This window comes from Camelus ferus, chromosome 22 (assembly GCF_009834535.1).
Source record: "Camelus ferus isolate YT-003-E chromosome 22, BCGSAC_Cfer_1.0, whole genome shotgun sequence".
Lineage (NCBI taxonomy): Eukaryota > Metazoa > Chordata > Mammalia > Artiodactyla > Camelidae > Camelus > Camelus ferus.
The window spans coordinates 23,942,072-24,194,655 of NC_045717.1; the positions used below are offsets into that span (position 1 = coordinate 23,942,072).

General features: G+C 54.5%; 5 protein-coding genes across 13 annotated transcripts; 3 read left to right on the forward strand and 2 right to left on the reverse strand.

The window, feature by feature from the left end:
- Positions 1-15,197: 15,197 nt before the first annotated feature.
- Positions 15,198-137,612, reverse strand: KDM4B (lysine demethylase 4B). Of its 6 annotated transcripts, XM_032465846.1 has the most exons (24): positions 137,472-137,599; positions 108,963-109,061; positions 101,756-101,922; positions 97,087-97,262; positions 96,099-96,213; positions 91,158-91,351; positions 69,497-69,546; positions 65,555-65,658; positions 61,100-61,237; positions 43,124-43,320; positions 35,898-35,999; positions 35,335-35,534; positions 30,592-31,046; positions 30,177-30,297; positions 28,045-28,223; positions 25,572-25,794; positions 23,947-24,023; positions 23,607-23,662; positions 23,375-23,483; positions 19,557-19,742; positions 19,312-19,476; positions 18,709-18,828; positions 18,108-18,200; positions 16,816-17,067 (listed from the first exon to the last, which is right to left on the reverse strand). In XM_032465846.1, exons 3-24 carry the CDS (start codon positions 101,894-101,896, stop codon positions 16,891-16,893), a joined length of 3,378 nt encoding a protein of 1,125 aa, XP_032321737.1. In that variant the 5' UTR covers positions 101,897-101,922; positions 108,963-109,061; positions 137,472-137,599; the 3' UTR covers positions 16,816-16,890. The 6 variants fall into 6 exon arrangements, 5 of the variants coding, with proteins under 5 accessions (XP_032321739.1, XP_032321740.1, XP_032321737.1 ...); XM_032465847.1 differs by lacking the exon at positions 108,963-109,061 and having other exon boundaries at positions 137,472-137,612; XM_032465848.1 differs by lacking the exons at positions 108,963-109,061; positions 137,472-137,599 and having other exon boundaries at positions 15,198-17,067; positions 101,756-101,916.
- Positions 137,613-143,080: 5,468 nt separating this feature from the next.
- Positions 143,081-173,343, reverse strand: UHRF1 (ubiquitin like with PHD and ring finger domains 1). 2 transcript variants are annotated; one of them, XM_032465851.1, is made up of 17 exons: positions 173,172-173,343; positions 171,701-171,867; positions 163,295-163,564; positions 162,597-162,757; positions 160,378-160,593; positions 155,889-155,989; positions 155,626-155,812; positions 154,873-154,996; positions 154,667-154,774; positions 154,275-154,379; positions 153,364-153,470; positions 151,220-151,382; positions 151,001-151,138; positions 149,528-149,681; positions 149,293-149,450; positions 147,464-147,562; positions 143,081-144,514 (listed from the first exon to the last, which is right to left on the reverse strand). In XM_032465851.1, exons 2-17 carry the CDS (start codon positions 171,851-171,853, stop codon positions 144,368-144,370), a joined length of 2,391 nt encoding a protein of 796 aa, XP_032321742.1. In that variant the 5' UTR covers positions 171,854-171,867; positions 173,172-173,343; the 3' UTR covers positions 143,081-144,367. The 2 variants fall into 2 exon arrangements, with proteins under 2 accessions (XP_032321742.1, XP_032321743.1); XM_032465852.1 differs by lacking the exon at positions 173,172-173,343 and adding an exon at positions 172,522-172,601.
- A 3,016-nt stretch (positions 173,344-176,359) lies between these two features.
- On the forward strand, positions 176,360-186,194 carry ARRDC5 (arrestin domain containing 5). The gene is made up of 3 exons (XM_006187940.2): positions 176,360-176,620; positions 177,849-178,054; positions 185,625-186,194. The coding sequence occupies exons 1-3, from the start codon at positions 176,368-176,370 to the stop codon at positions 186,150-186,152; spliced, it is 987 nt and encodes a 328-aa protein (XP_006188002.1). The 5' UTR covers positions 176,360-176,367; the 3' UTR covers positions 186,153-186,194.
- A 14,547-nt stretch (positions 186,195-200,741) lies between these two features.
- PLIN3 (perilipin 3) lies at positions 200,742-222,247 on the forward strand. Of its 3 annotated transcripts, none has more exons than XM_032465853.1 (8): positions 200,742-200,832; positions 203,228-203,309; positions 206,935-207,133; positions 207,330-207,412; positions 211,272-211,569; positions 216,767-216,966; positions 218,578-218,703; positions 221,424-222,247. In XM_032465853.1, the coding sequence occupies exons 2-8, from the start codon at positions 203,244-203,246 to the stop codon at positions 221,865-221,867; spliced, it is 1,416 nt and encodes a 471-aa protein (XP_032321744.1). In that variant the 5' UTR covers positions 200,742-200,832; positions 203,228-203,243; the 3' UTR covers positions 221,868-222,247. The 3 variants fall into 3 exon arrangements, with proteins under 3 accessions (XP_032321744.1, XP_032321747.1, XP_032321746.1); XM_032465856.1 differs by having other exon boundaries at positions 221,427-222,247; XM_032465855.1 differs by having other exon boundaries at positions 200,802-200,858.
- An 8,746-nt stretch (positions 222,248-230,993) lies between these two features.
- TICAM1 (toll like receptor adaptor molecule 1) lies at positions 230,994-242,412 on the forward strand. The gene is made up of 2 exons (XM_032465857.1): positions 230,994-231,149; positions 239,810-242,412. Exon 2 carries the CDS (start codon positions 239,949-239,951, stop codon positions 242,118-242,120), a length of 2,172 nt encoding a protein of 723 aa, XP_032321748.1. The 5' UTR covers positions 230,994-231,149; positions 239,810-239,948; the 3' UTR covers positions 242,121-242,412.
- Positions 242,413-252,584: the final 10,172 nt, after the last annotated feature.

Here is a 252,584-nt window from a genome sequence, read left to right on the forward strand (position 1 = left end):
GGGCATTTATCCCAGAGAAGTGGAAACTTATGTCCTTGCAAAAACCTGGACATGAGTGTTTGTAGCAGCCTTATTCATAACAGACAAAAACTGGAAACGACTCCAGCATCCTGCAGCGCGCACTGACCCATCATGCAAACCGTGGTCCATCCACGATAGAACACAACTCGGTAACAGACGGGCACAGACCACTGATCACACAACACTTAGATGAATCTCAAAGGCATTACTTGGAGTGAAAAAGGCCAACCGCAAAGCACAACCTACTGTACCATTCCCTGTACACAACATTCTTGAAATAACCACAGTTATGGAGGTGGAGGAGAGGCGGGTGGTTGAGAGGGTTTAGGAACGACGTCACTACACCGGAGGCGCTGTAAGGAGAGCTTTGTGGGGACGGAACAGATATGCATCTGCGGCATCCAGATGACGCTGGCAGTTGCGAGAGTCAGGAGTCGACATGCGTGTGATGAAATGGCACAGCGTGAGACACACTGTGCCCGCGTCAGTGTCCTGGTTTTGATACTACGCTAACGGGCGGGTGATGCAAGATACATAACAGCACATACATATAATCGTATAGTTTCTGTACTATCTTGGCAACTTCCTGTGGATCTAGAGTCATTTCAGAAGAAAAAGTTAAAAAAAAAAAAAAAAAGCGAGAGAGAGAGAAGGGGGAGGATCAGCTCAGTGGTAGAGCGCTTGCTTTGCACACACGGAGTTCTAGGTTCAATCCCCAGTACCTCCATCAAAACAAACAAACAAAACTTAATTACCTACCCCCCCCCCAAAAAAAGCTTAAAAAAAGAATTTAAGGTTCAATTTGCATAACTGAATTACTTTGCTGCACACCTGAAACTAATACTGCAAATCAACTCCACTTTAAAAAAGGGGGGGGCTGAGGTCTGGAGTCTTATATGCGACAAACCGTCCCTGTGGCAAAGACTCAGAGATTGTGTGACTCCCTGGGAGCCCCTGGCACTCCAAGTGAGCCAGTGTAGGGACCTCTGCAGAGGCCACTTCCCCACCTGCCTATGAGAGGCATACAGGACTTCGAGGAGCCAAGAGTGAGGAACTCACGCCTCCTGCATTGCCCACGACCCTGGCAGAAGCTTTATCGAAAATAATCAGCCCTAACCAACCACAGGGTGAGCGGGAGCATAATCTCTCACTTGCTTATGGTTCTTGCCGGGCTCAGGGCCCTGGTAGGCGGCCACAAGGCCCAGGTGCACGACACAGAGTCAGCATAATGGGCACCTCTAATGCTCCACCTGTGCTGGGCCAGATACCCGGACAGCAGGGACCACTGCCCTGCAAACCCACTCAGGCAAGTCCTGCCTCCAGAGCTTGGCTCGGGCTGGTCCTCCTGCCTAAGAGCCCTTCTCCTGTCCCGCCAAGCCCTTTCTGGCTTTCATCCCAGTTTACAAAAGCATCTTCCCCTCCCCGCAAGTTCTCTAAGGATTTCCGATGACCCTTGGATACTCAAACAACATACCCACAGGTCAAGATCCAAGCAGCGAACATAGCTGTCCTTGGCAACCAGGACTCAGAGAGAAGGGTACATGATCCAGCAAAATCCAGGGCAGGGAGGGCTTCCTGGAGGAGGTGACCTCCAACTGAGAGCCAAAGGATCAACAAGGGAGAGCTAGGGAAAGGTGAGGGGCCCAGCATCCCACAGCGAGTGTATAGGTCTGGAGGAGGTGAGTTTGGGGGCCTGGAAGTCTCGCCTGGAGAGCAGAGAACTGGGAGGTGATGCGACCCAGCTGGTGACGTAGGTTATTCCCGATTTCGCTCCCCCTCCCAAGAACAACAACTTTTCATGGACAAGACACCACTGAGAACAGCCTAGAACATGAGGGGTGGCTGAGCATCCCCTGTACCACAGAGCCCGAGACAAGCCTGCGTGGGAGGGGAAGAGAGGCCGCGACAAGCTGACCGCGTCGCCCTCCCCCAGCCAGCAGCGCACCGCACAAGCGGGGGGCTCCTCTAGGGGGCACGGGGCCCAGGGCGGGCGCCCCCTGGCGTTGTGGGCCACTTCTGGGGAACCCCGCTCAGGTCTCGCCCCACAGGGAGTGCGGGGGACTCTCCGGGGCTTGACCACCAGAAACAGGGTTGTGGCGGAGAAGAGGGGAGGGGCTGGCGACAACCAGCGCCGGGGCCTTGGCCGGAAGGGTTCCTACCTGCAACGTCCGAGCCGTCGCCCCGGGCCGGCAGCGCTGCCCTGCGGCAGGGCCCCGACGCGCCTCCGGCCGAGCGCGGGACGCGGCGGGATGCGGCCCCGCGGCCTTGAGCACGGCCCACCGGCTGCCCACCTGCTGCCCAGGCTGGAGCTGATTTACAGCCCCGCCCGCTGCTGCTCGTAGCCCGGGCCCCTCCCAACCAGAGAGCCTGCGCAGGAGCAGCCGGGGGAGCAGGGGTCCGGCAAGGCCGGGCGGGCGGTCAGGCAGGCAGAGCTGGCGGGCTGCGAGCAAAGCCAGCGGCCCTGTACGTGCGCACACGGGAAGCCCCACCACCCGTAAAACTCTAGGCAGGAAACTCAGCAAAACCTTTCCAGGCCAGGGGAGAATGCGATGATATATTCAAAATATTAAAACAAAAAAAATTGTCAACCAAGACTTCCGTAACCGGCAAAGCTGCCCTTCAGAACGAAGGGGAAACACTTTCCCAATGAACGAAACCTGAGGGAGTTCTCGCCACTAGACCTGCCTTACAAGAAACGTTAAAGGGAGTTGAGTGGCAGCGAAAGGGTGCTAATTAACATTGTTAAAACCTGAGACAGCCGCACACAACTCACTGGTGGCAGCAAATACATGGCCAAAGTCAGATTCCCTGGCTGGGTGATGCTGGTGCGTGATTCGCATGCAACTCGAGCTTAAAAGTTAAAAAGCAGACACGGTAGCAGGGAGGGAAGTAGCTCAGTGGCAGAGCACAGGCTTAGCAGGCGTGGGTCCTGCATTCAAGCCCCAGTACCTCCCCCAAACAATAAATAAATATTAAAAAATAAAATAAAAAGCAAAGGTGGTAAAAGGAACCACAACTATAATAGTCTATTATTGTATACACAATATAAAAAAGTACGTGGAAGAGAAGTAAAGGTGTAGCTTCAGGGCTGCTGAACCAGCGTTCAGTGGTTGTCAGTTTGAGGCGGACGTTACAACTTTAAGGCATCTCATGTCAGCCTCGTGGTTGTTAAAGGGGGGAAACCTGTGCTAATTACACCGAAGACCAGGGTAGAGAAAACAAAGCAGATTGAAACCAAGGCACCAAAACACACACAAAGAATATGAAAATGAATGTATGCACGTACATGCATGGCTGGACATTGTGCCGTGCACCAGAGACTCTCTCTCACACACACACACACACACACGCACACGCGCACACGCGCACACACACACACACACACACAGAGACAGCAGGCGAAGCAGCAAGATCTAGAAAGAGCTAGAAAACAATAAACAAAACGGCGGTCGTAAGTCTCTACCTGTCAATCATGATTTTAAACGTGAATGGATTAAAAGCAGAGTCAGGAGGGAAAGGTGAGCAGAGACCAGCTGCGGAAGGCTCTCATAGCCACACTCGTAATAGTCTGGACTTTATCCCGGGGGCACTGGGGAGCCATGGAAGGTGATGAGTGAGTGGAGGGGCGCTACCAGCTCTGTGAGCTAGGCAACAAAGACTCTGGGCTTTGTGGGTCTGTCACAACCGTGCAGCAATGTCACTGCAGTCCAGTACGCAAACGAATGAGCGTGGCTGTGTTCCAATAAAATCTTATTCATGGCACAGAAATGGGCATCTCATACAACTGTCATTGTGCTAAGAGATTAGTCGTCTTTGGGTTTTTAAAAATTTATTTAAAAATGTAAAAACATTCTTAGTCTGTAGGCCATACAACACAGGCAGGGGCGGGATCTGGCCCTTGGACCACGGCTTGCCCAGCCCCGTCCTACTTTGCTGGGTGGTGGTAACCCGGGTGTCTGTATATAAATACAAAACCATCGCGTTGTACTCAAGGTTGGAGCACTATTTTGTAAAGTTATAACTTGATTTGTTCGAGCGAAAGGAAAAAATAAAAGCAGGTAATTCTACGGGGATTTTGTAGAAAAACAAACAAGGAACACAGCCAAAATGTCATTAAGATGGAGATTTCATCTTCGTGAAAACAATCACAAGATAATGGACACTTTCCTCTGGGGCCGCGCAGACGTCTGCACACACGGAGAACGGCGGGTCGGAGGCCCCCAAGCAGCGGATCTTCCCCGAGAGGAGGGTCCGGGATGAGGGAAGAGGCAGGAGGTGGAGAAACATGTAGCTTATGCCTAGTGTTCAGTAGCATATTTGCATTTGATTTGTGCAATTAAACAAAAACCCTGCAATTAAAAATGAGTACAGACCCAAGAGAACTGAAAACATACATCCACTCAAAAGCTTGTGCACAGAAGGGAGAGAAGCACTGATACTCGCTACCACGTGGACGAACCTTGAAAACACGGCGCTCAGTGAGGGAGTCAGACACAAAAGGCCACGCCGTGCGCGATCCTGTCTATGCAAAACGTCCAGTGAACAGGCCAGTCCACAGAGATGGAGAGTGCAGGGGGCAGGGAGAAAGGGGGTAGTGCCAATGGGCACGGGGTTTCCTTCTGGGGTGATGAGAATGTTCTGGAATTAGAGGTGATGGTTGAACAACCTTGTCAATACAATAAAAGCCGCTGCACTGTACACCTGAAAAGGCTGAACTTGCTGATGTGTGACCGCTATCCCATGGCTCCCAGAACCCCCTCACCTCGCCAACCCCCCCACCAGCCTTCCCCCAGCCCCCCACAGGAACAGAGGGCCCGCGACACCTCAAAATGAAAACACCCGGACACACAGCCAACACCTTTTAATTCCATGGCCCAAATAGCACGAGGAGATGACTCGTTTTCTGTAAGATTTGATTCAATTAATTAGTTCCCAAATATCAGCCCATCCAGGCAAGCAAAGACAAACAGAGATAAATCCCAGCCCAGGCTTGCTTCATTTTTTAAAGGCAATTAACTCTTCGTTATTAGCTTTTAATTAGGGAGTAATAATGGTCTCATTAATACACTTTATTATACTTGTCACCAGGCAGCTGTTCCGAGCAGATTCTCCTATCAGATGGTCACGGCGTATGTCAACATATTTAATTCAGCTGAGGCAGGGGTTCGAGGCCTGCCCTCAGCCCCTGCTCTGGGGGATGGGGGGCTGGCGCCTCAGCCCTACCTGGGTCTATCGTCACAGTCCTTCAAGAGACTCACAGCGTCCCCTCACTCCCCAGCCAGCCCTGTGCTGGTCCCCGCTCAGAACCCTCCCAGAGCTCCCAGGGCTCTTTCAGAAAAATGCACGAAAGCCAGGTTCCTCCCTGGGGCAGCCTCCCTCCATCGCCTCCCACTCCCCCATCGCTGCCTCTGCTCCAGCCCCACTGGTGGCCGTGAATCCCCCCCCGACCCACCTGTACATTGTCCCCTGCCTCTGCTTTACAGTTAGATACAAGGATGATCTGATCATTGCAACTTTCTTTAGAAGAGCGCCATGCTGGAAATTCCAGCTGGAGAGGGTGTAGCGAGAGGGAGTGAAAGCTGAGAATAAAAATCTCATGAAATATCCACCAGCAGCCATGTGTAAGAATGAATTCACGTGGCTTCACTTGCGATCACAGATGTCTACTGACTGGTGAGTGGACAAAATGAATAGTGGTCCAGCCGTGTGGTGGAATACTATACAGCTCTGAAAAAGGAAATCCCTGCCGAAACCTGCAACGTGGGCGAAGCTCAAATGCATTGTGCGGAGGGAAAGAAGCCAGACATAAATGGCTATGTTCTGCCTGATTTCATTTACATAAAGTTCTAGAATAGGTAACAATCTATCAAAATAGTTTTTTTTGGGGGTGGAGCAGCACATGGCATTTATTGAGCTCCAATGTGGTGCAGAAGCGCCTCCCAGCTGGTCCACACTCTCAGTCCCTGAAAGACACCCAGGGGCCATGTCTCCATGAAGTTGGGTCCCAGCACCCCACTTCACCCTATATGTTGAGTCAAGACCCCTGACATCCCCTTCTCCTTCCCTCAGAACAAAGGGAGGGACGCACCCCACCCAGTGCAGACCTGCAGGGCCATGGGAGCCGAGAGGAGCACAGGCTGGGGAGCCCAGGGAGAGGGCAGCTCAAAGCAGCCATAGCTCGAGGCTGGCCCTGGCTCAAGGGTTCCTCACGCCTGGTACGATCACTCAAAATTGCTGAGAGACCAGGCTGCTGGCACAGACAGGCTCTTTGATCTGAATCACTGAGACTTGGGGTGACACGTTCCTCTGAAAGGCCTCTGTCAGGCTAGGCGGGGGTCACCTACAGTCTCCTGATGGGACCAGCTATGCAACGGGGTCAAGTATACGAGTTAGCTGGGCTGCCGTAAACACCCACCACATACTGGGGGTCTCAGACAACAGAATTTATTCTCTCCCAGTTCTGAGGCCAGGAGTCCAAAGCTGAGGTGTCGGCAGGGCTGGTTCTGTGTGAGGCCACGAGGGAGAATTTGTTTCAGCTTCTGGTGGGTGCTGGGAATCCTTGGCCACCTTGACTGGAGGAGCGTCACCCGGATCTCTGCCTTCACGCGCCCATGACGTGCTCCCTGTGTGTGGGTCTGTGTCAAAATTCCTTTTTCTGTAAGGACACCAGTCACACTGGACTAGGGCCCCACCCTGCTCCAGTGTGACCTCATCTTAACTCATTGCATCTGCAATGGCCCTGTCCCAAATGAGGTCACATTCTCAGGTACCAGGGTGGGGACAACATGTGGATCTTGAGGGCACACAATTCAACTGGTAACAACTGGGCATCGAGCACTTAGTCCTGGAGTCTGACTTTCCGAACACTCCCTGGTATGGACTGAATGTGTCCTCCACCACAGAAGTCCTATGTGGGGACCCTACCTCTCCACCAGGGCTGGGACTAGGAGGCGGGCCTTTGGGAAGTGCTTGGTCATGAGGGTGGGGCCCGATGACTGGGATCAGTGCCCTTACATGGGGAGCCCCCCACTCCTTCTGCTTCATGAAGGCACTGTGAGAAGACAATCTCGGGACGAGGAAGAGGGCTCTCACCAGACAGAGTCTGCCGGCGCCTTGATCTTGCTTGGACTCCCAGCCTCCAGAAGTGTGAGAAATAAATATCTGTTGTTTAGAAGTCAGTCTGTGTACTTTGTTACAGCAGCCCACATGGACTCAGAGAGACCCCTGTGCCGTCCTCCCACCTGTGCCGTCTCCATCAGACTCCATCTTACACCACGTCAAAGGGGCAAAAAATGGGGGCCCTGGGCCCCGGCGCCCTGGTCACTTCCCAGCTCTGCCACTTGCTTGCTGTGTGACCTCGGGCAAATGACTCCACTTCACTGTGCTTCCACTCCCCAGCTATAAGATGGGAGAACGCCTTGTAGGGTGGTTGTGGAGAGCAGGGACGCAAAGACACATAAAGAGCCCGTGGCTTTCACACAGTAAATCTTCAACAGGTGAGAGCTCTCTGCGTTGTCGAATGCTAACTTAATTAGCCTCTGGCACTGGCCGCAGGCAGGCCCTGAGCTGCCCTCTGGCACGTCTCACCAGGGAGCTGAAGGTGCGACAACCACTGTCTAAAGTTGGCATGGGAACACGGACAGGAAGGGCTTGATTCTGACCGAGGGTCAGCAGACCCTCCCTGGAGGAGGGACATTCGGGTCTGCCCGAGTTTCCATCAGAGCGGTAAGAGGTAGACTTTGGTGAGGAGGGCACTTCAAGCAAAGGGCACGGCTTGGGCAAAGGTCCAAAGGTGAGGTGGCGCTGGGGCATTAGGCCGAGGCAATCCATGCTGCACGGAAAACAGGAAGATGATTATGGTCCATCTGAACGGCCACGCCAGGCTGACAGCTCTGACTCAGGTCAGATCACTCAGACTGTGGGCTCCAGGTGGATGTGTTGCTTCAGAAGAAGAAGCAACAAAACAAATTTATTTGCATTTGGTTCACCAAATAGAAATGGAGGAAACAACATCAATTTCTCAGAAACCTCGTGAGGCGCTTCCTTAAAGGCTGCGCGTGCACCTCAGCGGCAGCGTGGGCCAGTGCACGTCCGTGAACGCCTTCCGCTGCTCTCTTGCTTCTGGTCGTTCACATTGGCTGGATTACTATTTCTCATGGTTAGTTTTGCTGCATAAAACAGATTAAGGGCATGGCCCAGCCATTCCCTTCCTAGGTATGTACCCAGCAGAAATGCTTGCAACTGTTGACCAAAGACCTGTTTGTGAAGGTTTGTAGCAGCAACATTCATAACACCCCAAACGGAAACAGCCCGGCCAGCCATCAGCTGTAGAATGGATAAATACGCTGTGATTTATTCATATATTAGAATATGCAATAAGTGCACATTTTTATGGAAAATTTAAAAGGAATGAATTACAGATATAAACACCATGGATGACTCTTACAGGTATAATTTTGAGTGAAAGAAGCAAGACACCAAGATATTATACCGTATGATTCCATTTCTAGAAAAATGCGAAACAAAACAGGTAAAACCCAGCTATGATGACAGACGAGGGCAGGATACGGGAGACCCTGGGAGGGCAGTGACCAGGAGAGGCCCGTCGGGGCAGCCTGGGAGCCCTGGGTGAGTTCGACGTCTTGATCGTAGGCTGATTGTGCAGGTGATCAAGTTGTGGAAATTCACCAAGTTAGTCACTTATGTGTACTTTTCTGTATGTGTGTTATACTTCCATAAAAAGTTTTTGAATCTTGGATCAGTGGCCTGGAAGTGGTTCATTGAGGCATAAAAGCTGTGCTAAAATCATAAGGTAAATACGTAGAAATGTGCTGTAAGCGTGAGTGGCAGCAAAAGGTCAGCCCAGATAGGAAACAGAATCTGTGTGTGCCAGAACCCGGCAAGCTGCAAGTGTGAGGAATTCTCACAAGCACTGGAAAGAGTGGGACTAAAAAGGTTAGCGATCAGCTGGAGTTTATCGGATCTGTTGCCGCTCAAGCCCTGGTCCTGACGAGTCAACAGAGAGGAAATGCTCCTGAAAGGTGCTGTGGGACCACTACTGATCTGAGCTGCAAAAAAACAGAACAGAACCCGACGAAACGCTTCTTGAACAAAACACAATGACCTCTGGGCTCGACCAAATGTTTTTACCCCACTCCCGAACTTGAGCAAAATAATGCAATTATTGTTGTGAACTGGTTGTTAAAACCTAGCCGTTATGAAAATAAAATTATAGAAACTTCCAGAGAAATAAATTGTATGAAAACCAAAGCAATAAGTATTCAAAACTCATCACTTGCTACTTATTTTGCTACATGCTGCTGTCATCTAAGCTCTTGAGGGTTTCTTATATCTACTGTATCTGTTTGGTGGAAACATGAATGGTGAGTTACTGCACTTCTTTTTCCAATTCTGCAGTGACATCATGTTGGTAGCTTGAAATCAGCCATGGTGAGAGTATTTAAACCCTATATATAGGCAACTGCTACCAGTCTAATGAGTAAATGAAGTTAAGGACATTGCTCAGCCTCTCTCGTGATTGTAAAATGGCTGCTGTGGCTCCAGCCATCATGCCTACATTCCATATGGGAGGAAGAGGTAAGAGGAATGGGAAAAAAAAGGGCAGCACCAACCGTGACTATCCCTTTCATGAGGAAATAAAAAGACTTCCCTAGAATTCCCCATTGCCCAGAACCATGTCATAGCTACATGGGAGACTGGGAAGGCAAGGACTTTGATTTCTCAGCCTTTAAGGTAAAACAGGGAGAAGCAGTTGGGGATGTCTTTTGGGTCTTTCCACCAATCGCCCCTGCCCCATTTAATCACTGAAAACTTTTTCTCCAAGGAAGAGGCTCTTTATAGTTAAGCATGTCTTCATGAGCCACAGGGTAGCTCGCGGAAAGTGAAGTGGGGTTGGTGCTGAAGGACCACCAGCCTGGCGGACAAGCAGGAGGAGCCATTGCTACAGAAATACAAGGTTGCTCGTAAACTACAAATTCCATGTGGCCAGTGTCAGGGATTTGCCTCCTCACAGGGACACAGCAATGAAGAAAGTGATGAATGTTATGACAACAGCCCCACCAGCCTCTTCCAGCTGTCCAGCAGTGACAAGACTGCCTGCTGCAGGATGCAGGCATTCCTGGGGAAAAGGAATGCATTTTTGAAACATGCGTGTTTGAGATAACAATTTCTTCGCGACACTGATCATGCCGCCCACGTCCTGTTATTTCAGACAGCTGCTCGTGGGGCGAGTCGCCAGGAGGTGTTCAGCCACTTGGGAGCCCTGGGGCCATCCCTTCGGGGCCGACATTCCTAACTCTGAGAACAAACTGGGGTTTCTTAAGAAAACCCACAAACGGCTCTGCCGCCAGAGGTCTGACCCTTCAGTGATTCATGATGATTTTTCTTTTCCCGTTGGAGAAAGGGATGGATGATTCATTGTGGGGTATATTTTAAAACTATATGCAAATGCTTCAATAGACACAGATGTGTCTTTGCAGCGTTAATGGAACAAACTTTGGGATGTAGAGTGTATGGTCCTTCTCCAAATGCAAGGACCAATTTTCCCGCCTGCAGTGGGACAGAGACGAAAGGGGACTTGAATAAGACACGACTGCATTTTTGCCGTCCTCATGTGAGCTGGTGCCCAGTTCCCAGCCGCTTACCACTGATCTCACTACTCAGTAATTATGCGCTTGGCTTTTCTAATTTCACAGAATCAAATAAGAGTCTGGATGTGGCCCCTGCCCCACAGCCCAGCCAGTGAGGCTGAGCTGGATAGATCCGTGTGGCAAATGATTGAACATCAAATCAACCCTCTTGCTGATGGGAAATGGTCATCAGGGAATTTTTAAATAATATGTTTCAAGGCAGTTCTGACACAAAGCTTTTAATCATCTGAAAGGATGCTCAGCCTGGCTCATTATAAGAGGAATGAATGTTTAGGCCACGAGCAGATACAGCTTTTCACCTCCCAGTAAATGGCGACCACAGCCTGGGTGAGAGCACTTGTCCTGCAGGGTCCTCCCCCATCACACGGGGGGCAGCGCATGAGGTATTTGGGGGTCACCTGGCTGCAGGAATTAAAAATGAAATGACGAGAAGCTTCCACCAGCAATGCTCTTCCTTTTAGGAATTTCTTCCAAAGAAGAGAAGCACGCACTGCTTCGCTGCAGTATCGCTCACAGTTGGGAAAAACTGGAAGCAAAGTCTGTTCCCATCAGCAGGGGACTGAGTAGACAAATTATGGTCCACTGGACAACGGAATATGACTTCTAAACCGAAGAGCAGGGCAGTTCTGTGTGGGAAAATGGGGACCCTTCTCCAACCAGGCATTCCCGCCCCTGCTCTGCTCTAACTGCCCTTTTCAGGGTCAGCAGGGACCTCCACGCTGCTACACTCAGAGAACCATCACTCCGCTGCTTCTGCCTGGTCTGGACCAGCTCAGTCGCTTCGCCCAGGTTCCCTGCTCCTGCCCTGGCCACCCACAGGCTGTCCTCACCACTGCAGCCACCAGAGGGCGCCTGTGGACACCTGAATAAGGTCCGGTCCCTCCTCTGCCCACATCCTTCCAGGGCTCACACCTCCCTTGGGGTAAAAACCCAAGTCCTCCCCAACGACCCACAATGCACAACCTGCACAACCTGCCTCCATCCCCTCCCTGCCCTCCCCTCCTCCCTCTCTCCCCCTCACCCACTGCTCCAGCCACACGGGCCTCCTCACTGTCCCACAGAAGCTGGAAGAAGCAGGAAGAATCTTCCCTGGAGCATCTGAAGAGATGGCCCTGTAACACCTTGGTCTCAGACTTCCGGCCTCCTGGACAGGGAAAGAATAGATGTCAGCTGTTTTAAGCCACCAGTTAATGGTCCTTTGAAACTAATACGGGGACAACGGAGCAGTAAATGTTCTGGGCCAGCAGGGCTGCTCGGAAGGGCCAGGGCCACACAAACTCTTTCCAAAGGTTTTGTTTTGCACCCACATCTTGGGTTTTGTGTTTCTAAAGTAAGGCGGCTGCTGGGGTCACTGGGTGAGGGGGAAGGGAGGTGGCCTTGGCCTGAGAGGCCCCTCCCCACCACTCCAGGAAGCTGCTGGGAGGGGAGCCATCTGTCCCTGCCACCTGGTGAGCGGCTGGATGGATGCTGTGTTAAGGAGATGCCAGGTATCCAGGCACTCACTCCTCCCAGCCTTGCCTCCGCCGCCGGCTGTGTGTCACCCCCTCAGGCTGCCCGTGGCAGCAAATAATTCTTATTCTCTCCATTAAGGGAGCAAAAGCACCAAGTAAATCCAATTCATAAATGACACTCCCCGGCGTGTCCCTCAGCCCGGCCGAGAGCCGCAGGGCTCCCTGCACTTGGCTTCTGGTCTTGGGATCTTTGGGAGCTCCTCTCCCTGGTAGTGATCCCAGGGCTGTGACTGTGTGCCCGAGGAGCCTCACCGGGGTGGGGGGCAGGCCAGATGGGGTGACCAGGAGAGGAGGGGGAGCGGGCACAGAACGATTTCAGCACCGTCATAAAAGCTGTGAATTGTGACAGAGGGGGTTCGAGCCAGGACTTGAAGACTGCAGAGGCAAACAGAGACCCAAACCTGCTGTCTTGCTCTGCGCTGGCCAAAGTGGGTGACCTGAGGGGTGGGAGCCAGCCTGAGGGGTTGGACATAGGGTGTGTTTGGTCCTCCCACCAGCATCAGCAGGATGAGCAGAGATGCTCCAGGTGTGGAGGGCAGAGCCCCCAGTGGCTGGATGACGGATGGAGGGGCCCCAGTTAAAGTCTCACTTTCCACCACGGTCTGCGAGAGGGGCAGCCGGATGCACAGTGGGTCTGATCGGGAGCCTTCGGGAGACCAGGCGGGTCTGGGCACGGAAGGAATGCCCTGTGGGAGGATGATTTGCTGGAGGCATGGAGCGGGTGTGGAGGCTGCCACCTCTCATTTTAGGTCTCAAGTGAGCAGTTTTTTCTATAAAGGGCCAGATACCAAGTATGTCTGGCTTTGGGGGCCAGGTGGTCCGGCTGCTACCGCTCAGCCCTCCCTCATAGGGCAAAAGCCACCACAGGTGGTGCTAAGTGAATGGGCGTGGCTGCGTGCCAATACAGCTTTATTTACAGAAACAAGCGGGCCAGATGTGGCCTGAGGGCTGCAGGCCGCAGGGCCTCGGGCTAGGAGGCCAGGGTAGCGACGCGGGTCAGATCCAAACATCACCTCTTTAGAAGCCTCTCTGACACCCTTTCAGGATCTCTGGGGCCACGGCCCCCCCTCTGTCTCTGCTTCAGGACACATGCCAAAGCTGTGCTTGTGGTCCTTTATGTTTCCACCGTTCACCTGCTTGGCCGAACTCTAAGCTCCGGACAAGCTGTGCCTCCTCCCTCTTCCTCAGCCACTTCCCTGGATCCTGGCACAGGGCAGTTCATATCTGCCACCTGAATGAACGAATCCAACTCCAGGGCTGCTGGGCACAGGGCCGGTGCCCAGGGTACCGCAGACCCCGTCGGCTCCACTTGGCTGCACAGCTGGGGATCCAGTCTGGTGTCTCAGCCCTGGCCTCAGACCACGACAGCCTGTCCCAAACTGCCTTCCCATTTTGCGACGTTTCCAGAGAGTGCTGGGAACAGCGGGCCGTCTGCAGCCGGGCTGAGACCACCTGGGTCAGTCGCTCACGCACTGCTGTCTGCAGCCCCCTCCTTGGGACCAAGGGCTGACCGTATCTACCAGGCCCCAGCCAGGCTCAGAGGATGCTGACCGGCCCAGTCAATGCCGCGGGGCCCCCTCCCCACCTCCCCTTGGCAGACGGGGGAACTGGGTCTGTGAGGGTGCTGCAGGCAGCATCTCCCTGAAAGGGGGTCTGAGAGGTGGGGCGAGGGTGGCAGCGGCTGGATGGAGATTTCGTCAAAGAAAATCTGCTCAGGACACAGCATCCTGCAAGGATGCCCATTCTTCAAGAAGAAAAACAGGCCCAGAAGGGGCACCCCAGGTCCACAGCCCACATCCCATGCTCTTGGCTTCCCCATATCACTGCACTGTGTGGACAGCCCAGGCCCACCTGTCCAGTAAGTACCTCTCGTCAAGGCCCTCCCCTGACCCGAGGCCCCGTGTCCAGCCGGGTACCTTCATGTGGGGGGGGCTGTGCTCACATCTGAGCTGCTGGCCTCTCCTCACCCCAGCCTGCCCCTCCCAGGTCATGGCAAAGTCATCTTTTGAAGTGCTCAGGGCAGGCCCCTCTGCCCTGGGCCCCTAGGTCACACCTTGCCCCACAGTCTGCTCTCCCCTCAGTAGCCAGAGGGCATCTATGAGCACCTGCATCAGGTCCTGCTAACCTCTGCCCACAGCCCTCCAGGGCTCCCACCTCCTTCAAGGTAGAAGCCAGAGTCCTCCCCACGGCCCACAAGGCCCCGCACAACCTGCTCCTGTCTCCTCCCTGCCCTCACCTCCTCTTCCTCTTCTAGTCACTCTGCTCCAGCCACACAGCCCTCCTTGCTGTTCCTCCAGCACACCAGGCACAGTCCTGCCCCAGGACCTTTCCACAAGCGGTGCCTCAAGATGTCCCAGGGCTCACCCCTCATCTTCTTCAGGGCTCCCTGTTCTTTGTATCACAGTTGACATTCCATGTGTTTTACCTACTGTTTACCTTTCCCACCGGTGTCAGCTCCTGGTGGGCGGGGGTCAGACCTACTTCGATGGTCCTGTATTCCCAGTCCTGGCTGGACGAGTGACACAGCCATGAATACAGGGCCTAGCTTCATTCCATGGCGACACCCCACTGTCTCGCATGCCCAGTGGCTGCCCACCACAAAATATGCTCCCCAGCTCAGATGTCACAAGGCTGGGTTGAGGAAGGGAGGGCAAGGGGAGAGGGTGGCCGGCTGGCCCTTGACAAGCAAGGGGTCAGACAGAGTCCCGCCCAGCTGTCTTGCAGAGGCGACCTGCTTGCCACAGCCACCTCTGCCAAGGCCCACCTGAGATGGGGACCCGACAGCCTCTGGGGAGGGTCTGTGTGGACACAAGCTTCAGATGTCCAGCTCCAAAGAACGCTTCCTCCTCCCTGGAGGCTGGGAGCAGAGGCTGCAGGGCCAGGCCCAGCTCCTCCTCTGGAGAGGCCCCACGCCTGTTCCGTCCTGGAGGGGCAATGCGAGCCCACCCCCACCCGGGGACCACCTGCCGCCAGAAATGAAGACACTGCAACAACCTGGAGCTGTAACTCGCAGTGCTCACGAGCCTTTAATTCATTATGAACCTAGAGGCAGGGGAATTAGGCAAAAATACAGCGCATCCTTAATCTCGGGTGGGAAAAAAAATCAGGATGGGTGGGGTTTTACTGTTTTTCATTTTTGAACATAGACACAGATATATCTTGGTGGGGAGAGTGTGCGCTTCCCTTCACCGGGCTGCCCCCCGTCTGCACAAGTTGTCCGGGAACCCATGACCAGCGGACGGGGTGCCGCCCAGAGGGACCGGCCATGGGGCTGGCCCTCCCGCCCCACCCGGGCTGCAGAGGCGGCTGCCCGCTTCTTTTTATTCTCTTTACAATATAAATAGCATTTTCAAACTACATATGAACATAGTGACAGCGCTGGGGGGGGGCTGCTGCATGCAGAGGGAACCCCCACATTTCACTGACTCCCCTCGCACCCCCCCCACCCCGCCCGCCCGTCCAGGGCACCTGCCTCTCCCCCTACCAAGGAAGGGTCTCGCCACTTTCCTTACACAGTTCTCTCTGGCCTGGCAACCGGTAGAGCCTCTTTTTCAAATTTTTCGGGTTTTTTTTTAATACAAATTATGCTCTCAATATCTCTGCAGGGAACAGGGGGGTGGGCTGAGCCAGCTCCCTCGTTCCCAGGCCCAGGGCCAAGTTGCACATTTTCACCCGGAAATTCAGCCCACACCTCATAAGAGGCAGCTTTCCTTTGAGCTGAAAGCAGCAACACTTTCTCATGCTCTCTTTCCTGGACACATGAATCCACGCATCGCAGAGGGGACCCAGAATGCCGCCAGCCCCTCAGGGTTGGGGAAGAGCCCCTCCACACAGGGCCACAGCTAGACCCCCAAGGGCCACCCACCCAAGGCCTCAGCTAGGAATGGTCCTCCGAGGGGAAGAAGCAGAAGATGGAGCCACCATTTATTTTGCAAAGGCCCCCCCGGCAGACGGGGAGGCCACCCAGGGAGCTGCCGGCCTCCTCCCGCTGGGCGCGGGCAGCCGAAGAGGCCATGCCAGCCGCCCAGACCTTCTCGATCTCTTGATCAACCGGGAGAGCTAGTGATCCCCGGCGCCACCGTCCTGGGTCCCCGGGCATCTGGCCCTCGCCTCCCCTGGCCCCAGGCCCGCAGCGCATCCCCGCCGCTCACAGACCAGGGAGGCCGGAGAGCGCCACAAACAAAAAGACGAGCTGCTTCCATCTCCCGCAGTTATGCCGGTTCTGAGAAAAAGGACATTTTGTTTTGTTTTGATTTGTTTTGTTTCGAAAGCCACAAATCTAGAAAACAACTTTGGGGATTTTTTTCCTTTTCTTTCCTTTTTTTCTTGCATTTTTTTTTAAACAATAGGTATTTATAGAAAGAACGTCACAAAGGTGATTTATGTACAGAAGTCACAATCTCAAAGGCTGCTCAGGAGGCAGGCAATGCAGTAGCACCTTTTCGAGAAGAAGAGCTTACGTGGTTTACGAATCTGGGTCGTCGGGGTGGCGCGTGTCCCCGCAGGCCCCCAGAGCCCGCGTGGCCCTGCTCCCTGAGTCCGGGGGCGCGTGCGGCGTCCTGCTTGCTCCTGTCGCCGAGGTAGCCTCTCAGGCCGGGGAGGCGAGGACAGGGATTCACAGCAAGCAAATGCCAGGGCCCACCGCGCCTGCCTTGCTGGGCCGAGGGGTGGCCAGGCGGCCGGCTGTCCTAGAAGGGGGCTCCGGGCCGGCACTGCGCCTGCAGGAGGCTCTCCATGAAGGCCAGGTAGTCCGGGTTCCGCCCCGAGTCCTCCGCGGCGCGAGGGGTACCCACCCGCGGGCGCTTGGCAGCCTTCACCTCCTCTCCCGAGAAGGCGCTTTCCTGCGGAGCCCCCGTGCTGACCGACTGCAGGAGACCAGACAGCACAGGGGTTAGTGCGGGGGGGGGGTGCTGTGGACTGAAGGTCCCCACCACAGCCCTACATTGAAGCCCCCCACCCCCGTGTGATGGCATCAGGAGCCGGGCCTCTGGAAGGTGATTAGGTCATGAGCGTGGGGCCCTCGTGAGTGAGGTCAGTGACCTTATAAAGGGACCCCTTTTTGCTCTCTCTCTCTCCCCACCGCGTGAGGACACAAGATGGCTGTCTGCAGATCAGCACCCAGCCAGCATCTGCCGGTGCCTTGATCTTGGACGTCCAGCCTCCAGGACTGTGGGAAATAGTGTTTGCTGTTTAAGCCGCCCAGTCTGCAGTATTTGGTTACAGCAGCCAGAACAGACTGAAACGGGGGCTCTGCTCGCTGAGGGCTTTGCTGGAGAATGTGCCGGCCCTGCTGGAGACAATGGCCCCGGGCCACCGTCCCTCAGCCGCCGACCTTCTGACCTTCTGAGAGATAGGTCTCACTGGGACAGCTCCTCCTGCCTTGGCATGAACCCCCATCTTATCCTGTGAGGGAGCCCCCCAGCAGGTGGAGAAGGGGCCCTAACCTCCCAGTCACTGGCCCCTAGCAGAACGGGTGCCCAGGCTGGCCTGTCCCACTGACAGCCGTGCCATCCACAGAGGGCGGGAGGCCAGGCGCGCACAAGGCTGTTCATCTGCTGGCTGCGCCCTGCCGTCTCCAAGTAAACCTCATGTCTGAGACCCCCCCACCCGCTTGACTCAGCTCTTCCACCCACGGCCACAGCCCCTGCCCCTCAAAACCTTGCCTTTGGATTAAACATGAAAGAAAGAACACAGTGAAAGGCCGAGAGACAAGCCCATTCCTCTTGGTACCGCCAACCTGCAGCTCAGATCCCTGTTCAGTCCCTGCCGTCTCCTCCCCGCTCACCGCCCCTCCCACCCCAGAACAGGCAAAAGCAGAGATGGGAGGTCGAGGCCACCTGCATGGGCCACTTCCTGGGCCCAGTAAGGGCTCCTGGGGGCACCCCCCCCCCACTCAGCCACTCACCAGCCGCGACCGGACCCTCTTGGGCAGCTCCTCGTCCAGGGTGAAGATGTCCCCACGCTTCACCGTCAGCTGAGACCCGTCTTCGAACTCCACCTGCCAAGGGGACGCCGCTCAGCCCGAGACTCTGCACCCGCCCTGCAGGTGTCCCTGCTCACCCGCCACCCACCGGCCCCACCCAGCAGGAGGCCTCAGGAAGCAGCACAGGGTCAGAGCCACCATCTTGTTGCTGGGATACGGGGAGTTTCTTCTAAGAGTCCACATTTTTCAATAATCTCTCTTCCACAGTCATGGGAAGAAACTCACAGTCGACTTGAGTTTTTAAAAGTCAGAGGCACTGGACTGTCCATTTAAAAACGGCTAAAACAGTAAAGTTTCTGTTACATATGTCCTACCACACACACACACACACACACACACACACACACACACACACACAAATTCCCCGGGGAGACACCTCTGAAGGGTAAAACAGCAGACCGTCGGAGGCCACACAGCTTGTGCTGACCATCTCAGCCAGCAGGCCAAGGCCACCATCCCCAGTGGGGCCTCTCCAGGGCCCCGCCCCAGCCCTGTCCCTGTCCCTGGGAAACAGGACCCTCACCTGGTAGATGTGACTGGTCACGGATGAAATGAACTTGGCCCTGTAGATGTTGCCGTCAGTCCACCGGAGCTCGACAAACTCCCCCTCGGGCGGGGGTCCCAGCCGGGCACAGTCTCTACTCTGTAGAGGGAAGGACAGGCTGGAGGTGAGGGGCACCCTAGGGCTCTGTTCCCATGCTTGCCGGCACTAAGAAAGGTCCACTTGGTAGATTTTGCAGCCAGGAGGACAGCAGCGTGCTCTGCTTGGACCGACAAGGCAAGCTGTGGGCCGGTGCCCGGGGACCGCAGCCACCCCAGCCCTTCTGCAGGCGTTATCTAGACGGGCCACGTTCTCTGCTGTTTCTGCACAAGCAGGTGGTATTTTCCAGGGACAGACCTACAGCCTGGGCCTGTCCAGCAGGGACACAGGTGACCCTGACAGCAGAGGACCCTGTGTGAAGGATCCGGCCACCTCTGGGCTTCCTAAGGGCAGCGCCTGCCCTGTGCCCACTCCACCCCTGCCTCGCCCCCGCCCCCGCCCACCACGCCCCGCCCCCACCCATCCCCCCGCCCCACCCTGCCCTCTGACCCTGGCCCTGCCCCCACCCCACCCCCAGAGGCTCACAGTGATGCTCTCTGGGTACAGGTTGTCACTGTAGGACCCGTCGTCAAAGTTCACTTCGTAGAAGGTCTGTGTGGTGGCGCCAATGACTCGGCACCGGTAGTAGAGCCCGTTTCGGTTCTTGGTGATGACAACCTGGCCTAAGGACACGGCCCTCAGGACCTGGACCTGGGGGTAAAGGGGGTGTCAGAGCATGGGTGGCGGGTAGGCGGGCCGGAGGGCAGGGCAGGGGGCGGGCAGGCACTCACATTGTGGCCCCCCGACTTGTGCTTGAAGCAGGTGATGGAGACAACGTAGGGCCAGTCGTCTGGCTCCATGAGGACCCCGGCGGCGTGGGCGCAGGTTACGTGGAAGGAGGTGGAGCAATGCTCGCAGGAGCACTGGATGCAGGCACCAGACACCTTCTTCATCCTTTTCCGGCAGTACACACATTTCTGGGGGGACATGGGCCATGGAAATGGGGCTCCAGCCAGCACCTCTGCCCTCTGGGGCCAGAAGCCTCCTTATGGGGTACCCAGGTCTGTCCTTTGGGAATGACTCCCAGACCCAGGGTGGGAATATGGAGGCTGGACAGCAAGCCCTGGATGGGGGCATCCTGGGAGAACCCCACAGAGGTCCCCTTGGCCGGGAGTCTTGACCACTGTTTAGACCCCCCCCAACCCCCCGCCAGGCCCCCCAACTCAGGAGCACTTCCTGTACTCTTTTCCACCCATTCCTCCACAGAGCTGCCTGGAACAGGCACCAAAAAATAAGTAAGTAAATAAATAAAAATCACACATGGGAACACGACTCAGCCGTGAACAGGAGAGCAGCACTGCCGCCCACTGCCATGTGGACGGACCCTGAGAGCATGATGCTCAGTGAGAGAAGCAGACACAGAAGGACACGCAGTGCGTGATTTCATGGATGTGAAACGTCCAGAACAGGCCAGTCCACAGACACAGGAAGTGGGTTAGTGGTTGTTAGGGGCTGGGAGAGGGGCTGGGGGTGGGGTAACTGCAATGGGACGGGGTTTCTTTCTGGGGTGATGCAAACATTCTGGAACTAGATAGAGGCAATGGTTGCCTTATTGTGAATATACTAAAAGCCACTGAAATGTTCCCTTTAAAATAGGAGACTTTATCTTAATTTTGAAAAAAAGGTGCTGCAGTGTAGCCCCTTCCTAGGAAGGGGCAGAGGGCCCACCAGGTGGGAACACCCTGCCCAGGCCCACCTGCTCTGCTAGGCATCAGTTCCCAGGCCCAGGCCCAGCCGCCGCTAGGCAGCCACCAGCCTGTCCCTCTGGGCATTTAATAAGCTGCCCTTATCACTATTAACCATGTTCAAAAGCCAGGCAAGCCCCACAGCAAAGGCGCTGCAGGAATGAGGACCCAGGATCGATGGCAGTGAGAGCTCATTATTAAACTGTCGATGCCTGATCTGCCCACCTACAGGGACAGGCGCAGACACACAACATGGCCCTCGAGGACTGGGCCTCTGCATGGCTCCACAGGGACCGGAAGGCAGAGAACAGGCGTCTAGAGACAGGGCCGCGACCCCACGGCTGAGGCCCAGGAGAAGACCGAAGGTTCACCCCAGCCTGTGTGGTGGCTCGTTATCCTCTTTCCCTGTTGTGAGGACGTGGGCACCACCCCGGCCACCATCTGTCAGCGGCCGAGCGCAGGGCTGCCTTAAGGGTGCGTCCTGTGTCTGGGTCTCCCTCACTGGAGGCTGTGAGTTTGAGGACGGGGTGCAGGGTGTCTGTAGAGAGCAGCGGCCAGGAGGAGGCTGAGGGCCACAGTGGGCGTGCCGTTGGCCATGGAGGCCACCCCTGCCTGCAGATGCTAATGAGGCATGGAGTCCGACGTCTCGGGCCTGTCCCCATCCCGTGCCCTCTGCCCGCCTGCCCACCCGCTGTGGCAAAAGCCCACCTTTCCCCCCATCAGGACCTGAAACGGGCCCCGGGGCCGATGAGACAGGCAGAACAGGTTCAAGGCGGCCTGGGTCAGTCCCCACTCACCAGGACCCCCAGGCACCCAGAGCCGGCAGCCAGGGAGTCACAGGGACAAATGGATGCGCGGATGCCCAGGAGTGACCGTCTGGAGCCTGCGGCCTGCGCGTGGCTGCAGGCAGGCAGGTGGGTGGCCGGGCAAGCAGGAGTTAACCACTGGCTTCCTTGCACGGCTCCATTAGTCAGTATAAGTGAACCTCGTGTAAAAGGATTTTTAATTCATCGTTACAAGTGCCGGTAATGAAGAGGCTGCAAGCTGGAAATGTCAGATGATCCATAAAGCGTCTGGGAGGGAGGATCTATCCCAGTGCCGCGTGCCATCACTCCACCTGAATAATGAGGCCTTTCACACCCACGCTCCTGGAGGAATCACCCTGCTCCCTGACTGAGGCCCCCTCCCCTCCCATGCTGCCCACTCAGCCCTGCCCAGGGGCCGCACAACTGTGGGCTCCGCGGTGGGTGTCTCTGCTCCTTCATGGGGACGCCCCACCAGGCTCGCTGCCCACAGCCCCGTTTCTCTACCTCCTGCTCACTGGAGGGGAACACCAGTACTGCCGTACTGCCCCCCCGGCAGCTGGGAAATCAGCCCGGCAGGAAAAGCAGCCAAGATGCTGTACTGTCCCCCTGGCCAAGTACCCAGCTCCCAGAGGCCACAAGACACATCCTGTCTCCCCCATGTCACCCCCATGTCCCCAGCAAGGTCATTTGCAAACTCACAGACGATGATGACCTGAGAGCAGGTGCTGGTGCTCAGACGGCACGATCAGCGCTTTCCTGGTTGGCCCAGTTCACTGCACAGGGGACCATCAGCAGCTCCATTTTATGGAAGGGAAGGCTGGGGTACAGAGAGGTCAAGTAACCTGTCCGAAATCACACAGCCAGCCAGTGGCCAAACCGGGTATAGAAGCCAGCGCTTGTTCACCATCTGCCAACTGTCCACTGCTCCAAAGGCCACAGCAAAATGAATGTTACCAGCAAAAGCAGGAGGCGTGAGCCTTGTAAGGCCACACCTGCTCAAGGATGGCTGTGCTCCTTAGATGGCAAGTGCAGCCTGCAGCAAGAGGCACCAGTTACGGAACTCTAACAACTCAAGAGCAAATACACCAACAGCCCAGTTAAAAGCTGGGCAAAGGACTTAAAACAGCCATTTCTCTGAGGAAAACATACAAATGGCCAACAGGTACACGAACAGATGCTCAATATCACTAATCATCTGGAAAGTGCAAATCAAAACCACCTGTTAGAACTGCTATCATCACGAAGACAAGAGACAACAAGCGTTGGTGAGGATGTGGAGAAAAGGGACCCCTCCTGCACTGTTGGTGGGAATGTCAACTGGTGCAGCCGCTGTGGAGAACAGTGTGTGGAGGTTCCTCAAAAAATTAAAAATGGAACTGCCCAATGATCTGGCAATCCTACTCCTAGATATTTATCTGAAGGAAACAAAACCACTGTCTTGAAAAGATATCTGTACCCCTATGTTCACTGCAGCATCGTTTACAAGATAGCTAAGACCTGGAAACAACCTAAAGATCTGTCAGCAGATGAAGGGATAAAGAAGATGTGTAGAAATACAGTGGAATATTATTCAGCCATGAAAAAGGAGATCCTGCCATTTGCAACAACATGAATGGACGCTGAGGATATTACGCCCAGAGAAATAAGCGAAACACAGAAGGCCATGTGGTGCGTGATTCCACTTCCACGAGGAATTTAAAACAAACTCACAGAAGCAGGGAGAAGAGGGGTGGTTGCAGGGGTTGGGGGGAGGGGAAACAGTTGCTATTTAACATGTATGAACTTTCAGGTATGCACATTGAAGATGTTCTAAGGCCCTGCTGTATGAGCACTGTGACTGTATTGTGTATTTAATATTTTGTTTGGCATTAGAGTTCAGGTTAAGCATGAAAGAACAGGACAGAGTGCGGGCGGCGGCTTCCACTGTGTGAAAAGGTGGAAACAGAGACCAGGAGAGTGCCTTGCTTTCCCCCAGGCACCTCCGTGCCTATTCAAAGTCATCAGCTAGCTCCCTGACAGCGACCCTGCACCCCTGGGGCGGGACTCCAGGGCCCCTACCAGCTTCCACCGCTGCTCAGGGATGGCGCTGATGTCCACGGGGTGGCGCTCCATCACGTTCAGGAACCGCACTTCAGGGACCGCAATGGCGCAGATCACGTGGATCCACCTGGGGTCAAGCGAGTGGGGTCAGGGAGTCATGTGTACACCCTGTCCCCACCCCAGGGTTAGGCCCACGGGACCTCATCTGAATCACCCGGCTGGACACCCCCAGGAGAGGCCCTCCACACACCTCCGGTCAGTCGTCATCTGCAGGGCTCCTCCCCGGAGGTTACACAGGCAGCACTCCTGCGGGAACCAGACAGCCGCGTGGTGAGGGGTGTGCAGGCCGAGGCCGCCCGCCTGCTGCTCCGGGACCTGGTCCGTCCCCTGCCCGCAGTCCTTACATTTCAAACTAGCGGCCATGGAAGTGAAGGGCTGGGAGTGCGTCGGGCTCCACCCGAGACCCAGGGAGGAGAGGCCACCAGCCCAAGGTCACCCTGCAGGATCGGGCGAGCCCAGGGCCCAGGCCCAGCTCCCCCACGGGCTGTGACGACTTTCAGAGCACCACCCCAGCTGCAGGGGCGAGTTACCGCAGTCCAGGCGTGGGCCGCGCACCGGGAACACGTCCAGCCCTCGTTGACCAGCTCAGGGCGGATGCCGTAGCAACCTGGAAGACAGGGACAGGCGACCTCAGTCACCGCGGCTGCATGCGGGCTGACGGGGCCCCAGGGTGCGGCTGCGGTACTGAGGGTAACTGCTCTCACCAGCCGCTCTACCTTAATCCAGGCCACTGCACACAGAGCCGCAGGGAATCTGGAAACAGACGTGGGGAAGGAGAGCAGGCCCCCCATGCAGGAGAACACACCCCAACCCTGGCCTGGGAGGCCTGCTGAGCTGAGAGTGGGGGAAAGTGGCCGGGAGGTTGTGTGATAGAGCAAAGCGGGCCTCAGGGAGCCTGGGTCAAGCGGAGGGCAGCGGAGCCGGGTGGTGGAAGCGCTACTTCTGCACACACAGTCGGAGGTTCTGGGTTACCAAGGTGGTTGGCTCTGGGACGTGGTCCCAGCTTACAAATGGGAAGAGGGCAGGGAGGAGGGCAGAGGGCCACACCCCTGAGCCAGCACAGAAGGCACCTCCCACTCCACAGCTCTGTCTCACCCGGGGTCAGAGCACTGTAGGGCCCCTCAGCCAGCCAGGGCTCATCCCCCAACAAACAAGCTCTGCGAGCTGGAGTGGGCATTGGCCAGTGCCCAGGGGTCCCCAGTGGAAGCACAGGGAGAAAGCAGGGCACCAGAAAGGGGCTCTGTGTCCCCACAGAGGCCCTGGGGGACAGCAAGGTGCCGTGACTGGCCCCCTGCTCTGTCCCCTGGGGCACTCAGCCAGGGTTGGGCCTGGGGGCCCCAGGCTCCTGAAGGCTCCCCCTTCCTTCCAGCACCAGGTCTCAGGGCAGACGCCTGTGCCCAGCCTTCTGCCTCCCAAGGGCAGTGAGGGCAGCTCCTCTCCCCCTGTGTGGCTGGACCTCAGGTGCCCTGAGAGCAGCGGGGTGGTAGGCTCAGCCGCTGCCACCCCCCCTCACCCTGGGAGCGTGTCTCATAGCCAGGCCCAGCCGGGCAGAGCACACAGGCTCCAGCCAGGAGACAAAGTGAGCTCTGGGCAGTCCTCCGCGGGGGTGGACATCAGACAGATCTACGGCAGCTTCTTCCACGGGCTGCACATGAAATTAAAGTGGCCCCAGAAAGCTTCCTTCTCATCCTGGGAACTCAGTCTCCCAAACGATGCCCAGCCCCACCCAGGCCCAAGAAAGGGACAGACATCCATCTCTGTCTCAGGCTACGGTCAGGCCTTCAGGATTTGGGGGAGGGTAGTCACCAATGGTAGAGATAAATCAGACCCCTTGACCATTCTAGAATCTCAGTTTTACCATAAATTCCAATCCTGGACCCAAAGCGGCGTTCAAAAGCATCTCAGCCCTTGCAGGGAGGGCAGGCCTCGGCAGAACCGTCCAGAAGGAGGCTGACCAGGCGGGCCCACCTTGGCCAGGGGGAAGGGCAAGATGTCTGCCCCCAAAGGTCAAGACCCCCACCCCATGATGCCAGGTCCTGCTGTAGGCACCAGGAAGCAGCCAAAGGAAGGGGCTTCCTGGACTCAGGCAGTGAAGCAGGGCTGCAGACCTCACAGCTCCCCTCCTGCCACAGCCCCCCGCAGGCCCGGCACTCACTGGCATGGACCTGCAGGCAGCACTTGGCACAGGCGATCAGCGGGCTGGTTCCATCGTCCCCGATGTAGGAGTTGGCGGGGAGCGGCTCTGTGTTCTCGCCACTGGAGGTGAAGCACATCTCCGGGATCAGCGGCCGCGTCTTCTGGCCGCTTTTGGAAGGCGATGTGGCCAAGGGACCCTCCCCGAGCGAGGCCTGGGGCATCTCCTTCTCTGTCTGTAGGGACTGCAGGAAGGGGCGCCACCTTCAGGGGAGAGCCCAGGGTTGGGTGGGGGGTGGGCATCCTTCTCTGTCCCCTGCCTGCCCCTCAGCAGCCGCCGTCCCCAAGCACACTCCTGGCCTGCTCCTCGCTGGACTAGCACTCCAACCAGGACACCTGCAGCTGCTTCATGACGGGTGTCCCGGATGCACAATCCCAGCCCCTAACCCTGCTTTGGAAGCCCCAGAGATCCTCCCCAAAGACAGATCCTGTTCCATCCGCCCCCCAATCCCTCCCACTTAGGGTTACGTCCAGACGCAGCACAGACATCACCCTGCTGCCCTTGTCCCTCTTGTACTGCCCCTGGCTCGCCCAGCTCCAGCCACACAAACCTCCTCGTGGTTCCTCCAACATCCCAGATGCCAGGCCTGGTCCTGCCCCAGGGCCTTTGCACACCTGTTCCTGCTGCCTGGGGTGCTCAGATCTCTGCTCAGGTGTGCTCTGAACACCGCCCAGCCCAAATGAACAGTGGCCTCCAGGCCTTCACCTCTCCTGTCTGTCCTTGTGGTCCTGACCATCACCTGACGCCATGTTATCTGTGTATCTTTGTGGGGCATCTCGCCACCTCTGACGGGCACCTCATGCTGGCTGCACCCTAGTCCTCCCCAAGCCCCTCAGATCTGATCACATGAAAAGACTGATGAAAACGCCCTGCCCACATCACCAGGATCCAGCAACCCTGGACCTGTCACAGGATGGTGGGGCTCCCAGACGTGCCTCCCCAGTACCCAGAGTTATGGGAGGGCTCTGCCCTGCTCCTGGCAGAAGGAAAGAGCTTACTGGGGACCATCAGCCTGGTGCACTGTGGGGGAGGGGCACCTTGGATTAGGGGACTGGCTGGTTTCCTAACAGGCAGAATGTTCAGCCACAGCCCTCCCCACGATGTGTGACAAGTGAGGCCTGGTTCCTGACTCTGGGGACTCCGGACGGCAGAAGCGGCAGCCCCGAGAGGCCCACTGGTACCATGGGCATGATTAAATTGCGTCACAATGCTTCACTTAGCAACTGGGATTAATGAGATTCGCCTCCTAAGCTGGCATTCCCAGCACTGAATCCCAGCAGCACTGAGGACGGTGGCGCCTGGAGAAGACGTCTGGACGTTATGTCTCATTTGCTTCTGTAACCACATGCTGAATCGCTGGACAGCAGGTCCAGGCAGCTCTGAGAGGCAAGGCCCTTGACATACGGGGCACAGACCTCGAACAGCTCAGCAAATGCATGGAAAACACCAGGTACTAGGCTAGGATCTGAGGACCCCAGAGCAAGTGAGATCTGGCCCTATCCTCCAGGGGCTGATAAGCAGAGGGCAGGAGTGAGAGCAGAGGTGGGCAGAGGAGCCCCAGGGGCATGCCAGAGTCAGCCTAGGACAGTGGTCCAAGAAGACTTCCTGGAAGAGGTGGCAGCTGAGTGGACACAAAGAATGAACAGAAATCCACCTGGCACAGCATGGAGCTGAGTGGATGTGTGGGAGATGCTGGGGGGCGGCAGCACGGAGCGTGCTATGTGGGGGGCAGATATCACCCAGGTATCACAGGAGACGATGGCCGTGGGGCACGTGTCGAGGCCGGGGCCTGTGATGAGCCTGGCAGGGTTTCCAGCCGGGCGATGCACAGCTGTGGTGGGTGCTAACAGGAAGGGCAGAAGGCAGGCAGGAAAAAAGGGCTGGAAAGCAGGCAGCGGTCAGGGCCGGGAGAGGGGGATGAGGAGGAAACAGGTTAAGAAGGAAACCGGGAAGATCTGGTGGTGGATGGCACAGGGCCGAGTGTGGGAAGAGGCCAGGCTCACAGCTTGGGACAGATTAGGGGGTTGCGTCCGGGCCAGGCCACACGGGGCTCTCCGCCCATCCCCAGCCCGCCGTTGCCAGCCCCACCCTGGTCAGGCTTCTAGACCCCTGTTTAAAGACACAGGCCCTTTCCCGCCCACACTGCCCCCCAGGCTGGGCTGAGGGACTTTCAGAGGACAGCCCTCTGTGATGCCTCCTTGAGATCCCCCATCCCCTTTCATGGCCCCATTTGTATGCATGTTAAGTTACCTTCCAGTGAAACTCATACCCGGGCTCTGTCCCTGCAGCCCTCACAGGGCCCTCAGCCCCGCAGCCCAGCTCTGCACTGAGCCCACTGCGGCCCCGATGGCCAGTGGGTTCAGGAGGGAAGGGTTCCCTTCAGGCAGAGCGAGCCTGGCACGGGCGGGGGCAGGGACCCTGGCGGCCGGCTCACCTGGCTGTACGGGTAGAAGAGGGTGCAGATGGCGCAGTAGGGCTCTGTCAGGGCAGCTGCCGCGTTGAACTTCCTCTCGGCCTGGAAGCTGGCCGACTTGTTCTTCCACTGCAGGGACAGCAAAGACCTCAAGGCCTCAGGGTCGCCCACGTCCTCGTCCCCAGAGAAAGGGAAGGCTTCTGCAGCAAAGCAGGAGTGGGGAGGAGCTTCAGCAACGTGGAAGCAACCCCACCCAGTGAGAGCTCACGGGGTGGGTCCCCACCTCACGGCCCCTGAGCCCCTCCGCAGGGAGGTGCCTTGGTCACCCCAGCTCAGGGCTGGTCCCTTCCAGGGACAGGAAATGGGGTGGCCAGGCCTCTGCAGGTCAGGCACAGACTCCCATGGGAGCTGGGCAGCGGCACCACCACCCCAACATCCTGTAAAATGGAAGCCACTGAGAGATGTCCCTCCTGCTCTGCCCACCTGTCACCAGCCTGGCCTATGCCGGCCTCAGTTCCCAGCCAGATCCCCTCGATCCCCCCACGTCCCATTCCTGCCTTTCCTGACACAGGGGCGCTGTCTGCCATGGTATGAGCATCAGCGGTCCCCCAGGAACCTGCAAGGCGCTCATTCCTGCGGCCCTGACCTTCACCGTGGCTGGGCCAGCATGGCTGGTACCACAGCCCTCCTAGCTGGAAGGCGAAGCCGCCTCATCGCAGAGGGACCACATCTCATCTTCCGCACGGTCCGTCCCGCACCAGGAGCTCCGGTCAGATCTCTGTGGCGCCTCTAGAACCTGCCTCATCCTTGCCCTCAAATTAGATTCAGAATGAAAGAAGCCACTCAGACGGTTTTCGAATTCCATGTGCATCATCAACTGAAGACTAAAGCAGAAGATGAAAAACTGGCTCAGCAGGACTTCTGCACGTGAGACAGCGACTCCGACTCTCGCTGAGTGTTAAACAGAAACTTCTCTGTCTCTGCCCCTTCAACTTCAGATGCCACAGCTTTTATTTCAGCTTCTTTCAGCCCACGGGCTCAGGCAGAAGAGTAACTCCTGCTGGGACCGGCCGCTCCCCAGCTGGGCAAGAACCTCCCGCAGAGGGGGAGCATCTACGGGGTGACGGCCGGGGACCGGGAGGTTTCCTCCAGCCACACAAGCAGCTTCCCACCACCCTGAGGCCACGCAGTGCTGTCTCCACGGACAGGCATGGGGGTGCAGGGCCAGGACGTCTGCCGGAAGTGGACTTGGAATTGGGCGAGTCCTCAGGCCAGGGAAGCCTCGTGCTGCTCTCGCCCTCAATCCGGTTCTCAAACCTCATCCCAGTGGGAGTGCCGGCACCTCCGGTGTCACACACAGCTGGGCACCCCAGGCGCCCCAGCTGTATGAGGAGCATCCTGCTCACCACCGCCTCTGCCCCTCTGCCTGCTCTGCGAACGTCCTGGAAGCCCAGGCATCTGAACAGATCCCGAGGCTGAGAGGATGAAGCACAGTCCTCACCCACCTGGAAGGCCAGGAGGGGACAGGAATGCACCGGGGCCATGGTGGCTATGCTGGGGGTTCTCAGGCAAGACTCTGCCGGCAGCATTTTCTCAGCTCTCACGGGAGGAGGCAGGGACAGAGGTTACAAGGAGAGCGCGAGAGCGTCACACCAGGAGGCTCGGGTGACCACTGGCCTCAGCATTTCTGGCATTCTTGGCCCTGCTATGTACCCAGCACCAGGCCACAGGCTTTCCAGGCCTCAGCTCCCTGCAGCTCCCTGGCAGGACCTCTCTGGGGGCCAGCAGACCCCATTTTACAGATGGGGAAACCGTGTCTCAGAAAGACAAATGGCACCACAGTCCCAAGCTCTGGGCAGTGGGTTAGGGTTTGAGCCCAGGCGGCTGCCCCGGCCCCTCAGGGGCCCTGTTGGACACTCCAGGCCCCGGGCGCCCAGCAGAGCAAACGAGGGCGGGGCAGAGGCTGGGGGCAGTCCTGGGGGCAGCTGAGTCCCGAGGCATTTGGGGAGAGGGTCTGAGGCTATGTGGGGGGGGGGGGCTGGGTCTGCTCCGGCCCTCAGCCAGTGGTGGCGGGAGTGAAGGGGGGCGGAGGGTGGGTGTGAGAGGAGGGGGCGCAGCCCGGGACCCAGCAGTCAAGGGACACCCCCACTCACCCTCGTCACTTGAGGCCTCCTGCTTGACCACGGACAGCGGGGACCGGGTGGGCGGCCGGCCCAGAGGGTGGCGCCGGCTCTTCTTGATCTCCATCTTCAACTTGGAAAAGGGCGACGGAGCCTAAAACAGCACAGGAAGCCTCTGTAGTGGGGGCTCTGGGGCTGGAGGCAGAGCCTGGTCCTTGGGGCGGAGGCAGGCTCAGAGGGACCTCAGTGCCCTCAGTGAGGGGGTGGGTGATGCAAGGCCCCAGGAAGGGGCAGCTGGGAGCCAGTGGTTTCTAAACCATGTATGTGCCGCTGGCCTCTGGGATGGGAGCCATAGGAGCCATTTAGGACAAGCAGGGCTTCGACCAGCACGTGGCAGCACGGGGACCCCTACCTCAGGGACCCTGGCCGGCACCTGCTGCGGCCCTACCTGCACCTCGCCAGCTCCGCTCTCCTCCTCGGGCCCTGTCAGCTCCATGGGGGCTGCCTGCTCCTTCCAGATGGGGCCCTTCTGGGCAAAGTGCTCAGAGGCCTGCTGGCAGGACACGCGGCCCTTGTCACCCGCCGCCGGGCCAGGCCGCGGCACCACGTACAGCATGGGGATGATGGGGCGCGGCTTCACCTCTGGCTCCTCACCAGGCACCTCAGGGGGCACCACATTGAGGGGCGGTGGCAGGGGGCTCTCCTCAGTGGCCTCAGGGCCGGGGGCTGGCACCAGGGGGTCCAGCAGGGGTGGCGGCCGCGGCGCCTCCTCGGTGGGGAACTGGGCAGGCAGGGGTGGTGGCAGCTGGGGCAGGAGCGGGTGGTGGGGGTGCGGGGGGCCGTAACTCTTCTTCCTCCGGTCGCTCTTGGCCTTGGTGGGCCGCAGCTTGTTCCTCCCATCCTCTGCAGGGAGAGAGCAGAGGCCAGTCAGAGGTGGGGGCCGGGGCACCCGAGGGGCCAGTGGCCCCCTTCAAGCCGTCTAGCCTGAGCGGAAGCCCGCTGGGGTGGTCGAGGGCCCCCTCTGGCCCAGATAGTCCTTCCCCCTAGGAACATGGGCTCCGGGCAGTTCTAACCACCACCAGGTCCCCCTGCCAGGCAGCCAAGCCGTGGAGCACAGTGCCTGGCCTCGGAGATCTGCCACGTGCTCAAAACACCTTCAGAAGCAGCTGGGAAGAAACCCGTTCTGAACAACCTTCCCAAGGGGTGGCAGGCAGAGGCAGGATTTGTTTTCTGTTCATGTATCTGAGTTTTCTCTATTTCTACAGTTTCAAAGACGAGCGGTTCCACTTAAGTGCAACAGAAGTGTCAGATGGGCCTGCAGGGCTGGGAACACCCTTGTGCCCCCGGGGCTGGAGAGGGGGAGGGGGGGGTTTCCTGACAGGTGACTGGGTTGGAGAGGAAGGTGGGCAGAGAGTGCCTTCTGCAGCACTTTAATTTGCATACGATGGATGTGCAGCTCAGCCAACAAACTGAGACCAGCGGTGTGGTCGGTGGAGTTCTGGTTGCCAAAGATGCCCGCACTGTAGCCCCTGGACTCGTGGACACGGAGCCTGGCATGGAAGCAGGGACCCGGCAGGTGGGATGGAGCAAGGGTCCTGGGGCCGGACCTCATGTACCAACAGGGATCCTTATAAGCAGAGGATCATTCTCAGCTGTGGCTGGGGGGAGCCAAGACAACAGAAGAAGGCAGAGATGCGCGTGGTGAGGATGGAGGGAGGGGCAGCGAGCAAGGGATGCGGTGCCTCTAGAAGCCGGAAAAGCCAAGAACTGACTCCCTGGAGCCTCCGGAGGGACCAGCCCTGCCCACATCTGGGTTTGCACCCAGTGGGACCCCTGCCAGACTCCTGACCCCCCAAAATTGTCAGAGAATAAGAGTGTCACTTACAGCCACTGGGGAGGAGCCTGGCCCACTCCCCAGGACCCCCTCCTGCCAGCACCTCATCAGCAGGTACTGGGCCAAGGAAAGTAGACAGACACTCCATAGACCAAGCTGCTTCTCCCTTACAGATGCTGGATTTGGATGGTCCCAGGACAAAAAGTCACCTCCCTGTCCCAGGAGATGTGGCGGGGAGAGACGTGGCGGGGAGAGACCTGGGAGGAGAGATGGGGGTGAGGAGATGTGGGGGGAACACTTCACACAATGCCTGGTAGCAGCAGCCCAGTCCCGGGAGGTGACCGAGGGCGCGGGAGATCAGGCCCTTCCCTGCCACTTCCACCTATTTATAGAAATTGCGCTGCCCAGAGCCCTGTCCTCCTTGTGTAAGAGACACTTTTGGATAAACAGCCTTATTCTCTAAGGAAGCTCAATACTCCCCCCTCCTTGCTGGCACGAACACACGAATGGAAGTCTAACCGGTGGGCTTCCCAGCCTCAGGACCGCAGATCCTGTGCGCTGCCCCTGGCCCCTTGCTCACGTCTCCCAGGCTCTGGGAAGGAGGGGGGCACAGCCAGAGGACCCTTTGAGGGGACTAGCCCAAGGCCAGGCAGGACAGCGGGGTGCCCGGGCTCTGTGCTCATGCCGTGGGAACCACCGCAGACCCAGGGCAGGATCACACCTGGAAAACCCCTCAGCTGGCCTGCCAGAAGAGGCCTCAAGATAGAACCCAGGGCGGTGACTCAGAAAGGGCTGAGGGTCTGAGCCGGGTCCTTCCCCAGCCCACAGGGCCTCTTGCCTCCTGAGGTGTGGGGCAGGCAGAATGACAGAGACCCCCCTGCCCTGCAGACGAGCCGAGGCCCTTTCTGGCACTTTTTTTGCAGGGAGTCATAGCCAAGAGTCTCTTCATGGACACATGTCACTGCCCTGTCAGCGCCCAGGGCCCCCACACTCCTCTCCCCTCGAAGTTCTCCCAGGGGAGAGCACTGGGCGCAGGACCGCTGCCTGGCTTAGAGACCCCGTCCCACCCAGCCTCAGCTAGACTGTCCTGGCCCCCGTGGTCTGGGCCGCTCCCACCAGCACCAAGTCCCTCCTGAGCAGAGCCCTGCCCAGCCCGGGGACATACTCGGTCTGAGAGTAAACACCAGCCCAGCCCGCCCCACCGCTCGCTGCTGGGCGCAGCAGCCTTGCTGTCCGGTCCTAAGGCCTCACGGGCTGCAGGGTCGCTCCCGGGTGAGGGAAGGGGAGTGACAGCAGCCTGCTGCAGGCGCCCTCCCCGGCCCTCAGGCAAGGTCCTGCCGGCTGTCTGCTCGGCCCGGCCCGGGAGGCAGGACAGCACTGTGGTGGGACCACATGCTCTGGAACCACCTTCATGGGGCCTGGCGCTGCCCCGCTGTCCCCCAGCTCCAGAGCTGCCTTCCCGCATTCTGCTTGGGGCCCGCCCAGGCTCAGGGCTGGGTGCGGGGGAGGCTGCCGGGCCATCCCAGGGCCAGGCCCCAGACAGCAGCTCTCACAGACCCTCGGTGTGGGAGCAGAGTGGGAACCCTGGCAGCCAGGTGGGACGGCAGCCCCCCCCCCCCCAGGCCAAGCGACACATCCACCAGCCCCGGCCCCTCTAGCCCCTCCCAGTCCCTGCAGAGCCCAGGCACCTCCCACCCTCTCTCCCTAGTCAGAGCGCCTCCTGGAGCAGCAGGACTCCCCCTCCGCCAACAGGAAACCAAGGCGCCTGACGCCATCGGTACACACACAGCTTCGCGGGACGTTAAGCTGGCATTAAAGGAAGTCTAGAAGCCGCTTTAAAATCTTCCACTCATTCCCTGGACGTGTTTGCTGTCTCCCCCAGCTGTGAGCACTTACTGTTTTGAGGCATTCAGAGTGACCTTCTCTTCCAGTGCTCGAGGGCTAGCTCCTGTCGGGCACACGGCTGCCTGGGCTGTGGCAGCCCCCCTCGATGCCCCAACGGGACCACTTTCTTTCTAGAGGGGCCAGCATTCCGGGTGGGCCCCCCAGTAACTAGGGCTTAGTCTCGGGGAATGTTTCTACAGGGGTAACTGTGCCTGCACCCAGACAGTGCCACGCGCTCTTCCCTCCTACCCGGCCACCCTGCCTCTCCATGTCTTGCCTCCCTGGGCTGTCCAGAACCGCCTGTGTGGCGCTGGGTCATTTCGAGATGCTCACCAGGCGAGTGGCATAGACACGCCAGCATGCGATTTACCCAGGAAACACCCCACTCTCCCCTGTCTCAGTCTCCTGGGGTCCCCTCAAGGACATTCACCCTTCCAGCCTGTGGGAACATCGGGAGCACACGCCTGGCCCACACGGACAGTCTCTTTGAATGCCCCATCATCTGTGACACCAGCCACGGGCATGGCACCCCAGGGAGGGCATGACTCCAAGCCAGACAGTCATGCTGGGCTCACACACTCCAAGACACAGGCCCGAAGAGGAGACTGAGGACCCAAGTGGAACCCTCCAGTGATCCATGGCCTGTGACAAGGACCTGAGGCATCACTGCTGAGCAACATGCCACCAGCCTCCCAGCCCTGCTGGCACGCCCTTTACACGTGGGCAGCAGCTGTCATGTGCAAACGTGAGCAGCTGAAGGTGCAAATTAGGGTAAAGAACCACCATCCGCCGTAGGAATGGAGGACCTCAGAACACACACAGAGTGCTAGTCCACGGCTAACAGGCCCCAGCAAGTGTGAAGCGTTTCTGAGATACACCGCCACAAACCCCAGGTTCACTCTTGTCTTTGACGTCAGCCGGCAGTCGGGACGTCCCCACGGCAGGCACGTCCAGGGTCTGGCCACAAACAGAGGGCCACCTTCTTTCACCTCTGAGCAGGTAACGCCCAAATGGACTCGATGTCCATATCCCCCCAAATACATGCTGGATCCTGCCCCTCCGTGTGACAGTTGGGAGGTGACTGCAGCACGAGGGCGGGGCCCTCGTGGAGGATCGGCGACCTTATAACAGAGGCTGGGGGCTCGCTGGCCCTCCCTGTCCTGTGAGGACACAGTGAGAAGGTCACGAGCAAACCAGGAGGCCAGCCCTCAAGGGAACTCGGCCACACTGCGAGGAGTGGAGCCCCTTGGCTCCAGCTGCCCGCCTGTGGATGTTGTTGGAGCAGCTGGCCAGACGGGGACAGCCTCTCCTCAGTTCCCTGGAGAAGAGGGACTCCTCGCAGCACCCTAGAAAGGCCATTTTTATACAACGCCCTCCTTGTCAACAAAGCACATGAACTGGATTCTGAAAGGACAGGGACTCTGGCCGGGCAAGCTGGGGGTCAGGAAGGTGCCAGCACAAAGCGGGACTGACCTTCGGAGCCCTCGGCCTCCCGGCCCTGCGGCAGCAGCTGGGGTTCCTCCTCGTCCTCCTCGGGGTCGGCCTCTGGTGCGGCCTCTTCCTTCCCGCCGCCACCGGCCTCCTCTGGGAGGGCCGCCCCAGCTGCCCCCTCGCCAGGAGACTTGGGGTCATCCGGCTTGGGCTTCTTGGGTTGGCTCCGTTTCCGGTGAGACCTGGGGAGGGAGGTTTATCAGACTGAGGACAAAACAACAGAGGGGAGAAGCCCCTGGGTGGTGTATCCCGTTCTTCCCGCAGACAGAGCACCCCAGACGGGCGCCCCACAGGAGGGCGAGGGGAGCAGGCCCGGGTGGGGCTGCTCCTGAGGGCAGGAGCGGTGAGGGGAGAGAGGCCTGGGGGAGGGGAGGGTGATGGCAATGATGGGCGGTGTCAAGCGGGTGCTGATGGCAGCTGAGATGGGATGGCGGGAGGGACCGGCTCCAGGAGCCTGGTGGGGGGGTGGGGGGAGATGGGAGCGCGGACTGGATGGAAACAGCAGCTCGTGGAAGACGCCTGGATGAGACAAAAGGTGCACTTACGCCAGCCCCGGCCTCCTGGTCTGCTCTTTCTTCCTCTCTAGATTTGGTTTCCTCTCCTCCTCAGCCTTTTTCCAGTGTCTGTTTTCTTTCAGACTAATTTGTCTAGAATGTAAACGTCAGGGGGTTTTTCTCTAGCCACCCGCCCGGCTCCCTCTCTAAGTGGCCCCTAGGGCCCCCTCCCCAACGAAGGCGTCCAGGGCAGGGCCTGGACTCGGAAGATGCAACAGTCTGGGGACAGAGGCAGCCCTTGGGCCCTAAGTGAGAATCCCAGCTGAGGCTGAGTGGCAGCTTCTTAGTGAAAACAAGGGGGAATCAGGGTTAAAAGGAAGAAAGGAAAGCAACAAAGGGTGCTGGGGCTTCAGGTTAGTGGCCAGGTCATGTCCCTGCCTGTTCTCCAGGGAGGGGAGAGCTTTCTGGACTTAGGATGTATATGATGGCCCCAGGATCGGGGCAGCGGCCAGGGGGAGCTCGGCGTTGACCAGGATGCCGGGACAGCCTCGTGCTCCAGGACTCACTGAGGCTCAGAGAGCTGTTGGCTCCAGGCTGTGGCTTCCCTCCCCTGGGGAGCTCCGCATGTGGTCCTAGGGGGTCAGACGCCAAGACCTTACAGGAGACCCTAAAGAGGTGCCTGGCAGCTGCACCTCACGTAACCAAGCTCTCACAAAGGAGGAGCAGGGCTGGCTGGCTGACTGAGGGTGGGTGGGCCAGGGAGGCCCCAAGGTCTCCAGGTACCGGGACCTTCATGTTCCCCCAGGGGCATCTGAAGCAGCCCTGCCCTCCCTGCAGGATCCTGGGACCTGACAGCTGCCTTGCTGCCTCCCTACTGGCCCCTGCTGGCCCCTGGGGGCTTCCTTCTAACCTTCCTCTAAGGCTAACTGCTAACCACCCTGGGTCCCTCGCTGCTTGCTGCTCGGCTGCCTAACTCCAGGGACCCTGGCTGGTGGCTGCTCTGTGCCCTGAGCCCAGGCCATGCCCAGCGCATGACAAGCCCTACTTGATGTTTGCAGCATGAACCACCCTGATGATCAGAGGCAGAAAGCGGGGAGCATTCCAGGGAGAGCGCATGGGCAGAGGCATGGCGTCACACACAGCATGGCGTGCAAGGGCTTGCTGCGGGAGGAGGGTGCGGGGGGACAGGCGGGTGGGGGACAGATGTGGGAGGAAGGGGGCACGAGAGACTAGAGACTCAGGCCTCCCCAGGGACATGGCTCTGGGGAACACCAGGGGCAGCCCCCACTCGGAGACAGGTGGGGGGCCCCAGGCTTTTCACCAGCTGTCCCACGGAGGCTTCTCTCCAGCTCTGGGAATGCTGCAGGGCCAGGCGCCCACGAGCAAACCCCCTACTATTGGCCCAGGACAGCACCCAGCAGAAGGGTGCCCTCCTGCAGCCAACTCACCTGGCTGCCCGGCTCCTCGCCTCCTCTTGCCCTCCCCGCCTCCGACCCCGGGGGCCACTTCTGACCCTGCCCCACCCACCCCCAGGGTCCCCAGAGAGTCCAGGCCTTCTTCGGCCCCCAACACACCACTGGGCTCAGAGCTGGGCCCCCAGCCCCAGCACCAAAGCCCCAGCAGCCCCTGGGCCTCGCTAATGCAGAGACCCCCAAAACAGGGGAAACCAGGCGCAAAGACGCAGGCGAAGTGCCAGGCCCTACGGCAGCAAGGAAAGCCAGCTGAACGTCAGCATGCAGAAGAGAACCTGCTTCAGGAGAACACGAGCTGGGAAACGGCGCTGGGAGAACCTACAGCTGACCTGCTGCCAGCTGGGCGGGGGGCATCCGCCTCGCACATCCTCATCACAGTCTGGCCGAAACAGCACCCCCTGGGCCACTCCCCAGACGCAATGCCTCCCCGACTCTTCGCCATTTCTTCTCGGATTGTCTTCCATATGTCTCCTCACGCTGCTGCTGTTTCACTTTTTGTTTCTGGCTTCTCTGCCAAGTTGCCAGCACACTTAGGGTGTGGCTGTCCTGCACCCCTCTACCCTTCCTGGCTTCTCTCCCCACATCTGCCGCTGTCTCTGGTTGTGGCAAAATTCCGTATTATATGTTTCTGACCCTGTAAGTATAGTTCATCCACAAGCAACAGGGCTACTTGCGCTGCATTCTTTGCCTGCTCGTCCTAGAGTTAACTGGCTCCCTCTCCTAGATGCTTAGCTTTCTTGGTCATCTCCAAGCTCTCGATGTGGCCTCTCAGGCAGGGGGCACATGTGCCTCAGTGACACCCCAGGGACCTTCCTCTTATCTTGAGACTGCCTTGGGCCCTCCTGGGTTGGATCCGTTTTTCTTGATTCCATGTCTTTCTTGGTTGCTGCCCTTGTTTAGCTGGAACACATCCTCCAGCAGCTTTCTCAGAAAGGAGAGGAAACCTGAGAATTTGCATGTCTAAAATGATCTTTACTGCCCTCCCACATGGAGTTGGTAATTAGCTGGGTACACACTTCTGGGCTGAAATGACTGCTCTTCTGACCTTTGAGGCCCTTGTCCTTTGTCTATTAGCTTGTAGCACCACAACTGCCAAGTCCAATGCCATTCAGGCCCCGTGTTCTTTACGTTGACCTGTTTGTTCATTCCAGAAGCTTAGGGATCTTCTGTTTAACCCAAGCTGTGAAATATCTTCACTCTCAATTTCCTCAAGCCATCTCCCAACCCACCTCTTATGTTTCTTTACTCTTTTAAATGTGCAAGACTTTCGTAAATGTCTTTTTTTCTATACAACAGGGTGTTCTTCCATAAATGCCAAGTCACCCTCTTTTTTGTAAGAGAAATAAGTTTTCTTCTGCTCGCTGCACAGCCTCTTCCATGGGGTCCTCCTTTTCTTTTTTGTGTGAGATGTTTTCACACTGAGTTTCCTCAGAGGTTTAGGGACCGTAATGTGTGAGGGACCAAGACACTCGTTGGCAGCTGTGTGCGAGCAGGGCTCATTGGAGGGGAGCAGGAGGACGGGAACCCTGTCACTTCCTGGGGGACACCCGATGTCAGATCTGGGGCTTTGTCCCGCTGGACCCCTCTGACCCAGCCCCAGGGTTGGGGATACATGATGCTGGCAGGTTTGACCTCACCAGGCAGCAGGGCCACCACCTTCTGCTGGGAAATGGGATGATGAGAGAGGGCCCTGAGTTCAGCAATTCCTCTCATGCCTGCCTCCAGCCCACCGTGGTCCCCGCCCCAGCAGGTGCCCTTGGTGGAGTCCTAGGCCTTTCTGGAATTCCGCGGCGTGACTGGCCCACTCACCAACTGCAGACCCACAAACCGTGTTTTCTCTGTGCTACAAAGTCAGGTATCACCTGCCCACCCTTTCCTCCCTTCAAAGTCTGTTGGGCTGCTCGTCCCCCCTCCACTTCTCTGTCCCTCCTTCACAGTCACTTCCATGGTGTTTCAGGGGAGGGTGAAGGGAGACATGCACTTTACCTGCCAGGCTCAACTACATATTACTTGGTTAAGATGGTAAGAACCACATATCAACGGTGAGTCCAAATACCTACACTCATATTTCCAAGATGGCAGCAGGCGGCCTTGGGCCACAGGTGGCAGGAAAGGCAGAGAGGGGCCCTCACTGAGGGAACAGGGCACACAGCCCCTCAGGCTCCCCAAGGCGAGACTGCCACCCAGGACTTCTGACTCCCCAGGGGGATTCAGGGTTTCCTGGCCTAGAGTCACATCCTCTTCCTCCCAGCATCCCAGCCCCAGGGGTGAGGAGGTGCAGCATTTAGTGGGTTTCACCTTGGAGAAACTGCAAAGTGTTTTCTGGGGAAGTCACAGCCCCAACAAGCTCCAGGGGTCCTGGCCCCTTCCCAGTGGCCAGGAGCTGTGTGTGGGGCAAAGGGCTCGTGCGCAGCAGGATCAGAGTCCCAGCAAGAGCCAGGTCAGAGACTCACTGGTGTCCAGCCTGGCCAGGACGTGAGGCGCAGGGAAGAGAGGGGAGACGAGGCCAGCCCCTCGTGTGTCTAGGGGTGGCAGAGGGGGCTGGGATCTGCCCCCAGCTCCTTGTTTCCATGGTGATGGAGGACGGTAGATGGAAAGGTGGCAAGTGGCAGCTTCAGGGGTGGGCGAGCAGGGCTGGTGGGCTCCCATGTGGGAGCTAGCAGAAGCCGGGGAGGATGGGGCCCCATGGGTCCAGAGAGGAGCACACATCCCCTCCCCTCCCGCTTCCCCTCTGAGCAAGGTGGCCGCAGTGGCCACTCAGATGCTCTGTGCAGAATGCACACCTGCTGGAACATGTGGGTGATGCAGAGTGTTCCTTGAAGCTCTTGATGGCAATAATCAGGAGCCGAGAGGAAAAGACAGTCTGCATATGGAGAAGGGCTGTTCGTGCAGGGGTGGTCAGAGAGGGAGCGTGGCCAAGATGCCAGCCTGGGCAGAGCGCCAGGCTCCACGCGGCCTGAGTGCCAGGCTGGGGTCCTGCCTGGTGGCAACGGTGAAGGTGCCACACAGCAAGGATAAGGAGGTCACAGGTCACAGGCCTGCGTGTCACATGAGGGGTCAGTTCACCCGACAAGATTTAGGTGTGGAAGGTAAATCCACGGGAGGCCATCATTTTCTCCCGGAAGGGCCAACACCTGTCTGCTCTGAGATGACATCTGGGGCATGGTGCGGGGGCTGTCAGGAAGGCACCTCGAGGGGTGGCGAGGCAAGGCCCAGAGAGCCACTGTAGTATCCCCAAGGAGAAGGCCAGGCTGCAGGGGCGTGGTGGAGGGAGATACACAGGGTGGGCAAGGAGCCCACCCCAATGCTGAGCCCTCGGGCAGGGACACCGGGCTGCGTCTGGGGAATCTGTGGTTGTCACACTGGGGGGGCTCCTGGTATCGAGTGGGTGGGGCCAGGGATGTTGATCCATACCCCCCAGTGCCCCGGACGGCCCTCCTAGAGAATGACCAGCAGTGCCAAGGGGAGATCTTGCTCTCGGGCCAGAGCCAGATTCGCCCTTTGCCCCAGGCCCCATCTGGCCCAAACCAAGGATGTTCAGGTGATACCATACCTCCTCCTAAACCAATCCTCCAACAAGGGAGGCTCAGGGGTGTTGGTGGCCCTGGAGACCAGACACAGCCGGGTGAGGACAGGGTGGCCACGTGGCCAGGAGAGAAATTCACAAGGGACTTCTAAGGGCCAACACTGCTCAGGCACTGGGGGTGGGGTGGAGGAGCCATGACATCCAACTTGGCCTTGGGCTTTCAAATGTGAGTCCCCAGTCAGCCTCTTCAAAGACCCCCACCCCTTGCCAGCGACTTTTAAAAAGAGAGGGGGAATCAACCTTACCTTATATACTAACGGCTTTAAAGAAAATTACACCTTTGGGAACATGATTTAATTTGTCATTCAGCCCCAGGCTGGCACACAGGGAGGCGGGGCGGGAGAAAGGCCGCTCCAGTAAGGAGTAGCACATGATGTGCTGAGGGGGGCAGCAGGGGGCCTGGGGCTCACCCTCTGTGCACACAAGGTGCCAGGTAAGGCCCGGCAGCTGGGTCCTCATCCTCCTGACAGGCTCCTCTGACAGCCTCTAATCCAATTCCACCCTGGAGCGAGGCCCCATTTCCCAGCAGCCTCTCTGCTGAAATTAGCCTGAGCCACAACCAATTAACCATCATGCAAATACCAGTCTGGCTGGGGAGCCGGGCGCTGCCGGTTGGTCAGCCTGCTCACTGCGCGCGGAGAGGTCAGGAACTGCCTGGATGGGCCTCGCCGAGAAGGCACTTTTCGTGGGGAACACACAGGAGTGCCAAAAACCAAAAGGAGCCACAACAAAAGAAATCAGAAGAGAGACTCACCTTCACACAGGCTGTCAGGAGCAGATGAAAGCAGAGAGGGGCCAGGGCTGGGGGAGACACGTGGATGAGGGTGCAATGAAAGGTGAACAGCGCCCCTAGGTAGAAGGTTCTGGGCCAGGCTGCAGTGTGGGAGCTCCACCAAGGAGGTGGCGCCCAAGGAAGGAATTGGCTGAGCCCCCGATCCCTCAGGGCCCAGGCCCTGGGGAGGTGCTGTCCATGGTCAGGGGACCAGACCGGCCCGCAGCGACCAGCTCAGATGGAAAACCCCACCCGAGGCCCAGATCCACCCGCTGCCTGTTTCAGTGCTTCCCACAAGCTAGGAACGACGTTTATTTTTTTAAATGGTTCAAGACTTAAAACAGTAATAACATTTTGTAGCATGTGAAAACACTATGAAATTCCCACTCCAGTCTCCATAAATAAAGTTTTACTGGGACACGCCACACTCATTGTTTATGGACCATCCCGCCTCGGGCGGCCTCCCTGGAGCTGAGTGGCCACGCGAGAGTCCGCCGGGCCTCGAAGCTGTAACACTGACCCTCAGGACGCTGGCCAGCCTGCTCTGGGCCACCCCGCTGCTCCAGCCACACCCCAGGCCTGGTGAGGACCTGTTGACCTTCCTCGGGCACCAAAAAGGCATCTGTTTGGACTCTGTCCATGAGCAGCTCAGGCCCTGAGAGCCTGGACGTTTCCCAGAACAAGAGCACGACGGAGACTGACCCTCCCGAGGGTGCACGGCGTGGCCTCTCGCTCCCCAGTTCAGGCCCACCACCCACATCCCTGCAGCCTCAGTGCTGAAGCCAAGAGGGTACAGCCACTTTTGCCCTCTCCTTCCCCGCCTGACACCAGGCAGTGGCCAGGCATCAACCACTCTCACTGGAAGGCAGGCTGGGAGGGGTCCGCAAGGTGGAATGGGGTAGCAGAGGGTGTCTGGGGGACAGGTCACTGTGGTCACCTCTGTGACTGCAGATCCAAGCAACGACGTTATCAGAGGCACCAGAACAAGAAACCACAGATGTGAAACGGCAGGTGTCCAGCCCATAAAGAGTGAGCTCTGGGCCTGAGCCCTGCACCTCCTGCCATCACTCGGAGCCAAGAAGGGGCCAGGGCCGAGCAGCCCTGACACAGAGGGGCTCTCCCACCAAAGATCGCAAGCTGGAAGCATAAGAGGGACAGTGTGTATCGTCCTGAGAGGGCCAGAGGGCCCACCTCCCAGGAGCTGGAGGATAGATGAGGAGTTGGAAGGATCCCGAGTCCCTGACAGCAGAGAGTGCTGGCCATGAGGTCCCAACTGCCCAAGGAGGAAGTTGGGCCTGAGAAATGCACTTTGACTCTGAAGCAGAGAGGAATGGAGGAGGAGGAGAAGAAAGAGGAGGAAGGAAAGGAAGTGGGGGATGGGGACAGCCTACAGCCCCTGCCAGCGGAGGAGCAGCCGGCAAGGGGCAGGAGTCGCCAGGTGACTCACCTGCGGAGGAGCTTGGCCTTGAGCGAGGCCCGGGAGGCGCTCCAGGTGCTCAGCTCGGGGCTGCTCAGGGCCGTGGGCCGGGTGTGGTCCAGCACCGTGAGGTCCTTGCCCTGCTTCCACAGCTCATAGCGCTCCGGCTGCAGGATGCGCACGAAGACGTCCATGGAGATCTTGACCATGTCCTTCCGGCACGTGCACTGCGCAGGGGCAGGAGAGAGATTGCTGAGCCAGTGGGCCAGTAAGCCCACCCTGCACTCCCTAGAACTTCTCTCCCAGGACAGGAAATGGTGTCTTCTCATCCAGTGCGGGTTGGGGGGAGGCTGCTGCATCCCCTCACTGTGAGCCTCTGGTCCACCCAACCTAGTCGCACCCTCACCTGCACATGGTCCAACACAGCACCCCGACCCATTCAGAAGCCCAAAGACCATGCACTGCCTTCCAACAGACATGCAAGCCCCCAACTAGGTAAAATGCACATGGAATGTTTTATAACAGCAGCAATTCCAAAGGTTAGGAAGAGAGGGAAAGCTGCCAGTCCCCAAAGAGCAAACAGGGAAACAAACGTGATCTGGAGAAGATGCTCACACACCCCTGTTTCCCTGCCACAGGCTTCGGGAATAGAGGCTCGGCACCTTGTCCCTGGGCAGAACTCGCCTCAAGCAGGCTCTGGTCTGGCCAGTACAGTCCCTTATGTCTGAGAGCTTTAAGCGAGGGGCAAACAGGATTAGGACTGAAATGGGGTCCTCCCTCCCCCTCCTCCACTGTCTAGATCCTGAACACCCCCCACACAGACCACATGTTCTGGGAGCCTCTCCCTCTATGTCACAGCATCACAGCGGTCCCCAGGACTGGGCACCGTGCAGGAGGCACTGCAGATGTCCTAGGGGAGCTGTGGACTAGAGAAGCCAGCCTAGGATCACAGAAGCTGGGCTCAGGGTGGCGACCCTGGTCTCCTAGTCACCTGTGGGTTGAGGCCAAGCCTGAGTGGGAAGACATCCATTCCACTGCAAGAAGATGGGAGGAAGGGAGGGGACCACCGGTCTAGGGCAGGACTGGCGAACTGCCCATAAAAGGCCAAAGAGTAGATGTTTTCAGCTTTGTGGGTCACCTATCTCTGTTACAACTTCTAGGCTCCGTTGTCACTTGGAAGCAGAAAGACCAATTTGTAAACAAATGGACGTGGGTGAGTGCTGATAAAACTTTATTTACAAAAAAGGCAGAGGACTCCATACAACACCAGCCAGGGTTTGCCAGCTCCTGGTCTAGACTCGAGAAGATAAAGCAGCAGCTGGAAGTGGGCACACCTTTGGGAGAGGAGCTTCCACAGGCGTGGCTGACACTGCTGGGGCTTGGGGAGGGGGTGCACACAGGACATGGGACCCCCAGAGGGCTGCACTCACTTCCCTAGGCAGGGATGCTCAGGGACACCTGCACTGCGGCCCCTGCCTCTAGCTCCAAATGCCTGCCCATCAGATAAATAGGCTTAGAAGACCGCTGTTCCCAAAACCATGGCTTAAAAAGCCTCTGCTTTTTTCCCCTAGGCTACGTGTGTGTATGTATATGTACGTACGTATATGTTTGTATATCTGTGTGTATTTAGAACTGCATGTGCATTTAATTTTGGGTGAATTTTTTCTTTTAATGGAGGTGCTGGGGATTGAACCCAGGACCCTGTGCGTGCTAAGCATGCGCTCTACCACTGACTATACCCACCAGCCTGTATTTATTTTTCATCCCACACAATTTCAAAGGACACTATGAAAGCGTTTCCATTTTAAATGCACGTCTCGTCTCTGTCACTGCCACTTTCTCAGCGGAAGTGAAGGAAAGGGACAGGAAAGACTTAACTGAATGCAGCGATTATGCACCTTGCCCTGACAAGCCCTTCCCAACTTCCCTCAGTTGGCTCGGGCAACAGTGAGATATTTATGACCCAGAATCTGAGGCTGCCGGGGGTGGGTGGCGGGTCCCACGACATTTCCTGCAGCCCCAGCGCCCCCAACCTGCCTGCGCCCAGGCCAGATCCAGGAGCCCAACTCGGGACAGCAATAACCTGACCACGCCAAGCAGGAGGGAATATTTATGGCCAAGCGATTCCCAGCAAACTCAATTCATTTAATGAAAAACTGCGCAGGAGAGAAAGGCTGGCGATGTAACTTGGCTGTGGAGCAGTGGGAGCACAGATGGCACCTGTGTTTCAGATTCCTGGCCAGCCGTGGCCTCCCGGGCGTCACTACCCCCAGCAGCTTAAGGGATTTGTATCGAGCAGCTTTGCAATTGCTTTTCCTTAAGTAATTACAAAAAGCATCTGTGTGCACCGTGGAGGGGAAATGGGGTGGCTCGCCTGGGGCCTGGAACCGGCCCACATCCCTCGCCCAGCCAGGGCGAAGTGCTGGGAACAGCCACCCTTAGGTCTCCTTGCCTGTTGTGGCTGTGGTGGGGTTTGTCACTGGTGGAGACGGAGGTGTGGGGAGCATGGGCACCAGGGAGGAAATAGGGAAGGAGGCAAGGTCCCGTAAATGCAGGTCCTGGGGGAGAGGAGGCATGGACCCCGGTTTAGGACACGGTAACAGTCACCCCCGAGGGCTGAGCAGCGGAGCTAGGGCGGCGCAGATGTTTCAGCTCATAGTCTGGCAGAGGAATCCGCTAAGACCAGCCAAAAGCTCCAGCTTCTTAAAAGCAACTTCCCGGGGCTGAGCGGACCAGACACCCCCACGGACCCTCACCCTCCCGTCCCCCTGATTTGGTGCCATGCACAGAGAAACTAGCCGCACAGCCATTTCACTTCAGGCCTGCAAGTAAGCATGGGGGCTCTGAGCTGCAGGGCCGTCCTGGAAAGGGGGCTCAGGGCAGGGGGGCGGGAGGCCAGAGGCCTGGGGCACAACCGTCAGGGCAGCCATCGCGCAGTGCTCAGGAAGGGAACTGAGCCCCTCCCCCCAATAGATGGCGTCGTGCCCCCCCCCCCGCCTCCCCCATCCCCGATCTGGCTCCCAGACCTTCCTAAGGATCTGCTGGCGTCACTAAAGTGGGCAGATTCTGCTCCTCAGCTTCGCAGCCCCATCAGCAGTATTGGCACCAAGCCAGGGATGGAGTGCGCTCTCCCGGGGAGCTGGTGGCCATTAGTTCTGATGGAGAAATCAGATTCAAAGCAGAGTAGGAGGGCTGAGGGACCCCTGCAGGCCTGAGCATGCCCCAGGGTCCTCTGTACCTTAAAGACTCAGCCACCAGGACTGCATAGGATGGGGCTGCCGCTCTGAGAGCAACTAGCTAATGAGGATGCCGGGCGTCCTGCTCAAATCAGCTGAGGCGGGGCAGCTGGTGACCCCACTGGTGCTGAGGGGCCATCTGAGGACAGAGAAGGAGTAAAGAAAGAGGCGGGGGGGGGCATGAAACACTGTGCGTGGTCAGGGTCCCACCGCCAGCCTCCATAGATGGTCTGTTTTGAGACAGGCTGCGTTATCTGTGGGTCCCCACCTGGGCCTACCTGACTGCCTGGGGGTCGGCCTCCCGTCCACTGGGTAGGCCTGTCCAGTGAGGGGTATCGGTCCCCATCTGCCTGCCCCCACCCCAAGATCCTGGGCCCAGACCTGTGGCCTCCCTGGTGATGCGAACAGAGGGTGGGACCCCTCTAGGCACCCCCGCCCCCAACACACTCAGAGCAGAACCGGCTCCCTGAGGAGCCTCCCATTCAGGAGAGGCCTGACAGCCCTGCAAAGTGCGCTTCAAAGAGCCCTTGATGGAGCTGCTGTGCCAAGTTAATTAAGCAGCAGAACGCGGGAGGAACAGTGCTGTTTAAAGTGACAGCGGGAGGGGAGGAGATGCGACAGCTCTGCCCCTGCAGCCCCCCAGAGGAGGAAGGACAGGTCGGCTCGGCCACCACCACCCAGTCCCACAGCCCCCGATGTTGCTAGCAAGGCCCCTTCCTTCCCCTCCCAGGGATCTCCCCTGTGGAGAACCCAGACAAAGTCTGCCTCTGCTTCATCACAGGGAGAGAAACGCACACGCCACACGCACACACAGGCATCATAAAAACTCTCACCGCGCTGTTCAACAGCCTGCAAGGACGGGAGGGGTGGCAGAGACGCCCGAGGGCAGCGCGCGCGGGGCCGGTGAGCCTCAGTCCTGAGCATCAGCTGCTGAAACCACAGCACTGCGCTTGGGATGGCTGCGTTGTCGGAAGGAACACAAAGCGCGCGGTCGAGCACACACAGAGCCCAGTTACAAGGAAAAATCTTCAGAAAAAGCCAAGGACATTCATCGAACACCAACTGGGGAACAGGATCAAACAACTTTTGCAGTGTCTGTTTTTCTACATCTCTTTACTGAGCAACTGCATCGTTTGCGCTGGTTGGGCGGGGGAGGGGAGCAGACCGCGGGACCTGGGCCCAATCGGGCTCACCATCTGTTTTCGTAAATAAAGTTTTACCGGCACACAGCCCTGCCCACGGCCGCACTGGTGCGGCTCCTGCGGAGCCGAGCAGTCACTGGGAGACTGGACAGCCCACATCTCTGCAAACATCCACTAACTCGTCCTTTACAGAAAATCTGCCAAACCTTGACTTAAGTCACAGAATCATTTCAACAAGATATCTTGAAGCCCTGACCCTCAACGTGTCCGTATCTACTGCAGAGAAGGAACTGGAAGGTAATGGAGGTTAAATGAGGTCATAAGGATGGCGCCCTAATCCTACAGGCCCTGCATCCTTGTGACAAGAGAAAGAAAGATAGGCCTGTCCCCACCCCCTCCCCACCCCCATATGGACACAGCAGGAAGCTGGCAGTCATCTACCAGGACTAGAGTCCTCACCAGGAACCCAGCCCCAGCTGCACCCTGATCTCAGGCTCCCGGCTTCCAAAAGTGTGAGAAATAAACGACTCTGGTGCTTTGATGCAGCAGCTGAGCTGACAAAGACAGCTGTCTGCGTGGAAACGTACTGCACTCCCGTTTTTTCCTGAGTGTAGCAAGCCGCACACTCCCCACCACCTGCTACCTGAATCCGACTCTCACCAGGTGCCAGGAAGCACCTAACCCTGGCCTGGCCTCGGGCTGCACCTCCTTTGGGCCACCTGCCCTCCACACCTGCAGCCCCTGCCGGCCACTCTCAGAGGAACGCATTCCCTGGAGCCCATCGGGACCTCGGGGGGCCTGGGCCAGCTGCACACACCCACAGCCAGGCCCGGACCCCAGCTCAGAGGGGACCAGAGGGCCCAACGGAATGGCCTCATGCTGTCTGGAAGGCACAGATTTCCTTCTTAGCAAGGGCGCCAGCTCCTAATCCCAAGCCCCGGATCTCAAGTGCTCTGCCTGGGGCTGCCCTAGGCGTTCGGTTTTAATGACCTCGGACGCTCATCACTGGAGGAGCACAGGACTCAAGGCTCCTGAAACAGCCCCTAAGGAATGAAAGGGGCAGACCCTCAGTCACCTCGCCAGGACCTTTGGCAGAAGATGAAAACCAGGCAGCCCTGGAGGTGGGTTTTACTTTCATTTTTGGTGGCGGTGAGTGTGCGAGGGGGGCCCCTTTTCTTACTGAGTCAGTCCCAACATGCTGTAGCCCCAGCAGTGACGTTCTGCACGCAGCTCAGAGACAAAAAAGGGGCAGAAATTAAAAACAAGGAAAGCACTGATAGAAAGTTTGAGTGAGGAAGTCAAGGAACTCCCTTAGGAAATAGATTGAAAAAAATAAAATGACGTAGAAAACAGTAGGGGAAAGAGAAACTAGATCACAAGACCTGAGAATCCACCTGGATGGCAGAAGTCTGAAACAGAGAGCAGACTGAGGGCAAAGTCATCAGTGAAGTAATTAAAGGAAACTTCCTGGAACCGCTAGTTTCCAGACTGAAAGGAGGGTCAGGCGGCTAAAGTCAGACTCACACCGAGTACATAATAAGGAAGGTTCAGGACACAAAGAGAATGCAAGAAGCTTCTAGGAGGAAGATAAGCCAGCACCCCCCATCCCCTCACCGCATCCCAGGAGGGGTCCCACTGGATCTGGGGACCCTCTGCAAGCACTGGCTGAATATCCTTGGGAGGCTGGCAACGTCCTGCCCACTTAGGCAGGGGTAGGGCAGGATGGGAGGGAGTCACTGCAACACACCTTTCTAGGGGAAGGGGACCAGCCTCATGCCATCAGGGTTTTAAATGTGATAAAGCAAGCAAAGCGCCCAGCGCTGGAGGGTCCCGATCCTAGGACAAGACCCCCCTCCTATTTCTCCGGCCCCCTCCCCACACTCATCTGGACAGTGAAAGGCATCGGACTGTTCTCTGATTCCCCAGCCTGTCACTCTGTTCTCAACATCTAAAAACCTATGCTTTACAAACCCTAAATATCCCATGTAAAATGGGGCGCTTTTAGAAAGTGTACTGAACAATAAAATGAAAGCCGTTGGAAGCTGGACCTTCCTTTACCAGCTTATCACAAAGGGAAAACGGTGCCCCCACCATGCCGAGCCCCCGCAGCCATGAAAGGAGCACTCCCTCACCCCACCACACCCCCACCCCCAGCCACCCGTTCCTGGTGACCCCGAGGAGGCCTCGCTCGGCAGGTCTTCCTGGGCTAGACTTCAGACAAGACCCCCCCGCCCCCTGGAAGCCACTGTGGGGGGTTCTGTGTTTCAGGCTGGGGGGCAGTCTATGGGGAGCAAACTGACAAACAGCCTCCAAACTGACACCTGGGCCCCCAAATGCCTGGGATCTAGAGAACCTGGGGACCCCCAGGGTCCAGGTGGAGCCTCACCAGAGGAGAGTGGGGGCTCCCATCTCCCAGCAGCTGTTCAGCCCCTTACCTGGAGAGCCCCGAGCTGCACAGAGGCAGAGCTCAGGACGGGCTGTGGGAACAGCCAGCACTTCACAGGGTGCAGGTGTCCAGAGGACAAGGGCGCAGCAGACAGCTTCTCAGTGCGCCCTCCCCGCCCCCACCCGCCTCCGCCAGGCACCCGCTGTTCCCACTTTTCCCAGCCTCCTTCCGGGCATACTCTGCATTCCAGCACACGAAACAGATGAAACAGACGTCCTCTCCTTTCTAGAGAAGACACTCTGCAGTCACCGATGACACCGGCCTTTTCCCCGGGGATGGAGAGCTAAGGAGCCCTGCGTCCTCCTGGCGGGTGCGCAGTGTTCCAGGGCCCGCCCGGACGGCCCATCGCGCGGGTGGCTGTTTAGCTTGTTCCCCATCTCCTGCTACACACATAAGAACCCATGCGAACTACATTAATATAATCCTAGCTTCGGTTACTATTAACTTCACTTCCCTCAGCTGACTCCGCTCACAGCAACCGTCTCCACGTTTCCTGATGGATGTGACCTGCTTTTTCTTTTTCATTCTGCTTTCTTTACACCACGGGTGTTGAGTCCACAGTCTTGAAGTTACTGATTCTAAGAGAAAACTCCTGAGTCTCCCTTCGGCCCTCCCTGCAGGGGAACACGGCTCTGGCTTCCCTCGGCCTCTCAGCGACACGAGCGACTGCGGAAGGCAAAGGCATTTCACCCGCAGTGATGGCATCACTCCGTCACCCATGGGGGTCAGAAATGCCCCATTTCACAGAGATGGAGAATTGAGGTCTGGGACTACAGCAGAAGCACGAAGCTGGCACCCCCCAGGTACCCCCAGATACCCCATGGATGGTGGGACCACTCTGTGCAGCTGGAAGTCGGGTGGGGAAGGGCCCTGGGGGCACTTTGTGAAGATTCACTGGGCTGCACCCTTAAGACAGGAGCGTTTCAGGAAGTATTCTCTGCTTCTATAAAATGTTTACTTCTTAAAAAAAGCTCGCTGGACCACTCCACCCAGCCTGACAGGGAGCCCGCTCTGCCCCCTTCCACCTGGGGCCAGCAGCTGTGCGTCAGGAGGCCCCGCTAGGATTGGACTTCCAGGGAAAAGCACACGCTATAGTACATCTGTTGGGGGCACTCAGCCCCCCAGGGGTCCTCGGGTCAAAAAGTCCTGGTCCAGGCTGAGCAGGGCCCGCAGCATCCTGTGAGTGCCCGAGTCACATCCCCGCAGGGCTCTGCCACGCCCAGCGGGCCCCTCGTCCTTTGACCCGAGCTGTGACGTGTGCAGCGCTGAGGCACAGGGCACTGATGGCTGGTCGCCCCAGCGAGGGTGGAAGAGTCACAGCAACACATGACCAAGGGCAATGCCAGGAGCAGGTGCGCTCCCTCCTGCGGGCTGCGCTCTAACCCGCAGGCAGAGGTCTGCCCCGGGCCGCGCAGCACACGCAGGAGGCTGGTATCGAGTGTCTCTGACTTAAATAGTACTGAGCTTTCATCAGAGGCCATCTCTCTCCCTAAAAGACCGAACAGACATTAGCGTTTGCTCGTGTCAAATAGCGAAGTGGGAGGCAGGAGGCACAGCAAACAGCCTAAGAGGAAATTATTAAACGTGGTTCACAGCAATCACGCCCATTAGCACCTGCCACAGGGCCCGTCCTGCTCTGTGGTCGGCAAGGCCGCAGTACCCTCAGTCAGGGGCCAGGGCCAAGCCCACAAGGCCCTGTGGGGACCCAGCCAGCAGCTGGTGCCTGCCCTGCAGGTACGGGGTGATGGGGGCCCAGGTGCCCTTGGGGCACAGACCCCATGTGAGGAGGTCAGGCCAGCAGTGGGCCTGCTTTCCAGCCCTCAGCTCACTGTGGCCGAGCCTCCCGAGCTGCAGAACCATGAATGTTCGCTGCCCGAGGCACCTCTGCAGGGGACCTCTCCAGGATGGCGGAAATGTCCTACGTCCCCGAGATCACCACTGGCCCACGTGGCTATTAACTAGCACTGGCTGGTGTGATGGAGGCACACAATACATAATTACTTCATTTTAATTAACTTACAGTTAAAGGGTGGTGCGGACCACTGGCTTCCTGCCGGACAGTGAGGCCAGGCACCATCCTCCCTCCTGTATCTGCGTGCTAACCAGCCTGCCATGTGTCCAGATGTCCGGCCCCTCTGCCCCAGCGCCCCCAAACCCCTTCTACTCCCAGCCCCGCAGGCACCTCCCCTAAAACCTACACTAAACTGTCCCTCTGCTCCACCCCCTAGCCCAGGGGACTTTGCACTTTCTGCTCCTCCACGTGGCCTAACACTCCTGCCCCAGTGCTTCCCCAGGGGACAGGGTGGAAGCGTCCCCCAGATTCATGTCTGCCAGGGACCTCAGAACGGGAACTTATTTGGAAATAGGGTCTTTGCAGATGTAGTTGATTAAGGAGAGGTCACACGGCAGAAGGCTGGGTTCTAAATCCAATGGCTGGTGTCCTTATTAGAAGAGGGAAAGTGGGACACAGACATGGCGGACAGAGCCACGTGAAGACAGACAGGGACTGCAGTAGCATGTCTACACACCAGGGACACCAAGGACTATTGGCCATGCCAGAAGCGGGAAGAGACAGGTGGGAACCTCCCCTGCAGCCTTGGAAGGAGCGCAGCCCTGCCACACCATCATCTCAGACTTGTGGCCTCCAGGACAGGGCAGGGACACTTTCCTATTGCCGTCAGCTGTCCTCCCCTGTTGATGGCATTTTGTGGCCCGAATACACCAGGGTCCTGAACCCCCACCTTCTCCAAGAAGCCCCGGCTGGCTAAAGCTGCCTGGCCCACCTTGTGTGCCTTCCAGGTCTTCCAGGCTTGGAGAGCTCCCCAGCCTCCTGTCCCTCATCTGTGTCCTCCACTATACCTCGCTGGCTCATTCTGCATCTCCCAGCAACCTGCAGGATGACTGCAGCTAAGCAAATGCCAATACGTGCTTCTTTGGGAAGAATCCTGGGTCTGGGGGCACTTCAGCCCTCAAAACGTTAAACACCCAGGGACTGGGGCAGAGACCCCGCCAGGGGGCCCGCATCTGCTGGTGACGGCTCACAGACGCTGGCCCCCTGTTTCTGATGTAATTACCAGTGCTGCAGCCGATGTGATAACAAACCAGTTCATTAGGAAATCCACTGGAAGCCCTCGGAAGCACTTCGTAAACAAAACAATTAGGTGCAGGGCTCCCAGGGCTCCCTCAGTCCTTGGCTGGTGGGGGGCTGCCTCCCACCCTCTTGCTGGTTGGCAAGGTCACAGGCCCTCGACCTGCACAGTGCTGCCCCTCCCTGTGCCCTGCCCCAGCCAGGGCTCCATTGTCACCTCTTTCTGTCTCTACATAAAGGAAGGCCCACCTCTGTGTCACTGAGTGTCTCTCCGGGATCTGAGTGTGCGTGGCCTGGGTCCACCAGGACCTGCTGGTCTTCCTCCTCTCTCGCTCTGGCCGGGGGACCTGGCTGTAGCCGGGCAGCCTAACCGGTCCTTCTGCCTGCTGTGACGGGGCCCTCCCACCCCGCTTTCTGCGGGTAAAAAGAAACCCAGGCGCTCTGTGCCAGGCGCTTCCCTAGGGCACCTCCCACGGCCCCTGAGCGCTCTGTCTGAAGTCCCCACACCAGCCCTTCCTGCCGACCAGGATTCGGTCTCACCCCACCCCCGCCATTCTCCAGGCTCCGTCACCATCACCTTGAGGGGCGCGAGCCCGCCTGACCTCTGTAAAAAGCTCACCACGCAATGCCGTACAGTGTTTACCATGACCAGGAAGCAAATTCCATCCAAAGCAGGACGGCAGAAAAGCCCAGATTCTACTCTGCCCGTGAAGTCCCTGACCCAGACCACTCTTTCATCCGGAGGGAACCTGCAGGCAGTGTCACCAGATGGCACGGGCTGGAGACACTGGCAGCATGAGCGTCCCGTCGAGGAACCCCGCCAGCCCAGGGCTCTCACTCCGGGGGATCCGCCGGGGACACTGGCGATGTGCGGACATCTGTGGTTGTCACACCAGGAGGCTCCTGGCATCAAGTGGGTAGGGCCAGGGAGACTGCTCCACACCCCACAGCACCCAGGATAGCCCCGCAGAGATGGTTCAGCCTGTGTCTACAGTGCCGAGGGGGAGAAACTCTAGTCTACCCAGTTCTACCAGGAAAAGCAGCAAAGCCCCAAGGACAAGGGACAGCAGACCCGTCAGTGTAAGCGAGCCCCCAGCGGCCAGCACCTTCTCCCAGAGCTGCGTGGCCGGCAGAAGCGGCGGACCGTGACGAGAGGGCAGCACCCCACGTGGGAGAGACTCTGGTGCGGGCACACGTGTGTATTTCTAGAGCCCACCATCTGGGCGGGAGGCCTAAACACAGCTGCCTGTTACCGAGGCTCAGGGACCAGAGCGGAAGGAAGCCAAGAGAGAAGGGCTTGGCTTTGACAGGAGGTTGGGAGGCCCACCACTGCCCACCTCAGAGAGCGGCAGGCGCCCTGGTGAGGGCGAGGAGCAGAGCAGAAGCTGCGGTGCTGAGCTGTCGGCTCTCAGCTCTTGGGAAACCGCAGCAGGCACAGCGCTCTTACGATGCACTCAGAACCCCGGGAAGGGAACTAACAGAAGCAAGGGGAGCACGAAAGACTCGATAGGCTGGCGTGTCACTGAGGGGGGGGGGCTGTGACTACACTCACGATGCTTTGCAACGGTTCCCCCAGAAGACAAACGGAAAGCTTAACTAACGCACAAAGCTGTGCTGGAGGGCCTTGGGCCACATGCACCCCGCCCCCCAGCCCTCCCAGCCTCAGCAGCAGGGAGCGGAGGGGCCACCAAGCACTCAAGTCCCATCCACCTACAAAACATGTGTCTGAGCTGGTGGAGGCGCCCCTCTCTGCCTCCAAGGTCGCTCCCTTAGACCCGTCTTCAGGGCCTTCTCACTGGGGCAACGCTGCCCCCAAGGGGGTGAAGACTCCCTCTTAAGGCAAAAAAGCCTCATTCTTGCCTATGAAGCGAGGGAATAGGAGAACAGGCGAGGAGACTCCTGGCATATCCACTGCGTCAGAATCCCACGGCCAGGCAGTTAGGGAAACAGTGTGAAAGGGTCCTTGGCGACAACGGAAAAGAAGGCTAGGAACTGCCTGCCACCCACCCTCCAGACCAGGCTCCCACGGGACCTGCCCTGGGGGCGCTGGGCCACGTCTGGGGAAGTCCGTGGTTGTCACAACTGGGGGGGAAAGGGGCTCTCAGCACTGGTGGGGGGAGGGGTACTGCTCCACCCCCACGCGCCCGGGCTGCTCAGCGTCCCAGTGCCACAGGGAGACCCTGCTGGGATCCGTCTTTCCAGATAGGATCGCACCTGTTCTAGACAGTCGCTCCAGAATACAGGCAGGCAGAGCGATGGCCCTAAGGCTGGCCCGGTCACCCGTGCTCTGGGCTCTGCCCCCCCCACACACACACACCACTGCGTGCATTATGACACTCTGAGCTCCCTTCCACGCAGGAACGGGCTTAAGGCCGCTGCCGGGTCCAGAATGACAGGAAGCTCTGGGGGAGGTGCAAGGGGAAAGCATATTTCATACAGCAATTGACTGCAAACCTCGCACACCAGCCGCCACCAGCGCCATAAATCAGAGAGCCAGGGAGGCACGGCAGTGCGCAGGCTCGGCCGGCACCTTGGATGCAAGAGGACCAGGGAAGCCACGTGGAGGGCAGGGGATGCTCTATGCTGGGTCCTCCTCCACTGCCTCTACCCTCACCCCACCTTCTGTCACCTTCCGCTCCGGCTCCAGATCAATGGCGCAGAGCAAACAGAACACACAGTTCCCGGAGGCAGTGGAAACAATTTGGTTCACATTTCACAGCAGCAAAGCTCGAGGTAGCCCAGGCTGGGGGGCTGTTCAGGAGAGGTCCCCACCCTGGATGCGGGAGTAGGGGCACATAGGGGCTGTCCCTGGAGGCGGTGCACCAGAAGACGGCCTCTCCCCGCTCCCGAGCTCAGCCCGAGCCTCCTTGCTTGGTGCCCCCGGAGAAGCCAACCTTCTCAGAGGCTGAGTGCCTGCGGGCAGCGGCCCAGACAGCTGGCGGAAAACCAGCCAAGTGCGCGGGCTCCCAGCAGTTTAAACTGGGTTCTAAATCTCTCTTGCTCTGTTTAATCTGCAGTTAACTCCTGCGCCTTGCAGGGCGGCGGGACGCCAACGCACCCTTCATGGAGGAAAGAGGCCCTTGTCAGCTCCTCCCGGTGCCACCCACTGCGGGAGCAGGGGGGCCACACGAGCTAATCCAACGTGGCGTGCAGCCTTGTAGGACTCATTCGAGCTCAGGCCCAAGAAGGCTGGTGCGTGCACACTTTATTTTCTCCAGCGAAGCTGGCGCATCCCTTTGATCTCCCTGGTTAGTAATTCCACTACAAAGCCGCCTGGCTGAGCGCATGTCTAGGGAATTCTGTTCTTGGAAACAGAGCACAAGCCTCTGGAGGCCCCCCCCCCTGCAGCCCCAGCCCCCACAGACACCCACCTGGAGGAAGCCACCAGCCTGGGAAACATTTGGGGCAGGGAGGGCGTCTCCTGGAACCCCTAGCAGAAGCACTTTACCTCTCTCTGGTCCCCACAAGGTCACGAGGCCCAGAGTTTGATGCAAGTAAGTACCATCAGTAAAGCTGGAGAGAGAGACAGAAACAGGGTGGGGGGGAAGCCTGACTTGGAGGGGTAGGGTAGAGGAAGAATGCTACTGCTGAGGAGAGGGACTGCTCAAAACAAAACAGCAGCACGTGCGTGACCAGACGCAGGCCTGATAATGTGTGGTTGGCAGGGGACACACCTGCTGCCCGCTCTGACCTCAGGCCTGTAGGCCTCCCAGGCCCACCAGCTCTGCACTCCCACCCTCTCCCAGACAGCCACGGCCCCTCCTAAGCAAACAGTAGGTGCTCAGCGGTGCTCAGTGGGCCAGGTCTCTGTGCGACCTCTGCTCCCCTCTCTCCAGAACTGGCCCTGCCTCCAGGCCCGCCTCTCGGCAGAAAAAGAAGCCAGCTGGGAGCCCAAAGGCTGGCCTTGCCAAGAGGTCCTCACAGTTTCAGCCTGTTTGGTTAATTCCTATTTTAAAAAGAAGCCCACAGAACTACCACTGACGACACAGACAGCAACAGGCAAAGCCTCCCCTCCGGGGCTGCGGGGCTCACAGAGGAAGCCCCGGGAGGGCCAAGGCTGCACACCCCCCAAAGCTACGCTGGGCTTAGAAACAAAGTTGTAAAAGTAGAAACGTATCAAGTTAGAGTATGTTTTTAAAGCATCCCAAATTGCACCCTACAGAGGTAACATTGGCCAACATTTGGGCAAATCTCCCAACACACACACACAGAGACACGCAGTGGGATTACATATTCATGATCCAAAATCTAGTTTTCTACTCAAAATGCCATGCCCATATTTCCATGCCAATAAACAGTGAACCCATTTTGGGGGCTGCATAATATTCCACAGCTCACCTAACCCCCCTCCCTCCGGTCTCAAGTATAAGTTTTCCACTGTAAAAACCAACAACGTGGTGACTACCTCTGTGAAGGCCGGACCACAGATGAACGGAGATGCACAGGGCCCACTGACAGCAGACGCCCTCTGGGAGCTGCCCCTGTGAGGTCCCCCCAGAGGCCCACAAAGGGGTCTCCCAGTTCCAAAAACCCCTTTCCCAACTGCATGGCTGAAAAGAAATGACCCCATTGGTGCGCTGGCTGCCTCCTGTGTCACAGGCTCCCCGGTGGCTGTGGACCAAGGCAGGGAGGTCTGCTTGGTGAGCACGGCGTCCTCCGTGGACCCACCCACACCCCTGCATGGTGATCTCCGTCGGCTGCTGTAGACCCTCTTCTGCCCGCTTTTTTCTACTGTGTTGTTTTTCTCGAGCTGGTGGTTCTAACTGGTGGAACTAATCTGGGTGGTAGGGTTTTTTTTAACAGCTTCATTGAGATGTAATTCACATGCCCCACAATCCACTTATGTTCACAGAGTCATGTAGCCATCACCACCGTCAATTTTAAAGTATTTCTATCACCCCCAAAACAAGCCCCGTACCGCTTAGCATCTCTCCCCCAGCCCCTGACAGCCAGGAACCCGTTCTCTGTGTCTGTGGACTGGCCTGTTCTGGACGTCTCACACCCATAGAGTCACACATAGTGAGTCCTTCTGTGTCTGGTTTTCTTACTGAGCATCGCGTATCTGAGGTCCGTCGGCGGTGCAGCCCTGTTCCTGGCCGCATCAGGGGTGGGAACGGAAAGTCTACTTCCCTTTCTTTCATCTGATTTCTGACAGTGCGTGTTCTTCCTTCCCCATCTCCTCAGCGGAGGACGAAGCCAGCAGTGAGTCGCCCGCCCCTCCCGGAGGCCGTGAAAGCCTTCCTCTGCCACTCTGTCCTCTAGTCACTGCCTCCTCCTCTGGGGCCCAGTCCAGCCCTGCAGCCTCAGGTGGGGACTTCGCCGGCCCCGACCCGGGGCTGGGGTTCTAACCATTCACAGAAACGCCCTTGCTATTTCCTGCTGGTGCTGCAGCGCAGGTAAGGCGATGGGGGCAAGTTCCTTCCACGGACCTCCCCTCCGGGTGGAGTCCCAGCCCTGGCTCCACCTCTGGCCCCACCACATGTCTGAAAGCCCAGGAAGCAAGGGTCTTCATCCACGGTGCCAGGGCTAGGTGGTCCAGCACTCTCGGTAGGAGTCCAGGATGAAGAAGCAGGCAGCCCTGTCATCAGGATGGGCTTTCCCAGGAGCTGCTGGATGCTGGTGTGGGTATGAGTGTGGATGCTTGCCCAGGCCCAAGGATGCTCAAGGCCCGCTAGGGACACGGTGCCCCTCCTACTGACATGGAAATTCTCCCCGTTGGCTGTGTTCTGATGAGTGTGCTGGTGGAACCAGCCCCTAAACGTGGATGGGGTGGGGCATAGGCTGCAGAGAGAAGCCCCTGCTTAGCAGGAAGGGAGCCCCAGGTTCCTACCTGCATCACTCCCACCCCTTAAATCCACAGGCCCCAGAACCACTGCACAGAACAGTCCCCTGCCTCCAATACCCTCAGCTTGTCATCTGTAAGGCCAGGTGCCTCGGCGGCCTCTCCAGCCCAAACTAGTTACGGGGCAGGGGAGCTTGGAGAGCCGGGACCTGCTGTTCCGTTTCACCACCAAAAACCCTGGAAGCTGACATCAGGATGGCCACGGACGGGCGCCCCGTGGCCAGTGGCCACTCCTGGCAGAACCCCATGCCTCCAGCTGCCATGCCCGGGCAGCTGGAGTGGCTCTGTGAGGAGGCCACATGGCGCCTGACATCCCCACCAGAGCCCAGGCTGGCTGGGAGCACCGCACGTCACTTGCTCAGTAATTCCACGCTACGCCGCCCAGCAATGTAAGCGTGGAGGCCCAATCTAGGGCTGCACTTCCCAAATGTCACTTGTCTGTGAACACACGGCTGAGCTCAGAACTGCTTTCAACATCCGGGTGGTCCCGCCAGCCCAGCCGCAGTGTCGGCTCCTCCAGCACCTCCAGGACAAGCCCCGGGCCGGGCTGACAACGCCATCGCAGCCGCAGCCCCCGCGGTGGCAGGGTGGTCACAACACGTGCGGCCTGGGGACTCTCAGCAGTAATGCAAACACGCCCTGGGCTGCGTAATAATTACTCCTTCAGATCAAATCCTGACGTCCCAGCGTCTCCTCTTTGAGCGAAGCCAGAGCCTCTGCCAAAGACAATCCCACCACAATTTTCTGAATTAAGTATAAAAAGCACAGCACTTTACGTCCCCAGTCGCCCTGGCTACAAAGCCAATTCCTTTTCCAAACTGCACTGACAAAGCAAAAATAGAGAAACAGATCATCAGAAAGACAGAGACCAGCCAACCCATCTAAACCCCACTGCCCAGCGGAGACCTGACATAAGGCCACTTGTGGGATCTGAGCTTTCTTAATCTTAATTTTTCACCCCATTCAAATGTGAGAAGAAACAGGCAACAGTCACTTGAAGGATCTAACCTGTTTAACCCAATCCTCAGAAGCGTCAGTCTGCCACCGCCCTGAACAGCCCTGGTGCGGGCTTTCCTGCTCTTCGCCACGAGCTGCGTCTTGGACTAGGGTGCTTCACCCTCCCAGCCCCTCCCCTGGGCCACATCTCCAGGCCACGACACCCGATCGTGGCCTAGACCCTCTTTTGCAAAGGTCTGCAGTCTGGACAATGCTGAACGAATCTGGATCTGGGCTCCAGGGCCTCCCATTTACATGGCTCCCACTCCTGGGTCTGGGAGAAACCCACCGTTTGCCCTAACCCTGGGCTCTGACTCAGAACAGGCTGAGCGATTCTGTGGAGGAACCCCAAGGCTCCGGCTCAGGAGGCTGCAGGAAGCACCCCATTTTCAGCTGTCTGGGCCCAGCAGGAGGGCCTGCTCCCACTCCACAAGCCCGGCACCAATGAGACGCTGCTGACGGCCAGGAACCTTACAGATGTGAAGCCAGACAGCTGAAGGGGCTGAAACCTGTGAGCTGGGACCACATGGCCTGGGCCCAGCCTGACGGGCAGAGAGGGCAGCTTCCTCCGGGGCAGCCGCAGTGCCAGTCTTGGGAGGAAGGCACCGGTCCTGGCAACCCGCCCGACAGCCCTCCTGTTCCTTCCCTCCAGGGCCCGCCCAGCTGCTCCCCAGACTCGCTATCACAGGGCTTCATGACCCCTGCTGTCCATCAAACCCACAGATGAGTGCGTGCGGGGGTAAAGTAATTAGAGAACAAGCACTTGCTTCAGATGTCAAATCTGCTGGCCAGTAACAGCCCTCTGGGACCAGAACAGCAAATTACTGAGGAAAATCGAAGGAGTCTCCTGGGCTTCCACTGACCTCTGGCGACAGGAACACAGCAGACAGCCCTCAGGCTTGAGCAGGTCTGAGCTGCGGGGTCCCCCGCCCCTCTGGGAAGCTGGAGGGGGCGAAGGTGGGCACTGGGGCCTGAGCAGACCCCAAACCTGACCAGGCAGCCCCTAAACAGAAGTGTCAACTAACAAGGAACGAGTCTTCCCCGATCCCACCAGAAGGGAGCAGCAGCCCCAGGCCCAACCTGCCCACGTCCCCACCCTGTGCCTCCAGGTCAGGAACATTCTGGGGACAAGTTTACTGAGGATCCAGAAACAGACCCCGAGGGAGAGTCCGGCTGCCACCCAGGCCCTGGGCGGGAGGAGCCGGCGGGGGGCCGCGCCCCATTTCCACCCCGTCACGGGGTCTGTGGGCACTTACCTGCGTGGCCACCTTGCCATAGTCGATCCACCGCAGGGTGGCGAAATTGGTAGATTCGGCACAGTTGAATCCATGATTGAAGCCGGCGTGGTAGCCATAGGGAAACGTGATCATAAACTCCCCCGCCTCCTGCGTGATCTGGTGAGGAGAGGCCGACAGGTGAGGGTGAGGCCCAGAGTGAGGACCAACGGGACTTGTGTGTGGAAGCAACGCCAGACACGGGGAGTCACTGGCTGGCGGCAAAGCCACAGGACGCCACCAAGGAGCACAGCAGGGGCCATGGGCTTGAGGATTCCCGGACAAGCACCAGGGAGCCTGACTCCAGCAGCCAACGGGATCCAGCAAGTGAAAGGGAGCTCCGGAACCCCCCAGGCTACAGCCTGCCTCGGCCGCAGCTCGAGGCAAGTGGCCCGAGGTGACAGACGGGCTGCGCTTTCCAGGGGGGTGAGCTGCAAGGGCAGAGGGGCTGCTCCAGGCTAGGGCTCGAGGCACTTCTTGTTCGGGTAGAGAGGGTCTCCTGCTTTGGGGGCAGCGGCGGGGCAGGCGGGGCAGGGCAGTCAGCACTGGCCGAGCTGCAGAGCCCTCGGAGCACAGGGCAGGGGCGAGCCTGCCCTCACGCGAGAGAGAACAACCAGTCCCACGCACAAAACGTACGTGCCCTCGCTGCTGCAAGCACAGAGCCTGTCCGCTACATCCTAAGAAGTGGGTCCTTCCGTGTGAGGGCAAAGAGGCCAACGAGACACAGTGCGCCGGAAGGACATGTGCAAAGTCAGAAGCCTGTAGAATGATCTGCTGCTTCTAGACCTACTCAAAATGGTCTGGACGGCCAGACTCTGGTCCAGCCCCTGCAGCAGAGACCCCAAACCAAGGAGCTGGGCGTGAGTGACCAAGGTGGAGACCACGACACCAGACTGAGGCTTCCAGAACTGCGGCCCCGAGGCCTGGAGGAGGAGGGGCTGCAGCCTCATACCCGGTCCCCGCCGACTCCGCACTGACAGCCCCAGCCACCCGACGGCAATGCCCAGCAACAAGGACTCCAACAGACGGCTGCTTCGAAGACGGATGATAAAGAACAGCGGCCACCATCCCCACTTGCTGTGTCCCAGGACGCAAGGTGGGCTATGGGCCACTCCACAGATGTAGGATGGAAGCTGTGGTGCGGGAGTGACTCTCTGGGGTCAGGTGGGCCAGTCCTTTCCTGGACTGAACGCTGGGTGGACACAGTTCTGAGGACCATGGCCCCAAACGCTCCCCCTCCAGCACTCTCCAACCACCGATTACGTGTCTTTCCAGGGCTTTCCAGACACAGACAGGACCGTCCGGGCTCCTGTCTCTGGCCTCTTTGGCTTGGCACATCCTCGGGGTTCATCCGTCCTGCTGTGCATGTCGGCCGTCTGCTCCTTTTCCTTCCTGAAAGGTCTCCTGCCATGTGGACATATGTTACGTGTGCATCCAACCTCCTGGCGACAGGCCTGCGGGCTGTTCGGGGTCTGGGGCCCTGTGAACAGAGCTGTGGGGTCCTGGAAGCCCGTGTTCTCCAGGAGGTGTTTCCATTTCTCTGGAGTAAACAGACACAGCACACAGTGGAGCCCCAGGAAATCGTCTAGCGATCTTCCACACTGGCTGCCCATTTTGCCGGCGCCTTCCCTGAGGTCTGCAGATGCCACCCACTGCATCCCGCTGGTGCCTGCACACACTGCCTTCTGCAAAGTGTGTCTGTCCAAGCCTCCTGCCCCTACTCAGAGGTGGTTCACTGCTTTGAGGTTGATTTGTAGTTCTCGGGCCTGCTAATAATCCCAGGGAAATGAGTAGAAATCGCTGGATTCGTCTAAGTAACCAACGAGGAGTCAGACCCTGGCAGGGGACGGTGGGTGGCTGGAGGTGGGGGAAGCTGGGGGAGACTTCCAGAAGCCAACCACAGAGTCAAAAATCAATCAAAACTGACATAGCCTGGAGAAAAGCCAGTCCGTAAGAACGTGGAGATATTTTTCTTTTCAAATAATGAATTGCACCAATCAAGGAAAGTCACTGTGCATTAAGTTATATTTTTAAATTCCTGTCCAAGTAACAGCTGTTTGCGAGGATGAAGCGACGGCAGGAGATGGAGGAGGAGGGGACATGCGGTGTCCCCAGGGCCTGGAAGCCACCAGTCTCAGTCCTCGGGGAGGGTTCCCTGGGCTGGCTTCTGCCGTAGGCCTCCCAGCCTAGTGAAATGGGCTAATAACCTTCAGGGCTGGGGCTGTTCTTCTGGGTGCAGTTACTGATCTTCTTATCCTATTTGAGCTGATCCTGGAAAGCGCTGTCTTGTTCCTCCTCCAGCACCACTGGGCACACGCTGCTTCTCTCCGCTGGAGCACGGGTTGGCCTGCTGGAGCCCAGGGAGCCTCAGAGATGCGGCAGGGTCCCAACGCTGAGCGGAGGCCCCACATGGAGAGGACGCTCCACGCTGGTCCCCTGCCCCACCCTTCCCATGAATCAAGGCCCTGAACAGAAGAAGTGCTCACTTAGAAAGACAAGAAGATTATGTTCCTGTCAGAAAATCTACATCCCGGTGGCTTCATTCCGAGCCCACAGTGGCTGTGCTCCATATCACCGCCGTCAACGTTATCCTGACAATAAATTAGGAGGCGCCTGGGATGACGGATGGACAGCGAGGCAGAGTAATAGAGTGGAGGCAGCGCCAGCCCAGACGCCAGTCACGGGGGAAGCGCAGAAGTCGGCTGCTTCTGCGAGCTCTCGAAGAACAAATGAGGAAGTCAATGTAGATCACAGAAACGCACACTTTTAATTATTAAAAAGCTCTGCTATTGATCTGCTTTTTCTCCTAGAAGTAAATACCATTACAAAGACTTGTAAGTGCAGCGCAAGGAGTCACTCTTCGAAGGCTGCCAGGAATTCAGACGAGGGGCTCCACGTGGAATCCAGAAAGAGGCACGCACCTGGGGCCTGACGCTGCAGGAGCCCAGGTCCCGAGGCCGGCGGCACACGGAGGGCCACGCCTCGGGGTAAAGCTCTGTCCAGCCCCCCCTGGGCAGCCAGGAGGCCACGCCTGGGCCAACCCTGGTGTGAGGGGTGTGGCTGCCCACTGCCGGGCCTGGCTTCTCAAACAGCCAGGAGCCTCTCCGGGCAGGAGGCCACGGCCGTCAGTCACGCTTAGGCAAGTCGCATCTAAACTGCAGGGCCGCACTGGCACTAACCTGGGAGAAGTCCTCCAGACAGAGGCCCTCTCCAGAAGCACTGCTCTGGAGAAAGGCCCCGACAAACCCATAGGAGAGCAAGTACTTCTCACTTCCGTGAGCAACGCTACAATCTGCCTGCGAGGTGCCTGCTAACGAATGATGTTCCAGCCAGAAGAGAGGAGAGACGAAGGAAAACGGGAAAGCTGTGTTTCTCACAGCAAGACACGCCACCAACCAATGAAGGCGAGGGACAGCGGGGCAGCGGCCTCCCGGCCGCAGCCCCAGCAGAAAGGCTGTATCCCCCAGTCCACGTGCTAACGCTGCGGGCGGTGTGATGGAAACGTCAGAAGCAATTTCTGACTTGCTGACATGCTCGGCAAGAGGGAGGCATGAAGGTCGGTGGGCAGGACTCGCTCCTGAGCCTGACGATTCGCTCTCGGGGGAAACCTGCAGAAGCGCAGTTCCTGGAGGGTCCCCTCAGCCCGCCTGCCCCCTGTGGCATGGTGCACACGCCTGTTCAGAAAGTTCCAGGCATGTGCCTCTCATGTGCACCCACCTGGGGACCCAGGCCTAGACTCTCTGTCCAGGAGGCTTGTCCGCATGGAAGGACTGGCCTGGAGTGAACGACAGCTGGGCCCTGGGGCTTGGTGCCCACCGCCCGCCTGCCCACCACCCACCGTCTACCTGCCCACCTGCCACCACCAGCCTGCCCACCGCCCACCTGCCTACCGCCCTCGCAGGTGGAGAGGCTCCTGGCTTGGCCTCACTCCTCACAGCCCCGTGAGGACCAGAGGAGCGGCCTCTGGAGCAGGAAACTGCATGAGTTTACTGCCTTCACACGGCAGGAGAGCCAGGTGGCTCCTTTCTAGGCAGGTATCCATCTATTCTCTCCAAGGCTGTGGGCCCCGGGAATGGGGGGCGGGAAGGGGCTCCCAGGAGGAGTACCCTGGCTCCTCAGTACTTCCTGCGAGGTCGGCAGGAGCTGCCCCCACCGTCCACTCTCCACCCCGATCCGCAGGACCCACAGACATCTGGGTTTGGGAGGGAGCGGGAAGGAAAGTCAAGGCCCCTCCTGAATGCCCCTCTCTTACCTCACCCTCCACCGTGGACAAACTGGAGGCTAACAGCCCATCAGTGGGGCCCTGCCCTAACTTGCCGGCATTCTAGAACCTTCTCCAGGGTTGAGATGCCAGGGTCCTGGGATGCTCATGGTCACCTGGGCCCAGGCCCCAGAAGCCCCTCCAGGAGCAGCTGGCCTGTGCCCAGCCCCACATACCCGGCTGAACGGGATCCCATACTTCTTGAGGATGATGGGCGAGATGAGGGTCATCTTGTGTCGCAGAAAGGCGTCACAGCCCTGGGAGCTCCCGGGGAAGAAGCCTAGAGCAGAGAAGATGAGCGTCAGCCCGGTGAGCAGGGCAGGACGGGGGCCAGGGCGCTCTGCTGGCAGCGGATGATGGCAACGCCCTCCGGCCTTTGTTTAGCGCACTGGAGCAGAGGACAGGCCGGGGCTGCCTGTGTAACGAGGTACACACCCACGGCACACACTCACGGTCACAGATAGGGCACGAGGTAGGGGCACGGCTGCCCAGAGACCAGGCCCACCCCCGAGCTCCCCCAAAACCAAACCCACTGCATCACATCTACACGGTCACTTGGCCACATGAGAGCACAGCCGGAGACAGGACACGGGAGCTGCCACTCTGGAGGCAGGCAAGTCATCACCAGTGAGGAGTGGGGCCCACTGGCCCTAAACTGACCGCACCAAAGAAGGAGGCCACCTGAGTAGGCACCGGCTCTGCCCTGCTCTCCACCCACGTGGTCCCACGGCCACCAGGCAAGGGCGGAAGTGGGGGATTGGGCCGACAACCCACCCGCCCCTGCCCCAGACCCTCGGGGCAACTGCAGGGTGGCCCGATCCAGGCCTGTGCTCACGGCCCCCACCCCGGACCTTGTGCCTGAGTTCCCAGCCTGTAGGCTCTCCGCCCTAGGAGCACGTCACTTAACTAATTTAAAACAGTGTCCGTGAGCCTACAGAAGTCCCCCCACCAGCTCTACCTGCTCGGAAACCATGCTTAACTAACACAGTGCAGGGATTTTCCCAAATCACTTGTGGCTGAAATTCAAATCAACAACCTGCATGTCTGGTGGTTAAGGAAAAGCCAGTCCTGGGTTCTGCCCTCGGTGGCCGGGCTCCTCACCCTGAGCCTGCACAGAGTCTGCACAGGAGGGAGGGCGGCAGCGCAGTCCCGCTGGGTGTGGGCTGTGTCCCCACTGCTGCAGCACGTGCTCCCGGCACCCACCTCCCTCCAGGACTCACCCCCGGCACGGCTGGTCTCAGGACCCTTCCAGAAGCCAACTCAGGGCAGTCCTGGCCTCCAGGAAGGTAACACCCTCAACGGGTCACGGGTTAAAGAGGGCACACTCAGCTGTGTGTGTGTGTGCATGCGTGAGCTGGAGAGTGCACGGCCCCCCCGACACGCCCACGCCGGAGGAGGCTCCTGACACAAGGATACAATGGCGAGGTTCTGAAAAGTGCAGGGATGACTGAATCTAGCAACTTTCCTCTGCGCTAAAAGCATTTCAATTAGAGTTATGGCTGCCTGCCGCCCAGCCCGCCAGCCTCTCTGCAGTTCCTCTTTTTAATGCACAGTTTAAGTGGCTCTCATTAAAGCTCTAATAAAGGCGCACATTTTAAGTGATTAGCACCAATAACGCGCCAACACATTAATGCTCTCCCCATGGGCTGCACAACTCTCCCAGAGAGCCCATTCGGAGCACAGCTATTCATTTTCCATATTAATCGCAAACTCATTCCACCCATCTCAATAATGGAGTCCGGGACATACACCCCCAAAAAGTTTGGAAGGGACACCTAGGAGGGGAGTGAATCAATTGCCCAGGAGCCTCCCTCGTCCTTCCTCCAAGGAGGGGGAAAGCAGGCCTGGGTGAGGGGCTGCAGAGGAAGGATGAGGCCCCCGACCCTCATCCAGAGCTGACACCCCGTTTCCGGAATCCCAGGAATGACTGGACTTAATGAGTCTGTAGTTTTCAAGAAGCAAGGGCGAAGCAGCCTCCCGCTTTCCCCCTTCCTCTCCCAGCCCAGCTACTGAGCCTCCCACAGATGCCCAGGAAGCAAGCCAGCGTCCAGGTCCACCCGGGTCCAGGCATCAGAAAGGACACAGCAGCAGGCCCGGCTGCGGGAACAGCGGGGAGCACAGGCCAGGCTCAAAGGAGAGCGGCCTTGACACCTGCCAGGGTCAGCGGGGACCCCCTCCACAGGACTCGGTGTCCGTAAAAAAAGCATACAGAGGGAGAACAGACTGGGTGTGGCTAATTGCACATCCCCATCTAAATAGGAAGAGGAGAGAAGCAACGGGCAAGGCCCCGGGATGTCAGCGACGTGGGCCCCAGGGAGCGCCCATGCCGACCCCCGTGGCTCTGCGGGTATGGGAGGCTGAATCGTGGCCCCCGAGACGTCCACGTCCTGATCCTCGCAATCAGTGTACATTGCCCTCCAGGGTGAGAGGGACTCTGCAGCTAGGACTGAGTTCAGGCTCCTGGGATGGGGGTGGGCCTGGATCATGGGGTTGGGGGTGTCATCTGAGGGTCCTTATAAGAGGGAGGCAGAGGGAGACTGGAGCATAGAGAGGGAGGGGAAGGCCATGGGCCAGGGAGACAGAGAGACGAGTAACAGTGCTCTGAGCCCAGAATGTGGCACCTCCAGAAGCTGGAAAGACAAGAATTAGGTCCCCCAGGGACACTCCAGGAAGAGCGAGCCCTGCTGACAGCTTGATTTTAGCCCCTAAAGGCTCACTGCAGACTTCTGACCTCCAGAAATAAATCTGTGGGATTTTTTTAATTAGGACGTTTTTTTAAAGAGCAGTTTAAGGTTCAGTGCAAAATTGAGGGACTCTGTGTTGTTTTAAGCCACTGGGCTTACGGTAATTTGTGACATCAACAGGAAACTAGTACAACAGGAAAAGGCATTTTTAATTTGTATTTTTAAAAACACAATAGGAAAAAATTTAATTTGGTTTTCATTTTTACACTTAATCAGTCAGTGAAACTGGCCTTTGCCAGGACCTCCTCCAACAAGAATTTCTACCGCGAGAAGCATGTTCCCGAGGGCGGGTCCAGCCCTGCTTTTCCAGCAGAAAAGGCGACATGACGAGCCTCCTCTTAGGAGCCGGGAAGGGGGACACCTGCCCCACTCACCTGACAGCCTCCCTCCCATCTGGGGCCTTGTCGCTCACACAGCAGGAGTCTGCGGGGCAGAAAGTCAAGTACAGACGGGGAGGAGCATGCGTCCAGCAGCCAAGGAGATGGGCCAACGCCGAGCCACAGTTTCAGGAGATGCCATGGCCACCCGGGGGGACTGACCACCTGCTGCTGCCTCAGGAGGTCAGGGTGGCCAGAGGCCCTGTGCTGTCTGAATGGCAGAACCTCACTGCCACCCCAGGTGCTGCCTGCAGTGCAGGGGCTGCTCTCGGCTGCACCGCCCCCCTGCGGGACCCAAGGGCTTCTGCTGGGACACAGGGCGGGCGTGGCAGGGAGCAATGTAGGACTGCGGCCTGGCCCTCAGTCGGGATGGCCAGAGGCCCGTCCACCCCAGGTGTCTGGCTTGTCTCTAAGGGTACCATGCCCTGAGAGCCTGCCTTTGCCAAGTGGTCAGTGCACCCTTCGGACACAGCCTGAGACCCTCTCTGTCAAATCCCTTCGGCCTAAGAGGCTCCAGTGAGGGTCTGAATCCAGGCAGTGGGATGTTTGCTGAGGGGGCCCAAGCAACCTGACCCTGCCCAGGACAGCAGACGGGCCTGCGGTCACCACAGGGATGCACGGCACAGGTGAGGACCTCCCAACGACTCCTCTTGTTCGAGTCTGAACAAAGATGTCATCAAGACAGAAAAGAGTGTGCCACAGCGGCAAACACCGAGGGGGACAAGGACATGGGCTGCTCCAGCCCGCACAGCCTGTGATCACATCCCGAACTCCAAGCGAGAGGCTGGAAACGAATGCTGGAGCAAAGGTATCTGTGCAGTTCTCGTGAAGCCGCAGACCCAGCAGGGGTACCACGACCTGAACGCGAGGGCAGTGGAACACAGCCCTGGACCTCTAGAGCACATCACCCTCCCAGAAACCGACCCCCAGGCAGCAGAGTGAAGCCAGGGAGGGTGAGGCTGCCAGCCCACCGCCCACCCCGACCCCGGACACCTACCGATTGCCAGCCGCTCCAGGCGCTTGCCATGCTCCGGCGGGATGGCGTACCTACGAGAGAAGGGAGGCACGTCAGAGGTAAGAGCGTGTGGCCGCAGCATAGTTGAGGGGCCCCTGGGGACGTGGCTGGGGACTTGGAGACACGCAGGCTCAGCCCAGGGCAGAGCTGCGCTGCATTCCACATGGGGGGAGGGGTTGGGGGGAGAGATGCCACACGGAAGGGAGGAGCGGGGAGGCGGAGGCCCTGGACCAGGGACTCAGTGGGTTGTGACACACTCATGGAATGCCAGGAGTGGAGACATCCCCAGTTAAGTGGCACTAAACCTTGATGAGACTTAAAAAGCAAAAAATAAAATAAAAAGCACTGGATTGGAACTGCGGAGGAGGACGGCAAGCATCCCAACTTGCGGCGGTGCCGGCCTGTCCTCCCGGCCCAGGGAGCCAACAGGAAAAGCAGCTCCAGAACGAGAGATTTCATTTGTCAACCACTTCATCAGTTTTATTTTTACACATTTTACATTTGAAAGATTACTGAGACTCTGTCATAAATAGAAAAGATGTAAGGTGAAAAGCTGCAAACAGATGAAGTGAGAGTGACAGCCACTAATGCTGCGGGCAGAGCTGGGAGGCGGGGTGCCTGGGACACCTTCCCGGCAGAGCAGCGCCGGGAGGGACAGGCTGGGAAGGGGTCTCGAAGCCCCAGCCCAACCGACGTGCCAGCCCCAGCACCTCCCCTGCCAGGGGACTCGAGCAAGATGAAAACCTCCATTTTCAAGCAAAGATGGGCAGAACAGGGGCACAGGAGGGCTGTCGTCCGAAGGAGGAGAGGAGGGATGGCGGGAAAGGAGCACGTCTGACTCCGCTGCAGGAGAGACTCTAGGTCAGCGGTCCGGGCCCGGCGGTCCCACCCCTAGGGGACGTGGGGCAGTTACCTGGCACATTGCTAGCTGTCACAATGGGGGGCTCCTGGCACTGAGGGCGTGGGGGCCGGGAGGCTGCTCCACACCCCACAGTGCCCAGAATGGCCCCACAGAGAGTGACCGTCCGACGTCAGCAGTGCTGGGGACAGACTGGGATCCAGAATCATGACAAAGTCGCAAATTCTGGAACAGTCCCTGTGAGGATGCATCGCGCGCCGCGCCCGTCTCCCAAAGGGCAGGCAGCGAGATGTGGAGCGACTGGAGAGGGGGAGATGCCTCGGGCTCAGCCGAGTCCACGCCAGTTGAGGGATTTATCTCTTGTTAACGAAATGAAAGGGGGCAAGGGTAGGGGATAAGGTGAACGTTGTGTTGTTTCTAATCTCACAGGATAAAAATAATTAATTTCTGGGCATGCTCCAGGGCCCCGGAGGAGGTGGCCACAGCGCCTTTAATTCTGCTGTCGTCAGAGAATTTCCCGTTATCTGGACAAAGATGAGGTGACTCTCTCTTAAATAGCCTTTTATCACTTACATAAATATGATAAAAGTTAATCCCAATCCAAAGCACCTCTGTGGGATTAACGTTCCCCCAAACAGGGAAATGAAACATTCTGTCCCTTCTGGGAAGATGCTGGAGGACGGGAAGGAACTAATTTACAGCTCCAAGGCTGTGATGATGAATGAATATCCCCGTCTACAATGCTGCTTTCACTTAATTACCGCCTGTAATTGGGAGTTGTAAAGATAAGATTAATTGAATCTGGTGGATGTTAAAAGTTTAATACGTTGGAACGTGGCTCCTCTGTTATCGGAAAGTACAGACTGCAGGACGCTGGGCTGAGTGTTCAGAAGAGCGGCCCCTGGAGAGATGAGAAAGGACTCGTGGACGGGAAGCGGCAGCCACGGGAGACATCTGGACTCTGATGGCCAAGAGCAAGCCGTGCCTCCCACTGCTTGGAAGGGCCCAGAGACAGCCTCGGGGGTGCTGAGACGCAGCCGCGCTACCCCAGCCCACCCCCAGTGACTGGGCAAGATGAAAACCTTGCCCAGTCTTCAGGGGAGACAGGCAAAACTGGGGTGCCAGTCCTTAGCAACATAAAGCGCCAGGCATGGGCTGTCCGTTCAGAGGAGGAAGGATGGGTGGTGAAGGCTCCATCTGCACAGCTATTAAGGCTCATCAGCCTTCCAACAGCCAGGAGGAACGGGGCTGCAGGCTCCCACAGAGCCCCTGTCCCTGCCACAACCCTCTGGTGCCCCGGGCAAGCCCAAAGTGACAGAGGCCCAGCTGAGCCGGCTACAGAGCTGGCTTCTCGGCAGGGCTGACATCCGGCACTAAAGAAAAGTCCCCAGACTGAGGGGCCCCCACGGCAGAGCCTTGTGGGGTCTCCATCCAGGGCCCAGGGCACGTCTCCTCGTCACAGCCCCACCTGGCATCACGCCACCAGGGCGGGGCATCCCTGAATCTCCGGCTTGTCTCTGGGAGGAAGAAAAGGAAAGAAAGATGGAGAAGCCGCTCTTCAGGTTGAGCAGGGCTGCTTGCTAACCCCCGACACAGGCAAGCATCTATCTGGCCGTCAGGGAGCGAGTCCTGGGGCCGTAAAACAGAGTCGGTTTTACTGGTCACCAACATGGGGGCAGTTTGCCTCCGTCCCCGTCACAAGGTCAAACCTCACAGCCAAAATCAATTCACCATGCCCGCCTGCGACCCTGGGCGGCCGCTCTCTGGACATGCAGCCCTGGGTGTCCAAGGATGCTTATCTGTTCCCTTAGACAGACGGCCTCCACGTGAATCTCATGACTGGGCTAGTGCAAAGTCTCCCGGCCGGCTGGGCCCTGCGGGAGCCTCCCCTGGCTCCCCTCCCCGCTCCCCGCCAGCACGAGTGTCCCCCTCGAGCAAGGCTGGTTTTCCTCACGTCCTGCTACACACTGGCACCCCCGCCATCTCCTTGGTCCACCAGCGTCCTTCCGGGCTGGGCACATCCCTCTCCCAGACAGCTCCAGTCAACATGCTCCTCCCCCAGGACTGGGCTGCAATTGGCCGGGCTGTCAACGCACTCAGGCCAGGATGCAAGTCATGGCAGAAGAACCTGGACATGCTGGGATAAAGGAATGGGTGAAGCAACTTCCAGAACCTGGGGACCCCTGGGAGGAAGAAAAGACCAAGGGCTTCAAGGGGCAGAGTTGCGAATGGGGAAACCCTATAGGGGAGGTGGCGAGAGGGACAGGCGTACACGCGGGGCCACTTGGGTCCCTCCAGCCGCAGCCCCAGGCCTTGCCTGTAGGAGTCTGGCTCTGACAGCGGCCAACGGCAAGGACAGCAGATGCCTCTAGGGGACACGGCGACTCGGTCCTGAGGTCAGCCAGGCAGGGGTTGCCGGGCCTTCTCCATGGCCATCCTACTTGGTATCTCCTGTTTTACCAGCCCTTCCTGCGCACCCCTCCCCCTGCCCTTTTTCTCCGCTTGTGAACGTTTTACACGGAGTACTTCTGGATGGCTCTAAACCAGAAAGTCGTGGAAAATTCAGCGCCATTGGCACAGTATCCCTGGCAACCACTCCAGGTGACCCAGCGGAGGCTGCAGCAGGACCGGACAGGCTCCATAACCCCAGGCTTAATGCTGTGGAATCGCCAAGGAGGCCGAGAGAGACAAATTCGGGCATCATGTGCCAGATGCCTTTTTCAGGAGGGCAGTCGTCTGCAAACGTCAGGGGCTTTGGCAAAGAAATAAAACATTTTTAGACCGGTATATGGCCAGGGAGGTGACGGGAGAGACCAGGGCCAGGAACCGGCCCCTGGGTGAGGACACAAAACGTGTGCAAAGCCACACAATGGTTAAGAAACAACCCCACGGTAGGAGGGTACAGCTCAGCGGCAGAGTGCATGTTTAGCATGCATGAGTTCCTGGCTTCAACCTCCAGTCCCTCCATTAGTAAATAAACAAACCTAACACCACCCCCCACATGTTTTTTTTTAAAAGAAAATAAACAGTCCCAGTCTAATGGTTTCACCTTGCAAATTACTGGCCAATAAGAAGGAAACACACCTCAGGGGACAACAGTGAGCTGCTGGACCAGAGTTCCAGTGCCACAGTCCAGAAGGAAGCAACCCCCTGGTCTGGGGAGAGACAAACGGGCTGGGCCCAGAAATTGGGTGTCCCCCAGCCTCTCTCCCTTTCCAGGTTTCTTCTTTTACACTCGAGGTGTTTGGAATAGTGAATGTACCCCCTCCAATCACGGCCACCCCAAAAAGGCAAAGCAGAAGTGTGGCAAGCTGGCACAGGGCAAGAGGGAGGCCTGGGGCCAGAGCAGCCAGCAACTGTGACCACAACCTGCGCCTGACACACGTGAAGGGGTTGCACGTGTCTACTGGCGGCCCGGGACACAATGAGGCTGGACACTGAGAGTTGCACCGCCAGACCGATGTCTTTGTTTTAATGCTAGGCTGGAGGTGGGCATCCCATTGGCCCCGCCTGAGTCCGATAAAGAAGCTGGCGAAGCCGGAGGGTCGTGGTGCTGGGTGGGCAGAAGCCTCAGCCCCGCAGGAGGGTGGCTCCTGGGCCCAGACAGAGAGGGTAAGTGACAGGGAATGCGCCCTCTATGGGCAGGCTCTTGCCTCCGGCTGGGGTTGGGCCGCCTCCATCCTCCCAGGACAGTGGCCCGGGAAAGTCTTCCTGTCCGCGGCGGAGATGCTATTAATAGTGTCATTTTCTTGGTGTTTTGTTTATTCCCCTGGAATGGCTTGATGGATGTGAATAATTATCAGACTATAAAAGCCAGCAAATGTGCTATTTTCTATCGCTCTAAATCATCAAACAAATAAAGTGTGAAACAGCATTTCTGAATATAATTTTCCCCTCTAATGGCTTAGAATTATTATCAAGAACAATGAAAATAAATAAGCAAATGCCTTGTGAGTTAAAAATTAAATGAGCGTGTCAGGAGGAGGAACACAGGCCGTCGTGGGGAGCGGGGGGCTGTTCAGAAGCCATCGGTTCCAACGATGCAGCAACGGGGCTTCCAGTCACGAGGGCACTGGGGCCTCTGTGGACTCCCACTGCCTGGTGCCCTCTGGCCCAGGGAGTGGGTGCCTGGGACTACCAAGGGGAAGGCTGAGCTGGGAAGCCCGGTGTGACCCCAAGAATCTGCAGGGACCCCGTGTGCCATCGCCCTGGGACAGCCACACAGGAGCTGGGAAGGCGGGGAGCGGGCCGGGGGGCTGGCCTCTGCTCCTTCTCTCCTGGGCCCTTGACAGGCGATGGCAGACGGGCTGCCGCCTCTCAGGCCAGCAAGAAAACCTGCGGTCCTGGGGCAAATTCTCAGGACAAAGAACACGAAACTCCAATGGAAGTTGTCGCAACCCCACACTGGGCCACAGTTCCCCAGCGAGAAGGGGGCACTGTCATGGTAACGAGGTAATCTGTGCACGCTCCTGCCAGCTGCAAGGGCACCGAGACTTGGCAGGGGCCTGCCTCTCAAGCCCTCAGCTCCCATCTCCGAGAGGCCCCCCGAGCCCCTGCCAGGGGCCTGCCCAGACCGTCTTGCTCGGAGTCAGGGGTGAAGTGCTGCTTCTCGGCACACGTGGGACTCTCCACTGGGCGACGATGTCCCTCAGGGCTTCTTCTGCCGCCCAGCCTGACAGCTCCCACTGCACGAGGCCCAGCTCTCCGCCCTTCCTCTCTGCCAAGGAACGCATGCCAGGGGCAGGGGTCCAGCTGGGAACCCTCTGGAAATGTCAGTTCAGCCCGACGCATGCTGGAGGGCGAGGAAGTCAATTTCACAGTGTCTGCACAAGGTCGGGCAGACAGGCCCCTCGCCGTTTAACGTGCTATAATTACAGAAACCAGGACAAGAAGGCGAGTCCCCAGGAAGTGCCGGGACCACTTGTCACACCGGAAGCCACCTGGCACAAGCAAGCCGCCCACACGGCCAGGAGGCCAGGAAGGCTCCAAGTGCCAGCAGCCCCCAGTGCCCTGTGTGCCGCGGAAATGACAGTATTACCATGGTCCTCAAATGCAAAGCCCATTGCTGCTCACAGCCCACAGCCTCTCCAGCCGCGCGCCTGCAGGGCAATTCCAGCATGCTGCCCCATGGTCCAGGCAGGCCGAGCAGAACAACCTGGTCACAGCATGGGCTTCCCCTCGACGCCCCCGGCTGCTCAGGTGCCGTCTCCGAGCTGGTTAGAGACGAGCTGGGCCAGAGCAGCCTCGCACCCCTGCACAGAGTGGAGTGAAAGGGCTCAGGGAGGGAGACACAAGCGGTCACCCCTAATTTAATTTCCACAGAGACGAGCCACGTCAACATGGTCCACTGACATGTCCAAGCACTTCAGGTGACTTCTTTGTATGGTATTTATAAAAAGTTCCAAACCAATCAATATAAAAATCCATGGTGAGGCCGGAGGAGCACTCGGGAAAACCAGGGTAGGCACGCCTCAGCACAGCACTGAGACCCCAGCCGATGCACTAAGTCAAGGGAAAGACATGAGGGGAGTAGCAAGAGAGAAAAGACAAACTTCTTCATGCAAAGAAACACAACCTTCTACCTGAGAAAACTAAGAGAGTGAGCTGGTGAACTAAGAATTAAACAGTCCAGCAAGGGGACAGAATGAAAAATCAGTGCGCATCCTGGCAATAGATCAGAGGAAGCTCTAAATCGAAAAGATACATGCACCCCAATGTTCACAGCAGCACTATTTACAACAGCCAAGACATGGAAGCAACCTAAATGTTCATCACCAGATGACTGGATAAAGAAGGTGTGCTATATATGTGAATGGAATAGTACTCAGCCATAAACAAGAATAAAATAATGCCTCGCAGCAACATGGATGGACCCGGAGATCGTCATACTAAGTGAAGTAGACCAGAAAAAGAACAGCGCCATGTGGTACCATTCATATGTGGAAGCTAAAAAAAAGACACAAATGAACTTATTTATACAACAGGAAAAGACTCACATAGAAAACAAACTTAAGGCCACCTAGGAGGAAAGGGGGTGGGAAGGGGTAAATTGGGAGTTCCAGATTTGCACATACTGACTGCTACATATAAGATAGACAGTAAGTTTCTACTGTACAGCACAGGGACTATATTCAGTATCTTGCAGTAACCTATAATGAAAAAGAACATGGAAAGGAATATATGTACATATACGTATGACTGAAACATTATGCTGTCCACCGAAAATTGCCACAACATTGTACACTGACTATACTTTGATATAAAAAAAGAGGAAAAAAAAACCAATCTCTTAAAAAAAAATTAGTGTATGAACAGTCAGGCTTCCTCTGCACCAGAAAGATGTTCACAGAAAACTATAAAACCCACCATGGTAAAGTCTCTCCCCCGTCTGGGGTCCAGAGGCAGGACTTCCTCACCACAAACATAAACCTGGGTGTGTGCTGGCCACTGACAGGGTCACAGAGTTGGGTCCAGGGGACCGACGCACCCTCTGAGAGGCTGACACTGCTGGGGGACACAACAGCACGCGCACAGGCAGACCTCGGCGATATCGCGGGCTCGGCTCCAGACCACCGCAATAAGCAAACACCGCAATAAAGCAAGTCACATGAACACTCCGGTTTCCCCATGCAGACAGAAGTTATGTTTACACTATACTGCAGTCTACTAAGTGCACACTAATAGCATCATGTCTAAAAATAATGTCCATACCTGAATTTGAAAATGCTTTGCGGGTTTGGGGAGAGTACAGCTCAGTGGTGGCGTGCATGAGGTCCTGGGTTCAATTCGAAGTGCCTCCATTGATAAACAAACAAACAGACAAATAAATAAACCTAACCTCCTCCCCAAAATAAAAACCAAAAAAAATTTTAATGCTTCACTGCTGAAAAAATAAAAAAATAAATTAAATAAATGCTTTACTGCTGAAAAATGCCAACCATCATCTGACATGCAGGGTTGCCACAGACCTTCAATTTATCAAAAACAATGCAGTATTTATGAAGCACAATAAAGCGAGGTGTGCCTGTACAGCAAAACGGCCCCGGGCCGCGACCACGTCACTCAGCAAAGGAAGCAACGGGTGTGATCGCGACCACAGTGCTGGGTGATCCGGACCCCATGCATGTCAGGGCTAGTTTGTCACACACGAGCAGGGTGGCCGCATCATGACAGTCCACGCGTGAAAGACGTGACACTAACAGCACACTGGCAGCAGGGTTAAAGGGGGACAAGTGGCCACCCGGCACCAGGCTGGAGAAACAAAAAACGTTAGAAAAAGCAGACAGGTTCGCTCCTGAAACATGAGGGAGCAGGTCCGAAGGCCAAGCAGCTGGCCAGCCCTGGGACCATCAAGACACCCCGGGGTCCCCGTGACCCGCTGGGAGGGGAGGAAGAAGTTGTCACCGACCCAGCCCACCCGCAAGGGGAGACTGCAGGGCACCTGGCCCTGGGGAGGAAAAGGGGGACTGAGCACCTTTCCTAAACCCTCAGGAGAGTGAGGGAAGTGCGTCTCCAAGTCCCTGAGCAGGTGGGCCACACCAAGGCTCCACTCCGGTTAGGTGGGGCCCTCTGCACCCCACTTGGCCACCACACTCAGCCTGGGTTGCACGGCTCCCACCCTGAGAGCAACTGAAATTGTCTGACAGTGAAAGGACTCCAGGCCTCCTTTTATCAGGAAATCCCACTCACAGGAGGCAGCCTCCCTCATTTGTCCCGGCACCAGGGCCCTTTAAGCGCAGATGTGAGCACTCGCTGGGGAGACAGGATCAGCCCGGGACCAGGGTGCCTAGTTCCCAGGATAGAACCTTATTGAGCTGTGGGGGCTTTATCGCTAATGGATCGTTTTACAGGACAATAGACGACGGAATTCGGTATCTCACACGAGCAGTGCCGACAATTTCAAATAATGACATTTTTATTGAAAAGCGCACAAGATAAACAGAGTCCTGTGAGTATCTGCTCAGAGAAAATGGGGAGTCTCAGATGGGGATGACGGCCGACGGGGGATGCCCAACCCCAGCCTGCTGGCAGGACCAGGTGCTCTCTCTGCGGGCTGTCCCCACCTCTCCAGGTTCCCAGGGGGACTTGGGGTGGGTCAGCATCCCGAAGGTCCCCAGCTCCAGGGCCGGGTTCACAGGAGCTTGGAGCAGACTGCACACCCAGCCAGCCCACTTTAATTAAGGAACGGACTTTACAAGACGAGCAGTGTGCGCTGCAATTAAACACTGACTTGGAGGCATCTGATCCCCAGCCCCGGTGTGTCTCAGACCCACGAATTATTTTTGTCATGTGACAGCACCGAAAGTGCCAAGTCATGTGCGGGCTGGTTTTTGACACTGCTTTTGCAGCTGGTGGGGGTGGGGCGCTTCTCGGGTGGGGTTTTAAAAGGCAGAGCTGGGAAAGGGCCTCGTGCTGCTGCAACAGGGGCTCAGTTTTCAGGAACGCAGTGCCGGTGAGCACTCAGTTCGTACAGCAACAGCAATCTCCCCCTCGCGGAACGGGCCTGAATTTCTGCTCCTAAAACAACGGGGGGCTGGGGGAGCCAGCCTCCCATGCTGCCCGGGGCCCACGGCCAGAGAACTCCCCCTGCGGCAGGGCTTGTGCCAAGTAGGGGACGCCGCCCCAGGTTTACTTCTGCTGAAACGCACAGGGAGGTTTAGACAGGAAAGAGCAGAGAGGGGTCTGCTGAGTGCACGAGCATCTGCGGGGGCAGGAGGCAGACAGCTCGGGCCAGGACATGGGGATGAGCTGGGTGCAGCCGGAGAGGGTGGCTGGGAGTCCAGGCCCGTCCTGGGGCTGAGAGAGCCAGGGCATCCTCAACGCAGGGAGGCTCCTAGCCTGTTAGCTCACTTCCTGTGTCCTCCATGTGTTTTCATTCATCACCCCGCACGCCCCAGACTCCCAAGGTCTACTGAACCTGGTGTGGACACACACGGACAGCAGAGGTCCCGGACGACCCAGAGGTGGCCCTGGTGTCCTGGACTTGCCCCTTAACTATAGGGCTGGCTCTGGAGAGCTTTCAGATGGCAGGGTCTTTACAAGCAGGTCCCGTGACCACCAGCAGTTCCAGCTCCCACATGTAAGAGCACTCGGGTCTCAGCTGATGCCCAGCAGGTGACGCGTACAGGGTGCTCGGGGCCACTCCTGGGGGTCGCTCTGGGCCCCGGTGCTTTGGGAAGGCTTAAGCTCCTGCAGGGTCAAGTCCCAGAGAGCACACAGGGGATGTGGTCCTGGGGATGCAGCTGCTGGCAGCTGTTGGCCCCTGCCGGCTCGCTCCCCACACCTCCTGCAGTGCCCACGTGAGGGGGAAGCTCATCATAGGTCAGATGTAGAAGCCAAGCTAACACAGACCCCTCTACCCACAGAGCTGCGGGGATCGCCCTTCCAGGGAACTGAAATCTGCCGACAGCAACCTCACTAACACAAGTTTGCCATGGAAGCCAGGCATGCAGAGCTGGAATCTCTGACAGCTCGCCCACAGGATGGGCGGAATGGTGAGCGACTGCTGTGGGAGCAACCCCAAGGGGAGCCGCACGACTACCCCACGACTACGCTCAACCCCTAACCCAATACCACCAGTGGGAGGAGTTCGGGATGGGGACAACGCCCAGCGATGACACTTCTCAGAAGAACCAATAGTTTCTCAGAGTGGTTGGCAGGGAGCAAGGACAGGATTCCCATAACTGGACTGGCGCTCCTGCCTGGAGCTAGGAACACAGGCCGCCGGGCAGGCTGGTTTGGCTCCTGCTGCCCAAAAGCAAAAGTCCTGAGGTCCTGCAAGCAGTGCAAGCCGGCGCAGCGCTTCACTGTTCCAACTCCAAAGCGCCCACTTTGAACAAAAGACTCCAAGATGAAGGGCCATCTGCTCCTGCCAGACCAAGCCAGCGGGCTGTGTGACAGGCCAGCGACACCTGTGGCCACGAGTGGCAGACAGACAGGAGGTGACTGCACCCCCAGAGGTGGGCCGGGCTGCCCAGCAGCCCCCCCAGACCCCAGCCCCTCCCTGCAGGCTAACATCCTCCTGGCCAGAGGGCTCTTCCTGGAACTGGGCCTCCAGGGGAATAAGTCCCTAGCTCGGGAGCCTCCAGTCTCCCTGCTCCGGGCCTGGCCGCCCGCCTCCAACAGGGCACCTCCACGGGCTGACCTGCCGCCTCTCCTCCCACAGCCTCAGCCCTGCAGCCTCCCTGCCTCCATTTTGGGAGTCTCAGCTGCCCTATGCCGCACACCTGGCCCTCCTAGCCCACTGGGGAAGGGAGTGGGGGGAAGGAGGGGGACACACAGTAAACTCCTGCCCTGACAGATGGTGCCTGTCCTGGTGTGGTTCATGCTGGGCCCGGAATGAGCACTCATTCAGGGCTTGAGATGACCCACCTCCTCCTACAACCTCAAAATCACCTCCATTCAGCACTCACCACACGGTGGCAAATCTATGGTTCATCCACCCCTTTCCCTTTGCCTTCTGCGCAGGCAGGCAGACTACATTTCCCAGGACCCCGTGCAGGAAGGCGCGGCCATGTGACAGGCACTGGCCAGTGAGATATGGGCAGAAGTCCTGGGCGCTGCCTCCCTGGCCTGCCCACCAAAGTTTCAGGAACACTCCCTCATGCCAGCTAGGACGCCTCTGCCCAGGGTGACCTTGGAAGGCATGCATTGAAGGTGGCAGCACCTCTGCTGGCCTGGGTCCCTGGATTCCTGCAGCATCTCCTCCCTCTCCCATAAGAAACTGCCAGCTTGATTCCAGCTCAGCAGGGCTTGATTCGGTGATGTTTTAGGGACTCTGCAAGTAAAAGGTCCACTCCCTCCCATGCCTTCAAGTTCAGGCTGCCTTTGCCAACTGGGATGCAGCCCGTCCCCAAGGCTGAGCTCCTGCCCAGCACATGCTCCAAGAACCCCCTACCCCTTCTGATTTGCTGGGTGATGCGCCGAGAGGCCGGGCAGGAACACAGGCTCAGCCCACAGCCTTGGCCAAGCCCCAGCCCCACCACTTCCAAGCTCTGCGGTCCCAAGCCACGGTCCAGCCAGCCTGCGCCCCAGCTGTGAAGGAGGACAGCGAGGGGCCACAGGCAAGACCAGGAGTCACTCCAAGCACAGCCTGGCACACAGGAAGCATCAGACGTGGCCAATGCTGTCGCTCCATCCTGTTGCATCGTCACGTATGGTAATGCACTTCTCACACAAGCGGCAGGTAAAGGATGATATGATGCTTGCAACAGCCCCAAACTGGGAGCAACCCTGTGTCCACCAACAGAAGAGCAGAGAAACAGATGGAGGTACAGTCAGACAACAGAAAACGCTACAGCTGCACAAGTGAGTACACCATCACAACATGCGACGAGGATGAACCCTCCTCACAGACTCTGAGCAGAAACGCAAGATAAAATTAATCCGCGTGGGGGTGGTTCCAACCCAGCCAGCACGCCGCTGCGTCTCCTGGGGACACAGACATATGTAGAAAACAGCCCAGAGAAGCAGTGACCCCCGTGACATGAAAGCCAGGAGGACGGTCTCGGCTGTGTGTGGCAGGAGGCACGAAGGAAGGGGTCCAGGATGGGGTGGGGCTCACCTCCCCATGCTGCACACGCTGGGCTGCACGGGGGCTGACTGGGGGTCACTCAGGACACTGTGTAAATATCTATCTTTCTGGCAAGTCCATATCTCGCATACTTTTCAGTATCATGTCAGGTGTCACAATGGAAACACACTGTGATGGGCACGGTTCTCAGGTGCCCCTGGGGCTCACATACCTGCTCTTGGTCCTTCCTACATCCCTCTCAGGGCTGCGTGAGAGATTTCTGCTATTAGAATTAAGGCCCCCAATTAGCAGACCCTCGAATAGGCAGGTTGCCCCGGGTGGGTCTGAGTTAATCAGATGAGTCCTGGAAAGGGGCCAGGCCCTCCCTAGGTCAGAGGGGCCATGTGGGTGGGCACCCCGGTGCTGGGGGTCTGCCCCAGAGCCCGCCAACACTCGGCTCTGCCTCTGAGCCCTGACGCGAGGCACCCGCTGGCCCCGCCGGGTGCTGTGAGCCGTCAGTCCGCGGAGTCAACTATGCAGCAACAGAAAACCAAGGCCAGCCAGCTCGGGAGGGAGGAAAGAAAGAGATCGGAGTTACCTGACGGAAGGACACCGGGGTGCCCACATCTGTCCAGTGGGCTGCTGGGCACCAAGAGGCTCTGCTCATTATTCTCTTCTTCTTCTTGGTATTTCAAATGTACATATATATATTTTTAAAAAGGTACATTTCAAAGGGAACAGTATGGGAAGGGGGGAGGCGGGACTTTATGGTAGAGACACCTGACCAACACGACCTCAGCCAGAGGAACAAGGTCAACATCAGCAGTGACGAGGCATGTTGACGGCAGGCACCCCGATATGATGGATGAGACGGCCCCTCACGTGTGGTCCTCCTCCCAGCACCCGGCACCCAGCGCCCAGTCCAGCCATGAGAAAGGCACCAGACAAATTCCCATCGAGGGAAATGCTACGGAAGCCCTGACCTCAGTCCTGCTCAAAGCTGTCAAGGGCATCAAAGAAGTCTTGATGGAAGGAAAATCTGAGAAACTGTCACAGCCCAGAGGGGCCTGAGAAGACGTGACGCCTGGATGTCACGCAGGTCCTGGACGGGGTCCTGGGACAGAAGAGGACACCGGGGAAAAACAAGGCAAACTGAATGAAGCAGGACTGCATTTAACAAGAACGTTTCCACATTGGCTCATTAACTGCAACAAATGTTCCAGCCTCGTGTGAACTAATCAGGAGGCAGGGAGTGGGGTGCACAGGAACTCTCTGTACTATCTTCTCAGTTTTTCCGCCGTTCTAAAAAATAAACTCTTCCAAGAAAGAGAGAGAGGGAGTATGCCACAAAACTGGATAAACAGACAAGTCTGTGACAAACAGAAGGACCCAGGAAGAGCTCACAGTGGACCATTTGCACTGGGCAGTCTCGTCGTGAGCCCTCCCACACCCCACCCCACCCGCAAGAAGCAAATTCATCGGCTGCGGTGACACTCGGCTGTCCAGACTCATCGAATTATCTGGAGTATCAGCAAATCCCCCACCCAGCCTCACTGGCTCTGGAGGAGAGCATATGGTGAGATTTTTCCTTAGCAGAAGGCTGACCTTCCTCTGCTGAGCGTGATGCTAAAATCACTTTGCATTCCCTGAACAAACACCAACTGTGTCTGTCCCCGCCAGTGCCAGATTCAAGGAGCCAGCCTGCGGGGACGGACCCCGCTGCTGAGTGGGAGCCCCCAGGTAAGCGCCCCTGAACGTCGGGTTTCCCAGGCCCCCATCCCCCCAAGGTGCACACGGCACGGGCTGTCACATACACAACTGTCCGGCTTTGCTGGGGCAGCTCCAGGCTACTAAGAGTGTAGGCTGGCAAGTGGCAGTCAGACGACTGGGCTGATCTGTGACTCCAACCAAGCCATGCCAGGCTGCACAAAATTCTCTGAAATCGCCGTCATTCCCACGGTGGGTGAAAGACATGGTCCTCTTCTCACAGCCCAACGGCACATGGTGCCCCACTCCGAGGCTCGAAGTTCTCTCCAGCATTAGGAGTTAATTTTCGAATGCCCAAACCAGCCGCTGGTTTTAGATTTATGAAACGATCCTGATAAGCAGAAAGGCTCGGCTGGTGGCAGCGAGGATGACATCGTGGTCCCGACAAAAGCGGGCCACGGGCTCTCTAGGGAGGATGGGGAGGGACCCAGGCCAGAGGTACCACGGTTGTCCTGCCTGTGAGCCCCCATGTGTTCAGGCCCTCCTGGCCCTGTGTTAAACCACTTAACCCAGTACTGCACCAGGGATGTGATGCCAAACTCCAGGGCTCGCAGCTGCAAAGCCCACCTGAAAGGCCTAGGTTCTCGGTGGCCCCGCGGCTGAGTCACCTCACCAGGTCTCCTGTCTTCTGGGCATAGTCCCCGGGGTGGGGCAGGGAAGGGGTACCTGGGGGCTAGACTCACAAACTGCCTGTGTGGGGACTCTCCTTTCCCTGAGATGCACGCACACATCCTGCACACCCGTGCACTGAGTGCACGTGTGTGCACACGACATGCATGCACGCTCCAGGATGCCCAAAAGCCATGGTTTGCCAGGGTCTGAAAGCGTCCAGGACGCAAGACTCCACATAGCCAAGGTAGTCACACTGGTCACCCTACACCAAGGTCACCCTGTGCCCTGGAAGGAGGCAGTGAGTACGTGGGTCAGGCACACAGGAAATAAAGGATGACCAGGCTGCCGCTGTGGCCATAGCCATCATCAAAAGAGATGACCGAGAAGGTGCTCCCTGCTGCCCGTGGCCCTGTACCTCAAACAGGGAAGCTGAGTGCACAGCGGGCCCAGAAACACACTGCAGAGCCTCAGACCCGGGACCCACGGGCCGGGGAGATGGGCCTTGGTGAGTCCTGCTCGCCACTCTCAGGGCCACATTGGCCATTTGGGACAACAGCTATACTCTTGTAGAAGGAGGGCCTGTCTGCAGAAAGGGGACCCCCCAACCCCCGTTCGTAAAAACCCCAACGACCAGCTTCGGGCACGGCTGCTGGGCAGAGGGCAGGGGAGCAGTGGCCGGGCCTTGGACAGGAGGACATTGCCACCGTCCTTGTTACCTTATAACAAACAGGGGTCCCAACACCTCTCTACTCACTGGCAGTCTGATCTCCTGGGGAGTTTCTGCTGAAAACACTCTTTTTGTTGCTGTATTTCTGTCACATTAGCTCAGGAGCTGGGGCTGAGGACGGGGAGCCTGGTTGGTTCCCATGCCTGTTTATAGGCCGCCCTCGTCCTGGCAGGTCTTTTCCACCCGAGCTCCGTCCCCAGAGCCCAGCAGGCCTGCGAGTGAGGGGAAGAGGAAGGGCATCTACCTCTCCTGCATCTTGTACTGGTGACAGGGTTCGGTGCTGGGAAGCTGAGTTATTGAGGCCAGTCTGTGAAGCTGTCAGACTCGCACCAATCTCCAGCCCAGATCGGCACCCAGCCAGCCCTCCCTGTCACCACGGGGCAAAGGCGGTGGGGAGGAGTCACCCACGTCGCTGGAGGAGGGGCTGTGCCTGAGTCAGGGAAGGGGCCTCCCCGGTCCCCACGGTGGCCGCTCTCAGAAGCCCTGAGATCACACAGGGACCTCCTCCAGGCCCCAGCACTCTCCAGCACTGGCCTTTGGGGCTGCTGCCTGGGGTGGCTTTGCTTGGCTCTATCACCCACCAGACTTCCCCATTCTGCGGCTGGGGACAAAGCAGAGTCCCTTGCAGGCGGCAGCGGCGGCACTGTGGTCCAGCAGCACCACCTGCAGCCAGACCCGGGGAGCCTGCTGTGTGTGGCTGGGGAGGTGGGAGGGAGGCGCCGTCACCCAGGGTTCACAGGGAGGGATTAATCAACACGGCAGAAGGAGCAGCTGGGAAGTGGGTGGGTCTGCAGGGAGGGGCTGAGGGGCCAGGAGGCGGGGGGGGGGGGGGGGGGGGGGGGGGGGGGGGCGGACACAAGAGAGCAGCCCAGCAGCCGCCTCCCCACAAAGAGCCCTGCTCTGCCTCCTTAGGCTGTGGGCCCCTGAACCCTGAGCCCAGCACGTCCAGCCTCCCTCTGAAGCGGGCCAGCACCTGCACACCCGCCGGCTTCCCTCCTGGTGCCTCACAGCAGGGAGCACACACCCTCACATGTGCACGGGTGCACACACTCATGCTCGCACACACACACACGTGTGTGTACACATGCTCCCACATGCGCACACACAGCCCACCTTCCGGTACGAAGTGCAGGCAGAGGTGGCTGGGCCTGCTGGGCGTCAAGCTTCCCAGCAGCAAAAGAAAGGCTGCCCAGTCCTCTCCTGTGAAACTCCCCTGAGTGAAAGCGCCAGAGAAAAACTGTAGGTGCAACTGAATCAAAAGGAGAACTTCGCAACAACGTGCCCTGGTGCCACGCACTCAGGCTTCTTACAGGTCAGGGAGGGAGCGAAGCATCCCCTCCACCTACTGCCAGGAGGGGTCCGCCCATCACACCCCAGGACCGTCCACGCGAGAGTGGGGCTTCCTTTGTGGGGGCACAATCCCAGAGACCCTCTCCTCTGGCCCTGACCTGGGGAGCTGGATGCCCAGGCAAACAGAAGCCAAAGAATGGGAGGAGCTGGGGAAGCCGAGAGAAAACCAACTGCAGAGTCAAGGGCCTGCCTGAAGGCCATGGTCACGCCCAGACCACTCCCACGGGGAACACTGTCTATCCCACCCTGGGGCCCTCCCACGGCATGCCCTCCACCCACACCCCCGTGGGCATGCTGGGCAGTGTCAGGTGCTGTGTGGATAGGACAGCGCTCATCCACAGTTCCTGATGGCACGAGGGATGCGGGCAGGCGGACGGGTCCTGGGACAGCTGAACCAGCATACACGGGCTCCAGGAGGACCTTGATGGGGGGCAGTGGGGTGCAGGCGTCTGGCCTGGCATGGCCCTGCAGGAGGAATCCCCTGAATCAGACAGAACCTCAGGCAGGACCCCTTTGCCTTCCTCCCGATGGCCACGACCTCCTGGCCTCGCTGCCCGACCGTCTGGGCGGCAGAGGGCCAGGTCTATTTTAAATCCCCATCCCTAAAGGGATTTTCAAGCTCTGAAATACTTCAGATATTCTTAGCCTCGCTGCGTGAGCACAAGCACCACGTAATGCTGGTCTTTCGGAGCAAATTCCAGGCTCTTATCGACACCAGGCTGTTCACGTCACTTTGACACACAAATCACACTACCGAAGTAGCAACAGACCCAGAAAGGCTCCATAAGACGCTGTAAACCTGGGTAAGTCGACACTTAAAAAAAAAAAAAGTGCCGCCGAAATACTCCGAGATGTTTGCAATTAAACTCTGCAGACGCCAGAAGAGCACAGCGGTGTAATTAGGGAGACAGACGTGTGAGCACAGCCTGTGCAGAGCAAGTCCCCAGGGCCCGGGGAAGGGCAGGACACGGGGCCACCACTCTCCCAGAGACCCTTAGTGGCTCCCTGAGCTCCCGGCCCTGGGACAAAAGGACACCTCACCCGCCCCAGACCCAGGCTGATGTCCTCGTGGGTCCAAGAGGCACTGCAGACGGGAGACCGGCTCCACGCAATGTAGACCTCAGTGCAGCAGGGCTCTGAGAAGCAACGAGGTCACTGTGGTCCCAGCACCCAGGTCTCCTGATAGTCACCGAGCCCCTGCTCTGTGCCAGGTCCCTGCTGGGGATGGCAACATGGAAAGAGGGGAACTGAGGGCCCTGCCTGGCAGGGGAAGACTAACACCAACATCAGACACGGCCAGTAGGTGGGTCACTCTGAAGGTTGAGCATGGGGTGCCGTGCCAACATCTGGGGTCCCCATCCTAGTCCCGGGGAGAGGGCAGGAGGGGCTCCCGCACGATGGCTGAGCTGGCTGGCTGGGTAGGGGGACAGGGCAGGCAGCACAGAGGCCCTGGCCACCAGCCACACTCAGCCAGGGAGAGGGACACCCTCATTCAATCCCATCCCACAAGACCAGAAACCAAGCTCCAGGTCAAATGCCTTCTGGAGTGTTCTCTCTTTGTGTTCAACGCTGTCCCCGGCTGCTTCCCCAGCACTCTCAGGAACTGGGCTGTGGGGAAGATAAAGGTGGGTGGTGGGTGGACACCAGGGGCCATCCCCAGCAAACCAGGGGTACAGCGTCAGGGGGCAGGTGTGCTGGGGGCTGTCCTGGGGGACACAGGCGACAGGAGGCAGATGAGCAGAGAGCATCAGCCCAGCTGCGTCACCTAGGGGCTGCCGTCCCTCACGTTTCCAGCATCTCCCCTCTCAGGGACCTTCACAAACCCAGTCCCACTGTCTTCCAATCGCACTCGACCCCAGCTGCTTCTCTGCCATCCCCACCCGCTCTCTCCTCCCACAGGGTGCCTTCCCTGCTACCTGGGGCCACATGTTCCCCAACTCTCCCAGAACACACTTGGCCACTAATCGCCTCAGCCAGCACGTGCCGGGACCCAGCAGTGGCTTCTTTCTTTCTTCTTTAAGGAAAAGGTGGGTTTTCTCCCCTTAGGACCCCTGTGTCTGGGAGACCCCAGCCAAGCCCAGGGCTAAGTGGAGCTGAGTGTTCCCACCACCCGCCCGGCGGAGGCTCCCTCTCCTCCAGCTGCTGTTCCCAGGGGGCCTCCAGAAAGATCACAGCCGGGTTGGGTGGAGGAGTCTATAAAAAGGATGAAAGAACCTGGGAAATTTCCACCACAGCGCCAGTGGGAAGGGCGGGAGCGCCATCTAGTGGCCCCCAGGGGAGCTGCGCCGGGGCAGGACTGGGAGGAGGATACTCAGACCCAGGCAGGCAACTGCCCTTCCTGCCACCGCCCCCACTTTAGGGCACCCCCCACGCCAGCAAGCTGGGTCCAGCAGTACGCACACTCACACACACACACATATAGGTACCTGATGCACATGTATACGCATACTCTCATACACATACACAAAGATACCTGATACATGCATACACACGCTCACACACACAATAGATGCGCGACAGATACACGCACACACACATATACTTGATACACATATACACGCATACGCACACACACTCAGATACCTGATACACACATATACATACACATACACATACTTCACACACCACGTGTACACCCACTCACAAACACACTCTTAAATATATACATACACTCACACAGAAACACAGAAACACATACACAAACATACACTCACACACACACAAGCACACATGTACGCGGCCCCAGTCTGTGGATCCATCTGGACGAGGAGCCTGCATTCAGCCCACCAGGCCCGTGAGGAGGACACTGCCTGCTGTGAGCCAGGGGAGGTGGGGGAGGCAGAGCCCCCCAGGAAGGGGCAGATCCTCCTCACCCCACAGGTGTGGGCCTGCAGCAGAACTCAGGGGCCTCCATGCAGTCCCAGCCCAGCCTCGCCGTGGAGGGAGGAGGGGAGGGGACAGGGTGGCTGCACAGTCCCTGGGGCCTCCTGGGCAGCTCTGGCATGGCATCACTGACCAGGAGACCCTTCCACTCAGGTGTGCCAGACCACACTTGGTGGGCATGAGATTCAGACCTTTGTTCAACCATTATCAGCCATCCCATCAATCTCTCCCCAGATTTTCCCCAAAAGGCAAATACCTCCCGGGCTGGAGGTTCTGATGATCAGGGGCTGATGCAAAGCCACAGGAGGCCACGAGAGGAGAGAGATGGACTAAAAACAGGAAGCCCGTGGAACTGGAACAGGATACCAGCCAACGCACAAAGCAGCACAACTCAAAGGCCAGAGGCCTGCGGGCAGCAGGGTAACGGTCCCAAAGACGCTATGGCCTGATCCTGACACCCGAGGACGCAGGATTAAGTTAAGACCCCTGGGATGGGGGTGACCCTGGATTCCCGGGGGAGGGGAAGTCTCACCACAAGGTCCTTATCAGAGGGAGGCGGGAGGTAAGAGTCAGAAATGGGAGATGCTGCGCTGCTGGTGGGGAGGATGGAGGAAGGGGCCACGAGCCAGGGATGTGGCGCCTCTAGAAGCTGGAAAAGGCAGGAAATGGATCCCCCTCCAACCCCCAGAGCCCGCATAGGAACCAGCCCTGCCCATGCCTGGGTTCAGCCCCGTGAGACTGGGTCCGACTCCTTACTCCAGGACCATCAGGGAACAAACGGACACTGAGTTAAGCCACCAGATCTGCGGTCCTTTCTTACAGCAGCCCTGGGAAACCCACACAGAGCCTACCACACTGCTGCCCAACTTCCCTGGCCGTCTGAGTGGGAACCACTGCCAGCCAGCAGAGTGGGGGCTCCGCTCTGTCCACATCAGAGGCGAGGAGAGGGTGGTCACACAGCCTGTGTCCCACCCAGGCCGCCTCCTCGCTTCCAAGCCCTCCACTCAGAGGGCCTGCTCCCACCCCTCCAGCCAAGGGCTCCAGGCTGTCCTGGTGACTTAAGGGGGCAGGGCCTCCCTTGCGCCAGAGGGCACAGGCTCAGCCACTCGGGGCTCAGCTCTCCATTGGGACAGCAAGGTAGGGGAGGCTTGGCCAGGGTCCACCTGGGTCCCTGTTGTGCCATGTCCCCCACACCTTGTATACAAAGAAGAGGGCTCACCGGCTGAGCTCCCAAGCCCCACAATCTGCTCCCAGGCTCCTGCTTCCTCCGCCCCCCTGGGAGCCACAATGATCATTGTGACAACAGAACCTTCTAACAGTGGGGAGAGGCTGGGAGCTGCCAAGGCCCCAGCTCAGAAGTCTCTGCCAGAGACGACAGTGAGCAGAGCGGCTCCAGCCATCCCGCCGGCAGAAGCTGCACACGTGTGAGGTGAGCACTCAGCTCAGAGACTCCAGAGTGTCCAATCCAGCCTGCAGGGCTCACTGCTGACAGAGTGGCCGTCAGGGCCCGGCACGCCCACCCCCACCCTCCAGCTTGCAAACAGCAGGGGGCCTGCTGCTAAGCCCACCCTGGAACGGGAAGCCAAGAGGGAGGCGAGGGGAGGCTCAGTGTGCACGGCCCCCCCCCGCCCCTGCCCGCGGCCCCAGAGCCTCCACGTGGCGCGGTGCCCAGGAGGAGCTACAGGAAGCCAGGCACCAGCCACCGTCCAGGGGGAGGCACTGCAGGGGCAAACCACAGGCTTGGGGGTCAGGTTGCTCGTTTCTGCATTCCCTCTAGAGCTACCAGAGCCCCCTAGCCGTTGCCTCCCCCACCCGACAGCCCCGGCTGCACCCCCAGGGCGCCGCATGAAAGCCATCCTCCAGCCCACCCGGCCACACACCCTGGCGCCCTCCCACCTCAGAAGCGGCCGGCGGGGCTGCGGCCCACCCTCACCAGGACTTGGGCTCCCCAAAGTGCAGGTAGTTGATGCTGTACAGGTCCATGTCCTCCGTGTGCCAGGCGAAGGTGGTCTTCCACATGCCGAAGTACAGGTAGGGGGTGTTGACGCCCTCGATGATGGTGCCGCACTCGCGCTCCACCATGTCCAGGATGGTCCGCAGGTTCCCAATGTTCCACTGCGCCACGTCCTGCAGGGGTGGCGAGCACACGGTCAGCCGGCCTCAGGCACCCAGACACAAGCCGGAGAACGTAAGACACCCAGACCGTTCCCTTCGAGTCCCGGGCCACAGGGTGAACCCCGCCCAGGGCCCGAGAGCCAGCAGTCAGCCCCAGACCTGCCCACTTCAGAGCCTTGCCCACCCAGCAACCAAAGCCCACCCTGAGCTGCTCACATCCCACAGAACTCAGCCCCCTGCCCTGTGCCTGGCAGCCAGGCGTGATTTTCTCTGGATCCCATGGTGAGCTGTACCTTAATTGCAGGCAATGAAGGCCATGGTTTGGCTGTGAATGATTAACGTGCCTTGAACTCAGTGACACCCAAGGAGGAAGGCGATGCCGAGGTGGGGGCTCCCCAGCAACGGGGCCAGACAGCACCCCCACCACCGCGCCTTCCCACAGCGGGAGGAGACGGCTCTCAGGGACCAGGCAAATGAGGCTGGGACCCCCACCCCCAGGCTCATCTGTTCCCAATGCCACAAGCAAAGAAACCCCGCCTGGTCATAAGAGCTCATAAAATCTGCTTTCATAGACTTCCAGTCCCCAGAGAACCCTCGGGGCAGTTGAGATGCGGAGTGTCCTTCATGTCCCATGGGCGGGGGAGAGGGCTGGCGATCAGACCCTCACTGCATGAGCATAAGAAACCCAGGGTCACCTCGAACAGAAGCTGCCCGAGGTCAGGGAGCACCAGCAACCGGTCGCCACACCAAAGCCCTGTCATTTGCCCTGCCGTCCAGCCCACATGTCCACAGCGTGGCTCCAGGCGGGGGACCTGTGGTCTAGACCAAGCTGGTGATAATGCTTCTGTGACTGGGGCAAGTAGCTCTCTGCTCTGGGCTTCAGGTTCCCCATCTGTAAAAGGAGACTGCTGCTCCAGGTCAGGCACGGCAAACGCATGCACCAAAGCCCTGAATCCTCTTCTAGAACCTACGGCAGGCTCACCCGCTGAGCTCAGCCTTGGCCCCGCGGAGCCTGCACTTCGCAGCCAACCCCTCTGTGAGGCCATCGCTGTGGCCAACTATAGGCGGCACATAAGAGCAAACCTGGGGAGGGAGGGTCTAGCTCAGGGGTAGAGCACGTGCTTAGCAAGCACAGGGCTCTGGGTTCAATCCCCGATACTTCCATTAAAAAATAAATAAGCCTAATTACCTCCCTACTACCCCAGAAAAAAGAAAAAAAAAAAAAAAAAAAGAGCAAACCCAGAGGTTCTCATGGGATGAGGCTCCAATTTCTGAATTTTTATTTAAAAACAGTAATTTTGGGTCCTTGAGAGAATGACAAGTTAAGGTACAGACTCAAAGAAACTATTTGGAAAACACACATCTGGTAAAGGACAGGCACCCAAAATATAGGAAGACCTCTTAAAACTCAACAGTGAGAAAACAACCTACTCAAACCCGAGCCAAAGACCTGAAGAGACAGCTCACCAGGGAAGACAGAGGGCAGCTCAGCACGTGAAAAGAGGCTCCACGTCCCACGTCATCAAGGAAACGCGTGTCAGACCCACAGTGAGGCGCCGCCACACACCGACGAGAACGGCCTGACTGCGGAGGCCTGACAGCACGCGACGCCGGCGAGGACGTGGAGCGCAGGAACGCCGGGCACCGCTGGTGGGGCTCCAGCCACGCTGGAGGACAGGCTACAAAACTAAACTCCTACCATGCAGCCCAGCAATTGCACTCTTTGGTATTTACATGAAGGAGCCAAGAACTTACGTCCACACAAAAACCTGCACCAGCTGTTCATAGCAGCTTTATTCATAACTGCCCAAACCTGGAAGCAACCAAGATGTCCCTGAGTAGGTGAGTACACCATGATACATGCAGACCATGGATTGGTTTTCAGCTCTAAGAAGAAACAAGCTATCAAGCCATGAGAGGACAAGGAGGAATCTTAAATGCTATATACTACATGATCCCAAATACAGGACATTCTGGAAAAGACAAAATTATGGAGACACTAAAAAGATCACGGGCTGGAGGAGGTGGAGCGACAGACAGGAGAGCACAGAGGAGTTTCAGGTCAGGGACTACCGTGTATGACCCCACAATGCTGAGTGCAAGTCCTTACACATTTGTCTAGACCCCCAGAAAGCACATGACCAAGACTGAACCATGGACTTGTGTGAACCCAGGCATCCAGGTAACACACGCATGGCTCTGGTGGGGGATGCTGACCACGGGGGAGGGTGTGGGTGTGGCGGGTAGCGAGCATACGGGAACCCTCCGTGCTTTGCTCTGCTGTGAACCTAAAACTGCTCCAAAACGTAAAGTCTATTAAAAAAAAAATAATAATAATAATAATAGAGAGAATAGCTTTCTCCACAAACACTGCTAAAACTACTGGACGTCCACATGAAAAAGAATGAATTTGGACTCCTTCCTCATACCATATATAAAAGTTAACTCAAAATGGATCACAGACCTAGAGGTAAGATCTAAAATTGTAAAATTCTTAGAAGAAAACATAAGGGCAAATCTTCATGACCTTGGAATTGGCAAAGGATTTTTAAATAAGAGACTCAAAGCACAAGCAATAGAAGAAAAAACAACAGATAAACTGGCCTTCATTGAGTTAAAAGCTCCTGTGCTCCAAAGGACACAACCACGAAAGTGAAAGGACAACCCACAGGATGGGAGAAAACATTAAAAAATCACCTGTCAGGTAAGGGACTTGTATCCTGAGTGCATGGAGAACTCTCACAACTCAATAATAGAAAGACAAATAACCCAATTAGAAATGGGTAACACATCCGAATAGGTGTTTCTCCATAGGAGAAATACAAATGGTCACACAAATGGTCAACAAGCACGTGAAAAGCTGCTCAACATCACTACCATCAGGAATGCAAACCAAAGCCACAAGGAGACCCTACTTCACACCCACCAGGATGGCTAAAGTTAAAAAGACACCGTAACAAGTGTGGGCCAAGTGCGGAGAAACCAGAACCCTCACGCACGACGGCTGCTTTGGGAAAAACAATCAGAGTTCCTCGGAAAGTTAAACACGGAGTTACTATGTGACCTGAAATTCCACACCCAGGTATGAGCCCAAGAGAAATGGAAACGTGTCTGCTCACAGACTTGAACATGAATATTCACAGCAACATTACTCATGAAAGCCAAACGGGGGGAACAACTCAAGTGTCCATCAGCTGGTGAATGCATATAAGAAAATATGGTCCATCCACACAACGAAGCATTACTCGGCCACGAAAAGGAGAGAAGGACTGACACTCGCCACCACATGGACAGACCCTGAGGACTCGATGCCCAGCGAGAGAAGGAGACACAGGACGACAGTGCGTGAGTCCACGGACTGAGGCGTCCAGAACAGGCCAGTCCGCAGACACAGGGAGGGGCTCCTGGCTGCCAGGGGCCGGGGAGGAGATGGGGCGTGCCTGCTCATGGGGATGGGGCTTCTTTTCTGGGGTGATAAGAAGGTTCTAAAACTGACTGTGGTGATGGCTGTCCAACTCTGTGACTACACCAAAAAGCACTGAACTGTGCACTTTAAATGGGTGAATTGTGTGAATTATATCTCAGTGATGCTTAAAAAAACAAACAGTAAGTCAGAGAATCAACAAATGAACAAACCAATCCAACTAGCTCAAACTTTCCAAAACTCTCCGTGGAAAATGATAATCAGGCATCTGACTTCAAACCCATCCCACACTCGAGCACGTGAACTTCAGTTCTCCCATCCCGTCAGGCTGTTGGGGTCAAATTCCCTTCTTAGAAGTCACAATTCATAAACCGGGCAGCAGAGCCACAAGATGGGATGAGCAGCTTTATTGCCCGCCCACTCGAGACCACATGGTGCCCAGAGCACGAGAGAGCAGGGTTGAGTCGATAAGTGTTCCGACCAGAGACCACCTTCACAGGGACTTGGTGTGGGGATGCCAGGAAGCAGAGGGGCCCCCCGGGGAGTGGAGAGGCCAGATCTCAGCCCAGATGCTTCCCATGCAGAACACACCCAGGACAGAGGTAGGCTTCGAAGGTTGGAAATTAACCCCAGTAGATCCACTGGAGGTTATCAGAGGTCCCCCAAATGTTAAACCATCCCTTAAAAACACGGCCCCGCTCAGACCTCCCTCTGCTTAACACCAGCACCTTCCGGGGCCTCGGCATCAAGCCTTGAGCAGGGCTGGACTCACCTTTGGACAGGCCACGGCCAGCACAGGCCCGAAGGCCGAGGGGTCAGGCACCCCATCTTGCTGTCCCAGGTGTCCCCAGGGCCCCCCCGGCACAGCACAGGGACTGGACGTGGTGGACCCAGGGGCAGTCCAGCCAGCTGAGAACTCGGGCTCCCAGGTCTCCAGGAAGATGGAGTGAAAGAAACTCGAGAAGAAAAGCACTGGGACAACCAAGAATTCAAAGGCCCCTGGGAGAAGGGAGGGAATGATTGATGCCATCTTCTGAAAACCGCTCTCTGGCCAGGCTGCTAGGCCCGCTACCGAGCGAGGGACGCCGGACCAGGGCAGGGGCTGCGCTGCGATCTGGCAGCAAAGACTCTGCAAACCACCGGGTTCCTTCTTTGCCTCCTAAGCTTGGCCCACGGCTGTAACCAGGTCCCAAACAGAGGCCCAGCTGAGCTTTCCCATCACCCTAGCCTCCAGCGTCCGGACACAGCGGGCTCTGGGCTCGCACTGCTCGCCTCCACCTTCCTCCAGGGCGCCAGCCCTGCCCCCCACCCAGCCCCTCGGCCTCGGGGACTTACGTCGTCGTACAAGGAGCCGCTGATGTCGGCCCCATAGATGGGGGACACGAAGGTGAGGTTCTTCCAGTACTTGCGCTCCAGGTCGTCGAAGTCCTGGTGCCGGGGGGTGCAGTACCTGGGGACAAACAGCTCACTGAGCATGGCCGGGCTCAGGGTGCCTGCTGGATCCCCCAGGGTGGGGCTCTGCTCAGACACCCGCTGCCCTGGCGAGGGCACAGCCCGGGAGAAGGCGGATGCGCTGTGATAACTGCCGGGAGGGGAGGGCACGGGTGGGGAGGGAGCCCACTCGTCCCAGCGCACCAGCTACCCGGCCTGGGGTGCCCAGGTCGGACCACACACCAGGGACTGGGAGCAGGAGGAGGGCAGCGGGTTCTGATGGTTCTTGTCCTCCCGCGGCTCCGCAGATGCCCACAGCACCGACCGTGGGCAGCACACCGTGGGGGCCGGGGACAGTGTGTGAGGGGCAGACGAGCTGCTGTCCCAGGATGCTTGTGTGAGAGCAGAGACTCCCAGACACGCACAGATGATCCCAGTGAGCGAGGGAGGCTGGGAGCGACAGACAGCAAGGAGTGAACGGTGGTGTGTCCCCGTGTGTGCCCGCGTGCACTGTGCTGAATCAGGAAGCAGCACTCGGGGTGACGCGCCAGAGAGCCCTTCTATGAGGAGATGCCGTCAAAGCAGACACTGGGGGGGTGGGGGGCACCCCAGGGACGGGGACGAGGACGAGTCCTGGAGCGTGGGCCTCGCAGTCAGCGCTGAGAGCAGCGCGAGGTGGACATTGTGGCCCCAGGTCAGGTGAGGGTCCAGATTTTGTCCCCTGAGAACCGAGGGACAGTGAGCACGGGGTGCTGAGACCCAGCCGGTGCACAGAGCAGGCTTTGTGGGGGCTGTGGGGGCTGTGGGGGCCCCGCCCCGCTCCCCAGGCCCCGGGGGACCGGGCTTCCCCCTGCAGGTGTGGCTTCGCTCCCGCGCGCCCGGGCCCACGTACTTCTCGCTGTTGGCCAGGCGGCGGTACTCCCCGACCGTCATGGCCTTCTTCTGGATGTTGTACTGCGTGAAGAGGCCCGACTGGCCAGTCACCACCTGCTGGATGGGGGCCGGGATGACTACGTCGTCAATGTCGTCGTAGGTCTGCCGTGGCTTCCACTCCTTCGGGGGGATGACCTGCGAGACCGAGAGGAGGTCAGCAGCGCTGCTACGGGGTCGGCTGCTCAGGACCAGGCGCCGGGCAGTGAGGCCACAGAGGCGTCCAGCAGCGTGTGTCCACTACACCACGCTCTCAGGAGGTCCGGGGCCAGGCTGACCTTGGCACCACCTGCTTGTGCAGGGCTGGGCCCGCCTCTGCGTAGGGCCAGGGCCTGGAAAGCTGGAAGCAGCCCCCAGAACCAGGGGCCGACCCGACTGGTCTCTGCGTGGTCACAAAGTGGGCAGACAGAAGTGGGATGGGCTGTGGGCAATGGTGCCTGGGGCTCGGGCTCTGCCACCACTCCGTCTGGTCACCACGTGCCTGGCTCAGGACCCCATGCAGAGGAGGCCCCAGAGCAGAGACAAGCACCGCGGTGCACACTCGCTCCAGGAGCCCCATTTGGTTGACACTGGCTGGGGCTGATCACAGCTCTCGGTGCTGGGAAGACATAGGTCCCTGAGGGCCCAAGTCCTGACTGGAGGGGGCAGTACATAAATCTTGGCAAGAGCTGAGGAAACTGCAGGAAGGTAACAGGTTCCAAGTCCTAAGGATAAAGGACAAAGCAGGGCTGAGTGAGCTGGCCAGAGGCCAGAGGGTGACAATTCCAAGTGGGAGGAGGCCTGAGAAGGTCCCTCTGCAGCTCCCCACACCACTGCCCCACAGCAGCCCTGCCCCAACCCGCCCACTCCAGGAAGGCTGGACCCTTGGGAATGAACTTCACCCTCCCAGTTTCCTCTCCACCAGTAGGAGGCGACCTCTGTGCAGGCCCCACAGGCCCTGGGTGGGTATTTGCAAGCCCCAAACCACTTTCTAGGGCACCCAGCGGGGCCACCCAGCAGCTCTGGGAAAAGGAACCATTTCTGGTGCATCAGCCAAGCACCCTGGAGTGGCTGAACCCTCACACAGCTCAGGGCCATGAGGGACGAACACGGTGCTGATATTGCCAACGGCTTCCAGGGCAGCTGAAGTTCATTTGCCCTCCCAAGGACCCCACTGTCACACTGGTACAAGGAAACGTTTCGCTTGGCAACCAAAACACTTACTCTCCAGGAGCCTGCAGACAGAGGGCACTGCCCGCTGCCAGCACGCCTGGGGCTCCACCCCATTTACATACAGAAGTAACAACAGTGGCAGCCATGGGGCTCCTCACCAGGGCAGTCCTGCCCCCCAGGGGACACCAGGTGGTACCTGGGGACATACGTGGTCATCATGAAGGGGGGATCTCCTGGCATCGAGTGGGTAGGGCCAAGGATGCTGCCCAGGATGCCCCCACAGAGAAAGATCAGCCCTCACTGTCAGCAGAGCCCAGGGGGACCCTCATTTAGAGTTAAATGAGGATGAGTCCCTCCCGGAAGACACAGCTATTCAGTCACACCATGGGTGCCCGGGGTGACAACAGAGTGCTGGGGTCAGCCTGACGGTCGATGGTTTTCTGATTCCCAGCGAAAAATCTGAAGAGTCAGGTGATGAATGAAAATACTCATGGCTGGAAATGCAAAAAATCAAAGAAAGAGAGCTTGGATCTCCAGGATACGGGATGTTCTTGCAGGGAAATGGGTTGTATGTGGAGGGATCCGCGGCCCTGAGCTGCTTTTCCACCACGTGGCTGATGCCACCTCTTCACCGAAAAGCCTGAGCCTCCTCCTGGGAGAAAGTGCATAGACCCCGGACCGGCTCTGGCACCCCAGGGGCTGGCCCACCCCAGGTCTGCTGGAGAAGGGCCCCCGCAATCCCAGACTGCAGGATGAACAGGACGCTGCCCAGGCCCCTGCTCTCGAGGTAGAGCGCTGGGCCCATTCACATTCCCACAGGCTCTGCTGTGTGACATCTGGAGACCAGGGAGGAGCCCTCAGACACACTGGATGCCTGGTTCACACGTGGGAACCGCACCTTCCGGAGGACATGCTAAGCAGATTCTGGAAAGGCCATGGGAACGGAGGGCCATGTCCAGCTGGTCAGGGACTCAAAGCCATTCTGCAGGTGGCAGACCCGGCAGCTGAGAGGCGCCAGGGCATCGCCTGGCTGCAGAGACCGTCCACAGGCACTGAGGGCACAAAGCCCCGTGACCACTCCCCCAGGACCCCCCATGGCCCATCGGCCCACCAACCCCCCACGCCATGCCCCTGCCTGGCTCCCTCCCACCTCAGCACCTCCCAAGCAGCCTGCAAGGCCCAGCCCTGGCCTGCAGGGGCCAGAGACCCAGCTGGGAACAGGCTCCCAGAGCACACGAAAAGCTGCCAAGAAACATGACCAGCTGCCCCAACGGCGCCAGTGGGGACCCCGCACACCCAGGGCCGTGTCTAGCTCCGGGCCCCGGCCCGCCCGCCCCTGCCAAGCGCCCACCCCTACCCAGCTGCCCCGGGCCTGACAGAGCTTTCATTGCGGGGGCATCAAATGCAGCTTTGATGGAAAAAGAAACCCTAACACCATCCCCCAACACACACAGCAGAAGGGCAGTCAAGGCCGAGAGACCAGGGCGAAGGGGACGCCCAGGCTATAGAACTTGCTCCAGGCCAGCAGGACCCTGTGTCCCTTATCCAAAGAGGGTGGCAGCCCTGAGGGCCTAGGGCCCTTGTCAAAACGAAGTGGGGGTGCTGAAGGCCGCGGTACTTGTCTCCCTGGACCTGTCTGTCCCCACAGTGGCAGGGAGGTGGCTGAGGGACTAGCGGCACCAGCACCCTGTCCTGCCAGACGGGAGCAGGGTGCATGCCCACGTGTGTGTCGACCGCGTGACTGTCACCGCAGCATCTCTTGGCAATGGCGGGGGAGCTGCTCCTGCCTGCCATCACCCAGAAGCCTGTGCCCACTCCAACCCAGCCCTTCCAGAGAGAATTTCCCACATCAAAGAGAAAACAGCAAATAAAACACCACTTGAGAAGACTGAAAAGGAACATGCAAACTAAGGACAGAAAGAAAATATGCCCTGAAAACATCTGCCTCACAGAAACATCCAGTCCCAATGGGTTCCTAACAATGCAAGTAAGTTAGCAGGAAAGTGCTCCTCGGGCACTCAGAGCTCACAGCGGAGATGCGGGGCTCATGGGAGGGGCAGGAGGCGGCACAGGAGAAGGAAAAGGGCAGCGGCAGAGTGGAGGTGTGGACAGCAGGGGTGCCGCGGTCACAACACACGCGAGGCTGCACCCAAAGAAGATGCCGGAGCCGGAGATGACGGAGGAGGAAGGAGGGGAGGGTGCCGGGAATTCACAGGTGCAGCTGATGGGACACTCCATCATGGTAACAAGATTCCAACACAGAACAGCAGCTGCACGCTGGCAAACACGGAAGTAGGTCAGAGACAGGAGACCTTCCAGTCACAGGAGCCGCCCCCACCAACGCATCCGGCCTGAGTTTCCCCCCACCAGCTGGGGCACCTGCGACGGGCAGGGATGGCAGGAAAGGGTCACCCGAAGACTGACACCAGCCAATCAATCAAGCCCCAAACAGAGGCTCTGAACCTGCAAGAACCCCAGACCTGGGAGTCCAGAGCCACAACTCCAGGCCCCGATGGAATGTTCTGCTGGGTCTGTGCTGTCACGGGGCACAAGGGACCAAAATCAAGGGGAGGGGAGGGAAGATGCCACGGGCCCAGGCTCTCCTCATCTGCGCGGCTGAGATTAGAGGCACGGACATCACACAAGCAGCCCCGCTGGGCAGGGCAGGTTAGGGAGGAAGGCCAGCAGCCTCGGCCTCCCACTCCCGGACACAGGCGGTCACTGTGGGGGACAGAGCAAGGCCACCCGCCTCCTGCTTTCGTCCAGCCCAAGAGCTAAAGCCAGTGTTCTTTTTCTTTTTTTTGTTTTCAAATGTTTGGAGGGAAATAACAAAGGCTATTTCAGGACAAGTAAAAATTCTATGAAGTGCACATTTTGGTGCCTATAAGTCAAGTTCACGGCACACAGCCACGCCTGTGGGGTGTCGGGCCGTCTACAGCCTCAGAGCTGAGTGGTGGCGACAGACCATCCAGCCCAAGAGGCTGAAAAGATTGATTATCTGGCTCTTGGCAGAAAAAGTTTACAGATGCCCAGCTTAAATAACAGAGAACTGGGTGTCTCAGATAAGTGACAGTCAGACAGGAAGCCACCAGAAGAACCCAAAACAGGTTCCGAATCTCCAGGTTATCTGCTGAGCAAAGCCTCACACACACGTTCCCGGGAATGCGAAGAAACTCGGCGCCTGTCTCCAGGACCTGCTCCGTGCACAGGAGCACCTCTGGTAAAAGCGACACAGGCGAGCTGTCTACATTCACACACGCACACATGCGTGCACTCGTCCACGTGATGTGCCATGGGAAGAGACCAAGGGCTTGGCGCCATGCTGCTCAGGCAGAGGGGCTGGGGTCTCCCTCTCTGCCCCGTCGCGCTGTTTGAATTTGCCCCACACAGCCTTTACAGTCTCAAAAAAGTTTTAACTAGGAACATAAACACAAAATGTAAGCCCTCCCTGGCATCCACTCCCCCAGGGCGTCACCCACCTTGGCCAGGCCCGCCCGGTGGGCTCCCTGGGATTCGATGTAGGCCACGTATTTGTTGAAGTCCTTAAACTCCTCCATGGTGGGGCGGAAAGTCATGATTTTACAACTCGGGTTCTGGGCCCCATGATCCTCGGACCCCATGGCTGCAGCTGAGGGACGGGCCACACCTGCGAGGGAGACAAGACAGAGTGAGTGTGTCTGCACCGCCGCCACGGGCCCGCTCCCTTCTCCCCTGGAGACACCCAGAGGCCGCGCAGCTGAGAGGGGAGAAGGGAGCCTGAAGCCCACTTCAGCGCTTGCACAGAGGACCAAATTACTTCAACCAATTACAAACAGAGGTGGCCCCGTTCTATGAGCCCACGGATGCTGGAAGCCAGACCCTCACTTCAAACAAGGGGCCTCAGAAATGAAAGTTTTCCTTTCAGGGCCTCATCCAGATTTGCCAGCATCAGCTTCAGGTCGACGTCGCTACCTTGGAGCAGGGACCCAGAGGCAGCAGCACAGGACGGCCTGGGAAGGGAAGTGAGGCTGTGTGCGAGCCCCTACTCGGGCAAGGCCTTGTAAGCAGCTGAGCAGCTCGTGGGTTGCTCCAGTCCCGGCCAGACCCCCGTGACCCACGGGCAGCCCGAGACCAGAATCTGAAACCAAGACAGCAGAAGCCCCGGCCAGAATGGCTTGTTTCCCACCAAGTCGCCCTGGGGCAAAACCATGTCCGGATGTTTCTGCACAGAAGGGAAGGCATGGTGGGTCTGCCCGGCCCACCAGTCACTGCCAGCACCTGAAGGGCGGGGGGATCGGGCTCCTCCCAGAGCTAAGGCTGCAGGCTGGAGCAGCTCCTCCTGTCCCGAGGGTTACGGGGACCCAGCAGGGTGGCTGGCAGCCTACCTCAATCAGGAAGGGGCTTGGGGGACAGACCCTGGGGATGGGTCCCTGTTGGCAGATTCGATTTTCCAAAAAGACGCAGGAAGACCAGACTCCCTCCAGGATTTGGGAAAGGTCAGAACCCAAGCGCACACGGACCTGAGAACGTGGAGGACAAGTTAACCAAGTCCACCTCCCTCTATCCCAAAGTGAGCTGGGGAGTGAGGAAGGCAGGAAGCCTCCAGTCCCGGAGTGGGGAGATGCCGGTCCACAACAGCTGGCTGAGAAGTGGCCAGCTCCCCAAAGGTGTTCCCCGCGGCGGGCACTAGAGGGCAGCATAAGCCCAGGAACGGCCACTGGGGTGAGCAGTTACCCGGGACAGACCCAGGCACCCTGTTCAGGCCCTGCCCCCGGCCACCCCAAGCCCAGGGCGCGCAGGGCAGCTCCCAGGGGTACGGCAGCCAAGGCGGGATCACTGGGAACCACCGAGAAAGCACAGGCTTATCAAGAGGCTGGGTCATCACCAACCCTCTCCAGAGTAGCAGGCACCAGAGGGCTCGGGCTACGGCCAGGATGACCTGCCCTTGAGACGGACCACCAGGCCATCCACAGCCAGCCCCCTCGCCCACAGTCAGGGCCCAGGACCTGAGTCTCCGACTGTCACCCCCACTCAACCCACCAGAATCCCCAGCCCAGCCACCCTGTCCCCTCCCACCCAGACAAGGCCTCCCCTGTCCTGTGGGAGCTGGAGGCCCAGGAGTAGGGGTAAGGCCTGACGCCGATACTCCGGGGAACATCAGGATGGAACTGAGCTGGGTGTGGAGGGGCCACAAGGTGGGGGGGAGGGGGCAGGGAGGGGCGGGAGGCCTCCTGCGGTGGGGGGACCTGGGACAAGACACAGCAGGAACAGGACAGAGGACCAGCCACAGTCACTGATCGCCAGCCTTCCTCGCGCTCCCACCGCCCCAGTCCAAGATTTTCCGCATCCACTGGCTCAGCCTTGCCCTGACCCTGCCTGCGACTCCCACTCGCTCCCACCCGCTGGGTGACAGGTACCAGGACCACCCACGCCAGCAGCTCTCATCTTGGCTCAGCCGGTCCCAGTCCTGGTCCCAGTCCAGTCCCAGCCGACTGCCTCTCCTCCAGGACTGGTAGACGTGAGCCTACAGGGGACAGGGACACGGGCTTCTCCCCAAGACCAGCTTGTCCCGGGCAGAGCTGGGGCGGCCCCGGGGTCCTGCCCGCATGGCTCTCTCATCAAATATCGCTGCGGAGACGCACTGTCCATGAGGGGGCGGAGGGGAGCAGGTGATGAGACAGCAGGGAGAGTTTTCTGCGCATCCAGCAGGCAAGAAACGCCGCCCTCCTCCATCCACCACCACCATCCAGCTCAGCTCGGCAGCGGACTGTGTGTGGGCTTTCTTCTCTCCTATGCATGCCCTTGCAATGAAGTTTTTAGAATGTAAATATAAAGAAGGTAATTAAAACGCTTTATAATCCTAATCTATAACCCTTGACACATTTCTTGAAGGAGGGCAAATAAAAATCATATGTGCACATACTTAAAAATAACAAAAGCAATCTGACTGAGATCCAGCCCAGGCGAATCTTCTGGTTCCCTGGCGACACGGGGGGGACAGAGGAACCCCCATGAGAGAACCGGCGGAACAGCCCAGAAAGAGAGATGCGCTCTTCACCAGACAGAGCCACACTGAAAGAGCAGAGCTCTGGCAACTCAGCCGTGAAAAACAAACAGCACAGCTAGAAAGAGGGCAAAGGACATGAAGACGTTTCTGCAAAGAAGATACACAAGTGGCCAACAAGCACATGGAGAGAGAGACGCTCAACGTGATTAGCATCCAGGAAACGCAAATCTAAGCCCCAGCGAGACACACCTCACCCCCACGGGGACGGCTAGAATGAAAAGGCAGATAATCACAGGTGTTGGTGAGGATGTGGGGAAATCAGAACCCTGACTCACAGACGGTGGGAACATAAAATGGGGCCACTGTGGAAGGCAGTCCACAGTCCCCCAAAAGTTAAATGTGGAATTTACCACCCAATCCAGCAATTCCACTCCCAGGTCTACACCCAAGAGAAGTGGAACCTTGTACACAAATGTTCACAGCGGCATGATCCACAACAGCCCAAAGGTGGAAACAACCCAAGTGTCCATCAACACTGAGCGGATACACAAACTGTGGTCCTTCCATGCACGGGAACGTCACTCAGCCGTGAAAGGGAAGAAGCCCTGACACTCGCTCCCACGGGGACGTCATCGGAGAGTCCAGGCTGTGGGAGCACAGGCCAGAGAGATGGCGAGCCAGGAGCAGCCCACAGACAACATGACCCCACAGAACTGGACAGAATGAAGCGGCCACACGGACAAGAGGGGCAGAGGCAAGAAGGCAGGAGGCCAAGGTCAGATGGGACCACGTAGAAATGCATGGACAAGAGCCAGGAGGGAGGCAGCATGGCCGGACGGGGCTTGTGCGGGCACCAGGGAGGTGGGGCAGCCTCGAGCACAGGGACCATCCTAACGTTTATCTGAGCGACGCCCCGAGTCCGAAGGCACAAAGATGGCCCATAGCCCTGTGCCCTTGTTTCCCATGGCTGAGACAAAGCTCCACAAATCTAGCGGCTGAATCAGCACAAGTTCACCCTGGAGCTCTGGAGGCCAGAAGTGTGACCCAGCTCTCCTGTGGGCTGTGCTCCTTCTGGAGGTTCCTCTGTGGGTCTCCTGCCTTTTCCAGCTTCTAGAGGCATCACATCCCAGACTCGCGTCCCTCCCTCCATCCTCACCACCAGCAGTGCAGCATCTCCTGTCTCCCTCTGACTCTCTTCTCTGACCTCTGCTTCCATCACTGTGTCTCCTTGCCTGATCCAGACCCTCCTGCCTCCCTTTTACAAGGACCCTTGTGATGACATCAGACCATCCAGATAATCCAGAGTGATTGCCCATCTCAAGATCTTTAATTTAATCCCACCTACAGAGGCCCTCTCACCAGGTAAGGGAGCATCTTCCCAGTTTCCAAGGTTAGGGTGTGGGCACGGGGGGGGGGGGGGGGCGGGCGCTGTTCAGGCACCATAAATGCCACGTAAAAAACCCACCGCGCAGCCACCACGCAAAGAAGTAAGTAACAGTCACAAAGTCCCTCCAACCTGGCACTGCTACTGTGAGTGCGTCTGCCTGCGTTCACGCAGACAAAAGCAGTTTCTACAAAATCAGAAACGGAACCAAGTGACAGGCAGTGGTCTGCAGCCCCCGTCCTCCCCGCAGCTTAGCGGTGGGCAGAGCCCTGGGGCACAGAGCATGGAGCCATCCTCTGGTCGCAGGGCTGACTCACGGGCTCAGCCGGTAGCCCCAGCAATGCCAATGGAGCCGTTTCTGGTCGCTCACCCCTCCCCGAACGACCTTGGCCTGAATCTTCTCGGTGGTGCAGCAATCCAACAGGCTGACTCTGAGTGTGACGCTGACACCTCATCGTACTTGCACTGAGCTGTGGGGGCAGCCGGGAGGTATGAACCACAAGCTGCCTGACGGCCCCGGGGCGGAGGTCCTGCCTCCGGAGCCTCGGCCCCAGGAGACCTGAGTGTGGGAAGGACAGGCCCTGGGGATCCCTGCGGCCCAGGCTCGGCAATGTCCTCCCACGTTCCCAGAGACCCTTCACTGGCCCCAGAGAAAGTGTGCGATGCCTGGGGACCACGATGATCAGGGCCACACTCTCAGAAGATGCCGGTGGCTCAGGGTGCCAGCCACGGAAGCCTCAATAACCCACGTGGGGCAAAACCCCCGTGAACATGGTGGCCTGAGCTACAATCTAGGGAGACTAAAAGGAGGGTGTCCTAGCTCAGCACCCAGTCCATCCACCTAAGTACCCCACAAGCCCCAGAGAACAAACAAGTCACCAGCCACAGGACTCCCGTGGTCCAGGCTTTGTCAAAACAGACAGAGGCAAACGAGACAGTGTATTAAGTCTCCCCACCTACAACCTGGGCCACTTTCTTCTCTGATCTTCAGTGCATGGTTTAATCTAATTAAACGAAAAGCTCTCCTGTTCCCAACCCTCCAGGAGGAAGTGCGCGCAGCCTGTGCCGTCACGGCGGCCCCCACAGCCCCACAGCAGGCACATCTTTCATTAACCTGCAGACGTCACCCGTCTGTGCCCACAGATACAGAAATGGGTGTGCTAGAGTGTGCCTCTAGAGTGGGAAGAAGCTCCCAGATCTGGAGAAACAGACCAAGCAACATGGTGAGGAGGAAGAAATCCTGACAATAAAGTAAATGAGCGAGTAAAAAAGAGCCAGGGCGCGGGAAGAAGGCAGGGGGGCCGTTCTGCTCAGAGAGGGGCCGCACGCCGCCAGCGCAGGCCCTGCCCCGAGGAGGAGGACAAGTGGAGACACTTCCTCCAACCCCAGGAGCCCTCCCAGGGCGGGAGGGGCCGGGAAAGGCGAGCATGGAGTTACCATCTGACCCAGCAATTCCATCCCTACTTTTCTGCCCAAGACAGACAAAACACACGTCCACAGAGATACTTGTACCCAAATGTTCACAGCAGCACCATTCATAAAACCCAGAAGTGGAAACCGGCCAAGGAGCCATCAACAGGTGGATGGATACAGCCGCCGTGTCCCTCCACACACAGGAGCATCACTCCGCCGGGGAAGGAGAGCAGCACTGACACCCGCTGCCACGTGGATGGACCCTGAGAGCATGGTGCTCAGTGAGAGAAGCAGACACCGAAGGACACACAGTGTGTGACTCCATGGATGTGAAATGTCCAGAACAGGCCAGTCCACAGAGACAGAGAGTGGGTTCCTGGTTGTCAGGGGCTGGGGAGGGGGGTGACTGCTTAATGTACAGTGTTCTTTTGGGGGTGATAACAACGTTCTGGAATTAATGGTGATGGCGCACAGCTCTGTGAACATACTAAAAACCACTGAATTATATTAAGTGTGACTATTATGGGATACGGATGATATCTCTCTAAAAATTAATTTTTATGAAGTCCAAGACAGCCTGTTTAGGACCTGCCAGGCCGCAGTAAACCCGCCTGGCTTGTCACGCGCACTCTGATCTCCATGAACGCCCGAGGACTTTGGAGAAGGAGCCTGTGACCTCATTCACTTCTGTCTCCCACACTCCCCCCAGAGAACATTCTCACACCTTCCAGAGCCGGTGCGCAGTCTCTCCAGCTATAAAATGGGTTGACCACAGGAGACAGCAGGCACTCTTGTGAGGTTTACTAAAAAGTGAAACACACGGGGCGGGCTCCGTACGCAGGGTAGGTCTTGCTGATTGGGTACAAAGGGAACAACCAAGTTTTCAGGAATTGATGGTCTTGTAAGAAAGCATGAGCTGCAAGGGTGAAGCCACGCTTTGGGATGCACAGTCACAAGTGACCATTTCCAAACCAGTCGACAAGGGCCAGGTCCACCAGCCCCAGGTCATGATGAGCTAGCGGGGCCTGGGGCCACCCCCCTCTTCTGTGCAGGACTACACAACACATGTTGTCAGCTTTGCAGGCCACGTGGCCTCTGTTGCAACCACTGGATTCCACCAGTGAGGTGGGAGGCTGAGATGAATGGCCTTGGCTGTGGACCGACTGGTCCGAGGGCCACTGTCTGCCGGCCCCAGATCCAGATGTCTGAAGTCTACCTTTTAAGGAGCTAAACCTTCACTCCACCCCTTCTCAAGGGTAACCTGAGCTCCACTGCTCATTTCCTGGGCGCCCAAGTCATGGCAGAACAAGGAAGGCTACATTCCAGACCCTACTCAGCCCGCATTAGCCACATGCCCTTGGGAGGAGGCTTCATACAAGGGCAGCCCTAAGCACAAGCCTCTCCCCTCGGCCAGCCCTCCACAGGCCACCGGGGGCAGCCAACACCCTGGAGCTAAAAACCTGGAGCAGCTGGGCAATGGGATTCTTAGAGCATTTGGAAAATAATCCTTCAACTTTAGAGACCCTCCCTCCCTCCCGGGACCCGTCATCACTTCCTGTGAGGCGTGGGGTGGGTGGATATGTCCTTTGGTGAAACCAGAATGGACGCCTGCCCAGGGCCCGAGCCATGAGCCACAGACATGGCAGCTCATCTTGGGCGATCCAGGTGTCCCCCAAGACGCACGACGCTTCTCAGGGCTTCTAGAAGGGATGGCCAGAGTGCAGACACAGAGCTATGGACCAAGAAGGCACGTCCAGCAGAACCACCTAGAGGGGTCCAAGCTCCTCTAGGGGCATCTGGCTACTGGATACCCCAAGAACTTAGAACCAACGGGGCCACCTTTCCCACCAGCAGCCCCAGAGGCCACATCCACCTGGGGCCAGGGGCTCGTGCACGCACTTACTTCAAGGTTCCTGGTGCGTAGTGGGTAGCGAGGCTGCGGAGACAGATGTTCTGATAACTGGCTGGGCTTTCTGTTGGGCTCCAGCAATGGCAATGGTTCCTAAGATGCGCAAAATAAAAGCACGATGAACTAAATGGACTGTGTGCTTCAGCTTAACTCCGAATTATGCTCCTGGCATCTTGCCTCTGTTCAGACCCTTCAGATCTTCACCACTTTCCAGGAACGTGAGCACCTTCCCCACCGAAGTTTTCCCATGATAGTCCACTTCCAGCTCAGCTCCTAAAAATCAGGGGCTGAGGAAGCAAGAGCCTCCGTGAACAATCACGCTAGACGAAAGGAGCTTTTGGAAACCTTCAGGGACAGGCACTACCAGGAGGTTTACAAGAAGTTCTGCCTCCTCCGAACCAGCAGGCAGGGAAGGTGTTCCTCCAAGGAGGACAGCCGTACAGTGACCGCCACCTAGGCCCCCAGAGGGCAGGGAGCACAGGGCAGGGCCCGGCAGGCACCGTGCAGCCGGGACCCCACCAGGGCAGGGCCCTGACCATGGCCTTCACAGCTGGGCTCGGGAACACTTGCTGAAAGGATGCAGGACAAAACTCAAAAGCTGATGTGGCCCCAGCGCCCCTGACCACCTGGGCACCTGCCTTCCTCCCGGATTCCTAAGCTCCCGATGGCTCAGGGTCTGCCGGACCCTCCCCGCCTCTGTGCCTTCGCGCGTGCCGTCTGAGGCTGGCCTGGTCATGGGGGGCCGACCTTCTGGGCAGGGCAGCTTGGCCCTGGGGGTGTGGAACCCGGTCCCACACACTTTCTCTCTCCAACTCACCAGGAGCTCAGAATAGCACAGTTTTCACAAATACCCTTTCAACAGGCATGATGTGCTGACACGTTCTATCTTATTTTAACCTTTTTTTTTTTTTCACTGCTGGGGACGACCCATTAGGTTGATTTCACTGTCTTCCAATGGGTCACAATCCATGGGCTGAAAGGCCACACCGAGCTGTGGGATTTCTGGACCGCAGGCACTGGCCTTGCCCTCTGGACTGGCTAAGCCGCCCAAGGCAATGTGGACCCCAAGGGCGCCTCAGCCCCACCCAGCCCCGCCAGCACTGGACAGCAACGAGAGCTGAAGCCCGGGACGTGACTACCAGCATGGCTCCCGGAGCTGCGGCGGGTGGCATGACGGCCCCTGTCCCAATCCCCGGACGCTGTGACTTTGCGCTCTTCTGTGCAAGAGAGACTGCAGGTGGGACTAAGCTGAGGCGCTTGAGACGGAAGATGATCCTGGGTTATCAGGGGCCCAGTGTCATCACAAGGGTTCTCTTAAGAGGGAGGCGGGACGGTCAGAGGAGAGCGGATGACAGAGGCCGAGGTCAGAGCGAAGCTCTCTGAAGAGGGAGGAAGGGCCACCAGCCAGGGATGCGGCGCCTCTAGAAGCGGGAAAAGGCAGGAACATTCTCCCTGGAGACTTCAGAGGGACCAGCCCTGCCCACACCCTGACTCCAGCCCAGTGAGACCCGGGGAGGACTCCTGGCCTCCAGAGCAGTGAGATGATAAATGCGCACTGTTTGAAGTCATTACATCTGGGGTCATTTGTCACAGCAGCAAAGGGAGACTGACACGGCAGCTTCAATGTGTGCCTCCCTGATGGGAGAAGACAGGTCTTCTAGCCCCACCACCCGCGGGCCTCTCTGCAGAGAATTGCCAGTCCGTCTTTCGCTCACGTGTCTCCCTTGTCACTGGTAATGGCCCCTCTGCACGCTGTCTCCCCAGATGGATGATGGACTACCTCGTGGCACATGGTCTGTAAGGCAGAGACCACCCAAGCCTCTGGTCCTCAGCCGGACAGACCCCAGTCTGCTGCTGCCCATGACTGCAGGGCCACCAAGACTGTGGGTCCTCCCGCCCTCCTGCTCTGTGGGTGACAGCACCGACCCCCAAGATAGGAGGTGGGAAGCTCAGGCTGAGGTCAAGGCCCAGTTCACAGGTTACAGCCCAAGGCAAGGCCTATGGCCACATGGGGCTAGGCTCGCCTGCCGCCCATGCTCCCACAAGGGCTGAGGACTCGCCATGGCCACCTGTCACCACCTTGGAGGCTCTCAGAGATTGGGGGCCTGGCCTCCTTCCCGGCCACAGCACACTCGGCCCACGGCAGCCAGGGCTGAGGGATCAGAGGGCCCTGAAGTGTGGGTTGGGCATGGTGACTTCCTCCCAAAGGGGACAGCGTGGGAAGGGGGGAGGCGGGACTTTATGGTAGAGACACCTGACCAACACGACCTCAGCCAGGGGACCAAGGTCAACGTCAGCAGTGACGTGGCATGTTAGCAGCAGGCACCCCAATACGATGGATGAGATGGCCCTTCACATGTGGTCCTCCTCCCAGCGCCCAGTCGAGCCATGAGAAAAGCACCAGACAAATTCCCACCGAGGGAAATGCTACGGAAGCCCTGACCTCAGTCCTGCTCAGAGCCGTCAAGAGCATCAGGAACAAGGAACGTCTGAGAACCTGTCACAGCCCAGAGGGGCCTGAGGAGATGTGACGCCTGGATGTCACACGGGTCCTGGACGGGGTCCTGGGACAGAAGAGGACACCGGGGAGAAACAAGGCAAACTGAATGAAGCAGGACTCCAGCTAACAAGAACGTTTCCACATTGTCTCATTAACTGCAACAAATGTTCCAGCCTCATGTGAACTGTAGCAACGAGAGACTGGGTGTCATGTGGAGGGTCCAGGGAACTCTCCCTCCTAGCCTCAATTTCTCTACAAACCTAAAACTGTTTAAAAAGGAAGTCTACACACTGCTATATATAAATAGATAAACAACAAAGACCGACTGCACAGCACAGGGACCTACAGTCAACATCTTGTAACAACCGGAAATGGGAAAATATGTGAAAAAGAACAGACGTATACATACATGTATAACTGAGACACTGTAAATCCACTACACTTCCATTTTAAAAATTACAAAGACAGATACAGTCTAAGTAATTTTAAAAAGGAAAACAAAACAGAAAGGCCCAGGCAGGCTGGGGCTGGTGCCTCCCGCTGCAGGGCTGGCAGGGCCCAGGGCTGGCCTGGCTGTGGGTCCTGGGAAAGCGGGGCACTGAGAACAGAACTTGAGAGGGGAAACCAGATGCAGCAGCAGGTGAAAGGCGACCCAGGGCCTCAGACACAGCCACCCCCACAGGCACAGTCCAAACGTGTCTCCTTTAAAAAGGCGCCATCTGACCATCCGATGGTGTCGTTACCCCAGCTCCTCCACCTCCTCCTCCTCCTCCTCCTCCCGTCTGCAAAGGGCAGGCAGGTGGGACCAGGAAGAAACAGTAGGAACAGGGGATGAGCCAGCTGTCCCTACACACTGAGGCACCAGGAACTGCCACCGGCTGCTGGCATCTCTGGGGACCCCGTGGGGTGGCTTCCCCACCCCAGGCTGGCCCTCAGGATGGGTCCACCCACACCGCCCACACCGCCCATGGTGGCCCTGGAGCTGGGCCTGGGGTCGGCCCAAAAAGAAGAGGAGCCCTCAAGGCACACGCCTGACCTGACCCAGGAGGGCTCAGCGCCCCACCTGGCCTGGCCCTCCCTCAGCCACAAGCCCCAGGAGGCTCTAAAAATTGGCCCGGTGCTTCCTGCCACCCAGCCCAGCCTGCAGGGGCTCTGTGTGCCCCCTCGTGGAGCAGGGAGGCCACCCAGAGCCTCCATCGTCCCATCAGCATGAATGCATGGGTTTTTGAAAAATACAGACAGAAAGGTACATGAATAAATACAGATGTTCCGTGTGCACAGACTGGCATTTCCGGTTCCAGGTTGGGTCGACCAACAGGCCAGGGAAGCTAGGCATCCCTGCCCTGAACACATCGGCTTGCAGATCTTGGCTTTTAAACATCTTTCTCCAACCCCAGGAACCAGGGCTCCCTGGAGAAGCAGTCAGCTGCAGGGCCAGGGCAGGGAGCACACAGGTGAGCAGGAGCCCCTCGCGGGAGCTGGGAAGAAGGAACCGCTCAGAGAAGACCGGGACACCCAGGAGGGACAGGAGCCCAGGGAAGGGGCGCCTGACAAACAAAGCGGGGACAATTCGGGCAACAAGACCAACAGTGACAGTCCCGGATTACTGAACACAGTAAACCCATAGAATACAGTAAACATGCACCCACTGGCCGACCGGTCTTTACTGGCATGAAATTCAAAAGGTACTATAAACGGGGGAGAAGGGATCACTCTCTTCTATGAAGGAATTCTAATTCCCAAACACAGGAGGAGTGAAGGCAACATTAATGCACCGTGGGGGCGGGTCTAGCTCCAAGACAGCGCATGCACGCATGAGATCCTGGGTTCAACCCCCAGTACCATTAATCAGTTAATTAATTAAATGAAAAACATGAATGCACCGTAAGAACGCCACAGTAATCAACCGCTGCTGCAGGAAAGCTGCAGGGCGGACGCTGAAACCCACGGGAGATGCTGGAGGAGGCACTGGGTGCACTGTCTCAAGGTCCCGGGCGGGGGGGAGCTGTAACCTTCCAGCGGAGACTCCCGGCCGGCACCACCTTAACCCCAGGGTGAAGGCTGACCCCACAGGTGAAGAGACCGCTTGGCAGCTGCCTGCACAGAGGACACATCTCCCAAGTACATCACCTTCGTGTAACCATGAGACACAAAGCCCAGGTGAAGGACGCTACAAAACTACAAAGTCCCTGACCAGCGACCAGCGTTCCCCAGAGTGTCAAGGTCATGACAGTCAAGAAAGACTGAGAAATGGCCTCATTACCGAACCCCCTCCCCGAGAAGTCTATGGAGCCTGATGCCTAACCTCACTGTGGGGTCTGGGATGGGGTCCTGAGGCAGGAAAAGGACGTGAGGGGGACAACTGGTGGAACCCTACTAAAAAACCTGCTATTATTATTACTCCACCTTCCTCACCGACTCTGGCTCCAGCTTCTGCAGCTATAGTAGGTGCTAACACCAGGGGATGGTGGCCGAAAGGTACACGGGGACTCTCTGTCCTGCCTTTATAAGATTTCAATGCCTCTAAAATTATTTCAAAATAAAATATTAAAAGTGAAAAACTAAAACTAAAACAAAACAAAAAAAAAACCCTCTAGCTCCGTCCTCTGAAGCTCACTGCACAGCGGGTTTTGGCTGGAAGAGGGGAGTCTGGCTGTCAAAAGAGCCAAACGAACAAGAAAAGAAAAAGCAAGTTGATGCCACCCTGCACTCCACTTTCGGGCCGATTAAAGACCCGATCAGCTGAATGCAAGTTTCAGAGGCTTCAATTCAAGTCTGAAAGAACTGAAAAGCTGACATTTTCATCAGGCTTTCCATACTGGAAAAAGAGTCTCTCATTTACAAATATCTCACCAAATCCTCCATATCCTCATGGACACCAAAATCTAACTACAAAAGTGGCGATGGCTCAGCTAAGAGGGTGGCGGGTGCCCCGGGGTTGTCTGGTCTTGTCAGCTAAGAAGGCTCTGATCTTGTTACACAGATACATAAGAACCGCATCATTTTTCCTTAACCTCCAGACCAGAGACTGGATATAAAATAACTCAGGGCGACAGAGCTATAGTAATCAAGACAGTGTGGTCCTGGCCGAAGGATGGACAGAGTTCAACGGAAGAGAGTGGACAGTCCAGAAGTTAATCTGCACGTTTAAAGTTGGCTGATTTTCGGCCCCAGGACCTCTCTAATCATTCACTTGACCGGATGAAACTGCGTCACGGCCCAGCTCCAAGCCAGCGAGCCAGGCTTCTTACCCACTGAGAGTTTGAGAATAGGCTGAGATCATTTCAGCCCTGAAAAGGCGGCTAATTTTCAACGAGGTTGCCAAGTCTTTTCAACAAACTGCAGGGACAACTGGATGTCCATGTGCAAAAAGAATGAAGCTGGACCCCTGCCTCACGCCACAGACTGAAATGAATTCAAAATGGATCACAGGTCTAAATGTTAGAGCTAATACTCTAAAACGCTGAGAAGAAAACACATGAATCCATCTTCGTGACCTGGGATTAGGCAACGGTTTCTAGATACACCACTGTAAGCACAAAGAACATGATCAAGAAAGTGAAGACTACCCACAGGATCGGGGGGGGGGGGGGGGCGGTTACAAACCTCAGACCCCCTAAGGGGTTTGTACCAGAATATACAAAGGCCTTTCACAATTTAACAACAGAAAGACGAATAACCTCATTCACACGCAGCTGAAGGGTCTGGGGGACATTTCCCGGAAGGAGATAGCCAAGCGGCCAGCAATCTCCCAAGAAGGTGCTCGACGTCCCAGCGGCGGGGCAAGGGGCAGAAGAGGACAAGCCCCAGAGCGGCCTCGGAGCCCACTCCAGAGGTGGCAGAGCCTCACCAACGGCCCCGGTGACTCCGCCGCGCCGGGTACGCCCTTCTCTGCCCTCTGGAGGCCCCGGGACGCCTGGTCCCAGCCCAGCCACGTGACCTGGGGCAAGTCCCTCATCTCTGGGTCTCAGGTCCCCTATCTGTCAAGTGGGGATCGCGTATTAACGCCCTGCTCATGGGGATGGGAGGTTAAACCAGGCAACAGACGGAAGCGAGCGAAGGGGGCCCTGGCACACGGTAAAAGCTCACAAACGGCAGCCGTCAGGGCTCCTCGTTTAAGAGCCTCACCAGGCAAGGAAGGCGGATCCGATGATGCAGAGGCCATGCAGGACCTCTCCCAAGGGCAACCTTAAAACAACACTCGCCCCCTTCCAGCCAGCCTCTCCTAGCCCTTTATGCCCGGACACAGCCCACCCATCCACCCCGACTTCTCTATAGGACCAGCCGTTGCAGGGTCGGGAGTAGGAAAGGCAGGCGGCAGGGGTGGAGGCTAAACAGACTTCTGAGGGAGAGCAGGGACGGGAAGGTTCCAGCTGGATCTCATGAACCTGAGCCACCCCAAAGCCACATGCCAAGTCCTGCAGGGCACATGGCACACACTTGCCACACTGGAAAGGAAGGTGCGCGCGCGTGTCTTTCCAGAGGGTGACCTCTTACAGGGGCTGGGGGACCACAGATTGGGGTGGGGAGACAAAGGCAGCATCTCAAGCACGGGGTAAGGGTGGAATTTCATCAGTGGGGCTGGGACAGGTGTGCTGCCATTTGGGCAAAGGTAAAGTCAGGTCCATACCTCCCACCACTCCCAAGAACGAGCTACAAATGAACAAGGGGTCTACACGTGAGGACGCAACCACTGGGGCACTGGCAGCAAACATGTGGGAAACCTCGTGTAGGAAACGGCTTTCCGACCATGGCTCAAAATCCAGAGGCAATAGAAGAAAAGATTCATAAATTTGACTTTATCAATTTTAAAAAATACCATTAAAAAAGTCAAAATGCAACCAGGAAACCAAGAGGAAATATTTGTAATACATGCTACAAAGGGCTCATTTCCCTAATACACATTAAAGTTTGAAAAACTAGAGGGAAAGGTCAAAAATTCAACTGAAAAGAGGGTAAAAAGCATGAACAATTCACAGAAAATCTACAAAGCTGGCCCTTCACCTATGAAATGATGCTCAGCCACGCTCAAAATTTCAGAAACATTCATTAAAACTACACTGAGGGGGAGGAGGGTGTAGCTCAATGGTAGAGTGGGTGCTTAGCATGCACGAGGTCCTGGGTTCAATCCCCAGTACTTCCACTAAAAATAATAACTAAATAAACCTAATTACCTCCCCCACAAAAAAATAAATAAATAAATAAAGCCGGGGAAAAAAAAATAAACACTACACTGAGATCCCAGTTCTCACGCTCCCTCCAGGAAATGGTTTACTAGAACAGCGCCCCCTGCTGGTGAGAATGGGAGCCCAGGCCCTCTTGCTTCTGCTGGAAGCAAACCGATTCCACCTCCTGGACCGACATGGCAAAAACTAACAGAACGCATTTTGCACTTATCTTCTGACCCAGCGATCCCACCTCTGGAAATCGACCTTGAAGATAGTCTTCCAAGAATATGAAGGCACCTCTCCACCAGGATACTCATGGCAGCACCGTACGTACCTGCAGGATGCTGGGAACAACCGCAATGCCCACTCGGAGAAGAGGGTGAGTTAAGTGTGCTGCGCCTCCCAGTGGACACCACCCAGCTGTGCAGGAGGGCGGATGAAGCAGTTTCCAGGACCCGCTGCGCAGGGACAAGAGCCAAGTGCAAGAGTGATCCCGGCTGCGCCACCTTTCGTGTGAGGTGCGGACATAAGAAAATTCTCATGTCTGCTCTTCTGAGACACAGAGCAACGAGATGGCTCCCTGCAGGACGCGGTGGGAATGGGAAGGGGGGCTGATCACACTCCTCTCCAGACACCTTTCTGCAGTTCTGACCCTGGAACGGGGCTCATGTCCCACGCACTGAATGAATGCGGGGATGAGTGAAACCCACAAGAGTTGGGAGGGGAATCTTACGATGAAATACAAACGGAAACAAAGCAAACCATATTTCAAGTCAATAATATAACCACAATAAAGAGGAAAAGGAAGAATTAATCCATGTCACTTTTTTTAACTTTAATTTTTTAAACTTTTTTTTTGAGGGGGGAAAGTTTGTTTGTTTGTTTAAACAGAGGTACTGGGGATTGAACCCAGGACCTTGTGCATGCTAAGCACACACTCTACCACTGACTATTCCCCACAACCCATGTCACTTTTAAACACAGCTTTGGAACTATACACCTTTGAGATAAAACACAACAATACTGACCTACTCCAGAGGCTTCCTTTACTGTGGGTGATGCAGGGTTCTCCCTGGCAGAGAGGAGGTACAGAAAAGAAAAGGTGAGGCCAGCAAGGAACCCAGTTGAGGGGCTGGAAGTGGAGGTGTCGGTGTGAGCTCATGGGCACTCGTGGGCAGCAGAAATGGACACAGATGTCTTTGTGTCTGTCTGACTTATGCAGACACAGACATACTAATGTATGCACATGTGTATTCGTTTACACACCTACTTCCCAGACAAGAGGGGCTGGGAGCAAAGGCGCCCCCGGGCAGTGAGCACACTGAACTCCCAGTTCTTGGTTTCTAAATGACACTGTCCACAAGCAGAACCAGGGCTCCTTGGAGAAGTGGTCAACCCCAGAGCTGGGGCGGGAGGTGCGGGACAGGCCTGGAACACCTCACTGTGCCCAAAAGTAGGGAAGTGCCAAAGGGACACAAGGAGCCGGCATGATGGAGCTGTACCTCTGGATAAGTCTGGGACCATCGAAGCAACCTGCTGAATCAGGTCAGGATCCATGCAGCCTCCCTGATGTAAACAAACAAACAGGGAAGGAAAGACAGCTATTCCTCATGGTAAAGAGCCAACCAATAAATGTAGCAGGAATGACGGAATTAGACAATCACCACTTGGCAAGAATCAGCAATGGCCATTCAAACAAACACTGAATGCTGGAGGAGCAACAGGGTGTTTACAGGGTCTCTGAGCCCCTCCCATAAGACGCTTACCAACTGCAATGGTAAAACTGTAACTCCGTGGTGGAGAAACCTGGCAGACACCCGCTTAACCAAGCAGGCGAGGCTGACGTCACCGGGAGTGGGCTCCAGGTAGGATGCACCCAGAAAGACATGAGATGGCTTCGGGGATGTTCCTGCCGGACGTGTGAGGACCATCGGACAAAGCCACACTGGGCAACGCCCCACAGAATAACGGGCCTGTCCTCTTCCAGCATCCAGGTCATGAGATCGAAGGGGTTCTGACTTGGGAACTGATCCAGATTAAAAGAAACTAAAGCAACATGATGACTGAACGCAACGGGTGAGCCTGGATTCCCCTCTGAGAATTTTAAGAAATAACTTCCTGATTTTGATAATTTGGTAAGAGAATCCCAAGTTCAGGAAGAATGAACACTGAAGCGTCCAGAGGTCAAGGGGCACCTGTCAGGACCCTGCCGGGAGAAAGCGCGCTGTGCAGGCAGAGGACGAGCACAGGGAAGGGGTCAAAGCAGGCGCGGCGAGAGGCTGATTCCTCGGGAACTGGCTGAAAGGTGGTTGGGAATCCTTCCTGCCATTCCTGCTACTCTTTCGTACATCTCAAAGTACGTCTCCAGGAAGTTTTATTGAAAAAGAAATAGAAAGGAAGCTTTCGGACTGGAAAGATAAAAATAAAAGGAAGCACTTGGGCCAAAGGCCAGGGAGCCCAGGAGGCTGCCAGCACCTGCTTTCGGAGCGTCGTGGACAAGACCAGGGCCTGCCAGCCCACCTACATCTTTACAAGGCTTGGCGGGGTCAGGTAAGCAGCCTGGGCGAAGGCCACCTGTCCCTCTGGCCCCCAGCCCAGATCAAGGGGCTGGAGCCACATGGAGAGGGGGGCGGGTGCCAGCGCCTTGGAGGGGCGCCCAGCAAGCTCACTGCCTACCCCCGCCCAGCCAGGAGGCCACCCCAGCAGACACGCAAGACACCAGTGCAGACTTCACTCAATCGCACAGCCCCTAGATGTGCCATAACAAACCGTTTAAAACCATAATCATTAACACAATCAGCTTCCTACTTCTCTGCAAATGTGCCTCGTAATTTTGTGGGATGCCTGCGCAGGCAGGGCCAGACGACACAGAGGTACACTCGTTCTGGGCCCGCAGGGGACCCTACCCCTCACCCACAGTCTTGGGGTCTCTGGACAGGTTCCCTGACCTCCCCAAAGAGCATCCTCCTCCCAGAGCTTACCTGGGGCTTCCCTGAGAACTAGAGTGAGGATCAGGGATGAGTAATGTGGATAAACAGGCCAATGATGGGGGCATAGGTAACCCACATGTGGGCCCAGCCCTAAGCACCTGGCATGTCTGATCAGCACCCCAAACCCTAGGAAGCAGGTTCTGCAATCACAGCCCATTTCACAGATGAGAAAACTGAGGCACAGGGCAGCGATCACACAGCTAGCAACGGTGGGGGGGGAGCCCAACTGGAGAGCTGGGTTCTAACCACTAGCCTTACCAGCCCATGCAGACCAGCCAGGAGCCAGATGGAAAACACACACCTCTGTCTCAGCCCAGTGGGTCCAGACTGCAGATCCTCCTAAAACCCATAAAAGCGCAATGAGGGGAAAAAAGTGGGCCAATGTTTTGGTAATCTTCAGGAAGGGAAGACCTCTCTGGGCAGGTCACAAGACCAGGTACTTCAAAGGAAATGACAAATTTGTCAATAAACTTTAAAATATTCTATGTAACAACACATCAAAAATAAAAATAAAGAGAAACAGAAAAAAATGTATAACACAAAAGATGCTAAGAGCCCTAATATAGAAAGGGTTATTATAAAACACTGGTTTTCAACCAGAGGCGAGTCTGTCCCCCAGGGGACACTTGGCAATGTCTGGGGACATCTGTGATTGTCACAACTGGGGGAGGGAGGGGACTCCAAGCATCGAGGGGGTGGGGGCCAGGGATACTGCTCCAACCTATACAGTGCGCAGGCCCCCTACCCCAGAAGGATCCAGTTCAGAGGTGTCAGTGGTGCTGGGGTGGAGAAATCCTGTTATAAGTCAAGAAAAAAATAAATGCCCCAATTTAACAAGTGAGTGATGGCTATGAACTGGCAGTTCAAAAAAGCAGTGACTAGGAGGTGACAGATCAGAAGGAGGGACAAAAGCTGGGGCTGTCACCAGTATAATGCAACCCTCCAGCCATCCTAGGAGCGTCCATTCAGACCACCTGTCTGGGGACAACTGAGCAACCACGCTCATGAAGTCCACCTCAAGGCGACAGCAGCCGGGATGTTTGCTGCAGCATTGTTTAAAGAGGAAAAATTCAAATCCCCTCAGTGCTGGTTAAGAGGAGCTCAGGCAAGAACATCACACCCACCCAAACCAAACGAAAGAGCGTGCAGTCGACAAACTAGAAAGATGTCTCCCTGACACATGACAATGACCTGACAGCAGCCGCCATGATGCAAGAAGGGCTTTCTCTGGGTGGCAGGATCTGGGGACGTCTGTCTTTACTGACAAGACTTATGTATCACTTTTAGAAAAACAGAGGACTCAGAGCCGCCCCTGGAGCTGCGCCTGGGACCCTGCGGTCCCATCTCTCCAGCCACTCCCTGGCTGGTCCACCCAGGTGGACAGGAGCTGATCTCTGGGGATAGAGGCAATATATCCTGGAATCAAACCATCACCAGAACTATATGGTCCCCACTCTCTACCTAAGTCAAATTTAAAATACCCAGCCCGGGGGTTGGGGGGATACATTGGGAGTTCGGGATTTGCAGATACACACTACTATATATCAAATAGATAAACACAAGGTGCTACTGTCTAGCACAGAGAACTATATTCAATACCTTGTAATGGCCTATAAGGAAAAAGAATATGAAAAGGAATATATGTATGTATAAATAAATCACTACACTGTATACCAGAAATTAACACACAACATTGTAAATCAACTATGCATCAATATATATGAATGAATGAATGAATGAATGAATAAACAAATAAATAAATAAGATTCCCAGCCAAATTGGAACCCTCATACACTGCTGGTGGGATTGTACCACAGTGCAGCCACTTTGGAAGGCAATTTGGCAGTTTCTTAAAGCGTCAAACACGGGGTTCCACCTGACCCAGCAATTCCACTCCCAGGTGTCTACTCAAACCAAGAGCCTTGAAACTTGTTTCCACACAAAAACCTGTATGTGAATGCTCATGTTATGCATTTTAGGCATCATTCATAATAGCCAAAAAAGTGGAAACAGCCCAAATTTCCACTGACAGATAATGGATAAACAGAAAACAAGGTCCACCCGTACAGTGGAACATTACTCAGCCCTAAAAAGCGAGGCGCTGACATACATATCCTCTGAGGACACGATGCCCAGTGAGAGAGGCCAGACACAGAAAGTCACAAAGTGTGTGACACCGTTTACATAGAACACCCGGTACAGGCAAGTCCACAGAGACAGAACAGATTAGGGCTGTCAGGGGCTGGGAAACAGGGAGTGACTGTTTAACTAGTACGGGGTTTCCATCTGGAGTGATGATAACGTTCTAGGATTCGATGGTGGTGATGACTGCACAGCCCTGTAAACATCCTAATAACCCCTGAACTGTACACTTGCAAAGGGTGAGTTGTATGCATGTGAACTATACTTAATAAAGCTGCTATTAAAAAAAAATACCAAGCAAGAAAACAAAGGCACAAGAATTCCCCCATGTTCTGATCAAAACTTCTATGCTGTTTTGAAGCTTCAACTAAATGTATCCAGAGTATTGTGGCTACCCACGTTGTCGGAGACCAGAGGCGCCCACTCTGTCACCCCTGGTTCTCTGCCCAGTGCCACCCTGACCACCACCGCTCAGGCTGCCTACCTAGGCTGTCACCGAAAGACTCACAGTTAACAACCAAGTCACAACCCAACCGTCTGGCTGGCCTTCCACAGACGTACCTCGAGGCTGACCTGAAGCTTCCTGGCAGCGGGCACTCCTTGAAGCCCAAAGTCCTGCCTCCAAGTGGGCGTGACACACTGACCCAGATCTGGAATCCTGAGGCAGGATCAGGGCCACAAATCAGTCAGCTCAGATGGGGCAAGGAGGAAGAAAAGAGGCCAATACCACAAGGAGAGTGATGACACAGGAGTCAGGGCCTCCCTAAGCCTGACCCTGAGAAGGCAGAGCCTAGCAAATATATCTGGTTCTGACAGGTCCAAAGAGAGCTTTGAGAGGTTCATTCTCCCGAATGTGAAGAGAAATGAACAAAAGTAGGGCACCATTCTGGTGGACAGACATGTCAGCACTGTTGAAAACCCCAACCCCCCCAAGCCATTTAATTGATCATGTGAGTTTAATCCTGATTAATCACAGTTCAGTTGGAACCATTATAGACTTGTTTTACATAATACTGGGAATTGGGGCGGGGGGTAGAGCTCAGTGGTTAGAGAACACACTTAGCACGCACCCGGTCTTGTGTTCCATCCCCAGTAAGTCCATTAAATAAATAACTAAATAAATGAACCTAATTACCTCCCCGCCAAAAATAATAATAATGATAATACTGGGAATCAGAAGTAGATTCTGATAAGTTAAGATGTATATGACAAGACTTAGAGCAGCCACTAAGAATACACTCCAAAAAACATAGTGAAAAAATCACTAAAGGAATTTAAAATGTTACACTAGAAAATAGTCACTTAATGCAAAAGAAAGCAGTGAAGGAGAAAGAGGGGCAAAAGACATCAGACCAAAAAGAAAAAGGAAAATGGCAGACATAAATCCAACTATGTCAATGATGATTTTAAAAACAAACAATAAAATAAAATTTTAAATGACTTAAATGTGAATGGATTAAACAATCTGATCAAAAGACAGAGATTATCAGACTGGAGGAAGAAACAGGATCGTGCTGTATGTTGTCTACACTCTTTAGATTCAGATATAAATAGACAGAAAATAAATGGATGAAAAAGGATATAACACGCAAATAGCAACCACAGAAAACTGGAGTAGTTATACTAACACCACACAAAATAGACTTTAAGTGTTAGTAGAGATAAAGATAGCCATTTTATAATAATAAAAGGGCCAATCTATCAGGAAGATATAACAATCATAAACATATAGGCACCTAATAACAGAACCTAAAAATACATGAAGAAAGAACTAACAGAAATAAAGGAGAAAACAGACAATTTAACAATAACAGTTGGAGACAGCAATACCCCACTTTCAATAATGAATAAAACAAGGCAAAAGATCAACAAAGAAACAAAATCCTTGAACAACACTACAAACGAACAGACATCTACAGAAACCCAACAGCAGAAAAATTTCCTTTCTTCTCAGCACACATGGAACATTCTCCAGGATAGAATATACATTAGGCTATAAAACAAGCCTCATTAAATTAACAAGAATTCATATCATACACAGCAGGTTCTCTGACCACAATGGAGATTATAAATCAATAACAGAAAGCTATTTGGGGATTCACAAATATGTAGCAATTAAACAACACATCCCTAAATAACCAATGAATAGGTCTAAGAAGAAATCACAAATGAAACTAGAAAATACTTTGAGGTAAATGAAAATGATGATACAACAAACCAAAATTTAAACAACGCAGCTAAAGCAGAACTCAGAGGAAAATTTATAGCTGCCTTTATATTTTATAAAAGATGAAAGATCTCAAATTCAATAATCTAAACCTCTACCTTAAGGCACTGGAGAGAGAAGAGCAAACTGAACCTAACGCAAGCAGAAGGAAGGAAATAATAAAGATTAGAGCACAAATCAACCAAATAAAAATAGAAAATGGAGAAAATCAACTAAACCAAAGCTGGCTTTTTGAAGAGACTGACAAACCTTTAGATAGAATGATCAAGAAAATAAGAGAAAAGACTCAAATTGCTAAAATCAGGAATGTCAGATGGGACAAAACTACTACTATCCACCTTCCAGAAATAAAAAGGATTAGAAAATAATATCAGATAATTAGAGTACTAAAAACAAAAGGCAACAAAAAGGAATGAACTGTTGATCCACACAACAGCTCAGATGGATATTTAAAAAAAAAATCCAATCCCAAAAAGTGAAAAAAATCAATCCCCAAGTGGTTATATGTGGTTCCCTAACACTCTCAAAATGATGAGTTTATAGAGATGAGAACAGATTAGCAGGCGCCTGGGGCTGAGGTGGGGTAGGTAAGGGGCACTCTAAAGGCAGAGCAAGAGGGAGTTCATTTGAGTTGGCAGGACAGCTCTGTATCCTGACTGTGATGGTGCTTATACAAGTCTATGCAGGGGATGTCACACAGACACACCAAAAAATGAGTGTGTGCTAAAAGCAGTGAAATGTGAGTTACGGCCTGTAATGTATTGTGCCAACGTCAATTTCCTAGTTTTGATAGTGGACTCTGGTTATGTAAAATGTCACCATTGAGGCAAGAGTACGTGGCATCTGTCTGTACTATTTTTGCCACTTCTTAGGAGTCTGCAATTGCTTAAAAACAAGATGTTTTTGCTAACTTTTTGTTTGTTTTTGTGGGGGTTTTGGGGGGGAGTTAATTAGGTTTATTTATTTATTTATTTTAATGGAGGTGCTGGGGATTGAACCTAGGACTTCATGCATGCCAAGTACACACTCCACCACTGAGCTCTACCCTCGCCCCCAAACAAAACGTTTTTGAAAACAACATGGGGGATATTTCATCATGGACTGGAGGGGAGACTGCCATTTAGGTTGATGATTTGGGACTGGGTGATGAGTACATGGGGTTCTTTATCCTATTCTGTCTACCTTTGCGTGTGTGTTCAAATTCCCATAATAAATAAAGGTTTCAAAACGAAACAAAGGGAACCAGCACAACGGAGGCCACTAACAAGTGCCTTCCCCACCCCGCTGTGCAGGTATCCTTCAGGACGGTCTACCGGCAGGACAACGCACACCTCATCTTACGTCCTTCCCGACACAACAGCCAGAGGGGCAGCCAGAGGGGCAGCCAGAGCTGCCCAAGTGTTTTCACAACACAGACCATCAAGAGGCATGGGGCTGTCCAAGCTCCGCCTTGAAGAGTGACAGTGTCAAAAACAGCATCTGAGCGGGAGGGTAGAGCTCAGTGGTAGAGCGCCTGCCCAGCACGCGTGAGGTCCTGGGTTCAATCCCCAGCACCCCCCGTCAAAAACAAATAAATAAATAAGTAAACCTAATTATCTCCACAAAAGAAAATAAATAAATACAAATATACATTTTAAAAAACTTGGATCCAAGATCATAGGCTGTGCCCCGAGCCCGGTGAGGCTCAGACAGAACCAAGGGTCTGGGGGACGAACATTCTCAGCAGATGGTACAAACAGACGAAGGGGAGGGTGGGGTTCAGGCTCTCCCCTGGGCAGGGCATGGGGGACAAGTCACTTAGCAGTGCACTCCCTCGCCCTTGACTGATCCTGACCACACTGAGGTCCCACCCTCCCGGGTGCCCAGCTGTGTGACAGGACTGCTGCCTGTCAGTCATGGGGCCACATCACCAGTCCCCATGGGGTCCTTGACTCCCTAACTGCCACATCAGCCCCTCATGGACAGGAGGACGTCCCACCACCCCCAAGTCGATCGCTGGACCCCGGGGGACACAGACCCCCACAGGCCCCACGCTGCCGCGGACACGTCAGCACCTCGCCACGGGCCACGGGCAGCCTCCACTGTTGTGGTTTTGCCTTGCAGTAACTGCTGAGTTTTACTCCAGGAAGATAAATTATTTTTACAGTGAATACCCCTCTAGGAGGCTTCTTAGGAAAACAGCCACTGCGGCTTGGTCAATCCAAAGTTTTCAGACCTTCTTTTGGCTAAAGGCCAAATTAATGAATAAGGGAGACCTGGGCCAAAAGCAGGTGCCGAAACCCAAGGCAGCAGCACCTGGTCCCCTGAGTCCTGGCGGCCACACCAAAGGTGCCAAACCCAATCCTTCTCCCCAACCTGGAGCCGATGTGTGAACTCCACTGACCCACCAGAGCCCTGGTGAGGGCCTGGGGCACCGCTCACCCCAGGACCACAGTCCTTGGGCAGGTGGCTCACAGAAAACCCCAAGTCCCTGGAGGATCCCAGATGAGGCATGTGGAACAGGCAGTGGGGCTGTGAGCTCTGGCCTGGCCACCTCCAGTCCAGTTGTCCCCAGGAACGCCCCACCGCCGACTTCCCGGTCCATAAAACCCTAGCCAAACCCTCTGACCCGCCCCTTTAAAATAAAGAGGCTCCAGGAGCAGGAGAACAAGGTGCCTTCTAACAACCTCGATTGTTCCTTAACCTCTTTCCCAGCACAAATGTGGAACAGCAGCATCAAAACCGTGGGCTATCCTGGAATGGAAAGTGATTTTAGAAACTCCTGTTGCAACACCTTCCTTCACAGTCAAGGAAAGACAGAAGCCTAGAGGAAGGCTGCCCCTGTCACCTCTGAAAGCTCTCCCCAGCCACAGGGGCACGGGAGAAGTCGCGGCACCCCCGCCCCACCCACTTGATGCCAGGAGCACCTCCAGTCGTGACCACCACAGGCGCCCGAGGTACTGCTCAGTGTCCCTTGGGGACAGAGCTGCCCCAGGGTGGGGACTGTTTCACTAAGGGACCTTCACGGATTGACTCAGTTAATCTTACCCATCCTTGAAGCAGAGACCACCGCTGTCATCCCCATTTTGGAGATAAGGACACACACCCAGCAGAGGCAGGACCTGAACCCAGACAGGCCAAGTGTGTGGGTACCAGTCTCCATTGGCCAAGCCCCCGGCCAGCCCACCTGGAGCCCTCAGGCCATTTAAGACCATGTCGCTGTGGGATGTTATTTCAAAACTATGCTTGTATGCGAGTCTCTCCTGGGCTTTCCTATGGCCAAAGAAGCACCCCAAGTTCCTGCCACTCCCTTCACAGAAACATCTCGAGTCCCATGTTCAGAGCACCACCGGACGGCCAGCATCCATGCCACAAATGCACCACCCTGGGTTCAGCCACAGGACCGATCATTAGCCCTCATGGCCAGGACAAGGTTCCGAGCTCCTACTAAAGATGAGAGACGTGCAGACATGGGTCCACAGGAAGGATAAGGGCCACGGTCACTGCCTCCCAACCCACTGGGGCTGGCCCTCCAGCCAACAGCCCTGAGCCAGCGGCAGCCCTGCAGGCCAGGCTGGCTCAGCCACAGAAGCTCACAAGTGGGGCCATCAATCTGTTCCCACTTCCCCACGGCACCTCAAACACAGGTCCCTTCAGGACCTGTCAGCTGTCCTGTCCTGTCTGAGCCAACTCACAGCCTCCTCCCCTGCCACCTACCAGCTCAACTCCCACCACCTCCACAAAAGCCTTGGGGCCTCCCCAGGGCCCCCAGTGGCTCTCCATCAGCTGCATCCCAACAAGATGGACCTCGTCCTCCTTACTTGCCCTCAGCGTGGCCCCAGATGGTTTATGCTGGTCTGTCTCATCTCCCCAGCTAGAGGCTAACAGATCTGACATTCTCCTGGGCTGGGCAGGCAGGTGGGAATTGGGGGGGGGGCAGCCTTCCTGAGCACCAAGCACCCCCATTTACAGCACCCCCGACCCCATCACAGTGCTCAGCTCACCCCACCCAGGGCCAGCGCCAGGAGTGAAATGTACACAGGATGTCACCATAGAAGGAATGGAAAATATCTCACTGACAGTTTTTATAATTGTTACATGTTGAAACGGTAACATTTAGGAAATACTGGGTTCAGTAAAATATATTATTCAAATTACCTTCACCTGCTTCTTTTTACCTTCTAGAAAACACTAATGGACACGTGGGGCTTGCTCTGCATCCTTAATGGGTAGCGCTGCCTCAGGAAAGCCGGCCGTTTACACTTTGACCTGTTTCCTTCTGCAGGTTTGACCTTTCGGTCTCACATTCAGGTCCTGGATCTGCTGCAGTTCATTTTGGTGCCCGGCATGGGGCGCTGAACAGAACCCAACGTCTCACCAGGTGACATTTCATTAGTGTCCACATGTGTCTCCCACAGACCTCTCCCTGGCACTTGGGACCCCCCGGGTCTCCCATATCCTCTGCCGGGAGGGACAGCAAGTCTCTTACACATGTCACTGTCCTCACAGGAAGACACCAGCAACACAGCTGAGCTGTGCGCTGCTACGAAGCCACCCCCCACCCACACCTTCACCGTCCCCAGACAGCACCGTGGTGACGGCACCTCCCCTGGTGGGCAAGGGAGCACCTCTTTATCCACTGAGGGGGTGGGGGTACTTGGGCAGGACCCACAGCGTACCTGCAGGACTCTGCTCGGTGGCTGGTGGGCTTCACGGGGTCTGGGGGACTACATGGCTGCCTTCTAAGACACAACCCACAACACTATCGGGGCTGGGGCCAGGCAGACCTGTGAAGGGAAGTGGCCCAAGAGGCAGCTCATGTTCAAACCTGCCAGCCGGACACGCGGGGTGGGGGGGTCTTGGAAAAGGGGTCACGTGTACTCTAATCCCAAGCCACGTGAAGCTCTCGGGAGCCTGCTTGGGATGGGCCAGGCCCAGCCCATTAGGGAGGCAGGCAGGAACCAGGACGCCCCTTTCTGGCCCAGGCCGTGGTGGACTCTGGGGCAAGGAGGCCCCAGTCTGCCCCCCAGAAGGAGAACACACGGAAACAGACGAGCCAGAGTGGCAGGGCCGGGGCCACGCTGCTCCATGGAGCGGACGCGCACAAGCCCCGAGCCTGCACAGGAAGGTCCTGCAAGGGACCCACTAGGCGAGGCTGGGCCTACACCGCCTACCCGGCGTGGACCCTGCCCAGCTCCAGCTGGGGGAAGAGAGAGGAGAGGAGAGGCTCACCACTGAACGCTGGCGTCCAGAACCTGCGCACCTAAAGGGCAGCCTGAGCACCTCCTGCAGCTGAGCCGGGGCAGTGCGCCCAACAGGCTGATCATCCCTGACCCTGACCCCTCCACCCCCAGCCCCCAAGATGTAGCCCCAAAAAGGGTTTTTGTGCTGCCTCTGCCGCGGGGGCCAGCTGGGTGAGCATTCTGCATGCTGCAGCCCTGGAGTTCTGGAACTCTGAGACAGCCTGGGAAGAGAAGGGGCAGGAAAAGGAGACTACTAGGAGCCCACAGCAGGAAGTGGGCACACAACACGTCCATCCACACACGGGGCTGTGAGTCAGCCACGAAGAGGAGCAGCGTGCTGACACTCGCTACTTCAGGGATGGACCCTGAGAGCACGGTGCTCAGTGAGGGAAGCCAGACACAAAAGGCCACACAGTGTGTGACTCCATTCTGCAAAACGTCCGAAACAGGCAAACCCACAGAGACAGAGAGTGGACTCGTGGTTGCCGAGGAGGCGGGGGGATGGGGAGTGACTGTTTAACACGTTATGGGGCCTCCTTTTGGGGTGATGGAAATGGTCTGGAATTTTCAGAGGTGCTAGTTGCATGACTCGGTAAATGTTCTAAAAACCACTGAATTGTCCCCTTGAAAAGGATAAATTTTATGGTGTAAATATTTCAATTAAAAATATACTCTTAAAAGGCAGGACAGAAGTGTTCTAAGAGGGGCTGCCCTAGGAAACCCGGGGTCTGACCACAGCCAATCGCTAGGCAGCTGCCCGTGGCTCCCCCGCAACTTCAACAAGTCCGGTCTTTCCTTGCTGACCAGACGCTACGCTCCTCGACGGCAGAGCTGCTGCCCACTCCCCTTAACCCCTCGGAGCCAGGTGTGGCGGGGGAAGGTGCCCAAAGATGCCCAAGACACAGGTGGGGGCTTCCCCTGGCTTCCCTTGCCTCCTCCGGGTGGGTCTCCCAGGCCAGGGCTCCGAGTGTCCCCTGTAAATATCCCCCTTCCTCTGCCTGCTGCTCACCTCACCCGTGACAACAGTTCTGTCGCCTTCTGGCCACCACCTGAGCCAGTAAGCACTGCCCGGCCCTGGGCACCCATAAGCTGGGTTTGCCTCTGTCTCGGTGGTTCTGCTCCCCCGGCCCCTGCCGTCCCTGCTGCTCTCAGGAGCCCTGCTCCGTGCTCCACCGTGGCCCGTGAGCCCCGCGGGCAGGAGACACGGCTCCCTAGACCCCTGGGCGCCTGGTCACACACACCCAGGCTGCACAGTGACTATCACTCCCAGCTGGGTAACAGCAGACATGCTTGACAAACCAGGGCTGTAAAGCCAGGCCCAGTGGCGACTACAAGCCACTGACTACCAGGCTAAGAGCCTCGTGAAAGCCTGCCTTGGTTTTCGATTTTGTATCTTTGCCTCAGGCTGGCGGACGGCACAGCTTGGGCATCCGCAGAGGCCACTCTGCCCACGCTCCCTACCCTGGTCAGCCTGGAGCTGACCGCGCCCACCTGCCAATGAGGACTCTGCCCCTTAGCCTCCAGGTCAGAACAGGCTCAGCTCGGCCAGGCCCAGGCAGCCAGGACCACCCTATGGCTTCCACACTCTGCGCCCCAGAGGCAGAGAAACAAGGCGCCTTCTTTCCCAAAAGGGTGTCAGAGAACGCACTTTCTCCACTGACTCCCTCCTCTTCCTTGCAGGAAGGAGCTGGAATGAAGCCGTGAATCAGGACTTTAAATCCCAGGGGCTTCACTCGCCTGTGAGATGGAGACGCTCTCTCCAGACTCGTGACCAAGAGAATCAGATCCACGCAATTCCCGACCCGAGACAGGGAGCCCGCCTGCGCAGGCCGACTTTTCCAATGGATGGGGTTTTCAAGGAGAGAGGAGGGAAGAGCAGCCAGTCCGGCAACCCAGCCGGGGTCCCGCACTCCAGCCGAGCACGCAGCCCCTCTCCACCTGACTTGTGGTGCAGGGGACCCCCGGCATGTCCCTGTTGCCGGCTGTCACTGCACCTGCTGGCGGCCTCAGGGCTGGCTCCAGCTCAAAGGAGGCCTCCAGGATCCGTGCACAAAGCGCAATTCTCAATCCACTGCCAGCTCATCTTCCACAAATCACCTCTCTCCGTGTTCTCTTCCCCAAGACCGGGGCAAGCAGCCACAAAACCACCAAAGCCAGCCCACCTCTGCCCAACCTGCCCAGAAGGTGCCATCGCTTGGGTCCCACCACAAACATGGGACAGAAGTGGGTCTGGGACATGTCCTGCGAGCCCGCCCCCAGGTCACCTCTTCATGGCTGGCCGGGCAGACTTGTGTGAGAAAAGGAACCGTGATCTCTAGTGCCGGCACCCGGGGCCAAACTGACATTAGCTACGGTTCTACTCTGCACCCAGGGACCCACTGGGGTGCGACAGCTCTTGGGGCTTCACCTTCTGCGTCTTATTATTTGTCCGCTGAACAAACACTCGAGGCCCAGAGCTCTTCACGGCTCCAACGACCACTGCCAGAGCCCTGGGCCGCCCATGGGGCAAAGGCGGCAATGCAAACTTTTCATCAGTGCCCTCAAGCCCACAGAAGCCATGGAGGTGGGATGAGAAAGGAAAAATGGGGAAGGAAGGAAGAAGGAAGGGAGAGATGAGAGGCAGAGAAAGACAGGAACATACCAAAAAGAAAGAAAGAAAGAAAAAGGACAGTCACTTTGGAAAGCCACGAAGCTCTGAGTAACACTCTCCAGATTGTTTACTTCAATCAGCCGGAGCAGGCAGGACCATAAATTAACAGGATGCTTCCCTGACAAGTCAGAACGTTCCTGGGACAGACCCAAACCTAAGACGCTAAAGATCTGCTGGACTCGGAAACCACTCATCAGTCTCCCCTCCCAAAAGTCACATCGGGGAAGCAAGGCCAAGGACAGGCTGCCGGCAGCATCCCCAACGCCACACAGGCCGTCCCACAGTCCACTCGCCCTGCAAGCTCGACTCTCACATCCACGGAAGCCACCCTGTCATGAGGTTCCCGTGCAGGCCAGCGGCTGGGTGGATGCAGAAAGCTCCTCCCAGGGTGACGCAGTCCCTCCTGAGGGGCTCTGGTATTGGTAAAGAGGATGGGGTGGACACTTACAAAACACAACGATTAGGAAATAGTGTCTTCCTTTGAAACCTCAGCTTCTGCTGGGTCAAAACAGACTCTTTGGCCCCAGAACACTCCCTCCCAATCTCCTGATGCCTGGCGGGGTGTGACACAAAGAGGGAGTCACGAAAGGTTGGGCATCGCCAACCGTGAAGCATCTGCCCCTGTTGACACTGACTTTTTTCTTCTCAGTTTTCAGATTGTTTTGGTGTTTGGGATCATAACATTTTCTTCTATTCCCTGCACTTGAAATTTCCTCAAAACAACCCAAGACCTGTTTTTTAAAATAAAAGAGTATGATTCTACATGCTTTCAGGTAGGAAAGATGAAAGTTTATTCATTCACCACGTGAATGCTTACTGAACAACCACTGGGTGCAGGAACTGCCCCAGGTGCTGGGATACACGCATCAACCAACACAGACGTCATTCCCACAGTGGGGACCTTGTACTCCAGGGTGGGTGTCCCCAAACTATGCCCCACAGGTCAAATCCAGCTGGCCACCTGTTTTTGTATGTCCCACAAGCTCAAAATCGTTTTGACGGTTTGTAATGGTTGCGTGGGGAAAAAAAAAATCAAAAGAAGGAAGATAGTTCATCAGTATGTGAAATTTACATTTCTGCGCCCATAAATAAAGTTTTATCGGAACACAGGCACACTCGTTTGTTTCTGTACTTCTGTATTACAACAGCAGAGCAGAGTGGTTGGGACAGAGACCCTCTGGCGTGCGAAGCCAAAAACAGTTACTCTCTAAAGCCTTTATAGGAAAAGCTTCTGCCCTAGTGGATGAGACAGACAATAAATACATAAACAGATTAATATACATTTCTGGTAGTGAAGAACGCAGAAGAAAAGGCAAGGTGGGTAGAGAGGGTGGATGGAAGGGTGAATTTAGCAACATGGTCAGGGATGGCCTCTCTGAGCCAAGACCTGAATGACAAGCAGACAACTGGGTAGGGAACCTGAAGGCATTCTGGCAGAGAGAACAGCATGTGCAAAGGCCCTGAGATGGGGATGAGTAGGCAGGTAAAATGGTTTCAACTGAAAGGAGCAGGAACAGAAGGAGGGAGAGGTAGGGCAGGGGGAGGGGAGAGTGCCTCAGAGGACAAAACAGGGAGGCCACGGCCACGGGAAGGATCTGCAACTTTTCCCAAGGATACTGGGAAGCCACTGGAAGGTCATGAGCAAAGGAAGACCGTTTTTTAAAAGCCCCCTGAGGGAGCAGGAGTGAAAAGTGACAGACTAGCCCGTACGCCTTATCAAACCAATGAGCTGCTCCGAGCACAGGCCAAGTCAAAGGAGGGAGTGAACTCAGAAACCATCCAGCCAGCCACAAAACCGAGTCATGGATCTGCTCAGGCCTTAGTCTTGAGATGGTACAAAACTTGTTTAAGCACTGTAAACTGACTTTATTGTGTAAACGCGCGGCAGCTAGCATATTAGCAGTCGCATGAAGGGGACATCATTGTTCTGGAGGAGGTGAAGATCCCAGGAATGAGTCACCTCGGAGTCGACTTGAAGAGGATTCTTAAAGCCAACTGACAGGCCAAGGTCACACGGCCCCACACCTGCCCACCACACTTTCAGATCCCAGGAAGGTGTCAAAGCCTGGATGGGGACCCTGCGGGGGCTGGGGAAGACCCCACGCCTGGCCGGCCTTTAGTGGGTGTGTCTGCAGGCAAGCCCCTCTCCTCCAGGGGACAGGCAGAGTCAGAAGGACCTGGACAGTCAGGCCGGACACAGTTTGCAAATACAAGCCCCTCCCTTTTCAATGGGGGGCGGGGAGGAAGGGGACAAAGGAACCCGGAACTTGAGGTAGATCAGGGTCATGGCCAAATATCAGGCTGCTGTGGGGATAAAGGTGAAGTAAGAGAGTGTCACCTGGGGGCAACCATCACACCTCAGGGGATAGTGGGCGATGACTGGGGACACTACAGTTGTCACAGCTGGGGGAGATGCTCCCGGCATCAAGGGGGTGGGGCCAGGGATGCTGCTCAACACCCTAACCTGCCTGGGACAGCCACCCCTAGAGAAAGACCCAGCCCTGAATGTGGAGGGGACAGAGCCAGGAGGGGCCCGGCCAGAGGCAGGTAGCTTCCCAGCAGGAACAAGTCAGCCCTGGGAACAGGGCACCCTGGAACCACCTGAAGCACTTCAGTGATTTCCATCCCCTTTGATCCCCTCAATGACGGAGGGTGGCTCTTATTATACCCATTTTACAGACAAGGAAAGGGAGGCCCAGAATCATGAAGGGACCTGCCCCAGACAAGGTATTTGAACCCAGGCCTTTCAGACTGTGGGGAACGGAGAGGACAGGAGTCCAGGGCCACCGCCAAGAACACTGGTCAGAATGGAATCTAGGGTCAGATGCAGCCCCCTCCTCTGCCGTCCAGTGTCCTCAGCCAGAAGCGGAGGCACCAGGGAGGGGCAAGGGTAAGAGCCGGGGCGGGGAGGCCCAACCGAGCAGCCTGGGGGCAGGTCTTTGGAGCACAGCCAGGAGTCCCGCTGCCACGCCACCGCTGATGGAGAGGCTGGCTCCTGACCTCACGGCTCTGCAGGGCCCTGGCGGTTGTGTAGTCTGCCAGCATTTCATTTTCTCTTCTCCGCCCACCCCTGCCCAGCAGGCTTGGGAAGGTTTAGTAACACCACCCCCCTTCCTTGGCTTTGTTCTTCAGCAAGTGACTGGCCCAAGGTCATACAGCCCTGAACCTGGCCACCAGACTTCCAGATGCCAGGAAGAGAGCTGAGTCTGCCCACGCCTCGGTCACCACTCTCAGCCAGTCCTGTCCACTCCCTGAGCCGGGCCCCCGAGGGCTGTGGGCTCCACACCACCGTGCCCACACCTCGGGACACCCATCTCTCCCCTTCCCCCACTAGACCCAAAGCCCCCTGAAGTTAGGGACTCCCCACAACATGCCCCAGGGCTCAAAACCCCGCGTTCCCAGGCCAGGTGAGTGTCAGATGGAACCAAGGAACAGATGGGCTCCCCAGGGCTGAGGCACCAGCCCGCAGGGGAAGAGGCGGGGCACAGGAGAGCAGGGACCAGAAACCCGCGGAGGAGGCGGAGAAATAAGGGGTCAAGTATAGCTGAGCGGCCAGGGTGGGAGGGGGCATGGAGGGCCCCAGTGCTCCAGAGGGACAGGGGAAGGGTCTTTTCTAGAAGATAGAAAAATACAACAAAGGCGGGGCGGGGTCGTGCATGACCAATCATACATTTAAGCTCTAGTATTTAACATCTCCTTAGTAGCCCACTCCCCAAAGTGCCAAGGATTAGAAAATGTAAGATCAATTGCTACTAAGACCTGCATACATTTCCTCTCAACAACCACACACACACACACACACACACACACACACAAGGGTACACGTGCACATGCACACATGCATATGCGGCGCGTGACCCGGTATCTGCTAGAATCACTGCAAAACCTGGGAGCATTTATGCAACTGCACCTCCGCTCTGCTCCCAGTGGTGACCTCCCCCAGGGCAGGGCAATCTGACCGTGGCGGTGCCCCCGGCACAAATGGGGAGCATCGAGATTTGCAAAGCATCCAATCAGAAACACGGAAAGAGGGCCAGCGAGTTTCAGAAACCCTCCACCCAGATAATCACAAGTTGACTTCAGACTTTCTACACTCAGTCCTTCAGGGTTTCAAAAAGCAAACGGCAAAGATGACAGGGGCTGCCCACTGCTTTTGCAAGAGTGGCGAGAAAAGGCTGACCAGTGAGTTGACAAACCCCAATGCCTCATAAGGCAGCTATTATTTGAGAATTAAGGGAATCATCAGCCCTTGCACGGCAGCAAGGAAAGCCCACAGGAATCATGTAATGAGCCCATTTTAGGGGCTTTCTCCAGCCATGGGACAGCCACACAAATGGCTGTGGAGGAAGAGGGGTGGGGCAGGTATCCTCAGACCCTAAGACAGTGCCAGCACCCACTGGGACTCAAAGGAGCTGGCGGAGTAACTACCACTGACAGAAACACATGGAAAAAGGCAGTCTTTGCATATTACGGGATCGTTGGGCTCCACTGAACAGAACCACCTTCTCACTAGTTTCATAACTCAGGAAACAGTTCCCCAGGTGCACCTGAATTATTAAAACAAAACCATCCTCCTCCAACCAAACAGATGGGACACACTAAGGTGCAGTCCAGGTCTCCCTCGCCCCCAGGGGGAAAAAATCCCCTGTAAAACCCTCCACCGTGGCCCAGTGGACCTGCACCCCCTTCCACCTGGTGTCATTGCGCCCACTGGGTGGAGACCCAGGCCCTTATAGATCTGGGGCAGGTCCCTTTCAGAATGAATCTGTCCCCTAGCTCCCACGAGGTCCGATGGGACAGTCCCAGGGGGCTCTGCGGGAGCAACTCCACGATTTATTTCTACAGAGAAGGGGGGTTTCGAGATGGCGATCAGATGGAGGGGAAGGTACGGGGGTACGCGTCTGGAGGCTGAGATGTGCATAGCAACTGGATACATTTTTTAAAATAAAAAATCCAGACTGCATGATTATTTTAGGGGGACTCAGGGAAATTGGGGGAGAGTTTGGAAGCCGAGACGGCCAGGCAGGTTGACTGGAGCAGGGGGGATGCAATGATGGACATTTCGGGGGACACCACTGGGAAGCGCCCCGTTAACCCCACCGGTGCCCAAAGGGCCGAAAATGCAGGCGGGTTTCATCCAGGGCCTGGCAGCTCTCTCTCTATTATTTTTTTTAATTATTAGGATTGTTATGAACAGTAGAAGAGGAGGGCCCCGCCAGGCAGGGCCAGCCGGGCCGGGCCACCCACGCTGTCATCTTTTGTGCGGGGCCGGCGGGGACGCCCCGACCCAGCCCCCGCGCGCCCCTGGCCCGGGCAGGCCGCCCCCGCCTCCCGCCCCCGGCCCCGCCATTGTCCGGCCGCGCCGCCCCCGCCCGAGGCCCGGCGGGAGCCCGGGGCCGGGCGGTTAACGCCCCCAACCGCCTCGCGGGCCGGGACAAAGCGCTGCGGCCGCGGCCCGAGCAGGCCGCGCCAGAGGCCTGGGCCTCGAGTCCCGGGCGCCCGCCGCCCGAAGCCCCGGGTGCGGCGCGGGGGCGGCGGCGGCGGCGGCGGCAGCGGCGGCGGGGCCCGCGCTCGGACGCGGCAGCCGTCTCCCCGCGGGCTCACCTGAGGCGGCGCGCGCGGCCCGGTCCGAAGCAGCGGCGCGCGCTCTCGCGCCCTCGGCGTCGCACCCCGAGGCCCCGCTCGGGCCGGGCCCCGCTCGGTCGCTGGCGGCCGAGCCCTCCTCGAGCGCCCCGGGCGGGGCTTATAAGGCTGCGCGCCAGCCCCACCCCGGCTGCCATTGGCCCCCGAGCCCACGCCCGTGCACCCATTGGCTGCCGCTGACAGCTCCGCCCCTCCCCTCCGCCAGCCCCATCAACACCGCACGGCCCGCCCCCCGCGCTCCTCGATTGGGCGGGCGCAGGGGACGGCCTCGCCTCGCCATTGGCCGGCCGGCCGGGACACGCCGGTACCCACCCACGTGCCCGGTGACCGGCTCAGTTCTCATTGCAGGCTGCGCACGCCAGCCAAGAGGCCTCACCAACCCGACGGCGCTGGGTCTCGGATTGACAAGGGCGCCTCGGGGACCGCCCAACGACCGCACGGGGGCAAGAGACTATTGGCTCACGGGGTCAGCCCCAGGAGTGGACTGGCTGGGGCGGGTGCCAATCACGGCCCGGGCCCCGCCCCGGTTATCAGGCGGCTTCTGAGTACGTGAGACCCAGCACAACTTCAGCATCGCGCCGGGGAGGAGCGAAGAAGGGGTTCGAGACCCAGAGCCGGAATTGGGGCGCAGCGTTCTCCAATTTGCGAAGTCCAGTGTTAGGAAATAGGTTTCCAACGCAACTTAATTTGCAAATGAGGAGGACTGAGAACTGAAGAAATTAAAATCAAGCACACTGGAATTTGACACAACATTGTAAAATGATTATAAATCAATAAAAAATGTTAAAAAAAAAAAAAAAAGAAATTAAAATCAAGCAGCAAGCATCCCTGCCTCCCCTCCGACCCCCAAAAAACAAGTTCATTTCCATCACAATCGACAAAACTTTGCAAAGGCATAAGTTCTTTCGGATAAAGTTAGGTGACCTCCGAGTTCCGTAAAACGTAAGGGAGGCGAGGAGTTGGTGCCTCCTGACATAGGTTCGAAGCTCAGCTGGGCCCACACGCCTCACTGTGGTTGGCCTCCAGGAAAGTAACCTCGCTGGGCCTCAGTTTCCCCGTGAAATGAATTTGACGATGATACAACCCCTCATTGTCTGCCCCTCTCCTGGAAAGTTTGCAGGAATCAAGTGGGAGGAGGTCCATAAAGCGTTTGCCCCTGTGACTTCTCCAAGTGAGCATTTAATTAAGGTTTACCATTATCAACAACAAGATTATTAATTGCCCGCCACACTGCACTTCAGGCAGTAGGGTGGGCACACACCCAATTCGAGGGCAAGTGTGTAAATCGGGCCATTGGACGTTTTCTAACGACGTGGTAAGTGTATCTACACTGTACATGTGCTGTTCCTGGAGGTTACCTGCAGGAGAAAGTCTCCGGAGCTGCTGTACACAATTGTGTCCAATATTTTGCTCTGAATATCCATGGATAGATTAGATTAGTAGCTTGTAGCAGCGGGATACTCTAGAATACTTTTAACTATGTAGCAATTACAAAGGAGGTGGATCTACATGTACTGTTATGGAATGATCCCCTACAAGTCACGTGGAGAACTCCAGAATGCTCCAGAATTCTGAACAATATGTATGGAACTGAACACACAGCACCAGATGTGGTGTGGTTTCTAAGAGCTCGCACCTGTGGCAATCCCCAAACGGAGAAAGCTAAATCTCTGAGGTGATGGGGGAGAGATCCACGTTGGTAAAAAGGGTAGTTGGTAAAGACTTGAATTTGTTCTAGGCTGTTTTACATCCTCATGGGCCATATTCAGATAGTCCTCGTGCAATTAAAATTTAACTTAAAAAATAGGAAACAGCATCTGCTCCCAAGGAACTCCCTGACCAGTGGGAAAGACAAAATGTAATCTGGGAGCAGGAATGCAGCGTTAGGAGTGCAATCATGAAGGATCTTCCCACCCCGAGCCTTTTTTTCCTACTCCCTAGTTTACCCTGTAAAACAGTGAATTCCAGGTATTTGGATTTCACAGACTATGGGGGGGGGGATTTTTTTAACTGGGGGACCTAAATAGGTTGTCAGCTTTCCAAGTTTGCTTAGTGGGGGACTTTTTTAAATGCTGGCTGTAAGAAACTTAACAATTGTAGAATCCAGACGGTAAGGATATATAAGGGTTCACCATACAGTTCTTTCAACGTTTCTGTTTGAAAATCTTCATAATAAAATGTCAGAAAACAAAACTAGGGGGAGGGCCTGGTACAGTGTGTGCCTAGCACGCACAGAAGAGGTCCAGGGTTCAGTCCCCAATACCTCCATTAAAAATCAATCAATCAACCTGATTACCTCCCCCCAGCAAAATAAGAAAATGAAAATTTTAAAGAGGGGAAAAAAAAGGAGAGAAAAATTATAATCACTGTCATTTAATTAAAAGGTGTCCTATGCAAAGCAGGAAGGACACACTCTCAGAACTTTCACATGGACAAATTCTCTTGGGAAAAACTCCCTTAATCGTCCTAGTTTTCAAGTCTCTGCAGACAGGTGCAGACTTCACAAAGGGCTGGGGCTGGGAATCACCGGCATCTCTCCCTAAATAAGGCCAGGAGGACCTCTGGCACTGGCCTTCAGATGACCCAAGGCCGGCTCATTTCTAACTGGCCTTCACCTTCCCGGGATGGGCAAGGTGTGGAGCTGAGAAACGTCCCCTGCTTGACAAAAACTTCCCTCCAGCTCCCGCTGATGGGCTAGTCTGATGCATAAGAGAGTAAGGGAGGGAAAAGTACCTAAAAATAAAATTTTTAGAAATATATTTGGGAGAAGGATTCTAATATTCCATCTCACGCCAAGCATACATGGCTAGATACACAAGTGCAATATATTCACTTTTATGAGCACAGACATGTAAATATACGTATACCGGCCCGCAGCTCAGGTGGTTGTTTACCAAGATGGTAGACAAAGCAACTACCCCATAAATGAACTGAAGAAAAACAGGCCCAGGACAGTAAAGACACCACTATCCTAATGTTCTTTAAATTTGCATATGAAGTAAACATATGGAAAAGTGTACATAAATGTAGATTTACCCTGGCTTTGGCATGTCCTCAAGTTAAGCCACTGGGTGTGTCTAATGCCTCAGTTTCTCAACTGCAAATGGCTGAGTCAAAACTCTATCACAGTAAAGAAGTTGTGAGATATGTATTACTCAGCCAGAAAAAAAGAATAAAATAATGGCATTTGCTGCAACATGGATGGGCCTGGAGATCGTCATTCTAAGTGAAGCCAGAACGAGAAAAAAAGATACCATATGATATCACTTAGATGTTTAATCTAAAAAGACACAAAGGAACTTACTTACAAGATAGAAAGACTCATATACAAAACAAACTTACAGTTACCAGGGTGGGAAGGGATAAATTGGGAGTTTGAAATTTGCAGATATACTAACTACTGTATATAAAATAAACAACAAAAATCTACTGTACAGCACAAAGAACTATATTAAGTATCTTGTAGTAACCTATAATGAAAAATGTGAAAAGGAATATATGAATGTGTATGACTGAAACATGATACTACATACCAGAAATTGACACACTATAAACTGATTATACACAATAAATAAAAATAAATAAAACCTCTATCACAGGGTTGTTCTGAGGTTGAATACTGCAGTATCAACACACATGTACAAATAAAGCCTGAAAATGTTGCTCCTCTGGGGGACAGGATTATATGTTTTGGCTTTTTCTTTCCAGCCTCCAGATGTTCTAAAGGGATTATGGGTCCATTTTATAACATGGGGTGGAGGGAGAGGAGGAAAAAAGTTTTATGTTAAAAAAAAATCAACCAGGTAGGTTTGAAAAGGTAGTCCATCCACCCTGTGGAATATTACTCAGCCAAGAAAAGGAGTGAAGAACTGACACTCCCTACAACATGGATGAACCTTGAAAGCTTCATGATCAGTTAGAGAACCAGACACAAAAGACCATGTGCTATATGAATTTATTTATATGAAACGGCTAGGAACAGGCAAATCCAGAGACAGAAAGTGGATGAATGGCTGCCAGGGGCTGAAGGAGAGGTGAGAAGTGACTACTAATGGGGACCAGGCTTATTTTGGAGATGATTAAATTCTGGAACTAGATAATTGATGATTGCACAACTGTGTTAATGTAGTAAAAACCACTGAACTGTACACCTTTTCATGTATCTTTTATATAATTTCCATCTCTTTTTGATGGAGGTATTGGAGATTGAACCCAGCACTTTGTGCATGCTAAACACTCACTCCACCCCTGAGCTATATACCCTCCCGTCCCGAACTGTATACTTTAAATGGGTGTCATAGCATGTGCAATGTATCTCAATAAGTGTTATTAAAAAAGCTACCAAGTCTACCAGGAAATTAATATAGTTACATTGTGATTATTTCTGCATAACAGGGTCACATACACATATTTTTCTGGGTTTGGCTAATGTTTAACAATGACATCACTCTTAACTTTTATGTGAAAAGTTAAACTCCACTATCTCAACAATGAAGACCCCTCATGTGTCCTGCCCCTGCGTAGGGCCCGCCTGGGGACATTTATGGAGATTGCTCCTCATAGCTGGGCATCTATGCAATTATCCCCATTTTTATTCCATGTTCAAACTCAGTATTTTTTTTTTGAGGTATAGTTTGTCTATTGTACAATTCCCCCGAAGTGTACAATCACCAACCACCACCAAATTTCAAACGTTTTCATCGCCCCCAAAAGGAACCCTGCACCCTTTAGCTCACTTCCCTCCCCCTCCCCAGTCCTAAGCATTACTGATCTTTGTCCCTAGAGATACCTGTGTGTGGCATTTCATGAGGTCACATAATATATGATCCTTTGTGACTGCCCTCTTCCCCTTAGCATAATGTTTTCAAGGATACACCTGACACATCTGAAGGTCCAAAACACACTGAACTTTGTTGTTTATTAAATCAGATCTGCCCACATCATTACCTAACCATCAATAAAAGGAACCAGTAACCAGGGGTAAAGAATTGCATTTGCAGAATTCAGCATGATTACCTTCCCTGGAGTTGATTTTCCAACTTGCCTCATCCTTGGCCTCTGACTGCTACTGGAAATAGCATTTCAGGTCATCAGTCCCCATACCCCCATGTACCCCCATCTCCACCCCCCTGCAGAGAGCCCCCCAGGGTCAAGCAGCTCCCTGGATGATGAGACAGGCTGCTGGTGCCCACTGGTGGCAGAGCCGGTCTCCCGGTGGGGGACCACCACAGCCTGACTTTTTTCAAATGTTAATGGGGACAGTGCCGCCCACCTTGGTGACAGTGACCTCTGGTTCCAAGCTGGAAGGTCCGGTTCGGCCCCTCTGCTGTAGGTCGCTGACCCTGGGAAAGGACAAAGGTTAGACCCCCCGCATGTCACTGTGACCTCTTGGGCCTCAGTTTTCTCATCTGCAAACCGGGGATGATGCTACCTGCCTAGCCTGTTTCCTACAGTTTTTGTGAAGAGAAAATGAATGAATAGCTGTAGAAACGGCCAGTAGCAGCAGCAGCCTACTAGTAGTAATACAGTAGGTTACAGAGCGATTTGCAAATAGAAGACACAACCAAATCCATCTGTAAAAGGCATTTATTCTGAGAATCTAAAATCTGGACAGAAAATATTGAACTTCTTAGAAAAAGCCTACACAGGATTTTGCGGTTTCTTCCTAATACATTAACAACCTAAGAACGAGGGGAAAGAGACACCTTTAAAACAGTATTGTTCCTGTCTGCCTGCAGTTGTGTGATTTAAAATATCCCTGTTCTGTTGAGGTATAAGCTGCAAACTTTGGTAAAGTTAAGAAAATTAACAAATTCCAAAAAATACAAAACTCCCCCCCTCAAAAATACAACCAAACCCTAAGTTATTAGATTTCTTGGTACATATACAGTAACTACAAAAAAAATTCATTTCAAAAAAGTGTTTATTAAAAAAAAAAAGTCCCTCTTGTAATTCCCAATTGGTGGGTTGAAAATTCAATTTCAAGGATCGACAAAACTCAGACGGTCCCCACTCACACCCCCGGGGCCCCCAGGGAGGCGCTGGCGGACCACAGTTTTAGAATCTGGTTGGCATTGTCGACGATTCAGTGCTAAGAAAAAGAGCCCCGCGTCTGAAAAGTAAGGAGGAACCAAAGGCACTTGAATGTGGCCCCATGCGTTTGCTTCCGTGGCGTCCAGATGGAGGAGCAGAGAGTCTAGTGGAGGTAGCTTCGGTGTGGCCCCGACTCTCAGCCCGGGCGGCCGGGGGCCTGTGCGCTCGGTAGGGACCGGGACGCAGGAGCAGAGCACCGGGGGATGGCTTGGAGGGGAGTTCCAACTGGGTCCCGACTGGCCTTCTCTGCTTTTCCAGTTTCCTGGCGGGGCCACACCACCCCCAGGGCCACCGCCAGATACCACCTTGCTGGGTTCTAGGCGACGAAATTTCACCTTCGGGGCCAAACCCACCAACCTTGGGAAGATTGTTCTAGGCAGCAGCGGGGCAGGAACGTCTAAGACCTTGACGCTGGCAACTTCAGCAGCCTTCACGCCAAGTCGTTTCTAATTCCATCCTCAGAAGAAAAAAATGTGAGTTCTTTGTTTTCCTTTTTGGCTGATAAAATTGCAGGCTTTGTACTTTTTATAAAACCAAGATAAAAACACTGAGAAGTCCAAGTTTCTTCCTTTGAGGCATAATACAAATTCCTGAAAATTTATAGATTAAAACAAAACAAAACAAAACAAAACCGGGAAGACGAGGCTTTTTAGGGAGTGGAAGAAAAACTACATGTTTAAGTTAAGCCCACTAAAAACAAAACGGGGGCCAAAGACCCCTCTGATACATTTTTTTAAAAACGCCCGGCGAGAAGTGCTTGAGCATCACCGTCCGTTGCCGTAGCCCGGGAAGAGCGCGTTGAGGGCCGCCTGCAGCGGCTGGTTCACCTGCATGGCATAGCTCCGGCCCAGGTCATAGCGGCAGGCCGGGCAGCTGAACACCTGGGCCTTGAAGGATCTGTCCAGGCAATCCTGCAGAAAGCGGGCCGGTGGTAAGCGCTCCTGCCCCACACTGCCCCCAGGACGGAGTCGGGCGTGATGCCTGACTGCTCACGGGGTCCAGAGGTCCCTTCTGACCCTCAGTCTTCCTTTTGACCACTCGCTGCCCATCCCCAGCCCAGCTGCCCCGTCTGATCCTGGCCGCTAGGCGTCCACACTTGCAGGTCACAACACCCGACAGGTCTGTCCCCTGGCTCTTGTCACTCATGCTTTGGCTCAAGTTCCCTGCTCAGAGGACCCTTCCCCGGCACCCCTGGAATATCAGATGGCCCCGCCGCAGCCACTCCTCTCACTGCACCCTGTCTGCCTTCTGGAATCACCCTGTGGACTAAGGTACTTGTGTGTGATAGGCCAGGTGTGCCCTGCGATCAGGGGCTGTCTAGCTGGCTCTCCCGGCACCAAGCTTAGATGCTCTGTACAGATGTGTCCATGACAAGATGGGGGAAAGGCAGGAGGGAGTTCTGATGCTGAGCTAGATTCTGGGTTCAAACCTGGTTCTCAACTGAGTAATGCCGGGGGAAGAGAGCCAGGTGGAGACAGAGCTTCAAAGCTTCAAGGTGGACGGCCCAGGAGAGCCGACTCCCCAGCCAGAGCAGCAGGGAAGACGCCAGCCACACGGCCGGAAACAACGCACACAGGTCGCGGGCACCTGCACACGTGAGCACATCTGAAAGACGGCGCCAGGAGACCTGCGAGAGACAACGCCAAGTCGGCGAACACCTGCTGATGCCACAGCACGTTGCCACCGCCGCCACTGGGCTGCAGCTTCTATTTCCTGTTTTTAAAAACTCCTGCATTCTTTTTCCAATATAAAGTCTATAGCTTGATTCCAGAGACAAAAGGTAGTTCTCTCTGCACAACACACCAAGATTCAGGTTCCAAATCAGGCTCTGGACAGCTGCCTGATTGACAATGGGCAAAAGGTGGGAGGAAACGCCCCAAGAGGCCACCCACAGATGACGGGTAAGCACAGTGGGGTCCACCCACAGGCTGCAAGGTGACTGAGCCTTCCAAAGGAAGGGGATTCCGATACACGCTACAACGCAGATGAACCCTGAACATGACACTCAGGGAGAGAAGTCAGACACAGAAGGACAAATACTGTCTGAGTCCACTCACAGGAGGTCCCTGCAGGAGTCAAATCCACAGACAGGAAGTAGACGGTGGGGCCGGGGCTGGGGGAGGGGATGGGGAGTCAGTGTTTCATGGGGACAGAGTTTCAGTTTGGGAACATGGAAGTTCTAAGTTCTGGAGATGGTGGTGGGGATGGTTGCACAGCAGTGTGAATGTGCTTAATGCCCCTGAGCTGCATTTTTACAAACAGAACAGTAAACCGTATGCTGTGGATCTTACCACAATAAAAATACTCTCACAGAGTAAAAACAAGATCGAGTGCTGGGACATCAGGGTGGAGGGCCAAAGCCGTTTCCCCACAGCCCGACACTGAGCCTGTCGGAGCGGGCACAGCAGGCGTGAGGACAGGCGGCACAGACGCGCTCGTGCCAGTGGCCTCTCCCTCCAGCACAGCATCAGCGCCCCAGCGACAGGTACGAGTGGCTCCCTGGGCCACCTGGCCCACATCCAGAGCCCGCGGGCCTGACTTCCTGTGCGCCCCGCAGCTCTGCTTCCACCAGCCTGGGGTGCCTCAGCAGTCGCCTGGAGCCAGACACCGGCCAGAAAGGTGCCGTGATGCCCCCTTCCACTGGGGCCACAGGGCTTAGCATGGCTATGTGGCTTCCCAAGGTCTCAAGGCCAGAAAGGGCAGAGGGGAAGTTAAACCCAGACCGCTGACATGCCCTCACCCCGCTCCGCCATGTCTGGGCCCCCCCTCGGACCCCACACAGCCTCAGGCATGCAGGGGCATCTCTCCCAGACACACAGGCCTCGGTCAGACCACATGGCACTAGAGTGAAGGGCCTGACCGTGGCCACCCAGGTCTTCATGTTCTCTGGTCTGACAACTGGCCTGACATCCTGGACTGAGACAGCCCCAAGGAGAGAACAGCTCAGAGACCCAGGGTGACTGGGAGGCAGGCACAGTCCCTTCTAAATGGCCTGCCTGCCTACCCGTAAGTTCCTACTGACCGACTCTGGCCAGAAGACCAGAAAGAAATCACGCACCCAGACGCGCTTCCCAACTGGAGGGACCCCCGGGACCAAGTATGTGGGGCCAAGGACGCTCGCTGCTCAGAACCTCAGCGTCCAGGGCACCCCCACAACAGAATGATCCGGCCCCCATCGGCACCACTCAGGGGCAGACCTCATCTGGCCCAGTCTGAGACCCTCCCAATCCCACTTTCAAAAGCATCAGATGTAATCATACTGTTCCAGCTCCATCACCCAAGGTGCCCACCCATCCAGGCTTCTGCACATGCCATTCTGCCTGCCTGGTAGGCTGCCCCAAGGCCCCCCTCAGGGAGCAGGTTAATTGCCACCTCCACCAGGAAGCCCACCTCCCTGCTCCTCTAGGGGATAAACGCCTCACACCTCTCCAGCCCAGCCCACAGTCTGCTTCATTTATTGTGATCAGATCCCAGGTCAGGATAACAGCCATTTTCTCTCACCTGGGCTCACGCATATATAAGAGGTTGGGGCAAGCATTCCAGAGGGAAGGGAGGGCCAGCAAGCGGCCCCCAAAGAAGGCAGGCACTAGCCTGTTGAGAGCACAGCAGAGGGCTGGTGTGGCTGGAAGTTCAGGGCAGGGGCTGGGCATGAAGTTTGTGGTCGATTCCAGAGAACAGGGAGGGAGGGGAGTGGGGTTATGGGAGCCTGTGATAAAGGCTGGGAGGCAACTGTAGACGAGGCCGCCCAAAAACAGACCCTGGGCCCCTCGGAGGGCCAGGGGCAGGAGGACCCACAGCAGCGGCAGAGGCAGAGCCCCTTCCCAGGACCGCCCGCCCCACCCCCGGGCTGCGCCCCTCACCTTGCACACGTTATGCTGACATATGGTCGTGATAGGGCGGAACACCAGCTCCTGGCAGCAAATACACAGGAACGTTTCTTCCACTTTACTCAGGAATTTCTGGAACCAGAGGAGAGGGTGCGTGAGATCAGCAAAGGCTCAGTTCCCTGGAATGAACAGCCAGGCTGGAATCCCCAGATCCCCTGCTCAGCCCCCACCCAGGGCCTGAGTTTCATCCTCCCACCCCCACCCCAGGAGGCAGGAGCGGCTGTGACCCCATCTTAGGCCCTGGCGCCGGTGGAGCGCAGCCAGGGTCCAGTTTAGGACCGCGCTCTATCAGCGAGTCTCTCGGGCGCGGAGCTCAGCCCCGCAACAGTGCCGCCTGCCTGCCACTCAGTCCCCAGGGTCCAGCGCTGGATGAGACAGAGAAAGACCGCCCTTGTGGAGCGCGGGGCTCAGTGCGGAAGGTCAAAGAGCAAGCAAGCGAAAGACCAACGTCGCCGCAGCGCTGGGGGCGAGACAGCAGCGAGCCAGGGAGCGGCTGCCCCAGAAGGCAGGCGGCCAGAGGGTTCCACGGGGGAGGTGGCCCATTAACAGAACAAAAGGACGTGGGGACGAGAACCAGCCTCCCAAGACACCCTCGTCCAAACCCTGGGACCTGTGAATGCCTCACCTCATGGGGAAGGGGGAACTCTGCAAGTGGGATTCAGTTAAGGCCCCTGGGATGGGGGTGACCCTGGGCCACCTGGGGGACCCAGTGTCCTCACAGAGTCCTTATCAGAGGGAGGCAGGAGGTCAGAGTCAGAGATGGGAGATGAGATGCTGCGCTGCTGGCGGTGAGGATGGAGGGAGGGGCCGCGAGCCAGGGATAGGGCGCCTCTAGAAGCTGGAAAAGGCAGGACCTGATTCTCCCCGAAGACTCAGGAGGGACCAGCCCTGCTCACACCTGGATTTTAGCCCCTAAAGGCTCACTTGTTAGGGCAGCCACGGTGATTTCATGCAGGAGGAAGACTGAGCCCGGAGGGCTGTGGGGGAAGGTACTCGAGGCAGAGATACACATAAGGGCAGAAGCCCTGCAATGGGGTGATCAGGAGGTAAAGTCCAGAAGGACTTTAGCAGTGACAGACACCTTGTCCACAGCTCATACAGTTTGGGTTTGACCTTGACAGTGAGCCCAGGAGAGCTGGTCCCCACCAGGCAGGGGCAGCGGCCAGAGAACACCAAGCCACTCACCTGCAGGGACCCATCAACGTCACTCACCCCACTAAGGCAGGAGTGTTGAAAAAGACACCCCTGGTTTGGCAGTTCCTCAAAGATTTGAACCCAGAATGACCCTGTGACCCAGCAATCCCAGTTCTGGGTTGATACCCAAGAGAACTGAAAGTGGGGTCACAAAGAGATAACTGCACCCCTGTGTTCAGAGCAGCACCATTCATAGCAGCCAAAGGGTGGAAGCAACCCAAGTGTCCACTGACAGATGACAAATGAACAAACGTCGTCCATCCACGTGGTGGAGTATCGCTAAGCTTTAAAAAAGAAGGAGATTCTGACACCTGCTACAACATGCACATACTCTGAGGACATGGCGTTCAGTGAAATAAGCCAGTCACAGAAGGGCAAATACTGTGTGATCCCACTCACAGGAGGTCCCTAGAGGAATCAGACTCGAAAAGAGAAAAGTAGATGGTGGAGGCGGGGACGGAGTTTCAGTTTGGGAAGATGGAATGCTCTGGGGACAGATGGCACAGAACAGTGCACACGTGCTTCGTGCCCTGAGCTGCGCACTCTGAGCGCAGAGGGTCAGGTCTGTCACCCCAGAAAGGAGGTGGCCCGGTGGGGCGGGGGCTCACCGGCCCGTCCTTGAGCGACTTCAGGATCTCGGTCCACAGCTTCGTGTTGCTCTTGTCCTCCTTGATGAGGCTGCTCTGCTGGCTGGTGAGGCTGTAGGGCTCCACCCTGGTCTTCTTGGGCGTCTCTCGCAAGGACCCGCTGCTGGCCCGGCTGCCTCCTGGGAAGAGCGGAGCGGGTAAGGGTGGGGGTGGGGGTCCCGGCGAGGACGGCCCCCCAGCTCGAGGAGACACCCACCGGCTGACTTGCTCTTCCGCTTGCCCTTCCTGGGGGACGTGAAGCCTTCCTCCTCCTCCTCCACCTCCTCCTCCTCCTCCTCCGGGGCCGCCTTCTTGTTGTTCTCCTTTTCCTTCTGCCTCCGGGCAAGGGCCTCCAGGTAGCCTTCTGGGTACTACGGGGGAGAAGACAGGACGTCACCCTCCCCGGCCCCCGCCTGGCCCCAGAGACCTAGGCTCCGGCCTCACTCAGCCTCGGCTCAGAGCCTCCAGACTCAAAGCTGGACCCCCGCGGGAAAGCAGATGGTCAGCCTGCCCGGCATGAGATGACACACATCGGATGCTCCGTGTCAGAGCCAGCAAGTAAGATGCTCTTATTGTCTTTTCTATTTCTGGGAGAAGTAGGCAAACTTCTCCAGCCAGAGGCCAGGCACTAAAAATTTCGGGCTCTGTGGGGACAAAAGCAGGCCCAGCCCCTGTGGGAATGAGTGGCCATGGCTGGGCCCCCAGAAAACTTCACTGACCAACAACTGGCCCCAGGCCTTGGCTCGCCAACCAGATTTTGATGGATCCTGGGCTCCTCAACATCCCAACAGGCATGACCTGATTAGAACCCCATTTCCAAGGCACCTACAATCCCATCTAACTCTCCAGTGTTTCTCCTCAGGAAACCTTCAAGCTTTTCTACCAACACTAACTTGCAATGAAGACTTAAGTCCTAAATAAAAACCCTTTTCCCACCAAACACTGACAGTCCCCACGACCCGTGGCTGGTTCTCTCCCCAGTTCCTCGGCTTCTGAAATTCCTTGTAGGACCAACAATGGGTTCGAAAGACAACTGGCTGTGGCCCTCCCCAGGGGGTAGGTGCGATGTGACTCTCAACAGCAATTAAGATTCCTTAAATAGTCCCACCACGACTTATCACTATAGAGCAGCTCACCAAAATGAACAGCAAACACCATAATTATGGTGCAAAAGAGCCGCACTCCGCATGCACTGGGGGAACTCTGGGAGATGGAGGATTCCGTAGCTCTCGGCAGTGAGTGACTGCCCCGGGAGATCCTGCCACCTTATGTTCACTTTTAGACCTCCCTGTAGTCTATATCTAGACCAGTTTTATTGGTTTGTTTCTGCTGTTTTTGGAGCGGGAGGGGTGAGGAGCAGAGAGGGGAGAGAGACGGGAGAGAAAGGGAGGGGGACTGGCCGAGAGAGGACAGTGGACTCCAGATTTCAGATAAGCTCCTCTAACGCGGCTCTGATAAGAAAGTGGCTCTCAGCTCTAAAACCACAGATGCAAAGATGAGCTGCCACTCCCTGGTATTCACTGACTAAAAATGTGGATGGTACGGCCAGCAAGGTGCCACCTGCCCGGAGCCTGGAAATTTTTCAAGACAGGAAAACCCCAAGCAGGTGTCGAGAAGGCAGGCCCAGGGCTGGCTCCAGCCACGATCTGCTGGCTGGGCCGGGGGAGCCGCGCGGCCGGCAAGGACGCACCTGCATGGTCAGCCCCAGCTTCTTGATCCGGTCCTTGCCCTCCTTGGTCCAGGGTCCAGGCTCGACATCATCCCTGCGCAGGAGGAAGCGCCACACCAGGAAGCCGGACTTCCCCTTCTCGGGCCAGTACCGCACCACCTGCAGGAGTGTGGCCAACAGTGACCTGGGGATCTGGGGGCCTGGGGGGTGGGCGGGCGAGGGGGGATGGGGGCTGCTAACCTTGTAGATGCCGTCGTACCGGTTGCCCTCGGCTGGGGCGTACTTGCTGTGCTTGCGGCCCTTGACGTTGCGCACCACCCGGACCGGCTTCCCCGCCCTCCAGTCCTTGGCCTCGGCCCCTTTGCGGTCGTTGATGGGAGCACTGCAGTTCAGAGCCAGCGCCCTGCAGGGAGAGCCAGGCCCAGCACTGTGGGTGGGACTGCATCCCCGCGACACAGGGCTGAGTCTCCGCCTCTAGACCCCATGACTGGGACCTTCTTTGGGAAGAGGGTGCTTGCGGATGGAGTCAGATTCAGAGGCAGTCACGGTGGATTAGGGGGGCTCTAAATCCAATGACTGCTGTCCTTCTAAGAAAAGGGAAACTGAGACGGACACGGGGGCAGGGCCCGAGAAGGTGCCAGCACAGAGGCTGGAGTGTTGCATCTACAAGCCAAGGGACATCCAGGAAGGGCCCACCCCTAGAGGTTTCAGACAGAGCATGGCCCTGCGACACCCTGATTTCAGACTCTGGGCCTCCAGACTTAGGCAAGAATAAATTCCTGTTGCTTTAAACCACCCCAGTTTGTGGTATTTTGTTACTGGAGCCACAGGACACTAACAAGACGTGGGGAAAATGCCATCAGGGAAAATGAGGAGCAGGGAGGGTGTAGCTCAGTGGTAGAACACGTGCTTAGCATGCATGAGGTCCTGGGTTCAACCCCAGTGCCTCCTTTAAAAATAAATAAACCTATTACACTCCCCTTATATAAAAAAAAAAAACCCAAACAACAAAAAAACCCTGAGGAGGCGCACAAACATGGGCTGGGCCGGCAGGTCTGTCTCGACAAAGGGCACAGAGGCCTGGGTCAAGTGGACCAGAGGTCAGCTCAGTGTCTGATGCAATGAGGCCGTCTCACCGGGCGAGCAGGAGGAGCGGCAGCTACGCAGCTGTCCTCCTGCGCGGACAGCGCTTGTTAAAAACCAGATTTCTTAAGAGTCTCATGTCCAGATTTTAGAACATGATGTTAGCTTCCAAGCAGTTCCTCACACCATTAGATCTCCAAAAATGGGATTTTTTTTTTAATAGCCACTGAAATTTAAATATTCCACTAGACAAAAGTACAAAAACAAACCCTTCCATCATTTTTAAAACAGATAGTTAGTTATTGATATTTGGCTGTTTTGGATAACGGCATGATGACTATCCCCACACATAACATCTCCCCGAGTCTCATAAACACACTTGCAAAGGAGAGTTACAGGGTCGTGAGTAAGAACACTCCCAAGGCTCTTCATACACACAGGCAAAGAGCTTTCTAGAAAGATGGTATTAATTTGTGTTTCTACCAATAGTGGAACGCTAGTCTACGCCTTGGCATTTCTCAACATTTTAGCATCTGGGGCCAACATCACATGGTAAATAAATAGTATCTCATCGTTGCTTCCATGTGTATTTCTTTGATCACTAAAATAGAACAGTTTCATGGTCTTTGGAGCTTTGCTTTTCTTTGCTGTATGATATGCACATACTTTGCTGTTGTCCTATTAGTTTTTCTTATTGATTTGCACCAGCTTTTTACATATAAGGACATAACCATCAGGTGTCATGTTAGTGGCAGACTTTTCCCCAAGATAGTTATTTGCCCTTTTTTTCCCACTTTACTTAGGGGTTTTAATGCTGTAATTTATAATATTTAGCTCATCAGATCTGTCTTTTCCTTTGGGCTTTATACTTTTTCTGCTTTATCCCATTCTGTAATCAGTGCTCAGCAAATGCCTGCCCACCTCTTGGTTTTGCAAATAAAGTTTTATTGCCAACAGTGTCGTGCACACTCTCTCACATGTGCTCTGCAGGTGCTTTGTGCTAGAACGGCAGAGCTGAGGGGCTGCAACAGAGACCATGCCACCTGCAAAGCCAAAAATATTTATTATCTGGCCTTTTAGGGGGAAGTTTGCTTTAATGCACCTGACTCATGAGTGTTTAGTGGACAGAGCAGGAAAGAGCTGATGTCCATCACCCCTACGTCCCACCACACTCTTCATGGGACTCTAACTTCCTGCAGATGACACCCCTGCAATGGGACCGATCCCTTCCCCTGAGTAGGTGCTGGAGGATAAGGCAGACGTGTGACACTGAGGAAATTAGAACACCAGATTCTGCAAACCTGTTGGTGTTGGTGAGTTTTTGATCACAAGACTGTTCTGCAGTCCTCTTGTTGCCGGAAAGATCTCGTCCACCGCTGCCTGTGTACGTGAACGAATTCCCGTGGTCCTGAAACAGACACAAAGGGCAGGCTGAACCCTCCATAAGGGAGAGGACACACGCCAGTGAAAACACACATACACACACCCCCATCAGGACATCAACTGTCAAAGAAACAGAAAATAACAAGCGATGCGGAGAATATGGAGAACCTGGAACCCTGTGCACGGCCAGTGGGAATGTGAAATGGTGCAGCCACGGTGGAAAACGGTGTGGAGGTTCCTCAAAAAGTTAAAAACAGAATCACATCATAATCCAACAATCCCACTCCTGGGTTTATACCAAAAAAGAACTGAAAACAGGGGTTCAAAGAGGTTTTGTTTGTTTGTTAGTTTGTTTTTTATAACCATGTTCACAGCAGCATTATGCACAGTAGCTAGAATGCCAAAACAATGGAAGTATCCGCTAAGGGATGAATGGGAAAACAAAATGTGGTCCCGTCCATACACTGGCTATGATTCAGTTTTCAAAGGGAAGGAGTTCTGACACTCCCTACAACATGAGAACATGACACTGAGCGAAATAAATCAGACAGACAGAAAAAGACAAATATATGATTTCACTTATACATCAAATCCAGAGACACAAAGTAGGATGGGGGGTGGGGGATGAGGCGTCAGTATTTAACGGGGACACGGTTTCAGTTTGAAAGATGGAAGAGCCCTGAGAATGGACGGTGGGGATGGTTGCACGACCACGTGAACGTCCTTGATGCCACTGAGCTGTGCACTTGGAATAGTTAAGATGGTAAGCTTTATGTTAAGTGTTGTCTGCCACAATTAAACAAAAACGAAACCACCTCCCCACACTCACCACGTCATCCTCATAGCCCCCAGCCAGGACCAGAGAGTACGCCCCGTCGTTGCTCCGGCCGTGGATGCCTGCCACGTGAGGTCGATGGACCCCCGACTCACTGACCTGCGAAAGCCACCGAGAAACACATGGTACCTCCTGGACCGGCCGCAACGGAAGAGCCCGAGCCCTCCTTATTCCTGCCTTCGGAGCCAGTGCTGACTTCCCACCAGATGCATCCGGCCTGTCACGAGAACCTGTACCCCGACAGCCCAAGTCCGAGCCGCACCATGGCAGGGCCTGGCTTGAGTTCCACCCCTGCCTCCTGCCCTCAGGGTGGCCCTTCCAGTGGAGGGGCTTCTGGAAAGGCAACTCCCATCAGCCGAGCCCCAGGGTCCAGATGTCTCAGGTACCTGGACTCTGAACCTCCACATGGTGCCCACAGGGATGCCTGGGATGGGTCCGTAGTGGTTGGACGGCACAATGGTGCACTCCTTAGTGCGGCCCACGCACGCCATGCCCTGCCGTTCCAAAACAGAGGGGAGGGCCGCGTGAGCGCCTGGAGGAGAGCAGGGAGGGCGGGGAGGGCGGCAGGGGCTCAGGGCCCGGGACCCTTCACCTTGCCCCAGTCCCGCTGCGAGGACGATGTGGCCGACGCCATCTTTGCCTTCTTCTTACTCTCCTTCAGCTTCTCCCCTGCCTGCACAACCTCACTGGAGTCGATCCGGCACTCGGGGCAGTACCTGTGACAACAGGGACATCACCTCCGGCCTTGGCCATGCGCTCCTGCCGGCCTCATGCTGCAGACACAGCCAGCTCCTTCCGGCTCCCTGGGGTCCTGCACAACCCAGCTGGGGTTGACATCAGATAAGAAACCCAGTTCCTCGGTCACATGTGCCACATCTGATGTGCTCAGTAGCCGGGTCTGGCGAGCAGTGGCCGAGGTGGACGGCAGACCCTGACCCCTCTCTGGGGAACTGAAGAGCTTCCCAATGGGGAGTGGAGGCCCAGCCCAGATGGGACAGACACATGGGAAGGTCGACGGCACCTCCTCGCTGCCAGTGACTCAGTTTCCCCATGTCCACAAGGCCGGGGGCAGTGCAAACAGCAGCCACCTCCGTTAGCAGGTGAGGGTCCTTAGACCAGAGCTGAGTGCATCACAATCCTTCCTGCCCCCTGGTGGCAGTCACCAGGACGAGCACAGATGGCATGGTGGCCCAGAGGCCAGCTCCTGCCCATGGAGCCTCCTTCCCTGGGGTCACCCTGGGGCCCAGGCCACGGGAGCCACTTGGGACAGTTCCCTCCCCACTCCCCATGGTCGCAGGGCCACCAGGTGGCAGACCCGTGAGCCCCGTCCCCAGGCCCCGCTCACCACTCCTCCTCGCTGGGGACGCTGGACAGGGGCGGGCACAGGCAGTACGTGTGGAAGGCCATGTCGCACTCATCGCACAGGAGCTGCTTGTCGGGGTCCTGCTTGCCCCCACACAGGTGGCAGGCGCACATGCGGCACGGCTTCTTCTCGTCGTCCTTGCAGTGCTTGCAGGAGGGCCCGCTCTTCCCTGTGCGGGTGGGGAGGCTGGGGTCAGCTCAGGCAGGGCCCCCTGCGCCGCCTGACACCGAGGGGCAGGAACTCACTTCTCATCGGGTTTTCCACCACGGGGCTCCCCTCGCCTGGGCGCTCAATCTTGAAAATTTCGTCCACAAAGGCGATCCGACAGTCATCGATAGAGTGATCCCTGTGGAGGATGAGCCATTAAGACCTCCAAGCAGGCCACCCACCGAGGCGCCGAGAAGGTGCTGCCACCTGCCTCAACACACACTCGGAGCATAGAACACTCCCGCTCCAATTATGCCCGAGGGGAGCCCTGCAGGGCCTATGCGCTCGCTGGGCTACTCCCTGGGCAAGTTCAAGTCCTACTAAACCAGGAACTAAAACCAGGGTTTCATCACCAGATGCATTTCAGAGAATAATTTCTAACCTGCTAGCAGGCAAAAACCATAAAGGTAAAGTCTGATCAAAATAGAAAAACTCCTTCAAGTTAAAATGACCCCAGGGACCAACCCACCACCTCCATCAGATCATCCTACTATCTCATCAGATCAACCTGCCACCTACAGCAGCAACACCCTAGAGAAATCACATTCGAGTCGTGTATAATTTTACATTTTCTAAGAACCACGTTCAAAAAGTAAAAGCAGATGTAATCAATTCGAATGTTTTATGTAACCCAACGTATACAAAATACCATTTCGACATGCAATGTACACTAAAGAATTATTAACAAGCTATTTTACATTCTTTTTCGGCACTAAATCTTTGAAATCCAGTGTGTATTTGACACTCACGGGACATCTGAATGTGTCCTGGCCACATTTCAAGCTCTCCACAGCACGTGTGGCTCATGGCTACGGGACTAAACGGCACAGGTCCAGCCCCGCCCGCCAGTTCACGGGAAACATGCGGACAGGGGAAGAGAGGAAATGACACCACGAGGATGCAGGTGGCAAAGCTCAGACTGGAGATTCTATGGGACAAGTGACCAGGCTTCTCCAACAAGGAAAGGGGGGGAAGAAAGGAAAGGACAGGAAACCTAAAGATAAAAGGGGTTTGTTAGAGACCTATCAACCTGAGATCTGCAGGCACTGCTTAGATCTTAAACAAATGGTTAAAAAAAGAGAGATAATTGGAACACTGAACAATAACTAGATACAAATTAAGGCATTACAGTTAATTTTTAAACTGTATAAGGGCAAACTATGTTTCTTTTAAAAGAGTCATTTTAAAAATAAGAAATACAGTCTAAAATATTAACAGATACAACAATTCCACGCTTGGGAGTTATTTCAACAGACGGGGTGGGGAGGCGGGAGAGATGGTCGCAGTCTCAGTTAAAGGAAAATTAAAAGAATTCTTTGCTAGCAGACACACCTTTAAAGAATAAGGAAGGGAGTTCTTCAAAGAGATAGGAAATTATAAAGGTAGGAATCTTGGGAGCAAAAGGAAGAAAAACAAAGCGAGCAGAAATATGGGTACATACAATAGATTATGCTCCTTAAGCGTTTTCTAAATCATATACAATGACTGAAATAAAAATCATGACATCATCTGATACTGAAGACAGTAAGAGAGTGTAAAGGGATGTAAATGGCAGGGAGAGGCCCACACGTCAGTCTAAGTGGTGAAAGAGACAGCAGTCTGTAGTAGGTCTCCATGATAAAATCCAGAGAAACCGCTAAGAAAACTAGACAGCAGCACACCCCAAAAGACTGAATAAATCAAGATAGAATCCTAAAAAATGTCTACACAACCCACAAGGAGGACAGAAAGAGGAAAAGGAAGAAGGAAGAGAGGAAACGAACAGAAAGCAGGTCACAAGGAGGCAGGCTCACGTCCTAACACACCAGTCACCGCCTTCAATAGGAGGGCTCTGAATACGCTTGTCCCTGGAACAACATGAAGTTGAGCTGCATGAGTCCACCTATAGGCTGATGTTTTTCATTAGGAAATACTCAAGGACCACACAATCCCCAGTTGGCTGCATCCTCGGACGGGGACACACAGATACAGAGACCCTCAGACATGGAGGGCTAACTCTAAGTTACACTCAGATTCTTGACTGTGTAGGGCGTCGGTGCCTCTGATTCCCAAGTTGTTCAAGTAGCAATAATGTATGCCCGTTAAAAGGCAGACTGGCAGAGTGGATTTTTTAAAAATGACTCATTGATATCCTGTTTACAAGAATTCCAAATTCAACCATAGAGATTTAAAGTAAAAGGATAAAAAAAGATATACACTGTGTAAACATTTACTTTTTTCAAAAAAAAAAAAAAGCAATGGGGAGGGTACAGCTCAGTGGTAGGGCACATGCCTAGCATGCACCAGGTCCTGGGTTCAATTCCCAGACCCTCCATCAAAATAAATAAATAAATAAATAAACCTAATTACCTCCCCTCAAAAAACAAACGATTCCCAGGAAATAAAAATAGAATCTAGGTGATAAAATAGGTCTTAAAAAAATTTTAAAAAGCAGGTAAAAGCAGGTATGTCAATACACACACGTGTCTCAGACAAAGTAGACTTCACAGCAAAGAAATTTACTGGAGACAAAAAAAAAAAAAAAAGAAATTTACTGGAGACGAAGAGGGACATTATGTCAGGACCAGGAGACAACCATCCTAAGTGTGTATGCACCAAACAACAGACCCTCACAATTAGGAGGCTGAAAGGAGAAACAGATAAACCCACAGTTACAGCTGGGTACTGCAACACCCCCTCAGCAACTGACAGAAGTACTAGACAGAACATCAGCACGAATTAGATGTGAACAACACAATCAACCAACACGGTCTAAATGATATAAACAGAACAATCCACTCAACAATAGAATACTTTTCTTTTTTTCCAACCAACTGTGAAATATTCACCAAGACAGACCCCATTCAGGGCCAATAAAACAAACCTTGACAAGGACTGTAATCATACAGAGTATGTTCTTTGACCACAACGAAGTCAAACTGGAAATCAACAGCAGAAAGACAATGCAAACCTCAGGAAACACTTGGGAGTTAAACGCCTTTCTCAGGAAGCCAAGAGCCAAAGACGAACCCTCAAAAAAAATTTTAAAAATTGAGAGAACTGAATAAAGAGAAAAATATAACACAGCAAAATACGTGGAAAGCAGTGAAGGTAGTGCTGAGAGGGAAATTTACAGCACTAAATGCTCCTGTTAAAAAAGAGGAAAGGTCTCAGATCAAGAGTCTAAGTTGCTACCTTAAAAAAACTAGGAAAAGAGCAAAATCAACCCAAGGAAATGAAAAGGGAGGAAACTGTAAAGATGAGAGCAGAAGCCAATGACACAGAAAACAAGAAAGCAATATAGAAAAGCAAGGGAAAAAAAGCAGATTATTTTTCAACAATTACATCACAGCACCTTGGCCCGAGGCCCCAGATCTCACCCTTCAATGCCCACATCACCCTCCTCCTGTCTCCCTGCTGCCACACTGCCCCCTGCAGTCGATTCCCTGCTCAGCTGCCAGGGTGATGATTCCAAATCATAGGTGAAGGGCTCCCGTGCCCACAGGCTCTGGTGGCTGCCAGCCACGGAGAATACGCACCACTTCCGCCCTGAACGCCCAGCCAGGGGGAGGCTTCCAGTCTTGAGCCTCCTCCCCCACTGGCCTCCTCCCTAGGCCACAAATGCGCCAAGAATGGTCCTGCCCCAGGGCCTCTGCACCTGCCCGATATCCGTTTCCATACACAATACAATGAGTATCACTCAGCCACAAAAACAGGTTCGTCCTGCAACATGGATGGACCTTGAAGACATGACGCTGAGTGAAAGAAGCCAGATACAAAAGGACAAATCTCCCGTGACCCCACTCAGGAGGTCCCTAGGGTTTTCAAATCCATAGACACAGGAAGAAGACGGTGGGGGAGGGGCTGGGGAGTGAGTGTTTCATGGGGAAAGAGTTGCAGTTTGGGAAGATGAGAAAGTTCTGGAGATGATGGTGGGGAGGGTGGCACAACAATGTGAATGTGCTTAATGCCCCTGAGCTGTGCACTTAGAAATGATTAAGATGGTAAGTTTTCTACCTACAAGCACATACGCAGACACAAGGTAGAACAGGGCTTGGCAAACATCTTCTCCAAGGGGCCAGACAGTAAGTATTTCCAGTTTCCTGGGCCACACGGTCCCTCTCCCAGCCCCCCAGCTCGCCTCTGGTGCCCTCCTAACACGACGCTACCACTGAGAATCAGTAAAGAGATGGGCGTGGCTCTGCGCCAATAAAACTTTACCCATCAAACAGGCGGGGCCACCGCCGCCCGCCTTCACCGAAGCCGAGCGCACCGCCACGTGGGGCGCGTGCAGGCCGGGGAGCAGCGACTTCCCCGGGAAGGAGGGCCGGGGGACAGAGGAGAAGGGAGAATATTAACTGTGTGGCCTCTGGTACTTCCTAGATTTTGCCGCGTCTGGACTTCTCACCTGCTGGCCAAATTCAAAACAACAAAGAAAAGAGAAGGAGGCGGCCTGGGATCTCCGCCCGGGGGCAGAGCCGGCTCCGGGGGCGGGGGAGCGCGGAGCGGCGCCCAGCAGGGCGCGGGGAGCGCGCGAGGCCGGCTCACCCCATCCTGACGTTGGCGTGCAGCTCCCGCACCGTCCGCGTCTCGCGCTTGCGCAGGATCTCCGCGTCGTACCAGAAGCCGCGGTCCTTGGGGTTGTCGGGGTTGTAGTTGAGCATCACCACCTGGCCCACCTCCAGCTCCTGCCACTTGAGGATGTGTCGGGCGCGAGCCCGGACGTCCCGCGAGCTCATCTGGACCACGCCGTCCTCCGGGTAGCTGGAGGGAAAGCCCTGCACTCAGATCCGGGTGCCGGCTGGCCTCCCGCCCTCAACTGGAGATAAAAGCTGGGCAGGGAGGGCCCCATCACAGCAGCCCTCCCCAGTGATCTCATGTGCTGGTGTCGAAAACACAGGTATAGAGACATGTTCCAATTACAGACGGTGCTATGGGTTGAAGTGTATCCTCTAAAAAAGATATGGCGGAGTCCTAAGCCCTGGTACCTGGAGGTGGGAGCTTATTTGGAAACAGGGTTCTTTCAGATGCAGTGAGTTACCATGAGGTCAAACTAGAGTGGGGAGGCCCTAAATCCAGTGACTGGTGTCCTTATAAGAGGAAGGGATGAGATGCAGATGGAGGAGAATGACAGGGCGGAGGCAGAGGCTGGAGTGCTGTGGCCACAAGCCAAGGACTGCCGGCCCCAGTCCAGCCCCAGCGCAAGCTGGAGGAGACAGGAGGACTCTCCCCTCCAGGTTTCAGAAAGGTCACAGCCCTGCCGCCACCTTGGTTTTGGACATCTGGCCTCCGGAACCGTGAGAATAAACTGCTCAAGGAACCCAGTCTGTGGGGTTTTGTTACAGCGGCCCTAGGTGACTGAGACAGAAGGAAACTTGGGGAGGGAAAAACTTCACTCTTTCCACACACACGTGTTACAAGTGACTTGGGTAGAGGGATATACAGCATCCCATTCATGTAAATACACCCACCGGCTGCTAGGATACAATAGAAACTCAACATTCTGGATAAGCAGCCTCAAAAAAAGCATAAAATAACTGGGCTAAAGGAAACACTCTATCAGGAACAAAGCTAAGGCTCCACTGTGAGGGGGCCAACCCCAAGTCTAACGTGACCAGCTATATCCCCCAGGGCTCATTATTTTTGCTAATAAACCACCAAGAACAAGGGTTGCCAAACTTTTTCTGTAAAGGATCAGATAGTCGATATTTTTCTTGTCAGCTTTGTGAGCTGGAAGGTCTGTTTTGAGTCCTTAAACTCTGCTACTACCACGGACAGCAGTCAGACAGATGTAGGAGAATGGGTGTTGATGTGTTGTGTGTAAATAAAGCTTTATTTACAAAAACAGGCTGGGGCTAGATATGGCCAGAGGGCCAGAGTCTGCAACCCTTGACCCAGGAGAATGGGAATCTGGCACCTACTGTGATTCACTCATCCAAAGACTCCAGTGACTTTTACAGAGCTAAGTTCAGGATGTGCCAGAAGCCGGTGGAGGCAGTAGGGACCCAGCAGAGAACCAGATGAAGCCCCAGTGCTCCAGGGAACTGAGCTCCCTGTGGGCAGGTGTGCTAGCCCTGTTATGGACTGAACTGTATCCCCCTAAATTCAAAGACTGAAGCCTCAACACCCAATGTGACTACTTGGAGATGGGGCCTTTAGGGGGTAATTAAGATTAAATGAGGTCATAAAGGCAGGCCCTACTCTGATGGAGTCGGTGTCCTTATCAGAGGAGGAAGAGACACCAGAGCGCTCTCTCTCCCTCTCTCTGTGCACAGAGGAAAGGCTACGTAAGGACAGGGTGAGAAGACAGCCGTTGACAAGCCAGGAAGAGAGACCTCACCAGAAGCTAACCCTGCTGGCACCTTGATCTTGGACTTCCAGCCTCCAGAATTGTGAGAAAATAAATGTCTAATGCTGAAGCCACCCAGCCCGTGGTATGTTGTTGTGGGTCCTGCTAAGACACCCTCCGTGTTCAGACAGGAACTCCTGGCAGTGAGTGTATCCAGGGAGGGAGAGAGGGCACACATGAGATGCTTTCACACGGTGCTGTGATTAAGATAGGACAGGAAATGGGGGGCCTGCAATCCCGACTGGACGACCAGGGCAGAGTTCTCCCAGGAGGCCCCCAGGGGACTGGCCTCCGTGTGGGTTGGGACCAGGAGGGTGGGACCTCGAATCCTGGTCGTCACCCCCAAGGCAGTTCCAAACTCCAGTCCCTGCGTCTACAGAGACCAGTCCCCAGGCCCGCCCACCCCAGTGAGACTCACTCGTCGTATTTCACGTGATAGACAACGTCGTCCTTGGGCAGCAAGCTGGAGGTGGAGCTGCAGGGTTCGTCCTCGGACGGCACCTTCCTCGTCACCCTGACCACCTGGGCCTCGAACCACGCGCCTGAGTTTGTGTCCCGCGCATCCACATACTCGCCGACCTGCAGGGAAAGCAAGCTCTCACTCGGCCCAGGGAAGGAGCAGGACCGCCGAGAGCCCGCCTTGGCTCCTGGGCCCGGATGCTTCGGGGCTGGGATGCTTCTGCCGCGGCACTGAGAACACCAGGGCCATCCAGGGCACTGTGGGGTTTGAGCAGCATCCCTGGTCCCCATCCCCTCGATGTCAGGCCCCCCCCCCCGCCAAGTCATGAGAACTAGATGTTCCCTGGGGGCAGAACCTTCCCTGCCACGTGGCCCAGGGAGGCCAGAACTGCCCATTTTTCCAGAGGAGAGGGGAATCCAGATCTTTCTGGGACATTTCATGATCTTAGAGGGAGGCTGGCAGCAGATCAGAACTCTGATCGCCCCTGTGAAGATGCCTGCAGGCCCAGACAGAGGATCCTGCTTCAGAGGGGTCAGGACGGAATCGCTGAGTGCTTATGCTGCAGCCAAGGAACCCCTCGGAGACAGTCACAGCGGGGGGGGGGGGTGCCCAGCCACAGGGCCAGCGGGCGCAGACAGCGGCCGGCAGAGCCCCACCTTGTACAGGCCCAGCTCCGTCTCGTCCCACACGTCTTCATCCGCCTTCCCTTCTGCCTCGTTGGCGGCCTCACCGCTGTTGGAGGACTTGTCGGACTCGCCCTGGCCCAGGCAGCAGCCGGAGTCCGTGTCCGAGAGCTCCGAATCCCGCTCCTTGCTGCTGCTGCTGCTGCAGCTGCCAGGGGGCAGCACCAGGCTCTGCCGGACCAGGAGCTGGATGGTGTCATTGATGCGAACGTCATAGTCAAACAGAGTGTGGCCGTCCTCCATCTGTAGGGACACGGGACAAGGTCACCAGACACAGGGCACACACCTGCCAAATGCAGGGCACAGGCCAGGGGCAAAGGAGCGAATCTGCCCTCGTGGAGGCTGGCCTGGAACAGACCCGCCCACTCCTGGGGGTGCCCAGTCACCCTTTCCTCAGGGTCCCGAGGCCTTCTCAGTGAGGACTCCTGCTGTCACACACCACATCCGGGGACATTTTAATATTTTATGTATTTTGACACTTTTGTCACAGTAAACGTGCCTCAGTGGTTCTCCTTTTTCTTTTTTTTTTTGTCAAGACAGGGTAGGGGTGCTAGGGATGGCCCCCACAGAGAGTGACCCAGCCTGATGTCCTAAGTGCCAGGAGGAGAAGCCCTGGCCCGCATGAACGGAAGGACGCGTGCACCCTCACCTGCCTCGGGTTCCTTGTAAGGCTCCAGCTCGCACCTCATCCTCAGGCGGCTCCTCCGATCCAGAACTCCACCCCTCTCCATTAACTTCTTTATCCTAATTCCACCCAGGCAAGGACCTGGGAGCTGGCAGGGCTCTACAATCTGTGCCCAGGCTGACTCATCTGACTTGTGAAGGAGTCTGTCTTCTGAGCCACATTCCCTTTGGCACAAAAGGCACTGGGGAGTTACCTTTTATTAGAAACTGCCCCAGGGCACTCTGCCAACATCCAACTAGGACCCTCCTGAAATTCTGCACCATCCAAATGCCCCTAAGGCAGGCTCTGCCCTGCACTGGGATGTCTGGGGATCACTCGTCACTGGGGGGGGGGGGGGGGGCGCGCCATCGTGAACACTGCGGGGATGGGGTGAGCAGCATCCCTGCCCCCACCCTCCACATGCTGGGAGCACCCCTAGTGGTAACAACAAACCCTATCCTCAGACCTCGCCCAGTGTCCCCTGGGGCAGAACGATCTGATTCAGAAGCAGCCCCTAAACAAAAGGATACACAAAAGATCAACTTTCCCTCCAGTCCCAACTTTTAACCAAAAGCTGTCGGTTCAAAGGTCTGATTACCATTAACATGCAAACAGCACCAGGGGTCTCAGTGAGGGAAGTTCCAGACGAGGTCCTTTCGGTGCAGTGGGTTTTGTTCATCTTTATTCATCACAAACCTGGGCATCTGATGGCTGGGGACCCCACTCCCCTGAAACGCACATCTGAACACATCAACACTTGCTTGCAACTGCAGGGCCCCTCCGAAACCCACCCTGGACAGTGAGCCTCCGATGTGCCCAGCACTGCCCAGGTGCCACAGGGGCCCAGGGAGTGAGGCAGCACCAGCCCTCCAACACGGGGCAGACCCAGGACAGGCATGACAGCAGGGGGAGGTGACACCCGTGGTCACAGCTGCATGAGGCCCAGCAGCCCAAGGGCGGACAACCCAGGGACCACTGATGGATGAGTGGATCGGCCCCACGTGGTCCTCCTCACACTGGGATGTTACTCATCCCCAAAAAGGAGAGAAGCACTGACACTCGCTCCCACATGGGTAGACCTTGAGGACATGATGCTCAGTGAGAGAACCAGATACAAAAGGACAAATATTGTCTGATTCCACTCACAGATGGTCCCTAGAAGAGTCACATCACAGAGACAGGAAGTGGACCTGTGATGGGGGAGGGGAGGAGGGGAGTGATAGACAAAAGGTGTGGGGTTTCCTTGGGAGGTGATGAAAATGTCCCCAAATTGACGGTGGTGACAGTTGCACATCTCCAAGAAAATACCGAAAACCAGTGAACTGCACACTTTAAATGGGTAAATTGTGTGGTATGTGCTTTCTATCTCAATACTGATTTTTTTTAAAAAAAGAAGCTGATACAAAAAGGCTACACACTGTATGATTCTGACTATAGGATGTTCTGGAAAAGACAAAACTACGGAGACAGTAAACAGACCAGTGGCTGCCAGGAAGTGGAGGGAGGGAGGGCGGGAGGGCGGGATGAGCAGGCAGAGCACCGAGGACTTTAGGGCAGTGACACAATTCTGTGTGACGCTGTAATGGTGGAGACGCGTCGTCAGACGTCCATCCAGTCCCACAGGACGTACACCACCAAAAGCGAGCCCAAGTGTACCCCATGGGTTCTGGGTGACGACAACATGTCAAGGTAAGTTTCTCAGTTGTACCAACTGCACTATCTGGCGGGGACAGGTGTGAACAGCGGGGGTGGGGGCTGGGGCTGGGGGCGGGGGCGTACGGGAAATCTCTACACCTTCCTCCTCATTTTGCTGTGAACCTAATAAACTTTATCTTTTAGAGCATTTAACAAAAAAAAAAAAAAAAGGAGAAAGGCAAGTGTCCCCAGCATCCCTATGACGAGGAAACCAGCAGAGAGCAGGCCGAGTGTTATTAAAAAGGATGACCAAGACCCTGGCACCTGGTGCCCAGCACCTCTATGGCCAGCAGGGTGTGGAGCATCCTCCCTGGCCCTACTCACTCGATGCCAGGAGCACCCCCAACCCCGGGTCGTGACAACTGCAGGTATCCTCGGTGTCCCCAGGGGGGCTGAACCTCCCCCAGTGAGAACCACTAAGCCGGGGACCCTCCGTGTACCTGAGGGACAGCTACACGGGCGCTCACAGTGGGCTCCCAGCTGCGTTATCTGCAAGCAGAACCTGTGGCCTGTTCCTACAAAGGCACGCTGCACAGCTGCACGTGACAGCTAAACGCAGGCAAGTAGATGTGTCTCCCACACACGTCAAGGGAAGTGAGGGTGACTTCAGATGGGAATAAACCAAGCCACTGGAGCGAGGACAGGCAGTGGGAGAGAGCCGCAGTCAGGAGGGAGCAAGCAGTCGGACTTCTGCTTTACAAAGAGCACCGGGACAGAGGGAAATGGGAGACAGGGCAGCAGAGCTAAGGGAGGAGGCACCAGAATGGCAGCTGGGGGTGTGCAGGTGCGAGAAAGAAAGGGTCAGGACAGGCCAGCACTGAAGGCAGCAGCTGCACATCCACCCCGCTCCTCCCTTCTGGTATTTTCCACCCACGACGCAGTCTGTGCTGGGTCAGGAAGCTGGGCTGACAGGCTCCCCTCCAGGTGCAAAGACACAGATGGAATGCAAGCGGGGTGCACCAGGCAGGGAAGGGGGCTTGGGCTGGGCCAGGCTGGCCCTGGGCTCCATCTCCAGGACAGAATGCACAAGTTGGTCTGGCTGCTTCCTAAGGCCACTTCAGGAACATTTCAGAAGGGCCTCACGGTTGGCAGGAAGAAGCTTGCACAACGGCGCGCTATCCCCAACCCTGCTCGCCCAGAGCTGTGCTTACATGGTCAGGAAGCAGGGGGGGCGGGAGGTAGAGGACAGGGCCCAGGTGAACGGACGGAACATGCTGATTCTGGGTCCTTTCCTCCTAAAATTCCAACTGAGGCTTAGTGGCATTAATAAAAGCTATACAAACTGAACAACAGGCGAGCTATGCCTCAGGTTGGCAGTTCGCATGTTAAAATTAAACTTGCAGCAAAAATCCCATGTAACCAAAATTCCCGGTTAAAACTCCTCCCATTGCCTGTAGTAAAACAGACACATGGCTGGGGCCCAGTGACTCCAGTATAAAGGCAAAACTGCCCACGGCACTCAGACCACATCTGCCTTTTGATCCGGGTGTGCTTCCTGGACATTCGGGTCTCTGGGCCCCGCGCACGCATGAAGTGAAACACAGACCACAGAACAACAAAGCTGCTCGTTGCTCCGGGAAGCCTGGAATTGGAGCTCCTCCGCCCACAGTTCCTGCCCACCTCTGCCCGCTCAGGACACCGTCAGGGACAGGGATGCTCTCAGAGTGCTGCCCAGAGGCAGGAGCACAGGAAATAAGCACCGCTGGGGCCAGCAAGGGGTGGTTCTCCGGCTTGGAGGGGCCGTAAATCAGATAGCAGGACCTCCACCCCCACTGGGGACGGGCAGGCGGTGTCGAGGAGGGCCCGAGAGCCGGGCTTGGAGAGAAAGGAAGTGAGACGCTGAGCTACCTCCTTTCCTGAGGGTGCAGCCCCAGCCCCCACCTTCCCGTCGAGGCCCCAGGCCTCCACAGAAACCTGGGGTGCAGGCCAGATCGATGGACAGACAGGAGAATAGAAAAGGCGTGACGCAGGATCTTGGCCATGGGGGAGGGACACACTTCCTGCTGGGGGTGGGGCAGGCGGAGCGCGCAGCACCTCAAGGACAAGCTCGGCCCCTCTTTACCCCCCAGCTGGTCAAGGACAGAGGACTGATCGGTCCTGACAAGTGAACTCTGCCCTTTGACCCCGCTGGGCCACAGCAGAGAATAAGCCCTGGAGCAGCACTGTGGGGGCCTGGGAGCCCCAGGCTGTGGTGTGGGGACATCATGATGTATGTCACTGGCTGCTTTCAGCTTCGGGGGCCCGCAGGAGCGCAGCGCTCACAAGCTGCAAGGGAACCAGCGTGCTTCCACAGACTGCTAACTCTCCCTAGCTTCCAGTTTCTGATATGACAAGAAGTGACAGGTGTGATCCCCATGCCCAGAGGCTTTGGGATCCCCTATCACTTTGGAGGGTAGAAAGGGGTCCTGAGACCCAACAAAGTGAGCGCCTGCGCCCTGGGGACGCAGTCCAACATATCCCAGGGCAGCCCACTCTGACAGTACAACCTGGACACACCACCCTGGGAGGAAGCTCGGATGTAAGTGCCACACTCCAGCCTGCAGGACAGTTCTCACCGCCCGTCTTATAAATACAGTTTTACTGGGGCTTGAATCGGACCACGCCTACTCATCTGCGCTCTGTTCTGTCCGGAGCTTTCGGGGGCAGACTTTCAAAGACTCTGGTATGGATTAGACATTACCTTACCGCGCAGGACAGACTGCAAGGCTGGCAAACGGTGACCCCGGGTCCTTAACAGAAAGGGTTTGCTAATCCCTGACCTAGAGGGTGTGCCTCCAGCTGGGAGCTCGGTGGGGGGGGGGGGAAGGGACCTCCCCCCTCACACAGCCTGAAAGACCGGTCTCAATGAGGGGGCTGTTTGCTGCCTGACCCTGTCCTTTGGGAAAACAGGGGCAAGCACTCAGGAAAGGCCAACCAAGCAGGGACATCTGGTGGGGCGCTATGACATGACCCTCGAAAGGCCATTCCAACTCGTCTTTCAGGCCTTAACACAGCCTCTTGCTGTTTTCCTAAAATAAATTATCTACTAAGTAATTAGTTCTCTCAACTGGGAGCACTTGGCCATGTCTTTGTGGTCGTTACAGCTAGGGGAAGGGGAGGCTCCTGGCATTAAGTGGGAGGGGCCGGGGACACTGCTCCCCATCCCACAGCGCCATCCTCCCGCACCCAGGACAGCCCCAGAGGATGATCTGGCCCGGATGTCAGCTGTGCTGGGGGACGCCCTGCGCTGAATGATACACCGTGAGCCAGACCCCCCACTGCATCCATGACCTCACTGAATTCTCATCATGGGCACGTGTTGGGTCCACAATTAGCCCCATCTGATGGGAAAGCAGAGAGACCAAGACCGTCCCTGGCCAGACACCTGGCAAGATTTTGTAAAATCCAAGCTGTCTACCTGAGTGCATTGAAGGCACCACAAATGACAGCTACTGTTATTTTTATGGACAGCCAAAAAAAAAAAAAAAAGACACCAGATGCCTCCCACCCTCGCCCAGGCTGGGCCTGCGGCCCGGAGTCCCTTCCCCCATCCGGCTCCCTGCATTTCCGCCGACCGAGCAACATAACCGCCAACCTATTCAGCCTGAACAAGCTGGCGGAGGAGCCCTCCCATATCCTGAAGAAAGTCTCAACTCTGTTCTGCTTTATCGGCTCAGGTGACCTCACCGCAGACCTTGGACTGCAATGCCACGTTTCTTTAAAAAGAAAAAAAAAAGGATTGCCAATACGCTAGAACATTCGTAAAAACAACAGCCCTCCTGCGCCCTGCTGGAAATGGCACTGCTTTCTATCACGATGAGCCTGGTCTGCCTGCTGGCAGACCAGACTTCCTTCGAGGTGCTGCTGTGGGTGCCTTTGTCCCCTGCCCTCCTGGCACTGTCCGCACCTCCCCAAGGCTGGGCCACTTCCTGGTCGTGCAACCTTGGGGAAATTGCATCACACTGAGGCCTGGCTTCCTGACCCGGAAGACAAGGGAGACAGAAACAGCTCCAGTGGCAGGGTGGGGAGTGAGCACGGGGAAGGGAAGGAGCAGCAGTTAGAGGTTGTGTGGGAACACAGAACCTTCTGAGAACTTCAAAAGCTGCACTCAAGAAGGCAGACTTATGAGCTGTCACCACTGCTGACATCCTGACTGTTAAAGGCATGAGGCCATGTCTCCCGCACTGGGAGGGCTGCTGTTACTACCAGAAGTTTCAAAGATGTCTGTATGGATTAGGTATGACCTTACCGATGGAGGGAGATAGGGGTTTGGTTACGTGTGTAGACATTTGTCAAAACTCCAAATGTCCACTCAGGACGTGTATCTCACTGTACAAATTTTATCTAAAAAACAAGAACCACAAACAAATACAACACCGTAGTTAAGGACAGGCATGCTGAAGGGTTTAGGCGTGACGTGACTCAGTGCCTGCAACTTACTCTGAAATGCATCCCCCAAAATAAACGGGCTTCCGGAAGTGACAGGCAGAGCTATAGCTGCGTGCTAAAGCACAGATGTAAAACGCCTGTGCTAAAAGCCAGGGGTAGGTGTTTAGGTGCTCGGGGCTCCTTCAACTTTCCTGTATGGTTTTTAATGTAAAAGTTAAAATGCCTGGTGCCTGGCACTCAAAAATATTCCCTCCCTCGAACTTAAAAGGACTCAATCCATTCTGCCTTTGAATAACGCCATGAACGGTTTAGCAAGTGCACAAGGGAGGTTCTTGGAAACTCTGTGGAAAGAACTTCTGCTCAACACAAAGCCTGAGGGGCGAATCAAAGTCAGTTTCGATGCCACCAAAATGAGCCCCTGTCGGAGGACGGGGAGAAAACCAGCACCCTAGGGACGCTCCACTCCAGGCCCTACCTCTCCACATGCATGCGCCTTGCAGAGTTCGCGGATCGGCCTCCCCTCCCCGGGCAGGGCTCGCTAACTTAGGTTGTTAAGACATTCAAGTCATCGTATCTCTAGCAGGAAGCAAGCGAAAGGTCTCCGAGGGCCCCACGAGCCCAAGAAATTAATCATCACGTTTCATTTCCAGTAGGCATCACAGGATCCTCCCAGCCCCCAAAAATCCTGGCCAGGCGGGGAGCGTTTATTTTTCAACCTAGACACCAGATGGCGGCAGTACCCAGTTCAAAACGCGACAACAACAAAGTCGGGCAGAGAGCCCGACTGAACACTTTTAATCTAGTGTAGTCTCTACACAGAGGTCCCCACGGCGCGCCCAACTCCAGGACGGCTCCGGCGGACAGGACCCCCACTTTCTGGGCACATCTTCTCCCACTGAGGGAAATCCCGCTCGTAACCCACCCCCACCACAAGACACCAACAGAAATGGAAACCGCCCAGGGATGCCACTGGAGAAAGCGTCCCCCAAGTGGGCAGCCAATAAAGCAAGGGTGGCCGTTTTAAATTGCTACAGAGGCTGGGGGCGGGGGAATCTCAAAGAAAGGAGAGAGAGGGGCAGGGCTGGCAGAAAACTCAATCCCCTGTTCAGGGGCAGCCCCACCGCCACCGCCAGAGAGCAGGCCCAGAGTGGCGGAAATTCCTGATTAGCAAGCGCCATCTCCGACCCTGAAGGAGCTGATCCAAATACCTAGAAAACCCTGTGGGGGTCAGAAGCTAAGAAGGTGCAGACAGTGAACCATCGCTGTGTGTTTCAAAGAAAAAGCCAGTCCCTTCCATCTTAGTGTCTAAGTAATCATTCTAGGCTCTTCCTCGAAATTCATCAGCCTTCCATGAACCACCTCCAACTTCTTTTATCTAGAAACTTATTTTGAGGGGAGCTTCAAAAAAAAAAAAAAGGAGGGGGTGCTGGGAGTTTCAAAGCCCCCAAATGCAGTCGATTCGGGTGCCGGCTGCCTGCCCAGTGTGTCAGTCTACCAGTCGAGCCTTTGTTCCTCGCTCAGGCATTGGAGGTTTCTGTAGAGAAGAGGACCGGACAAGGCGGGAAGAGTGTGTGTGCGGTGCCTGGATGAGGCAAGAACAAAGGTGCTGGGCGGGCAGGCAGGCAGGCAGGCAGCCTGCAGGGCGGGTTTACCTGCTTGCCCCTGTAGAAAAGCCTCTGCAGGCCTGGCTCCACGTTGAAAAGCTCCTCAATCTTCTTCCTCAGCTCTTCCACCTTGGTCAGCCTGGACAGGGAGCTCACAATATGGGCCTCCTTCCCGTCCATGGTGCGAACCTTGAGCCACATGGTGCCTGCTGGTGCTGAGAAGGGGAGAGAGCGGGACCCCTAGGTCAGTTCTGCGGTCACCACCACCACCACCAGGCCGGGCCATACTCAGGTCATCCTTGCTATTGTCCAGACTGCGGGTACCAGGAAACTCCAAGAACGCCCTCCAGGCTCCCTAATCCCCATACACTGCCAAAGCAGGCCCAGGGCCTGGCCTAGTGAATTGAGGAGTTAATGCATTAATGACTAACACGGGTGGAGGATTGAGTAGGGAGGGGGAATTAGGGGAGAGCAAAAGGCATCTGGGACCACTCAGTCAGCCCACCCTGCGTTGCAGAGAAGAGGAAAACAAAACAAAATACCAACGTCCAGAGGAGGAAGGGGGACACAGCCAAACGATGAGGGGCCGAGTTTGTTCATTCATTCATTCATTCATTCCCTGAATTAATACTGTTGCAACAGAGAAATCCAAAAGTTCGGCTTAGGTTGGAACTTTAGAAGTCCCAGGGAACTCAACTGAGTGTGACTGAAGAGTAAGGACCCCACCCAAGACCCAGGAGCTCCCGACCCCGGGTGCCTGCTGCCCCCCGCCGCCCCCCCGCGCGCGTGCGCGACGCGGTAGGCCCCGCGGTGGCCATGGCAACCGACCGCCCCGTCCCGGCCACCCCCGAGCGCGCGGCGCTACTCACCTCGGCCCCACGGCCGCCCCGCGCGCTGGCCTGCGTTCCCCGGACCCCCACGTACCGCCCCGGAGCCCCTCTTGTCCTCCCGCCCGCCCGCGCGGGCCACGCCAGCGAGCCCACGCCCACCCCCACCGCCGGGACCGGCCGAGGGGCCCGCGCGCCAAGTCCCGCCCCCTTTCACTTGAGCCGCTTCACTCACTGGTTCTGCCGCGTCCGGCCGCCCCGCCCTGCTCGCTCCCTATTGGCCCAGACGCGCCCGGGGAACTAAGGGCGCGCGAAATCAGGCTCGGGCGCGACAATTGAATCGCGGGGCGCCCCGCGCGCAGGCGCGGAGCCTGACATCCTCCCCCGCGGCTGGCCAGGCCCTCCCCCACCCAGCCAGGGCGACCCCCGCTGGGCGCAGGGGATGTTCCGCTCGCCCCTGCCTGAGCCCTGACTGCCAGGGGCGACCGCCAAGGGCCGGCCAGGCGAGAGGCAGTGCCTGAGACCGCGTGTAAGGCAGCCCTAGCGCAGTGCACGCGTGTGCCCGTGCTGACCGAGCGTACCCGACCTCTTCAGAAGGTTTTGCAAAGTTAACACGCCGGGTGCGCCGGGTTCTCCCACACACACACACACCCCCAGCCAGGGCTGGCACCCCGATCTGCCTGGCAGCTCACCTCTCCAACCGTCCGGATCCACTTGCCTGCCTGCGAGCCAGCCGTTCTGGGAATAGCAAAGTAGCCGCGTGCGTGGTCGGGACCCCGCGCGGACGTGCGTGTGATCCCGAGCGCCCGGACGGCCAGCACTGCCCGCCGCGCTGCCAGCTGCTCTGATTTTTTTCCCGCGAAAACTCGGCGTTTGGGAGTTGCGGGGCCACGGGAGGCCGCGCCGGGGGCGGGCGCCTGCCTGGTGATTGGCCGCCTCAGTGGCGGGAAGCGAGAAAGGGGGTGGGGGGCGCCCCCGCCTCTGTCCACCCCACACACACTCCGCCCAGCGGGCCACGGCCCCGCCCAGCCCTGCGCGCTCTGTTGGGCGCGCCCAGCGTGCAACGGGGCCGGTGGCGGGACCTGGGCCCCCCACTAAGCGTGCCCTCCAGGAGCCCTAGGGACCCCCCACCCCGGGGCAAGGACCCTTCCCAGGGTAGAGACCCCCTGACCTCCTAAGTCTGTTCCATCAGCCCCTCTCACCAGGCGTTCATTGACAGGTAGGGCAAGGAAAGCAGGAATCAATGTCTAAATTCTGCAGGAGAATTTGGGGCGGCCCCCCAGGAGACCGCCTGCACCCCGATGACAGGCCTGATGCCCAAGCCCCATTTCCTAGCGTCAGAGCCCGCCAGAGCTCCCCACCCTACCCATCGGCAGGGCTTGTTTGCTGGTTTTTCCCGCCTCGTTTTCCCGCCTTCTGGCTGTCCAGGCCGGCAGGGCTGCCCTGCCCCCCTGCCCTGCCTGCTCCCTTCTGGCCAGTCTTGGCGGGCACACAGTGATCCTCGCTGGTCATCTCCAAAGTAACTGGACAAGGTACTCTGAACTGAGAGCCCAACAGTGGGCAAGGCTGATCCTGTTAGTGGTCTCCCGAAGGTTAAATTCTTATCCCAGGAGACAGGCAAGAAATGAATAAATAAAGCAAATCATTTCAGATACCACGTGTGCAATGAAGACAGGACAATAGGTGGAGAGTGACCAGCAGTCATGTTGGGGGTGGGGTGAGAGGATATTCTAGTTGTGCTGGAGAGGTGGGCCTCTCTGAGCAGATGACATTTGAGCTGAGATCTGAGATGAGAAACCAAGGACAGAGGAGTCGAGGAGGGAAGAGCAAACTTAGAGGCCGGAAAAGGCTTAGAAATGTAAGAAGAGCAGCAAGGAGGCCAGTGTAGCCAGACAGACGGGGCAAAGAGGAGGGCGGGAGCGGATGAGGTCAGAGGGGTGTCGTATAAGACCTCGCAGGCCACCCGGGGGACTTTGGTCTTTCTTTTGAGAGCCATGGGTAGCATGGGAGGGCTGTGAGCAGAAAAGTGGTGAGCTCCAATTTATGTTTTTACAAGGGTTCTCTAACAACATGTAGAGTTTCTTCTATCTTGGCACTGGTGCTTCTGCTTTGATTTCCCCTGGTTGGTAGACAGATGAATGGTCCCCCAAAGATGTCCACACCATCATCCCTGGAGCCTGTGAATGTAGTACCTTCCATGGCAAAAGGGACTTTGCAGATGGGATTAAATTCAAGATCGTAAAATGGGGAGATTAACCTAGATTATCTGGGCTGGCCTGATGTCATCACAAGGGTCCTAATAAGTGAAAGAGAGAGGTGGGAGGGTCCAGTGAGGGGAAAAGTGACAGTGGAAGGTTACAGTGATGAGTCCAAGAGGCGAGGAATGCGGGGAAGCCTCTAGAGGCTGGGAAAGACAAGGGAGTCTCTCCTAGACCCCTAGAGCTCAGTCCTGCCAGAACCTTGATTTTAGCCCCTAAAAACCCCTTTCAGACTTCTGACCTCCAGAACTGTAAGAAAGTTAATTTGTGTTGTTTTAAGGCATGGAATTTGTGGTAATTTGTTATAGCAGCCATAGGAAACTAACACACTCCAATCTGAAGTCCAGAGGCTACTGTTAAATTTCTCCACCTGCCAGACTCCGTCAACACGACTGAGTGCATTTCTAGATGCTCAACCATCAGCCATGATGAGACCACACTGCAGGTGTCAGCAGGTATCAAGCAGGCCTACCCAAGCTTGAGAGGCAGATGAGATCTTCCAAACTGACGACACCTACCCCAGGAACCGGGCTCATTTCTGTTGAAAGCATATTATGTTTATCCCTGTGGTTGCAAAAACCCAACCTGGCCCAAAGAGGAAATACACCATGTTTTCTTCATGGACATTTTGTGCAGGGCACAGCCCAGGCTCCTTGGATCTCTGAGGTTAAGTGACACAGAAAGAGGTGTCTGGTTTCCCCTGCAGGAAAGACCTGGAGCAGTGGTGATGCAGGGCCCCACTGCTCTAGTCATTCTGAGAGAGTCAGAAGGGTTGGTTGGGTTCATTAACAAACATGAACAAGAGACTAGGCCAAGCATCTCCAAAAGAAACTTACCAACCAGTTGGGAAGACAAGATGTCGGTGTCTACAAAAGACATCACAGCAAATAAATCAAGAAACAACCAGCGTCTAGAGAACAGACACTTGTAGAGCCTCTTCTGCTTCAGTGTCCCTCCCACCTAGGCACTGGCCCACTTGCAAATTGGGGACCAGGAATAACCATTTCCCTTTTGCAAAATGATTCACACTGGAAGGTCATGAAGTCATTCAACAAACATTGATAGGCCTCCCTTGTCTGAACCAGGCCCCAGATCTGGCAGACAAAGTCCTGCCCTAGAGGGATTTCCCATCTGATGGAGGAGACACAGGCATAAAGACACGTGTCAGTGGGGCATGGAGATAGGGCTTCACGATGCTGTCTATGTTTCAGTGGGACACACAGTGCTCTGAACAGCTTGAGGACACAGCAGATTTCACATCCTGGCTGTAGCTACCATTTTCCTTCTAACACAGCCTGGTATCAATAGAGAACCATTAAAGTGAAAATGACTGTATTCACAATCACAGACCAGGCATCAATATATGAGCCCTGAGGGGTGTACACACCATGATTGGGGGCCAACTGATGGGGCAGAAAACCCCTCTGGGCTCCTTGAGGATTTTAAAATGCCCAAGCTATTGCCCACCCCCAAACAACAACCTTGCCACCCATCATGGCCATTGGGAACCCCTTCCCAGAACCCTGGCTGGATGATGTCATAGACAGGTGATGTCACTGCGGCCAAGGAACCGGGGATCTCAGTGACATGGGGGAGGGGGGAGGATGTTTCTCTGCCACCCCAACCCCCCATGTCTGTGGTGAAGTCAATCGAATTAATGCTGCCCAAGGATGCGGTCTACCTGGCTGGCTCCACCATAAAAGGGCAGGTGGTTCTAACTCTGAACAGTACCCTGGTGCATCCCATAGTGAAGGTGGAGCTGGTGGGAAGAGGTTATGTGGAGTGGAATGAAGAAATTGGGGCCTCCCGTGATTATAGCCGGGATGTTATTTGCAACAACAAGGCCGACTATGTGCACAAGACAAAGACGTTTCCAGTGGAGGGTAAGGACGAGGCTGGCAGCCAACCCTAGCCATAATAAGAACCAGGATCTGGGAAGGTAAACACATCTATTAGTCAATCAACAAACCAACAAACCTCTAGGGATACCAGAAACAGGCAGAGGATTGGTTCCTGTGGTCACATGGAAAGATATAGGAGGCGGACGACCAGTAGAGATCTTCAAGGGAAAGAATAACTAGACCCCAACTCTGCCACATTCAGATTTCAGGGCTGGACAGACATCAGGGAGCCTGAGATGTCCTTTCCAAAATGTGTTCTTGGGGGTGTCTCCAGGTAGTCTACAGTCAAGCAGAATACTTGGCCAATGGTTGGCTAAACAAAGTTTAATTTTAGACTTTTTCAATTTTGAGAGGGTAGTCAGGGAAGGTCTCTCCAAAGAGATGACTTCTGAGCTCACATCTGAGTGATACAAGAGGTACCAGCCTTGCAGATACCTAAGCTGGGCCTTCATACTCAGCAATTCAGCCACCTCTCTGTGTCCCAGTTAACCCATCTGGAGAATGGGAATAGGAAAAAGGCCTGCCTCCTAAGATTGTCTTGAAGACTTAACAACCTAATGGCGTGTAGAGCGCTTAGAATAGGAGGGGGTATATAGTAAGTGCATGATAAGTGTTAGTTCTTTCAACCAAAACACTCCCCCGCCCAACACCACCTACAGCATCAGATACCACCCTTCCCCATTTCCGAGAGAAGCATCACTGCCCCTCAGAAGCATCAGCCTCAAACAAATACTAAGCACCTACTGTATGCCGTGCACCGAAGGCCAAGCCTCTGAGAGGGCAGGGAGATTTGCCTGCCTTGCTCACTGCTGTAAACACTGCCTAAAACAGCCTCTGGCACACAATCTGGCCCCAAGATGTGTTTGTTGAATGAATGTGTGAACAAACCATGAAGGCAGGACCTCCAGTTTCCCTGGCCCCAAGCAGGGATGAGCAAGTCCAGGTTGGTGGTCCAGGGAAACTGGAGGTCCTGCCTTCATGGTTTGATGCCTTCACCATCCCAGCTGCATCACCCACCCAGGGCCGCCCTCTACAGCCCAGCTGAGACCTAATGTTTATGGGCCTAGGCTTTATTGGTCCCTAAGATCACATAGCTCAGCCTAGCTCCGGGACAGACAGGCCAGATACAGAATAACCCTCAAGACAATAGACAGAGAGGGAAAAAAAGATTCTAGAACCTTCTGATGGCATTGGTGTGTTTTGCTTTCAGATAATTGGTTAAGTGCAGGCAGCCACACCTTTGACTTCCATTTCAACTTACCTCCCAGGCTCCCTTCTACCTTCGCCAGCAAAATCGGCCACATCTTTTACTTTGTGCAGGCCTTCTGCATGGGCCGGGAGCACATTCTAGCCAAGAAGCGAATGTACTTGTTGGTTCAAGGGACTTCAGATTTCCACGCAGAAAACCTACCGCAGGTAGTGATGCAGGAGGAGTGGGGGGAGGGCTTGTCCTCAAAGCTCCCCAGAGGCAGGGGGAGGCGGGTGGGCAGGAGACAGAGAAAGCCCCGACCCAGAAGAAGGGAAGGTGTGAGCTGCTCCTCCTGCCCAGTGAGTTCACGAAAGGTGAATCAGAAACTAGGGCAGGAGCAAAGCCAGTGGCTCTCAACTGGGGTGATTCTGTGATTCCCACAGGGGACACTGGGTGATGTCTGGGGACATTTGTGGGTGTCACAACTGGGAAGGGAGAGCAGTGGCATTGAAGGGGCAGGGTCCAGGGATGCTGCCCAGGGCCTCAAATGTCCTAGAGCCCATGGTAAATCAAGAGCAAGCAGAGGCCCCGCTGTGACCTCCTGAGCTGAGAGTCCTAGGCATTGGGTGACTCTCCGGGAACTTTGATAATGGAAATGGTGAACCCTACCACAAAGAAAGGAAAGGAGGTGGCCTCTGTCCCGGGGGAAGGAAGGGCCAGTGGCATGGGTCACTTGAGCAGAGAATTTTAGATGGCTTTTAGAGGCCACGTGCAGAGGCGGAAGTCTGGGAGGGTGGAGTTCTGTTGGCCAAAGTCACTTCACCTCCCCAGGGACCCAGAGAGTGGTGGCAGAGAGGGCTGGCATTTTAGTTTTCCAGGTCCATGTTAAAATCCCAGCGTCCCCATCCACCTGCTGTGTGACCTTCTGCTAGCGATGTTGCCTCTCTGTACCTCTATTTCCTCACCTGTCAAATGGGCATAGAGGTGGTACCTGCCGCCTAGGTATCAGAAAGAGCAGAGTAGACTTGACACAGTTCCAGGGCCTTGCCCAGTGCCTGGCACAAGTGGTGGGGTGGCCCCACAATATTTATGCTCCACCAATCTTGTCACTGCTGCTGCCGCCTCCAGTAGTCTTACCTGTGTAACAAGGATCCTCTCTAACCCAGCTGAGCTCAGGGAACAAGGTTCCAGGGGATATGTTTAGAGGGGTGAATCAGCCCTGAGGTGAACAGACCTGAGCCCAAGGCCCGCTTGACCACCTGCTCCCTGTGTGACCTTGAACAGGCAAGGTCCCTTCTCCAGCCTTCCCCTGAAAGCTAATCTAGAATACAGGGGGCACAGGGCAGGAGTTGGGACCAGACCTGGCTTGAGATCTCTGTGGCCAGACACTTCATTAGCCGACGGCCTTGGGCAATTAACAGCACCTCCCAGAGCCTCAACTGTCTCCATCTGTACAATGGGAATAATAATAACACTTTCTTCCATGGGTGCTTGTGAAGAGTGCACAGCACTCAGCACAATGTCTTCACACAGGAGATGCCCGATAAGTGGGAAGAACTCAAATCACTATGATAGCAGCAAAGAGAGTTATTACAGATACATTCTAAGAGTATCAGAATACAGTATTTTTTCAACTACCCAGTCCTGTTTTAATCAGATTATTAGGGGTAGGGTGAGGACAGGAGCTGGTGGACTAGGGAAGAGGGTAATTCTCTGGTCCAAGTAGAGGTAGAGTCTTGACCTCCAAAGCCTGTCTTTCTCAAAGCAGCCGAAGGGAATCAGGCGATGACCCTCCTCTGCCTTCCAGGGTTCCCACCTCCCTTGGGGTAAAAGCCCAAGTTCTCCTCGTGACCCACAAGGCCCTGCACGACCTGTCCCTGTCCCCTCCCTGCCTTCACCTCCCCCTTCTGTCCCCCTTGCTCACTCTGTTCCAGCCAAACAGGCCTCCTCACTGTTGCTCACATCAGGCATGGACCTGCCCCAGGGCCTTTGCACAGGTTGTGCCCACTGCCCAGAACATTGTGTATGACTTTCCTAGCCTTTCCCTTCTTCCTTCAGATCTTTGTTCGGAAGCCACATCTTCAGTCACCTGCATTGCTCATGGCCTGATGACCTGCCACAACCCCCATGGAGGGCAGTTTAGCCATATCTAGCTAAATTAAAATGAATATCCACTATGCCCCAGCCACTTCCCTTCTAGAAAATTCTCCTACTGCTATCCTTTCACATGTGTGTGCAATGACATCTCACTGCACTCTCTGTAGTGGCAAGAAATTGGAAACAGCTTAAAATTCTGTTGCTAAGGGAATTAAAGTAGCAGTACACAGTCAGAGGTAAACTCTATAGACACAGCAGAGACAGACAGAGACAGAGACAGAGACAGACTGAAGCAGCTCCGCATCTCCAAGTGACCGGGTTGAATGAATAAAGCCAAGTTCAGAGCAGTATGTCTAGCCTGCGCCGTTGGTGGTAAAAACAAGAAAAGCAGGCACTTCCTTGCAGGTGTAGCAAACAAACGTCTCTTTCCAGGGACCAGAGAAACTGACAAAGACACTGCCCCTTGGTAGGAGAGCGGGGGAGGAGCAAAACTTTCCCCTTTCTACTTTTTTTTTAAACATCTTTACTGAGATGCACTTCCCATAGCTTGTAATTCACCCGTTTAAAATGGCCAGATCAGTGGTTTTTAGTGTGTTCTCAGGGATGTGCAGCCATCACTACAGTCAGTTTTAGAACATTTTTATACCCCACCAAAGAAATCTTGAAGCCCTTAGCTGTCACCCGCAAACCTCCCTGTCCCCTCCCCTAGTTCCTGGCTACACCTCATCCATCCACTCTTTGTCTCCATGGATTTGTCTGGGCTGGACTTTTCATATAAATGGAATCATACACCATGTGGCCGTTTGGGTCTGGCTTATTCCACCGAATATCATGTTTTCAAGGTTCATCCACATTGTAGTGTCAGGGCTTCGTTCCTTTTGAAGCATGAGTTGTATTCCAGTACAGGGATGGAGCATGCTTTGTGTATCTATTCATCTCTTGATGGATGTTAGTTTCCACGTCTTGGTTATTATGAATCGTGGTGCTACAAACGTACGTTGTCCAGGTTTCTGTGTAGACATAGCTGTTCATTTCTCTGGGGTAGATGACTGTGAGTGGAACTGCTGGGACAGACGGTAACTCTAGGCTTCACAGTTCGGGGAAGAGCTAGACTCCTCTCCACCACCGCTGCCGCATTTTACATTCCGACCAGCCGTGCACGAGGGTTCCAGCTTCTCCACACCCCCTTCTCCCTCTGCACATTTATAATTTTGAAAGATATAACCCATTGCCTCTTCTAACAGGCAGTACCACTGGGTAGAGGACTTGTCCCAAAGACCTTTTCTAACTATCAAGTCTCAGGGAGTCCCCCACCCCGCCTCCCGTTACTCCCGTTACTCCCTCGCCACAGCTTCACCACTGTGTCTATCAGAAATGTGCTATTTACAAATGTATCCATCTCCCTGACCAGAGCAGGAGCTGTGCTGGTCTCCCCTGCCATGGATTTTGCCTTGAACTTGGCACCACGCTGATGCAAGTCAATACTGCTTGACTGAATGTATCCCCTCAAAGTTTCAAATATGCCAAGGGAATATAGGGGGTCCCAAGAAACTCCTAGATCCAGAAAATCGATGTTAAGTTTGTACCCCAACATCCCTGGAGATCAGGGCCCTTTGGCCACCCTGCCTGCGTGGGGTCTCTGCTAGACCACCACAAATGTCTCTTGGCACCTCCTTCAGGACCAGGACGGAACTACGAGCTTGGTCTTGAGTTAGGGCAGCGAGTCCCTTAGAGGCTGCAGGGTCCTAACGCATGCGGCGAATTTTCGAATAAGACTGGAGGAGTTTAGAATGAAGTGGCCTGCAATTAGCCTTCCACAGAGGAAGGGAAGTGTAGGGATGCTGAAGATAGGCAGGGGCCAGAGGCAGAGGGCAGGAGTGAGGTCGAAGGGGTCAGGGGTCGGCTCCAGGTCTGCAGAGGAAAGGCACTGGATCGGGAATAATGTTTTTCAAACCTTGGGTCATGACCCATTAGTGGGGTTCAAAATCCATTTAGTAGGTTGCAAAGCATATTTTTCCAAAATGGAAGAAGAGGCAAGACCAAAATTTAAAAAGTCAGAAAAAATCAATTTTTATGGGTTGCTAATGTTGTTTTTAATATAAAATAAGAAAATTGAACAGAGAATAAAATAAGTTAAATAGAAACAATTAGAAAAAGTCCATTTGGTGGGTTGCAATTAATGTTTTAAATGAAAGAATAGAATAGAATGTGCTAGAAAATATACATCTGGTGGGTTGCAACAAAGTTTGTTTTTATAAAACTGATGTGTAGAACAGTATTGAACAGTATTGAATGAGTAAAATAAAATAGAAATTACCAAGAAAAATTAGTTTGGTAGGTTACAACATTTTTGTTTTATATAAAACAAAAGAATAGAATAGAATAGAATAGAATAGAATAGAATAGAATAGAATAGGAGGAAGTAGGCTAGAAATAACAGGAAAATAAGTCCAGAGGGTCCAACCAACATTTTTTAAACAAATAAACTGAGTAGAATAGAGTAAGATGGAAATTATCAGCAGACACATAGCAAGGATAAGCATTATTTCATGGAACTTCTTTCTTTCATAGATCTAGATGTAGGGGGCATACAGATTTCTGGGTTTTGCCACAATGTTAAAATCTCTATGTTTTAACTCTGAGTTGTGGTTTAAAAAGAATAATATATGACAAATACTGTATGTGGCCTGTAAAGTGTAAAACATTTATTATCAGGCTCTTTACAGAAAAAAATTTGTCAACCCCGTGTCCTGGAGCAAATTTTTCTCCCCATCATTGTAGTATAGTTGATTTATAATATTACATTAGCCTCAGGTGTATAACACAGTGATTCAATATTTTTATAGATTATACTCCACTTAAAGTTATTACAAAATAATGGCTATATTTTCCTGTACTGTATAATTTATCCTTGTTACTCATTTACTTTATTCATAGTAGTTTGTGTCTCTCAATCCCTACCCCTATCTTGCCTCTTCCCTCTTCCTTCTCACCACTCATAACCGCTAGTTTGTTCTCTGTATCTGAGTCTGTTTCTGTTTTGTTATATACATTCGTTTTATTTTTTAGATTCCACACTTAAGTGTTTATATAGAGTACTTGTCTTCCTCTGCCTGATTTATTTTACTGAGCATAATACCCTCTAGGTCCATCCACATTGCTGCAAATGGCAGAATTTCACTCTTTTTATGACTGAGTAATATTCCACTGTGCATACAAACCACATACTCTTTATCCATTCATCTGCTGATGGACACTTAGGTTGCTTCCATATCTTGGTTATTGTAAATAATACCGCTATGAACATTGGAGTGCATGTATCTTCAAATTAGTGTTTTTGTTTTCTTTGGATATATATACCCAGCAGTCAAATTGCTGGATCATATGGTAGTTCTACCTTTAGTTTTTTGAGGACCCTCCATACTGTTTTCCACAGTGGCTGCACCAGTTTACATTCCCACCACCAGCGTACAGGGGTTCCCTTTTCTCCACGTCCTCGCCGACATTTGTTATTTGTAGGCGTTTTGATGATGGCCATTCTGATGGGTGTGAGGTGCTGTCTCACTGTGTTTTTGATTTGCATTTCTCTGACGATTAGCAACGGTGAGCCTTTTTTCATGTGCCTATTGGCCATCTGTAACGGTGTCTTTGGTAGAACAACTCTTCCTTGCATGGAAGCCCAAGAAAAAGCATCTCTCGGATGCTCCTTCTAGCTGTTTTATGATATCAAAGACATGGGAACAATATACATGTCCATCATGGATGGGGGACAGGTAAATAAAGTATTTTCCTACACACACCAGTGCCATTGTAAAAACAAATGAATCAGGATTGCAGGCACCAGTGTGAATGCCTTTTGAACACAGAATGTTGAGCTAGAAAAGCAAGTTGCTGGAAAACATATAAGGCTTGATTTATTTAAAGCATTCAAATATGTAAAACAATACTGTGCATTTCGATCGAATGTAGATATACTCCTAAACAATATGAACATTTGCTTGAGAATGACAAATGTCAAATTCTGATGATGGCTACCTGTGCAGAGAAGGGGGCAGGGAGCAAAGAGGCGAAGCACACAGAACCCTGCAGATTTCAGATGAACTGGTAATAATGTTCAATTTCTCGCGGTGGCTGGAAGTCACATGTGAGCTTGTTACATTACGTTTTACACACTTTTTACTAAAACAATATATCTTGTTGCGGTCCCTCCGTGTGTGTAGTGAAAGAACAAATGTGGAGGTCCGAGAAAGTGATTACTATAAAATTCAGGATAGTTGCAGTCTGAGGGCAGAGTTGGGAGCTTAGCTCAACTGAGAGACTCTGGGGGAAAACCAGCAGATGTTTACTTCTTGACATGGATGGTTATTATAGTAATTCACAAAGTCACACATTTGCCCCATGGGGTTTTTGGTATCTGTGCTGTATTTCCTAATAGCATTTAAGAGGTTTTTTTCATGCATAGATAGGATAAGCCCCCAAATTCAGGATAATGGTTACTTCCTAGAAGGAAGAGCAGGGAATGACAGTGGGGAGGGGTCCCTGGGGGCTTCAGCTAGATCTCTGATGTTCTATTTCTTAAGTGAGTCGAGATCTAAGCAAATTAGAAGAAGTCCTACATGCTGATCAAACAGGTAGTAGGAACACGGCTATGGTGTGCTAGTAAAGGGTTAACAACCAGCTCTGGTGCAGGGCAGCCCTGATTTGTACTCTTTGCCAATTTTCATGGTGTAAATACCCTCATTATGGCCAATTTCAAGATACCACCTGGACATCTCTAATGTGGAGTGGGAAGGGGGTTTGGAAGTATTTATTACACTATTCTCTTTTTGTACACTTAAAAGGAATACACACCCACACACGTGTGCACACAGACACACACACACTCACACATACCTGTAAAAGTATCAAGTTCCTCTGGAAGAAGGCCCAGGAAGTAAAAGCGGAGGGCCAGTCATTGTAAGCCCACCCACATCACATCAAATCAATTTTGTTTTTTGGAATTTGAGGGGTTCTTTTTAATTGAAATACAATCAGTTTATAATGTTGTGTCAATTTCTGGTGTATGGCATAATGTTTCAGTCATACCTATACATACATATATTCCTTTTCATATTGTTTTTCATTATAGGTTACTACAAGATATTGAATGTAGTCCTCTGTGCTATACAGGAGAAACGTGTTTAAGGCTGCATTTTGAGGCTTTTATTTAAATACGTTACCTAATTTCAACTCTACTATTGCCTTTTCATGATTCAGAGCCCGTAATATTTTCTTCTTAAATCTGAGCTACTTGAGTAAGCCCTAGGTCTTGGGCTTAGGCTGTGAGACAAGTCCCTGTCTTCCAGAAAACTAAAGCTCAGAGAAGTCAAGCCACTGGTTCAAGGTCACACAGCAAGTGAATAATGGAGTTGGAGATAAAGCCAGGGTCTTGTGGATTTCTTAGGCTTATTTTGCAGAGAAGGAAATTGACACTCGGAATGGCAATGGGCTTAGATTAAAGCCCTCTGATTAAACGGCAAAGCTGGGAGATGACTTTTGGCTGCAAAATCCCCAAGACTCCGGATTCCATCTCCATGCCTTTTACTAGGAGAGACTGAAAAGCCTCAAGTTTTGGAGAAGCGATAGTGGTGGACTGTCAGGCAGGCAAGCGGATCTGGTGGAGGTGGCCTCACAAGTGTCTATTCCCCCCTCGACTTATAGAATCCTCTGCTCGTGGAGGCTGAGAAGAAGGTCTCCTACAACTGCTGCAGCCAGGGCACCATCTGCCTGCAAATCCAGATGGAAAAAAACACCTTCAGGCCGGGGGAGAGGGTCATTTTCACCACGGAGATCAACAACCAGACCAGTAAGTGCATCAAGACGGTCATCTTCGCCCTCTACGCCCACGTGCAGTACGAGGGCTTCACGCCCAAGGCGGAGCGACGGTCTCGGGTGGACAGCAGTGAGCTGCTCCGGCAGGAGGCCAACACCCAGATCACACCCTTCAACACCACCAAGATCATCAGCACCTTCCACCTCCCGCCGGTGCTGTCCGTGAGCGGCGGCTCGCAGGACAGTGAAATCATGAACACCCACTACGAGCTGGTCAGCACTGTGCACCTGCCCTGGTCCATGACCAGTGTGAAGGCCAAGGTGCCCATTGTCATCACCAGCAGCCCCGTGGACTCAGACAGCTGCATGCTGATGGAGGGAGCAGTGCTGCCCATGAGCTCAGATTGTCAGAATTAAATGCCCAAACGTCTAAATAGTAAAAGCTTTATCAGACTCTAAGGCGGGTCCTTCCTTGGTCTGACACTGATGGTTTTCAGATGAGTCAGGGCATGGGTGGCATGTGGCCTGAACCTCACCAAGCTCCAGCCCTGCAGGCATCCACTTGTCCTATCCCAAGAAAGAGTACTAGATGCCAGGAGAGGACAAAGGGAACTGACAAGGCCTTCCAGGACCCTGCCCCAGTTGGCAGCCCAGACCCATCTCCTTGTGAGCTCTCTCAGTGCCTCAACCAGGGATCCCCAGCTGGGAGTGATCTGCCCTCCAGAGGATGCTAGCAAAGTCTGGTTGGATTGGTTGGCCCGACTAAGGGGAGCAGGGATGCTTCTGGCATCCAGTGAGTGGGGGCCAGGGTTGCTGCTCCACCCACAGGGCCCAGGACACCCCCCCCCCATGGAGAACGACCTGGCTCCAAATGTCAGCAGTGCTGAGCAGGAGAGACCCGGGCTGGGGCCATTTATGGGGACGGGTGGTTGTTGAGTCCCCGGACTGGGTCTGTGGGCATCTTACCCAAGTCAAGTCACAGGCCTCCTTCACTCACAGCCCCTCTGGGGCTCTCCTGCTTCACGCAGGATAAAGCCCAGGTCCTCCCTCCTGGCTCATCTGCACATGTCCGACCCATCAGCAAGTCACAGGGGCTCTTTCTCCAAAATCTCCCCGGAACCCTCCCATTTCTCTCCCCTCCTCTGCCTCTACCTGTTCCCAGCTTCCTCAACAGTCACCTGGACCAGTGCAGTTGCCTGCATCTGGGCCTCCGGGTTCCTGACCTTACCTCCCCATCCTGTCCTTTCTGCAAATAAAACTCCAGGACACCCAGTTAAACTTGAATTTCAGAAGAACGATTATTTTTTAGCATAAGTCCCCCACCATACACTTTTTTAAATTGAAGTGCAGTCAGTTACAATGTGTCATTTACAACGTTGTGTCAATTTCTAGTGCACAGCATCATGTTTCAGTCATCCATATACGTACGTATATTCCTTTTCATATTCTTTTTCATTATAGATTACTGCAAGGTATTGAATATAGTTCCCTGTGCTATATAATAGAAACTTGTCTATCTGTTTTATATGTAGTAGTATCTGCAAATCTCGAACTCCTAATTTATCCATTCCCACCTCCTTCCCCCCCAGGTAACCATAAGTTTGTTTTCTATGTTTGTGAGTCTGTTTCTGATTTGTAAATAAGTTCATGTCTTTTTTTAAAGATTCTACATATAAGTGATATCCTATGGTATTGTTCTTTCTTTCTGGCTTCACTTAGAGTGATAATCTCCAGGTCCATCCATGTTGCTGCAAATGGCATTATTTTACTCTTTTTTAGGGCTGAGTAGTATTCCATTGTGTGTGTGTGTGTGTGTGTGTGTGTGTGTATGGTGTGTGTATATATATGTATGTATATACATATATATATGTATGTATATACATATATATATGTATATATGTATATATATATATATATATATATATATATATATATATATACACATACCATAGCTTCTTTATCCAGTCACCTGTCGATGAGGTCCCCCACCATATTTGGGATATACTTCTGCTTTTTAAAAAAATCATTCGTTGGTTATCTGATGTTCCAATTTCACTGAGCATCCTGTATTTTTTAACTGGCAATCCAATTCCCCAAGCAACTAAAAGACTCTCCACATAAATCAGGTCACCACACCCATTGACTTAAACTTTTAAAACCTCTATCGGGTGCCCCCTGCACTCGCTGAGGCCCACTAGGTCCTATGTAGTCAGGAATGAAGGAATGGGCCAGAAATGCTGCTTCCGGGCTAATGACTCTGAAATATTTCTCCAGGCACCGCAGGCCACAAAATACCCACACCTGCCTCACCCCTGCCGCGGGCCCTCCATCAGCCATGCAGGCAGGAGGCATATACACTTGAATGGTAGACCCAAGGCTTCCCAGAACATTTGGAGATGCTGTTTTAGATCAAACCTTTTGGAGGGGAGGGAGTGCAGGTAAAATGCACAGATTTACTTATTTTCTGATTCTCTCTTGAAAAAAAATTTTTTATGGGAGCGATCTCTCACCTTCAGCCACGTTTTTAGGGCATCTCCAAAATAGCTTGGGTGGAGGTCCTGGCTCCCTGGAGGGGGTGGTTGCTAGGCCAGGGTGGGGATATACCCCTGCTGGTTTGAGTATGTGATCTTCCCTTTGGAGTGGACAAAAGGATCCAACCCTGGGGCGGTGTCCTTCGGCTGCCCCTCTTCCAGAAAACTCTGTCCTTAGCCTTAGCCAGAGCATCCTTGAGGCTCTGGAGGCCAGGTCTGGGCCATCCCCACATCCCCAGAACTAGGTCCAGAAGGGCTATGATCTTCAAAGCTGCAGAGCAAATGCCACCTCCCCCAGGAAGCCTTCCAGGCATACCTCTTGTCCTCCCCAGACCGAGTCCCTTCCTCCATCTGGTTCTGACCACTTGCACTGCAAAAGGTCTTTGTCCAGCTCTGTTCCATGTGCTGGGGGAAAATTAAGTTGGGGGTACCACAATGGAGTCCTCCTCAGGACCCCAGCACCCCCCCATCCCCAAGTGGTTGTTCAATATATAACAAGTGATTGTTATATACTATATGACAGCACTGTTCAGGATGCCACTGCTCTTGGATGGTGGGATAAAGCATTTCAAGAATGCCAGAAGTTAAAAAATAAATAAATAAATTTTAAAACAGGGGGTACCTCCCCAGTACCTCCATTAAAAAATGTGTTAGTGCAGTACTGAAAAAAAAGTGTGAGAAGTGAGAAGTGCACCAAAAACCAGCTGGTGACTGACCCCATAGCTGAGGTGTCATCAGGCTGGAGGAAGGGGCGCCTTTGAACCAGAGCGAGGCCTTGGATTTGCTCCCAACTCGGCCCACTTCCTTCTGGTTTGAGACAAGGGTTTTCTCCTCTCTAGGCCTCAGTTCTCCCATCTGTAAAATGGAGAGAACAATGGTGTTCGCCTCGAGTTTGTAAAAGATTAAAAGGGCTAGTACATGCACCACTTTCAGGAGAACATCTGGCACACAGCAAGCAGGGGCCAGATGCCAATGATAAGTTTTAGTATTTGTTTCCCTTCCGTGGGCTTCTCAAATGCCAACAGCTCACCAATCAGGTCCCCGTCACCTCCACGTCACCAGTGGTCATCAGGGGTTATCTTCCTTTGACTGTCTCAGAATTTTCACTTGGAAAAAAATCCAGTTCCTATAGAAAAGAGTTGAAGGAACGATACAACAGATGATCGTCCACCTCCAGCCTCCAACTGTTGATTGTGGCTATATTTGCTCTTTTCTTCTATTTCTTTCTCCCAAACTGTAGCATCATCATGCTTGGTCCCTACACTTTGCACTTTACCCTGTACCCTGAGAAGTAGAAGCATCTAGGTAACCATAGTAACACCGTCTCTCTCAGGGCTCTGACATAGATGCAATTCCATCATCTCACTTATATACACTCCATATTCTGATTTCCCCACTGTCCCAATATATCTTTTTTATTGTAAAACACACACAACATAAACTTTACCACCATTATCACTTTAAGTGTACAGTTCCACGGCATTAAGTATGTTCATTGTTGTCCAGCCATCCCCATCATTCAGAATTTCCCAGCTTCACAAACTGAAACTCTGTCCCCATTAGACAGTAAACCCCTGTTCCCCTCACCCCTGGCTCCTGGCACCCACTTTCTGTCTCTCTGAATTGACCACACTAGGGACCTCAAATTAGTGGAATCAGATAGTATTTGTCTGTTCATGACGACTTATGTCATCAAAGTTTCTCCACATTGTAGCACATGTCAGATTTTATTTTTTTAAAGGCTGAATAATATTCCATTGTATGTTTATATCACATTTTGTTTATCCATTTATTCATCGGTGGACACCCGTTTCCATCTTTTGGCTATGGTGAAAAATGCTGTGGACACGGTGCACACATACATATCTTTTTGAGACCCTGCTTTCAATTCTTCTGTGTATACATGTGGAAATGGATTTGCTGGATCATATGGCAATTCTATGTCTAATTTATGAGAACTTGCTATACTGTTATCTACAGTGGCTGCATCATTTTATACTCTCATCCATTGTATCTTTTATAGTTGGGAGGTTTGGGGGCAGGGAGGTGGCTGACAAATGTGGCATTCAACGGGAAACACACATGGAATTTTCTTGTCACATCTCAGGTCTTCTTTTTCATCAAGTAGGTCCCTTGGCTTTTTTTGTGTGTTTTGCAAGAGTCACTTCTCAGGGGCCAGTTGTTTTGCAGAATCTCCCACAATCTGATGTTTCCTCACAATGAGATTCAAGTTGTGCCTTTTGGGCAGTGAGATTTCACAGGTGATACTGAGTCCCCCTCCCTGTGTGGTACCAGGAGGCACCATGTCATCTGTCATGATGTCGATCTGTCACCATACTGGTGGTGATATGAACCTTGGACCACTTGGTTCCAGTCATATTGACCAGCTTTCCCCATTACAAGGGAATTTTTCCTGTTGTAATTGCCAAGCAATCTGTGGGAAAGATATTCCAAGATTATGTGACCAACTTATCTCAGAACCTTTCACGCAGTGGTTTCCGTACCCCCCTTGCTTGAATCAGTTACTACACTAGAGGGTGGTTGCAAAACTGTGATTTTTCTAATCCTATAGACTCCTATATTTGCCACCTGCATAGTTCTGCAAAGAGGGCCTTTCTGTGCTCCACTCCTTCACCCGTCCTGTCTGTCTAACCTTTCTCCAGCATTCCTTATAGCTGATCATTTCCTCTTTACTCAAACATCCTCTTCCCTTGATTTCCCTGATGCCACGCTCTTTTCACTCTTCTCCCACCTTCTCGGACTTTGTATTTAGGGTTTCTGCCTTCTTCAAAGCCATAGGACCCATGCCTCTTCTTCTCACCCTCCTCTACCAGGTCCTGAAACGTGGATGACCTTCAAAGTTCATTTCTATAGATTTCACTCCTTGCTCAACATTTTGAACTCTGGAAACGCTAGTCCAATGGCATTGGGCTTGATCCTGTGGCTTAGGTGGGAATGTCTGGAGTGCTTTTCTTTGGAGATGGACCAGAGAGTTAGGATTGGAGAAAACAGATTTGAAAAAATCACTCTACTGACCCTGTGGATGGAATAGAGTTGAGAGAGAACACAAGAGTAGAGATATGTTCAGGAAGCTGCTAGGTCTGAATAATAACAGAAATAATGAGGACAATCGTAATAATACCATGGCACAGATTGCTCCTTTTCCATCCAACATTCTTTCCTCCTGGGCACATGGCTGGACTACATTTCCCAGCACCCCTTGCACTTAGGTGAGGTCATGTGACTGATCTGGCCAATGGGGTGCAAGAGGAAGTGATATAAGTCACTTCCAGTCTGATCCTTTAAAAATTTCCCTTGAGACCCTTCTTCATTCTTTCCCCCTTTTCCAGCTCCTTGGGGAGGACTGTTTGGAGGAGAGCTGCTCAGGAAACTTGATCTGTACTTGATTATTGCATACCCAAAAAAGATAACTTTACTGAATGAATGACCTCCACTAAAGTTGGGAATTTCTTATTCCAGCCATTGGTTAACACTAGGATTTCTCCACTCCGTACCATTGACGCCTGGGATCAGATAATTCTTTTTATGGCAGACGGTCCTGTGCTTTGTAGGATCTTGAGCAGCCTCTCCAGCTTTTACCCGCTAGATGCCACTGGCACCTCCTCCCCTAGTGGTGACAACAAAAAATTTCTCCAGACATTGTCAAGTGTCCTCTGAGTGGGCAGAGTCACCCCCAGTTGAGAGCCTCTAGGGTACTCTAATCATACAAGTAGCCACATTTTTGGAGGCCCTTGGACACTGTAAGGATATGGACCTGATGTGGCCCCAGCTACACCTGCCATCTCATCTTCCCCCATCCCTGCATCTGCCTGCTGCTCCCTCAGCTCCCTGTTTCAGTGAAGATCCCACTTGAGGGTCATCACTGACTTCTTTTTTTTCAAATTTGCTAATTCTGTGGTTAATATGTGTGTGTGTGTGTGTGTACACATATACATATCTTTCATCACTGACCTTTTATTCTCCCAAGTTCTATTTGTCTTACTTTCTACTTATTAAACCCGTCTACCCACCTCTCTCCATGTCCCCTGCCACCATCAATGCTTGCCTGGACTATTGAGGTAGCCACCTCCCAGGTGGCTCTGGTTTCACTCTTACCCCTGCCCCCTACAGTCCATTCTCCACATAGCAGCCAGAGAGAGAGCTCAAAATGCAGTTGTGATCACAGGTTCAGCTAGGGCTGGAGAAGCTGCTTCTAAGACTCCCTCACGTGGCTATTGGCAGGAGGCCTCAGTTCCTTGCTACGTGGGCTTCTTGGGTGTCCTCACAACCTGGCTACCCCTGGGGCAAGTGACACGAGAATGAGCAAGGAAACTATGGTGCCTTTTATGACCTAGTCTCAGAAGTGTCATAGGCATTTGACATAATCACTTCTGCCATATTTTGTTTGTGAGAAACAAGTCACTAAATTCAGCCCATACTCACAGGGAAGAGAATTCGTTTCCACCTTTTTTTCCTAAACAAGTGTCAAAATTGTGAATGTATTTTTTAAAAAATCACATTCCCCAACCAATCCCTTGGCAAATTCTATTGGATCCACCTTCAAAATCCTTCTAGACTGTTACCCTTTCCCTTACCACCAGCTTGGTTCAGCAACCTGAGTGTCCATAAACAGATGCTGAATACACAAATGTGGTCCATCCATACAATGGAATATTATTCACCCTTAAAGAGGAAAGACATTCTGACACTCGTTCCAACGTGGATGAACCTTGAGGACATGATGCTCAGTGAAATAAGCCAGACAGAAAAAGACAAATATTGTGTGATTCTATTCACAGGAGGTCCCTAGAGGGGCCAAATCTATAGAGACAGAAAATAGATGGTGGGGGCCAGAAGCTGGGGGAGGGGAGTGAGTGAGTGTTTCATGGGGACAGAGTTTCAGTTTGGGAAGATGAGAGAGTTCTGGAGATGGAGGTGGGGAGGGTCGCACGACAGTGTGAGTGTGCTTAACGCCACTGAGCTGTGCACTTAAGAATGCTTTAAATGGTAAATTTTCTGTTATGTGTATTTTACCACAATTACAAAATTTTAAAACATCCAACCCCTACCATGCCCCATACCGTGCTGTGTATTACATCACTTAATCCTCTCCATCATCTGTGAGTTAGAGACACTGATCATCACCCCATTTTGTAGATGAGATAACTAAGGCTCAGAGAAGAGCAGTGATTTGCCGAGTGCTCACAGTCAGAATTGGACCCCCTAGCCCCTGTGCATACTGCCTCTCCATGAACCACAGTGGTTACTATTACTGCTTCATCCAAGAAGGAAGGAACCCATCTCAGAGACACAGAGCTGAGGGGCTGACAGCATCAGCCAGGGTCCCTTGGGGTCAGTGAGTGGCCGAGCTGGGATGGGGACCCTGGAGGTCTGAGCCCACATAGCCACTGCAGGCTTGATCTGAGAAAAGGAGCTGGGGCTGTGGGTTTGAGTCTTCATTTATACTGCCTTTCTGGGCCTCAGTTTCCCTTACTGCAAAACGTGACAGGATGCTCAGGAAGCAGCCAAGGGGAATGGGTACCTGGGAAGGCCCAGGAGTCCAAAGCACAGGCTCGCTGAGCCTTAGCTTCCTCATCTTTAAAAAGGACATTATATTTAATAATAATTATTATTATTTTTCACCTCCACAAGGCTCTACCTTTGGGACTGGGCTGTTCTCAGCAGGGGGCCATCCTGGGCCCTGTGGGGCGTGGAGGAGCATCCCTGGCCCCCACCCACTGGACGCCAGGAGCTCCCCAATGAGACAACTAAAGAGGCCTCCAGACACCCCCAGGGTCTCCCTGAGTGGGACCCCCCTTGCTGTCCACATTATAGGGTTGGAGGCCTACGTTGCGTTAGTATATCTGATGGTAAATGCTAATGATTCCCAGCTGTGCAGTTTATGAGCTGTGGGGGGAGGTCATTTCCATTTCTGAGCCTCAGTTTCCTCATCTGTAGAACTCGGATTCAACCAGAGCCCCTCCCTCCAGAAGACTGGTTTCAAGGAACCAATGTCTATAAACATCCACCAAAGTAAGCGCTCATGGCAGAGGCACCATTGTTACCCCAGCTGGCATCTTCTAGAAGATTCTGGTCCGCAACAAAGGGCCCCTGCACCCTCCCTGCTGGCTACCTCCCCTCCAGGCCTCAGATTCGGGGACCACACAGGCGGGCGTTGGGAACACTTCCTGTGCGGTGGCGTCCGGTGCCCGCTGGGCCAGGTGGGCCAACGGGAGAACGCAGCTGGGGCCGCCCCACTTCCTGCCCCGGGTGGAGGCGCCTCTCATGCTCCTTTGCCCCCACCCCCAAAATAACATGCGCCCGGAACCAGAGCAACCAGCGCCAGCTGCAGCCTCCAACCTGGGGGACAGGCGGGGGCCAGCAGCTGCCACCACGGCGGCGCCTGCCCTGCAGGGAACGCCCCCCCTGCTGCTGCCACCTCCGGCATTCCAATCCCAAGAGGGTGACCTGGCCTCTCCCAAGGTCAGACATAGTCGCTCTGAGCAGGCAGGGCTGGCCCGGGGGGAGGGGACTTCTCTGCCACCCTGGGTGACAGGGGACCCACTCTGGCCAGAATCCCCAGACCCCAGGTGCCTCCACTCGTCACCTCAAGGGACCGTTTGAGGGGGAAGAGGGGCTGGTTACTAGGACAACAGCCCCCAACCTCCGCCTGGGAACAAAGGGGTAGCTGGGAGAGCCAAGGACTGTGTGTTCCTTCCCCGCCGGCGTGACTGGCACAGCCTGGCAGCTGGCACTCTGAGGGCTGGGCCAGAGTCTCCGGGCCTGGCCACCCCACACACGGCCACTCAGTGTGGGGGTGGCGGGGGTGGGTGGTGGCCGCAGCCCCAAGGGATCTGGTTCCTGGTCAGCTGCCCCCAGGCCTCTGTCCTTCCGGTACATTCTGACAAGGAAGTCTGCCCGCTCTGCCTGCAAAACTTCACAGAAAGGCCGAGGGGCCTCTGATGTCTGACTCACAGCAGGATGGGCCACCAGGATGGACGGGGACAAAGGCCATGTGGAGGCCGTCCCACTGCCTGGACCCCTGGCTCTGCTTTCCGGGACTGGGGGTGCCCAGTGGGACCCGCCTGGGCCGGGAGGGCCAGCACAAGGGGCCAGTGGGGCTGGGAGCAGCTCCCCTCCCCCAAGCTGCGCAGGGGGCAGCGGGCAGCTGGCGCCACCAGGGCTGGGGGGGCGGGGATGGGCCAGGGCCTGTATGTTAAAAGACCCCCGCTTCCCGCAGCGAGCACGCCAAGGAGACAAAACCCTGCCTTCTGGCCATCAGTCCGCAGTTGGTCAGGCTGTCCACGCATTGGCTGGAGCTGAGATGGCGGGGAAGACGTGGGCAGGCATGTCCTGGCTGGGGCAGGGTTGCCAGAAAATATGCAAGATGCGTAGGGAAATGAGTAATTTCTCAGCGTAAGTATATCCCTTGCAATATTTGGGACATACTTATGCCAAAAAATATTCACTGTGTATCTGAAATTCACATTTAACTGGGTGGCCTATATTTTTAGTTGCTATATCTGCAAACCTAGGCCAGGGGCTTTGGGAGAAGCAAAACTGCTTTCCAACGTCCCCCACTCCCCAGATTTGCTCTTCTGCTGGTCCCAGCCTTAGGAATGGCCCCACTGTCCACCCCTGATTGGACTCTCAGCCAGAGACCCATGTCAGCCTCACCTTCCACCTCAGCCAGTCCACTCTCCCTCCCATCTGCCCACGGCTCCCAGCAGACAGGGGCCATGAGCTCCTGCCTGCCACCCACATCCCTCCACCCTTCCCTGAATCTCCAAGGCTCCACCCCCCCCCCCCCCCCCCCCGTCCCCAGAGACCTGAACAAGGCCCATCCCCTGTTCTGAATCCCCACTGCTCCCCACCGCTCTCACAATAAAGGCCCAAAAATCTCTGCTTGATATTAGAAGCCCATTCCCCAGCAGGACTCCAACCAATCCCAACTACAAGCTCCTGCCCACCTCCTTCTCAAATGAGCCGGGGTTTCCCAAAAGCTTCCTGTTCTCTCAGTTTCTCAGATACAGCTCATCACTACAACCTGAGTCAGTCCAGCCCTCCTCTGCCCACAGCCCTCCAGGGCTCCCACTTCCCTCTGGGTAAAAGCCCAAATCCTCCCTGAGGCCCACAAGGTCCTGCACAACCTGCCCCCTCCCTCCCTGCCCTCACCTCCTCCCTTTCTCTCCTTTGCTCAGTCTATTCCAGACACACAGGCTCCTTACTATTCCTCCAACAGGCCAGACAGGGTCTGCCCCAGGGCCTTTGCATGTGCTGTTGCTGCTGCCTGGAGCACACCTCCTCCCAATAGCCACACAGTCCAACAGCCTTCCTTCCTCCAGGTCTCAGCTCAACTGTCACCTCCTCAGGGAGGTCTCCCTGGTCTACCTTATTTAAAATTACAAACCGTAGAATAGATAAACAAGATTATACTGTATAGCACAGGGAAATATACATAAGATCTTATGGTAGCTCACAGAGAAAAAAATGTGACAATGAATATATATATGTTCTTGTATAACTGAAAAATTGTGCTGTACACTGGAATTTGACACAACATTGTAAAATGATTATAAATCAGTAAAAAATGTTATATTGTTAAAACAAAATTACAAACCACTCCAACTCCCCAACCTACTTTCCTGCTGTCTTTTTCTCTACAACTCACAACACCTTCTAATACACTATGTGGTGAGTGTGGTGTGTGGTCTGTCTCTCCCACTAGGATATCAGCTCCACAAGGGCAGGGATTTTCTGGCTCACTGCTCTATCCTGAGCAGGGCACACAAGAGGCATTTAATAAATAATTCCTGAATGAATAAACATCACTGTGCCTGCAATGTCCTCCTGCACCATCCCCTTCCACCTTCCAAGACTGAAGCAGGTGGGCTCGTTTTCCTCTCCCAGGTTTTCTTTATCCAAAGAGTGGCCCAAGAGATCTTTGGAATGTTCTAACAGACCCCAGCTAACCCCACTCCAGAACTTTCTGTGGCTCCCCAGTGCCCCCAGGACTGGTCAGCCAGGCCCTTGCCAATCTGCCTAGCTCCATCTCTCCTCCCTGACACTCCCCACCCTCCAGCCTCACTCTGCACCTTCACCCTCTCTGTTCCCTTTGCCTGGAACAGCTCTCAAGTACCTTTACCGGCCTGAACCCTACTCATCTCCCAGGCCTCAGATTAGACTTCACCTCCTCCTAGAAGCCTTCCAGGACCAACCCCCAAATCTAAGTCCAGCGACTCCTCTGGGCTCCACCATGCCTGTGCACCCCCCTCACAGCCCTGACCACCTCCATTTCATTCACCAGGTCCTCAGAGCCAATGTGCCATCAGACACAGGAGACCCAGGGCCCACAACACTTTTAGGAACACACCAAATGGGTTCATTTGAATTTATCTTAAAAGCAGAAGAAAAAAATGAGTAAAATAATACCAACACAGTCATAAAAGATCACCTGTAATATTTTTTCAAGGAAGGAGGCGCCTGCAATAGCACGGGTTTCCCAGGCCTGTGAAGGTCTTCGTGAGGTCCTGCTGGTCCCATGCGGGTCTCCCCAGTGCACTATGAAAGCCACAAAGGCAGAGGTCGAGACTGGGTCCCCATGGCTGCCAAGCAGCAGCCTGGAACGCAGCAGGTGCTTAATAATTGTTTGTCGAATGACTGAATATCCAGTGAATCGCTGGGTCCTCATGGCCAGGTCTGGCCTGGCTCACATATAACAGGGGATGCTTGATTAACGGTAGATGGGTGGACAGACCGCCGACTGACCGGGATACCAATCTGGGAGCAGCAGCGCCACCTTGTGGCACAATGCTTGCCTGCCTCTCCATCTCCTAGGCTTCAGTGGAAACCATCTGAGTTTTCAGTCCTTCCACTAGAAGGGGATTGAGAGGGGGAGGGGAAGAGGGAGGGGAAGGAGAAGAAAGAGGAGGAAGAGGAGGAAGGGGAAGAGGGGGAGGGGGAGGGGGAGGAGGAGGAGGAGGAGGGAGCAGCCAGTGATCTCAGAAACTCAGACCTTGAGCCCAAAACCCACAACCACTCATTTCTGGCTGTGTGTCTGACGCAAATTACATCTCCTCTTGAATCCTTTGCTTCCTCAACGAGAAAACGGGGAGAATCAAAATCAAGCCTCTGAATAATGTATTCAGCAACTATTTCTCACCTCTCACCCCAGGCCTCCTGGATAGTTGCTACCCTCAAGGATCCCCTACTCCACCCCTGCCCCCTGCCAAGGCAGGGAAGTGACAGAATTTTCATGAAGACATCACTGGGGCAAAGAAAGGGACAAGGGTTTGGGGGTAGGGTTGTCAGGTTTAGCAAAAATAAATAGGATGCTCAGCTCAATTTGAATTCCATATCAGCAATGAATAATGTTTAGTGTAAATACATCCCAAATATTGCCCAGAATATATTTATACCTCCCCAGTGTATGTGTTGTTGATTTGAAATGCAAATATAATTGGACATCCTGTATTTTAACTGGCAACCTAAGCCTGGGGGAGCCTGGGGAGGCAGGCAGGAAGGCTTCCAGGAGGAAGGTGCAGTGGTGCTGGAAAGGAGTGCTAAGGGTCGATGGTGTGGCCATGTTTCCTTCCCCTCCCCCACCCACACATGTGCCCTTGACTGTGCTCACAAGGGACTGGAGGTGGGGTTGATCCCCACACCACGGAAGAAGGTGAGGATGGCTGCTCTCCTTTGGTTCAGAAGATGTGGGACAAAATAATCGGAACTTTATTTTCCAACTCAGAATTGAGTTACATCTCCTTGACCAGGGATATTTTGGTCATATCCCAGCACTGAAGGCCACTCGGAGGCTGAAGTCTACCAGGCATATCTCTGGGTGACTTCCCAGCTCTGTGACCTTTGACAAGTCCTTTAACTTTTCTGAGCTCTACACATCCTGGACCTGTTCTTCTCTAGCTCTCTCCCTCTCCTCACTCTGCTTCAGTCACACATGGGTTTGGCTGCATCTCCAAATCACCAGGTGTGGTCCAGCCTCAGGGCCTTTGCACATGCTATTGCCATCATCAGGAATGCTCTTCCCACCTCTCCTCCTTCACTTCTGTGATCAAATGGCACTCTGAAAGGCCTCCCCTGACCACCCTATTAAAAAGGGCAGGCCCCACATTCTCAGTCCCAGCCCTTTGTTTTTCTCGGTAGCACTGACCACTACCTGATCCAGTTTGCATTTCACTTGTCTCATTTACTGTCTATTCCCCCACGGGGTGGTGAGCATCACAAGGCTGAGATCTATTTTACTCACTCCTGTGCTTCTCTCACCCAGCACAGCAGATCAGTAAGAACGGTTGAATGAAGAATGAGTAGGAAAAAAGAACAAGTGAGTAGGAAAAAAGGCCTGCAGCAAATGTAAACTTTTTATCTGTTATAATTTGATATATCTGCCTTAATCATTTTGGGGCCTCAGACTCACTCAGGAATCTGACAAGCTGCATGTGGTTACTTAAATATATGTATTCGGTTTCTTGGTGTGCAACAGACAAATGGTACCAGTGGCCACTATATTGGATGCCGCAGAATTCTAGAACATTCCCCAAATCTCAGAAAGGTCTATCACACAGTCTATCCAGAAGTCCCACCCAAACCTACATAATTTAGCAGAGGTGGCAAACTGGTAGCTGATGGACTGGATCTGGCCCCATCGTGTTTTATTTGGTCCAGAAGTTTTCTAAGAGGCAGGACACTTCGTCCACAGTCTGGAATCCCCATGAATCTGTGAGTCTCTGGGGGGTCTCCCCAGGGTAAGGCTCTGCTCCCTCTAGGCAGGGCATTCTGCCACTTTTTTAGCAGAGGCATTTACCTCCTGCCTGGCCCCTGAGGCCATCTAAGTTTGAGACCCTCGTCTATAGACCAAAAGAATAAATGATTGTGGGTGGAGGGAAATCCAAGTGACACACCTTCTACAAGCAGTTGATCCAGGGGTCAGAGATCTAAGAGTTAGCCCCTGCACTGTCCCTGGGCCTCAGTTTTTCTAATCTGTAAAATGGGGGTGATAAGGGACACATAGTATGGGGAGAATTAAGCGGCCCCATGCAGGTCAGGGCAAGCTGTTCATAATGCTGGGTCGGGCTTGGCTCCATTACTCTCGTGCCCAGGGTGGGTGGGTGCGTGGCCCCTGACAAGCTGGGTGCATTACGCAAGAATCTCAGTTCTCACAGCCTCGGTTTGGCCACTGGAGAAAGAGGGGGCGGGGGACCCCAGGATTGCACTCACATCCCAGGGCCGAATTCACAGGGTCCCTGATGGGAAGGCGACGTCCCTTGGTTGGATCCGGCGTCGTACAGGGGTCGCCCACCGGGTGTATGGCTGGGAAGGCGCGCGCGGCCGGCCAAAACCGGCCATTCGCGGACTTCGCCTGTGGCTCCAACTTCCCGGGCCCGGAGAGGAGGCGTGGCCTGGCGCGACTCCCAACCGGATTGGCCCTTCGCTCCGTCACTCTCAAGTGCCCGCCCCCAAATATAAAAGGCCCTCTTTGCGCTGGGTTAGGACAGTTTTGGAGCTGGCCTGCAAGTAGTGGCTGCCACGCCCTGGACGTCTCGCTGACTGCGGTGAGAGGCGGGGTCCCCGGATTGAGGTGGGGGCAGGGGCCGCCGAGTCCTGGTGCGCCCCAAGGGAGGAAGGGGCGGGGAGGACCTTCCCTCGGGCTCTGATTGTCTCCGCGGCCAGGGGAGGGGGTCTCCAACCTGGGCTGAGCACTCCTCCCCCCACCAAAATTCCAACTTCTGAAAAAGGCTCAGACTTTAAAACTCTCTCCTCTCAATATCTGGGATTTTCGGTGGGGGGCACACGAAAGGGCTTCTTCGATGTGGCATTATCAAGGCGGGGGCAAAGTCTCCAGTCCCAAACCACATTCTCTTGCTTTACAAACACACTTTGGAGGCAAGCCGCAGCCCGTTCCTTTCCGCACAGAAACTCTGCCCTCCCCGGTCTTCAGAGCGGCACCCCACCCACCCCATCCAGCGGCAATCCCTCTGCCTAGCAAAGCCCCCTCCCCTTCAGATGGTTTGACCGCCTGGGGCTTGGCCTCACCCTTGCTCTCCTTTTGGCCCAGCAGCTGACCCTGATGAGGTCTTGGGCAAACCCCGCCCCCCTTTAACTGGGGGTTTGTGGTCAATGGATTGCACAAAGTGGCGGATGAGAAGGCCTACCCCTTGTAGGTGTCCTTGGGACCTTTGAAAAATGACTGCCTGGGCCTGGAGAATTTTGGAAGTTGGATCTTAGCAGCCCTGCCTGCAGCTGCACGGCTACGTGACTCCAGCCAGTACCCACCAACTCTTGCTCTCACAGCTGGGGCCAGGGCCAGGCAGGTTGCTGACCCCAAGGACTGTATTGGGGGTGTTTGACATCCGCAATGGCCGCCCTTGGTTAAGCTGGTTCCAGAGGGATTGATGGCCAAAGGAGATGGGAGGGAGGACCTCTAAGCTGCCCGGGGAAGGTGAGAGAAAGAAAGGAGTAAGGTGATGATCACCAGGGGTAGGTGTGCCTCCTTGCCCCACTTCCCAGTTGGGTAACTTTTGTACCAAGCAGAGGCTCATTCCTGGCTGGCTCCACTGTTTCTATGTGGCAGGCAGAGTGGTGTGAAATGGATCTGTTTATTGAGCACCTACTATGTTTCAGGCACCAAGCTAAGTGACATATGTGCAGCCTCTCGTCCAATCCATAGGGTCTCTGAGCTGGGAATGGTTATCCCCACCCCATAGATGGGGCAAGCGACACTCCCAGAGGAGGTACTGTCTTTCCAAACCCCCACAGCTAAGGAGTTGCAAAGCCCAGATTAGAACCCTGTTTGAACTCTAGAACTGGTGCCCTCAAAACATCAGTTTGCCAGATTCCACTTGCGGGGATGGCAAAACTTGTGTCTGGAAGGAAACGCTCAGACTCAAGGTCAGGGGTTCTCCACAGGCTCACCCTGGAATTGCCTGGGGAACCAGCTTTAAGGCAGGCACTACCTTTAGCCCCATTTTACAGAGATGAGAGGAGTGAGGCCAGCTGAGAGGTTGCTTGTTGCCCAACATAGCACAGCATGGCTAGAGCTGGGACTCCTGAAATCTAATCTGAAAATGCTCTCATCTCACCTGGCCAGGAAAGTGGAGCACACCTGTGGCTGCCATGGTGCCTGCAAACGTGTCCATTAGATTCGACTGGGGAGCCTCCTTCGCCCTTCCCACATCCCTGAGTCTGACCTGACTGGTCTACAAAGTGGTCAGGCATGGTCTAACTTTTTTTTTAAGCCTAACTGTTTTTTTGGAACAGGTAATGTTATCTACCTGGCTCAAAAGTCTGAGGCCCGCCCCAGCTACCCATTCTTCCTCCCTGAAAGGTGGCCACTGTTAACTCTTTAAAGATTCGGTGCAAATACAAGCAAAAACTTTAACCCCACTCACATCTTTTGTCTCCTCACAATATCTTAACCTTGTCAATTACATGTAAGTTTCTACTCTTTGTTTTGCCACCGCCCTGGGCTACCACTCTTACTTTCTTTAGTCCCTTTTTGCTGGGCAACCAGGTTGTTTCCAGTGTCTTCTTGTGGCTAACACAGGTACATACACCTCAGTCCACGTGGCAGTACAGGTGTGGGGCTGTCCCCGCAATGAGGTTTCTGGGTCAAAGGGAATATGCCTCTTGAAACCCGGTGGTAATTGACAAATTGCCGTCCACAGAGGGTTCACGTAGTAAGTGTCCCCCAGAGTCCTTGGAGGGCTGTGTGCAGACCTTGCCCGTCTGGGTGTGGCTTGGTGGCCGGCTGCACCAGCCGCACCTGGGAGCTTGTCAGACCAGCAGACTTCTGCCCTGCTGAGCCAGCGCCCACTCTGAACAGGCGTGTTAAGGGTTGTGAGCAGGGCTTTAGGAGATGGTGGTGACGAGGTGGTCAGAGGGCAGTGTAAATCCGGGCTTCCCCCTGGAGGGAGCAGGCTGTGCCCTGACTAGTCCTTCTGTTCACAGTTCCTGCGTCTGAGAAATGTCTACTGACGAGACAGAAGCCGCCGCCAGCACCCAGGTGACAGCAGAAGAACCAGTACAGCAGGTGAGGAAGGTCTGTGGTCTGTGGGATGCATCTTCCCTCGTGGCGGTGCCACGGCAGCGAGCTGCTGGCAGCGCAGGAAGCTCGAGCAATACCCTTCTGAGTGGGCTGGAGAGAGCCATCGTACAAGCCCTAACTGGCTCCCCACTAGCAGATGGAGGTAGGAGAACTGGGGATGCCAAGGGCTCTTGGGAGAACAGGAGTACCACTCTGAAGCTGCCTAGCTCCCCCAGACACATCTTCCCTGTCTCTGCAGGTTCTCTTAAGGTCCTCCTCCTAGGAAGTCAGTCTCTCTTCCACCTCCTCTCCCCAATTTAAATGAAGGTCCCTTTAATAAATAGCGTTTTTTGTGGGGGGGAGGGTATAGCTCAGTAGTAGAACATGTGCTTAGCATGCACAAGGTCCTGGGTTCAATCCCCAGCAACTCCATTAAAAATATAATTAAATGAATAAACTTAATTACCTTCCCCCTGAGAAACAAATAAAAATAAACAACTTTTTAAAAATAAGGTATGATTCACATACCATAAAATTAACCCCTAGGAAGGGTACTACTCAATGATTTTAGTTAACTACCAAGTTAGATAGCTATCACCACCACACAGTTAAGACATTTTTCATCTGCCCCAAAAGAGACCCCAGGCCCATTAACAGTCAACTCCCTGTTCCCGCTCCTCCTGGGCCACCACTCATCTAGGTTCTGTCTCTCTGGATTTGCCTATTTTGGACATTTCATATAAATGGAAACATATGATATGAAACCCTTTTGTGTCTGGCTTCTCTGCCTGAGCATGTTTTGTTTTGTTTTGGTTTTTTAACTGAAGTATAGTCAGTTACAATGTGTCAGTTTTTGGTGTACAGCACAATGTCCCAGTCATATATATATGTATATATACACACACGCACACACATATTCTTTTTCATTAAGGGTTATTACAAGATATTGAACATAGTTCCCTGTGCTCTACAGAAGAAATTTGTTTTTCATCTCTTTTTATATATAGTATTTAATATTTCAAAATCTTGAACTCCCACATTTATCCCTTCCCACCCCTTTTCCCCGGTAACCATAAGATTGTATGTTTTTGAGATTCATCTATGTTGTAGCTTGTTAGTGCTTCGTTCCTTTTATAAAATTGGGGTCAAATACACATAAAAATACACTATTTTACCTATTTTGCAGTGTGCAGGTCAGTGGCATTAAGTATATTCCCAGTGTACTACCATCATCACTACCTAATTCCAGAACTTTTCCATCATCCCAAGTGGAAACTTCGTAACTGTTAATAGTCACTTCGTTCTCCTCTTCCCCCAGTCCCTGGCAACCACTGATCTGCTTCCTGCCTGTGGATTTACCTATTCTGGACATCTCATATAAGTAGAATAAGAATCAGTTTATGAATGTAGAACCTTCTGTGTTACGTACCTCATAAGTGGAATCACACAGTCTTTGTCCTCTCGTGTCTGGCTTATTACACTGAGCGTCACGTTCTCAAGGTTCATCCATGTTGCAGTGAGTGTCAGAATTTCCTTCCTTTTTAAGGTTCAATCATATTCCATTGTGTGGATGAACCACATTTTGTTTATTCATTTATCAGTCGATGGACACTTGGGATTGCTTCCACATTTTAGCTATTGTGAATAATGCTGCTTTGAACTTGGAAATACAACTATCTCTTTGAGATTCTGCTTTCAGTTCTTTTGTCTATATACCCAGCAGTGAAATTGTTGGATCAAATGGTCATTCTGTTTTTAGTTTTCTAAGGAATCAACCAAAATGTTTTCCACAGTAGCCACAGCATTTTGCATTCTCAGCAACAGTGGGCAAGGGTTCCAATTTCTCCACATCCTCACCATCACTTGCTAATTTCTGTTTATTTGATAGTAGCCATTCCAGCCATTGTGGGGTGTGAGGTCGTATCTCTTTGTAATTTTGACTTACATTTCTCTAATGATTATGATGTTGAGAATCTTTTCTTGTACCTATCAGCCATTTGGAGGTGATTTTTTTTTTTGAGGTGATATATTTTTAAAAACATGCCTTATTCCACATTTTCTTTATCCACTCAGCAGTTAATGGACATTTGGGTTGTGGTTTCCACTTCTTGGCCATTATGAATAAGGCTGCTATGAACATTTATGTAGCAGTTTTATGTGGACCTGTGTTTTCCTGTGTCTAGGGTAGATTCCCTAGGAACAGAATTGCTGAATTGGGTGGTAAATTCGGGATTGGCTTCTGAAGAGACCTCCTGGATAAACCCTGGAGGAGGACTGCCTGAATCCAAAGTCCAGCTTCACCAGTGGCTGGTTTTGTGACCTTGGGTGACTTACTTACTTAGCCTTTCCATGCCTCAGTTTACCCTTCTGTAAAATTGAAATAATACTGTGAGAGTTGTCTTCTGATTTCATTTTCACACGGGTCATCTTGGCAATTCCTTCAGGACAGGAATGAATTCCCATTTTATGGATGGGGAAACTGAGGCTCAGAAGAGGTATCGCGACTACTCAGTTCTGCTCTTGTAGGGTAAGAGCTGCCATATTCAGTACGTAAAGGAATGGCTGTGGCCGAGTGCCAACAAAACTTTTATTTACAAAACCAGCTAGCAATGGGATATCATTCAGCCACGTAGAAGAATGCAGTAGTGACATGCGATGCAACATTGATGAACCTTGCAGATTTGTTCTGAGAAGCCAGGCAAATACTGTGTAATCCCACCTATAGAAGGTCCCTAGAGGAGTCAAATCCAAGAGGTAGAAAGTAGAAGGTGGGGGCCAGGGGCTGGGGGGGGGATGGGGAGTCAGTGTTTCATGGGGACAGAGTTTCGGTTTGGAGAGATGAGAAAGGCCTGGAGATGGATGGTGGGATGGTTACACAACAGGGTGAATGGTACTTAATGCCACTGAGCTGTGCACTTAAAATTGGTTTAAATGGTACATTTTATGTGTTTTTTTCCACAATTAAAAAAAAAAAAAAGAATGTAGCACTGACCCATGCTACTACATGAATGAACCTTGAAAACATTACTCAGTGAAAGAGGCCAGACACAAAAAGCCCCTTGGTGTGTGATTCCATTTATGTGAAACTTCCAGAACAGGCAGATCCACAGAAACAGAGATTAGTGGTTGCCAGAGGCAGGAAGGAGTGGAGAATGAGGAGTGGCTGTTAATAGGGTCGGAGTTTGGAGTGATGACAAAGTTCCGGAATTAGTCAGTGATGAGGGTTGCACAACCTTGTGAATACACTCAAAACCTCTGGATCGTGCATTTTAAAATGGTGAAATTTTATGATGTGCGAACTAGATTGCAACAATGTCGTTAGGAAGAAACCAGACAAGAATTAAAAAAAAAACAACAACAAAAAACAGGTGGTGGGCGGGACTTGGCCTCAGGGCCATAGTTTGCTGATCTGAGTTTTAGACCCTGAGCTCCAAGACAGTGGGGCTCTTGTGTCCTGTCGCCACCTGGCAGACGGTCGGCACCAAGTGCGCGTTCAGACAAATGAGCTGCAGGGCGGAGAGAAAGGAAGTGCATGGCGGAACCCCGAGTTCCTGGCTGGTTCCACCGCGTGGGTGCAGAGCGAGGTGGAGAACCGAGCCGTTTCCCCGGCCTGAGCCGCGCCTCCCCGTAGCCCAGCGTGGTGGACCGCGTGGCCAGCATGCCCCTCATCAGCTCCACCTGCCACATGGTGTCCGCCGCCTACGCGTCCACCAAGGAGAGCTACCCGCACGTCAAGACCGTCTGTGATGCGGCGGAGAAGGGCGTGAAGACCCTCACGGCGGCGGCGGTCAGCGGGGCCCAGCCCATCCTGTCCAAGCTGGAGCCCCAGCGTGAGTGAAGCCGGCAGAGCGCGGACCCTCCCCTCCTGGCTGTTCAGTGACAGGGCGCGGGGCGGGGCGGGGGCGGGACCTGCCCACCTCTGGCCCCTCCCCCAAGCCCCCGAACTTCTCTGCCTCCGGGGATGCGCATGCGCGGTAACCATCAACTGTCTCTTTTGCCCCCACCCCTACCCACCTACTCCTGTAGTCACATCCGCCAACGAATACGCCCACAGGGGGCTGGACAAGCTGGAGGAGAATCTGCCCATCCTGCAGCAGCCGCCGGAGAAGGTGACTGACCTCTGTCATGCGGGTGGGGAGGGGGCGTTGCTCAGCTGAGACGGGGCCTACCTGGGTATGGAGTCTCACCTTAACCAGAGCAGACAAGTGTGACAACTTCCTCGCTGACCCCTCCTCTGTCTGTCCCCCTCACCCCCAACAGGCAGCTGGAGAAACATTCTAAATACTAACAGGGTGTACCCCAGACCCCCTGGTGTCTTCCACCTTGCACGGAACAAAAGCCAAAGCCCTTCTCATGGCCGACGTAGCCCTACCTGGTCTGGCCCCACTACCTCCCTGCCCTTCCTGCCCACCTCACTTGCTCCATTCCAGCCGCCAGGGCCTCCATCCTCTTGTTCAGTAACATCAGTGCCCACATGTACCAGACACAGTGGTGGAAACTGAGTCCCTGCCCTCCTGGAACTTTCATTCTGGGGCGGCCAGCTGGGGAGACAAATACAGTGACCACACCCATCTCAGTGCTGCCCCAGGGTCTTTGCACGTGCTGTTCCTGCTTTGTGGACCAGAACTTTGTACATGTTCTTTCTCTGCCTCGTCCAGTACAGAAACCAACAGCTGTATGTGGTTGCTGGGCCCTCAGAATGTGGCTAGTGAGGCTGAGGAACTTAGTGACTCATTTTCATCATTTTAAATTTTAAATAGCCAATTTTAATTGTTTTAAGTTGAAATAGCTACATGCAGCTTGTGGCTCCCATCTTAGTCGGCATGGTCCTGGGGCGCTGCTGCAGCCTTTTGGTTTAACAGCTTCACTGAGCTATGACTCATGTCCTGTACAATTTGCCCATTTAAAGTGTACAATCCAGTGGTTTTGGTACATTCAGATGGTGTAGCCATCACCATCCATTTTAGAACATTTTCATCTCCCCAGAGAGAAACCCCACACCCTTTACCTCCTTCCCACCAACCACTAGCCCCTACCATCTTACTTTCTGTCTCTGTGGATTTGACTCCTCTCGGGACCTCCTGAGTGGAATCAGACAGTATCTGTCCTGTGTCTGGCTTATTTCTCTGAGCATCATGTCCTCAGTGTTCATCCATCTTGTAGCAGGTGTCAGAATTTCTGGGGGAAGCGTGATTTGTTTATCCACACTTCCATCAATGGACCCGTGGGTCATTTCCACCTTTTGGCTGCTGTACCTGCATGCTCATTGCAGCATTATTCATGAGTTGCTTTAGCATTTAAAAAACACTTCAGACAGCGTGGAATCTAATTGCCTATTTGCCTCCCCAGCTGGGGCGAGGGCACAGGCTGTCTGCTTTGCTGCTCTGTCCAGAGCCCCTCATCCAGCCTGGCACATAGTACATGCTTATTAAATGCTCACGTGCTCTCTCCATTTTTGCCTGGTGGGACAGAAGAGCCATGCTCAGGCATACCTGTTCATCGTGGGAATTCTCCCACCAGAAATAGGTGTTTCCTGGTGGGGAGACTGGGTGCGGCCAGCCACTCATCCAGGTCCCTGCGGCTCTTTGCTGAGACCACCTGTTTTGTCAAGCAGCTTATTCACCTGCTAGCTATTGAGCACCTCCTGTTGGCCAAGGACTGCTATTCATCATGTCCCCCTGGGGGCACACCCGTCCAGTTTATACGGAAAAGGACAGAGCTAGGGAGCTTTGGAACAGGACTTGAACCCGTCTTAGCCGAGAGGCTGTTAATAAGCTGAGCATGACGGGAGGTGAAAACTGCCACGTCCACAGAAGGATGGCCCAGGAGCCACCTCCTCAGGGCTGGATACTCGCGCTCTCCTCCTGTCCTGCTGGGGCCTCAGCTGGCCAGCATTCCTTCCATTTATAGAAGGGCTGAGCTCAGGGTGGTGTTCTACAAGGGTGTCCAGCAGGGCAGCCACTCTGAGCTCTTGGCTGTGTGGGAGGCTGTCTTGATGTGGGCCCTAGGAGGTCCCCCTCCGGGAAGAGGTAGCTTTCCCTGGTTCTGTGGGACAGCGTGTTGTCAGAGCTGAGACCTGAACCCAGGCCAGTGTGAGCACACATTGTGCTCAGTGAGCTTTGTGCTGGTGTTCACACCTGACAGTCACGCCTTTTTCCCCCAAAAGAGACTAATTCCCGTGAGTAGGAGGGTCAAGGTGTTGAGACAGGTGCCAGCTTAGAAGAGTAGGACCAGAAACCAGCGTGATTTTTAACTTTCCAGCATACTCTAGGCGTAGAGATCTATTGAAAGACTTAGAACCCTAGGCGTTGATCAATGAGTACCCGCTGTGTGCTGGAGCTGCCTCTCCAAGGATACAATGAAAAGCGATTCCAGAGGTGGGCAAATCTGGCCCCGCCCCCTGTTTTTGTAAATAAAGTTTTATTGGCACCCAGCCGCACCCAGTGGTTAACACATCGTCCATGACTGCTTTTGCTCTACACTGCCGGGGTTCGGTAGTTGCGACAGAGACCCTGTGGCCTGCAAAGCTGAAAATATTTGCTCTTCCTGGAAAAAGTTACTGATTTCCTGACTGTCTTATTGACTAGTTAAGGTGAAAAGCTCTAGAATCAAAATATCAGGTTAAAGTCCAGGTTCTGCCCCTTAGCACCTGGACAGCCCTCAGACAAGCTGCTCAGCCTTGATGTCTCTTCTGTGGAATGAGTACGTGTCTTGGAGGTTTGCTGAAGGGGCATCACCTGAGGGCTCAGAACGCTGACTGGTTCATACTGAGTGCTGGCTCTTTTTTTTTTTTTTTTTTTGAGTGTTGGCTCTTAACGTTTTAATAGGAGCTTCAGGAATCCACAGAATGCACTGATGTTTTGGGCATGTCACCCGTTTGCTGCGGGGAGTTTAAGGTTTACTGTGTTAAATTGGCAGTTAATAAAGAAAATGTTTGGTTATTTGGGCACGTGCCTAAAGTCTCTCCTTTAGTGTAGCTGAGCGTCCCATTCTAAAGCAGGGTCCCTCCCACTCGGCACCACTGACGCTGGCATCAGGTCATCCTCTGCAGGGCCGTCCTGGGTGCTGTGAGGTGTGGAGCAGCCTCCCTGGCTCCCTGCCCAGGTGATGCCAGAAGCCTCCCAGCTGTGGGGACCACAGATGTCCCCAGATGCTGCCCAGCGTCCCCTGGGTGGGGGCAGAACCATCCCAGATGAGAAGCAATGTCCTGAGGGACTTAGCACAGTGATCCAAATAGGATTACCCCCCCAGCGCGGGACTGGAGTGGTCCTTTCCACGGATGTCTGTCGTTTCTGCTGTTGTGCTGATCCCATGGCTGAGCCGGGCACTGTTCCCACCGTTGTGTCTTAGCCACTTAGGGCTGCGTAACGAAGTGCCACAGCTGGGGGAGGGCTGGGGGTTTAAACAACAGACATTAATTTTCTTCCAATCGTAGAGGCTGGAAGTTCAAGATCAAGGTGTTGGCAGGGCTAGTTTCTCCCGAGGCCTCTCTCCTTGGCTTGCAGACGGCCGTCTTCTCCCTCCGTCCTCATGTGGTCTCCCCTCTGTGCGTGTCTGTGTCTTGATCTCCTCTTCTTATAAAGACACCAGTCAGACTGGATTAGGACCCACTCTAATGGCCTCCTTTTACCTTAACTACTGCTGTAAAGATCTCATCGCCGAGTACAGTCACATTCTGAGGTCCTGGAGGTTAGGGCTTCAACACAGTTCAGCCCATAACACCACGGGAGGAAGAAATGGAGACAGAGAGGTAGAATGACTTGCCTGAGACCACACAGCTGGGTCATATCAAGCCAAGGACTCTTACCAGGCCGTCCAGCTCCAGATCACGGGATCTTAACTGTCCCCACCCTTCAGGGTCACCCAGGAGCTGGAACTGCTCCCTCTGGCCCAGCAGGGGTTAGGGTGCAGGGTGGGCGCCCAGGTGCGAAGGGAGGACAGAGATGCTGATGCTGGCCTTTCTTGTAGGTCCTGGCGGACACCAAGGAGCTCATGTCATCTAAGGTGTCGGGGGCCCGAGAGGCTGTGTCCAACACGGTGTCCAGTGCCAAGGACACAGTGGCTTCCCGAGTGACAGAGGCAGTGGATGTGACCCGGGGTGCTGTGCAGAGCGGTGTGGACATGACCAAGTCCGTGGTGACCAGCGGCGTCCACTCAGTCATGGGGTCCCGCGTGGGCCAGATGGTGCTGAGTGGGGTGGACACGGTGCTGGGCAAGTCGGAGGAGTGGGTGGACAACCACCTGCCCATGACGGATGCTGAGCTCGGTAAGGGTGGGCCTGGGGCCCCTCCCCAGACCTCTCGACAAGGGGTCCCTCTCATCACATGGTCTCGTCCCGGCCACCTCTCCCCATCCAACGTCACCCTCCCCGTCTGAGCCACCCAGGGCTCACTTCCTCTGCCCTGGTTCCCGGTGTTTGTTCTCCCTGCAGCAGCCACCAGAGGGAACCTGTGAGCACTCAGGTCAGGCCCTGCCTCTACCCACAGCCCTCCAGAGCCCCCACCTCCCCACCTCCCTCTGGTAAATGCCCAATTCCTCCATGAGGCCCTCTTATACTTGCCCACCTCTCCTCATTCATTCTGCTCCAGGCACACTCGGCCTCTTTGCTGATCCTGGACAGTGTTCCCACCCCAGGGCCTTTGCACTGGCTGTTCTCTCTACCAGGAACTCTATTCCCTTAACACGCAGATGGCTTGTTCCCTTCCACCTCCAGCTCTGTACTCCAGTGCCATCTCCCTATAAGGCCTCTAAAATTGCACGGTCACTCGTTCATATTGTGTCATGAGCCCCTCGCCTGCCGGCTCGGCTCTGTCTTTTCTCTTTGGCACTGGTCATTAATTCCACAAAGCAGAAGCTGTGTCCCATGTCTGGAATGGGGCCTGGCACTCAGCAGGTGCTCAAATCCCCAGATAAAATCATTCAACCACTTCTCTGTTGATTCCCCCCTCCCCCACCGGCATCTATTTGTTCAGGTGTTTCTTGAGCACCAACTGTATGCCAAGCCCACTTCCTAGATCCTAGAGATACATCAGTGAACAAAGTTCTGCCCTCATGGAACCTGCAGTCTAAAGTATACAGAAGTCAGGTTAAAGGAGAGGTTTCTGAGGAGGTGACGTTTGCCAGACGTGTACAGAGGGAGGGGACCATCTGTGCAGATGTCAGGGCAGAGATGCGTGGAAAACAGACCCAGGGGCAGGATGGCAGGACCATGCCTGGTGTGTGGGAGGAACAGTGAGGAAGCCCTTGTGTCTGGAGCAGTGAGAGAGGGAGAAGGAGAGGGCAGGGAGGGGACAGGTCAGGTTGTGCAGGGCCTTGGGGGCCTCAGGGGAGATGAGGGCTTTTACCCCCTAATGGGTGGGAGCCCTGGAGGGCTGTGGGCAGAGGAGGGCGGGGCCTGACTTGGATGCTCACAGGCGCCCTCTGGTGGCTGCTGCAGGGAGGACAGGCTGGGGTGCAGGGGTGGGAGCCAGAGTCAGGGTTCAGATGACTATTCTAGTCCAGGTGAGTGGTAATGGTGCTGGACCAGGTGGTGGCAGGAATGACGGGAAATAGATAAACTGGGGATGAAACTGCTGAGATCAAGCAGCCAGTCCTAGTCATGGTCTCATGCCCCTGGCTCTTGCGGTTGGTCTTGGCCCCACCTAGAGCTGGGCGTGCCGGGAACTTCCAGCCGTGCCAGCGTTGCAGACTCCAGCGCCCACAGCAGCAAGGGAGCGAGGGCTGGTGAGGCCACGTGTAACTGGACCCCACCTGCATTCAGAGGGAGCAGTCTCTCGGCTCCAGCTTTGGCCAGAGCTTTGTTTGAATGAGTTGCCAAACATTTGCAACAACTGGAAAGAGTTGAAGACAGAGTAGATCAGGGTTTCCCAAATGTGCCATTGTGGTCATCGGGATCGGGTCGTCCTCTGTTGGGGGGGCCGTCCTGGGCACTGTGGGGTGTGGAGCAGCCTCCCTGGCCCCCACCCACTGGATGCCAGGACCCCCCCAACGTGACAATCACAGACATCCCCAGACATAACCCAGTGTCCCCTTGAGGCAGGATCACCCTCAGGTGAGAACCACTGCTTTGCCTGTTCCAGAACTTCGTAGACATGGAATCACGTGGTTCCCTAATGGGTGGGCGGCTCCTAATCATTATCTCCAATCTCTACCCACTGGGACTGCAAGGTGTCGCTGTCCTCGGTTGTAGCACTTCTCTCTGTGTCAGCTGGAAACTTCTTTGGACGAAGTTCTGTGTTGCAGTTTTGATTCCCCCAAGGTCCAGTTTACAGAGGAAAAGCAGGACAAGTGGCCAACTTCCTCCCCTTTATTTGGCATCACGTAGTCAACAGTACCCTCCACCGGAGGACAGCGAGTTTTTATGCTATAGGTTTGAACCCATGTATTAACACCGTATCTTCCTATCCGAGGTACTTGTTTTATTGACACTTCATTTGTCCCATCATTTTCGATTGCTTGGAACCCCCTTTGAGTTGGCTCTGAGCCCTCATGATTCTCCCTGGGAATCCTCGGCAGAAAGCAGTGTTCCCTTGCTTTCTGGAGAAACTAGCTGTTCCAGGCGGGGCGATGTTCCAGGCGGGTGATCTTAAGTCCCTTGGCATGTGTCTTGAGTGTAGCATGTCACTTGTTCGAGTTTTCAAAACTTGACCCTGCACTTCTTGAGCGAAGGGCCCTGGCTGATGTCTTCCATCCTGGACCCCAAGTTCAGGGCCTACTGACTCCTCATAGTGCTCAGACCGAGTAAGACTCGGCTGTGGGTCTTGGCACCTGAAAGTAGAAGAGGCAGGGTTTGCTGGGAGACACTGCGGAGGACAGATCTGTCCGACCAGCTTTGATTTTCTGCGCTTTTCCTTTGTGTCCATCCACTAAGGGTGAAGTCACTGCACACTGGTGCTCGGGGTACTGGGGTGGCCTGTGGGCAAGGACATGAGCTCTTGTAGCACCGAGTTAGAGCTAGGATGCTGCTTGTGGCTCAGGCCAGGAGAACAGCCCTGCTCCCCACCCCCTCTCCGGGTCCTCTCCTGTGCCAAGGGCGCCGCCCCCTCCAGGGGCCCTGCCGGCTTGCTCAGACATGCCCGGGCTCTGCCAGACCTCCTCGGCCTAAATAACAAAGCTGCTTTCACTTCCAAGGGCAGAGCGCCGGGGCTCCCGGAAGCTGTGGAGAAGTTCTGGACCTCAGGGTCAGTTCAAAATGTTGCCAGATTTTGAATTAGTCTCTGCAAACCTGCCTTTAGTGGGAGACTGGGGAAGAGTCTGTTTTTCTCAAAATGCTGCTTTATTTTTTTTTTTTTCAGAAGCATACTCTTTTTTTTTAAATGGAGGTGCTGGGGGTGCTAAGCATGCACTCTATTGCTGAGCTATACCCTCCTCCCTCAAAATGCCAATTTTAATTTTACTGCCTCTTAATGTCCCCAGTGTTTGGTATTTTGTTCAGGTTTTTATGTTTTTAATTTTCAGTTTAATTATTTTTTTGGAGTTAAGGCTTCTTTGATTGAAGTATAGTTGGTTTACAATGTTGTGTTAGTTTCTGGAGCACAGCGTAGCGATTCAGGTATACATACATATATTCCTTCTCATGTTCCTTTTCGTTATAGGCTATTATAAGGTGTTGAATATAGTTTGTTCAGTCTTTTTAAATGCCATCATGAAATTCTTCCGTAACCTCCTCTTCCCCAGGTGACTGTGTGAGATGACTTCCGGGCCACATCCAGCCCACCGACTGCTTTTGTAAATAAAGTTTTATTGGCACACAGCCATGCCCATTCATTTGCATTTATTCTAAGGCTGCTTCTGCACCACATGGGCAGAGTTGACTAACTGAAGCACAGTCCAGCCTGCAAAGCTGAAAATGTTGACTGAGCTGGCCCCATACAAAAAAAAAGTTTATTAATCCCTGGATTAGTGTATATTCTTCCAGAATTTCATACTGGTTATAGAAACAACAGAATTCCTCTGATGGAATGTTTACCTTGACTGAGCAAGGGGTTAAGGGCAGGCTGTGGGATTTTGTTGCTTGATTTTTCTACCATCTTTCATTTCTGGAGCAGTGCCCAGTCCAAAGGAGAGGCTTATTTATGTGGCCGAAGAGGCAAGCTCACTCAGTCACCAGCACAGCCCGCTGTTCCCGCCTGACCAGAGCGCTTTCCTCGCGTTATCTTGGTTATGTGTTGCTACGCCCTGTTCTGCTTATTTGATATTCTTCTTTTAATCCCCATTCCCAGATTCTTTTAGCAGGAAACATTGTCACTTACCAGATACAAACCATAAGTAGATACTAAAAGTAGCTCAATGTTCATTCATTTGTGTGCCTTTTTGAGCATAGGGTAATCCAAATTTCACCTTTCAGGCAGTTCTGACTCCGGTGGTTGGACATAAGGGGAAACTGAGGCTTACCGGCAAAGTCATTTCTGCATGGACCAGGGGGTTGTAAACATTTTCCAACACAGGCCAGGCCATAAATAATTTTGGCTTTTGGGGCCATGCAGACTCTGTCACAGCTACGCAACTCTCCCGTTGTAACACAAAAGCCTAGGCAATAGGCGAACCCATGGGTGTGATTGTGTGTCAATAAAACTTTATTTATAAAGGCTGGTGACATTTGACCCAGAGGCTATAATTTGCAGCCCCTGCCATAGGGCATTAGAAAGTCGGCAAACTAGTGGGACTGGATTCAAACCCAGATCAGGTTACTTACAAAGCTCAGACTTAAATCACTGCTATATTAAAGTCTAAAGAGAGCAGGGTAAGATCAAGTCGAATTATCGAGAGAGGTGGATTTCTGTCCTGTTGTCTTGTAACTTTATGAGCATTTCTGGACTAGATAGTCCTGACTTTTCTAAATGCTGTGAAGATGGTTCTTCTGTGGCTCAGGCTTCTCCCATCAAGTATCATGATTAAGAACGTGGGGCCAGGCTTCAGATCCTGACTTGTGGCTTCCCAGCTGTGTGACTTTCGGCAAGTCACTTGACCTCTCTGAGCCCCAGTTGCCCCATCTGTAAAAACAGTGCCTCTCGAATAGAGTTGTTAATATTTCACAAGAATGCATGTGAAAGACCTAGGACGTTGTGAAAGAGTGACTGCTGTTAATATCTGCTGGGCTCTAATACAGGATCAGTCAGTTTTTTTTCTGTAAAGGACCAGATAATGTATACTTTTATCTCTGCAGACCAAGAGGCCACTTACTGCACTGTTGTAGTTTGAAAGCAGCCATAGACAGCTTATAATGAATATGTGTGGTTGTATTCATGGTCGTACAAAACCGGAGGCGGGCAGACGTGGCCTGAGGGCTGGAGTTTGCTGACCCTCTAAGTCTACAGTCTCTTGATCCTGGGACATTCGTTTCCCATCATACCCATTTCGCAGATGGGGAAAACCAAGAAAGGGAATCCTCTCCCACTTGCGAGCGGCAGACCTGATCATAACCTCGGCCCTCATGGTGCGTCTGCCTTTCCGCCCCCCCGCAGCCCGCCTCGCTACGTCCCTGGACGGCTTCGACATCGCCTCGGTGTCCCGGCAGCGGCAGGAGCAGAGCTACTTCGTGCGTCTGGGCTCCCTGTCGGAGAGGCTGCGCCAGCGGGCCTACGCTCACTCTCTGGGCAAACTTCAGCACACCAGGCAGAGGGCTCAGGAGGCCCTGCTACAGCTGTCACAGGCGCTCAGCCTGGTGAGGCCTGCGGGGGACCCGGGGGCCCCGGCCGGCAGCAGGCACGCTCGCCAACCCCTCCCAAGACTGGCGCCTCAGCCCTCACCACTCCGCACGTCTGCCTGGGCGGGCTCCCACGGACGGCAGCTCAGACAACACACGTTTATTGCTTCGCGGTTCTGGAGGCCGGGAGTCCGAGATTGGGGTGTCACAGGGCTGGTTCATTTGGAGGCCTCTCTCCCTGGAGTGCAGATGGCCGTCTTCTCCCCGTGTCCTCAAGTGGTCGTCCCTCCGTGTGTGTCTGTGGCCTAATCTCCCCTTTTTATAAGGACACCAGACATGCAGGATTAGGGCCCACCCTCATGACCTCATTTTAACTTAATGACCTCTGTAAAGACACCACCTCCAAATGCAGTCACATCCTGAGGTCCTGGGGGTTAGGGCTCCAACACGTGGGTTTGGAGGGGATGCAGTTCAGCCCGGGACAGGTCGGCTGGAGGCTGAGCCCCGTGATGTGGCTCCTCCTCAGTCAGGCTAGCTCAGGCTCCCCCAGCCCCACCAGGGCTGTGGTCCAGGGGACCCAGGCACAGCGAGAACGCATCAGCACTCTTCCTATACTTACTTAAAGTCACTGCTATTGAGGTATAGTTTACATATAGTAAAAATCATCCCCTTAAAAGGTGTACGGTTGAGGAGTTTTACACATGTTGACCCCTGCTGCAGTCAAGGTGTGGACGTTTCCATCCTCTCCCAGGATGCCCTCCTGCCTCTTAGCAATCAAATCCTGCCCGCTGAGGTTTTTAATTTTTCAGTTCTCTAAAGAGCTAAATGCCTAATTTATTTCCTCTCTGCTTAACTTCTACTAAGTACTTACTGTCTCCTCTTTTTTTTTTTTTAATATTTTTAATTGTGGCAAAATACACATAACAAAATTGCCCATTTTAACCAAATTCAGCCGCACAGCTCAGTGGCGTTAAGCACATTCACGCTGTTGTGCAGCCGTCCCCACCGTCATCTCCAGAACTTTCTCACCTTCCCAAACTGCAACTCTGTCCACATTGAACACTGACTCCCCAGCCCCTGCCCCCACTGTCTACTTGCCGTGTCTGTGGGTTTGACTCCTCTGGGACCTCCTGTGAGTGGACTCAGTATTTGTCCTTGGGTGTCTGGTTCTCTCACTGAGCATCCTGCCTTCAGGGTCCATCCATGCTGTAGCGAGTGTCAGAATTTCCTTCCTTCTGGAGGCTGAGGAATATTCCATTGCAAGTGCTTTCTCAGCCTCTGCTGGCGCTCCACCTGCTCGCGTTCCATTGCAAAGGCAGCCAGGGGGCCAGGCCCACTGCAGGGGGTGAGAAGCAGACAAGATGGGAGGAGCTGCGGAGAATCTGGGCGAGTTCTTCTTTGCCAGCACCACGGGGCACGAGCATGCGGGTGACCCAGACGCCCACAGCCCACGGTAACCCTGTGTGAGAGCAACAGCCCCCCTCCCCTCCCCATCTCAGATGAACGGAGGCCCCCAGGCTCCCTCTGAAATCCTGCCTCTCCCACGATCCCTGTGGATTCCCAGGGGCTCTGCTGACTTTGGTCAAGCTGCGAGGCACTCACCCTCTCTCACTGCTCTCTCTGCTGCAGATGGAAACCGTCAAGCAGGGAGTTGATCAGAAGCTGGTGGAGGGTCAGGAGAAACTACACCAGATGTGGCTCAGCTGGAACCAGAAGCGACTCCAGGGCGCAGAGGAAAACCCAGCCAAGCCGGAGGTACCTGCAGGGAGAAGAGGGCGGCATAGGGTGCTTGGGGCCCTGACTCCCCTCTGTGCATCTCTGCTCCATGGACCTACCTGCCTCGAACACTTTCCCCAGCTTCACCTCCCATTAACTGCCTTCAGGACCCGATGACACCTCCTCCAGGAAGCCCTCCTGGAGTTCCACTCTTGAGTCTGGGTGTTGCTTCTGAGCCAGGAGGTGCTTGATAGGGATATGTCTCGACCTGCTAAATTCTAAGCCGTGCCCCATTTACTTGAGTCTTGACTCCTTCTCTCCCCCATCTCGGCACCCATCACATCCTTCACATTCCCCCACCTGGCTTCTAGTGACAGCTTCTCACTAACGTTCCCTGGTCCCTCCAGGCTTTTCCAAGCGTTGGCCTCCTGTACATGCCCTGACTTTTGCCGCCTGTGCTGTCTCATCTCAGCTTTCACTGAATCAGTGCCATAAACAATTCTGACACCTCATTCTAAATGGCAGTGCCTCGGTCTTAGGACTGTCCCAGCACTGCAGCTTCTCAGCTTAACCTCTCTGGGCCTCGGTTTCCCCATCTGTGAGTGCGCTGCAGGACCTTCTGCAGGGTTTTTAAGGTGAAAAGAACTAAATTTACATACACGTTCACAGCATGCTTCACAACAGCCACAAAGTGGAAACGACCCAAATGTCCATCCGTAGATGATGGATAAACAAATGTGTCCCTCCACACATGGGAACATGACTCAGCCGTGAGAGAGAAACTGACTCTCAGGACAACGGGGCCGGACCCTGAGGGCACGGTGCTCAGGGAGAAGCAGACACTGAAGGACGCGCAGCATGTGAGTCCGCGGATGTGAGGCGTCCAGAACAGGCCAGTGCAGACACAGACAGTGGGCAGCAGTTGTGGGGAGCTGGGAGAGGGGTGGGAGGGGCTGCTCCTGGGAAGGGTTTCTCCTGGGGTGGTGGGATGTTCTAGAATTAGAGACGGTGGTTGCCCAACCTTGTGAATATACTAAATTGCTGAATTGTACAGTTAAAAGGGTGAGTTTCCTGGTATGTGAGTTATTTTAAACACACACATGAGCTGATATATAAGGCATGTTGTAAGTGCTACAAAAATGATATTCATAAAGATACCATGAAAATCTCTAGAAATGCAAAACTGTTCAACATTCAGACCCAAACTGCGTAAAACCGTCCCCTCCCCCTGCCACCGCCCGCTGCTGAACCACAGCAGCCGGAAGAGCGAGATTCTCACTGGCCCTTCCCTGGCAGGTTCAAGTCCAGAGCCCTCAGCTGCCGGAGCTCAGGGCAAAGTCTTACATCCCAGGCCGCTCCAGTCTCCTCCCTGGCTGGGGAAATTTTCAAGGACCTGATCTTTGATCTAAATTGCAGTCTCCCCTACTGTTTACAACTTCTGCCTAGAAAGTTCTTCCAGACCTTCTCATTTTTAAAAAACTTTTTGAAACAGTCTTATTGAAATATAATTCAGTATTTTGTACTTTTAAAATTTTTGACAGGGGTGGGTGTATCACTCAGTGGTAGACCTCATGCACGAGGTCCTGGGCTCAATTCCCAGTACCTCCGTTAAAAATTTTTTAAAAATTTTTATTGAGATATAATTCACATATTCACAATTGACTAAAGTTCATTAGGGTTCAATTCTCAGTACCTCCACTAAATAAATAAACCTAATTACCTCCCCCCCCAAGAAAAATAAATATATAAAAAAGTGTACAATTGAGTGTTTTTTAGTATATTCATGGGTTGTGCAACCATTGCCACAATTCGTTCAGAAAATTCTTGTCACCCCAGAAGGAGATGGTGTCCCTATTAGCAGCCACGCCCCATTCCCACCCTCCTCCGCTCCCTGGCAACCACAGATCCACTCTGTGTCCCTGAGGACTGGCCTGTTCTGGACGTCTCACACCCATGGAGTCACACGCTGTGTGTCCTTTTTTGTCTGCTTCTCTCCCTGAGCACTGTGTTCTCAGGGTCCTTCCATGTGCTGGTGAGTGTCAGGGCTTCTCTCCATTTTATGGCTGAGGAATATTCTGATGTGTGGCTGGGTCGCATTGTGTGCATCCATTGGCCAGCTGACGGGTATGCGGGCTGTTTCCACTTTGGGCTCCTGTGAATAACGCCGCTTTGAGCATTTATGTACGAGTCTCTGCGTGGCGTGTGCTTTCATTTCTCTTGGGCCGGCCCCTGGAAGCGGACTTGCTCGGTCATAGTGTAGCTACAGTTGAGCACTTCGAGGGACCGCCAGCCTGTCTTCCAAAGTGACTGCGCCACCGGCCACATACAAGGGTTCCAGCTTCCCCCTGTCCTCGCCAACACCTGCCAGTATCTGTCCTTTCGACTTCAGCTGCCCCAGTGGGGGTGAGGTGTGTCTCCCTGTGCCCTAATGAGTGAAGGAGCTGAAGACCTTTTCACATGCTTATTGGCTGTTTTCCTGGGGAAAATGTGTGTGCTTGTTTTTCAACTTTATTTTTTGCTTGTTTTTTTTTTAATGGATGTACTGGGATTGAACCCAGGACCTCATGCATGCTAAGCACATGCTTTCCCACTGAGTTACACCCTCCCTGCTGTTTTTTAGTTTGAGTGGTGATTATCTCAACACGATTTGAAGGAGTCGGTATTCTGAACTGCCGTGCCTGACAGCTTCTCCCAAGCTTTGGGTCCACTTACCCCAAGGCAAAGGGTCCTGATCATCTCCCACCCCATTCCCTTCTTAGCAGGTCGAGTCCCAGACGCTCACCATGTTCTGTGACGTCGCCCAGCAGCTGCAGACCACCTGTGCCTCACTGGGCTCCAGCCTCCAGGGGCTGCCCACTCACGTGAAGGACCAGGCACTGCAGGCTCGCCGCCAAGTGGAGGAGCTCCAAGCCACCTTCTCCAGTGTCCACTCCTTCCAGGACCTGTCCAGCAGCGTCCTGACACAGAGCCGCGAGCAGGTGGCCAGGGCCCGAGAGGCCCTGGACCACATGGTGGAGTATGTGGCCCAGAACACACCCATCATGTGGCTGGTGGGGCCCTTTGCCCCCGGAGTTGTGGAGAAGGGCCCAGAAGAGAAGGAGGAGAGACAGGAGAAGAGCTCGGGGGGCTCCGTCCTCCCAGAAAGGCCGGCAGGCAGCACTGAGCCCCCTACCCCCGAGCCTTGCTTGGAACCAGATTCCTAAATGTTCCTGCCATTCATCTCAGCTGCCACCTTGGGAGGGTGAGGTCCTCAGAACCAACCAGTCCCTCACCCTCTCTGAGCTTGGAGGAAGCAAGTTCTGAACCTCACATCAGTTGGTGGGGAGAAGTTTCCAGGGAAAAAAAAAATTCTAGAAAATTCCAAAATACGTGTTTTCCTCCTTAAAAACCAGAAATATAGTTCTTACATCTCGCTCCCTTTTCTACACCCAGGCCCCTGCATATCAGCCTTTAGCTAAGGGGCTTGGACTCCGGGCTGGGGTGGGGAGCTGACATTCATTCTCGAGCAGAACGGGGCTGAGGCCTGCGAGCCGTAGGTGCCCGGAGCTCCAGTGTTGCCTTAATAAATTTTACCTGCAGCTAAGTGTAGGCCGTGTGTGTATGTGTGCACGTGTGTGCGTGTGTGTGTTGGAGGGGGGCGTTCATTTTTGTGTTTTTCCCAGCAGCTGAGCAACTGTGGGGTCTCTGTGTGGCCTTCTTTGCCGCTTCCTCGATTGGTTCCCAAGGGAGTGAACGGATCAGGGCTGGACCTGACACTGAGCCTGAAGGTCAGCGCCCAGTGCCTCGCACAAGCCCGTCTGGGTTGTCGGAGACGCCCTCGGCACACTTGCTTGGCCTGGACAGGAGCAGGCTGTGGGGGTCTCTCATCTCCCCCCGACCCATGTGCTGGAGTCTCACCCGCTGTGTCCCATCCTGGGCATCCAGTGGAGGGGAGGAGCCTGCTGCTTTTCCTGTTCTGGGCCTTTCCAGACATGCTGGGGAACCGTGTGGCAGGCTGAGCCTCGGACACTTCCAGGACCTGGGCCCTGGGCCCTGTGCCCTGTGACTGTGTTCCCTCATGTGGCAAAGGGGACTTTGCAGATGGGATTTGATTAAGGATCTAGAGATGAGGAGGTGGTCCTGGGCTGTCTGGGTGACCCTCATCACCAGGGTTCTCGTGGGAGGGAAGCGGGAGGGTTGGAAAGGGAGCAGAGTCAGAATCTGGGACGGGAAAAGGCTGCACTGCTGGCTGTGAGGATGGAGGAAGGGGCTGCCAGCCCAGGAACGCAGCAGCCTTTAGAAACTGGAAAAGGCAGGGAACAGAGCCCACTCCCCACCCACATCAGGGGCTCTGGAAGGACCAGCCCTGCCCTTGCCCACACCTGGATTTTAGCCCTGTAAGACTCACTTCAGACTCCTGACCTCCAGAACGATCGGACGATGCGTGTGCGGTGTTTGCAGCCTCTGTGTTGGCGGTCACTTGTTACAGCAGCGGCAGGGAACTCGTACTGGGTGCAAGGAGTTCAAGGTTGCCTGAACAGAACCCAGCTCGGGGTTTCCTAACTTTCTGTCCACGTCTGTCCCTGGCCGTGTTCCCGCTGCTGCGCTCGTGTTTACTCAGAGAAAACACTCGGACCGGAGCCTCTCACGGTACTCACGTGGCTCTGGTCGGCTCCGCTCGCTTCACACACAAACCTTTTGATTGTCTCAACCCTGCAGGCTGGGAATCCCCGCTTTACGCTTTTTCCTGTTTACTACACATTCCCGAGGGCCAGATGTCCTGTGCTGGCCCAGCAACGCCCAATTCTTGCTTGGTGATGGGATGTGGGTCCACTGGTCAGCTCCTAGTCCCTCCTATGTGGCCCTGGGGGGAGCTTTGTCTCTCTAGCCCTCAATGTTATCATGAGATCTGGCTCAGTGCAGTTCCAATGCAGAATCCCAGGTCTTTCCCCCGTGGCGCTGTGGACACTTGAGGCTGGGCCTTTCTCCGCGGGTGGGTCCATCCTGGGCACTGGGGGTGTGGAACAGCATCCCTGGCCCCACCCACTCAATGCCAGGAGGACCCCCTAGTCATCACCCGGTGTCCCCTGGGAGCAGGATCACCCCTGGATGGGAACCACCGAGTTAGCTGGTTTCATCCCAAACTCGTGTGCTTAAATAAGTCAGAGTTCCCCCAAAGTAGGTGTTAGGTTGCTGTTAACATGTCTGGGAGCAAATCTGGTTTTGTCCCTAATGATGCTGAGCTTGCATTGGGTACCATCCCGACCCAGATGGTGGATGTTAGCTCCCCCCTCATCTCAACCCTCTGGGGTAGATACAACTAATCTTCCCATTTTATAGTTGGGGGGCACTGAGTCAAGTAGAAGTCAAATAACTTGCTCAAAGTATCCCAGCCAGTAAGTGGGATACTTACCCAGGCAGGCCGGCCCCAGAGCCCTAGAGGGTCCCTGCCTTCTGCACACACCCCAACTTGCTGGAGGAGCTGGGCTGCCAGGGTTCCCTGCTCTGACCTGCATTGCTCCCATCTGCAAAATATAGTGCATTAGTCAGCTATTGCTGTGTAACAAGTGAGCCCTAACCTGGTGGCTTGTAAACACATTTTCTGACATTACCTCCTAAAGTCAACTGTGATGTAATTAGAGATTTGTTTATTCTTCACAGGTAGTACCCAGTATACTCTTGTGCCTGTTCCTTTAAAGACAGATGAGAGAGTGCAGGCTTTTCTTTTTTATAATTAAAAAAAAATTATTGAAACACAGTGGAATTACAATGTTGTGTTAGTTTCTGGGGTACAGCAAAGTGATTCAGTTATGCATATATACATTCTTTTTCGTATTCTTTTCCATTATAGGTTATTACAAGCTATGAATGCTCCCTGTGCTGTACAGTAGGCTTTTCTTTACTTAATAAAATAAATAACATCAGTAGCCCCGGGGAAATCCACTCTGTCTTAAAGAGTGGGGTGGGAAGAGGCAGGGTCTTCTCTTTTGCAAAGTCTGAACCTTTGATTTGTCTAATTGTGGGGGCGTGGGTAGGGGGAACCAGCTTGCAGGTTTGGAGGGAGGAAGGGCAGATACAGGGGATGGCAAGACTGGTTTCACCAATACCTTGACCTTGACCTTTTCCTGGGGGTCAAGAGGTCTCTGAGTGGCTTTAAGCTCATGCTGGCCTCCCCCTGTCAGGGGCTGGACGGTCTAGGATTGCCCTTGCATGCTCCTTTTACCGGCTCAGCTCACTCCAGAAATTTGTTCAGAAATCACAGATGGGAGGAGCCCAGCCTGGCATGGGGAGATTAACAAGGCAGCAGGTGTGGAACTGAAATCAGCCTGGGCTAAAATTCCAGCTCTGCCCCTTTCCATGGGACATGGCTCTCTGAGCCTCAGTTTCCATATCTATAAAATGGGCACCAATAGTATATCCTTTGCCTGGTGGATAGAAAGGCTGGCAAGTTGCCCTTTTGCTCTCAGGACTCCCATTTTCACTTGTTGCATAGCACATGTTGGACATACATCGAGTGGATGGTTAAAATAATAGGGCGTGTCCACTTTTGTTAGATTTGAAGATTAAACATTTGGGGTGGGAATGGGTAAAATGGGTGATGGTGGTGGAAAACTACAAATTTCCAGTTATAAGATGAACGAGTCTGGGGTTGTAATGTACAACATAGTGACCATAGTCAACAATACTGTGCTGTGTATTTGGAAGTTGCTAAGAGAGTAGGTCTCAAAATTTCTCACCGTAAGAGAAGAAACATTTGTTAGCTATGTGAGGTGATGGATATTAACTGGACTTATTGTGACGATCATTTCACAATATATACATACATCAAACTGTTATGTTGTACACCTAAAACTATGGTATATGTCAATTACGTTAAAAAAAGATTAAACATTTAGGGGAAATAGTAAGAAAAAGAACAAGCAATTACAAATCCAAAATTATTTTATTTTATTTTACTTTTTATTTTGGGGAGGGGCGGTAATTAGGTTTATTTATTTATTATTTTTAGTCGAGGTACCAGGGATTGAACCTAGGACTTCATGCATGCTAAGCATGCACTCTTCCACTGAGCTGTACCCTCCCCTACAAATTCAAAATTAGATGCCACAGAAAACCCGTTTCTCGACCCTTAGTAATGAATACTTGGCTGTGTGTCACACACTGTGCTAAAATAATTTAGACTAAAAGTCTGCAAACTGTGGCCTGGGGGCCAGAGACCACCCAAAGAGTTGTTTGTTTGTTGGCATGGCTTGTGAGCTAAGAATAGCTTACATTTTTAAAGGGTTTTAAAGCAAACAAAGATACACAACAGAGCCCTCCTGTATCCCAGAAAGTTGAGAACATTTACTATTTACAGGAAAAGCTTGAACCCACTGCACTGGACTTCCTCCTGTTACATTTCTCTGCTTAGACTTAATTTTTTTGCCCAGTATGTAGAGGATGCAATGTGTTTTGCTTCCAGAACCGCAAATGAGATTGTTAAGCCACGTGTCCAGCAGAGGATAACAATTGCAGTTTGGGGGCAGGGAAGCAAACATTTGGTGCTGGAGTATGGAATGGACTTGCGCGGTGTCTGTCACCAAAGAGGTGCAGGTGTGAGTGAGAATTTGGGGTCTCCCTGAACCCCTGACTAGAGAGCTAAATGACCCTTCATGCTTTCTCATTAGCAAGGGCATGGCAATGTCAGCTTCTTCTGGGGATTCTGGGTCTGATGGGCAAGGATTTACAAAGTCTTATTTAAAAAGGCTACACAGGGAGGCGGGCATAGCTCAGTGGTAGAGCACACGCTCAGCGTGCATGAGGTCCTGGGTTCTATTCCCAGTACCTCCATCAAAAAATAATAATAATGAAATAAAAATAAAATATATCGTGGGGAGGATGTAGCTCAAGTGGTAGAGTGCATACTTAGCATGCATGAGGTCCTGGGTTCAATCCTCAGTACCTCCATCAAAAAACTAACTAAATAAATAAACCTAATTACCTCCTCCCTGCAAAAAAAAAAAAATCTATATCTATATCTATATATCTCTACAGAGCAAATAATAAAATAGTAATGAAAAATTATCATTTAAAAGTGTAAAGTTTTTTTTAAAACAAGGAAATTTTGGAAGGAGGGTATAACTCAGTGGTAGAGTATGTGCCTAGCATGCACAAGGTCCTGGGTTCAATCTCTGGTACCTCCATTAAATAAACAAACAAACAAACAAACAAACAATTCTAATTACCTCCCCACCCCTCAAAAAAACAAATGCAAAAAAAAAAAAAAAAAAGCAACACAGGACACCTGCTGCCAGGATAGTCTGACTCCTGGGTTTATACCCCAGCTGACTGTGAGAAGACTTGCCCCCAAGTGTTTATTAACAGCCCCAAACTGGAAACAACCCAAGTGTGCATCAAGAAGAGAACAGGTAAATAAGCTGGGAGTAGATTCACGCTGTGGAGTACTATGCAGCACCGAACAAGGATAAATTCCTGATAGTCACAACAATGTGGCTGAAACTTACAGGCATGATGTTGAGTGAAAGGAGACAGATGCAAAATCAGCCACACAAGATAGAATCCTGTTTTGATGAAGTTTCAAAATCAAAAGTGTGATGAGAGAAACCAAAAAAGTGGTTGCCTGGTGGGTAGGGATAGAGAAGGGGTCCACGGGGGTTTCTAGGGGCTGGAAATGCCTCCGCTGGCTACAGGGAACGTGTACATGAGCAAACCCCACTGAGCTGTCGGCTGAAGCTTGATCTGCTTTGGTGCCTGCGAATTACACTTCAACACAAATTAAGAAAGAGAAAGTAATAGGCTGTGGTGGTGGGGAAATGAGCCTTTTTGTTCAGTTCCTGTAAGAGTGCAGAGACACTATTTTGGACAACAAGCCGGCAGTGTTTAGTAAGAGTGGGAATGTATTTTCTCCACGTCTGAGAAATTCCAGAAGTTTCCTTCCTCTGCGGCCACCCTAGAGAAATGCTGTCGACTGTCACCTAATCCTTTGATCAACCCCACAAGGGAGGGAAACTGAGGCAGGACTCAATGGCCCCACCTCACAGCTAGTCAGTGTCAGAGCAAGAATTTGAACCCGGCCCTCAGACCTCCCCCTACACTGTGTTCATAATCACCAACTTATCAGGTGTCGATGCCTGTTTGGGGGGACAGTGGAAGCAACCAGCATGTCCAGTGACAGGGGACTCAACAAACTGTGATACAGAAATGATTAATGAGCCCCTAACACATTTAAAAAGAACAAGATTGGGCTATATCTATTGGCTTGGAAACATATTGGAGACATCGTCCACAGAATAAAGCTAAATATCAATACTTGGTCTGGAGTCAGCAAACTATGGCCACTGCCTGGCCTGCCACCTGGTTTTGTAAATAAAGCTTTATTGACACACAGCCACACCCATTTGTTGAGGTATCACCTGCAACTGCTTTCGGGCTACAACAGGAGCATCAGGTAGTTGTAATAAAGACACTACGGCCCGAAATTGTTTGATATCTTCATCTAAATCAAAGTTGAGGTATTTGAATGAGTAATTTTTACATTATATAGAGGCTACTACTGAAATTGAAAACCACAGAGGAAATAAAACACACGGTTATTGTACAGCCAAAAAAATAAAGAGACACTATGGTCCATAAGATGGATAATATTTACTATCTGGTCCTTTACAGAAAAACAGTTTGCTGACTTCTGGCCAATTTGAATTAAAAAGCAAAACCAGACCAAGAATACTAAATACCACATTCACGGACATGTGTATATGTGTGTGAAAGTAGAAAGCAGGATGAATGGGCTCCCAAGTGGAGGTCCAGCCCCCACCCCCAGAGCAGGAGGGTGAGAAACTGAATAGGAACACGGACCTCAACTGGAACATTTTCTTTCTTTCCTTGAAGAAGGGTGGGGGTACAACCATACCTGTCTGCAGGTGGTCAGATTTATCCACCTGCAGCCCATGGTTTCCCCTGGAAGCTGGGATGCTCCAGCTGTGTTAACTTCTCTGAGCCTCAGTTTTCTCATCTATAAAATGGGCACGTGCAAACCTACCTGGAAGGGTTGTTTTAAGACATGGATCAGAAGACCAGCAAGATGTGTTTGGTGTGGAGTCAGGCACCTAATGAATGCTTCAAAAATTGTTGATGGGTACTGAGGGGAAGAGGCATGGGAAGACGGGTTTAATGCCCTCTACCCCTCTAGCTCAGGAGGCCCCAAAGGCAGGGACCACTTCTTTCTTCCTCACTGATGTATCTCCAGAGCCTTGCCATGCCTGGCACACAGGTGCATTCAGTAAAATTTCTCCCTCACAGGAGATAGTGACTAAGTGATGTGTAGGGGGAGTTGGGGGAAACTTAGCATCCATATAACTTTTATTTGCATTTCCCTCCTAAGAACCTTTCACTTTGACTTGGGATCCACGCACCTCTTGGGAAACCTAATGATGGAATTCAGGGTGTCCGTGAACCAATGGGGAAAACCCCTCACATCTTATTTTCACTGACTGATATTTACCATTTCCTCAATTATGAATGGACCTGTGGCTTTGTCGCCAGTAGAAAACCACAGACATTTCCATATCAGATCACATTGCTGCAGGTGGCTCAAAATACGGCCAATACACTCTTTATTATTGCAAAGTCACTCTGGTTATTAGGTCTTGTTAGTTAACGTGGTGCTACACACAGAGGGAGAATCCTAAGCTCTGTTTGTTTCAGTGTAGCTCCATTTCAATAGTCTTTTTGAACTGATTGTCTTGCACGTCTTTGAAAAAGATTTTTTTATTGTAGTAAAATGTACTTAACGTAACACTTACCTTTTAATCGTTCTTACATGTACAGTTCAGTGGCATTTAGTACATTCACGTTTTTGTGCAACCATTCCCACCATCCATCTCCAGGACTTTCTCGTCATCCCAAACTGAAACTCTGTCCTCATTAAACACTGACTCCCCACCCGTCCCCGAGTCCCTGGCCCCCACCATCCTACTTTCTCTTTCTATGAATTTGACTCCTCTAGGGACCTCCTGCGAGTGGAATTATATAGTATTTGATCTTCCATGTCTGGCTTTTCTCACTGAGCTTAATGTTTTCAAGGTTCATTCACGTTGTTGCATGCCAGAATTTCCTTCCTTTTAAAGGCTGAGTAATATTCCACCATGTGGGTAGACCACATTTTATTTACCCATTCATCCAAGGATGGATCACTAAGTTGTTTTCAAAAAATATTTTAATAAATGTATTTCAACATAAGGGACTTCCTTACAACCTCCTGTATTGGGTTTTATGCATCTAACAGATGGTACTTAGGCAAGAGGTTTGGGGCCTTCTCCAGACTGAGGAAGGGACCTGGTCAAAGGCAGTATGACTTTTTTCTTTTTTTTAAACGGTGGTTCTAGGGACTAAACCCAGGACCTCATGCATGCGGGGCACGCACTCTACTACTGAGCTATACCCTCCCACTAAAGGCATTATAATTTTTGTGGGCCCCTTCCTCCATTTAAAAAAAAGGGGCCGGAGGAGGATATAGCTTAAATGGTAGAGCACACATGTAGGAGGTCCTGCTTAGCTTGCAGAAGGTCCTGGGTTCAATCCTCAGTACCTCCTCTAAAAATAAATAAATAAACCTAATCCACCCCCTCCAAAAACTCCCCTAGATTATACTTTACAACCCCTGGATTATATTTATTTTTATTTATTTAATATATATTATTTTTTTCTTTCTGATTTTGAAAGAAATGAAACAATTTCCTGGACCCCTAAAAGCATGATGGCCTCAGAGTACCGAGGCTTAACTATGCCCAATGGTCCAGGATCCCTAAAATGTTAGGACCCCTGTGAATTTTATATATATATATATATATATATATATATATATATATATATATATATATATATATATATATATATATGTATATATTTGATCCCTTTTAATTTTAAAACGTCGTGTTTGCAACTTTAAGATATGCCATCTTGCCCTCGTCCAACCATATGGGCGTCCCCAAATCCCTCTCTGATTCCGGCCCCTGCCCCCCCCCCCCCCCCCCCCCCCCCCCCGCCGCCCCCCCCCCCCCCGCAATTAGCCCATCCCCTCTGTTCGATTTCCTGGAAAAATTAGTTAATTACTAATCGAGATGAACTAATTTGAAAATAGTGGTTCTTTCTCACTAGACTGTGGGCCCCTGAGGGCAGGGCTTCGTCCCTCTTGAGCCCCGTCGTGGACCCCAGCGCCCGGGCGCACCGGAGGTGACCAGACGCGCCCGATGTGGCAGCGGGCAGAGGGAGGGAAGGCGCCTCGGGGCGCCTCGGGGACTTTCCCGCCCCGCTGGGAAAGCGTGACCTCACCTCCTTCCTCCCGCCCCGCCGGAAGCGGAAGGGGCGGGCGGAGGGCGCGTGCCTGGGCTGAGCGGCGCGCCCTCGGCGCTCGGCATCCGCGGGCACCGCCGCCGGGCCGTCTGGCCGCCAGCCCCAGCCCCGCGGACTCGAGCGGCGCGGCCGGCCGCTCCTGGGATCCCTGGCAGGTGAGGAAGGGGCGAGGGCCGGCTCGCGAGGGGGACTGCAGGGGCCGCGGGACTGCAGGGGACCCGGCGCCCGCCGCCCGTCACCAGGGTTCAAGGCCAGCCGTCCCCACTTGGAGCTTCTGGCTCCTCGCGCCGCGTGTTCATTGCCCCCCTCAACGCTCCAGTCCCCCTTCCTGGCCCAAGTCCTCGCACCCCCACCCCTCTTCCCCAACACCCCGGATTACCCTCCTCCCCAACACCTCGGATTACTCCGCAACACACTTTTCCTCTTCCAAGTTTCTGATTTCCCCAAACTGGGCGTTCTCTCTGCCCCAGCCCCTGATCCTCCTGCCCCGCTGTTGATGACCACCCCATTACTCCACCCCACAAACCCTCCAGGGTCCCGAATCTGACTTTTTCCAGGGTCTTCCGGGACCCGCCTCCCACTGTGGGAGCACGCTTGCCTCCCCGATCCTTCAGCTGAAATGGGTCGCCGGGAATCTTCGGCGCCCCCAACTCCCCATCCCTTCCCCTGGGGGGAGGGGTTGGTTGGTACCCATCCAGGTCCGCCGGGTACTGGCCCTTGGTGTCACTCACAGCCCAGGTGGCCCCAGGCCTTCTTTATGACCTCTCTCTGCGGCTGAGGCAGGGGTTTGGGGGAGGGGGTACCACAGCGTGACCCAACCTGAAGTGTGGGTTCCAGAGTCTGGGAGAGGGCGGCTGGGTACCACAGCCTTCAGAACCTGCTTGGGCCTCTGCGTCCTCCTCCCAATAAGGGCCATTTATTCATTCTTCAATAGACATTTATGGAGCACCTGCTGTGTGCCAGGAGACACTGTTCAGTATGCTGGGCACACAGTAGGGCCAAATAGTGTCCTCATGGAGCCACCATGAGCAAAAAGTGTGACTGGTCACAGCAGTGTGCGCGGAATGCAGAGGGCAGAGATCCGATACCTTCCCCGTTGGCCAGGCTTCAGGTTTCCTCAGACCCAGATGTGGGAAGGGGGCTGCACATAGTAGGTGCTCAGTGAGTAAAGGCATGAGGCCCTGCAGCCGGGCTGCCTGGTGGTTTAAATTCCTGCCCCTTAACTTTCTACCTGTGTGATCCCAGGCAAGTCACTCTACCTCTCTGTGTCTCCCTTTCCCAATGATAAACAGTCAGTCAAAATAGCCTTAACTCGTAGTATTGTTCTTTATACAGTGCTGGGTTCACAGCAGGGGCTCAGTAAATGCTTACTGAATAAATGCCCCTGAAGTCTCCTCCACGCTTTTCAGAGACAAGCTTTGCTATACACTTTGGGTTCTGTGTCTCATTGTTCCATTTCTTAATTCGCCAAAAGGAGTGGATTGTGCCCCTATTATGTGCCAGTCCTGGTGGGAGCAGATGACACTGTCTTGTTGGGGAGGGAAGATTCAAGCAAGAAACATTTATTGGACACCTACTGTGTGCCAGGCACTATTCTGTGCACTCAATGATTTATTCAACCAGTCAGTATTTATCTATAAGGTATACTTATTTATTTATGTAAGTACACCTACTGTGTGCCGGCCCCCAGTGATACAGCTGTGAACAAGGCAGGCGAACATCCCTGTTTTAGTGGTGCTGCCTCTGGTAGGAAGCAATGCGGAGTCAACAAAGTAGATAGGTAAAATCGATCATGTCGGGTGGCGGGAAGTTGAAAGGAGAAAAGTAAAGCAGGGTGATGGGGGGATGGGCTTCAGTTTTCAGCAGGGTGGCCAAGGTTGACCTTGGTGAGGAGGTGACATTTGAGCAGAGATCTGAAGGAGGCAAGGGAGCAGCAGTGTGGGTCTCTGGGGAAGGGTATTCTAGACTGAGGGAACAGCCAGTGCAAAGGCCCTGAGGCCAGCTCAAGCATGGTGTGTTTAAGGAACAGTGTGGCTAGATCAGAGGGAGCGAGAGGGAGAGAGTGGGAGTAGATGAGGGCGGGGGGGGGATGGGGGTGCTTCAGGGAGGACTTGATTAGAAGACTCATCCTAAAACAATTCTTGATTTCTCCCCTTGACCCCAAACCAGCTCCTCTTACATCCTCCGCATCTCTTGCATTCAGGCCAAATGCCCAGGAATCCTTCTTGCCTCCTCCTGTTCCCCTCCTATGTCTCCAAACTATCCACACATCCAGACACTGGGTCTCCCTCCTGGAGGCCACTACCTGGTCTGGCCCTGGTCCTGGTCACCTCCACCCGGCTCCCCTCACCCCCTCCACTACCCTCACCATTCCCCATACAGTGTGCCCTCCCTGTAGCAGCCGGAGGGCTTTTGTGAGCACCTGAGTCATGTCCCCTCCCAGCTCTGCCCTCAGCTTCCAGGGCTCCTTCCTCCCTGCCACCCACAAGGCCCTGCGTGACCCGTCCCTGCCCTCCCCTCCTCCCTCTCTCCCCCTCACTCACTCTGCTTCAGACACACAGGCCTCCTGGCTGTTCCTCAAACACACCAGACATGGTCCTGCCCCAGGGCCTTTGCATGTGCTGTGCCCTCCACCTGAAACTCCCTTCCCCCAGATCTGCACCTGAGTCTGCTTCCTCACTTCCTTCAGGTCTCGGCTTCAGTGTCATTTCCTCCCAGAGGCCTCCCTTGATCTCCAGTCCTCAGGAGTCTTTCCCCCAGTCCTCGCCTCCCTCCCCCACCATGGCTCATTTCCTCGCTGGCTTTTTCCATTCTCTGCAAGGAATTCTTTTGTCATTTATCCCTGATCTCCCCCAACCAGACTGTGAGCTCCGAGAGGGCAGGGGTCTGCAGCAGCACCTAGGACAGCTCTTGGCACATAGTAGGTGCTCAAGAAACATTCACTCTGTGCAGGAAGAGACTACCCTAGAGTGTGGGCAGGGCCGTGCGAGAACAGGAGAGGAGGCGTGGGCATGTTCCAGGCGAAAAAGAGGAAGAGAAAAAAAGTCAGCTGGTATTTATTGATGATCCTTATGCTTTATTACACTGTTACACTGAGTTCTCACTCATGGCGACCACCACTTTCCTGCTGGTTTTACACGTGAGGAGACTGAGGCTGAGAAACAGACCCCACAAGCTGGCAGGTGGCGGAGCGGGTCCCCCACAGCTGTGGGTGCTCCCCGCCCCATCCCTGGCGCCCAGGGTCAGGTTCGGAGTGGACTTTGTCCTGGCGGCCTTAGAAGGTGGGGCAGGATTTCCAGAAGGTTAGGGTGGCTGCTGGGCAGGGCAGATTGAGTGGACAGGGGAAGCGCCAGGGAAGAGGGGCAGAGCTGGTGTGGTCACTAAGTCAGGGCTCAGGCCTCTAGCAGGTTGTGGACAAGAAACACTGTGTGACTTTATGATTTATTTTTATTTTGGGGGGGCTAGGTAGTTTGGTTTCTTTCTTTCTTAGTGAAGGTGCTGGGGATTGAACCCAGGACCATATGCATGCTCAGCAGGCACTCTACCACTGAGCTATACCTGTGACTGCAGATAATTTGCCAGGAGTGCAAGCAGGGGCGGTCTTGCCTCACTGATCCTGAGTCTGGCTGGTTCTGTCTGCTCTCCACAAGCCCAGCCCTGAGCTCTGCCGCAGGGGCCTCCATCTCAGGTGTCTGCTGGGGGCAGGCGATGGCCAGGCACTGCTCTGTAACATTTCACCGTGGATTCCTGGAACTCACTGCAGCTCCGGCAGCCCTCACACGGAGGGCTTATCTTGTACCCGTCCCATAGAGGAGGAGACTGAGGCACCAACGTGCATGTGGCCTGTCCCAGGTCACAGCCTGGAAGCGGTAAAGCTGAGATTTGAACCCCAAGGGCATATACTCCCACCGACTGCTCTCTCCTGCCTTGGAGGTGACTCATCTCAAGTGGACACCCCGTCAAGGGGGCAGCCTCTGGCCCTCAGGCAAGGGCCGTTGCTACTCTGTTCTAGCTGACTGTCTGCATTTGGAATCCCAGAGTTTCACACAGTCTCCTCTGTTCAACGTTGGCAGCTAATTCAGATTTGCTTCCCCCATTGCTGCCAGTGGCATAGTCAGGAGTTTGTGAACTTCTTTTCCTTTTAACATTTTGTTGACCTGAATTTTATTTTATAACCTGAATTCCGAGAGGGACCCAGATCCTACGTACGAGCTTGAATTTTCAGAGTGAACACTTTGTGAAACAGAACGTGATGTTTAGCCCCACTCATGCCCCTTCCTTCATACTTTGTCAGTTAAAAATTGGAGGGTACATATCAACCTGTGTTTGATTTTTTTCTTTTTAAGTTGCTACACAGCCAGCTGTCCCCAGGAGCCATCTGCAGGTGGGAAGAACAGTCCCTCTGGAGGGAGATGGCTACTATTTCAAGTGGTTATCTTGCTAATTTCAAAACGTTTGGCTGACTTGTGGTCCCACCTGAATAGAAAATCGTCGTCATTTTTACCCCATGTTGTAGCCTCCAGCGAGCTCACGTCAGAGACAGGAGAAACTATACGCTTTGCCTTTCTCTTACTGCTCCCTCCTGTCTGCATGATGGCAGCGTCTTCCAGGAGTACTCAGGCCATGAGCTCACTTCCCGAGGGTTAGCTCAATGAAAACTAGATTAGGCTGTCTCTCCGGCCACAGAACCAGGTCCATGTAAGCTGGAATCCCGGGCGATACACTTTGGAGACCGCAGGCTCACTGGGACCTAGAGGACCTAGAGCCAGGCTGCCTGAGTTCCAGTCCAGCTGTGCCCCTTACATCCTTTTTTTCATGCTAATTCTTCGAGATCTGGTATGTATTTTTTTCAGATCTCAATTCAGACATCACACTTTTAACGGTTTAAATGGAATCTGATCCTACCAAAACAAAGTTGGGTTTAACTGGTGCTGGGTGGTGGTGAATACTTTACATTGCTCCAGCTTTTCCATTTTAATTAATTAAAAATGAATGAAATTTACAGTTTACTTTCTCCTCAGTAGCTGTAGCCACATTTCCAGTGCTTAGTGGCCACGCGGAGCTGGTGGCCAGGGCAAAGTCCCGCAGGCTGCGGACTCAAACTTCAAAAGTGTATTGTCTCCCAGCGCTGGAGGCTGGAAGTCCATGGTCAAGTCCACGGCGGAGCTGGTGCCCTCTGGGGCCTCTCTCCTTGGTGTGTGGACAGCCATCTTCTCCCCGTGTCCTCACATGGTCCCCTCTGTGTGTGTCTATGTCCTGATCTCCTCTTCCTACAAGGACACCAGTCATGTTGGATCAGGGTCCTGCTCATGACAGCATTTTAATGACCTCTGTAAAGACCCCGTCCCCAAATACAGCCACATCCTGAGGTCCTGGAGGTTAGGGCTTCAACATCTGAATGTAGGAGGGGACCCAGTTCAACCAGTAACAGTCAGTTATGCCCTGTAATAACTATATGGGCTAGAGAGACAGGCATTTGGTCTTAGGGTTACAAACATTGGTGCCATAGGGCTGTCCTGCCCATCGCTAGCTGTGCAATCTAAGTCAAGTTTGCCCCGCTAGGGAACGGGGGGAAAAATCATATGCCTGTTTCGTAGCCTAGGTGTTGGCAACTTTTTTCTGGGAAGGACCAGAGAGTGAACATTTTCAGTTTTATGGGCTGCACGGGCTCTGTGGCAGCCACTCAGCTCTGCCGTTGCAGCCTGAAAGCAGCCACGGACCACTGCACGTGAGCGAGCGTGCCTGTGTTCCCGGAAAACTTTATTTGCTAAGGCTGCCCATGGGCTATCCTCGTGACCCCTGTCCTACCAGTTGTGCAGAGTGTCATGGGGCAGATTTAACTGGAAATCTGAAGGAGGGTAGGTTGTGAGCCATAGGGATACTTGAGGGAAACAGTGTTCCAGGCAGTGGGAGTAGCCAGTGCAAAGGCCCTGAGGCAGGACTGTGCCTGGCAAGTTTGAAGAACAGTGAGAAGGCCAGTGTGGCAGTTAAGAGATATATAATATACAGTTTGTATACCCACTGGACTGTCATCTCCAAGAGGGAAGAGCATTCTGATCTAGTCTTCTCTCTGTCGTATGTTCATTGGTACCTAAGACATGGCAGGTGCTGGAAAATTACTTCTTGAATGAATGAATGAATGAAATGTGTGTATCCCTTCCTCCTCCTCACACACTTCTTTATTATTTGCAATGAATATGTTTAGAGTTTTTACTCTGTGGGTGGTACATTGGCTCGCTTTTTTTGTTTTGTTTTGTGTTAAGCTCACAAGGTCTCTTTAAAATTTGAATCAATTGCTAACTTGGCACAACTGAGCAGATTCCTGAAAATTTGCATTTCTGGCTTCACTTGAAAAATTAGCAGATGTGATCCCACTGAGCCTGCTCTTCTTGGAAACATGCATGAGTCAAGGCCACTGTATTTGGACAGGTCAGGGTGGCTCTAGGTTTTCAGGTAAAGCTCAAGTCCCCATCCCTGGCCCACAAGGCCTTGCATGACCTGCCCTTGTCCCTTCCCTGTCCTCCCCTCCTCTCTCTCTCCCCCTCAGTCTACTCCAGACGGACCTCCCTGATGTGCCTGCAACATGCCATGCACAGTCCTTCCCCAGAGCCTTTGCACAGGCTGTTCCCGCTGCCTGGATCTCTCTTCCCTCTAATGTTCTCAGGGGTCACTCTCTCCCTACGTTTATGTCCCGCTGAAATCTCTTCTCATCGAGGCCTTCCTAAATCACACTGTTTAAAACTGCAAACACACACGCCCAATTATTGGTGTTCATGACCCTCCTTCCTTCCTTGTTTTCCCTGGGGCATTTGTACCATGATATCCCTACTGTGACGTGCTGTGAATTTCACCCCTGTATTCGTTGATTGTCTCCCACAGTAGGGAGTCAGCTCCATTTGCGGTCTCTGCCCATTCCTCCTCTCGATCAGGATTTCAACATGTCAGGCTGCTTCCATTTTCGAAACAGCCAGACAGCCGTCTGCCTTCTTTCATTCTTCCTCTGCCAGCACCGCCTCTCTCCGCCACTTCTGGGCCACTTCAACTCTGCCCTACTCTGCTCAGTCACGTCCCCCTCACGCCTCCACCCTCTGACGTCGACTCTCCCAGACTCTCCCTGTTCTGCGTCTCACCTTCCTGGATTCAGTGACCTTGGCCCTAAGCCACATGACATCTGCTCAAAATGCATTTTTTTAAAAATGCTGAGTCATTGACAAACGATGGCTGTGATTTAGCAGCAGAGGGGGTTAATCGATGAGTCAGCTCTTGATTTAGACCAGGGTCCCCCAACGTCAGCATTTAGCAACATTTAGGGCTGGATCATTCTCTTGGGAGGGGCCGTCCTGGGCACTGTGGGGTGTCCAGAAGCATCCTGGTCCCCACCCCCTGGATTCCAGGAGCATCTTTCCCTGCATTCATGACAACCAGAAATGTCCCCAGACGTCGCCAAGTGTTCCCTGGGGGGATAGAGTTGTCCCCAGCGGAGAAGCCTTGTTCTAGGCTCTGGGGTGTCACTGTGGGCACCAGTGTGGAACAGGTGGTAGGACTCAGCCCTGTTTAGCTGAGGGACAGAGAAAATGTTCTCGGCCCCCTGGAATGGAAGTAAGGTGATGCTTTCTCCAGGTCTGAACATTACGTACCTTGAGCACCTGGGGACTTAAGTTTGGGGTTTGGGACACTCTCCCTGGTGTCTTTGTTCTGTGCCCTTGGGAAAGACCTTTCTGTGCCTGTTTTTTTTTTTTTTTAAATGGCAATACTGGGGACTGAACCCAGGACCTTGTGCATGCTAAGCACGTGCTCTACCACTGAGCTGTACCCCAGCCCCTCCCTCTGCCTGTTTTCTTTTCAACAATATTGGAAGGATATGAGTGTTGACCTCATTCATTCTTTGATTCATTCTTTCAACAAGGATTTGTCAAGTACCTGCTCTGGTTCTGTGAACCCATGGTGCATGGGAGAGAGGCAGCCTGCACCCTCTGATGCCCATGGTGGTGGGAGGCAGACAGAAACTGCAAAACGTTTAACACACAGGAAAATTCACCCAGTGGCCAGTCTGTTGTGGGGAGAACAGGGTGATGTGGGAGAGACAAACTGGGATGGAGAACCGGGTGGTCGTGGAGGGCTCCCTAAGGTGGTGCCATCGTACCTGGGGGCTGAGGAGGAAGAGTGACAGAGTGGCCAAGAAGGAAGCTGGTGTCTTTATTTTATAAACTTATGTCACAAGTGACACCCCACCACTCCTGCCATATACTGTCAATCCCAAAGATCAACTCGGGCAGCGGTGAAGGACCTCCCACGGCTGTGAATGCTAGGGTCGCTGGGGCCATCTAGGAGGCTGATTCTTCCTGAGAGAACATGCATTGAGTGCCTGCTTGGCTTCCTGACATCAGGCTCAGAACTTCCATACATTAGTGCAACTCAGTTCCCTGAAACAATCCCATAAATGGGCTACTTACCATCCTAATAGGCAGTGAAGTCGTGTAACACATATCCTCTGGAGCCGGACTGCTTGGGTTCAGATCCCAGCTCTGTCACTCACTGGCTGTGTGACTGTGGGCAAGTGACTTCACCTCTCTGACTCCTCTTCTTCCTCTGTGAATGGGGGAGATAGTAGTGGCTACCTGCTGGGTGAAACCAGACAGGGGTCAGCTGCTGTCCTCTTGCAGAGGAGGAAACGGAGGTTGGGGGAGGTGAGACGTCTTGCCCAAGGTCACCTTGATAGGTCTGGTGGGTTTTAAAGGCATGTTGTGGGGGAGGGGTCTGGGCTGCCTCCCAGAGCCCCCTTTCTGCTGATAACTTTGTCCTTCCTGCTTCACAGGTCTGCTCTGCAGCCCCCAAGGGACCTGGTACCGTGAGCACGTAGGGACGCCAGGCGTGCAGTGCAGGGAGGTGTCGGCGCAGAACATGCCTCCGTCACCCACTGTTTCTCCTGCCGGAGGCCACACCCACCTGTGCCCATGGCCAGCACGGGTCCTTCGCTCTCTGGCGCCTTCGACATTCTAGGCGCAGCAGGCCAGGACAAGCTCCTGTATCTTAAGCACAAGCTGAAAACTCTGCGGCCAGGCTGCCGTGGGGCAGACCTCCTGCATGCCATGGTGCTTCTGAAGCTAGGCCAGGAGACTGAGGCCAGGATCTCCCTGGAGGCCCTGAAGGCCGACGCAGTGGCCCAGCTGGTGGCCCGCCAGTGGGATGGTGTGGACATCACCAAAGCCCCAGAGGAGCCCCCAGACACGTCCTGGGCTGTTGCCCGGATGTACCACCACCTCACCGAGGAGCAGCTGTGTCCGGCCCCTATGCGGGAGGAGGCCTACCTGGCAGCCCTCCGAGCTTTCAGCGCCAGGGACGACCACCGCCTGGGGGAGCTCCAGGAAGAAGCCCGGGACCGGTGCGGGTGGGACGTCCTTAGGGACCTGGGGAGCGTCCAGGCTCTCCGCGCTGATGTGGGCTGCCTCCTGCGGTCCTCAGCGTCGTCCTCCGGGACCCGTAGCAATCCACAGCCCATTGAGGATCTTTCAGGCTGGAGCCGAGGGCATTCCCTGAGATCCACCGGCAGCCCGGCCTCCCTGGCCAGCAACTTGGAAATTAGCCAGTCGCCCACCATGGCCCTCCTCAGTTTGCACCACGGCCCACATGGGCCCAGCAAGCTGTGTGATGAGCCTCAGCCCAGCCTGGTGCCCAAGCCTGCCCCTGTGGGCTGCCAGGAGCCCGAGGAGATGAGCTGGCCTCCATCAGTGGAGGCTGCCAGCTCCCCAGTGCGGCCAAACAGCCCGGCCCCCAGGCTTCCCGAGGTGGCTGAAGACGCATGCCCTGCCAGCCTGCACGACTCCCCTGAAGCTCCGGAAACCAGCACCCACTACCCAGTGGAGTGCACGGAAGAGCTCGAAGCCCAAGCCCCCACATCTCTCCCCTCGCCCTCCAGAAGCGACCCTATCACAGACCAGACGCCACTCCAGCTTCCAGAAGACACCACTTACCCCACGGCCCAGCCACGCCCACCAACTCCACCTGCCCCCAAAGCCTCCCCTCCCTTTCCTTCCTCATCGACCCCTCCTTCGGCTCACGAGACCGTCTCGAGCCCAGGTCCCCCTCCTCCCGAGCTGGAGTTGTCGGAGCAGAAGTTCTATAACTTTGTGGTGCTGCACGCAGGCGCGGACGAGCACATCGCGCTCCGCGTGCGTGAGAGGCTGGAGGCCCTGGGCGTGCAGGACGGGGCCACCTTCTGCGAGGACTTCCAGGTGCCCGGGCGTGGAGAGCTACGCTGCCTGCAGGATGCCTTAGACCACTCAGCCTTTACCATCCTGCTGCTCACCCCCAACTTCGACTGCCGCCTGAGCCAGCACCAGGCGAACCAGTCTCTGATGAGCAGCCTCACGCGGCACGGGTGGCAGGACTGCGTGATCCCCTTCCTGCCCCTGGAGAGCTCCCTGGCCCAGCTCAGCCCCAGCACGTCCAGCCTGCTCTCCGGCCTGGTGTGGCTGGATGAGCGCTCCCAGATCTTCTCCAGGAAGGTGGCCAACACCTTCAAGCCCCAGAAGCTGCGGGCCCGCAAGGCCAAGTGGAAGAAGGAACAGGATGTCCGGGCCCTGAGGGAGCAGAGCCAACACCTGGAGGGTGAGCGGCAGCAGGCCTCAGTGTGGAGTGCTGCGTACTCATCCTATGTCCATAGCTACCTGTCCTACCAGACGCAGATGGAGAAGCTCCAGGTAGCTTTCAGGAACTACATGCCGTTTGGGACTCAGCTGCCCTCTGGGGCTCAGGTGCCCTTTGGTGGACAGGGACCCCTGGGAGTCCCACCACCCTTTCCCACCTGGCCTGGCCATCAGCCGCCGCCCCTGCCTCCGTGGCTGTCAGGCACTCCTCCACCAGCCTTCCCGCAACCCCCAGCCTTCTCACAGCCCCCAGCTTTCCCCCAGCCCCCGGCCTTCTCACAGTCCTCAGGTTGCCCCCAGCCTCCAGCCTTCCCGCCGCCCCCGGACTTCCCACAGGCCTCCCCTGTGCACCCTCAGAGCCCTGGGCTGCAACCTCTCATCATCCACCATGCACAAATGGTACAACTAGGGCTCAATAACCACATGTGGAACCAGAGAGGGACCCAGGCACCTGAGGACACGACACCGGAAACGGAGTGACCAAGTGACTGGGCCTGATGCCCTCGGCCATGTTCCCTCCCCACCCCCCTCTCCAGGGGAGGGCACTGGAACACGGGGTCATCTACTTTAAGGTTACTGCCGGGGAGACCTTCTGATCTCAGGAAATAGTGCAAAACGGGCCCCTTGACTTTCTGGCCCTTGAGATGGCCAGAATTGGATGTGGGTTTACAAGTTGTCTTTCTCTCTCTCTGGATGGTGGTGATGGGGAACGGGCTGAGGTGTATTGGTTCTGTGTTTTAACTGTAATAAATATTTATTGAATGTCTCAACAGCACCGTTGTCCTCTGGGAGGCCTCTGCCCTGCCATTCGTCAAGATAAAAAACATGGCTATTATTGCCAAAAAAAAGGGAACAGGAAGGGAGAAGCCAGTCTTCCATTGAACGGCATAAGCCGGAGTTGTGCACATTTGCTCTTGTTTCATTGGTCAGGATGTAGTCACGTGGTCCATCTCTGGCTGCAAGGGAAGCTGGGAAATGTAGTCTTCTAATGGGACATGTGCTTTGCCAAAAGTGTTGGTTCTAATGCCAGAGAAGGTGGAGAGAAAAGATACTGGGGGTACATTTTAGCTGATTCTTCTGCAGTCCTTTTTTGGGGGGGGGGTATCTGCCTTGATGCTCCTACCAAGGCTGGGCTCAGATTGCACTGCGTGATCTTGAGCAAGTGCCTTCACTTCTCTGAGACTCTGCTTTCTCATCTGAGAAATGGGTTTATGATGTCATTGTTTCAAGGTGGCTGGCAGATCATGTGTGTTAGCACTGAAATACCAGGCAGTGTAAGCGCTCATTAAGTGCGGACCCAGCCTGAAGGGGATTCATCTTTCTTGGGGTCACAGGCCTTTTGAGAGTAAGAATAAAATTAATATTTGTTGAGCACTCACCATCTATCGATTCTGGAGATTTTAAATATCTAAATGTATTTTAATCTTCAAAAATGACCCCCTAAGTAGAAGCTTCTATTGTTGGTCTCATTTTACTGATGGGAAAAATTGAGGCCGGAAGAGGTGAATTCTGGTCCCCAAACTCGCCCAGATCGGAAATGAGATTGCAATTAAGTAGCCAGATTTCCAAGGGAGAGGGTGAAGGCGGGCCCAGGAAGGCCATATTTGGACCAAGGGAGCCAGGAAGCTGCAGGCCTCCTCCCACCCAATAGTATGTGATTTGAACATTGACTTGCCATGGCCTTCCCTCCACCACCAGCCACCCCACAGGGCGGGCCGAGTGTGAGTCACCCGGGCCGACATGCATCGCTTGCTGTCTCAGTTGCTGACTCAGGTTTTGTCAGGGCTCCGCTCTGGGCCTCCCCGCCGTGAAGTGAAACCTGGGGAAATAGGGTTCCCTGTTGGGGTGCAGTGGAGTGGGGAGGGGTGGGGTTGTAGAAGCATGATTTCAGATCACTGAGGCTTGAGTCAGCTGCCACTCACCGGACAGTGGCGGGGAACAGGCCATTTGTTCAGCTGACCAACATTTATTGAGCTCCTACTGTGTGCCAGGATTGTCCCAGGTATGGGTGCAGTAGGGGTTCTAAGACAGATACAACCTATTCCCCTGCTCTCTTTTCAATCAGAGGCAGAGGCAGAGGGAAAGGAACCGCGAACAAGTCATCAAATGAAGAAGCATGATAAGTGAATCCTTTTGACAAACAAGTAGTGAGCACCTACTGTATGCGCCTATATGCTGTGCGCTGGGCCCACAGACCTAGTCCCTGTCCTCATGGAGCTCGCTGGGCAGTGAGTGGAGAGCATGTGGATTCCTCCATCCATTTAGCCAACCAACACATTTATTGAGCTCCTACTGTGTACAGGCCCTGGGGATACAGGGATGACCGAGTGCTCACCTCTTCAGGTGACCCAAGACAACCCCATTCTGGCTTCTCAGGGCTCATGGTCCAATGCCAGAGACAGTTACAAGGCCATCAGGCCTGTAATGAAGTGTATAGGGGCTGAGGAGGCCCAAAGAGGAACCTTGACCAGCCTGGGGGGATTAAGAGAGTCTTCTGGAAAGAGGAAGTAAGCTGACACCTGAGGCCTAAGTCGGAATGAGCCATCAGCAGGGGAAAGTGTCCCTGGGGATGGGCACAGCATGGGCAAAGGCCTGGAAGGGAGACCACGTAGGACAGGGCACTTCAGACAGGCTACCATTCCCTGGCGTTGGGGCTCAGACACAATTTCAGCTGCCCCAGCGCCCCCTGGTGGCTGCCACCAGCTGGGAGGCCAGCCTGGCTCACGTGGCCCTGTGGGCCTAGGGTGTTTCCTGGGGAAGTCCCATGTCCCCTCTAGGCCAAACAGCTGTAAAGAAAAATAGGGGGAAATTTTTTGAAAAATTAAAAATCTGAAACTTGAATAAATAACAAATGGTTTCTTTACAGAGGTCAGTAGCTCTGTCCTTGCTTAGAATGATGTCTTTCTGACATGTTTAGATCTTTTACAAATGTTCTCTGGCTCTCAAGGCCCAGAGAGGGTAGTGCTTTGCCCAGCGTCACACAGCACATGCGCGGCTGCAGCTTGGGCTGGGTAGGAGTCCAGGGTTACCATGATCCAGACCCTGGCCAGGCGGGGCCTTCTCAGAAACCTGGAAGTCCAGTGGACAGAGAAGGAGGAAGTTTCTGCAGGCTGCCCAGCGGCACCTCCTGACTCTTCTGCCTACGCAAATAAAGGGCCTTCTGGAAGGGGGGGTCAGCTCGGAGAGGGGCCAGGGTGGGGTTTTCCTGCAGGGCTTGCTCCAGGGTTTACAAAGTCCTCTGGAACACGCACCCTCTCAACCCCGTCTAATTATCTCATCAGACCTCCTTCCCCCGAGCCTGCAGAAACTACCCTGGTCAAGGTCATTGGTACCTTTGACTTGTTAAGTCCAGTGGTCACTTTTTTGTCCTCCTCCCCCTCCTCCTAAAAACGCTGTCCTCACAGGTTCCCCAGGTCCCATACGCCCCCACCCTCCCTCCTACCTTTCCTGGACCCCTTTCGCCTCTCTCCTCCTCCAAACCCGCTCCTTCCCTGCGGCCTCGTCCACTCTCGGGGCTCCAACCTGGTCTATGCCCCGATGATACCCACAGTCCTGTCTCCAGCCCGGGCCTCCCCTGAGCTCCAGGCGTGGGGTCCAGCTGCCCCTTGATGTCTCTGCGTGGAGCAGGGGCTTACGGGGGTCACACAATCCACGCTGCCACGCTGTGTCTGACCATCTCCCCAAACCTGCTCCTCCCACGTCTCATCCTGGCTGATGGAAGCTCCGTCCTTGCAGTTGCTCAGCTAGAATCTGGGAGTCACCCTCCACTGATCTGTCAGCCACTCCTCCTGCTTCTGCTTTCAAAAATCCGTCCAGAATCCACCTACTTCTCTCCCCTCTTCTGCCCCCACCTGGACCAGCAAGGTCACTTGCTCCCTGACTCAGACTCCCACCCTTGCCCCCAACCACGGACTGTCCTCCCCGCACCTGAGTCAGGCCCCACCCCTCTTCTGTCCACAGCCCTCCAGGGCTCCCACTTCCCATTAGGGTAAAAGCCTAAATTCTCCCCACTGCCCACAAGGCCCTGCCCCATCCCCTCCTTGCCCTCCCTTCCTCCCTCCCTCTCCCTCGCTCACTCTGCTTCCTTACAGGCCTCCTTGCTGTCCTTCCAACGTACCAGGCACAGTCCTGCCCCAGGGCCTTTGCATGTGCTGTGCACACTGCCTGGTGTGTCTTTCCTCCAGATTCCTCCATAGCTCCCTTCCTCCCCTCCTCCGGATCTTTGCTCAAACGTCAGTCTCTCAATGGAGGCTTATCTGAACACCCCATTTAAAATTCATTTACAATCGCACCAAGCTCCCTGATTCTGCTCTATTTTTCCATAACACTTAGCACTTTTGGATAAATATAAATCACTTATTCATTGCACTCATTGTTATTGGCCTTCTTTTTGAGGATGCAAGTTCTGTCTGACTTCATGGCTGGATCCTATGCCTGGCACACAGTAGGCGCTCAGTAAATGAACAAGCATACCTTGATATTCTGCTTCACTTTATTGTGCTTCGGAGATACTGCACAATTTTACAAATTGAAGGTTGTTGCAACTCTGTGTCGAGCAAGTCTATCAGCGCCATTTTTCCAACATTTGCTCGCTTCGTGTTTCTGTGCCACCTTTTGGTAATTCTCACAATACTTCAGACTTTTTCATTATGATTCTGTTTGTTATGATCATCTGAGATCAGTGATCTTTGATGTTATTATTGTACTTGTTTGGGGCACCATATAAGACAGTGAACTTAACTAATAAATGTGTGTGTGTTCTGACGGCCCCACCAACTGGCCGTTCCTCTCTGGTCTCCCTACTCCCTGAGACACAACAACATTGAAATTAGGCCAATTAGTAACCTTACAATGGCCTCTAAGTGTTCGAGTGAAGGGAGGAGTCACACGTCTCTCACTTTAAATTAAAAGCTAGATGCCATTAAGCCCACCCGTGATTCCTGGGAACAGGTCAGAACGTTAATCCCACCCGTGATTCCTGGGAACAGGTCAGAACGTCAACAGTAGCAGGACTTGGGAAGAAGTTGACTTCAAACCCCCAGATGCCTTGAGGGGCTCAGGACTTCAGTCTTGCACTGCAGATGCGGTGGAAACAGCAAAAGACCTAGAATTCAAAATGGAGCCTGAAGATGTGACTGAAGTGCTATAATCTCAGGGTGAAGCTCTCAGGGAGGGGGTGTGTTTCCTGGACACATAGAATCTATTCCTGGTGAAGGTGCTGTCGAGATGGTTGAAATGACAACCAAGGATTTAGGATGTGACGTAAACTTAGTGGATAAAGCAGCGGCAGGGTTTGAGGGGACGGACTCCAATTTCAAAAGAAGTTCTCCTGTGGGTGAAATGCTATCAAACATCGTTGTCCACTACACAGAAATCGTTCCTGAAAGGAAGAGTCAATGGATGCACCAAATTCCTCTGCTGTCTAAGTTTAAGAAATTGCCGCAGCTGCCCAGACCTTCAGCGACCACTGTAACCAAGCAGGAGCCCCTGGGCCAGAGCCCACCCCCCTATCCTCTGCTGAAGCTCCGCCCTGAAGCACCCGGAGAACAGTCTCTCATGCAGATTACTTGAGTTTTTCAGGTGCTAAACCCCAACACCAAATGGGAGAAATGAACTAGTTAATAATTATGAGCCCCCAGACCTTCCTGGTGCCTAAGGATTGATCACCATCAACCAATCTGAACTGTGCACAGCTGATCGCCAACGCTGGGACACCACTCCCTCCACTAGCCTTTAAAAATGCTCAGCTGAAACTCTTCAGGGAGTTCGTGGTTTCTTGGGCACGAGCTAATGTTCTCCTTGCTTGGCTCAGCAATGAACCATTCTCCACTTCAAACTCCCAACATTTCAGCGTTTTTTGGCTTCACTGTGCATCAGGCACACACACTTGCATTCGGTGACAGCAGCATCCTGATGGGTCAGCGGCCACCAGCATCGAGGTAGGAGCCTCCACCAGCAGAAGGATTAGGGCTCACTGAAGGCTCAGATGAAGATTAGCATCTTTCAGCAAGAAAGTATCTTTATATGAAGGTAAGGGCATTTTCAAAAGACTTAATGCTATTGCACTCTGAATAGACTCTGGTATAGTGTAAACGTAACTTACCTACACTGGGAAACAAAAAAAGGGGGTATCTTTCCATTTTTTAAAATCATCTTTAATTTCAGGGAACACGTTTTCGTGTGCGTGTGTGTGCTTTTTTTCATTAGTTTTTCTTGGGGGGGGTAGTTTTGTTTATTTGTTTTTACAGGAGGCTGGATTGAACTCAGGACCTTGTGCATGCTAAACATGCACTCTACCACTTGAGCTACAATGCTGCCCCCTAGGGGACACATTGCTGATTAAAGCAGACCGTGTTTCTGACCCCACAGGGCTCACAGATCAGCTGGGGAGACATGACACTAAGTGGTTACTGCCGAGGTCGTCCTGGGTGTGATGGGGGACGGTGCTGAAGGAGGGGAGATTGGCTGTGGGTGGCTTCCTAGAAGGGATCACTCCAGGGAGGAAGAGTACTCCAGGTGGGGGGCACAGCCCAGCAAAAGACTGCGTGGTGGGAGGGAGCATGGCGCCTTGGAAGGGTGAGGAGAAGCCAGTGTGGTCCACCTCGGTACAGGACCTGTGTTACGGGTCCTGGAGAGAAAGAATGCTTGCTTTATTTGGGAGGATCCAGAAGATGCTGTGATGAGCACTCCCTGCCACCAGGGGGCGCTGTCGGACAACGGTTCCAGCCCCTCCCCTTGACAGGGCTGAGGAGGGTCTCCTTATTAAGAGAGCCCAGAGGGGCAGGACCCCCAGAGAGTGCCAAGTTCCGGGCCTTGCCAAAGGCAACCCTCCCTGCTGCTTACAAACTCTGTAAATAATATCAGCAGCGGTATAAACATCCCTATTAACTGGGTATTTGGAAATTGTCCTGTCTAATGCTGTTGGGGACAAGAGCCCAGAGAGGGCGGACACCTGCCTTTGGTCACACAGCAAGTCCTACCCCTGCCTGGCTTACACAGTGTTTCCTCCCAACCTGAAATGCCCCTGGGTGGGGATCTTTTATTTTTAACCTGGTCAGTGGACACCACCTTTTTATAGCCCTGGGAGGCGCCCAGGGTTTCCAATTTCCAAGGGAAGTTTTGAAAAAATTGTTCTCTTCCCAAGGAAAGGAACTGCCTGACCTCTTGGGGGGTCTGGCACAATCTCTGTCTTCCCTGAGACTCCCTGGGGTCCCTCAGACCCCTCATGGGTGCTGTGTCCATCCCCACCCCTTGCTGGGTTCCCCTCCATCCTTCGAGGCCATCATGCTCTCTGGGGGCTCCCTGCTGCTTCCTAAACTTTCTTACCTGTCTGCTGTGCTCAGCATCTTTGCTGGACATCTGCCCTCTCATTTACTTAGTTTCTTTTCTACTCCTTGAGTCCTTGAAAGAAAAGTACTAAACAGGTTTTATTTTATTTATTTTGGGGGCAGGGAGGGTAGGTTTACTTATGATTATTTTTTTACTTAACAGAGGTACTGGGAATAGAACCCATGACCTCATGCATGCAAGCATGCACTCTTCTGCTGAGCTACACCCTCCCCCGCAAACAGGTTTTAAAAACAACTCCTTTTCCTTTCTCCTGGAATTAGATAGTGGTGATGGTTGCACAACCTTGAGATGATACTAAAAGCCACTGAACTGGTAAAATTTACCTCAGTAAAAGACTGGGAAAAAAAATACAAACTTGCCTTTACTTTTAAACTTGGGTCATTTTCAGTATTAACACCTGTGAACTCAGATGTTGGGAGCAGGGAGCCTAGCGATGCTTTGTTCCGTGAGACACATTCCAATAAATCCGTGGGTAAACTAATTTGATTGTCCATGTGATGCTGGTAGGCAGCTGTTACCATTGACCCCATTTTACATATGAGGAAACTGAGGCTCAGGGAGGGGAAGTGATGTTCCCAAGGTCACATGGCCTGTGTCCTAAACCACCACTCCACGCTGCCCCCCCCCCCCCCCCCCGTGATTATGCGCCTTCTCTGAATGAGGAAACTGGAATAAATTAGGATTGATTGCATGCAAGGTGGTGGCCCCAGGGGCAAATCCAGAACCCCACCCTTAACGCCCACCAGCACATGCATTTCACCCAATTTTATTCAACTTTTTAAAGAACCAGCTTTTGGTTTCATTGTTGTTGTTGTTGTTTTTTTTAATCATTTATCTGTGTTATTTGATTGATTTCCACTCTTTATTCTTTGGGTTTAATTTGTGCTGAGTTTTCTAGCTTCCTAAGGTGAAAATTTAGATCAGGCATTGGCATACATTTTCTGTAAAGGGTTAACAGTAAATATTTCAGGCTTTGGGGGCCAAATGGTCTCTGTTCCATCTGCTCCATTCTGTCCCTGCAGCATGAAAGCTGCCACATGGATGATGTAAGCACAGGAGTGTGGCTTTGTCAGTAACACTTCGTTTACAAAAATGAGGCTGGATTTGGCCTATGGGCCATAGTTTGCAGATCCTGTTTCTCCTGTCAGCTAGTGCAAGCATTTAAAGCTATGCATTGCCCTCTAAGCCCTGCTTTAGCTGCACTGCATACATTTTCATATGTCGTATTGTATGTTTAGTTCCAAGTATTTTCTAGTTTCCTTTGTGACTTCTTTGACTGAAGCTGGGTCACTCACCTCTGTAACCTGCCAGCCCAGAGTTCTTTCTGAGTTTAAGACCCTTTAGATTTCAATGTTAAGCCACTTCAGCAACTAAAGGCCTACCCACCCTGGGACTGAGTCTTCCTTTAGTCAACACATCCTGATTGAGCTCCTACTACATGCCAGGCATTTTCCTGGGTACCAGGTGAATGAGGCAGCTACAGTGGGACTCCCATTAGGCCCTAGAGTCACAAATTCTGCTACATTTTCCTCCAGCCCATTAAACAGCCCCATCATCCATCCCTTACTGGCTCTGGCCCAAAACCAAAGCGTCCATCTTAGGCTCCTCTCCTTCCCCAAACCAATTCATCAAGTCTTGCCAGCCCTATTCCAAAGTAGATCTGAAACCTGTCCACTTCTCTCTGTCCCACGACCTCACTCCAATCCGTTCTTCCAGTTGTAGCCAGAGTGATCTCAAGGCTTAAGGCAGGTCATGTCCCTCCTGGGCAAGAAACTCTGTCTTGGCCATCTGTCACCCTAAGGATAAAACCCAAATGGCTCTCCAGGGTCTAAAGACCCTGCACCATCTCCCCGTGTCCCCCAGCTTCTCCTGCACTTCCCTCGCTCTGATCCGGTCACACAGGCCTCCGGTGGCTTAATGAATGACTGCGAGTCAGGACCTATTCCAGGGGCTGGGGACACAGCAAGAAGCGAGCTTGTGTGTTTAACACTCTCCAGAACGGACACAGTAAGCCGGCAAGCAACAAAAGGCAACGCAGGGGTTAAGATTATGAGGGCTAAGAAGGAAGTACACAGGGAGATGTGGTGGAGGCTGTCTGGGGCTGCACTTTTGATGATGATCTGGGAGGGCTTCATGGAGGGGGTGACACCAGCTCTAGTCCATTGCTTAATGGGCTTTTAATAGAAGGGGGAGAGGGTTGCACTGGGGGATCTCAAATGTCCCGTTCAATGCTGAGGGTCACTGTCTCTTCTGCAACCTACAAGAAACACAGGTGCTGGGGGCAGGGGAGGGCACACTTCTCCGCTTGCAGGAGGAGCAGTGCTGCTGGCATGTGGGCTGGGTCTTGCCTAACACATGTTGTGGCAACCACTGGGTGGAACCACCCTTTGTCCAGTCCTGACTGAATCTCCTGAAGTATCCACACCCCCGTCCAATCTTTCTTCAGGGACAGAGTCAGTGCCCTGCAGCACCGGCCAAATGGCACCATCTGAGGGGCTGGTCATCTCGCCTTTCTGGCCTGTGACGTGACTCCCTGAGCGGTGCTATCTTTAACCTCAGGCCGGGACGCTCTGCTCCCTGTAAACACTGCTCAGGTGACAGCCCTGGAATCCCTGGGGGGCGGTGGGCTCTATGTGTGGCAAAGCCATCAGGGGCTGCTCCCTGTGTCCCCGGTTACTGCCCCAGGTTGTTAGATGGGGACTGGAATTCCTGGAGGCAAGAAGGATTCACTGACTCACTCAATATATGGGTCACTCAGTGGGGACCAACACAGACCCTCCCCAAGCTCCAGAAGGCCTCAGAAAGGCATTAACCAAGTAGACAAGCCAATGAGCAGAACTTTAGGCCCTGATGTCAGTTCTGTGGAGGCAGGAAGTGGGGCGGGAAGTGACAGTGAGTGGGGTGGTGGCTTCCACCGGTGGGGCGGGCTACACTGTGACACCCTTGACCTTGACTCTCAGCCTTGACCCCAGTGCTTCCCAGCTGGGCAGGCTTGGGCAAACCCCTCCCCGAATCTCCGTCTGCTCCTGTCGGCAAGCTGGGCCATCATACTGGCTGTGTGGCCTTGGGCAGGCCACTTGACCTCTCTGAGCTTGTCTGGTCACTGGTAACTTGCAGGTCATCACTGGCCCAGGTTGAGCCCAATCAGCACAACCCACTCCTGGGCTCCTGTGACTGGTCCAGTCTGGGGGACACCAGGACTGTGGCTGGCACAAGGCACTGAGCTGGCGGCACATTGGGACCCTGGAGGAACCAGGTCATTTATTAAGTTTTTTTGAGCTGCTGGGTCAACCCCCTCTGGAAAGCTGTCTGAGCTTTGTTTCGAGATGGCTCTCCTGCAAGGGTCTCAGGCTAAAACCACGATTCTCAGGGGTGAGCTTGTGAAGAAAGCATTTGGCCCAGATTGGTCTCCCTCTTCGGGCGAGTCTCAGAGACTAAAATCTCAAGAGCCTCATTTCCATCTGCAAGATGGGAGCGGTGACACTCAGCACGCAGGGCGGCTGTGAGCAGCAGCGGGGCGGCCTGCTGAGGCCCACGGAACGCTGCCCGCCACACCGTCGGGCTCGGTAAATGCTGACCATGGATGCGTCTCCC

Bases quoted from the DNA above. Each gene is read 5' to 3' on its own strand.
- ARRDC5 (XM_006187940.2), top strand. From the start codon at position 176,368: ATGTCTGTGGTGAAGTCAATCGAATTAATGCTGCCCAAGGATGCGGTC. The intron at 176,621-177,848 runs GTAAGGACGAGG...TTTTGCTTTCAG, and splicing joins AAAGACGTTTCCAGTGGAGG to ATAATTGGTTAAGTGCAGGC. The intron at 178,055-185,624 runs GTAGTGATGCAG...CTCGACTTATAG, and splicing joins ACGCAGAAAACCTACCGCAG to AATCCTCTGCTCGTGGAGGC.
- PLIN3 (XM_032465853.1), top strand. From the start codon at position 203,244: ATGTCTACTGACGAGACAGAAGCCGCCGCCAGCACCCAGGTGACAGCA. The intron at 211,570-216,766 runs GTAAGGGTGGGC...GCCCCCCCGCAG, and splicing joins CATGACGGATGCTGAGCTCG to CCCGCCTCGCTACGTCCCTG. The intron at 216,967-218,577 runs GTGAGGCCTGCG...TCTCTGCTGCAG, and splicing joins TGTCACAGGCGCTCAGCCTG to ATGGAAACCGTCAAGCAGGG.
- KDM4B (XM_032465848.1), bottom strand. From the start codon at position 101,896: ATGGGGTCCGAGGATCATGGGGCCCAGAACCCGAGTTGTAAAATCATG. The intron at 97,263-101,755 runs GTGGGTGACGCC...TCGGTCTCGCAG, and splicing joins ACCGGGCGGGCCTGGCCAAG to GTCATCCCCCCGAAGGAGTG. The intron at 91,352-96,098 runs GTAAGTCCCCGA...CCACCCCTGCAG, and splicing joins GCGGCTCCTTGTACGACGAC to GACGTGGCGCAGTGGAACAT.
- TICAM1 (XM_032465857.1), top strand. From the start codon at position 239,949: ATGGCCAGCACGGGTCCTTCGCTCTCTGGCGCCTTCGACATTCTAGGC.
- UHRF1 (XM_032465851.1), bottom strand. From the start codon at position 171,853: ATGTGGCTCAAGGTTCGCACCATGGACGGGAAGGAGGCCCATATTGTG. The intron at 153,471-154,274 runs GTGAGTGTGGGG...TGTCTGTTTCAG, and splicing joins GGGGCTATGAGGATGACGTG to GACCACGGGAATTCGTTCAC. The intron at 149,451-149,527 runs GTGGGTGTCTCC...CGCTCTTCCCAG, and splicing joins GCGGAAGAGCAAGTCAGCCG to GAGGCAGCCGGGCCAGCAGC.